The sequence below is a fragment of the Trachurus trachurus genome (assembly GCF_905171665.1).
Source record: "Trachurus trachurus genome assembly, chromosome: 2".
Lineage (NCBI taxonomy): Eukaryota > Metazoa > Chordata > Actinopteri > Carangiformes > Carangidae > Trachurus > Trachurus trachurus.
In genome coordinates, this window is record NC_139914.1 from 7,130,992 (window position 1) to 7,372,782 (window position 241,791).

At 44.2% G+C, this 241,791-nt stretch overlaps 11 protein-coding genes and 2 long non-coding RNA genes across 29 annotated transcripts; 7 read left to right on the plus strand and 6 right to left on the minus strand.

Moving 5' to 3' along the window:
• The first annotated feature begins 27,903 nt into the window (after positions 1-27,903).
• LOC311000486 (sodium- and chloride-dependent GABA transporter 2-like) lies at positions 27,904-39,861 on the plus strand. The gene is made up of 15 exons (XM_083991212.1): positions 27,904-28,006; positions 28,996-29,240; positions 29,589-29,723; positions 31,539-31,679; positions 32,539-32,629; positions 32,748-32,880; positions 33,244-33,378; positions 33,521-33,624; positions 34,064-34,188; positions 34,938-35,050; positions 35,179-35,316; positions 35,435-35,537; positions 36,986-37,086; positions 37,796-37,966; positions 38,120-39,861. Exons 2-15 carry the CDS (start codon positions 29,027-29,029, stop codon positions 38,273-38,275), a joined length of 1,860 nt encoding a protein of 619 aa, XP_083847338.1. The 5' UTR covers positions 27,904-28,006; positions 28,996-29,026; the 3' UTR covers positions 38,276-39,861.
• Positions 39,862-43,414: 3,553 nt separating this feature from the next.
• adamts5 (ADAM metallopeptidase with thrombospondin type 1 motif, 5 (aggrecanase-2)) lies at positions 43,415-55,899 on the plus strand (the record flags this gene model as incomplete). 2 transcript variants are annotated; one of them, XM_083986021.1, is made up of 9 exons in its annotated part: positions 43,415-44,279; positions 44,385-44,734; positions 50,963-51,095; positions 51,585-51,752; positions 52,203-52,486; positions 53,591-53,774; positions 54,096-54,271; positions 54,378-54,553; positions 55,218-55,899. In XM_083986021.1, exons 1-9 carry the CDS (start codon positions 43,625-43,627, stop codon positions 55,897-55,899), a joined length of 2,808 nt encoding a protein of 935 aa, XP_083842147.1. In that variant the 5' UTR covers positions 43,415-43,624. The 2 variants fall into 2 exon arrangements, with proteins under 2 accessions (XP_083842147.1, XP_083842146.1); XM_083986020.1 differs by having other exon boundaries at positions 43,415-44,734.
• A 4,626-nt stretch (positions 55,900-60,525) lies between these two features.
• On the plus strand, positions 60,526-66,442 carry adamts1 (ADAM metallopeptidase with thrombospondin type 1 motif, 1). The gene is made up of 8 exons (XM_083986584.1): positions 60,526-61,506; positions 62,409-62,749; positions 62,834-62,966; positions 63,069-63,526; positions 63,618-63,804; positions 63,919-64,097; positions 64,394-64,569; positions 64,671-66,442. The coding sequence occupies exons 1-8, from the start codon at positions 60,888-60,890 to the stop codon at positions 65,407-65,409; spliced, it is 2,832 nt and encodes a 943-aa protein (XP_083842710.1). The 5' UTR covers positions 60,526-60,887; the 3' UTR covers positions 65,410-66,442.
• Positions 66,443-70,005: 3,563 nt separating this feature from the next.
• cyyr1 (cysteine/tyrosine-rich 1) lies at positions 70,006-75,853 on the plus strand (the record flags this gene model as incomplete). Its single annotated transcript, XM_083987832.1, has 4 exons — positions 70,006-70,081; positions 72,847-72,946; positions 74,022-74,182; positions 75,720-75,853. The coding sequence occupies 4 exons, from the start codon at positions 70,006-70,008 to the stop codon at positions 75,851-75,853; spliced, it is 471 nt and encodes a 156-aa protein (XP_083843958.1).
• A 1,124-nt stretch (positions 75,854-76,977) lies between these two features.
• appa (amyloid beta (A4) precursor protein a) lies at positions 76,978-109,831 on the plus strand. The gene is made up of 17 exons (XM_083985687.1): positions 76,978-77,186; positions 93,298-93,465; positions 94,873-95,002; positions 95,284-95,396; positions 95,502-95,692; positions 96,004-96,353; positions 96,850-97,017; positions 100,323-100,456; positions 101,387-101,461; positions 101,543-101,701; positions 101,876-102,004; positions 102,108-102,207; positions 102,955-103,167; positions 103,284-103,337; positions 104,345-104,436; positions 105,868-106,014; positions 107,043-109,831. Exons 1-17 carry the CDS (start codon positions 77,127-77,129, stop codon positions 107,142-107,144), a joined length of 2,385 nt encoding a protein of 794 aa, XP_083841813.1. The 5' UTR covers positions 76,978-77,126; the 3' UTR covers positions 107,145-109,831.
• A 1,072-nt stretch (positions 109,832-110,903) lies between these two features.
• atp5pf (ATP synthase peripheral stalk subunit F6) lies at positions 110,904-112,910 on the plus strand. The gene is made up of 4 exons (XM_083985063.1): positions 110,904-110,994; positions 111,822-111,991; positions 112,197-112,321; positions 112,811-112,910. The coding sequence occupies exons 2-4, from the start codon at positions 111,822-111,824 to the stop codon at positions 112,837-112,839; spliced, it is 324 nt and encodes a 107-aa protein (XP_083841189.1). The 5' UTR covers positions 110,904-110,994; the 3' UTR covers positions 112,840-112,910.
• Positions 112,911-113,927: 1,017 nt separating this feature from the next.
• On the plus strand, positions 113,928-115,530 carry LOC310997009. The gene is made up of 3 exons (XR_014595924.1): positions 113,928-113,974; positions 114,877-114,949; positions 115,260-115,530. It is a non-coding gene; the product is annotated as an uncharacterized lncRNA (long non-coding RNA).
• Positions 115,531-116,261: 731 nt separating this feature from the next.
• On the minus strand, positions 116,262-119,631 carry LOC310995759. 2 transcript variants are annotated; one of them, XR_014595847.1, is made up of 5 exons: positions 119,581-119,631; positions 117,418-117,491; positions 116,962-117,025; positions 116,794-116,866; positions 116,262-116,486 (listed from the first exon to the last, which is right to left on the minus strand). It is a non-coding gene; the product is annotated as an uncharacterized lncRNA (long non-coding RNA). The 2 variants fall into 2 exon arrangements; XR_014595848.1 differs by having other exon boundaries at positions 116,962-117,028; positions 119,581-119,628.
• Positions 119,632-120,201: 570 nt separating this feature from the next.
• Positions 120,202-132,015, minus strand: jam2a (junctional adhesion molecule 2a). The gene is made up of 10 exons (XM_083985160.1): positions 131,559-132,015; positions 126,862-126,927; positions 126,615-126,725; positions 125,615-125,764; positions 125,329-125,516; positions 124,909-125,011; positions 124,351-124,458; positions 124,188-124,203; positions 121,350-121,383; positions 120,202-121,115 (listed from the first exon to the last, which is right to left on the minus strand). Exons 1-10 carry the CDS (start codon positions 131,605-131,607, stop codon positions 121,077-121,079), a joined length of 864 nt encoding a protein of 287 aa, XP_083841286.1. The 5' UTR covers positions 131,608-132,015; the 3' UTR covers positions 120,202-121,076.
• Positions 132,016-135,602: 3,587 nt separating this feature from the next.
• On the minus strand, positions 135,603-142,476 carry mrpl39 (mitochondrial ribosomal protein L39). The gene is made up of 10 exons (XM_083990753.1): positions 142,300-142,476; positions 141,005-141,211; positions 140,768-140,907; positions 140,493-140,592; positions 140,130-140,197; positions 139,882-139,994; positions 139,194-139,259; positions 138,923-139,076; positions 138,393-138,440; positions 135,603-135,757 (listed from the first exon to the last, which is right to left on the minus strand). Exons 1-10 carry the CDS (start codon positions 142,334-142,336, stop codon positions 135,680-135,682), a joined length of 1,011 nt encoding a protein of 336 aa, XP_083846879.1. The 5' UTR covers positions 142,337-142,476; the 3' UTR covers positions 135,603-135,679.
• A 959-nt stretch (positions 142,477-143,435) lies between these two features.
• LOC310996415 (ras-related protein Rap-2a-like) lies at positions 143,436-155,112 on the minus strand. The gene is made up of 2 exons (XM_083985797.1): positions 154,397-155,112; positions 143,436-144,553 (listed from the first exon to the last, which is right to left on the minus strand). Exons 1-2 carry the CDS (start codon positions 154,708-154,710, stop codon positions 144,316-144,318), a joined length of 552 nt encoding a protein of 183 aa, XP_083841923.1. The 5' UTR covers positions 154,711-155,112; the 3' UTR covers positions 143,436-144,315.
• Positions 155,113-156,334: 1,222 nt separating this feature from the next.
• On the minus strand, positions 156,335-209,525 carry LOC310999792 (muscleblind-like protein 2a). Of its 15 annotated transcripts, none has more exons than XM_083990351.1 (11): positions 209,297-209,525; positions 198,407-199,320; positions 174,434-174,598; positions 173,277-173,480; positions 171,125-171,385; positions 167,849-167,902; positions 167,267-167,417; positions 165,498-165,533; positions 164,235-164,329; positions 160,663-160,855; positions 156,335-160,246 (listed from the first exon to the last, which is right to left on the minus strand). In XM_083990351.1, the coding sequence occupies exons 2-10, from the start codon at positions 198,578-198,580 to the stop codon at positions 160,664-160,666; spliced, it is 1,332 nt and encodes a 443-aa protein (XP_083846477.1). In that variant the 5' UTR covers positions 198,581-199,320; positions 209,297-209,525; the 3' UTR covers positions 156,335-160,246; position 160,663. The 15 variants fall into 15 exon arrangements, with proteins under 15 accessions (XP_083846477.1, XP_083846479.1, XP_083846480.1 ...); XM_083990353.1 differs by lacking the exon at positions 209,297-209,525 and adding an exon at positions 205,558-205,894 and having other exon boundaries at positions 173,277-173,477; XM_083990354.1 differs by lacking the exon at positions 209,297-209,525 and adding an exon at positions 205,558-205,894 and having other exon boundaries at positions 164,235-164,287.
• Positions 209,526-229,485: 19,960 nt separating this feature from the next.
• On the minus strand, positions 229,486-235,117 carry LOC310997963 (zona pellucida sperm-binding protein 3-like; the record flags this gene model as incomplete). Its single annotated transcript, XM_083987839.1, is given in 12 exon segments — positions 229,486-229,547; positions 229,550-229,597; positions 230,853-230,972; positions 231,476-231,570; positions 231,708-231,799; positions 232,491-232,611; positions 232,763-232,940; positions 233,599-233,702; positions 233,812-233,930; positions 234,001-234,119; positions 234,541-234,643; positions 234,734-235,117. Coding segments are annotated over 12 exon segments (1,545 nt in total).
• Positions 235,118-241,791: the final 6,674 nt, after the last annotated feature.

Here is a 241,791-nt window from a genome sequence, read left to right on the forward strand (position 1 = left end):
CTGTGTGTGTATGTGTATACGTATGTGTGTGTGTGTGTCTGCAGAAATGTTCTAGTGAGCAGCACATTTTTGTACATATTCAAGTTGGTTTTGCCATCAGAGAGAAGGTCAGAGAGGCCACCTGTTGCCTGGTCTGTGAGTCAAAGCCAGAGCACCTAAAATACTCGGTTTTCATGGAAAAGTACCGAAAAATAGCCAACGCAAGAGTTCCTTGGATGCCTTTGGGTGGGATGCACATTTAAAAAAAAAAAAAAAAAAAAAAAAAAAGAGAGAGAGAGACACACCAAAGCAGGAAACTCTTCTTAAAATTGAATTCATAAATAGTAGGAGTATAAGAGTGCATGATTTTTGAAAGGTTTTTGCTGCCCTGCTCTCAATTGGTATGGTACGGCCTGTAGCTTATGTTGCCTAATATTAGCGACCGTTAGCATGAGTTGCTTCTCTACTCTACTGTACATGTGCTCCTACATTTCAACATCACCTGTAAACGTGATATTTAAAGCAACTAATGCAAGAGGATGTTTGAAAATGAAGCCAGACCCTGTTATACCTCCTGTGACCACAGTTGCTGCTGTTTACTAAAAGTTGCGTTGTCTAGCTGATTGATTGGTTAAAAAAGAAGCCTTTTTTCTCACTTCAATCAACTGATATCGACCAGTTTTGGTTTCATTATTTATTATTCTATCTTATGTTGCATTGCTCTGCAGCATCACTACATGTAGTCTCCCTCGGGCTTCGATTATATATTTATGGTCTCCCACTGACATGAGTAAACAAACACTATGATGACATAGACATGTGTTGTCAGCAATGTAATGAACTGAGCTTACATTTCAGTTCTGGGACGTCTATCTCCCCTCAGTCTTTTCTTTTCTCTCTTCATCGCTCTTGTTTTTTTTTCTTTCTCTATCTCCCGTGTCTGGAGAACACATCAGAGACGGACTAGTCAGTGGAAAGAGGTCACATATCTTCCTCATGTATTATCCTCTTCATATTTTCCATCACTCAATGCAAACATCTCATCTAACCCGTGTACTGAGCACTGCGTGGGGGTGATATACCGTTTCTGGATGCAACCTTTCACACTGTGTCGACTGACCTCACTGACTGTCTGTCTGGCTCAGCACTTTGTTTTGGACGGCACCGGCCAGAGGGATCAGATTGAGCATAGAAGCAGGAAACATAGACTGGTAATGATCAACCACAGGAGGGTGGACACAGCTTCTCTTGTGCTTTTTTTGGTCAAAGAGTGTTTTTCAGTATTACCAAGGAGCACCCAAAGCATGCACCAGGAGGATTATCCAGAACACCCTGTCATTGCAGTGCTCTACTGGCATCATTATAACCACGATACAACAATGTTTCCCATTCATTTTGTGGTTTGTTTATGAAGAAAAATCCATTGAAGTTCTTGTTTGAGTTTGGTGTATTCTAGGAATTTAAAATCTATGTCTGCCCCCTAAACATGTCTTAATCAAAGGTGCTGAGAGAATAGTTTGTGTGTGTGTATAGGAGTAAGTCTTAGGAAATAATGGGGCTTTGCTGACAGACAAGGAGGAATCTCTGTCAGGGCCCGAGTGAGGAGGAGGAGGAGGAGGATAGAGACTAAATACCTGCACATACATACATACATACATTAGAAAAACATGTCCACTATGGACACAGATGGAGACGTATAATAAATATGCACGTGAGTAAAACACACATATGGTCTCATCACAGCAGTTAATCACTAAAGTGCTTAAAAGCAACAGACCATAAGCATCCAGATGAAAAAAAAAGAAAGTTTGGCAGTGATTCCCAGACTTTGTGGATTGTTGGACTAACTCCAGTGATTTAGTGTTACAGTTTCAAATTAAGTTGTACAGGCAGATTTAAAAGACAATATATCAAAGGAGACTTTTAGACCCTTTAGGGGCTAAACGCCAGAAAATACTCTGTCCTACATTTCCCATGATTCAGCTCCACAACATTTTTCCATTGGATCTCCCTGGGGCAGTGCATTCCAGTTGATTCAGATTTGCTTTTGAAATATTTGAAGGCTCATGCACAGGTTTAGAAATGTCAAGTTTATTTCGTCACTTATTTGATCATTACTCTAACAAAATATCAAATATGAACTAAATAAAGGACAATAAAACAACAGAATGGTCCTTTAACAGCTACACGCTCTGGTACGTAACAGTAGGAGTGTTGAAGCAGAACATTAGTGAGAAATATCACCCATCACCATGGTCATTTGACTTTTCCTCGTGAAGATGAAACAGTCTTCAGTATACACATCCACACCTCTTCCATTGTAAATGCATTCACTCTCATGTAGTGCCAGCCACAACTAACCTCTCGCCCCCTAACAATCTGTCAGGACACTCCCCGTTTGATTAGATTTCCTGCTGCATGGGAAGAATGGACAGAAATATGACGACAGAAAAGAGCAGGTCAAAAGTATAAGAAAATGAGAGAGAGGAAAGAGTGGGTGAGGAGAGTTTTGGAAACAGTGTTTGGAGCGCACGCTGTGCAGTACATGGGCAAGTCAGCAGGTTTTGCCCTCTCCGCTCGTCTTACACGCACTTTCTGTTGAGGAATATGGGTCACAAAAACACATTCCAGCCTCTGAACCTTTCATTCGATCTGTTCGAAAGCAGATGGGAGGGAAGGAGAGGGGAAACTGAGTGCACTTGACTCCAACAAAGGCTTAAAAATGCTGGGAAAAGGAGATGCAGACAGCCAGACAGGTCAAAAAACAAGCACAGATAAGATAAAAGAAGGAGTTAGACAGTCAATTCATTATATTATATTATAACATATGAGTGATATGGAGTCCTGCTGCTTCAAAGTTTTTTTCTCTCTAACCTAGAAGATGGATCTGACACCATGACAGATGACAGATTCCAGAGCATCCGCCTTTTTCCATGGTATTTAAATAGTTGGCATTCTGACTTGTCAGATTTTCCACCTGCGCAGTGTGTGTGTGTGTGTGTGTCTGTGTGTGTGTGTGTGTGTACTGTTTGTTTTAACCTCTCAGACCAAGCATGTGTTGTTGAACTTAACTCTGCGCCATGACACTGTAAACACAGGTTGCTTTTCCAGCACATATACATAGTATATGTATGGTTTATTTATACACACATACAGATACACGTGACTTCATTCATGAGTCAGTTTCATGCTCTTTCAGGTGAAAATATCTTGAGTCTGTGTCCTTGCATTCACATGCAAAGGCATTTTATCAATGTTAGTCTCACTTTATAAAATGATCTATACTGTTGGAGGCGACTTTCATCTCTATCATAGATAAATTTCCCACAGCTACTTCCTATAAATCCATTTTTAAGGCTTACAGTCGTGCTTTACTTCACACACAGTGAGCAGCAACTGGCTCAAATGAAGCGGCAGCATCAGACATGATCACTGGCTGGACTTTGTCAAGGCTTCGTGCACAAATGCCTTCTGACATGTTTAAGAGTGTGTGAGCTGTCGGGCCGACGTCGGAGTGCAATGGCACGTCAGAGCTGATAAAGACAAGCGCAGCTCACCATGTGACCCGCACTCATGCACAGCGGTAGACACTGTTGATGTTAAATGTCTTGCTGACATGAGCCATGTTGCTGCTCTGATGTTTGCTTTGTACTGTATGTAATGAGATAATGGTGACACGTCTGGGTCACTGTGTGTGTGTGTGTGTGTGTGTGTGTGTGTGTGTGTGTGTGTGTGTGTGTGTGTGTGTGTGTGTGTGTGTGTGTGTGTGTGCTGCTTCTGTTCTCCTGTATCTCACCAGCTGAGTCAGAGATCCTATGTGTGTCTGTGTTTGCATCGTTTTTTCCCCCCCGTTGTTCCCTTATCCTGTGATTTCCTGTTGGGGTAGAATACTCCTTTACATGCACGCCCATCAAACAGGATGTTTTGGATGTTCTGGTCATTCTGATGCTATATTGGCAGACTGTTCTACTGCCTGTGGGCGCTGACCTACTTCTCCAAAAAGCTCACTGTCCCGCACCGCTCACAATGATTTATCTGTGTCCAGAGTGCGCATGGAGCCTGTGGGTCGGTGGGGTTGTATGCGTGAGTGTGTCAGTCTGTCAGTGTGTCAGTGTGTCAGAGATCACCGGGCTGCTTCGCAGGACTCGGTCGGTGACACAGTTTACCAACGGCTGTAGCCGCTTCCTGTCATCTGTCTCCTTCCTTATGTATACGCAGAGAGGGTGTTGACAGATGCAACAGAACGGACCTTCTGTTTAAGTATGTGTTACAAGTGTCCACTAGAAAACCACACCCTTCACAGTGTACTCTACTGTAACTCAGCCAGACAGGACTCTCACAGGAAGTCCACCTTTGACCCCAGAGGTCATTGACCTTTCGACCCAGACACAAAACAACAGGAAGTGGTCTTTTTTTTTTGTTTTCTCTGCTAAATCAGGCCAACAGACGCTGATCCTGCATGCTGTTCTACACATGCCTGTGACCACGGCACGACATCATCACCCAGGCACACAACCCCACTGCTGGCCGCAAGAAAACACAAACAACCTGGTGCATAATGTGAGTACCTTATTATCAAGCCCTGTGTTGCCTTCAGGCTCTTCCCCTGTATCAGTATCATGTTTTTGCCTTCTGGAAATCCGAAGAATGCCTGAATAAATACAACCAGACCCCAACATCTAAAGCCAAATCGACTTTTTGACCTGCCAGTCCAATAACATTCTTTCAAGTGGAGAAGCCAAGTCCATAAGTGGAATTCCCACTTAACCCAAAATAAACAGTCAGAGTCGAGGGCTGGCACAGTGATGGACAGGAGGCCAGGCAGCTGATAGGGTGATCCACGTGAGAGGAAAACCCCCAAACAACACTGTGCAAGATAATACACAACTCATATACACACACACATACACATATATATCTATATATCTATATGTATATCAAATTTCAAGGACAAGCCGCTGACACGAGGGAAAAATTGACCATGCTTAATTGAGGTAGAATGTTTCTGAATTACAATTTGGTTCGGTCCAAGAAGGAATCCAAACGGGTGTGTTTGGTTAATGCTGCCATTCGTCCAGGGGGTATTAGCCGGGTGGGAACACGATCCTGGAAGCTGGGGAGCATCAGGAGCCATTAAAGGGAGGTGAGGAAAAACAGAGCGCAGCCTCTGGACAGTATCACCGAGTCCAGGGAGGAGGGGAACGAGAGGTTATGGTGGGGGTGAAATGAAGAGGGAGTGCATCCTCAGTGATGCCGTGGACTGGAGAGGACGTATCTAACGTTACAAGACAAATTTAGCATTCGACGGCACCGGCATTAACGAATACAAACAACATAACTTTAGATATTTTAGCGGATCTCTGAGGAGCGCTGAGTGTTAAACTGCGAAACGCAAAGTTCATTCTTGAAGCGAGGCGGAACCGGCGTTGGAGGTGAGGTCATGGTTGCTTCCAGGATGAGGACATGCGAACAGCTGCGGCCGCTGACCTCGTCCTCTGGCCCTCGCCGCTGCAGCAGTGCTTACACAACCCTAGTGTAATGTTGCGAGAACGCTGGTTTGGCACCCCGAGCTGACATTGCCACACGCTAATGAAATGAAAAAGGGAAAGAATTCATATGTGTGTGAGTAAGGAAGAGTACACACACACAAGCGTACCTCCAGAAAGATGGCTATTATGGGAAACGGCAGTCTAAATCACCTTCAGTCGACCACTAACGATCAAAGTCACGTAACCACCTTTCATCGTTTGCTTCAAACGAGACCAACGTAACCAACCTGACTCATCGCAGAACCGCTAAAGATGGAAAGCTCTCCTCTCTCCCCCTCCCTCTCGGTGTCATTCTCTTGCCAGCATCCCTCTTTACAACCCGGTCTGCCCTTGCTGAAAGTTCCACTGTCAGCGCTTTGATAGACACACATGGAGACACACGAACACGCAGCGTGCAGATCGTCTCCAGATGTCTAATTGGAGAGAGACATAAATAGGGTAACAATGGCGCAGGGGAAAGTCACAGAGTTGAGCTGAATCAGATGTGAGGCTCGTGGCTGTCTGTCTGTGCGGATTATACATTACCCACACACATTCATACCAATGCACAATCACGCTCCCTGTTCAGATTGTTCAGTCTGACTTCATATAGCCTATAATCAGTGGTGTAGGAGGTGACCTAATCCTGAAACGCTGCGGTGCTGCTTGTAGCTATTGAACTGGGATTTCATGTCTTGCGATGCCGTATTTATTCTCACATCAAACCTGTGTCCTAAAATAACAACATATTGACACTGGGTGCAAATCCAACGTGACCTCTTCCCTGTGACTTCTGTGCAGCCAGTTTGTGTTTTTATTTGCAGAGTAAGTTAGTTTTCCAGGAAGACATTCAGCCTTTTCCTCATATTGCATATGCACACGCAGAGAAACATTGAAACTCTATCCGAGGGGGATGCTGAAGAACACTCAGAGGTCAGTGTGAAGGGTTATCTCTGGAGCCAGCCGACTAATGTGGCTGGGAGGCCGGGCTCCCCCTGGACAAATTGGGGCCCTGAGCAGAATTTTGGTTTTAATTTTCAACATTTTTTTTCCTTCTTTGTTGCTCCTGATTGGTGACGTTTCTTGGACTCCATCTCTTCACCTGCAGCCTCTGACCAGTGATTGCTCAGATGTTGCACAGTGCATCAATTCCGCAATTCACCCACATTGCTCAAAATTAGGCCCCTTTGCACAAATGTGAAGCCATACGCACAGTGCATGTTCTGCATTTAGGCAGGGGCCGCCCTGCTGGGAGGTTCTCACAGATCCTATCTCGATGGGAGACAATGTACTCTCCCAGAGCTCTCCATTAAAGACCCGCATGACTGGACTTTCTCTGCCCCTGTCAGACTCCCTCCTATTAAATGTGATTACAGATGGTCGGTGATTTAAAGACCCCCTCCCTGATACCTCATCACCCTATTCAAATTTCTATGAAAACAATCTGCCAGACCAAACCATGGTCAGTGCAAGTGTACTGATGAAACATTGGGTACACTGCCCTTTAAGGAAATGTAGATTCGTCAGGCAAGAAGTGAGGGCTACCTGTTGCAGTCAAACCCATCATACGACATATTTATTGTATTTGATTTTGATTTTGGGGTCAACAGTTTATGGAGCTGAATCAACAGCAGTAACTTGTTCCAGCTGTGATTACCGACAGATGTGTTTTTTTGCATCCAATGCCATCCCACTGTTTAAATGTGGATGATGCCAGTGAAAAACAGGCAGGAGAACTGACAGGCACATGGAGTTGGGAAGACATGATGAATGGGTGAAATAAAGAAGAAGAGGCTCTTGGCTAATGGGAGCAGGATGTTTTTGTGACAGGCAGATGGAGAGAAGAGAAAGACAGAAGCTGAGACTTCTTCTTCTGACCGCGATGTGGCGAGACAAATAGAGAGAAGCGAGAAGAGATGAGAGGACGGACGACCTGCCAGCTGAGTGTCATCTGGAAACCGTTTGGTCTCGCCTTGACAGATGTGGTGTAGCATCTGAGGAGAGGGGAAGGGGAAATTGCAAAAAAAAAGGAAGAAGTAGAAGAAGATATGGAGAACGAAAGGGAGAAAAAAGAGGGGAAAGAGGAGAGCACAGACCGCCATCCCATACCATCATATGTATCACTGTTATTATCCACGGATGAGAATAAAAGCATTCCTGTGGCCACCATAGCCTCTTAAATGTGAGTGGCTTTAGAGACCCCCTGTTAATCCTCAGTTTATTGACACCAGGTGCTGAGGTGGGGGAGGTTTATAGCATGGTAGAGCTCAAAAGAGATCCTGTTTGTAGCTTTGCTTACACAGGATATGATACTGTATGTACGGTTGATATAATCCTGTTAAAGTCGGACCTAACCAACAACCCTTGATCCAAAAATATCCCATTTATAATGATGTCACACTGAGAAAAACAGCACATCTTCACTAACGAGAGGCCAGAGTTGTAGATGGATTATCATGACTACGGGGCCTGTTGTGTTTTTAAATTGGCAGTTCAAGTTCAAGATTCATTGGCCACATGTGACAGTTCAGACAAGTGGCCCACTTTGTATTTAACACAACAACTAGAAACTCAACTCAACTCAACTCAACTCAACTCAACCAAATAAGCCTGTTTACATCACTCATTTCTTTCACTACACCTGAATCTGTCTCAGCCTTCGTGGTATCAGCACAGTCTGTTGTAGCCTGTTGAAACTCACCCCTCTCCATCTTGCACCTGTCCCTAATCAGACTGGTCACACTGTCTCACATGACCAAACAGCATGACCAATCAGCAGCCATGACACGGTACCCTTTCGTGATATCTCCATGGTCATCATCATCCTCATCGATGGCACCTTAAAGCAGAGAGACATCTTTTTGGCATCCGGGACGTCCCACCAGTCAGGGCCAGTGAACACCCTGCATGCTACATTTTTCAGGCGAGTTCCCAGAAGATAAAACCAGAACCACATGGCGGGATGTTTCTAAGAAACTGCCCTGTGGCAGTTGGAATGATCCTCCTTAAAAACATTCAGTATACATCTTTCACTGTCATTTTCCCTGAGAGTCAGATTCAGACATGCCTGTAAATGTCTCGTACACATTCACTCTAACTTTTGACTATTGACATAGACTGTAATTCGTTATAATGTCAGTGGCTGATGAATGATCATTTTAAATGTTTTAACAACCTCATGTCTCATGCATGAGCTCCGCTGATGAATTTAGAAATACTAAAGTTGAATGGCATGTTATGCTTGTATTGACTCCGACGACTTCAAAGCGACGTCCAAGTGAAACATCGCAAATCATGGCAGTGACTGCTGCAGCCATGGAGCTACGACATGAGATCTTCATGAGCCGTGACTGCACCGTAGATGGTAACACATTTAGAGTTGATTCCTCGTAAAATATGGAGACTCTCTACTCCCGTGGACCTAACACGGATCAAACACAATGTGGGTGTATTGATATTGGCTCGGTGTGTGTGAGAAAAAGGAAGCTGCTTCTGTCACTGAGGGAGAGGAGCGATGCGTACATGCGCGTGTGTTTCCATAGGTGTGTGTGCATGACCGCAAGAATCCCTCAGCGGGGGGACCCTCCCTTCCAAGCTTTCCGCTTCCTCGTCCCACACCCTCCAGAACCACCCAGGCCCCCGCTGCCTCCGTCACCCAGGGACGGCAGCTCATCCAGGGGGCAGAGCTCCCCCGTCGCTGCCCTGTGACTCTGTCAAGGTTCTTACTCCAAAAGTGTCCAAGGCCAAGGAAAGCATCGCACTGAATATATCAACAGTGTGTGTTCTGAGCCTGTGTGTGCGCTTGTATGTGTGTCTACACAAGCGTGTCAGGGGGTGTTAACTCCCAAAAGTCCACAAAGACAGGAAGAGTACGAGGAAATGAGCACCATCTTCGTCACCAAATGTGCACACTCATTAACCCCTTGGCCCTCCCTATTGTTCAGCTTCACACTGATTTGCACCAACGTGGCAACTGTTTTCTTTAAAGAAATCGGATATGGACATGACTTCATAGTGTGTGCATGATTACTGACTCATTCATTACATTTTCTACTTGGAAAAATCCTGCTGTCTTGAACGGAATCTCATTTTTCTCACCAAGTTTTTCCCAAGAAACCAAGGCTTGAATTTTTGCATTTTGCACCAACCTAATTACATTTTTTAACAAAACCTTTTGCAGCAGGCATCTCTCAGTGACTGATTCATGTCTCTGAGGCAGTCAGGGCAACAAGGCTGCAGACTGATGGATGGTTCAAGGTACTGTATATTTTTCAGAAAACCCCAAAGGGGAATAAAGACGCTGTCAGACTTTCACCTCTGCTTCTCACACCGCACATGGCAACTTAAGAGGATTGTACGTGTGTGTGTGTGTATGCACATGCCTGGATGTGAAAGCTGTTGGACATGTAGCTGCTTAACATTCCACCTCTCACGCCCATGGAAACCAAGGCCAAACTTTATTTTCTCTCAGTTTTACAGACAGCACTCACATGGGACACTTAATGTAAACTTATGTAAATCTTAATCAATAGAAGTGGACAGCTTTAATGATTCAATTCTAACAGCAAAGGTTTGTTTTTGCAATGGAAAAATCCAATATGCAGAAATATACACAGAGGTAGTTTGTTATATATGTTGCACTGCTGCGTGCAGGTATTTGTTTCAATATGCAAGTTCATGCTAAACTGCATTTTGCCAGGAAAACAGCTTCACTCAACCCATCTATCTTTCTGCTCCATGGTCTGCTGAGCTATATACACAAAGACAGGCTGGGGTCAAAGGTCAAACAGACACACATCATCACACACACATATTTCATCCATATTAACGCACAAGGCACAAAACAGGGCAAATCCCCCACAGGCTTGAAACAAAACTTCCCCTCTGACCATCTTGTCTTTTGATAACAGGACTGATGAGTGATTCCTCGTGCGTGTGTGTCTCTGTGTGTGTGTCTCTGTCTGTGTGCGGTGTTTACAGAGAGGGCTGACTGTTCACGTGGCTCGTCAGGTGATGTATGTTGCCGGTTACCTGCAGTGCAGCTGTAGACTGTTTTGTAAGTGCAGGGTCTGGGTCCAGAGCCTGAAGTAAACACAGTCTCTCATTCTGGAGAGAGGAAATAAAGCCAGACACATCGCACAAGCTCATCACTTTCACACACGATAGACTCTGTTAGCCTGTGGCCTGTTACATAAACGCTACAGTTGCAGCATCACAGGATCTACATCGTTGCAGGTGGGAGTTACTGCAGGCTTTGTATTGCATGTAACGTAGGCGTCAGGTTTTTACAAGAAATAAAAATATATGGACTAAATGTTTTTAATGTTTCTATAATTACATGTAGCTATTTAAATATTGTGTTTTAGTAGTCTGAGCCTAACATGCAGGTTGCCCAATCATGACCTTCACCGTATCACTAATCCAGGTATAGATTTCCTCCAAAACCTCTTTTGTAAAGCAGATTTGCTCTATATCAATAAACACTCACAAGTGCAGTCACATCCCCACCCTGTCCTTCTCTGACACTGCCCTCTGAAATCATAAAGCTTAAATATAAAGCCTCCAACGTTTTTTTTTTTTTATGACTTTGAAACTGAAAGTAATGGAAGATAAATTGTGAAACCAAGTTTCCACTTCACTGTCAATGTATCAAGACATTCATCACCACAAGCTGAAGAGGGTGTGTAAGGAGAGGGGAATAGGTATTTATGGGTGTGCACGATCATCATGAGAGGAGATTAATATAAAGTGACAGGATGGAAATGGTGCTTGGTTCGGCTTGGTTGATAAGGCATTAGGTATGTGTTTTTCATTAAATATCTTTGCTGCTATACAACCTGAAGAAATGTGCATTTTAAAACACTGAGGGTGGCAGTTTGGAAAAGAGAGCTGTGCGGATATCAGTTTTATACACCTGGCAACCGAGATAATGGCAACACTTCCTTTTTGCAGCACACGGCCAAGCTTAAGGTATAACAAGCATGTCTGTGGAGATGAATGCACACGCATACTCAACAGTGAACCAGATCGTTCAGTTAATGTTGGTGTGACTTTGTTCCAAAAAAAGCCGAGCCAAAAGCCAAAGAACATAGTTTCAGAGCAGTGTGTGTATGTGTGTGCGTGTGAGAAGGGTTGGTGTGTATACCTGTTTGCAGGACCATGAATAAGCATTTCGTGTGTGTGCCTTTTGAATCAGAGATCACACACACGCACCGGCGGCACAGCACAGCACAGCACAGCACAGTCCAGCAGGTCAGGAGTGTGTGTGTGGGCCCCGGCGCTGGACGGCTGAATAATAATGTCAACGGGTTGATGTGGTGAGGCCTGTCAGGAGAGCGCTGTAGGTTCGCGCCGTCAGCTGTGCTTCATCAGGGAAACCCTCACCGCCAAACCTCCCGTCTTCCTCCTCGGCTCCTTCGCTCCTCCTCTTCTCCTCTACCACTGTTTGCTCTTTTTCCCCAGTGATCCTCCATCTGCTTCCCCTTTCCTTCACACTATCACCTCCCTCTCCTTTTTTTATCAGTTCTTTTCTGTCCCGCTGGTAAAATCTCCACTTTTGTCTTTCAACAAATGTTAATTAAAAATCATGGATCATCAAAGCCGTCATCCCCTATCCTGTTTCTGTTCTTCTGTCAGTGATTTTTTACGCTCCATGACCTCAATATATTTCTGGTATCCATATCAACCTTTGGCAAACTGCTCTGGCTTTTTTTTTTTTTTTGACCCATCTTATGTACAGTAAATGTGAGTCAAAGACGAACTCAGCGGGCGGAAGTGAAGTCTTCATTTCCCAGAGGATGTCGAAGGCTGTTTTTCTCACGGTGGTCTGGGCTGAGCAGTAAGCTGGCACGGCTTGGCACGGATTGGCAGAGGAAGTGGCTGCCCGAACCCCGCAAGGGATTCCGGCCAGTTCCATTTCCTGTCAAACATCCTCCCAGTGGAAAGGAGCTCCAGGACATTAAAGACGAAACCCACAGGGGTAGAAACGGAGAGCGCAGCTGGACTCAAGATAAACATTTTATTCAACTTCATACCCAAATTCTTCTGATCGCTGCCAGAAGCAAAGTTGGGCCGTGCATGTACGTATGTTATGAGCGTAAAAATAAAGAATCCGGCATTGCCCCTTTAAAATCATCCATATTAATGGGTCATTTTGCAGTTATGGGATGTAGAGAGTGTCTAAAGAGAGGATAACGCTCACTGTCTTTGTTGAGTTGCATCACAACCGACCGACAAAGCTACAGAGAGTTCAGACATTGGCTTCTCTCTCACCTCTGCACAGCTGGCACATTACATGGAGGTGGGCGTGAATGGCAGCTCGACGGTTTTTGGAAAGTTACAGAAATTGTCAGACATGGCTTCCTTTAGTGCTGATGTCAGAAAAAATGCGGGAAAAGAGGGGACTTCCGAGGCCGATCAGCACAAGGCTGCAGATGGACGCTGTTTTCTGCCTCAGGAGTAAGTGAGACAATAGTGTGTGGCACTGTGGGATGGAGTTAAGGCCATCGAAAACATCAGACCGCCAGACTGCCAACATCGGTTTCTTTTGACCATGATTGTTCCCCAGCCTTAACTGAGTGGTTATTTTTTCACCAAAACTACAATCCTTACCTCCCCAAACTCCAACCAAACTTTAACCATGAGGATTTCAGATCAGAGACACAAACCATCACCTTAACACCCGTTGAATTTGGGGATTTCCTGACAAGTCTGACAAAGAAAGACTGATGAACTAACCGAAAAAAGAAAGAATGGTCTGTCAAATATGCAATAAAAAGGCCAATATGAGGCTGATGTATCATCTTCAGTTGTTCTTGTTTATGTTGGAGGCTCCTTTAGGTTCAGGTGTACTCATGGTATTCCTTGAATTTTCTTAAAGGGATCATGTTGCACGGGGGCCAAATTCTTCTCTATCAGATAATTAGACCACACATTCTAATTGCTGATAACCCGAGGCGTCTCTAGATGTTTCCTCTGCAGTATTTTTGTGGGGCATGCTCCACTATCTCCTACCACTGTCTGGCTCTCTGTCTCCTGAGCTCATGTTTTTTGATTGCGGGCCAGGCAAGACGCAGGGCAGAGTTTGCCTCTGTGGTTTTCGGTCATGCATTCTCTCACACGGCATTCCAGACAGATCTCCTTACATCCTCACATCTTGTAGGTTTTTTTTCTCTTTCTCCTTCTCTCTCTCTCTCTTTCTCTATCCCTCTTTCCTCTCTCTTTGTCTCCGAGGGAAGCATACCACAAAATAGCTGGCTGCCACAAAGTAACTTGTTTTTTACCAACTGCATTAGGAAAATCATGTTATGAATGTACACATTTAAAGTAGCTTGACTCTACATATCATTTTTATGAGGTGACACCAAGATCTCAATTGAGACATCCATCGTCCTAACTTCTATTCGCAACATTATTTCTGCAATTACAAGTTTCGTTTGGGGTGAGGGGCTTTTCATGGCAACACCGCCAAGCACAAGGGATCCACAGATTCACGAGGAAAGCCGTCCTTCGTTTTATGACGTGTTAATGTCGAGGAATGCTATTCGACTGGCTATTAAGAGCTTAGATAGGAAAGAGGCCCTTAAGTTCAGGAAAAGAAAAAACACAAGATTGTCGAATAGAAACCATGAGCGACGGCATGTCGTGCAAGGTCAAGTCCTTCTAGACTGCGAGCCTAGAATATCATTACATTACCCGCTACAGCTAATTTCATTGGACTTGTTCAGGCCCAGGTTCATTTTCTTGATGTATTGCCTCATTTTGCGGCCATTTCTTTCAGTGAATACACAAAACAACAACAAAAAATAAGAAAGCAGCAGCAGCACACCTTGCACTCCTTAAAACCCTCTGGCCTGTGGGTTGCATTGCCTCTAATGCATGCTGGGAAGGGGTTAATACAGTTTTGGTGAAAGCATTGCAGTGAACCTGAAGGAAAAATACAAGAAATATTTGTCTGATCATCAGGCTGCCAAACACAGAGCTGTGTGTGTGTGTGGAACTTCCTGGCCTTGACGAGCACATACACTTTTGGAGAGAGAAAGGCGTCAGAGGACAGCGGGTGCCTATTGTGTCTGGGGGCAATTCATCACAAGGGGGAAGGTAATGAAAAGCCTGGAGGGGACATGAGGGGTGACTGTAAATCTAGTCAAGCTGAAACGACCTGCGGGCCAGAGCACTAACTCAGTGTGGATGTGCCTGTCTGTCAAAGTTAGTAAAAGTATGTGTGTGTGTGTACAATAAGTTTATAACTTTGGTACCATGGCATAATTATATCTCCCTCTGTTATCTGCACAAATGAAGAAGAAACAAAAGCAGAAAAACAATCAAGAAAAATGCACATTGTACCTTTAAATTGCAGCATAAGGATTTATACTTCGCCAAGCCGTTCTGCAGTGGAGCTTAATGAGTCATTTTTCCTGTCGTGTTATGAAGTGTGTGTGATGTAGCACATATGTGAGCACTTCATTGCTGTAATATGTCACAGCATGTCGACTGTATCGTAGTTTGTAACCATCATCAGTGTCCTCCACACTGAATGATTATGGCCTGTGCTTTTTGATCCTTACGTGGTGTTTGCTCAGGTGTTTCCATTGTATCCTCAACTCTCAAGATATGATGATGAAGTGTTTTCAGCCTGACTCACTCGCTCTCCGTGTTTCTTCCTTGTTGTCTGATGAGCATCTGTGCAGTCAGAGGTTGCTGCAGCAACAAAGAGCTTTGTAATGCAGGCCGCGTGCAGGAGGCGATTGTTTTATGACGGAGCTCCTTTTGAAATGAAACACTTGGCCTTTTCCGTGGATCACAACTCTGGCTCGGATCGGGGGCAGAACGACACAAACCACACAGAGGCTTTTATAAATGAGGTCCCGGCAGAGAACAGTGAGAGTATAAGTCGTATTTGGACCAGAGGTGTGGACCCTCCTTTAGTCCTCAATGATCCTCTGACTGTTTGCTGTGATTACTCTGTGGCTCACAAATCCTATTTTTCTTTTTCTGTTCAGCCAAGTCTTCACAAAACTTGTGCGGTACAAAGTCAGCGAGACCTGCCAGGGATTAAAAATGTCCCTCGTACGGTCAGAAAAGCCAGCTTCTGCTTTGCCAAAAAACCATAAACACATGCCTCATTCCATGACAACACCACCCACCCCTCTCTCCTCATAATCCACTGATTTTTCCAGAGGAATGTTAACACACTGGAGTCGTGTTCTGGCGGCAGCACCGCAGTTGTTGATCACAGCCCTTTTGTTTACCGCTCAGGAATCCCTATGTGTCATTACGAGATGAGGCTCGGCTCCTCACAGGAGCTGTAAGCGCTGTCAGATCCTTCTCCTCCACCTACTTTATTAAATAAGTGCTTGTTGAAAGGTAGAGGGTGCAATAAAGGGATCCCAGCTCTTGTTTCTTCAGATGAGGGCTTGTAAATGTTTCACCATGAGCAAATGACTTCTGAGGGGCAGTTTACAGGTGTGCAATGTGCATGCATGAGAGCGGCATTTCGGCAGAAGCGAAGATGAATAGAAAGCTAATGACGCCACACTCATTCATTGTTGTTTTCATTGTCACAGTAGGAAATTGAAATATTTAACAGACATTGTGTTACAGTGACAAACTTTGAAGGAGTAATTATGCATTTTGAAGAGCACGCTTTTATTTTCTCTCTTTGCCATTTGGTAGCACGTATGGTTACTGCTGATAAGTAAAAGTGCATTATTATTATATATACTAATACAGATTGCATTGGTCTGCTTAAATACTGTGTGTCATCCACCAGGGCCAACAAACACACCTTTACCTGGTCACTGGTACATTGCACACGGACCATTAGCTTGCTAAGAATGTCAACTTTAACCTCAGTAGACATCAAACATTTACACTAATGTTGCAATGAATTTTAATGTAAATTAAAGGCTTTAAAGAGACATGAAAATGAATTAAATTGAATGAAATTAGGCATGATTGGATGGAGAGCAGCAAACACTCGTCGTAGTAGTAGTAGTAGTGGTAACAATACTAGTACAACTAGTAATCCTAGTAATGCTTTTGTTCCTGGGGATAAAAGCTGTGGAAAAATGACACTCGGCAACAGTGGTGCTAGATAATTGCATGTCTTATGGGTTATTTAAACTGTGTGGGCGTGCACAAATGAGAGACTGTTTTGTCTCGTCCATACTTTGTCCATTGTCTCCACGTACGCTCACAGCTGAGCGTGTCAGACAACAAGCTGTAACTTAAGAAAGCACCTGCAGGCCCCTGGGGTTCTTGTTTATCTCCTGACTCCAGCTGACACTGTCAAACTAAACCGTCGGATGATGAGAAATGTGAAAGCATGTCAGGCCGTCGTAAATGTTTGGAGCAAAGATGCCTGGAATGCATTTCCCCTTGTCAGTGAGGGAAAGGGTGTGGATATAATTACACTCTGTATCTTACTTTAATAATACTGCAATTCCAGCTGACAGTTCAGCACTGTTCAGCTCATTTTTGTTTGCATCTCTCACTTTTTGAAAAATATTAATCTAATGGAAAATAAAAAATAAGTTCATTGGCGCCAGGGACACTGGAGCAAAGAATAAGGATCAGTTTCTGTCCATTTATCATGTGTGACATCGTCACCGCCGCTAATTAAATTTTACCATAATTTTAGAGCAACGATGTGTGTCATCCGTGACTGTATGTTCGAGACTATACTCAGGCTCTGCAAAGGAGTTTTGTTTATAATGTGTTCCATGTGTCTATGTGTCAGATGAGTTATTTGCTTTATCTTCTGGGCTTTTAATGTTTGGAAATTATTTATTATAGAAAGGCGAGTGCTGCACATGTTCAAAACAGGATGTGTTACTGATTATTCAGAGATCCACGTGTTTTCTGTTGTCTTTGTTAAAGCATCAAATCTGAGTTGCATTTGATGTGCAAACAGTAAGCAGTGACAGTTATCCAAAGTGTAGTCTGGAAGAGGATGTGATATTGAAATGCATATCTAACCGTGAAGGATTTTATACCCACTGCTTGAAGCAAACTATAAACCACACATTGTCATATTTTCCTTCTCTTTGCCTCTTTATTGACCAATCTGGTTTTATTTTTCCCTTCCATCAGCCTCTTTATCTCCTCTCTCCATGCAGCTCGGGCGTCCTGAACAACCAGAGCAGCACCAAGAGAAACGTTGAGGCTCACAGTTAATGTCAATAATTAAAGTTTTTTTTTACTTTGCTGACTAGTTTCGGCATGTGACCAAAGTATTTAGTAGGCATAATGAACTTTTAGAGTTTAATGTCAATAAGTTGGCCTAGGTGTGTCTGGTTGGCAATGCCACATTGCCAAAAAAGACAAGCTTCCACAATTACTGGCAACTCATAGCGTGTGTACAAACCAAGAGCCGTTAAATGACACGTCCCGGCATGAGTACAATTTACACCCTCAAATATCATGGATACACATGGATTAAAGGAACTATCTGTTGCATAGTTAACCTTTTTTTTTTCAGCTGCAGCCATTTTGCAAGAAGCTGTCGTCATGTGAAATTTTAGCTTTTTGGGGGGTAAGTTGAGGAAATCCCTTTCTCAAGGCCATGCATCTGTGTGGCACAGAAGTCTAACCCTTGCTTCAGTCACTGGGGAAGTCCAAATAATTACATGTTCAGACAACATAAGCAGATTGTACAAGATACCAACTCAGAGCAGAGGTCGACAGTCTTCTCTTAGATGGGTTGGTAACACTTTAAGCATTAGTTAAGCATTAATAAATACTGAATTCTTCATTTATAACGCATGAATAGTCATTAGTATGTAGTTTATACATACAGTCAGTGCTTATCAGTGATGAGTAAAACAGTTTTAACTGTACTAATGAGTATTCATATGTTGTAAATGAAGAACTTAGTATTTAATGCTTAACGAATGCTTAATACTTATTATAAAGTGTTACCAGTGGGTTTGAATGTAGTTTTATTAGTTCTAGACACACTTGATAAAACTGACATAATTTATAAATTTCCCATGTCTCTCCTGTGCTGTGAACTCTAACATAAAATGTGTGGGCCCCTTGATTCTGTTTTGTTGTTATGCTCAACATAGCAGTTTGATAGGAGAACCTGAAAACGTCATTATTATTGTGCAGGAATAAGGAAAAACCTTCAGGGTTTAAAAAAAAATTCAAAATAAAGCCACAAATGCGTGAAGAAAAGAAAGGCTGCGTAACCACAGAGAGGCAGTGGCAGTGACAGAGACAGAGCACAATGGGAAGCTGGTAATTAGAGCACGTTGGTCTTGTTTTGATGGGGCCCTGCACTCTTAATGACAGACTACCTTGGCTTCTATCAGTCAGATCCCCCCCCCATCTCCCTCTCTCTCTTGCTCTCCCAGAGAGAAATCCACTGAGGTGAAACAGATACAGGCCTAATTAGGATTTTACAATCACATACACAGTGTGCAGTATGCACGCACACAACGCTCCACATGGCAGTCCAGCTCGAGAAGTCAGAAGCTTTGACAGGCCAACAGATGACAAACCTAACCAAACCAAAGTATTTAGTAGACATAATTCACTTTTACAGTTTAATGTCAATAATAATTGCAGTGATTATTAAATTAAAATTGGCCTAGGTGTGTCTGGTTGGCAATGCCACATCAACCACGGTGCAAATGACCTCATTGCCAAAAAAGACAAGCTTCCACAACTACAACTCATAGCGTGTGTACAAACCAACAGCCGTTAAATGGCACATCCCAGCATGAGTACAAATTACAGCCTCAACTATCACATTGTACATGGATTGTACATGTTCCTCCCATGAGCTAACTCTGCCTCTGACCTCCCTATGAGCAGGACATTGATATGACGCAAGAGTCTGTACGTGCTCGTTGTGACTTTACCTGCACATCTGACCTGCATGAGAGAAGACTTAGGGCTCTAACTTTGCAGACCAGGTGCAGGCGAGGCGCAGCACAGGTGTGCCACGCCAACGATGCGTGTCAAAGTTTGGTGCGCCAGGGTTGAAGAAACAATAAACAGCAGAGAAAACAACACATACACCCCATTTTCAAATAAACACACTATGAGTGATCCCATGCTGCTGTTCTATGTGTTTTTTACCCACCTAGCTGTGTGTGTGATACACAGTCCCATTTAGAGCACTCGTTATCCGGATTTGGTAACTTCACTTTGAACAACTGAGATAAAAGTAAGACGGATGACCTGGATAGCAAAAAAAAAAAAAGGGATTTCAAAATGAGGATAAGAAACCTCAAGCACAACTTGACCATTTATCTTGACTGGGGGGTGTGCTCAGCTGCGTCGAATGGGTGGGGAATGAATTGTCTTCACTGACATCTACAAGACAGTTGAGGATGATGGGTGTTGGTGCTTAGTGATTGAGTCTGTTTGTCCTATCAGGTAGTCTACAAATGTGAGCTGTTGTGAACAAGCTTTTATAAATGAAAAGAGGAAGGGCTAAGATCAGGCCTGGCAGGATCACATCACTACATTTGACTGTTTCTTCATAAAAGCGAACTTGCCTCGACAACTGCTGCTCCTCCTCCACCTAACACACCTGTCACACCCCCACATGAAGGCTCCATGGATGAGGGAGGGACTTTTCTTTTTGTTTTGTGTGAGTGCCCACTGCCCAGCTACATTAATCATAAACACACTCCTCCACCAAAACAACTCACCTGAATGACCAACTCCTCCCACCTGAACCGTAGATTGCTCTTTGAGAAACACACTCATTTCATTTAGAGGACTACAGAGAGCACGACTCACTGCAGGTAGGTTCACAATATTTACATGAGTGAGTGTGTGTGTCTATGTAACGTCTTTTTTTTTGCATGTGAATGAAACGCGTTGACACAATGTTTTGAGTTTTGAGTGTTTTAGTCTTCGTTAGCAACCCGGTGTAATATAATGATGATGTTATATAGTTGTATAGTATAGAGTAGAATACAGAAAACCAGGTGGTTATGTGCATATAGTTAATGGGATGTCGTCCACTCAAAATATTGGAGGTTTTGTCTCGTTGCTCAAAGTTACAGTTACAACAGTGCAAACTGGGAACTACAAAAAGCTGAGTCATTCATGGTAAGCAGTTCTCCTGTGTGTGGCATCTGTCTCCCATTGTTGGGATAGTATTACTTCCATCATCCCCATGACCACACACACCACACCTGTATGACACAGCAAAATGTCACTGTGGTCAGATGATCAGGTTGTGTTATCTTATGTTATAGTTGCTTGCAGTAGGGCTCCAACTTTTAGCTTGACTGCTAACCAAAGCAAGAGAAAACCATGCAGATCATGATTTGAACCCCTCCCTCTTGTCTCTGTGCTACAATAGAGGCGCTAAAGCACCTGTCTGTGATAAATGACCTACCTTTGGAAAACAAAACCTCTATCCTCGTGGTGCTTTAGTTGCACAGTGGCAGCTGCACCATTGTTCGCCAATGACCTATGTTTAGAATGGACAGAATTACTTCTCTCTGCTGATGCTCCAATTACACTGTGTTGTTTAACTAGGATAATCTTTTACAACATACTAGGAGAGTTTCAGTGACTGTGAGTCAGTGTTGCCATTTGCAAGTCATTACTTAACTAAATAAGCTACTGTACTGATACTGATTGTTTATCTAAGACAGTGTAGTTGAACCGAATGACACAGTGCAATTGGTGCTTTTTGATATCATCAATTATTAATGTTACAGGCTCAACTTGTTTTTATCCACACACGTTATTTGGTCTGGCAGTGTCTATTGGCTAAGCTGCTGCCTGCCAATGTGAGCACCGTTTTGACCTGAAGCAGACTATGTCCTCAAATAAACCTTTGTTTTCAAAAAAGTAATGTTAAACTAAGCAAACCAACAGACTGTTATTTCAGTAAATGTTCAACATAATAAAGTAAATCTTGTAATCAGTCAACCCTGCACACAGCTTCCAGGTTGAAAAACTATGTGTGTTTGTGTGTGTCTGTGTGTAGTTCCCCTATAGGTGTGCTTCCCCTCTTGCTACTATGGTGTGATGTCATTTGTGTTACAGCACAAGTGTTTTATTTGTGCTCCCCTATTTAGCTGCACAGACTTTGTGATTCCTGCCAAAGTTGACCACGGATGTTTCCAAACCTTTCTTGTGATCCAACCACATTGCTGAGGCAGCTACTTGGATTTGGCAAATGCAGTTTTCTGTCATCACCATGCGGGTAGGACTTGAGCCTGTTTTGATGGGTTGTTGGCAGGAGAATTAAACAGAATAACTGAAACCACTAACAAGGGCCCAGTCCCTGCCCCCCACCCACCCACCTACCCCAACAACAACACCAAACAGGCGCCAAGTTCCTCCTAGTTTCACTGTATGTCAATGAGACAAAGATCTACTTGACGCTACAATGTGTTTATCGACCATGTCATTGTACAAATCAGCTAAGGTAGCTGCAGGGGGGTGGGCAGACTAAAAAGTTAGATAACAGAGAATTCATTTTTTTGTCTGTGAATAATGGAAATAGTACGTGGTGTCTTAACTTCGGACGTGCCAAAGATGCTATCTAGCTAGCTTTCATCATGGTTGCACATAGTCATATCTTTGCAGTGACATGATGGATTATCTACCTAATGCTCACACTTGTTCCAGTGTCTTTCCACTATTGGTGCAGAATAACAGATGACCAAATCTTCATTGCCAACGAGCAGCTACATCATTGTCAGGGCTGTAGTCCAGAGTCCAGAGTCCCCCCTGAGTCCCCCAGTCCAGTCCCACCCAACCCAGTTTTTACACCAGCCCCCAAAAGGTCTGTAAAAAAAAAATCTTATAATTAGACTTATAATGCAACCCATCATTTACAGCGCTTTGTAATTTCATTTTACGAATCAGGTGCTGATAAAATACTTAGCAGACCCTCTGGCACTTAAATGTTGGCACAGTGGGGAAAAAAACTATGGGAACAAGGAAGAAAATATATTATGTAACTTAATGAGCAAATTTATCAGGTTGAATGACCACAAGCAGTTGACAGTTGGTGTTGTTTGTGTTCCTTAATGCATGAAGTAGGTGGAGGCTGGGAAGATTTGTCCCAGACTAGTTTTTGCAAAGTGTCGCTATTATAAAAAATAAAATACAGAACACAACATACACATTATACACATCCTTATATGATAGCCTAAATGTTTTTCATGCCTTTGCCACAGAGCCAGGGATATATATTTTTGAGAAGATATAAAATATCTGCGCTTAAATTTATGCTTTTGGCTTAAAGCTGTCACATTTAAGAATCTTGATGCTAGTAAATGTCAGAAACATACAGAACACATACCAACACATCTCACATCTCAACACTGTGCCAGCAAACTGGTTGGTCAGAGTGTCAAGGGGCCCCTCGACAAAATTCCCAGTGTGTCCCTCAAAGCCTGTTGACCGATGTGCTTAACCTCTTCGCATCCAAGTATGTACAATGGCCATGGCCAGTCAGCAAAGAATGCAAAGATAAAATAATCAAATAACCTTATAATGGAAGCGATGGCCTGTAATGATATAATTACATCGCAGGTACCCAACAACTTCGTCATGTGCGCAACAATGGGGATATGTGGGTTACTAGTCACCAATGATTAATCAAATTATTATTTTTGAGGGTTTAAAATAGCAGCTTCCATCCAGTGAATTCATTAACTTGCCTTCAAAGTTGGGCTCCCGCAGAGTTTCCTTCATGTCTTTAATTCTCCACAGGGATGAAAAACAGGAGTCTTTCTATTTGCTGTCAGTGGCGGTGGAGGGGCGGGGGGGCTTATTATTTGATGTTTTGAGATAATCCAGCGCTGCATTCCTCCCTGGGGCAACCTCAGCCCAGAGTGTGAAGGTCTGGGAGTCTCAACCAGAGTAGATGTTTAAATCACTGTGCAGCTGAGTAGTTGGTTGGAGGTTTGGCCGCCGCGCTCACTCAAGTGCTTTCTCTGCAAAATCTATCAGTTTATTGAGATACTTAAAAAGCTATAACTAGATTCCTAGTTCTCACACTGGCAAACCAAGATCTTAACATAGGTGGTTAGAAGACAGAAACCACTGTTGCTATTGCTGGAGGGTCGATGCCAAATGTAAAGTGACCCCACTTATAAAAGTCCCATGTGATGTGATCTTGTAGCCCGTGGCTTCGGGCTCAGCGAGCAGCAGGAATTTGGGTTTGTTTAGCTTGCCTAGATTCGCCTGAGAGCTCGGTTCATCACAAAGCAAAGGCTGGACACGCGAGGGAGACGCAGGGTCGTACTCACTTTTCTGTAAAATGATCCGGACGAACAGGGTCTTAATTAATCCACCTCATTAAGGCGCTACGTTGGAGGCTTAGCGAGAATCCACGTCCACACAAACAGTGGTAAGTTCAGCACGAGGACAAGACAAGTGAGTCTTTCTCGAGAGTTCAGTGTATGATCCTATCTGCATGGTTTTATCTATTTAATACCACTTAACAAGATGCTGTCCTCTCATGAATTCAAATGTATCAGGTTCATACAGTCAAGGCCAAGTCTTTCAAATAATATGTGGATATAATTACTTTGTAAGTAATGATTGGTGTTGTCAGGATGCATGGCTTGCATGTATGGTGGATTGTAAGTGGGGAATCCAGCATGCAGACAGGAGCATGGCTGTCAGTCTGTTTTTATGAATCATATTCTTGGTGTATTTTGTCTGTTTTAGTTTCAGAAGTTGCTTTAAGCATGGTATGATGCTCCTTTTGTTCCATATTTGGGAAATATTTGCTCTGTTGCTGAGTCTCCAATGAGAATATTGGTGCCACTCTGATGCTGTGCAGCTGGAGCCAGGAGACGATTGGCTTTACATTAGAGTGGGAGTATAGGGCAAATAGCTCACTTGGCTTGGGATCCCTGGGGATCACCACAAACTATCCCACAAAGAGACACAAACTGGTGCAAAAACCCCTACAAAGAGATGCAAAGAAGCAAAAAGAGACCAAATGTCTGCTAGGAGATGCAAAAACAACCAGCACAGAACTACAAGGAGGAGACGCAAAACAACTATTAAGAGTTGCAAAAACACCACATAAAGAGAGAAAATATCTACAGAAAGATGCAAAATATCTTTCAAAGAAGCAAAAATGGTTTGCGGTCTCCAGCTGTTGTGTTTCATTTTGTGTGCCAGTGCCCAGGGGCCCGCTTTGTCACAGTCCATCCATGGTTAGCATGAACTGCCACAGACAGACAGAGGAAATGTACTTCTATGTGTCAAAGTGTTGTGTTTCATAACGTGAAAAATAGCGATTTAGATACAGTAAGTCAAGGTTGTAAATCCCTCTCCTGGGGCTACCCAATGTGGTTAAAAGACGTATGTAGGGAATTGCCGCTCAAAACATTCCCATAAAATCTCCAGGAAAGATTATCAGCACCAAATATATCGCCCACCGCAAGCCTCGTGGGAGCCCTGTGCTGTGTGGACATAAGGCCAGAGGTTACATTTAAATGACTCCTCTTTTACAAGGTATGTTTTTCACACAGGTTGAGGAGGAAGGGGGCTAAGCCACAGGAATGTTTACCAATTTAGGACATGGAAAGTGGAGTATAGAAAGATGTAAGGAGGTAGAGGTCTGATGGCGACCACATCGGGGCCTCCTCTTCCAAAGGGTTCAAACAAGGCAAGGAGATCACTTCAATTTGTGTTTGACCTGAATATTAAGCCGCGTCTGGACTGAGTGCACAAAAAAACATTATTATTGTCCTCCAGATGCTGAATTACAGTCACCTTTCTGGTCTAATAGTTGGCAGACTGTAATCAAATAGATGGGCTTATGTTGTCAAACATTCACACTGCTGAAATGGGGCGTAAAACAGACAGATCAGTCTTTTAACATATTACGAAGATAATTTACTCAGGTCACATCACTTGATCCCTTGTTAAGTTCTGGCTCAGCTCTTCTTTAATAACTTGAATATGAACAGAAATCAAAGGATCACAGCAACTCTAATCCTGCGTTAAGTAGTGAGCTCGTGCAGACCTGTCACTCTAGTGGCTGGCACCCAGGTTGGCAAGAAGTGTTAGGTATCTGATCATCACTATGGGATGGCACAGTGAACCTGAGACCTTGTACCTGTCAGATGATCTCTTTAACCAATCCCAAAACTTGCAGGCCTCAGATGTGCCTAGATTTCAGGTTGAACTCGTTACAACAGAAGGAAGATTGAATACTGGTGAGTGCAGCTTTCTCTCCACATACATCACCTGAGTTTGCCTGTGTATTTTTGTGCACAATGAAGCCCTTGTCTTTACTGCATATGTGCAGTTTCAGCACCTCTTTCCTTGTGCGCTGTTGTTGCACACATTTGCATGCATTGTTTACTTTGTTCCTGGTGACAGGAGCTGAACTTTCTCCTTTTTCAATAACACAATCTTACTTCCTATGACAACATTTGAAAACCTTGCCAAGTTGTACAACAGGATAGAAGAGTTTCACGGCATCTACCACTGTATATCAGTGACCCACTGCCCTGGATGCCAGACACCAGTAAAAGCAGCCGTAAAGCATGCGAAGATTGTGTGCAGCTATGCCTGGTCTGAGTTGCACGCTGTGGCACCACATTTACAGGGGCTGCAGGTTTGTCAGGGGCAGAACAATGGTGACTGTATTGAAGGACATTTAACGCTGGGGGTTTATTTGGCCCCTGGGATGCAATGCAGAGTCTGGAGTCCAAAAGAAGATATGCATGTGTGTGTGTATGTGTGTGAAGTGCTCACGTGTACTTGAAGAATTAGTGCATTGTATATGATTGTAAGACTTTTTACCATTTCCTGACTCTTGACCTTTGACTTCTTGATTTTCTTGGGGAATTTCTCGTTCTAATGAGGCAGAGTGAAGTGAATTGTGACATAAATATTAAGCTGTTTATAAGACATATATATTGTTCTATATGTTTTTTTCACAACTATTTTCTTAGCTTGATGTATGTCCAGATGGTACTAACAAGGTATGACTGCAACATTTGTATAGCTGCAGAATTTACACGTTCTTCTAATACAGATTCAACTCCACAACATGCAACAGTTGATATGTAATTTATGGAGTGATGCCATTATTAGCTTTAGTTACTTTGGAGCTCCGGCCCAGCATCCTGTTGGACTGAGCATGCTGTATCAAACTTTTTCTCACAGTCTGTCAGCATGAACACTTCCTTAAATTGAACCTGACTTCAAGTAGGAGAGATAAAAAAAAACAAGCGGCAGAGGTTTCACAATAAGTGTGAGTGCAGACGAGTAGAAACAGAACAAGTTTGCAGGGGTGAAATCCTACAGCTTATTGAGACAAATTAGAGACACATTTCATGTTCAAGCTTGACATTTTCAATCAGATTTCTGTTCTGTTGCTAATTAGAGACTATTATGCACCAGTGCCTTGTAGGTTTATGCCAGCTTTGTTATGTTTTACACAGTTGAAGGTTTTCAGAAAGTTTATGGATTGTAATTAATAACAGGCTGAGACACAGGTATGCACTCCAACATACATCTACAGGCCAGAGTACAAGTCTTCCATTTTGTATGTGATTTATTCACAGGTAATGTAACCTAATATGTCAAAGCATTACAATACGATTTACTGAATGAAGTCCTTGGAGCGTAGCTTTTTTTTTTTTTTTTTTTTTTTACTGTGGCTATAAATGCTCAGCTGAACGAGCACAGGCAATGACACAGCCCATTAAATGTACTGTGAGCTGCGTGAGGTGGCCTAACTGGTTAAGACGCCAGGACCATTAACAAGAGGGACTCCACAATGCAGCTAAAGGCTGGTGTTGTACTCAAAATTCAGCAATTATGTACATGCATAATAGAAAACAAAAATAGTGCTTTTAGATTTTTTGTTGAATAGGTTGATTGTAGTATAAAGGCTTCACAATAAACCATAACACAATATTTACTTGCAAACAGAATACTGATTCAGTCAGGAACAGGAATGTATATGCAAATATAACTTTAGATTTTTTTTATTTGTGCTTTTTATATTATTATTCATTGCACTTCAGTTAATCTTCTATTCTTATGCATCTGTCTAAGAAATACAGTTGTAGGATGGGCTGTCCCCAAGTTGATGACATACAATTGGAGGAGGGGCCAGAGTGGCAGTAGAGCAGAAACACTGGACAGGAGGAGTGCTTTCATAAATGGTGAAATTATATCGTTATGTTTTATTATATGAATAGTACCAAAGCAAATATGCATAATGCCTTATTAATGAAAGCTATTCAGCCCATAAACTATGGGTTATTTATTTATTTATTTATCAAAATAAAATAAATATTTAATAATTTTGAAAATGAGAAGAATTAAATAATACTGCAACGCCCATAATGCTTTGTGATATATTGTGTAACCTGTTCATTGCTGGTCAGTGCGAACCGAAAGCCCAAATATAGTTTCTGTTTGGAGCTGCCCCCCCTCGCACGCGGTTTGCTCCTCGCCGGAATAAACCATCAGACCACCGGGAGACGGGGGTGGTCGCGCTGTAGAGAACTACAGGAAACGTAGAGGTAGGCTGTGTAATGTCTAATTCTCTGCAAATTTGCCCTTTGATCGTGAATCAAACGAGGCTTAACGCAACAATGCAGGTGTAAATTGTCGTAGGTTTCTATTATAAAGCATCGTGAGACTTCCCCGCGCTTATATTCAATTGCGCATTGATAGCGGAACGGTATCCTGGCAGCGTTTCATGTAAGGAATCAAATGTGGGAATTAGAGACCACAACACCTACAGATTGCTCCTGTGTCGTTACAGTGTTGTTGCCTCCTCGTTTGTTGCCAGCGGTGCCATCAGTGACAGCGGAAAGGTGGCTTATGAAAGCGCTCGTTACATCAGTATTAGATGGTCACATGGCACAGCAGGGGACAATGTGGAGGAAGAGTGGGAGTGGGACTCAAGTTTCTCATGGTTATGTAAGATTATGTATCAGTTAAGAAGAAGTCACATCACACCCAAGCATGTGTGTACTGTGTCACAAAGAAATCCCCCAATAAACAAAAACCAAAACGGTCCACATAAAACCATGGGAAGATCCAGGTTGAACAACAATACACAGAGACCCCTTGTGTAAACACTGTTGAAATATGATGCAGACTTGGAGGTGCAAAGACAGAAATGTGATGCTTATTGAATAAATGATAAGTTTTATGCAACAACGCTATGGAGGAGAAAAAGTTCTCATGCAGATTCATGTGCAAAAATGGGCCAAATTTAGACCTTGGGTGCTCTGCGGAGTACAGATAAAGAACACACACCCACGAGATGTGTGTCCTTGTGGCACATCGCAGATAAGTGAGGCAGCCAGACCAACTGTCAGAAAACACACCCGCATTCTGGCTATTCAGTCCCAGCTGCCGAGATGTGAGTGAACATTGCTTTAATTGTTTGTCCGTGTCCAACTTGACTCAGCAACTATTAATTTTTTTTTGCAGAGCATATCAATGTTTCGTATTGTTTTCTAACGTTTCCTCTGGATTCGTTGTGCTTCTTGTTTCTCAGGGGTGTATGCGTGTCTCTGCCCAAACCAGTCATGGTCGACCAGGTGCCTCCGCCGCAGGGGGACTCGCTGATGAACAAGTTCAGCCAGGAGAAGCTCCCCAATGGGAATGAAGCCCCCAAGGTTATTCTGCATGCCAGAGGCCAGTGGGCTAGTAAGGCTGAGTTCCTCCTGGCCGTGGCGGGGCAGATCATCGGCCTGGGCAACGTCTGGAGGTTCCCTTATCTCTGCTACAAAAATGGAGGAGGTAAAGCATGTGGGACGGCAGAGGAGGAGAGAAATATCCCTCTCTTCTCCCCCCTCTCTGTCCTTCATCTACCTTTATCTTAACCTCTTTCTTGTTAAACCTGCTGATGTAAGTGTTTATATTTACATTTCCTAGTTTTTTACTGTTTTAGTTCATTTGGGAGGTGAATTTTCATAATAAAAAAAAAAACTAGTTGGTTTTATAACAGTGTTGTTGTTAATTTGAGATTATTACTTGGCTATACAGTTCAAATTGCAATGGAAACCGTGAGTGGAGCCGAAAGGTTCGGATTTTTGAATGAGTGTAATCATCACAAGCACAGCAACGTATATACATTTGTGTTTCCAGGTGTGTTCTTTGTACCTTACCTGTTGTTCCTGGTGCTTTGTGGCATCCCCCTGTTCCTCCTGGAGACCTCACTGGGACAGTACATGAGCCTGGGAGGCGTCAGCGCCTGGAGGTCCATCTGCCCATTGTTTGGAGGTAACCTTATCTAATTGTGTCTTGTGTAACAGAAGAAGAAGGAAAAGAAGAGCTCTCGTGTTTAAAAAGCTGCTACCAGGGAATGTATGTATGTAGATGCTGTGGTGTAGAAAAAAACATATTTAATATGACTTAAAGAGAAAATTGAGGGTTTAAAAAAATTATCATACACAAGTTATTTATTCTCATAATGGCTTTTGTAAGTCAACATCTGACTTCCTCTCCTTTCTCCTCTACTTCCCCTCGTCTTTTTCCCTTAATAGTCCTCAGCACTGGCACATGTATTCAAAGCATTCCTGTGTCCACATCAATACAAAACTCATATAAACAGTGTGTCCACAATCAGAGAATTTGGCGCTCTCTGCCAGCTGCATGTGTGCGCACTTCATATTGAATCTCAGCTTGTGTATTAAAACGCCTCAGGGGCGCAGGAGGCAACACACTCTTCTTGCCTGCCAATAGAAACACACACTTGAGGTTGAATGTCTTCCATGCTATCCTCCCAGCCAAACAAACCGTCACAGTTAAGCATTAACCTAACACACAATCACACCAGACGAACAAAACCTGGCCTCATCAATCAGCAACGTGGTGTTTTTGTGTTTTTTTTTCTCCCAGAGAATCAAAAGGCTGTGTGTAGGTTTTTAAGTTGTGCACATGATGCTGTATAATCCAAACCCCCTCAGGACTGGGAGCTGATTCAGACACTAAAACAAATACTCCTGCACAGATTCCACGTGTTTACACATTTGATTTGATTATCATACTGGACTTTGATCCTTCAGTCTGCCCGGCTGTGTTATTTATAGATGTAAACAGCGGCGGTCATTATCCAAGTGGCACACGGAGCAGAGTAGATACTGTAAATCTGTTGACAGAGTGAGCCATGATTGGTTAATGCTAAGCTAAGTGGCTACAGAAGACAAGCAATAAAAACTGAAATTATATTTTTGTTTTGTTTTCACATGACCTCACTTATCTGCTACAAGGGCCAAGGGCCAAGGATGAGCTATCGGGCCCCTTTTCCTCCCAGTCTTTATGCAGACAACATATGTTCTCCTTATGCAGGAATGTCACTTTGACTTTATCATTTACTTACACATGTGCAACCTAAAAGCTCCAAATGGAAAAAAAATGTTTTCATTCATACCACATGATCTCTTATGACATGGAAAACCTGACACACTTATGAAGATCATGTGAGTGATATCATCAGATCTGCTGCTGAGTGGACCTTGTGGGGAGATTGTTGGGACTTCAGGGCAGTGCTTTGTCTGGCAGAATAGTTTCAGTGTTTGCTCAAGGACACTTCAGCAGGGTGGAGCTCGGCCTATAGCGCACATAGACACATAGATCCGTCAAAAGCAGAATGTAGCACTGATGATGGATCGAAGTTTAAGCGACTTCACCGACCTTCTATTGGCGGCGTTTTGTAGATGGTCAGATAATGAAAGGCTTCTGTTGGAATTTCTCACGGGTTTGTGTATTTAATGTTGTATGATCAGATAAAGGCCTGAATTTCATTAGAGGATGCTACAAACAGCTATTTGTCTATGCAAACAGCCTACGCTCTCTAACCCACTCAGGGCCTCATAAGACCATCATTCATTCCTAATGAAGATGCACTGGATGTGGGCTGCAAGTCGAGTGTCTCAGTAAATGGATGCTTTCATATGAAACTCGAGAGACTTGGAACAGGCTGTGGATAGTTGTGCATGAATGCTTTGATGACACAAACACAACAATGTGGAGCTGCTTGTCTGAAGCATCACACCCCGTCTCTAACTAACTGTCTGTCTGTCTGTCTGTCTGCAGGGCTCGGTTATGCCAGCCAGGTGATGATCCTGCACGGCTGCGTCTACTACATCGTCATCCTGGCCTGGGCTCTCTTCTACCTGTCCCACAGCTTCCAGTCAGAGCTGCCGTGGTCACACTGTAACAACACATGGAACACCAGTCAGTAAAGATAGGAAATTATTAAAGGGATAGTTCACCCTAGAATGATATTTCGCTCATTATCTACTCACCCTCATGTTGACTAAGGGCTGGAAGAATTATCAGAGTCCACCGTCCCTTCTCTTAGTTACAGGGGGTCTCGGCGTAGCAGTGAATTTCAATACAACGGTTGCAAAGGGACACCGGAGCTCTTCGTAAAAAAACACACAAAAAAACATCCAAATACCTCCATGATGCTCGTATGTAATGTCCGTCTTGTGCTGAAGCCCCAAATTGCGTAATTGTCCCGAAAAAAATTAAATAAGTCTATATTTTAAGCTTGTTTGTAGCGGAAGCTTCTCGTCTGCTTCTTCTTCTCCTCTTCCTGGTCCGTCCAAATATCGCGTGATTTGCGCCGGCGTCAGTGCGGTTACTGCGAATCACGCGATATTTGGACGGACCAGGAATAGGAGAAGAAGAAGAAGACGAGAAGCTTCCGCTACAAACAAGCTTAAAATATAGACTTATTTAATTTTTTTCGGGACAATTACGCAATTTGGGGCTTCAGCACAAGACGGACATTACATACGAGCATCATGGAGGTATTTGGATGTTTTTTTGTGTGTGTTTTTTTACGAAGAGCTCTGGTGTCCCTTTGCAACCGTTGTATTGAAATTCACTGCTACGCCGAGACCCCCTGTAACTCAGAGAAGGGACGGTGGACTCTGATAATTCTTCCAGCCCTTAGTCAACATGAGGGTGAGTAGATAATGAGCGAAATATCATTCTAGGGTGAACTATCCCTTTAATTCAGCCATTTGGTCCTGTTTAGTAAAAGTTTAAATGATATAACTCAGGTCTATTGTGTGTGTGCCTGCAGATGCATGTGTGTTGTTTGACCACCAAAACCATACAGCCAATGTGAGCGGCCTGCCGGAGAACGCCTCTTCCTCCGTCATGGAGTTCTGGGAGTGAGTGCCTCTGTTTTTTCAGGATAATTGTCATGCAGTCCGGAATACCTCCTGGTGTAAGGCATTAACAGCAGTGTGTACGTGTGTGTGTCTGTGTGTGTTTGTGTGTGTGGTGTAGACGAGAGGTGCTCCAGCTCTCCAGCAATTTGGACGAGCTGGGTCCAATCAACTGGAAGCTGGCTCTGTGTCTGGCCTGCGTGTGGCTCATCTGCTACTTCTGCGTCTGGAAGGGGGTCAAGTCCACCGGAAAGGTGAGCGAAAAGGAAAACACAAACAGCACACAGCCAGCGTGATGCCTTCACTGACCTCCACTGGGAACTGTTTTTTGTCTTTTTCTGTTGCTAAACCTTTTGAAACAAATGAATCATTTCCAGCCTTCAGGATTCCTGAGTGGTTGCGAGGATAGAAACAGAACATAAATCTTCTTATAATTTAAGAGACTAAGCAGTGCAGTCGTTTTTTTGTGTCACCACCATCTGTCAACAGGTTTAATTCTCCAACTTTCCAGGGTTCCCTCTCACCCCTGTTTGAGGACATCACAGACATGTCCTCCCTGTTTTCTCTGTCTCCGTGCCGCCTTGACCACATCCCAGCGTGCTGTGTGTACATTGTAGGTGGTGTACCTGACGGCCACCTTCCCATATGTCATGCTGTTTGTGCTGCTGGTGCGCGGTGCCACGCTGCCGGGAGCCACCAAGGGAATCATCTACTACCTCAAACCCAACCACACTCGCCTGGCAGACCCACAGGTATAAACACACACATTCACACTTCAGATGGCTGCGCAGCAAGAAATCCTCCGGTTATCCTTGAAGTCATTCATTCAGGTGATGCTACAGCTCCTGTAAGTCTCACATTCATACTCACGTGTCATTCTCTTTCTGTCTGAAGGTATGGATGGATGCAGGCACCCAGATATTCTTCTCTTATGGGATCTGCTTGGGAAGTCTCACAGCCTTGGGAAGTTACAACAAATACAACAACAACTGCTATAAGTGAGACACTTGGTCACACACACACACACACACAACCACACGACATCACACTCCTGTAGGCTCCGCTTCAGACAAAACCATGTTCACTTGAAATGTAAAACGTGAGCTCCCGCTGGTCAGATGGCTTCCAGAAGGAATGGCTGGAATGGACAGAGAAAACACACTGATACAGCCACACCTTAAAGCAAAGCCCTGCTTGCCATGTTTCCCACAGTCTAGGACTCTCACATACACATACACACACACAGAGCCAAGCACTTAACTCTTGGAGTAAGAGGCCACAGCTCCACAATAAAAGGCCAGAAACCAGGATCAGGACCTCATGTCTGTCCTGCTTCCCTGAGATTTTTCTCATTTTCTCAAGTTCAAGTTGTCTCACAATGTTAAAGTCATTTCCGTTTGTGTGTCTGTGTGTGTGTGTTTGTGTGTGTCCTTCCAGGGACTCTTTCCTGCTCTGCCTCCTGAACAGCGGCACCAGTTTCCTGGCTGGTTTCGCCATCTTCTCGGTGCTGGGCTTCATGGCCGAGGAGCAGGGAGTGGACATCAGCACTGTGGCCCAGTCAGGTGAGAGCAAGAAGAAAAGACACTAGGTTTTTTTGTTTTTTTTATCAGTCTCAGCCGAGATTTCCACTTGTTTTTCTTTTTTTATTTAACTTTTCTTTCTGCACTGCACTTTGTTTGTTTAAGAGAAACACTATTTCATTTCTCTGTACTTGTACTTGAGGAATGACAATAAACAGGTCTAAGTCTACCAACAAAACAAGACTGAACCAACTGGTGATATTCTATATTTATTTTTTTCTCATCTAATCCCATGAACAGACCAAAACCAACAGTAAATTGATTTTACTGACAAGTCTGTGTAGCCAGTTCCTGAAATATCTTACAGAGCACCATTGTTGTCCGGAGACAATCTATATTAATCCGCATCTGAAAATACTAGTTCCAAACAAATGCACTGTTTACTCCTTTTACATGTGCTAAAAACTACAGCGCCCAGCTGTTTGGGGAAATTACCTAACCTTTAAAAAAAGTTATATCAGGTGTAATTGATTATATGTGACTTCAACAAGGATGAATGGCCTCCTGGAAAAGAGAGTGGAGTTGGAAAATCTTAAGAGACGAACAAAAACATCCGTAGTTTTTGCTCTTCTTATGTAAATTGTCGTCATACTTGGTCCCGTTCTTTATTCTTACATAATGTGATAAGAATAAGAAATGAGATTTGACTGGATCAGCAGAATCAGAATCCATAAAATTAATCCAGTGTCCAGCTGTGTGTGTTATGAGTTGTGGTGGTCTTGTCCTCTCAGGGCCGGGCCTGGCCTTCATCGCCTACCCCAGAGCTGTCGCCATGATGCCTTTCCCCCAACTCTGGGCCGTCTGCTTCTTCCTCATGATCATCATGCTGGGCCTGGACACACAGGTGGATTCACACACACACATGGAGTGATTTTGATGGATTACTCCTAATGGAACTGGTGCGTAATGTGTCGTATGAAGTCCAACTGACGGCACTCACGTTGACCCTGTCTGTCCCCCTCCGTCTCCCAGTTCGTGAGCCTGGAGGCCCTGATGACGTCGGTGACTGACCTGTACCCTCACCTGATCAGACGAGGTCACCGCCGAGAGCTGCTGCTGCTGTTTGTCTGCGTCGTCTGCTTCCTGATAGGACTGGTCATGGTCACGCCGGTGAGGTCACGCTCAGGACGGGTGCATGTGTGTGATGATGATCTTCCAGTCTGGTTGGCATTTATAATAATAATGGATTTTTTTTCTCTGTTTTGTGTGGATGTTGTTTGCGATGCAGGGAGGCCTGTACGTGTTCCAGATCTATGACCACTTCTCCTGCAGCGGAGCCAGCCTGCTGCTTCTGTCCATCTTCCAGTCGCTGGCCATCGGCTGGATCTACGGTACCAACCTCTATCTTTCCTTTTCATTCTTTCACTTGTTTCTGCGCCTGCCTCTCCTTTTTTTCTTTTGTCCTGACTGCTTCTTTAATCTTCGACCAATTTAACACGCAGAGATTATCCAAGCAGCCCATTCTCCTCCATGTCTGAATTTAATTAGCCTCTGTTGGAGCTCATTAGTCAAGACAATAGGACTCCACAATCTGCCAAATTACAAAAGGCCTAAATAAATATATTTCTATTGAAAATATAAAAAAGGAACAGCACAAACACTTTTTTAAAAACACTAAAGAAACCACAATCTGATAAACACACGGTCCTCCAGTCCACGTCCTCCCCTCCTCCTGCATTCCACTTGGAGTCAGTAGACAGTATATTAACATGGCTGCAGCTACCCACTGTTGTAAGGAGACTGGCTCCTAGCCAGGCCCCTGTCTGTCTCCTCCGGGCCCTAAATCAGCCCCCGGGCCCCGTCGCCTCTTAGTCTCAGTCTGGCGGCCCCCAGGAAACCCTTGTCCCAGCCAGACCCGAGGCTCTAAAGCATTTACAAAAACATTATCTAAGTGTGAGATAGGTGGATGTACGCACATCAACCCCCTACGTTGCTGCTGCAGTAACACTATTAGCCTTCTGTTTGGCAAATAATTAAGAGCCATAAACCGTCTAAAATGTTAAAAAGAGTTACGTCATTGTAGATGATAACAAATAAGTGTCAGAGTCTGTTAACAGAGTGTGTGTGTATGTTAGTGTGAGTGGGTGCATATGAATGCCAAGGGAAGTCTGTTTTTACGGCTCTCCCAGCAGTAGGTGAGCGCAGCAGCAGAGTGGAGGAGAGGGCTTTTAAGTGGACTGGGTAACACAGGGGTCAGGACTCCACTGGACCTTCCTCCCTCTTTTTATAACTGTGGGATTTCACAGGTTTTTAAGGACTCTCACTTACACTAAGACTTTTCTGTCAGTGGTCACATGGTCCTGAAGCAGTTAGGAAATAAACCCAGGGCCCAGATGTTGATGTGAACTGAGGCTTTATCTGTACACTGTTTAGATGATTTCACAGTTACATTTTCCTTTGACACTACAGGGCATTTCTTACTGTCACATATTAATAATTCTGGAGAAAATTTCTCTTTCAGCATGGCTCTTACTTGTGTCGTTGTTATAGGTTGTGATAACATTTAATTAACCAACTTAGCAGAGATCTGGTGTCATGGAAACATCACAAACTGTCAATTACATCTGTTTATGAAACTTCCTGTTCTGCTGCTGTTCCATAAAATAATGTTTTTTATTCATTCTTGTAGTATTTTCCTTTATAGTGGTGAATAGTACCACATAAAAAAATTCTAACCCACGCTGGTCATCACCACCAAAAACAACAAGCCAAGTCATAAACCCAACCATGATGTCAAACCCCACCACAACCCCTCACGCTGCTCTCATTTTGGCCACAGGAGCCGACCGGTTCAGCGCCAACATCAGGGATATGACCGGCCACAGCCCCCTGCCTGTCTTCAAGCTGTGCTGGAAATACTTGACCCCAGCTGTGTGCACTGTGAGTGACCCCTCCCTGCCGACCTGCTTTCACACTGTCGCTGCGAAACAGTACACGTATAAACGCATGTTTGGGATCTCATACAAGTTCCCCCTGCTGTCTGTCAACCAGTCAACACGTGTCCATCAACGTGTCTGAATTTGTATGTTGTACCATGTACCAGCTAACTTCATCAGCACACAAATCATTCATATGGCCCATTGCTATAATCCCTATGGAGACAGAGTTGTTTTCAAGGTAAATTCATGCGAAACCGCTGATGCAGGCAGTTTTTCGGCAAGAAGTCTCTGCATTTACCTCTAAAACAACTCTCATAACGTTCTGTTATTATCTCATAGTGTGGTGAATGTGCAGGTCACAACTTGTCCACTAGAGCGTTTTGGAGTTGTTGGATTGTGTATTCGATGAGTTTGATGAGGGAAACCAAGAAATCCCATTAGCCTCTGTAGCATAGCTCTGAGCAGCTCACGGCTCTGCTCCGCCATTCTAAAAATAGCTTGCATCGACAATTAAAGGTAACGAACCTACTCCTAAAACTATAGGGATTATGGCAATGGGCCAACTTGCCAAAATGTTGAAATATCCCTTTAACTGTAGAGTTGAACAGGAAACAACATACACATCAAGTCACGTAATATTTTTTATTTTTGTCATGAAATGCATCAAATATGTAGTTTTTCACCCACACAGTCCTCTCTGTCTTCTTCAGGCTACCTTTGTGTTCTCTTTGGTGTGTTGGTCTCCGTTGAGCCTGGGGAAAGGCCTGGTGGCTCCAGCCTGGGCCACCACGCTGGGCTGGCTCCTCACCTTCTCCTCCGTCTCTCTGCTTCCAATCTGGGCCGTTTACGCCCTGGCCACCACACCGGGAACTCTACCTCAGGTGACACCAGCTCTCTCTTCACTCCGTTTCATATCATGTGCTGTTGATAATGTATCAAAGACATATAAACAGAGGAAAATATGAAAAATACAAAAAAAAAAGAGATGTTGAGATGTAAAAGCACTTTACTAACTGTGACCTTTGACCCCGCAGCGCTTCCAGCGTCTGTGCAGTCCTGCCAAAATCTCTCCAGCAACCTTCAACCATTTCCACACCAACGGCTCAGGGCACCTCTACAGCCCCGCATTGCCTCTCACTGAGAAGCCAAAGGAGCCGGTCGTCGACATCGTCCAGGACCACATGACTTGATGATGTCGACGTCTTGCGATGCTGTAACGTTGGATGCTGCTCAGCCAATCAGGTGTCAGGGAGGGGAGAGGAGAGTCGGTGTTAGAGGTAGAGCTGCTTGATCCCAATTAAGGGGCTGGATCCTGGTTAGTCTTTTATTATAAACTGAAAACATCCGACTCTTAGATTCCTTCACTTGTTGCCTTTTGACCTGAGTTTGGAGCTGTGTCCTCAGCAGCCAACAGTATCACACACGTATCACACATTTAGTTTAGTTTTGGAGGTTTTCATTTAGCGTTATCTTTGATGTGAGATCATCATGTCATTTTTACTTGATTTGCATTTATATGGTGATCATGAAGGAGAAGGTGGAATATACTACCTATAAGTTCTCCACTCACTTACTCTCTGACTTCTGAGTGGAGATTTTATGGCATGTAAACGTGTTAATAACTACAGTAAGAATTCAAATGCTCACACAGTATTTATCTGTAAAACATGCACTTGATTAAAACACTGCATATCACTGGTAGCAACTTACAAGCAGTCTGTCGCTCTCTGAAGTTAGATGGTTTAGGCTCAGCGTCCTATAAAGGGTCCAGCTCTGGATAGGGATACAATCCAGAACAATCCAGAATCCGTACCAGAGTACACACTCCTTCATCTTAAGAATTTGATCTGCTTAATCTCCAGCTGTTTTTTTTTTATTTCTATTTATCCGTTTCATCACTGTACTATTCGTGGACCATTCGATCACAGCCTCGTTGGCCGCCTTCTGTCACCGTTACAGCCTACAACTCTGCTCTCTGTGAGAGATCAGTGCGGGTATTAGCATGTGTCCTTAGGTTTGATTGTGAATGTAATATTTCTTTGATATTATGTTTAGGTGCAGGTTTCATCTGAAATGACTCTATGAGTCAAGCGTGTTTTATACGGTGAATCGCCTCTTGCCTCTGTGAATGACATGTTGTGGAGTTCAAATAGATCATGTGACGCCTTACACCCAGAACAAGTGGCACTAGTGCTGCTTTTTACTGCCAATGTATAAAGATCTCAACATGATGTCATGGTTAATTCTCTCATCACTGACAAACTGAAATGTGCATTCACTGTTTTCATTCATTATACGTACTGTATCTGTCTTTGGAAAAGGGCAGGGAAGTTGTTGATAGTACTTATAGGTCTCTCAAATGTTCAAGTGCAGTTTCTGCTTTGCACTATACCAAAAATATCTCATATAAAGCTGAGAAACATGCAATCAAAGTATTTGAATCAGCATACATTAATACAATATTACAAAAATGCTGCTGCTGCCGCTGCTGCTGCTGTTATGTAGACAAACTGATTTTTACTTTGTGCACCAAATGTTGATCTTTAAATGTTAGACTTTATAAAGAAACAAACTTTATATTCAAACTGCAAAATAACTACTCCAGTGTGATATGTGCAGGAGAAGTAGATATGAATAAATTACACTATGCAGTGTAGGGATGTTTATATTTTTCAAAAGAAGATACAGTATGTGACTGTTCATAAAAAAAATGGGTTCAATTCCTAATGTTTCCTCTGTGTATCACTCATGGTACTGTCATCACATACTTTTACAGTGTCTGACAAGATATTTTGAAGAATTTACTTGTTTCTTTTTGTAATCATTGTGATTTCTCAGTGGAAGAAAATCACTATTGACTCTTTGTACTTGCAAGTCGAGGACAGCGTGTTCCCTTCACTGGGAGGATTTCAGTAATTAGATGCTAGTGTGATGTTTTAAATATGTTAAATAAATGACTTAAAAGTTCTTAGTGCAAACTTGAAGCTGCTGTTTTTCCATCCTGGAACAGAGTTTGTTTGTTTTTAAATCCTTAGTAATTTTCCCTCTGAGATTAATTTAAGTGTTAAACCCATCTGGTGTCTTTTCAAAGGCTTTAATTCACCTCAGCTTGATCCAAGTGTGTTGTCATCTCTGTTTACAGGTGTGTACTGGTGCTTCTTTATATGAAAATGAGTTGCTTTACTTGTGTGTGTATCCTTTTTTTCTTTTCTAAATGAACATACATGGTGTATAAAAGTTGGTGTTGACTGTGTTCATTTTCCTTATTGCATATGTGCCTGTGTGTGTTTTTGTTCCCTCCAACAGACACGTGGTCGAGGCTGCCTGCCTGTCACTCGGGAGACGATGCTCTCTCTCCCTCTGTGCCATGGTAACAGATGCCGAGAACACACCTGGTTTCTACGCAGAGAGAAAGGAAGGAGAGAAAAGAGATCGGCCATCACAAGAGCAGTAAAGTGTTTGTTGTTCCCTTTATCTGCATTTTCATCCTGATGGGAATTAATGCTTTAACATCCACGAAGCGATAGATAGAGGGAAAGGATGGGGATGGAGTGTGTGTGTGTGTGTGTTTGTGTGCACAGAGGAGGAGAGGGAGTCATGGAGACTAAAGAGGGAGGGAGGGGAGCAGCGCTGGGGGGGGGGGGGCGGATTCTGACACCACCACTTAGATGGAGCCTGGCGGTTATGTAAAAGGCTCGGCTTGTCAATTAACCATATTGGATTCCCTCCCCTCCCAGCCGCCGTAGGAAGTGGGCCGGTCCCACACACACGTGGCTCGGCACGCGGGGTTCACACACACACACCATTTGTTTTGGTGACGTGCTATACTGTATACAGCCTACTTTGCACGTGTGATCCGGGTTACTGTGTAATTGTGTGTGTGTGTGTGTGTGTGTGGATAACGGGGGCGGTTTATGTCCATATGGATGCTTTGGCATACATCTCACTTTCAGATGATGGCGGATTAAAAATGATCCAATGGGCTGAGTGTGTAAGACTCAAAGAGGAGAGAGGAAGAGGGAGGGAGTGGAGGACATTGTAGGGATGAGAGCCAAAGCCTGTGTGTGTGTGTTGGTTGTGTATGTGTATGGCATTGAAAGATGCTGTGGAAAGTTGCCTAATTTTCCCCGGGGGCTCGGTGCCACCACTTTGCAGCTGCAGCACTTTTCACCACATGTATTAACAATCTTTTTGTGCACATTTTTTTTTTTAATTTTGGGTAGGGGGATAAACTCAACACACTTGTTTTACTTGTCTCGACACCTTCAAGGACACACAAGCACCAACACTTCGTCTTGACATCACACTGTCCTGATCAAATCAAACATCCTCCCTCACACACACACACACACGGCTCCGGTTTGCTCAGCCTTTCAATCGTCTTTTCTTTTTTTTTTACTGCAGGTAATACACTTGACAGTTGGGTGTAAAGGAGAAGCAGCCGGCAGCAGGAGGTGGGTGGGTGGGTGGGTGGGGGTTTTTTAGTTGGAGGCGAGACTTGAGGACAGGGAGAAAAAGGAGACGAGTGGAGGAGGGGGTGGGGGTGGGGGGGGTGTTGCATAACAGCTGGGTGATTTGGACGTGATGCTCAGCTCAGCTCAGCTCGATACTGGATCCCCTCTGCAGTGGTCACCATCTTAAAGCTCACAGGTGCGTTCCATGGCCGTAGAGAGGATTTTATAAACCCTGAGGTCAGGAGCCCAAGCCCCCCTGACACAACCCCCCCCCCCCCCTCTGGAAATAAAATACAGAAAGTATGTAAAATTATACCGTTCTCTGAAGTTTGGCCTTTTGATTTGTCGGCCTAAACTCCTCCGACAGCCGTGACTTCAGCTGTGTTAAGAAAGTGACATTTTTTCAGGGGGCTCGTTTGAATACAGTGTATCCTCGTCCTCGGTGTGGGATGTTTCGAGTGTGGATCGTACCACGATGGGATTTGACAGGGGGTGGCGAGGCTTATGGTGGCAGCACACCGTGTTCCGTTTTTTGGCCACGCTTCTGCCGCCGTCCACCCACACTCTCTCCCTCTCTCACACGCTCACTCCCTGGCTGCATCCCTGCGCCATACTACCCACACCACACCACACGTCACATAGAAGAGGGGGGGGCTTTGGATTAGTGCGCCACCGCTTTAGGAGAGCACACACACTCTCGGCTCTCACCGTTTGGGCGCAACGAAGTTGAAATGCAATATCTGTTCTCAGGTTCTTGTGTATGTATGTGTGTGTGTGTATCCACAAAGAGAGGCCTTTCTTTCGCACACACACACTGAAACCCCCTCTGTGTGTAAAGGTAATAGCTGTTAGGTGACTCAGCAAATGAGCAGTGTTTTGGAACTTTTAAGACGTCTTACAAACACACTCTCTGGTTGGCTCCGTTTGTGTGTGTGTGTGTTTTTTTGTGTGTGAGGCAGTGACTTCAGCCCCAGTCAGGTATGCATTGCTAAGTATGACATCCCACTGGCACCACACTTCCCTAAAGGTACAATAAATAATCAAGACAGCTCCCAGGGCAGTTCCAAGCACAGTCACACACCTGCATCCTCACACTCAAACACACACACACACACACACACACACACACACACACACACACACACACACACACACACACACACACACTTTTTCCCCTCTACTCAAGTGCAGCAGTACAGCACCGAGTGTATGCATGCTCACAGATTTCCTGCATCTCCTCCTCCTTCTGCTGCTCCCTCTCTCTCTCTCACACACACACACACACACCATTAAATGTCTCACACAGGGAACGGTGAACTCCCAGAGTTCTTATTCGGGACTCGCCATAAATTATCTATTTCCCTCTAGTTTGCTGAAACTCTCCAGTCAGACCCTGTTGGACTTTTAGCCTTCAATTATTAAAGGAGTCAAAGTGGCAAATGTGTAAAAATAACAGCCTGGTGTTTAATGGACACATTCTGACTTGAGATAAATGCTGTTGGCCCTGGGAGTTTTTCGCAGGTCTTTTGTTTTGTGTCTTCTTCCAAATGACACAGGAGGATTTTAATGGACTTCTGCGAAGCACAACAGGCTCCTCTCTTTACTCTGCTGAGGCACTGGGAAATACTCCAGTGACAGCATTGTTCAGGTTCCTCTCTCCTCCAGCACTTGACTTTACTCTGATTTGAGGAAGAGAGGCAGAGGGAGAGAGAGAGAAAGAGAGAGGGAGAGAAAGAGAAGGGGGGGTAGGGGGGGTGGAGGAGTGGTGATTGAGCGCAAAGGGGGCAGGACTTTTTCTCTCCGGGTCCTATTAAGAGCAAACTTTGTGTTTTTGTTCTCCAAGTTCAGCTCAGTGCTCTGCAGCCTGCACACAGTTCCTCTCTGCGGCTCTTCTGCGCTCTCATTTTTTCCTCAATGATTTTTGTTTCCTCGCCTGTTGGTTACTACAGAGTGTTTGTGCATGGGGGGGTTGGACACCGGGAGGATGCGCTTTTTGGAGGAACAACAAATAGTCAAAGTTGTGTCTATAGCCGCTCCGGGGTTGTTTTAGTGGATTCATAGATGTTTTTCGGGCTGGAATGAACAATGGTGCGGCTCCTTGGTGCTCTGGCCGAGGGCATGCTCTGGTTTCGGCTACTGTTGCTGCTGTGCGCGGTGGAGTTGGAGCTGGGAGCCGGACTCTCCACTTTCCAGGGGTTTTATCTTCCACCTGCGAACGGCTCGCTCCTCACACCTGCCCGGAGGACGGATGGAGTCGTGCGGACCATTGACCGGATTTACCACGGAGGAGGGAAGGTGGGCTACCTGGTCTACCTGGATGGGAGCCGGTTTCAGCTGGACATGGAGCGGGATGAGTCGGTGCTGTCGCATCACTTCAGCCCCCAGTACGTGCTCGCGATGATGGGGGAGAGCTCCGCGCCCCTGCAGCGGGAGTGCGTGTACCGCGGCACAGTGGACTCGAACCCGGAGTCCCTGGCCGTCTTCAACCTCTGCGGCGGGGCGCTCGAGGGCTTCTTCGCCGTGAACCACGCGCGCTACACCATCACGCCTATCGTCAGGGCGAAGGGACACGAGCACGACGTGCGCGCCCTGCAGGACAAGGACGCAGAGAGCGCGCTCCATGTGTTCACGCGCGAGAGTTTCAGCTTCGAGGCCACGAGCGAAGGGCGCGAGAGCTGCGGGACGCGCGACGGACGCAGGGGACGCAGGGGGGCCGCGGGGAAACGCCGGCACAGAGGGGGTCGGTGGAGGGGGGGGCAGGACGGAGAGGGGCTCGCGCCTGGAAGCTCCGATGACCAGGATGCGCACGGGCGGAGGTGGTGGAGCCGGCTCGCGGAGGCTGCAGCTCCGGAGCCTGGCGCGCGGCGCAGAAGGTCAGTCTCGCGCGCCAGGCACGTGGAGCTGCTCCTGGTGGCCGACGACACCATGACAAAGAAATACGGCAAGGACCTGAACCACTACCTGCTCACGCTGGCCTCCATCGCCTCCAAGCTGTACGGCCACGCCAGCATCGAGAACCCCATCCGGCTGTCGGTGGTGAAGGTGGCGACGCTCGGAGAGAAGGAGAAGGGGCTCGAGGTGTCCAAGAACGCGGCGGCGACGCTCAAGAGCTTCTGCAAGTGGCAGAACCAGCAGAACCCGCTGGACGACGACCACCAGCACCACCACGACGCCGCCATCCTCTTCACCAGGCAGGTAATCAAACGCCCCCCCTCCCCACTTCACTTCGCTTTGCGCACCTCCACCTGTCTCCCACGCAGCGGAGGGGAGGCGGCTCGAGCCCCGGTGTGATGCCAAGCCAGCGCAGTGACGCCACGGTTTGTTTTGATGGTGCACGCGGTGGCAGCTGGTTGAGTGTAAGCTGCTGGCAGGTCGAGCCTGGGTGGCTCAATGTAAATAGTCTATAAAACACACAGTGCAATGAAAATAACCCCCACACACGTCACCTTTTCATATTTTATGCATGTAATAGTCTAATTACATGTTGTTTTTTCCTCGAGCCGCTGTGTAAACCACATACAGCGCTAATCCTGTCTGACTGTGAACCATTCCCCATTAGAAACCCAGTCAATCACACCACCTGCTCCCTACATGACTTCCCCTCCTCACTAAGTGTTTTCTTTCTCCTCCTGCTTCTCGCTCCTCTTCCTTTGTGCTGGATCTTGCGTGCGTAAACGCAGCGCAGCGTCAGTGAAACAGCCATAAAAACTGTATTTCCTGCGCCTGGTGTTTTTCTAGGCAGACTCTTCTGTCTCCAGCCTTTCCCCCCTCCCAGTCCCCTGACAGCCCAAAAGCCTGTGTGATCTGAGGCGCGTGGCCGCGGTCGCGCACGCACATTCTTCCCAGAGTAGGAGGTTAGAAATCAGCTGCTGGGTGCATTGCAGAAATATCCCTAAAACTCCTTTGAAACTGTAGTTAATTAGATAGCCATCCCAGCCTCACACTTCCTCTGTGTCTCTCTCTTTCTCTCTCTCTACCCAGTCTGCACATTTTTTCCCAGTTACTTCTCCAGCCTCTGTCAGCTGGGGCTGGGAGCTGTCAGAAAAACAAACACATCCACCCTGTGAGAAGCCATACGTTTGCAGAGACCACACTCATTTATCCCCTCTTTCATCGCCCCTCCTCCTCCGTCCTCCTCCTCCTCCTCCCCTCCTTGCCTGGTCCAAAGCCGCAGGGCAGCAGCAGATCTACATGCATTTTTCACCCCTCCGGGTGTGGCTTTATGGTGGTTAGCGCCAGTTGACGTGTCAGATAGCTTCGCCTTGGACTGCGGTGGGTTCAAGTCATGCAAGGTTCTTGTCACGACTGGGGCAGAACAGCAGGCACCAGAGGTCTTACCCCCGGATCATCTGGTGCTGGTCTCGAGTTGGCACCGCAGCTGGTTGTGCATACCTGAGGTTGGCATGTTGGCAAAGTGGCACAGCTCCTGTGTGCCAACCACTTCATGGCTCCTTACCAACCTTGTTGCCACTGCACCTGCACCAGCAAGACTGCAAGAAGAACTCGGGTTGCCATCATCAGCTGGGTTTGGCAGGGTGGGCAGGGTCAGGCGGGCAGGGAAACAGGAATCCGGATGCCTGGGAGGCAGCGTCAGGACGGTGTGGTAAAGAGACAGGAAACTCTAATGAAACATGAAAGTCAGTGTATTGTGGACTTTCCACTATTATTCTTGACCTGTCATCCTCATCCCATCATAAACAGCTTCCTACCGGCCCTAGCAATACACTTAAAGGGAAAGTTCAACATTTTAGCAAATTGGTTTTTCGGCAAGCAGTCTCTGCATTTGCCTCGAAAACAACTCCGTCTTGTAACGTTCTGTTATTATCTCATAACGTGGCGAATGTGCAGGTCGCAACTTGTACACCAGAGCGTTTTGGAGTTGTTGGATTGTGTATTTGATGAGGGAAACTAAGAAATCCCATGAGCCTCCATAGTAGCATAGCTCTGAGCAGCTCGCGGCTCTGCTCCGCCGTTCTAAAAATAGCTTGCACCGACAATTAAAGGTAACAAACCTACTCCTAAGACTATAGGGATTATGGCAATGAGCCAATCTGCCAAAATGTTGAACTATCCCTTTAATGTGTGTCTCACCTGTAGCGACACTTGCATTATTCATCAGCTTGTCTCCTGGCCTTCATTCACACACATCTCACCTTTACTCTTGAACCTGGAGGTCCTACTGTAGATGTACTCTGTCACCAGAGTGTATCAACATCCACCATGGTAACAGAGCAGCACAGGCCTCTGGGAACCACAGCGAGGCGGGTGCATGATCCCTATCTGTTGCATTACTTCAGAACAAATGAGCTTAATTGCAGCTGAGAGGAAGCACACAGCTAAAGCCCGACTTGAGTTTAGGGTCACGACCTTAATACTGTAGAGGTGACCGTTTAAGCCAAAGATAGCAGCCGCCGGCTCGTTTTTAGGCCTGACCTCTGAACTCTTTGGCTATTAAAGGCCATTATGAGGATTCTGTGCTTTTGGCTGAGTGCATAATTTGCTGGGACTTTACCTTGTTGATCATTATAGTGCTCAGACAAGCAGAGCCGAGGTTTGTTTACATCTAAACACAAGGTGGAGTTTAAAACAAACGCATTCCTGCAAGAGGAATTTGGAAAAAATATGTGGCTAATTTGGCTCTACTCTTTATGAGAACCATACTTTCATTCAGTCATTAATCATTTTGCCGGAAAAGATCCCCATTCGATGTCGAGAGCTGCACAGAAGTCGTCATTTTACCAACAGGATAGAGCCATTAATGTTTCCACTGACCGAACGCCAGTGAGGAAATAACTGTGTTTGGCCCAGGTGCCTCAGACCTCTCTGCTCTCTGAGTTGAAAGGGAAAAGAAAGCAGTAATGTGTTAACTATTTTCTCAGGAAAATAACTTTGGTTGTGGCCCTGTGGAGACTTAACAAAGAGAGACAGACTTGGCGGTGCAGTAGATTCACTTCAGATGTGTAATAGGAGAGGGTCTGCCTGCTAGCCCATTGTACTGAAAGTCAGAGGTAACCAAATAGTAGTAAAGTCCTCCTTCCTCTCTGTATTTGGAGCGGCTGTGGAGTAAATCCTGATTATTGTAGTCTGCTGAACTAGAACTGAAGCTCATTGAAGACTTAGTGACTGTGAAGCCAGACCACATCAGGGCGGTGGAGGGAGGGGGGGGCAGTGGGTGCAGCAGGGGTGCACAGAGTTGGAGGGAATTTGTCCCTTTGTGGTCGGCTCCAATTACTCCAGCACCCCGTCCCCGCAGTGAGCTGACCCGTGTGGCGCTGTCACTGGGTCCCATACATAGCAGCTCCAGAACAAAACAACAGGCACATTGAGGGGACTCCTCCGTGTATATGGGAACATTAAATGTTCTGCATGGCTGTGTTCTCTTGTTGTGAGCTCGGACAGCAGCGGACAATGCTCCACTGTAAGGTGGCCGAGCCCTGCGGGGCTGTGGAGATATCGACGTACACGTGTGCTCGTGCTTTTGCAGCAGCAGCTCAAACATTCGGATTGATGTTTTCTAACAGGAACTTGTGATGCCATGGATATTGAATCGCTGACCTTTTCAACTCAGGCCCATGTTTTGCCACTTTCACCGACCTCAGGTCAGATGTGTAGTAAATAGGTGCGAAGTATGGTATTATATAAGACTTGTTATTTAAGACTCCATTACAGTTTGTCAAGGGGACGTCTTGGTGTCCAACCAACGATCCAAGACCCTGAAGATTTTGATTTTGCAAAGACAAATGAAGTCATCATAAAATCAAAGCCAAATCGATACAAAATAATATTAAAAGTAATGAAATTATCAAAGTGATGTCAAAACAATCAATTTAATACCACTGTAACATCCAAACAAAAACTTTAATAAGAGACTGTTTTCGAGGTAAATGCAGAGACTGCTTGCCGCAAAACTGCCCCCGACGGGAACACACATCAGCGGTTTTGCATGAATTTACCTCTAAACAACTCTATCTGGTAACGTTGTGTTATTATCTCATAACGTGGTGAATGTGCAGGTCACAACTTGTCCACCAGAGCGTTTTGGAGTTGTTGGATTGTGTATTTGATGAGTTTGATGAGGGAAACCAAGAAATCCCATGAGCCTCCGTAGTGTAGCTCTGAGCAGCTCGCGGCTCTGCTCCACCGTTCTAAAAATAGCTTGCACCAACAATTAAAGGTAACAAACCTACTCCTAAAACTATAGGGATTATGGCAATGAGCCAATCTGCCAAAATGTTGAACTATCCCTTTAAGTAATGATGATGATGAATGAAAAATAGACTGATGTAGACACAGCATGTACCTACACACAATCCATTTCCTCCACATGTGTGTTTAACACAAATTTCTGTATTTATAGTTGAGACACCTCTCTGTCCTTTCCTTTCTTCTCTTCCTCCTCCTCTTCTCCTCTCCTCTCTCTGAACATTAAAGTGTACATTTCCCAGCCCTCACCCCCGCCACAGCTACTCCCTCTATTTGTTTTAACTGTTCTTGATATTTCACACATGCTACATTTCGTCTGGTGTATGTTGACAACCTGCAGACAGCTCATGGATCCCCAAGCCCTCGACCGCGGCCCCTCCGCCGGCTCTGTCGACATACACAACTGGCCAGAGTTCAGCCCGGTCTCGTGACGGCACATGAACCTCGCCCTCTTCACACTGTGATGCACCAGTGGCTTTGAGCTGGGAAGAGTAGCTGGAAGTAGCTTTTATAACCACGTAGTCTCAGGAATTTGATATTTCTGGAATGTAACAACCCAAGTCGTGTCTGTTATTCACATGTGGTCAATCATCATTTTGACGTCCTGTCCATCAATTTGTAGTTTGTGGTTTCTGTGTGTTTTCATCACACAACCTCAGCTAAACTCACTCATTTTGGGGTGTGTGTGTATGTGTGTGTGGGTCTGGCATTCTTGTTTGTTTAACACTCACCTTGACCTAGATAGCAACTGGTCTTGTAGCAGACACACAGCTCTGGTCCGTCTCCTGACCCTGACGACCAGCTTGCCACCTGTTTTTCTGTTATTTCTGCCAATATTTCTGTAACTCCTTGTTCTCCCAGGTCTTCTCTTTAATTTCCGGCACCCCCGCCCCTCCCCTCCTCCTGGCTTCTGTTTCCTTTTCTTTCCCTCTCTTTCTCTCCACCTGGTTTTTCTTTCTTTACTTGCCTGTCAGAGGCTTTGGGATGAAAACAAATCTCAGAAGACAGGGATAAAAGTCCACGATACGTTGTGGAAATGTGAGTTTTGTAGGGAAATTCCAGGCTTCTCCACACCTCACTCTTTCATTCTTCTCCTCCTCACCCTGGTGTTTACTGTTAGTCTGTGCTACACCAGTGAAAGCTGTGTATATAAGAACGAGGGGAAACAAAAACTGTTCTCAGACCGGAGCCTGGGAGGCGATGAATGAATAAATAAATGAAATGGAGGGAGGTGTAAAGAGCGTCGAGGTGAAAGAGTGTGGGAAACGGGGAAAGAGAAACAGATCAGATATGAAAGTAAACTCCTCCATACGTTCTCACTGTCTGATTGGAAAACAAACAGGCTTTCTTCTATAGTTTTCAAGCCTGTCTGCACCCGGGGAAGTAAGAAAAGGCACAGTTTGCCTCAGCAGCCTTTCATTCAGTCAGACTGAGCCTTTGTGTGCTTCTCATGTATCCAACAGTCGACCGGCAAAAGCAGACACGCTCCTCCTTTATTCTTGTGTGTCAGCTTTTGTATGCATGTGCTTGTGTGAGTCCAGTAAAGTGATCTATGTGCAAGTAAACACCCATTCATTTACATGGACGTTCTTAAAGTTACAGTATGTGCATCTGTTTATTTGTCTGTGTGTGTCGGCTCCACCCAGTCAGTCATGTGTGTGTGTGTGTGTGTGTGTGTGTGTGAGCCCTGAACACAAGGCAGTTTGTTCCAAGCCGATCGGCCCAGAACGGGTAAAAAAAAACCCTCCCCAGCGCGCCTCACACACACACACACACATGACCCAGCAGGCCCTGTCAGCGCCACTTTACATGACGATTCATCCTCTCTGCAGGACGTGTGTGTGCGTGCACATGCGTGAATGCTTGTCTTCATACATCACACATCTGTGCACCCACTGCACATGACATCAGATTGCGGTGCGAGCGTGCACGCAGGGCCTGGTGTGTGCGTGCGCTGATGGGACGGTGCGATTAACTGATTGATCTGTGCACTCAGCAGCGGGGGCCGGGCCGCGCACCCCCGGGCCTCATCTGCATGGACATGTGTGGGAATCAAAACAAAGATCAATACTGTGTGTACTCTGGCAGACAGAGGGATGGTGGAGGCACAGGAAGGAAGTGGGCATTAAAAGCGAATTAAAGGGACACTGCTGCTGGTTTTTACAGCCCATCATCTCTTTCAATAAAACACATTTAAACACAGTGTTTGTCTTTGTGCAGGACCTCTGCGGCCACCACTCCTGCGACACCCTGGGCATGGCGGACGTTGGCACCATCTGCTCTCCGGAGAGAAGCTGCGCCGTTATCGAGGACGACGGGCTTCACGCCGCGTTTACTGTCGCGCATGAGATAGGTAGGCATGGATACACTCACCAGCATCCAAAACAATGACACGGACCAGCCAGGGCACGCACGTACACACATCACATCATGTCAGCATATCTGGGTCCTGCTGATTAATATCACTCAAGTGATGTGAGATGTCACCTGCACTGGCTCTGTTTTTCTTTCTCATTCTTGCAGCTTGTGCAAACACGAGACAAATTCTTGTCCTCTGAAATATCTCCTTAAAAAAACAAAATATCACCTTTTTTTCCTTCATAAACCACTTGTACTCAGTTGGACCTGCTGAGAATTTTTGTTTAAACAGTGATTGAGGGGTGCAAGCACAATTTCTGTTTAATCGAGGCAAAATTAGTGTATTGTCGTCAGTTAAGTATGAATATGGTTGGTCAAATAACTTCATTTGAACTACAAATCACAGGGCCAGCTGTATGAATGTTAACCCTGTTGTAAATGTTTAAAAAATAAATAAATAAGTAAAATATCCTCCGTCTCCCAGGTCACCTGCTCGGCCTGTCCCACGACGACTCCAAGTTCTGCGAGGAGCGCTTCGGGGTGAACAGCGACAAGCGGCTCATGTCCTCCATCCTCACCTCCATCGATGCCTCCAAACCCTGGAGCCGCTGCACCTCGGCGACCATCACTGACTTCTTTGACGACGGCAACGGTGAGCGTGGGAAAAAGCCAGTCTGGTTAACCGTGAGAACTTTCCCCCCTCGGCCAGTCGGAGTTTTATTTCTTCTTTCTGCAAATCGCCTCCATGTGAAATTGACTTTGCTCCTGCAGCCTGTATCACTGAGGCTGTTTACTACCAAAGTGAGCTGTAATCTCTGGTTTACAATCCTATTAACTCTCAGAGTGTAGTTACAGTGCAGCCAAAGACAAGTGACTGGCAGTCAATCAGAATGAGTCATACTGTGCAGCACTTTCATTCATGATGAATAATAAGCTTTGTTGTTGATGAGTTGTTAAGCAATGCCATAGCTACTGGCATAATTCATGTAGCAACAGCATCATTTCAGGCTGCCTGCTGCTGCTCCACAGTTTTTATTGAGTGATAACTCACGCTGGTTTGTCAGTAGACTGAAAGTTTCCTCCTTCTTCTTCTTCTTCGCAGCCGAGTGTCTCCTCGACTCTCCTCGCCAGCCGCTCCTGGGCCCCGAGGAGCTGCCCGGGCAGAGCTACGACGCCGTCCGCCAGTGCCGCCTGGCCTTCGGCCCCGAGTACACGGTCTGCCCGGGGATGGACGTGTGCTCGCGGCTGTGGTGCGCCGTGATCCGCCAGGGGCAGATGGTGTGTCTGACCAAGAAGCTGCCGGCCGTGGAGGGAACGCCGTGCGGGAAGGGACGCATCTGCCTGCAGGGGAAGTGCGTGGACAAGACCCGCAAGAGACACTACTCGGTAAGAAGAACATGGAAGAGGATGAGGGAGACAAAAATGGCCAGAAACAAAAATAGATTCCTTTTTATAGCTCAGAAAGTGATATTTTAAGAACCGAAAGTCTGTGGGAAGTGATGAAGCAGAGACAGAGACACTTGAAGTGGAAAATGTCACAGGTTCCTGATGTGGCTTCACTGTGTGGTCTGTTTTATTTATGTCCCTGCTGATCTGTGCTGTTTGTTCTCTTGGCCTCACTTAAACAGATCTAAATTGAATTTGGCCTTAACGACTTCAAGCACCAAATCTGCTCTTGGCAGAGAGTCGACACTGAGCGCGTGCACGTGCGTGTGGCAGGGGAGTTAAAGTCAGAATGAATGGGGAAAGAGGGGAAGAATATTTTCTTTGTGTTTATTTGTCACATGACATTTGATGAGTCTGACACCATCTTTGGCAGGCGACTGCGCGTGCGGGTCCAACTTCTGACTCGCTTCATTTCCACTGGCTCGCATGACGACCGGTTTGCTGCTCGGCGACGTTAAGCCCCCTCCATTTGAGCCTTCACAGCGTTTTAACCTCCTTTTATTCCTTGCAGCAGGACGGCAGAATAAGTAGCTTTTACTGTGGAAACAAGGAGTCGAAGGGCAGTGGAACTAACCGAACAGACGGTTTCCAAAGAGCTTCAACATTATTAAATCAGCTTTGTCTCATAAAATGTTAAATGCTACTTATTCAGTCGTTTTCTTTAATATACGACTGGTTGGAAAAAAATAAAACGAAGTTACCTCGCGAGTCTCACTGAGGGAAGCATGTGAGCTGCGGCTTGAGACAGACTTTAGTCATTATCACATGAGGTTCGTCTCGTTCTGTCTGTCTCTTTCCACAGCCACTTTGCATACCACAACTTTCTTTATAATAGATCTGTCTCCAAAGGGACACGTGACTCTGACTTCCAACATGTCTGATAAGCTCTAATTGTCCTCTTTCATCTCCTTTTTTCCCTCTTCATCCCTCTCTCTCCTCTCTGATCTCTCCCCTGCTGTCATTTCCTCCCCCCGACCCTTATCTCCTCTTTCATCTTCCCTTTCCTCTCCTTTTCCTCTCCTCCTCCCCTCCTCCTCCTCCCAGGCGTCCAACCACGGCAGCTGGAGCTCCTGGGGTCCTTGGGGTGCGTGCTCCAGAACGTGCGGTGGTGGGTTGCAGTTCGCCCAGCGCCTGTGCAACAACCCGCCGCCGCGCAACAACGGGCGCTACTGCACCGGCAAGAGAGCCATCTACCGGTCCTGCAACGTCACACCATGTCCTGCATCAAGTGAGTGTGACAATGCATATGTATATATTTTTTTTTTTGTTCATTTTATGCTTATTTCTCTATTTTACTGTCTTTGTTTTTTCTTATATACTGTATATATAATTTTCTTGAACTTTTCTTGAACTTTTTCATTTTATTTCTGATGTATTTCACTACACAACACGTACATTTTGTGGGATCGCTCCAATGTCTAAAAAGAAACATGTGTAATGGAATATAAATCAATGATTTGTGCAATCTTGCAATAAAGTATAAAAAATGTGAGTGTGACAACCCAGGAATTCCTCATTTTAAATTTCTGTTTATGGCCCCTTTCTCCAGGTAAGAGTTTCCGTCAGGAGCAGTGTGAGGTGCGCAACGGTCCACAGACAGATCCTAAAGGGGTGAAGACCTTCGTTGAGTGGGTGCCGAAGTACGCAGGAGTTCTCCCTAAAGACGTGTGCAAGCTGACCTGCAGAGCCAAAGGAACAGGATACTACGTGGTGTTCTCCCAGAGGGTGAGTCAGTCAGTCAGACAGAACAGGATGCAGCAGTCTATTTATGCCACGGAGGGAATAAAAAAAAAGCGAGGGATGATGCTGACACTGTGATTCTGTGTTGAAGGTGGTGGACGGGACGGAGTGTCGCCCTTACAGCAGCTCGGTGTGCGTGAAGGGGAAATGTGTGCGGACGGGCTGCGACGGCATCATCGGCTCCAAGCTGCAGTTTGACAAGTGTGGGATCTGTGGCGGAGACAGCACAGGGTGTGTACGAGTGGTGGGCAACTTCACAAAGAAGAGGTAAGATAAAACACGCACCTGAGTGGATGCAGGGTATCCGCGGGGTCTTGAAAAGTATTAAAAGGTGATAAATCAATTTTGGGAAAATTAAGACCCTTAAAAAGTATTAAAAAGTCTTTTCACGACTTTATAAAGTCTTAAATTTTGAAGGTATTTTTTCAGAATTAGCTGTCCAAGAGTTTGAGTCCTAAAAAACATTGTGAAAGTGTGTGAATTTATTCATTTTATTAAAAAACAAAGATGAACCGGTACATAAAAAAGAAAAGAAGATTGTTGTTTTCGTTTTTTGAGAGTGGAGCAATGATTTTTTGTTTTTTTCTATTATAAACTTTGCCTTTTATTTATTATCCCAGCCTATTTTGAATACTGTTGTATCATAGTGGTCTATAGTCTTTATCACAAACTAGAACTGTTAAGTTAAAAGTGTCACTGATGTAAATGGTTACAGCTTGAAGTGGCGGTGAGGTACTGAAAAATATTGAGAAGGTCTTGAAAAAGTCTTAAAAAGGTATTAGAATTAACTTCAAGATTCCTGTATATACCCTGGGATGTGTCATTGTCAAGTGTTTTCAAAAGGTAAACAAAGTCTGTCTCACCCAACAGAAAGAGAAAACTGTCCATGCACTGATCTGATCTTCCCTCTACCTCCCCTCTTGCCCAACAGTAAGGGCTACACTGACGTAGTTAAGATCCCCGCGGGCTCCACCCACATTAAAGTTCGTCAACACAAGGCCAAGGATCAGACGCGCTACACCGCCTACCTGGCTCTCCGGCGAGCCAACGGCGAGTACCTCCTCAACGGCAAGTTCATGATCTCCACCTCCGAGACCATCATCCCCTTCAACGGCTCCGTGCTCAACTACAGCGGCTGGAGCCAGAGGGACGAATGGCTCCACAGCATGGGGCCCGGGGCCCTGCAAGAAGCCCTGGTGGTGCAGATCCTAGCCACGGACGCCAAGAAGCCGCTGGATGTTCGTTACAGCTTCTTCATGCCCAAGAAGACGTCCCCCATCCTGAAGTCAGCCCTTACACACAGCACCACCACGGCCTCAACCACAACCACAACCAGAACCACCACCACCACCACCACCACCATCAGTAGCACCACTACATCCTCTGCCCCCCCTATCCATGTTCCAGGGCCAGCTACGACCCCTGGCCCCTCCACCCCGCCCCCGGGGCCCCAGTGGGTCACGGGGACGTGGATGACCTGCTCCAGGACATGTGACACTGGCTGGCAGAGCCGGACAGTGCAGTGCAAGGACCAGGACGGGAAACTGTCCAAAGGATGCACACTGGGCTCCCGGCCCTCCGCCTTCAAACACTGTCTGGTGAAGAAATGTTGAGGAGGCAGGAGGAGAAGAGGAAGACAAAGAAGAAGAGTGACTGATGAGACGAGGAACAATATGTAGGAGGAAGTTGTAATCTGTCTCAAGTGCTGGATGTATAGGACCAATGAATGGACCGATGAATTTAAGACATAGACCCTTAAACAGGACTGTGAATGTTGGCGGGAAAGCGCCTGGACCAGTCACACACAGACTCAAAGACATGTTGTAGTTGACGATGAGCCAGAGGAATGTCCTGGGACTATGGGAGTGATGCAGAGTGGAGTAAAAATGGAGGACAGTTTCCAGACCATAGTGACACGTACGGCCCTGGCACAGCTAAAGACTCGAGTTGCATGTCATTTCCACATAGACAATGACTGATTGTCTTTACATCGGCCTCCAAAACCCTGGAGGCTAAGTGTGTGTTGCCCTGTAATGGCATGCATGTTCTGTTGTGTCTTTTTTTTTAATGCTATTTCATGTGTTCTAATCACTGTGGGTATTTGAAAGTTATACCCCTCTGTCTTTTGTCATGAGTCTGTCCGAGACAAGAGCCCCGGTTCTTCGCCATGCCTCTAGGGTCGCGCCGCTTTGTGACGTCGACGTTACAGGGACTCAGCAGCACATACAGTTTGTTTCTGGAAGAATGTTGAAAATGCAGAATCACTGGATGGGAGGCCATCTTTATTGCTATCTTAACAAGTAACAAAAACATCAAGAAAGGGTCTCTCCCATCGATTAACCAACTTGAGAGTTACTAATGGACAAAGAGCATCATTGCTGTTGCATTCCCACCAGTATTCTTCCTGTTAATATTCCTCCCAGCCGCTCAGTGTCTGAAATGTCCACATTACAGCAGACGGAGATGCGTAGACTGTCTCGGATCAGGGCTACCTACATGCCCTATGACTGAGCTGAGGCACCATCACCTGCAGTAATGACCATGATGTCCAAAAGACAGTTTATGGACACACTGTCCAGCAAGTACATGAGAGAGGGAGATATCACGACCAAGAGTGAATGAATTAAACCAAACATGGTCAATGGGCGATGAGTCCAGGAAGCCGATTAGCTCCAGTCGGTGTCGTGTCCTCTCTAGGGAAGATTGACACACCTATACAGCGTGATGGCATAGAGAGGGGGAGAGTACGGTGGCCTTCAGAGGACAAACCTTAAAACCGTTAAATCAACAAAGGGCAAAGGGGCAAAGTAAGCACGACACTCCTTCACATTTATGGAGGTTTAATTAATGATGAATCACATTGGGGGCGATGCTTGATTTTGTATGTGTGAGTGCGTGTGTATGTGTGTGTGTGTGTGTGAGTGAGTGAATGTGTGTTGCTGTGAGTTTGCTATGTGCTAGCACATTCATGCACCCAGGCCTGTGTTTAAAGCACATAGAGTACTATGTACCGTGAACATGTTCTGTTCTCTACTGTGTCTTGAAGCGTCTTAACTCTCAGTTCCACTTGTATCAATCATTATGCTGGTGCTGAGACGTTTACAGCCCTCATGTTTTTGTTTGTTGCAGTCTGTTTGTCTGTTGTTGTTTTTTTCTGTTTAGGAAACAATGCTAATATGACAATGTGTGCCCTGGATACTTGCAAACGACAGCAAGAGAGATACTAATGCAGTCATTACTGTCCTTTTGCAATTCAACTCTTTTCTTTTCGTTACTCATTCTTTGTTTTACTCATACACCCTGTATTTACAAATGATCATTTCATTTTAACACGTCTCCAACCCAGATGGGTGGAGTTTGCCAATTCAGACGGTGCCACAAAATGTGTCATGAGGACAGCGATGATATTGTTGAGGGTGTTTAAGGGGTCAGCTCACCCAGGAAGTTAACTTTCTTGTTTACATTTATTGGAATACCCAATAATACCCAATAATAATATCACATCATAAGTATAAAACAACAATCCCCCCCCTGTTTCCAGTCTTCTGTCTCTAGCTTATAGATCTATGAGTCAGGTTTCAATCTTCTCATCTAACTCTGATCAGGACAAACCAATGAAGTGTCATTACCAAAAATGTGAACTGACCCTTTAAGACCTCCACCCGACCAAAAAACAGTATCAACCATTTCTACACCCTGTTCTTTGGAAAATGTTAACCAATGATGCCTAGATAATATGAAAACACCTCAAGACCGCTCATATTCGTACAAGACGTTGTGTAAGAATCCAAATGGGTTGATTCCATACCTAATGGACTCTGAAATACCTTCCTGTAATTGTGTGAAACTTTCCGGCGCCCTTCCTATTTTCCTGTGTGGCAAACCTCACCCATCTGGCACCTGCGTTCGGAGAAAACAAAACCATGAGAAACACTTTCAGATACGACATGACCCGGGTCAACATACCACTCACAAAGCTCTCCTCTGGCCTCACACGGTCTGATTTATTTACACGATGTAGACCTTTTTGTACATGAATAGACCTTTCATATATGTGTTAGTATTCAACCATATTTACACAGACATTTACACATACAGACATCGAAACTATCCATCAGTCACATAGTTTTTGAGTATTGCAAACACACACACACACACAAACACACACACATATATGAAAATATATACACACTACTTACTCTGACTCTTCCAGTGGGGAAACCCCTCTCGCTGAACGACAGAAACACAGCACTGAACTTGTAATTTATTGTTTGTACAACTGGTATGTGTGAATAAAAAAACAATGAGATGAGTTTTATTTATTATACTAATTTTGTATCAAATTACTATTTAACTTAGGAATATGACTGTGCAGAATCATTCCTTTGTAAGAATATAGTGTTTCTTTTCTAGTCATCCACATGAATATATGTACATAAAATCTATATATTTAAACGCCTTGGTCTCTGTCTCATCTATGTTGTTGTCGCACTATAACATCACAAGTTTTATCAGAAGCAGATATAGCTTCAGTTTCTATTCGAATCCCTAGACTGAAATGGCATAATTCAGTAAGAAAATAAAAGCATAAAATGAAATAAAACACTGCAACACATCATAAACTTTATCAGACCCAGTGGATAGAAGAAAAAGATTGGAAAATATCAAGAAATAAAAGGTGTTTTACATCTCAAAGTAAAACATAGTTTATTGTAATCAAGAGAAATGCAACATATTAAATCATCTGATCATAAATGAATGAATTGGGTGTTAAATATTAATCTGAGAGGTAATTGTCTCATTAATGTGCTGCATTCAAGTGTCACCTGGTTAATAGCTCCATGTCTCTCATTCTCTCCCCTCCAGGCTGCATTACTGATCCAAGGTCGCCCCCCTGTGGCCTGTCGCCTCCTGACCTCCACGAGTTTAAGACCGAGTGTAAAACCAAACATGGCACAACGGCGCCACCTGGTGGTTGGACGTGTGACTGCTGCATCTCGCCCTGAAAACCCTCCGCTGCTCTGTGGGTATTTTCCTAAACACGTGTCTACCATCTGCTGGGAAATGATGAAACTACAACTCTTCACTTTTATGACCTGTTGCTCTTAAGGTGGAATTTCATAGTTTGTCCCCCCAGAGACCGATCATTAATGTTTGTCCCAGTGAGTCAAAAGTAGGAAATGACGCCAATAGACATAATTCTTGGTAAAATAACAATTACGCATAGATTATTGTTAAATTACTTTATGGTATTCTTGTAATTTAACCATTTATTAACTATGTTTATATTGATTTGCAGCTTTTTTGCAACTATGAAATAATTATAGTTGTTAGTTCTCTCGATAACAGCTCCTCAGTGAATTAAGTTTTATTTCTGCCTTGAATGGAGCTTCTCTTGTTTGCGTTGTGCCTCAGTGCGCTCTTGATAATAGGATCTCTGCTTTGCCAGTTATTTTTTTAATGAAACTCCAGCGTAAACTCTTCCTGCCTGTTGGAGAGGAGGAACACTCCGGACGGGAGGGGGAAGAGGCCGGAGGACAGGGGCTCTGCCTGCCTGGATCTGAGCGCAGAGGCAGCCCGGTGGAACAACCGCTCCACCTTAAGACCTCAGCGGCCCCTCTCTGCTCCCTCTCCCCGGGGAGGAGAGCTGCGGAACCCGGCCACGGCGCACCACAGCCGGCTTGGCACGGGGGAGGTGAGTACGGCTCCCGGAGCCTTGGCCAGCACGATATGGTTACCATTCCCGACCTGCTGCCATCTCCCTTCTCCAGTTGCACTGACACTACAACGCTGCTCCACATCAGCCACTGCTGCCTGTCACACTAATCTGTGTTGGAATAAGGTGAAATTTAATAAGTGAGTAAGAAAGTGGAGCAAAACACCAGAGGCTTGGTTTCTATGTGGGCCACTCATAAATACACTACATGTAGGTCTGTGTGTGGATGTATCCACCAGGATAAATGAGAATATATCCAGTAATAATCTTCAGGGGCTGTGGTTGTATATGTTAATAATGTTACAGACAAACACAGTTTAAAGCAGAGAAAGCGTATCTGCTCAGAGCTCTATGCTCACTATGATTTATTATGGCAACGCTCCAGGTCGCTGCGTTTTCGTTGCGCACGGGATTTGGCCCCTCTTACTTCAAAGGGCCCTCAGGAAGGGGGTGGTCCCGGGCAGGGGGATATAAAGGAAGGACCGGCTCTGTTCTGACTGCAAGGCAAGAGCAGAGAACAGACTAGACGGGTCAGCAGAGCAAAAGCCTGCCCCGAACTCAAAGAACTAAAAAACTGAGACATCTGCTGAGTTTGAAGAGGGAGAGACCTGTTGGAATTTACTGCTGAGACTCAGCTTTGATTTTCATTTAATGAAAGGACTTTTTGCAACAAGTCAGACCTGCACATAACTTTAAATGAGTTTTGCACTGGATTTGATCCCTTTTTAGATTTTTATGCGCGTGGACAGTTTTGTGGAAGTTCAGAGTCTTGGGTTTTGTAGCTTATAGTGAAGAAAAAAACCCTTTTAAAGGATTAACCTGCTTCCTCCATAAGACTTTATATTTTATCAGTTTCTTTTTCCACTTGTCGGATTTCACAGTTACATGATGTGGTTTTTACGCGTTTCCATTGGTTTAATACTGTGCGTCGGTGCGGCGCACTGCGCCTGGGAGGAGAGCACCGTGGTGCCGGTCAGACTAGACCCCACGGCCCGGTCGGAGAGCGACACCGAAGCGTGGCGGACTCTCTCCGCAGAGGAGAAGGAGAAGGAGGCGGAGATGAGGGTGTACCGGTTGGACGTATTTGGTACCGAGCTGGTCTTGCAGCTAGAACCCGACCAGACCTTTTTGGCACCGGGCTTTGTCTTCCATATTGTGGGCAGCCCCGAGTCCGAACCGACACCGGAGTCCAAGAGCGGAGCGGAGCCGGGCTGTTTCTACTCGGGTACGGTGAATGGAGAGGAGAACTCCGCCGCTGCGCTCAACCTGTGCCACGGACTCAGAGGCGGATTCTACTTTCGGGGTGAAGAGTACTTCATCCAGCCCCTCAACTCCAGCGAGTTCCTGGGCACCGAGGATGATGTCCACTCGATCCGCCGGAGAGGTCGGGCAGCTCTGGCCGAGGAGGGGAGCTCCAAGTGCGGGGTCAACGAGGACGAGGAGCGGGTGCCAAAGAATCTGGAGAAAGAGGCGAAGCACGGAGCAGCTAACGCAGATCAGACAGGTAAGGCTGCAGACAAACACACACGGTCTGACTGTCATAGACTGAGATCAGACTCTTAGACATGGGACTTAATGAGTCAAAGGAAACACTGCCAAGTTCATTTATTCCCCCTAGAGATGCGCCAGGCTTATCTACAGCTGTTTACAAACAAGCAGATAACCGGTCTAATCAGTATCTATAGGTAGTGAGTGTGTGGAACAGACGGCTGCACGCTGGGGCTGTCGGTGTGCCAGGGTGCACAGCATGCGTAATGGACTCGGCTACCTTTTTTTTTGACAGCCGTCTACGCGTAAGAGAAGAGGAAGGGAGGGCTGGGGAGGGAGGGAGAGGAGAGAGAGGGGGGCAAACTTCTCCAAGAGGAAAGAGGAGGAGGAGTGACGGAGGGAGGGGGAGAGGAGGAGGAGGAGGAGGAGGGAGGGGAGGGGGAGCAGCGGGGCTGGGGCCAGCCAGAGCCCGGTGGTGCTGAGACGTGTAAACTCGCCTCCTGGTACTACTAGCACCGACAGTTTTTTTTTTTTTTTTGGTTCAGAAAGGATTTTCTCCCTTCACCCTTTTATTCTCAGCTGCATAGTTTTCCACCAGAGAGAAGGTCAATTTAGGAATGTGGACCCTGAGGAGGAGGAGCCGCCGGTGGTGTGACGCTGAGTCACGGCAGCCAGGCTCCCCCAGGCACATCCGGAGCGCTCTTTGGAGCCTCTATCCCCTCTGAAAAAACCAGCCTTTGTAGCTGCTATTCAGAAAGCTGGCAGAGTTTTGCAGTGTGCAGCCTGTTCCAGACAAAACAACAAATGTCTCATGAGTTTCAGCAGCAGTGAATTCAGGCCTAAAAATGTGACACACATGACCTCTGACCTCTGTGAGTTTGGTTTAACCTCTCTGTCTCTCTCTCTGTGTGACCTCAGCTCACCACAGGACCAGGCGTTTTGTTTCCACCCCTCGCTACTTGGAGATCATGCTGGTCGCTGACCAATCCATGGCCGAGTTCCACGGCGCCGGGCTCAAACCCTACCTCCTGACCGTCATGGCGGTGGCCTCCCGCCTCTACCGCCACCCCACCATCCACAACTCCATCAGCCTGGCGGTGGTGAAGCTGCTGGTGGTGTACGAGGAGGAGCGAGGCCCTCAGGTGTCGGCCAACGCCGCCATGACCCTCCGCAACTTCTGCCAGTGGCAGCGGCAGCACAACCCGCCGAGCGACCGCCACCCTGAGCACTACGACACGGCCGTGCTCTTCACCAGGACGGTAAGTTGGTGTGGAAGTGGAGGAACTGACAGAACACGAGTAAGAGAGTTCAGACACTGATGTTGCTGTGCTTTGCCTCCTCAGGATCTGTGTGGCGCCCACTCCTGTGACACTCTGGGTATGGCCGATGTTGGCACCGTGTGCGACCCCGACAGAAGCTGCTCTATCATCGAGGACGACGGGCTCCAAGCAGCGTTTACTGTGGCACACGAACTGGGTAAGTCCATGTTTTAGTGTCTTATAAACCCAACACGGATGCTCTGGCTGCTTTTAATCACAGGATCGAGGTGCTTAAAGAACTGTTCTCTCCTCTCCCCAGGCCACGTCTTCAACATGCCCCACGACGACGCCCAGCTGTGCTCCGGAGTCAATGGCGACCACTGGGGCTCCCACATGATGGCCTCCACCCTCTCCAACCTGGATCAGCAGCAGCCGTGGTCCCCTTGCTCCGCCCTCATGGTCACCACCTTCCTGGACAACGGCCACGGCCAGTGCCTGCTGGACAAGCCGGTCAAGCCTCAGCCGCTGCCCCAGCCTCTGCCCGGGACGGTGTACGACGCCGACCATCAGTGCCGGCTGACCTTCGGTGATGACTCCCAGCACTGCCCGGACCTGAGCACCACATGCGCGGCTCTGTGGTGCACCGTGACCACAACCAACGGTTTGCTGGTGTGCCAGACCAAGAACTTCCCCTGGGCCGACGGGACGTCATGCGGCCACGACAGCTACTGCCTGGCTGGACATTGTCTCACCAAGAGCCAAGCTGCTAAACACCAGGTAGGAACCAGGACACATCTAACTCCAACAACATATCCATGATGCGTCCAGCTTCACTTTTAGATGCTCATGGTTTTCTTCCTGCTTTCAGACTCCTGTCAACGGCGGCTGGGGCGTGTGGGGTCCTTGGGGCGACTGCTCTCGGACCTGCGGTGGAGGAGTGCAGTATTCCTTCCGTGCCTGTGACAACCCTCTGCCCAAGAACGGGGGCAAGTACTGCGAAGGCAAGAGGATCCAGTACCGTTCCTGCAACACAGAGGCCTGCCCCGATACCAACGGTAAGAGAGTTTTAATATCACACCTAACCAGCTGCACCGGCTTTCTTAAAAGTTACTGTGGCTGTTAACATGCAAGTAAATCTGACCCTCTGTCTCTCTCTGTCGCTTCCTCAGGCCTGTCGTTCCGCGAGGAGCAGTGCTTGGCTCACAACGACATGTCGGCCCAAGTGTCGCTGGGTTCAGGAGAGGGTGTCGAGTGGGTGCCTAAGTATGCTGGAGTTTCACCCAAAGACCGCTGCAAGCTGGTGTGTCGCGCCAAGGGAACTGGATACTTCTTTGTCCTCAAATCTAAGGTGAGAGTTTCTAAATGCTGTATTATATTAATAAACTCTGTTTGTTCCCCCTCTGGGTTAAAACTGATCCTCCAGGACTCTCAGGGCCTCAGCTTAAAGTCTCATAAAGTTCTCTTGACTTGTGCAGACCTGAAAGTAAAAGGCTCTGCTATTGTAATTTCTCTCAGCCCTGAGGCTGCAGCATCGCTGGGGAAAAGACTTTTACTTTTTACCTTTTGACTCAGACACTTATGTAACAGTTTTACTAGACCTAACCCTGAAGTTTCCATCTCCTCCTCCCTCTCTGCTGCCCCCAGGTGGCTGACGGCACGCCCTGCAGCCCAGACTCCACATCGGTTTGTGTTCAAGGCCAGTGTGTGAAGGCTGGATGTGACCGCGTCATCGGCTCCAACCGCCGCTTCGATAAGTGCGGCGTGTGTGGTGGAGATGGTTCTACCTGCAAGAAAGTGTCCGGCTCTCTGGAGCGCGCCAGGTAAACAGACAACCACACTTCTGCTTCACAAAACCTGAGACTCTCTGAGTGAAACCTCACAGCATGGGACGTAGTTTGACCTCCATCTGTCTCTGTTTCAGGCCGGGCTACCAGGATGTTGTAACCATCCCTGCTGGTGCCACCCACCTGGACGTTAAGCAACGTGCCCCAGGCAACGGTCGTCACGACAACAGCTACCTGGCGGTGCGTCGTCAGGACGGGAACTACCTGCTGAACGGTGATTACAAACTGATGACCATGGAGACGGACATCACCCTGCGAGGCGCACTGCTGCGCTACAGCGGCTCGGCGGCGACCCTGGAACGCCTCCGCAGCTTCGCGCCGCTCCCCGAGGCCCTCACCATCCAGGTGCTGTCGGTGGGCGAGGCCCCGAGGCCCCGGGTCAAGTACAGCTACTTCGCCCCCAGGCCCAACAACGCTGCTTCAACCAACAACAACGGGGGCCGCCGCCAGTCCATCAATGCCATCCGAGAGGTGGGCGGAGCCGAGTGGACCCTGAGGGAGTGGGGTCCCTGCTCCCAGACCTGCGGAGGAGGAACGCAGCAGAGGGAGGTGGTGTGTCTGGACCCCCAGGGCCGTCCCTCCAGAGACTGCCCGGAAGAGCTGCGCCCCCTGGCCTCGCGGTCCTGCGCCGCCCAGCCCTGCCCCTCCTGGCTCCTCGGGGAGTGGTCCGCGTGCTCCAAGACCTGCGGCCGAGGCTTCCGCAAGCGCCAACTGCGCTGCATCGGCCACGACGGGCGCACGCTCACCCACGACAGCTGTGACCCCAAAGACCGGCCGCGACCCCTGCTGGAACTGTGCAATCAGGGCGCCTGTTAAGGACTGCTTCACAAATCTAACCTCCTGTCCTCCACCCGGCTTTCAGAGAGAAGTCAGAAACAAAAACACTCTGATCTCCACCGCCTCCTTTTTTCCTGCAAACAACCTCCAGAGCCTGATGAATGTTTACATCCAGAGCAAAGGGTGCTGCAGGTTTCCATGGGTTCTGCATCGTCGAACAGTCAGCGGTGACATTGACTGTAACTGACAGCTTGTACCCGTTCCTTCTCATCCATTGAACCACAGAGGCAACAGAGACTGATTTCAGCTCGCTGCCTGTCTGTCCTCAGCACAGCAGTGGCACATTTAGCCTCCCGTTAAGGAGAGGAAAGCATGGACATTCCTGATTTCCTTAAAACAAAAAAGCATGCTGCTTATCGTGCCAATGTCATGCTTGTGTGTGTGTATGATGCGCGATTGTGTGTGTATGGGTGAGTGTGTGTGTCTGTGTGTCAAATTTTTAATGCATGTATATGATGTTTGTCCAAGCTGGGCTGGACAGACACAAAAGGGTTGGGGTGGGGGAGGTTACTGCAGAGTATATAAAGAAAACAAATGAAAGAGAGTAGCTCATATTCTACTTGCTCACCCCATCAGGTATGGAAAAAAAAAGATAACTCATAGTCATAGTGTTTATGTTCAAAACTTGCCAGTCTTCGTTTATTTATCACAAACCTGTAGCACTTCAGCTTTGTTTTTACCAGTGGCACATCGTAACACCCAGTTGTCTCTAAATGCCTCAGTACACCGTACTTTGTCCTTTAGCCATATCTTGCCCTCGTCTACACAACCTTCAATGAGGGAGCTCTTTAAAGACCAAAGAAGAGTGTGTGAGTGTGTGTGAGAGCATGAGGAATGTGTGAGTGTGTGGAGACCTAAAGAGGGACTTGTCTCCTGCTACTACTTCATAAGTAAGTCTCTCCTGCCTTCTGCGAAGGCACTTTGTTTTGTTTTTTTTCTATTAAGTTTTGTTTCTCTTTTTGTACAGAATATCCAAACATTATTTATTTTTGTACAGCCTGTTAAATATAATCATGTGGCTTTTTTAATATTATTTTTTATTTGTTATTGAGATCACAGAAGGAAGTAGAATATATAGAGTATTTATACAGTGTTATATATATATGGTCCTAGGTTCATGAATAAAGTATCACATTGACTTGTGCAGCTGACGTCTCCAGAGTGGTTTGTCCGTTTGAACATTAACACACACTGATCTTTGACCCCCTGACCCTTAGTCTGACCATCACAGTTACACATCTGACTCCCACCCAATGTGAAAACCAAGTCTTCACCTCCAAACTGCTGCTTAGGAATAGGACTGACAAAGATGTCCTCACAATGCACAAATCATCCATTACCTTTAAAGGCTGAAGTCGGTCCTCACGTATGTCAAATATATGAGGGATTCTTGTATCCCAGTGAGCTTTAGGAGGCTGTTAATACTTAATATAGGTTTGACATATTATGTACTGGATGCAGGTCGTGTAATTCAACTTGTATCCACTAGATGAGAGTGTTTCTGCCTGCCATCCAATTTCAATTGCTCCAAAGTTTCCACACACAAAGGGCAGTGACTGTAGTTATGGCTGGATTATTCTGCTAGAGGGCAGTAGTGAGCAGCTTGACCCTGACGACCTTCTCAGAGGCCCTTTGGCTCTGGAGCCAAAAAAATTGCTGGCTGCCTGGGTGATCAATCTTTTAAAGTCTTTAGGGCATGTTCTATTGTGCGTTGAACATCATTAATCCAATAGCTTGAGCCTTTTAAAACAGCTACAATATGTTTCTGTGAGGTTTATCATGTGCACTTGGATGAGAAAAGATGCACTACAAAGGGAAGAAATATAAAAATATAAATTGCCTTAGCACAATCCTTTTGTTTGTTCACTGGTGAGTCACTGCTGGATTAGTAACACTGTTATTCTATTCCCATATGACATGAGCTCCTCTTCATATTTATATATGAGCGAACGCAACAGAATGTGAGCTCAGCACTAGAGTACATGCATGCATCATCCACACAACTGAACAACACTAGAGCTGTCAATCAACTGTAATCAATACACTATTTTAATTCATCAAGCAAGCAAGCAGCCATTTGAAGTAGAACTGGAGGTGTATTTAGTTTCATATTGCAGCCAGGCATCTCCCTTGAACTTTGTGCAGCAGAGCTCGGACCAGAAAGTACCTTAGCACTCGAGTTCTGTGTGGCACTTCCTGTTTTGCCCTAAGGAAGATGATCCCCTGGCTTGTCGGCTCCCATACAGCACAAAGGAAATCATTATCCTGTAATTATAGATGGTTAGGAAGAAAATTGGCCATCTCTGTAATCTGTGTAATAACATAATGTGCCACTAGACTCTGTAAGCCCAAACAACTGGGACAGGAGGGGATGCATACTTCATGCTTTTTTTTTCTTTTTTTTTCTCGGACTTGACAATTGACAAGAAACAACTCAAACTAGGGGAGGGAAATGTCAACATGAAAATGTCCAGGTGAAATGCAACAACTTGTTTTTTTTTGTTTTTTTCTTTTAACCTGGTTGTTTTTTCATGTCTCAGCGTCACATCATTACAGCTTAAAAGAAGCATCTGGAAGACATTATGAATCATTGCTGCTCAATGTGGGTGGCATTTCCGAGAGCTAAATTATCTTCCTCCTTTTGCCACCCTTGGTTGCCCGTATAGGTTTGTTTGACTTATGGCAAATTTGAACCAAGTTTTCAAACTTCCAGAGAAAGAAAAAGCACTCATGTCGGATCAGAGGAAGAAAGACGATGCACAAATTGAAAATCCTTCTGACTTCTGAAAATATAGGCTAAATGTTTGCAAAAATGACTTCATTAGGTCAGATTCAGGTCATTGGAAAAGCTTTTTAATGATGAATTTTATGACTGTTAGTTAAATCAGTTCAGGTTAGTACAAGTGGCGTTCTTGATCCAAAGTCTTCCCAGCACAGAGGGAAGTGTGCGTGAGTTGGGGGGGGTCGTGGTCATCCTCTAACCCCTTCTTGGCACCAGGACATACTTTGTGTTAATAAAGTACATGTTGCTGGATGAAGACATTCTGCCCTCCACTCGTCTAGTCTTTCTCCTTCATCTGGTAGAGAATCATGACCTCAAGGTATTGTCTAAGACCCATATTAAATCACATATTAACCAACTGTGCAATGAGTAGGTTGCAACTGCTTTAATATCCAAGCTGCCCCCTCCCCACCCTCCTCCTGCCCTGGCCCTCTCTGCCCCATTTAGAGCTGGGTATGGTCTTCTGCAGAGCTGCTCCCCCTGCACCCTCCTCACCACAACAGATAAGAGGGGTTTATATTTATTTATTTGTATATTCAAAACTACAAAGAGTGTGTGTCTGATGTGGTTTTTTGGGAGATTTCCATGTGGTATATTTGTGCAACAGCAGCGTTAATGGGATAGAGTTTGCAGGTTATCTGTGACATTTTCAAAAATCCAACCAGACAGATAGACAGAAATACAGATAAACAGATGGATCGAGCTCAGTCTGGGCCCCTTCGTGTTGTTTTGGTGTCTGAAAATAGCTCCGGAGTGTCGTGGTGTTGTCACACAGGTGTGAAGCACCGTGCTGAGCCGGCCGTGGGTCATTACGGCCCCAATCCGCTTTCATCTCCGGAGAAGTCGTGATGTGACGGGCGGCGTGTGAAGCAGGGGACTGTGCCTGCCGTGGGCGTGGGTGGAGGTCTATTATCTGACCTGATATTCACGGGGACGAGCGTGAGCACATGCACGCACATAGCCTACAGTACAAAACCCATGCGCACTCCGATGTGGGCCTAAAGGTGAAGGTTTAATAACCTAAACAAGAAGAATGAGATCGGAAAAGAGATAATTGAGCCTTCAAAATAAAAGCTTCAACGACATGAAGTAGGACTTAATTTATTAGGTGTGTCAAGATTCAAGAATACTCTTCATACTTACAATGAGCCTCTTTATATAGGCTATCCAGAATAGGCTAGCCTACCTAAATAAAGTGAAATTAAAAATAAAAACAAAATTAAGAGAAAAAAAACAGGACTAAATGAAAATCATGATAGTTATAGTTAGGCTACTTGTGAAGAGTAAAGAGGCCTAATTAAGAGTCTTATTTTGAAATTTCATTTTTATTCTCTCTCTCTGAGAGTGTGAACTGAACAGGGTGAGGGAGGGTGAGCAGAGGGGGGGCAGCGGGGGAGGGCAGCGCAATAAAGAGCTCCAGCAGCCCGTCAGTCGGAGGTGTGGATACAGGACGGAAGAAAGAGAAGTAGCTAGAGAGAGAGAGAGAGGCAGCAGTGAAAGACGCTGCCCGTCGTCCACACGTGGAGGAGGCGGAGGAACAAACGGAGCGTCAGCCCGGAGGAGGGGGAACAACTAACCCCGAAGTCAGGACGTAGGAGCCCGCTGCTGCTGCTGCTGCTGCTGCTGGCTGTCGGGGAGTGGGACACAACAACAATGCTCCACGAGGAGCCCCATAGGTGACCGCGGAGGGATACACATTACACACGCTTTCTCCGAGCTCCTGTCACCCGGTCGAGGCGGAAAAACAAGGCGGAAAGTGGGCGCAAGCGGTGTGAGAGAGAGAGAGAGGGGTCATGGAGAGGCGGAGGAGGACGCAGGCTGGGAGATGGAGGTGGCTGAGGAACTCGCTGCTGCTCTGTTTATTCACCGGTGAGTCTAGTGGTTTTATGGTTGTTGTTTTTTTTTAACACACCTTTAATTAGACTTTAATGCCTCTTAGTTGTGTTTGTAATGAATGTAGAGGCTGTCGGATATCACAGCGCTGGGAAACAATGAGTGACAGACAGGATGTAAAAACTGCTGGAAACTTTTCACGAGTCAAGTCTGAGCTACGGTGCTGCAGAGAGAGAGAGGGAGAGGGGGGGGGAGGAGGAGGAGGAGGAGGGGGGTGGGGGGTTATTAGTTGGTGGTGTTGGGTGTATGTGTGTGAGGGGGTGGGTAGGGGTGGGGGGGGTGAAGGACATACTGCCATTGTCTCCCAGGCTGTGGAGAGACAGGAGCCAGGACCTCTGAGGACCACCCAGTCAGAGCACAGCAGAGGTCTGCTGATGGGACCTCCCTATGGCCATTTACATGTTAATAACTGCCTTTTAAGCTGGGAGGTAGTGTTACATTAAAAAAGGGAGGGTTGCCTGTGACCTCCATGTGTAGCCTAAAGCATATCACAAAAAACATGTTTTCATTTCTATTTATCTCATTTTAGAAGAAAAAAAAGTGTTTTCTCCTCTGTTTCCTGAAGTCAGCGCTCCGCTCTCTTCTCTTTCCTATAGTTTTCTACCTACCAGTGTCTGGAAATGTGGCCAAATGCCTCCAGGCACACATCATTTTGAGTGTGAGTGATTGCTGAGAGAAAGCAGATCCTTAGCAAAGACACACACACACATGTGCAGACACACACACATGTGCACACACGGCTTGTTTTCTTTGCAGCAGCGTCCTTCATTTGAAGTGTGTGGTATTGTGAAAGACTTCAACCTTCCAGGTGACGGCAGGAGAAGACGCACGAAACTCGCAGGGTCTGTGGCGGAGGTGGAGGTGGAGGCTCGTGTCATGGCAGCAGGTTGAGACGAGTACACAGAGAGACACAGCTGTGTGTACAATGCTTTTGAATGTGGAGATTTGGGCTGAGAGTGAATCACATCCATCGCACAAACACACAGAGCAGAGCAGATCCTGCAACTGCCAGCACCGGTGTACGAGTGGCAAATGTTATTTATCCTGATCTGACCCCTCACAAACAGCATGACAGTCACACTGCTGCCCACTCCAATGACCTCCCACTCAGAAAGTAATTAATTCAACAGCCGGATCACTGTGGCTCCAGATTTCACTCAGTTTTAAAGTCGCTCCATCTACTTTTAATAATTGCCACTCACATAGACCGAGGCTGGTGTATCCTTACTTCTAGTCTGGATCCTCCATGTCCCATAATGCAAATCTCTTCCCATGCTATTCAAATCCCCATGCCCACAGTTTGCAAACATCTGTTTTTGTCTTCTTCATTAGTTCTGCAGCTAGAAATCATTTTGATCATAGATTTATTTTCTCAAAGCTGGAAGAAAAACCAGTGTGAAAAACAGTAAAAAAAAAAAAAAACAAGAGTATTGATTTTCTTTATTTTACATGAAGGAAAGCAGCAGATTCACATGAGAGAAGTTGTAACCACTGAATATTTGTCACTTCTGATTGGAAAATAACTCAAACGATTGACCTACTTTCAAAAGATTCTGCAGATTGACTCAGACAAACTGGTTTTAGGTGAAATCAAAACATTGCAGTGCTGTGTGTGTGTGTGTGTGTGTGTGTGTGTCATTGATCCAAGACAAAAAGCTGCTCATTTGCTCCTGAGCTCTGAGGTCGATCAATGGGCCGAGTTCCTTCCATGTCCCATAATAGATAATCGACACGTCGCCCGACAGAACGAATCCACCAGAACCACCACACTCATCTGTGTCATCAAAGTTGAAAAAGAACAAGGTGACGAAACGTGTCCCGGACTCGTTATCTATCTCATCTTAGGTAACAACGTGCTAATTTTCCAGGCTGTGTCATGCAGTCGTCTGTTGGACTCAGCCAGTTCGCTGCCTACAGTGTTTGATTCAGCTGGTGGCCCATGTGGGCTGACTCGCTGCCTCAGTCAGCCCCGGACGTGGAAAAATAAATCATGCATGTCGACTATTAACGCAGTGAGATGCCGCATAGCAATCACATGGCAACGGCTCCTTGTTGCCATGTGATCTTTGTCCTATATATTCTATATACAATGAGATCAGAAAGATCTTTAGAGGTTGAGAAAACAATCAAAGTGTAATTTAAACATTTGTGTTGCAGGGGGAAACTTACTCCAAAGCTGTACTTGAAAGAAGAAATGGAAAGCTTATTTAAATCTCCCTTCGGCTGTAATTTGTGTACTGATCTGACAGATATTTAAAAACTCTTAGATTTGGTTATACAGGCCAGCAGGGGGTGGCTGGGTTTATTCGAAACCAAATCCAATGTCCCTGTGTGCATACATCAGACATCTTTTATTTTATTTCCCCCCCAATTGCGCCACAGGTACTGATAGCTTCTTTTTTTTCTTGAAAAGTGCCTCTCTGCTTCTCTGAGGTCATAATAAATCAACTGTCTTGATGCTTTGAAACTCTTTGAAGTCATAAATAGATGCCGCTGGTTGAAGTTGTGTGCTTTGAGGTTTGTTCATGAAAGATTTCATTATAGCGTTCAAGTTGTTTGTTCATCCAGAGGTGGTGGGGGGGGGTTTAAAAGGGTCCTCGCATAACAGGACCTGACGTAATGGTTTCTTTTCTTATTTGGCATCAACATGAAGTGTATCATATAACCCTGTGATTGTGAAAACGCTGGTGACTTCCTGCACGACAGATTCTCAGGAGTGTGTGTGTGTGTGTGTGTTGCAGGTGGCGCTGAGGCCCAGTGTGAAGGCTGCATAGAGTACTGCTGCGACGGATCGCCGCCGTTCTGCTGCTCCTACTACGCCTACGTCGGGGATGTCCTCTCGTAAGTTGTCGCACACTTTTTTGGCAATTTTGACGTTCAGATGTTTAGTTTAGTTTATTTCAAACCAGACCATAATAGACACAATTCGACAAAACTGTTAACAGAACAAGAACAACCAGACATAACAAACAATAAATCAATACAGTAACAGTACAGTTAGAAGGGGATGGATGAAGCATAGCATTTACATTTCCATCCCCAAGTAGTAGAGGTACCATTACCATTGACAAATCTGGTTGTCAGGCTCTTTCATGAAGATGAAACGGATGATTCAAGGTTGCGGTGTGGCTGCCCACACATCAGCAACCTTGGTGGGTAAAAAGCCTCAAAACCAGACCAGTTTTTCCCCTCTCTGCTCTGAATCAAATACAGAAACATCAAAAACTGCCTCACATGACTCTACACAGCCACTCTGCTCTTTTCCTTTTTTGCTGATCTCAATGAAATTTAAGAGACTGATGAGGAAGAGCGTTTGTTCTCATGTATTTCAGTGGAGTTGATCTATAGGTTTGGTGCGTGAGCTTCAAGTGAGAGAGGAGGACTTACTAACTAACTGACATACCAGCTGTCTCTGGATGTGCCAGAGGAGCCTTCTGAAGATCTGACCTTTTGACCTCCCCCTCAGATGATTCAGCACAGCTGCTTTAACACTTTCACATGGCTCCCAGGCGTCAGGCGTTTCCTTTCAGAAAAGCCGGGTCTCAGCGATACGTTAACGATCTGTGTCTGTTTGTTGCTGAATTGGTGTATTTACACTTGTGTATTTAAGGGAACATCTTGAATCGAGTTGGATGGAGTCGGTTTGCTGCTCCTGAAAGCGGCGAGGCGTGAATGTGGCCCGCTGACTAACGCTGAAGACGTAACAAACCTGTTAATGATGCCTGTTTCTCTATTTTACAGTGCCAGTTCACAGACTCCTCTGCACATACATCACACAGCCGAGTTACATCAGACGCTGCAGTCCAAGTCCACGTATCGGTAGCGTGTCTTGTCTGAGACAGCTGCCTCCCCTCACACTTGGCCGGGTGGTGGCTCACAATGTGTGTGTGTGTGTGTGTGTGTGTGTGTGTTTCAGGGGCACTGCCATCTCCGGCATCGTTTTCGGCGTGGTGTTTCTGATGGGGGCGGTGGCGGCCTTGTTTCTGTGCGTGTGCATGTGCATGAAGAACGGGCGTGGCGCGCGGGTCGGCGTGTTCAGCACCTCCTACATCAACACTGTGACCCAGGGATATCCAGGTGGGTCTTCAGGAACACACACACACCAAAACACACTTTTAAAGGATTATACATGAGCCATAAACATTGCTATCACTACATAGCCCGTGTTCGCATTCACATCTGTTTACTGAACAGTCAAACTTAATCCCTGTCCTCATTGGCGACTAAGTCTTATTTTGATAACTACAGTAGAAGACAGATAAACCATCTAAAGCCGTACGTTTGGTGGCTTATACAGAAGAATATTGTGTTGTTTTTGGATTACATTTGTATTTTAGGAAACTACGATGGACTATTTTCTGATTTCTGAAGATGTATAACTTGATTCATTCAGAAAATAATAAGACAATTAACTGACAGACATTTTTACTAGTGGGTTTATGGTGACACGTCACACAGAGTGAAACATTACACACTGTGCTGGAGTGTAATCGTATCTCCTGCCCTCAGGCTGTCAGAAATGAATAAAAGAGATGTAAAAAAAAAAAAAAAAGAATAATAATAATGGGTGTATGGTGTCACAGGGTTGACCATAGTTCATGACGCCACCAGAGAGCTGATTGTTCTTCAGCATGTAAAGGCTTCACATTATCTCCATTGAGCCATGAGAGCGCTGTTCTGACATAACCAGCCTTTCTGACATTCACATATCATATCGCTGCTTTTGTAATTCCTACGTCAGGCATGTCCTCCACTCTCTGTCTCACATCTGTTACATCCTGTTCCCACTCGAGGGCGAGCCGGCAGCTAACGGTGCGACCATGTTTTGTTTTCCTCGCAGGTACTTTGTCTGCACGTCATAGTCGGTAGCATGTAAACTCTCTGCAGCTCCGGGAACGCTGCTGTTTTTCTTTTTTTTTTCTTGCTGGGTCTCATCATTTATTCATCACGTTTCATTCTCCTCAGTGTATCGCCTTCATGCAACACTGGACCGCCACTCTTCGCTCTGACCTGCAGCTCTGATCACGTTTCATAAACATACAAAGCAATGCGGCATGAATTATGTAGCTATAGCGATATGAATTATTTTGTATTTTAACACTTGGATGTTGAAATGCTGTTGTGCCATTTTCCCTTTCTCACTACCACAAGTTTGAACAACTTAACATCAGCAGTGATCACCCTGAAACAAAGTCTCTCCTCTCACTTGTAAGATGGCGAATTATTCATCATATAGTGATAGAAATGTGAGGTTTAATTTGACCAACATCATTGATTTCCTCTTCCATATTGACTGCATTTTTTTCCGTAAATAATATCATATAATGATAATAAAAAGTATCCCCCAGGTTGAAGTGATGCATTGTGGTCCAAAAACTACTCCCTCCCTGGGGCAACATTTTTTGACCTTCTGTTTTCAAGTCGCTCCCTCTTATGGTTGCAGTTCCTTAGTTCCTCCACTAGAGGGTGCAACCATCCCATCAAACTGTTATGAAATGAGGGCAGGTATCCTGAGTTTAAAAGGCCTCATTCACCTTTAAACACTCAAACAATGTGAGCTTTCAGGAGCAAATAGAGGATTTAAACCCTAATGTTTTCTGTCTCTTCCCCTCAGGTCCTCCACCTCCGTACACCTATGACTACGAGATGTACCCTCCCTCTCTGCGCCCCCCACCTTACACCCCAACTCAGCCCCGGCCTGACAACTACTCCCCTCCTCCTCCGTACCCCGGCTGCACCCGCAAGTGAATCTCTGCTGCACAGTTCATCCAAAGGAAACTGTCATGGCCTGGTTTCTCACACCTGAAGACGGCTCTCCACCTCAGGCCTCTGATAATGAGCCATGGTGTTGCATATTTGGATGAAAGACAATTCAACATGAGGCCCAGTGCAATTTTGTTCAGCAGGAGTCCGGACTAAAGTGTGGGATGGGGGAAGAAATAATAATTTAACAAGCTGTGGGTCAGGATGCCCGTCAAGGGCCACAACATGTGCACGCCCTGATAACTGTAAGCAGCCGTGCTAGCCTGTGGCTGGTACTTTTCCCCCCACTAATAACCAATATCCTTATCCGTTCCCGCCTGTGCACATCAAAGGCAGCGTACGGCTTTGATGAAGGTGAGGACTACTTTTGTCAGCGTGGAAGAGGAAACTCGCAGGAGACAAGCCTGTCCAGGAGACAATGTAGTTATTAAAAACCTGATGTATGCCTGTGAATGATGATGATTAAAGCCGTTTTTAAACAAGTCGGGTCAGGAGCTGTCATGTGTAGATACAGAGACTTGAATATAATGCATAATAATACTGACCTGAATGACATGGACAACTTGAAAGCAGTGGGTTTATTGCCTTACTTGAAACAATGTGAGTGGGGGGGGGGGGGGGGTCGCATTATGTTCAGCTGAACCAAAATGACTTCTCTTATGAAAAGGAAAAATATTTAAATCTTTTGCCTTTTGTGAGATTCTTTTGTGAAAACTGTAAATTTGAATCATTTGTGACTGAGAAGTGGATTTAACCTCACCAACTGTGCTCTGTATGTGTGTATGTGTGATTCATGTAATGGATGATGACTATGAATGATGGAAGAGGTTGAACTGTATTAATCATGAGTCAGGTAAATGATTTTTTTTTTTTTTTTTAATGAATCTTACTGTTTCAATGGTGGTGTTGTAAATTAAAAATGTTATTAAAACGTGACTCCCTTTTTTCTTTTTTTAAAAAGGACAACTTAAAACGACAATTTGTGTTTTATTTGTGATGATTAAACTGCGTGTGTGTGTGTGTGTGAGAGAGAGAGAGAGGGAGGGATATTGAGTGTGTGTGTGTTAATCCCACTCGGCTGTGGTCAGGTGATCCCGGCGCTGAGCAGCTGTGCAGCCTCGGTATCACTCACCATCAGACAACGGGAGTCACCGGCGCTGCTCAACGCTCTCAGTTTCTCACCCGACAGCAAACGTCTCACGGCGGAGAATCGGCGAAACGCTGCTTTTGTGTAGGAGCGTCGTGTCAGCGAAACGACATGGGGGACCGAGTAGCTTTACTGCTGCTGGCTGTGGCGGCTTCGGCTCTGGCTGCTGAGGTAAGGAAAAAAACATTTTTTTGTGTGTGTATAATGTGTGTGTGAGAGAATTTGTAGTATTTTCCACCATATTGTGTAGTCAGCCCAGCCGAGACAAGCTAGCTACCGTTAGCAACCACCGAGTCGGAAGAGGAGCACCTGTCCCTTCAAAATTAAAGCTCGGAACATGTTAGAGGGGTGAAAGGGGACTTAATTCATTGTTAAGCAAATTGAAATATATCATTTTAAGTTACCAATTCAAACAAAGCAGCAAATGTATTACTATGTTGGTATATTCTGACGACGCATTAGGGATACTTGAGCGAAAAAATGCAAGTCGTGTTACTAATCGTTTTATATTGAAGGTCTCGGCCGGAAATGCTATTGAAGAACGAAGCTAACTTGGCAGTGATTGTTAGCACTTGGACGTTTCCAAAAAATCAAGGAATGCGCACTGTTTTCGACAATATCTCGACACCAGTGCGATATATTTTGTTAGTTTGTGACGTTGTGTTTTTTGTAATAAATAGCATAAAGCATAAAATATGGATAAACAACACATATTCGTTTTGAAACCCCCGTTTCGTTGTACTCCATAATGTCTCTTCTCGGGCAAAGTCTCCTGTTAAGCCTGTGGTAACTGATTTATTAACACCGATTAACAATAGACTGAATGTCCGACACCCTTGATTTATAAATCCTGCGCCCGTCATGTTCCCCTTTTTCTTTTGTGTCAAAACGAGAAGCAACTTGCTTTTCTATTATTTAAAACATTACAAGTTACAAGTTAGGTTTGTCAACAAAATGATTTTCCCTCAGAAATACTGTGCGTTGTTACCCAATGTTGCCGTTATGGAATGGTTATTTACTGTCCATTTGTGTAAATCAAATGTGGTTAAAGTCATTAGAGTAAGAAGATTATAGGCGTATTATTACATTTTCCATATCCCCAGGGCTAATATTATGGGGGTGGGCGTGTTTTGGGAATGATAATAAGTCAATAAGGCGTATTTCCGTGTCGTAACGAATACTTGAAGCCAGATTCTGGGTTTTAAATGACATAAACGAAGTCGTGAATATCACCTTTACATACGGGCAAAAACTAACATTAACGCTCTCCCACATATTTCAGTCGGATGGTAGAGAATAGAGAAGTAAGATGGCGGCGGTGCACTGCAGCATTTATCGAGGGTCGGGAAACTGGGAAGCCAACAGGAGCTTTGATCATCACTGCTGCTTTTTCCACACTCGTTTCGTATCTATTGTGAAGCCTGGTGTGATAATAGCCATATTAACAACATAAGGCATCCATGACAATGCCACTACACTGGGCGTAGTTTCACAGAATGACTCCTCATCCATTTTTCAGGCGTCTTCTTCACCAAAGAACACCGCTTTGTGAAAACACACTGCAAAAAATATCTATTTTTAACATGTCATTTACTTGATCTTGAAGTAATATGCATCTAAAATGTGAGAGTTTGCATTTATTGAATCAAAATCCAGGCGTTTCCAAGATATATTGAAATGTCGTGTCATCATTTTCACTTGTGTAATGATTTCATTTGGATAATCCAGTGAAGCGTCACTTCTCCTTTTTTTTTTTTAGGCTAGGTACTAAAATGTATATGAAGTAAATTCCCCAAACAACTCAGGCATCGTTTGACTCAAGGGGGATTTCCCTCAAAAAGGGGAAGTTTCACCTCTTTTGTTAACTGGTTATCACTTGATGTACTGGTGCACCTCTTAACTTAGGGTGGATATTATTTACAGTGTGGCCTTGTTGGGAGATAAATTACACATTCCTGTGACCACCAGTAGCCACGCATTGTTTCACATAGGACCTGCAATTGTGGCTGAGGAGCAGCTGCAGCTTTGGGATCTCCAGTTGGAGCCTTTATGGCCTTTAAAGGTGTTATTGAAATAGATCAATCATGCCAAACAATGGCCGTTAGGCTCCATTCAATCCAATTGGTTTGGATGTCTCAGCCCTGAAATGAATCAGGTGAAATGCTGCTGCTGCTGCTGACCTCCTTGGTTTCCTGCACGTAGCCTATAATCAGTGCACTTGGGATGAATAGTTTGGGCTCTTCATCAAGCAAACCGTCGGCTTTGTTCATAATCCGTTGCTTACATTGCTTGAGACAATCTTTACCCTTTGAGCCCGGTATTTACATTTATCAACATCAAAGGCAGAAGTGATGAAATGTGATAGAAGATAGAAGAAGTAGCTTAAAATTTTGAGGAATAATGCCAGCGAGATTAAATCAGACTTGAAAACGAGACGCTGGCAAGTTTTTGATCTTGTTAGGGCTTGTTAATAGTCTTCATTAGTGCCCCATGCAAACACACACTTCTAAACACACAGCTCGAGGAAGCTGCTTTTTCCTGACGGGCCCGCCCTGTACACGCAGGCTGTGGTGTGCAGCGTGGGAGTTGGATGCCAGCCTTTGTGTATTTGTAAATCCTTGGGAAATGGCTCTTGGATGGGTGCAGGCAGTCTGTTTGTGTGCATACTGCAGTCTTTCAGCCTGGGGCGGACTAGCCCTCTCCCCTTATTAGCGAGCCTTAATGCCATTATGGCTGTTGGCACCGCCAGCGTTTCTCTCTCTCTGGCACCTTCTCTGCTGCTCACGCTGCAGTTTCAATTCGCTGAAGGAGAATTCCTCAGACACCAATAACATCTCCGATTGCTCTCCACTTCCTTAGTTCACTTTGTATCGTGTCCACTTTCACCTGCATTACCTGTACTTGTATTTGAGGTTGGGATTTCAAAGAATGGCTGTTGACAGGCCTTTGGAGAAAGAGTGAACTTTGTGCTCAAGCCGTGACAGAGGGGGGGAAAAAAGCAACAACAAAAAGTGGAGTGAGTTTGCAGTTGAGAAAACTCTTCATCAAAATTCAGCCTGTTATATGGCTGTGCTGTATTCAGGTCAGCTGAGGCTAACATCAGTGAATAATTCATTGATCTGCTATTGTCACATTTAGGTAATCATTTTAAGGAAAAAAGGGACAAAAGTTCAGTGGGTCTGGCTTCTCGAATGTGAATATTTTCTGGTTTCTTCGTCCCGTGCCTAGTTCCCAATGTGCACATGTGGATTTTGAACCATTTGTTGGTTGAATTGAGACATTTTAAGTTGTCCTTATAGACAAAATAATTGCCAAACTCTGAGATAATGGAAATAGTCTCTGTCCTAGTGAGAACAAGTGTCCTTGCTTTGTTTCATAGTGAATGTTGTCATGATTCAGGACTGAACATCCTCTTCATAATGAAACCTCCTCTCTCTCTCTCCCCAGCACTCTCACTTTGTTTTTTCTCTCGCTCCCCTTTTCTGCTTCTAATTCTTCACATCCAACCAGTGGTGCAAAGAGTTGGCTGTAAAAATCTCCTTGTCCAAACAGCGCGCATTGTCCGTCTTGGTTGTGTCAACAACAACACCACCGCGACCGCAGCGCGCCCCCTCCACTCTGTCTGTCCTGGAGAAAAGAATTCCTGACCTTTTGATACTGTTGTTTCTATTGTCACGGTGCCTGGAAATGGGAGGACGCTGCTGTGCTTGCTGTCTTTTGGAGCCGCCTATGTCCGTCGCTGCTCTGTCTCACCCTAACGACGCTCGAGGTGACACACGGGTTTCCTTGTTAGCGGCGTAAATCAGCCGCTCCTGCGCTTACAGTCTCACCGTTTCTCGTATTTGCGTCTCTCTCTTATGTCTTCTTTGTGTTTTTCCTTCTAAAACTGCAGCATCCCCCCTTTTTAGAGGCATGGTAGGAATTTGGCGGGGCTGATTTCAGCGGTAACAGACCAGGACGTAGCTCAAATGCCTGCTTTGTGCAGTGCGACCTCTGAATGAAACTCTGCTGATAAACACCAGAAGGTTTGGTCCCATCCAACAAGCATCTCTTAGCTTCATGGAAATGGAGATTATCGATAATACTCTACTGTAAGCAGTACAGGCTAAAGTCTGACATGCTGGTCAATGGCCATGTCTTTTTTTAACAGTATCGATGATCGCCAGATGACCTGGGATCAGGATCCAGTCCTGAACCCCATTGACTGACTGTCGTAAAGGGATACAGTGCCAGACAGATGTTGCAAGGAAAATCCCTTTAAATGGGTGTTATGTCTGTTGGGTTGTGTTAAAATCTGGCACTTTCTCATCAATGAAAATTATACATCTTGTGTAGGACATATTAACACCCATTAACGAGACTCCTCCTTCACCTCTTCCTCTCATAATTAGCTCTCATAGGTCAAACTTGTACACATCGCCAGCTTTACTCCCCCCCATCCTCCCTCCCACTTCTCATATGAGAGCAACTCTCCCACCAGCCGGCACCATTCATCACCATCGGACTGTTATTTCCATCGGTAAATATCAGCAGTGCGCCACAAAGAAGACGCGCTCTTCATTCCACCGTTGCTGACTAAGCAGATGTTGATACACAATCTGAATAATAAAGCGCAAAACAAGTCGCCCTGACCTGCGCAATTACTCAGCAGCGGCAGCAATGGCGGCGTTGCAGGGTGCATCCAGCTCTCACTCCATCAGTGAGGAGGCTGCACAAAGCCTCCATCTGGAAGCATCTCCCTGCTCATCGCTTAAGGAAGGCATCATTGCTGCAGTGCTGCTAACGCCAAGCCAAGTGTCGGTGTCTTGGATACGCTTATGTGTGTGTGTGTGACTGACCTTCTGTTGATCAATACTCTGATAATCTTGCGGAAGGCCAATACAATCAGTCACGTTTTAAGCTCATTGATTATCAGTGTTTGATGGATGGGAATTCCACACCCATATGACTAACAGATGTTCATCAGCGTTTTATAAAAACGAGTTATAACATCTCGGGTCATGACTCAGACCGTGTAACGGCGCAGCGGAGGCTTGTGTGTTCTCTGTTTGTTTGTGTAATGAACCAAGGAAACACCAGCTCACCTCTAAGCTCTAGTCTTAAAGAGAGAGAGGGGGAAGGGAAGGGAGGGGAGGGGGGATGCTCCACCTTTGTGCCAGAGAGAGGTTTGACATTTATCCTCTGTCCTGTGCACTGATCCACACATTCAGTCTGTTGATACTTACGGTGAAAATGGTATTTTCATCCCAAAATAACACGCAGCAAACTGGGTCAGAAAATGCATCTCTCTCATTGTCCAGATGCAAATTTCAGACCATTGTTTTGTATGACTCCCACTTGCCTCTGTAATGTTTCCTGTCTGCCTGTCGGCTGCCAATAAAAACATCTGGACAGACAGATACACATTAAAAGTCTATTATATCTATCTTTGACTTCAACTATATATTTTTAAAGGCCGTTATTGGATTAAATAGTCACTCAGCTCTCTAAATCTAACATGTGCTTGAATTAAACCACAGAAATACTTTGTTGAACCACAGTGGAACTTGACTCTGCTCAATTTTCCTCCACTAGTTTCCATCATTTTCATATTTTCAACCTTTCAGCGCAGCATATTTTTCCATTAGCGCACACATCCATAAAATGCATATTAAGAAACGGCATACCGTATACATCATTGTATATGTATCAACTCATTATCTGTAAAGATTTGGGGAATCTTCCTGGGAAAGTTTATCCGTAACAATGAAGCTGTTTTGTTCCAGCAACTCGATACAATGTCGACACAAAAAGACCCACGAGGGTCCTTGTTTTCGGAGGTTACATCTCCACACTCACAGAGATGATGTCATCCCCCCCTACCGTCCTCTCACATCGCTCTTGCCATGTCTCCACTCACCGTCCTGGGTGTTCAGGGTTGCCATAGCAGTGGAGTCTTCCCCAGGTGCCTGGTACTTGCACTATAATTAGGTCACTGTGTGTTATTTATGTCGTTCTTCTCACTCATTTCTCCCCCTCTCTCTCATTTCTCTCTGTACCCTTTTCCACTGGAATAGTTTCTTCTTTTCTTTTTTCCCCACTGACAGGCTGTGTCATCCATAGAGCATGTCACTGATGTATGGTGTGCTCTCAGCCTGGGATCTACAGTTCAGAGGGTTTGGGGAACTAGTACTCCTTATAATCAGGAGCCACGCCATCCGTTGTAGATGACAAGCTCTCTTGGAGTCCAAGTGTGAAATTGCAACACTTGTTTTAAATGCCAAGTCCCCCCCCACCCCTTCTGTGTGTGTATGTGTGTGGAAGGTGGTCACAGTGGTTGCAAATGAGAGACGTGAGAGATGGGGAACTGTATCAGAAAAGTGGACGGATGTCGCGCTGCTATTTCTGGATCTATTTCCTGCTTGGTCTCCATGATACAAACAGACTTCCTATGTTTGTTCGACAGAAGTGATGCAGATCCAAGCCAAGCGTGTGTGTGTGTGTGTGTGTTTGAGACTGTGAAGCATTGTGTAGGAAACCCCTCATGTTTGAAGTGACAGTATGCTTTGCATGGATCTGAGTCACTTACATTTCCATATGGGATTTGTAAAATTGAAATTTCTCATCTTCCTAAGCTGAAATAAATTGTAATTATCCTGTATGAGTTTAATTATGCTCATGTTTAGTCATTTAACGTATAATTAGATTAATGCTGAATGAAGAAAACAGGTTTGAAGATAATACATTTTCATTGGTGATTGTTTTCCTCAGGGGAAATAGTGAGTGTTTACCTGCCGGGCATGTGTGGAGGCGGTGCTCGTGATCACTAATGATGATTCCAGATATGCGCGCCCATCGGCCCCAGGGCCCTGGTTCACAAACGACTCCTAGTAACACTGATGAAGGATGACCTCAGCTCTCAATACGCCATCAAATCATTGTGGTTCTAGTTTGTACACACATAATGTGAATCAAATCTGGCATTGTCTCAGGGTGCACTTAAATTTATTTTTCCTGCTGTGACATTAATTCCAGTCAACACATTATGAAAATATTGGCATGTTGTGTTTTTTTGTTTGTTTGTGTGCACAATACAGATGACAAATGGTGAAACCCATGTTGTGATGAGACCCTGCTGGGCCAGGAGGATATAGTTGCTGCTGCTGCAGATGCTGCAACTTATGTCTGTTGTTGATTTAAATGCATCCAGTCAGTCTGTCACCGGAGAAGGCGCCAGTAAAACTGAGTTATGTTGTTTTTTTGTGTGTTTTTTTGTTTTTGTGACATGGCCCACTGAGAAAATCTGATGCAAACTGACACAGTCGTTAATGCTGGGGTTTAATGGATATTTGTGTAGAAAAGAAATAGAAATGACGACTGAGCACTGTTCCCCTCCACATTTAACGATCTTTACAACAAGAGGAGAGTAATGCATCTTAGGCAAAAACAGCCTATTAACTCATTGAGTGCCATTGACGTATATATACGTCAATCAAAATCCAACGCTTGAGTGCCATTGACGTATATATACGTCAAATGCAGTTTTCTGCGGCTGGTAAATGGGGGCGCTGTTGCGCACACTGTGAGTAATTTTGGGGCTTCTGGGATGTGGAGAACGAAGAAGACTGTAGATCAGAGCAAGAAGTGAAGAGGAAGGAGAAGACGAGTGCGATCGGTACAGAGATAAAAAAGTTGGGAAAAGTTTCTATTTCTAGAGGAAAACGACGGGCAGAGCCTGGAACAAGTGTAACGTGGAGCTGGAGGAAAGCTTAGCCACGGATGCTATTAGCATAGCTCCAGCATGAAGTGATCGGAGGAGGCAGGAAAGGTAAACTCATCTAGATGATCAGCACCGAAATGCCGAAGCGAAAGCGGATCGCGGAGTCAGTTTCACCAGCTGCTGTAAACCGACGTCGTGACGACGAACCGAGAGATCAGCGCGGTGCGTCGCTGCCGCGGCCGCGTCCAGCAGAGAGGCTGAAGACGCCATGACGTCTCCCTCCCTCCTTCAGAGACGAGGCGAAGCAGCAGCAGGAGGAGAAGTAGGAGAGGGGAGGGGCAGAGAGGGGGAGGGGGGAGGAGAGGAGAGGGTGAGCGGGCAGCAACTGCAGGAGGAGTAGGAGAGCAGGCATCACTCTGCATAGTAGGACTCCTACTTGTTGTATTTTAGTTTTTTTTTTTTTTTGTACAATGAAAAAACATGTGAAATGAAATTTTCAGATGTCTTACATGTTTTTGAAGCCAAAATTAAAACGGATAAATCACTGTTTTTCTTGAGAGACTCTCTTTCACAAAAATGCATTTTTCTCAGCTTTCTAGAAAAAAAGTGGTCTTTTTGGTGCAACCAGGCTCTATTCAACTTAAGATAAATTAAGAATGGAACAAGGTACAAACAAATAGTTTTTCCCTAGTTAAATAGAGAGTCTCCTCTTTCCTTTGAGCTATTTTGTGTTTTCAGAGTCATAATACAAAATATTCTCTTGGTCTTAAAATATTACTCAAAATGCCCCGAAACGCTGGCACATGGCACTGACCATTTTATAAAAGGGCTGGCACTCAATGAGTTAACATATTATCGGGTGAGATTGTTAACAGATTTGCATTGGTCAGTGGTGTGATCTGTGTGTGTGTGCGTGCACACAGCTCCATCTGTGTATGCTGGCCGTCCACCGCAGACTTGATTCCCATCTGCTTATCCAGTGAGGTCAGAGCTAGTTTAACGTGCCGGGACTGAATGAGTCGCCCGTTGCCTTGGATTCATCTTTACACGTGAGGCACACAGACAGACCTGTACTCACACACACACACGCACGCGCGCGCACACACTTCCTGACGAAAGCGAACTCACCAGCTGATGAAATTCCTTCTCCCGGGTGACTCGGATGGCGGCGTGACCGCAGGTTGCCACAGAGATGACAGAGGGAGGTTATGGCAGCAGGCACGTTCCCAGGAGGTTGGAGAGAGGAGACTCCGTTTCCATGGTGATAATTACTAAGGAAACCAAGAGTCCCTCCATCAAGTCTAGACAAATTAAGTGGGCAGAAGTCGGAACAATTTCTCTTACACACTTCTAATCAGATTTTAAGCAGATTTGCCGGAGATGCTAATTCCAGAGGAAGCCCCAAGACAAAAGCTTAATCACATTGAATATGAATAAAGATCATTTCTCAAAGGCAGTCAATGGAAAGTGGTTACGAGGAGAACTGCTGCAGTGAAACTGGGTGTGGCAGCTCTTAACGCTTAATATTTACAGTTTGAGAGGTGAACACTGTGTCAGTTTGACCCCCCTTGCTCCCAAAAAGTCAGGGAATCAATATTTGTCCCAGACTGACTTAGACCTATTGATTTTTTAAAGAAATGCCTGAATGAACATGAAGCAGTGAAGCCTGCATTTCTCAAAGTGCTCAGGTTTCATCATAACCTGTATCAGCTCAGTTTAAACTGTGGAGCCAGGCAGTCACTCCCAGCCTGTAACTGCTTTTATACTTTCTGTCACACATGCAGGAGCAGCAATATACATATATATATATATATATTTTTTTTTTTAAACGAAAGATTTTACATCTGCTCTGTAATTGAACTTGCGGGCCGACAGGGAGTGTAAAAGGAGGGGAAGAGGGTCTGGCAGCCCTGTAATCACTGTAACCCACTGCTTCCCAAACATCCAGCGCAGATCAGTATTACACACACACATCGGAGTGGGATAGCGTCACACACCTACTGCACAAGTCAAGTCAAAGATAATCTGAGAGGTTTAAGTAGCGGCAGGGCCCCGCGTGCTTAGGTGATTTACGCAGTGCGTGTGTACGGGTCGTGCACGTGCCACGTGCGCTGCCGTGTGTCTCGTCAACTGGCCAAGCCTCGCCCAACGCTGTCGTCACATTCCCTCCCCACAGCGATGCGTCCTTTTGCTCAATCCCACCACAAGCGTTTGATTAACGACTCCAAGGACGCAATAGAAGTTTATTATATTGCACAACACATTATCCCACTCATGAGTTTCTATAAAGTCTTTATTCTATTGGCCTAGACTGCGCCAATAGAAGAGAAACAGTGTCGCATGTTGTGTTTACAGAGTGATGTGTGTATCGTAGCCTTTGTTAACCATCACTAACATTCACCAGTTGACATTATCTCGCGTGTGATACAATATGTTGCAGCCAGGACAATAAAGCCTTGTCGTGTTTGCTACTTAGCTGGGATGTAGCTAAAGATGCCTGTGAAAGATGTGTGCTGCAGAGAGAGAGAGAGAGTGTGTGTGTGTGTGTGTGTAGAGCTGCTGCAACACGTCTTGCTCTCCAGGGAGCCTCCCCCTGGGATGAGAGCTGATCTAAGACAACCCCCCCTTCCTCCTCCTCCCCCTCCTCCTCCTCCTCCTCCTTATCCCACCCTTACACCACCTTCACCCAACTCCCCATGGCAGGCCTGGGCAACTCAGATAAGACTGCACAATTAATAGCACCGCAGGACCAGCACCCAAGGGGACACTTCAAAGATTGTTTATGTGTGTGTCTGTGTGTGTGCTTAAGAATGGATTTATTGCAGTTTGTATGCATGTGATGCAATATTTCTCTTTCTGATAACCCCTCATTTAAATGTAATCGGGTAATAAACCTTTTCCCTTTTTTTTTCTTTCCCTCCCTTGCTGTTTATTGCTGCAGATCCCATCTCTGAAAGCAGGGTCTGCTCTCACATATCACTACAAGTCCCTTTACACAATGACTTCTGGATGGGAATGGCCAGGCAATTTACATAAAGGGGGGGTGAAGAAGAGTTATGTCTTTGAAAGTCCCACATGTGAAGTGTCGTGCAGCTGCATGGATTGATGAGAAGAACGGTGGCTCCTCTGAGAGCCGAGCAAATTTGTGTTTTCTGCTGAAGGAGATAGTTAAAAAGGACACGTGATTCCGATTTTTTTTTTCTCCAGAAGTTTCAGGAAGTACGCCTGGAACAAAGTGCGACAGAAATATGTAGGGGATATGTTGGGGGGGAAAAAAGCTAAAATGTCAGGGTAAAAGTTGTTGAAGTGATCCTTTAAGACAGAGCATATGACAGTCAGACACATGAGGATGAGGCAGGATGACGCTGCGGGTGTCTGAAGTTTGCCTGGATGCGATTTGGGTCATGGTTTCCAGCTGTGGAAATGGGTCACCTGTCTGAGATGGGAAGTGTGATTCAAATCACAGTGCGCTCGCTCGCGAGTGAGTGATTTTTGCCCGTCATCCTCCTTGTCGTAGCAAACCACTTTATCAGATTGCCAGTCGCAAATAATCTCGCTTTAATCGCTTTACTACTCCAAAACTTGTACGTTATTGCATTACATTATTAGATTGTTGGTTTGTCTGTTTGTGTGTTTGTCTGTTCTGTCTCTTCTGTTCCTCCCTCGGGGTAAAACAAACTCCATTTCATCCGGAAATTATTACGGCCATGTTGAATGCGTTGTACGGTTTATAAACCAGCACTGCATGTCAAGTTGTAACAAGTTGCACACGGTCTGTGTGCAACTTAATTTCGTGCTCCTATATGGGTCAGCAGGCTCAGTAGCTTTAAGTCTGTATTTTCTTTCTGTGGCTCTTTCTACAAATAGCAGTCGGGTATTTGTTATGACTTTGCTAAAGTGCAATTTTTTTTGCTCTGTTGCTCTCTCTGTTTGTCACAGCGCAGACGTCTCTCATCATCAGCTCGTACCAGTTTTGTAAGTAGAAAGAAACCGGAAGACATTTTGATCAACGCTTCAGTTGCATCACTCGTAATTCCCAGCCGGCAGAGGAAGCACGCCAGGCGATATGTGACTGTGACTCGGCGCGTCTGCCGTCTTTAATTGAACTATCTTCTCGGGGTCAATCTCATACGGCATCAGCTTCCACTCCCCTGGCTTATTCCCCTCGGCCACCGTGATGGCTATCATGCCAGATTGAGAGCAAAGGGGGATATTTCTCCTGACCAGGCTGCCGTCCTAATCCTCAATGCCCAGATTACTGCTCCCTCCCCTGCAGGATGACCGGCTGGCAGACGGGGAGGATAGTGAACCGGGGCTGAGATGGGATAAAGACAGAGAGGCGGAGAGGGGAGGGAAGCCTGGTTTTTCTCGTCCTGTAATGTACATTTGTCTGACACTTTGCCGCTGGTGTGTTTTGCCATTTGTCTGTCTGCTTTTTTTTTTTTAGTCCCATCTGTTGCTGGCTCAGAGATCCCAGCTTCCCAGTCTTGTCACTGGAGCCAGAAGAATCTAAAAAAAAACAAAAAAAACAACCCTCTACTCTTATCTTTTATTTTTGGGAGGATTTGCAAAATGCAAATTGCATGCAATCTGTTATTTCTCCGGTCGTTTGAAGATGTGGCAGGGATGTGTAATGATGGCTTTTGCCCACAGTGTAATCAGTGATGTTAGTGTTTGCCTGGAGGATCTTTCAGGGTTTGTCATGTAACTGAAGTTGAACTCAGAAGAGGCAGACATCCTTTCTCTCTAAACTACCTCTTGTCTGACACCAGCGTTTCCCATCTTTCCTCTATTAAAGCCGTCCCTGGTTTCCTTCAGCGTCCCCGGCCCTCCAGCCCGACATCCCTCCTGTTTTACGAAGCGCCTGACCTTCTGCTCGAGCCCCAAGGCTTATTGTCCAATTCATCTGTTCTCCAATCTCTCCCTGCCTCTCGCTATTGTGGTTATTGTTCTTCCTCTCACTTTCTCCTCCTGCTCCGGCCTCTGCCATCATCCTGGGACTCAGATTTATAAGCTTGCAGCGAAGGCTTGGCTGCTCTCCCTCCTCCTCCTCCTCCTCCTCGAGTTAGAAGACACAGCAGTAAAGAGATTGCAGTGGCGAGGCTGAAAGGCAGGAAGGGAGAGGAGGGTGTGATTGGCTGGGAGATGATTTGCCAGTCAAAAGAGGATGACACAATGAATTTGAATGTCAGCGAGCAGTTTGCACGGACTTTCCTACCTATGCCCCAAGCAGGGGGGGAAGTTGGTTTATCTCTTTCAATAAGTGACAGGGAGAGGCCAGGGGGTGGGCAGATAAGGTCAGAGTGAGACTGTGCACCCAGAAAGTGAGTTAATTAAAAGATAGCTTGCATGCAAAAAAAAAACACTTCTTAAAGATTATTTTGGAAAACTTTCTGCTCCCCGTTCGCCTCGGGTTTTACCATTAATGAGTCGGATGGGATTTGATCTACGGCCCCTTGGTGCTGCTCACTCACAGATGGTCGTGTGGGGGAATCAAGCGACAGAGACCCCGAAATAACCCCACGCGGTGCAGATGGCCCCGTGTCAAGACTGATGACCACCGGTGTTAAGTTGCCATGTGTTGTTGCCGAGGAGCAGGACAGGATTTTACACCCTAATTTGTATGTGCGTGTGTGCGTAGGTGTATGCGTGTGAGGGATTTACTGATTTCCGTGCCACTACAGCTCGCGGCTCGTCGTGTTGTTGACCCGTGAGGGATGTGAACTTTGTAGATGCGTGTTTGACCTACAGTAGCGTAACCCGATCTGTGTGTACGAGTGTGTGTTGCTGTTTTTACTCCTCATTCAAATGCAGCGAGTGGCAGAACCTCCAAGAAGTAGTTACTTGACGGATGCTTCCTTGATTCAGAAATAAGTGGAAGCGATGTGACTGAATAATGATCCACATAAAGGTAAAAGGCCCCAGAGAAGTTGAATGTTTAGATAAGTGGGTGGTAGCTGGAGGTGAATAAATACTACTCCAGTCACAACTCTCGCTCTGTGATCAATGATTTTATTATCAACTGAATTATATAAGTAGAATAGTCTGTTTTTAATAGATAGTAGGCAAATCATATCTATAATATAGTCAGCAACATTAGCAAATGTGCAGCATAAATGTTGTCATTGCTCCAATAAACCAATAAAGCTGTCCTAACACCAACTCAGTGATTCATCATCTGGCAGGTCGTGACTTTACAGGCAGTGTAACATGCGCCGCCGCGAGCAGAGAGAGAGACGACTCCACATCTACTCCATATCAACAAATCAGATATGTTTATGATTTAGCGGCGACATACCGGATGTCAGCAGTTAGCAGGAAATGCTAAACTGACAGATACAGTGACAGAATATCCTCCATGTCGTATTTATAGCTGTTTTTAATGTGGAGGCCTTCCATCTCGTCACCAGCTCCTCTCTGTTCGTCTTCATCGTCAGGTGAAGATTTACTGTCGGCACTTTGTTTATATGATACAGTTACAAGGTTATTACCCATAATTCAGCATCATGTTTACTTGCCTAGATAACAGCCAGAGTATGACTGAAACTCAGGCCACTATCACATCTGTGAGGGTTAAAGGGGTAGTTCAACATTTTGGCAAATTGGCCCATTGCCATAATCCCTATAGTCATAGCAGTAGGTTCGTTACCTTTAATTGTCGGTGCAAGCTGTTTTTAGAACGGCGGAGCAGAGCCGTGAGCTGTTCAGAGCTACGCTACGGAGGCTAATGGGATTTATTGGTTCAAACTCACCAAATACACAATCCAACAACTCCAAAACTCTCTGGTGGACAAGTTGTGACCTGCACATTCACCACGCTATGAGATAATAACGGAGTGATATGGGAGAGTTGTTTTAGAGGTAAATGCAGAGACTGCTTGCTGAAAAACTGCCCCTGACGGGAACGTGCATCACCAGTTTTGCATGAATTTGCCTCAAAAACAACTCAAATGTTGAACTATCCCTTTAAAAAAACACAAAAAGGTTCATTCAGTATGTGCATCTGATGAACATTTTCACAAACCCCCTCAAACTGATCATTACAAGCTTCACAGATGTTTACACCCTGGTGCACGTTGGATGGTATTAAACTGTACAGGTGTTGATTTTATTGCATTCACCTAATGTTTCGCGTAACTCGCAAGCTTTCTCCTCTGCTTAGTCCGGACCCTCTGGGTGCAGCCGAGTGTAAATAGAAAGGGAACAGCTGCAGAGGGTCCTGTCTTCTTCTTCTTCTGCCAAGTGTGTAAATGCAGCCAATTTGTATAAATGGAATATAATGCAGGCTGATAAAGTCCATCTTTCCAGTGATACACCAGATACATGGCAGCTAAATCAATCCAAACATTTGAGTTTTCGGCTTCAGATTTAATCCAAATTGATTGCCCCCACCAGCTATTCACATATTGGAGCAGGACTTTATGCCCCCGGGCCGCTCGGAGGAAATCAAGTCTGGAGGAAAAAATATGCTATCCATCTCACAAAACAGCATTTGTTTGCCTGCCAGGGCCTTCAAAACCATTAACAAGATTAGGGAGCACACAATGGCAACAGTCCCTCTCCTCCCTCCCTCCGTCTCCTTCTCTTTACCCCTGCCGTATTCCCTCCCATTTTGTTCTAGCTCATTTGCCAGTACAATGCAGACATTCAGCGGTTTGTCTGCACCTCCTCTCCTAAGGGAACCTCAGCACAAAACCTCCTCATGAAGGCAGAGACACACACACGCAGAGACGCCGATCAACACACACACGCAGCGTGAATTAACGCAAAAAAAATCATACATTCACGCCAAAGGCAGACTCCCTCTGTCTCTCTCACACACACACTCAACACACACACACTCGCCTTGCCTCCAGCCAACCTGCTCTCATGCTCAGTATGTGCCGCACTAACCGAGAGAAATGAAGCAAAAACAAATCAACAGAGGGTTATATAAACACGATACTGTCCTGGAAAAAAACAACTTAAAAACAGCCTGCATGGGCTCGGAGATGTGCACCGCTCCCATAAACGGTGTTGCACAGGGCATCGAGTGGGTGTGTGTGTGTGTGTGTGTGTGTGTGTGCACGAACATCATAGAGAATGGAGGGTGCAGCGCGTCGCTCCGGGCCTGTTGTTTGAGGCAATTTATTCCTCTGAAGCTATTGATTTTTGATGTCCATCTTTTTCCAGCAGGGTGTTTTTGCACATTTTAAAACATCCAATGGAAATATGGATGAGCAGCACCTTTAGATGAGAAGAGTTTGATTGTAAGACGATAGAAATCAAACTCACGGTGATGACGAAACTGAGAAAGGAGAATTGCCTTCTTTTGCCAACACCTCATCTTTGGCTTTCCTCCTCTCCTCTCCATCCTCCCTCCCTCAGCTCTCTCCCGCTCCTCTCATCTTAAACCGGCTCACCTCATTTCATCGAACACACTAATCTCCTCTCCTCTCCTGGCCCCCCTCTATCTAAGTAATAAAATTTAATTGCATCCGTCTTGCATTTTTCAGCGCAAGTGCTCAAGGAGTTTAACACGAGTGCTAAGTCTCATTAAATCTCTCTGTCTTTTTCTCCCGTCCCCCCCCCCCATACCTCCAGGTGCCTACAGATGTTTCTATGGGTCTGTTGGCAGAGCCCCAGGTGGCCATGTTTTGCGGTAAACTCAACATGCACATCAACGTGCAGAGCGGAAAGTGGGAACCGGACTCCTCAGGAACCAAGAGCTGCATCGGCACCAAGGAGGGCATCCTGCAGTACTGTCAGGAGGTAAATACAACAGTTTACCCCCCCTCATACGAATCAATTAAGTCTGACATTACAAGATGATAAAATGCACCTATAAAGCTGATATGAATCTTAATTGTATTGTATTGTATTGTGGTTGAATGGAGCAGCTTGAGGGGCTGTAGTTAAGATGAGGAACATACTGTAGATCTTGAATGTCAGGATAGTTTTAAAACAATAATAATAATATGAAGATGAAATTACACTTTTGTTTGGTAGCCCAATAGTCATACTCATAATCATAAATTATAGCAGCTTGAAAACAGTTCTAATTTGGCCATATTCTTAAACTCTTATTGCCCAGTGTTTGTTTTGTTTTGGGTTCGCAATAAGCCTGGATGATAGATTTTTACAGGCGTGACATTATAATTTGATTTTTTGGGTCGCATAATTTACATTTTAGCCGTTAAGCTGACACCCTCAGAGCAAATTACAGTGATTGATCAGGTCGAGAGAGAAGCTGCTTTATCGAAAACAGTTTACAGGCGTTCATTTGCTTTGTGTTTCTTTCATTTTCTAAAGGGCTCGCAATTTTATTTTGCTACGCCCGTGCAAATGAGAGTCGTTTCCAGAGGTGTGCACCACAGAGTAGAAAGAAGTTAGTTTAGGGAACATAGAGCACAGTAAAGTCCACCATGAGTGTGTTACAGAGATTTGTTTTCATTCACCGAAATCCCCAATTTGGCAAGATGACACGATGCCAAAACTCTGCTCAGTAAACAAGCTGCTTAAGTCCATGTGACTTTACTTTACAAGCCAGGGGTTAGTTTATTATTAGGTGAAGGCCAACCAGACTGAAGGCAACAACACAGTGGACCTCTGTTGTTGATGCATAATGAGATTTCTCTGAAAAGCACCTCAGACCGGCTCAAAGGGCAATAAGTCCGTCCTTTGGTCTCTGAATCTGAACCTCCGATAAAAGAATTTAACATAGAAATGCAGAGAGGAAGGAAGGAAGAAGGTGTTTATGGAATTATTGTTATTTATTCCCTCTGCCTGGTGGGAGAAAGAGATAGAAGAGGAGGTGTCATGGCTGAGGCGAGAGGTATTTGGAGGGAGATGACACAGTGAAAACTGCAGAGGCAGATGTCATGCATGACTGAGAGGAAACACAGAGGTAAACACTGCAGAGCCTGCCGAGCTGAAACGGCATCGATGAACACCACAGCAATGCAAAGACCCGAGTGCTTTGAAAACAAGGCTTCTTTAAAAACGTTTTACAAAGAGAAAGAGGAAGAGGAGAAGAAGAAGGGAGGACACAGAGAGGGTGAACGCAGGATTTCTGTGTTTGAGGTTTGCCTGCAGCTGTAGGTGATGGATGGAGGCTATCATCTTTATTTCTGATAACTGTGATAATATACGCTACTGTGTTTGTGTGTGTGTGTGTAGGTATACCCAGAGCTCCAGATTACCAATGTGGTGGAAGCCAACCAGCCAATCAGCATCCAGAACTGGTGCAAGAAGGGCCGCAAGCAGTGTCGCAGCCACACACACATCGTGGTGCCGTACCGTTGCCTGGGTGAGTCCTGACTGACGCAGCTCCCAGAGAGAGAGAAAAAAAAAAAAACATTTCTAGAAAGTGCTACTGTTCATTTTTCAGGAATTAAATGCAGGCGAAACAAAAGATAACATTTCACCCAGGTTACTACAGGAGTTACCATGGCAACCGAGGAGTCAGAGCCAGCTTTATTGGAGTGTGGTGGTTGAAATAGTGTCTCTAGTTAGACAGAAGCCTATTGTGTTGTGAGTGTGTGTGTGTGAATGAATTAAAACTCTTCATATTATTTGGTTCCGCTGCAGTGGGAGAGTTTGTGAGCGACGCCCTGCTCGTTCCCGACAAGTGCAAGTTCCTGCACCAGGAGCGCATGGACCAGTGTGAGAGCCACCTGCACTGGCACACTGTAGCCAAGGAGGTGAGTACACACACACACACACACACACACACACATGCAAATAGCACAAATATCCACTAATCAATTCTCTTTGACCTCGTCTCCTTCTCTCCGTCTCTCTGTTAGTCCTGTGGAGACCGCACCATGAATCTCCATGACTACGGGATGCTGTTGCCCTGCGGCATCGACCGTTTCCGTGGAGTGGAGTTTGTGTGCTGCCCCGCCGAGGCGGAGCGCGACGCCGACAGCGCCGAGCAGGATGCTGATGACTCTGATGTCTGGTGGGGAGGAGCGGAGGCCGACTACTCTGACAACAGGTACACACACACACACACACACACACACACACACACACACACACACACACACACACACACACACACACACACACACACACATTTTTCTCCTTGAAAGCAAACTGCAGGTTGGTTTTAATTTCGGGTCTCTGTCCTTCCCACCCTCTCATTCATCCTCCTTTTCTTCCTCATCCGTTTCTCTCTGACACCTTTCCTTCCTGAAATTGCTCTCGTCGTCTCCATATGTCTCTCCACCCCCTCCTCACCTTCATCTCTCCCTCTCCTCCTCTTCCCTCTCTCCCTTCTTCTCTCCATCCCTCGTTCTCTCCCAGTATGGTGCGTGAGCCCGAGCCAGCGGAGCAGCAAGAGGAAACCAGGCCATCTGTGGTAGAGGAGGACGAGGACGAGGACGCGGAGGAGGAGGCAGCGGTGGCGGCGCAGGACGATGACGAGGAGGAAGAGGAGGAGGAGGAAGACCTCCTGGACAACGACCAGGACGGAGACGGAGAGGAGGACGAGGAGGTGGTGGAGGAGGAAGAAGAGGAGGAGGAGGAGGAGGGAGACGACGAAGACATCGTCGACACGCTGGATGACGGCGACGACGCCGACGAGCCCACCACCAACGTTGCCATGACGACCACCACCACCACCACCACGGAGTCTGTGGAGGAAGTCGTCAGGGGTGAGTAACGCAACACACGTCGTTAACAGAATGTTATTAACGCGACGACAGGTGTCTGTGCATTTAGATGAATGCGGAGCGACCTCGGCGCCGCAACACAAAAAAAAACGTGTTTTCCCTGTTTTCTCTGCTTTGCTAAACACAATTGAACCTCATGTTCCTCGACAATTAATTTCCTGCTGTCATTTTTCTTATTGTGCTCATTTGTCATTTCACAGCTTTCATTAGCTACGTTCCATTAGGATCAGAATTGGTTGTAACAGCTTTGTTTCTTCATCTCAGTGTTAAATTGTTCTTAAATTCAATCCCAAGCAGCTTTAATAATAATAATGATAATAATAATAAAGACGCTGTTATGTTGTCAAATGTTTTATTCATGCGATTCATCCATGTTACATATGGGAGCTCTAAAAGACTTTATGATGCTTTTACATACTGTATCGTAAGCTTTATGATGAGTGTGTGTGTGTATGTGTGTGTGTGTGTGTTCTCCAAGATGTGTGCTGGGCCAACGCGGAGACCGGTCCGTGCCGGGCCATGCTGCCCCGCTGGTACTTTGACCGCCAGGAGGGCCGCTGTGCTCAGTTTATCTACGGCGGCTGCGGAGGCAACAGGAATAACTTTGAGTCAGAGGAGTACTGCCTGTCTGTCTGCAGCAGCGTCAGTAAGTCCTGCCCACGGCGGCGGTGGCGCCCACCTCCCCCCAACCCCCACCTCCCCCCCCAGCAGCTCTCCGCTGGTCTGAGTGGCAGTCGTCTCCATCTCCGTCGTGTCCCTAACCCTCTCGTTTACCCGCTGTCTATCCTGGGCTGTCCGCTAGGCATTAACAGCTGCAGAGGTTTTCTAGCTTTGGTGTGTTTCTCTTCTAGTCGATCCCTATCTGTCAGCCCTGTTCCTGGCTAACACCTACTATTCCTCACTGCCTGTGTGTGTGTGTGTGTGTGTGTGTATATCAACCAAATAACAATGTCAGGCTTCTTCTTTCCCACAATCCTCTGTGGATTCTTGAAGCGACCAGTCTGATGGCCTGTGTGCTCGCTGGCGCCTTTGCTTTCACACTCATGAACCTTCTAGTCTGAGGTGTGTTGTGAAGATGCAGAGAGCAGGTGATGTGTGTCAGGTAGTTGAACAGTAGTTGACAATAAATGGAAAACGCATTTCTCAACGTCTCAGAAACCTCAGTGAAGAGATGGTATTTCTTTTCACTTTTCACTTTTTATTTATCTCACCACCACATACATGGAGCACAAACAAACATTAGACAGTACAAGTAATCAAGTGTATCAAGCAAGCAGTGGAGTTGTACATACTTTCTTCTCACATCTCTGGCAAATGGAGGACATACAAAACAAAACATAGATAAATAAATAATTAATATTGTAAAGTATCACTTGAACAAAGGAAGGACGCACTTCTGAATTTGGTATTGCAGGAATTTGATGCTCCAATAACAACGCTTAAGGTACATGCTGTTTCCGTCACAGGCTGAACAAGCTTTCTTTACTTTACCATGGTTACAGCACTGTTGCCCTTTAGAGCGTTTGGGATAACTACTGTAATTTCTGTGATTACAGCCAATTTCATGGGCATCATCTTAGATATTACTTTAGCATGAATAGGAGCTATAAAACCATCCAGGCAGGAATTATTATAATATTTTTTTTGTGCAATAATCCTCACCTCGCTGCACATTATCCTTTACATCCCTGACACAGTGCAGGCCTGCTTACATTATTCCATCCTTGTCACCCAGGAAATACGTTCCGGTTAATTCATTCAATTTACTTAAATCGGGTGTCAAATTACCCCGCCGCAGTTTAGAAAATGTGCGGCGTCTCCGAGGCAGCGCTGAGGGAAAAACTCATCAATACATCATTACGTACTCTCAGAGCACACCTGCCTTTCTGTATCGCATTGTGGTGATTGATTATCAGTGGCAGAGCTGAAAATGGGGCTGATTGCTTGATGATTTTCACACACACCCTGTTTAAAAACTTTGTCCACTGACATTTCGTCATAATGGAGACCTCTCACTTCTTCTCGTTAAACGGGAACTCACTCCTACTTTACCTGGCCTGGTTTCACTGCCAGAAGACTGTGACTGTGTGTGTGTGTGCAGGTGGGGCTTGAGCGTTACAGTGGGGAGTGGAAGGCGGTTTAAGCAGTTTGGCTCTGAGGCTGATTTCGGTGTTGTATAAGGTTCATTGACCTTGTGCAATGTGTGTGTGTGTGTCTCTGTGTGTGTGTTTGTCTCAGTCACGAAGTGCATGATCTGCCCCGCAGAGAAATGGAGTCATGCTATCTCCATCTCCCTATATTTGGATCTAGTGTTTTGATGTGTGTGTGTGTGTGTTTTGATATTGGCTCTCTGTTCTGCTAAATGCAGTCGAGGTGAGAAAGTGCTGCAGTCTCCCCCAGAGCCAACACAAACACCCAGTCACACACACACACTGTATTTGCATGTGTGACCAATTAATATTCACTCACAGTCGGCCTCATGCAGTGGCATTTTGTCAAATGGCAGTTTTCTTTGTAAGAATAAAGCTCATAATAATCAGTCGTTTTGATACAGCAAATGTCACTTTTCAGTCTCTGTTGTCTTCATCCGTTTGCATTTGCTCCAACATTATATTGATTCATCACATGTGCGGGAACAAGAGCTGTTTCCTTGTTTGAAGTCATTTTTTGTTGCATTTTTGTCTTCATTAAATAGGACAGTAGAGATACGAGAGCCTATTGGGCGGCTCTCTAACCCTCTCCCACCCCAAGTTTGTGTGCAGTCAAGAGAGAAACTTTGTAGAAACATCAGCTGTAATGGTCTCAAAGGTTAAACATTAAAGAAAAAGAAAAAGCAGGTTGTTCCCAGACTCTATTCCCCACTTTATAAACTATCTGTATCAGGAGGGAAATTGATATTTTCTGCCAGGTTTTATTCTACCTTTTGCTCCAAAAGTGTAATTTATACATTTATCATAAGGGCACTCACTGCACTGTGGGTTCCCTAGAAAAAGGTAATACATATACTACGGGGGCTGAATGGTCCAGGAGTGTCACCCTGCGACTTTCAGGAGGCACTCTGATGAAATGGCACAAAATAAATGTACTGTGAGGAAATGTTCTCGGGGAAAAATATGTGAAAAGTATAACAGTGCAGCTGTGAATGCTCCGCAGCAACAACAAAACAAAACTGGAACGTGAAAGTTTGAACAAGGAGTTAATGGATTGGTCCTTCTGAATAAAGTGCAGTGTCGTGAAAACTATCCACATGATGCTTGTAGAGTTTAAATTAGCTAAATACTCCTTTAAATTTGATTAAATCTGATGGATTGATCCTTCAAAGCATTTTTAAGGAAGCTTTGGCTCAGGTTAAAGTTTAACAACATCTCTGCGTTGTTTTTCTGTCATGTGCAGTCACGCACTCTCATCACACATAACCAATTTCACATGATGTCTGACCTTCATGCCTGCACACACATTCTCTCTCTCTCTCCCTCACATACACATACACACTACCAGCCACTTTTGATCGCACACTTGCGAAAGATAATCAACTTTCCACTGATTATATCTCGGTTTCATGCAGTTTAATGACATGATCCACTTACATTTGTGGCTGATAAGTCGACCACAATTCAGTCTGTGCTCCTGAACCAACAGGATGAATCCCAATGTCGGTGTTGTGGCCGCAGAGCCATGAATGAAGTTATATAAATGGTTTTGTCTCCTGTCTCTTTGTCTCTACAAAAGGCCTGCAGGTCATCTGAGGTATTCACTTGTTTGCTTTTGCAGGGTGGGAGGCAGCTTTCTCTCTCGCTCTCACATTAACCCTATTAACCCATTTTAGGCGTGTGACTGTGTGTGTGTGTGTGTGTGTGTGTTTTTGTGCTAATTTGTGTGCAGCACCAAGATGCTCCACTGAAAGTCTTCTCACCTCCCTGCTTCCTCCTTTTCCCTCTCTTTTTCCTGCAGTGCCCACAGCCTCGCCCAGCTCCTCCGACGCCGTGGACCACTACCTGGAGACCCCCACCGACGAGAACGAACACGCCCACTTCCAGAAGGCCAAAGAGAGCCTGGAGGCTAAGCACCGTGAGAGGATGTCCCAGGTACCGACAGCTGATGTTTTTATCTAGTTTAACCAGCTTAAAGTTGATCTGCAGTCACCACATGCCTGTGGAGGGGTAATGTTGGCAGAACAGGGGGAACAGAAAGGAGGGGGAGGAGGACATTTCTAGATATTTCTATGAATAGAAAATAGAAGGAAAAGAGTTGTGGCGAGTAAAAGGAATAGGTGAGTTTGTTAATCCCTCCCGGGGTAAGCCGACTGAACCATTTCAATTTTAATTGTATTTTTTAATCAAGCGGCCTGCTCTCCGAAGGAGGGCAAGATGGTCCTCCTCGGCAACGTCACTGTTTACTAAGCTCCAGACGAGGGCGAGCACTCCCTTCTGCTGCACTGAGCGCTGCACAGCCGCTTTTGTTGCTAAAAAGTGCACGGCTCCGGTTAGATCTGCTACTTGTTGTCGCTTTGAGAGCCACAGACGCAGCAGCATCTGATTTCACACAGTTGTACTTCCCCGCTTACGGATACTGCGAGGTCATGTCTTTGCGAAAAAGGCTGAGCTGAATTAAGAAGAAATCTTCCCAGTGAGTCAGAGCGGACGGAGCGCATAGTCATGTTTCTAAAGAAAAGACTAAACAGGGAACAGAAAGTGTTGATTTACTTAAGAATAAAAGCCTCCGATGTGATTTAGAAACAAAAAAAGAACCTCCCTCATATCAACATGCACAATCTGAAAGGATTATTTACACAAACTGAAACGATCTAATGTTTACCCTCTGCAGCTCAGATGCTATCGTTTCACAGCCGTGTGAAATGTCATCTTTTCCTCCATTCAGACAGCCATGAAAAGATCAGATCTGCCACAAAGAGCAGCGAGACGTCTCGCTAGAGTGTAAAATCAACCTGCGATAGAACATTTGAAAAGATAAAATGATTGACAAGCAGAATGAACGTCTCTCCTTCCTTTGCTCAGGTGATGAGAGAGTGGGAGGAGGCCGAGAGAGAAGCCAAGAACCTTCCACGTGCCGACAAGAAGGCCGTCATCCAGGTGAGGAAGATGGATTTTTTTATTTTATTTCAGTTTTTTTGTGCCGTTTTGGTGTCTCTGACGTAGTGTGTCCTCCGGCAGCGTTTCCAGGAGAAGGTGGAGGCGCTGGAGCAGGAGGCGGCCAGCGAGCGCCAGCAGCTGGTGGAGACACACATGGCCCGCGTGGAGGCTCTGCTCAACGACCGCCGCCGCCTGGCTCTGGAGAGCTACCTGACCGCCCTGCAGCAGGACCCACCCCGAGTACGCTTCACATACCGCTTTTCCATTCACATCATGTTTCCTCCCCTTCTGTGTTTATAACCGAACAGCTGGAGCCTTGTGTCGGGTCACTCCGGCCCGTTTGGCTTTTCTGCTGCTGAGTTTGTATAAATACAACACGCCGTCCTGTCTCAACCTCTTTCGCTTCTTTTGCAGCCTCGCCACGTCTTCAGCCTTTTGAAGAAGTACGTGCGCGCTGAGCAGAAGGACAGGCAGCACACCCTCAAACACTTTGAACATGTCCGCATGGTGGATCCCAAGAAGGCTGCACAGATTAGACCTCAGGTAATCTCAGCCTCATTTAAAGCGGTATAGGTCCAATCTGGTGTTTATATACCGTATAGACAAAATGTTCTACCTCTAATGATGGTGTGTGTGTGTGTGATAGGTGCTGACCCATCTGCGTGTCATCGAGGAGCGTATGAACCAGTCTCTGGGACTTCTCTACAAGGTGCCCGGTGTGGCCGACGACATCCAGGACCAAGTTGGTGAGTTTGTCATTTTAAGACGCTGAGTAAGAATAGAAACTAATTTGCATTGGGAAGTAAAAGGCAAAAAGGCTTTTTTTTACATTGTGCAGCCAAGTACAATGTAACTATAGAAGACTGACAGGGTTTTTCAGCCGAGAGCTGATAATACGAGACCACAAAAAAAAAAACAATCAGTGCGTCTTGTTAATATGAATTTTCCGTATCTGTGTCTGCTGACCCTGGCATGAGAGAGAGATAGAGAATGACACAGTGTCCTGATTGTGCTACATGTAACAGAGGGATTGAATGCTCCAAATTCCAGCCCCCAAAAATACAATTTTTTTCTCCTTGTTGATAAGGGCATTGGAGCCATTTGGCCTAATTCTTCTGTCAAATGAAACTGTTTGCCGGGGAGATAAATCCCTCTCCCCTCCCTGCCTCCTGCCCCTGCATTTGTTAGATTTCTGTGGGTTTTTTGGGTTTATTGGAGTTGCGTGCGTCACACAGCCATCTGTGTCTCTGTCTCAGAGATTGTCACAGTCTGCGAAACACACACGGGAACAAACACGCACCAAAGTAAGAGCACCAGGTCGATTAGACCAGTCGAGCAAAAGGCTTTTTCTTTTTCTGATCATGAAATCTGTATCTTTTGTTAGTCATATATTCCCAGGATTGAATGATGAAACAAACAAAGAGCAACAAATTGATAATAGTTGGACAAATGAAGTGACACCTCCTCCTATGTGGGTCCTTCCTTCCCTCCAGAGCTCCTGCAGAGGGAGCAGGCAGAGATGGCCCAGCAGCTGGCCAACCTGCAGACAGACGTGAGGGTGAGCTACGGCAACGACGCCCTGATGCCCGACCAGGAGCTGGGAGACGGCCAGACCGACCTGCTGCCCCAGGAGGACACTCTGGGCCTGGCCGGAGTCGGCTTCATCCACCCCGAGATCTTCAACCAGCCCAACACTGAGAACCAGGGTACTCACTGACACCTTGGTTTTCTTTAATGTTCATCATATCACATCCTAAACAAGGCAGCAATCACTCTACTGGAGCTGTGAGGCATGAAAAAGTGTCTTTCTTTTTCCCTATAGTTGAACCCGTGGACTCTCGCCCTAGTCTTGACAGAGGAATCCCCACACGGCCAGGTTGGTGCCTCGCCCAGTGCTGTGATTTAAAGTTTCTATATGTGTTAGGAAAGGCCTGAGGATAACACGTTGTCCCACTCATAAACTCTCTACTCTTTAAGTGTTGACCAGCTCCTTACACAAAGAGCCTTATCAGTGTTTGCATACTCATGTGTAAAGACGGCTCTTGTTGAATGCATGCACCCTCTGGTGGCAACACTTGGGGCCCTGCTGCATCTGTTTGTCAACCAGAGATTTCTCCTCTAGCACTCTACAGTGCTCATGTATGATTTATGAACCGTCAACGAAACTCCTTCTACATTTCTTTCATTTTTAAGATATTTTTTTGGGGCGATTTTTGTTTTCCTTTATGTGGTGAATGATCATCCCAGTCAAACTGTCGATCTCCTGCACAAATGCCGTGTAACCACTCACCCACCAGAGCACCTGAACTGTTTTCAAGTTTCTAAACCCACACAATAGAAGACACACCTGTTCATTATCCATGCTTGTTTGCCAGAAAATCATATTTTCTTTAATTCGTAGTAGAAAATCAACCATAATGCACTGAACTCATGTCTGCAGTTGCTTGCTCATTGTAACAACCTTGGTGCAGAAGCTTATAGGACGAGGGGGAAACATATTTATTCAGGTGAAGTCAGGTCTCCTCTTCAAATCCATGATAAGAGAGGCAGTAAAGTCAGGAAAATGTTTCCCTCTATCTCTCCCTCTCTCAGCCATTATTTGCACACAGCCAGCTCTGCTTGACCTCCATTAAGGTGCCAGCTGTAGGTGTTAGGAGATTTGTGATGCTGCTGCAGAGTCTATGCATCCTGCATATGCTCCTCTGTATTAGTTATATTCGTTTCATATATTCGCTCTTGCACCCAGTGCCCCCCCCAAACCCCCTCCGTTTCCTTCCTTGCTTGAGCGGTTGAGTTTGATTCAAGTGAGTTTGTGTGTGAGGAAGAGAAAGTGGCCGAGTGTCACCATCTATAATAGATAGTACTTTTCCTTTCCCCTGCCAGTGACTGGAATGAAGATGGAGGCTATTCCTGAGATGCGTATGGACACAGAGGACAGACAGAGCACTGAGTATGAAGTTCACCACCAGAAACTGGTAAGCCAACACACACACACACACACACAAAGATGCTTACACACAGACTTATGTGTGTAGATATGCAGGTTAATCGCTACACACAAAGAAATAAGCAAAACATGCAAACACATGAAGACGCGTTCACCGAGCAGTCACTTCACACACATCAGACGTCAGATCTGTGTTTCCACTTCTTCGTCCTTCTTGTAAATTCCCAAGGTTGTCACCATGGAGACAGGTGTCCATGGAGACACGGCAGTAGTGTTTGTGTCACGCTTGCCTGCTGTAAAACCCACTGTCCTCTGATCAGAGTGAAGTTGTGATCTGTAGCCACTGACTGGTCAACATAACAAGTCTCCAACCCAGTTCTGCATTCATTCATTCATTAATCTTATCCGATATTGTAATACCAGCACAAAAACCTCAATCCCTCCTCAGCCAAATTATAATCCACGTACTTTATTCCCCTCACCTCAAGGCTTTAATCCCTTAATCCTTACATTTTATTACGTATCACATTTCTTACATTGACAAGGAGCAGTCAGTGTGTCAGGCTGCCTCCTTAACTCAGCTTCTTCATTTGATATTCACTGTTGCCCCCAATCAGCGTCCTGTAGGATTATTGTGGAGGAGGCTCACCCGCCTGAAATTAAGCCCCCCCACTCAGCCACACAAGTAGGTGTACTGAAATGTCAAGACGCTTTAGTGGCGTTATGAAGTTTGCACCTGTTGACACATAACGTCCGCATAGGTGCAGATACCAGGGACATTTTACTTCTATTTATTTTTGTACTGCAAGAAAAAAAAAGAAAAGAAAAAGAGCTTCACAGAGAAGTTAAAGTCTTCATTTTTATTTAATTTAAATCATTAGTATTGTGTGGTGTTGGAGCTGAGTCATGCTGCATCACTGCTTCTCAATGTCATGCTCTGTTTTCTGTAAATCACCTGGCAGTCACAGGAAGAAATTAAAAATTACCACGAGCAAAATACCTCTCCAAAATAAAATTACCTCGCGGAGTAAAGCGTGTCTTTGTTCAGCAGCTGTTTTTAGGCTAAACTCGACTCTGTAATGATGCCGTTTAAAAAAAAAAAAAAAAAGGGACATATACATGATGCAATTAGACAAAGCACGCTCTGCAGAGTGAGGAGCAGAAATGAAAAGAAGTGGAGGAGCTGCAGGTAGCAGCAGCAGCAGCAGCAGCAGGAGATCATTGCCCCCCCCCCCCCCCGCCCCCTGAGGGAGGTGACGTCAAAACTGTTTGGAAGCTCAGCTCGCTCTCCTGCTGCGTTGGAAATTGAAGCTGCTGTCATCATTCAGCGGTGTCACAAAGAGAAATCCTCGTGTGGTCACAGTACAAGACGTTTTTAAAAGCAGCAGGTCTCAGCTCCTCCAGGTTGTAATAACCTCTCTGGCTGACCAATCACCTGTCCACCCTCACGCCCCCGCAGGTCTTCTTCGCCGAGGACGTGGGCTCCAACAAGGGCGCCATCATCGGCCTGATGGTCGGCGGCGTCGTCATAGCGACGGTGATCGTCATCACCCTGGTGATGCTGAGGAAGAAGCAGTACACCTCCATCCACCACGGAGTCATCGAGGTGAGGAAACAAACAGCCGACCTGCTTCCTGCGCGGCGGTCAATCTGCCGCGTGTGAGCGTCACGCTGTGCACACACGTGCCGGCCACACACACACACACACACTGCAGCGCTCACACACGTCAAGATACACTGTATATACTATATGTTTCATTCCGGTCTGACAGAGGCTCCAGATGTGGAGCAGGAATGCTGCACTGAGAAATACTCACTAAATATAATTTGTAAAGTGTGTTAGTAATTAATTTCTCTCTGTGCTTCTTTAATTATCCTCATTTATCTTTTCAGAACTTTCATTAGCCTTTTAATTAAAAAACATGTTTGTCCTTTCTTTTTTTAATAATTAACAGACAGACACCGAAAAACATAATACAGAATAATCAGACTATGTGATCAAGTAAAAAAAATAAAAAAAATAAAAGTACAACTACTAATTCAAATAATTACCTAAGGTTTCAGTCAGAGGATACGTTATCATCAATATATGCACTAGGTGCGATAACAACAAACACATGTACACTAAACATGTGATGAGTACTTGCATATGCCGATATTCAGAAACAAAGACAATGAGGAGTTCATTACAACTATAAAAACAAACAAACAAGAAAAAAATATATATATCTATAAGAAACATTTAACAAATCATTAGAGATATTATTTGTTATATACCTCACCCATTTTTCCCTTCTTTCTTCAAAAATAATTGTTATTTTTTCCATTACGTATATCTCATTTACAAGATCCTTCCAGTTGGAAATACTTAAATTATCATCTTTAAACCAATTTCTTTAAACTTGTTTAATTAATGCTACTCTTATTATTAAAAACAAATAAACATCATTCTTCCTAATGTTTTCTGGAAGTTTTTCTAGTAATAAAACTAGGATTTGTCGCTTCTTTGTTTGTGTCAGTTCCTCATAAAATGAACATTGATGAGGGTCTTGAAATGTACAGTAGATTCTCTTATACTGTGTATCACTGTGTGTGTTTAACCCCGCCCCCCCCCCCTCTCTGGCTCTCCTCCAGGTGGACGCCGCCGTCACCCCCGAGGAGCGCCACCTGTCCAAGATGCAGCAGAACGGTTACGAGAACCCGACCTACAAGTTCTTTGAGCAGCTGCAGAACTGAGGAGAATGTCACGTGTACATCCGCACATTCACTCACACAACACGACACAACACAAACATAAACACACACACACACACATCCCCCATCCCACCCCCCCCCAACCCCTCCCTACCACGACCAACCCCATCCTCCCCCCTCAGACTCGTCCCATGTCTCTTAACAGGCAGTGTGGCTGACATCACCGAGTGACTGAAATAGTCAGTTACGAGCAGAAGGAGCGACTGTATCCGGGCGGCGGCGGGTTGGGGGGGGGGGGGGTTTCTTTCATCCTTGCCTGGGCGGACACTGTGGCCGAGCCAGTTTGCACCACGTTCGTTCACTTTATTGGAGCAAGACACCTTTTAATTTAAAGAAAATAAAGTGTGTGTGTGTGTGTGTGGGTGGGGGGGGGGGTTCATATGTTGCTCCGTCTGGGCCTGCTGATGTTTGGGGAAAAAGAAAAAAAAAGGCCCCGCCCAGTGCATCGAAACAAACCTACCCACAGGGGGAAGAAGCGGGTTCTCTCCACACTGATTCAGGGCCAGTGTATAGTAGGGTTTCTTTTAAAAAAAAAAATAATTTTATTATTTTCGGCTTGGGGAAGTTGTATTGTAGTTGTGGACTTGGCGTAGGCAAATCTGACCACTGATCAGTAGCATAAGAGGCGCGCGCTGACGCTGGGCCGCATCTACCAGAACCGGTTGCAGGCAGACGAACCAATCAGTCATTTCAAATCGCTCTTGTTTCTATCTATCATGTTCTTTATAATGATTATTGATTAGATTATAGTTGAATCAAGCAACGTGGTTTGTGTAAACGAGGCCCAGCGACCCCCCCCTCCCCTTCCCTCCCCCCCTTCTGCACCACTACTGCACTCACTCTACAGTCAACACTGGAGTATAAGTGAGCCTCCTCCCCTCCCCTCCTCCTCCTCCTCCTCCTCCTCCATCCCTCCCTCCCACCATCCTCTTTTCTTTGTGCATTCTTACGACAGCTGGGCTGTGTTAAGTCACACAAGGCTCTTAAGGATATTTGGAGATGCTGATGATAATGAATATGTTGATGACGACAGTAGTAACTATGTATTCTGAATGAGCTGTTTTTATTTTAGAGGTTTTCTCTATCGTTTCCAGTTTTGTTTTTCAAAAAAGAATGAAAATTGAGGAAAAAAAAAAATCAGCCAATGTAAAGTCCTTTTTTTAAATTGCGTGTAATGTTACTGAAGTAATGCTCAAGTCTTAGCTGTTCCTATGTAGTGCATGACAACGATGACAACAGGATTTGGAAAAAGAAAAAAAAAAAAACCCAAGATCTTAACGCTGCTCTCTCTTGAGATCCTTTCTCACGTATAGATTGTCATTCTAGCAAGATTGTACATTTAGTATCTTCTCGTGATCACGTGACTTCAAACAATGATGAAAAATATATATAAATCTAGATGAACAGGCTCTGCTTTGATATCATGTAAAATACACATTTAAATGAGATCTGTGATTTTGGAATTTAAGTGTGTGTGTGTCATTTCTTTGATTATTATTTTTTAATACCATGCTACGTTCCTGAAGCTACAGGAGGGGGGCTGGCTTCATCTCTGTTTGTATATTATTCTCATTCACTGAAATATATTGTGTTCAAATCCTCATCCACAGGGGCTTTCAGAAATCACCCTATTTAATTTTTTTTTGCTTTTTTTTGTTGTTGTTGGATTCATTATGTTACTGTGTTTTCTGAAACGGGCCTGTCATGGTGGTGAAGGTTAAAGGGAAACGGAATATAAGGCGTGAAGTCGGGATGGGGGGATGGGTTGCAATTATCTCTGCGTGTGTGCGTGCTTTGTCATTTCCAGTCTGGTGTTTCGTCCAATTGTGAGCCGGCGCAGTTTCTCTTTGGTTTTGTAATTTTTTTTTTTGCTTTCTGCTGTGAGAACAGGTGAAGTGCTGAAAGAAGGAGGAGGAGGACGATGAGGAAGGAGGGTGAGGTAGAGAGGAAATGACTTGCAGTTCCGGATGGATAGCCAGGCAGGCAGGCAGTCTGTATATATAATGGATTTTCACTCCCCCCCCCCCCCACCCCCCACCCCCAGTACCTCCCTTCCCCTCCCGCCCTCCTTCGCCTTCCTGTCCCTTCAGGCATGCTGCTCACCTTTCTGCCATCAACGCACACTTGACTCCTCAGAGGCACAGCACTGGAGTCTGTATATAGATAATAGGCGTTCACCGTCGAGAGCTGAGAGCGAGTCGGGGGGCCAGGATGCGAAAAGCAGGGATCAAATATTAGTCCAAGGTAAATTCAGGCTTCTAGGGAAGAACCCCCCCCTCCCCCTTCCCCCCTTTTCATCTTCATACAGTCAGCTCACGTTAAAGATTTGTCATCATCACAACATAACAGAAAGAAATGCAGCGTGACCTCTCACTCTGTTGATGCATCTGATGGAGTAAGATCAGTGAGGAAGATTCAGTACGAGTGGAGTGTATATACACGGAGGCTGCAGTGGGGTGGGTGGGTCTGTGCTTTTTCACAGGGTGCTCATTCGAAGCCCAACAGAGGGCAGTAGAGTAGAAGAGGAAGCAGGATTTTCTTTCTATCTTTTTCTGTGGGTTATATATTGGTTTTGTTTTCCACTGTGTAATATTGTGCAGGCCATTTGCATTGACTGGGAAAACGCTTTCTACACTGTATTCCATAATAAAGTTTTGAATGTACATACAGATACTGTGTCTTTGTGTGTTTTATGACAACAGATCTTCATGTGTTCTAATACAACATCTTTACTACTGCTAATAATAATAATAATCATATTGATGATGTAAAAACTGATACTGTGAGGAGGCATTTTCTCTTTTCTTAGCTCCATAAGTAGGTCAGAGGTCACCCTCAGAAAGAAAACAGCAGACTAGAGCTGACAGCACTGCAGTGCGTTGCCCCAAGGACACATCAGAGGACTTCTTAATACAGAGGAAACCAGGATATCTCTCTTTCATGATCAATTATTTTTGCATTTCACTGCAACAAAAACTGGCGTTTTAGGGCCGTCTCCTTAAGATGATCAGTGATCAGTAGTAAATAAAACACCCTTTCTGTTCTGCAGTATTTCACACAATTTATTATCAGTGAAATATACTTTAAGTATCTAAAGGAAAAGTGCTCGTTAAACATTACGACAGCTTCTGCAAATGGTTAATGAGTTGCCAGACAGATGAATTTCCCTTTGGGGATGAACATAGCCATCGTTATTCTTAAACTCTCCCGAGTGGGTGTATTATCATTATATAATCCATTTGTAGGTGTTTGAGGTGATGATACATTTAACTATATAAACTTAAGTATTTTAATCCTGTAGTTCTATACATGGAGCTATACTTGCTGTACTTTTACTGTGTAACTGCAAATATATATTATATATAATATATTATTTATTATATTACTTGAGATCCCGTTTGCATTTTATTTTTTTACCTTATCTTTAACTATTATGTGTATATTGTACAGTGGCCTAAACCAGCCCAAGCACTTTCTGTAAATTTAGTGAGCAAATAGGCTATTTTTTCTTCTTTTTTTTTCACCAGGGGCACTCCGTAGGCTAATATAGAGATATTAACAATAAAGAATAATTGAAAAGGGATTATCATAAAGCCAGCAGCTGCATAATTTCAATAATAAATGTATCATGCTGAAAGAAAATATTGTTCAAATATATTTTTCCATTATTTTGGGCTCTGGCCCGTCTGTGAATGCTGTAATCCTGCACAGCGCTGCGCACAGTCAGGACGCAGCGTTTTATCGTCCGCGAACGTCACGACTTCACCTTCCCACAATCCACCGCGGCTCCTCCACATTTGGGATCCTGTTCTGTCTGAGTGTCAAACCCAAGGTGAGTGCGACGTTTCCGAACAAATGTGTATAATTTCACACTGTTTATCGACACCGTGTGTTTTAATAACAACACACACGTTTATACAGAGACTTTAACGTCAGAAGGAGCCGATGCAGTGAAACAAATAAAACAGAGGACGCGGTTTGAATGAGGTGTAAACCCGAGGCTAGCCGACTTAGCATTAGCAGTAGTTTCTGTAGGGTGAAAGTAGCAAACATTTAGCTCGTTAGCCTGACGACAGTGACCTGTTTATAAGCCGTGCAATAAGTTGTTCGTAATAAATGAGAAATACAGTTACGTTTATCAGTTTTTACCCTATTAAGTACAATGTCAGCTATGTGCTGTTACCGGGAGCTAACGCTAATGCTAATTGAGATTGAGAGCAAGTGCAACAGTTCCTTGAATACAATACAATACAATACAATACAATACATCTTTATTATCCACTGTTGTAGAAAATTGCCTTTGGCTCTCCGTATAAAAATTATGTGTATAAAAGATATACATTTCATCAGGTATAAGAACACAATAAAAACAGTGTTTAAAAGTTCAGTGTTAGTGCGTTACTTAGTTGAGTTGAGGAGATGGGTAGCATTAGATAGTACCTTCATTGATAAAAGTTTAATGTATTATCACGTCATATCGTAGAAGACAATGAAATGCAACTTTTAGTTCACCTCTCCTGCACTGTGTGTGTGTGTAGTGGCCATGTCTTGTTATTGCAAGTAGCATCAGACTGCAGGTTGAGACAGCACCGTCACTGCAGCCTGTGGTCCTGATGATGATCCTGTTTATTCTAACCTGAGGCCTGTTGTCTCCTCCAGATGGCACTTCACCGGTTGTTCAAGCTGTCCTCACTGCTGCGCTCCGCCGTCAGCCTGACCCTGCGCAGGAACATCGGCCTCTCCGCTGTCGTCTTCAACCGGGCCAAGGAGCTCGACCCCGTCCAGAAGCTGTTCCTGGACAAGATCCGGGACTACAACACCAAGAGCAAGTCAGTGCCAACTCCTGACATACACCTCCCTTTAATCTGTTTAGACGTGGTGTTTACTGATCAGTCAGATTGAGGTTCCAGCTCAGGGTTCAGGCAGTAGTAACACATTAACTCAGAGAACAGTGAAGCGAGTTGCTCACTGTGCTGGTTCAAATCCCAGTCGTCACCATTGAAATCATGATTACAGTCCATTTTGCTCTCCCAGGTCTTCTGGTGGGATTGTCGATGCCGGCCCTGCTTACCAGAAGAACGTGTCTGAGGAGGTCACAAAGCTGCAGAGGCTGTACGGAGGAGGAGACTTCAACAAGTTCCCCGACTTCAAATTTACAGGTGCATTAAAGTTTCAGTGGGTTTTTCATTGTGTGTGTGTGGCTGCTGTGAATATGAACTATCAACATTAAATTATTTGGCTTTAAGACGGTAATTCAGTTTGAAGTACAGATTCAACACTGTCCATTAAGACTAAATGTGAATTAATTTATATCAGCTGCACATAATCCTGTGCATGCATGACAACTAGAAGCACTTGTAAGGACATGGCTGTTTTAAATGATGCAACTTAAACAGGCTTTTGGCTTTTACATGATTTAACAGTCCCCTCCCTCATAAATATTTAGTCCTTTGCCACAGCAGAGACTGAGATGTGCTGTGATTTTGAGCTTTTTGTGTCTATATTTAGAGCATAGACAGTGATGCTCATCAGAGCAAGATGAGTCTCTGAGAGAGCTTCACTGTTTTTTTTGTGGGAGCTACAATGAGCTTTAAAACCTCTACATGCAGCAGACACTAACGCTTCTCTTTGTTCTTCTGTTTTTCCAGAGCCGAAGTTCGAGGAAGGGACCAAGTGAATCCTGTCCATGTTGTATATCTCCTCCATGTCACCAATATGTTGTATTTAATAAAAAGATAGTGGATTGAACTGCTTTGTGTTGCTCATCAATGGATCTGATTGTGCACCATCTGAATGTTTATAACCATTCGATGTTACAATAATTGGATTGCGATATTTTCTTTGGCAGTTATTAAAATGTCTGACACCATAATGCAGAGGTGGTCTTGGTCTTTTCATTTCTCCCATATCTGAATAATTGCTATGATTCAGAATAAAGTATTTAATAACTGAACTTAGGCTTTTTTTTGTCAATTGATCAATCAATCAATCAATTTGTTTATTTCGGGCATGTCAAAATCATCATCATCACACTTCATCTTAATTCGAGTAATACAATACACATGGCCGAAAGGGAAAGCGGGAGAAGCAAAAGCTTATCTAGTCCCGCCCCCATAAATCAGTGATCAGTTTTAGGTGAATGTAAGCAGCCTCAGACAACAATAAGTAATACCATGGATTTCTTAGATTGGTGATATCTGAAATCCACTGATTAAATGAAAGAGTCAAATGTCAACAGGCTGAGATGGAAATTGGCTGCAGCTCTGAATTGGACTTGAGAGAGATGTGTCGTACGACAAGGTCAGAGATGAACTGGAGTCTGTCCAAGATGATTGAAATTGAGAGACCTAAAATAGCATCAAAGGCAAAAGTTTCCATCTGACCTGATGCCTTAAGTTTTACATACTGTATGTGAAGCCGGGAGATTTAAACACACAATACAGATTCTAGTGCAGTGAACCAAAGCTGTGTGTTATTAAATGTAGTCTATCTGAAGTGGTAAAGGTCAGGCTAATTTGAATGACCTCATGTGCAACTGGATATCTTCTTTATTTTTCCCTCTTAGATTAAGAAACTACATTATTTTATTTTTTTTAGTATAGTTTTAGTATATTTTGTATTAGGATTAACACAATAGATTAACATAAGAAGTACAAAGAAATACATGTTAGTATCAACTCCTCCTCCTCCTCTTCACCTCCAGGTGTCGCTGTCAAAGCTGCAGCAGCTTCCGCTTCACTTCCTGTCCCACGTGTGTGAAGTAAACAACCTGAAGATCACCTGAGTCTACGAGAACTTCGCTCCAAGTCTCTGTAAGTGCGATAAAACTTTCACTAAACTGACGAGCAAAGTTTATGAAGAAGCTGTTGAAGCTGCAGAGACGTGATGACGTAGAAAGAGACGTTTTAATCCGCTCCGTGTGTCCATGGTAACAGAGACAGCAGCTAGCTCAGCGGCTAACAGCTAACTGGTACTAGCAGGTGAAACAGGAAGTGTGTGTGATACTAAAACTAACACTGAGTGTTTTTATGTCAGGAATATGATTTAATTTCTAGACTTTTTAGATCAGTGTCCAATGAGAAATGATTGATTTGATTAGAAACGTGTTGAAATGTCCTCAGAATGAACCAGACACTGTGTAGTCTGTCATTTAACTTCGTATGGAAACAAAACACAGGTCATATGTTTGATACAGGTGTGTGTGATGACATAATGAAGCCTTAGTCTTGTTTGTCCCTAAGAGACACAACAGTCCACCACAGAGCCCAGTTCACTGACAAAAGACAAGTGTAAAGTTTCCAGAGGTTTATTTGACATAAATGTAGAAAAGAAGCAGGAGAGTAAATGAAGACAGAGACGCAGCAGTCGTCTTAGTGGCCACAGAAGTGGATCATATGTTTACAGTTTATTTCACTTTGTAGTAAAAGAGTAAAAACTACAGCCCCTTCATGTAAAACTCTTTATTTTTAAACACAACAATATTTGCATCAATACTTTTTCTCCAGCTAACAGTGTTTCATATTTTTTATCTGCATAGTGTCAGTGTGAGAATTAGAATAAGAAAGTGTTTGTCAAAACACAATGTAGAGAGTAGAGAATACTTTATTCATCCCTAGGATGTAAGTGTGATTTGTAGCTGAACTGTTGCAGCTCAAACATTTCTAAATGTCAGGATGAGTGTGACTAAATGTTTTTTGTGTATGTGTTGTCCCAGGTGGAGAGTCAGAGGTGTTTGTGAACATCAGTGAAGATGAAGCAGGAGGAGCTGACTGACTGTCTGCACAGCAGTAAGAGCTTTTCTTTATTTGTCATTAATGCTAGTTTGTTTTTCTGGGGTTTGGGACCTCGTTGATGTGTAGCCACGTGTGTATTCAGTAGGTTTATATACGACCAGCTAATTGTAACTGTACATATAGCGCCAGAGCGATTGATATAACAATATCAATCCTTGTGTATATATTTGTTTAGTATGTATGCATGTGGTATCTGTTTTACGTATATATCAGATGCTGGTTTTGATATCACAACTTGTGTCTGTAGCTTATTTTATTTTTTACTTGCTTATGTATTTCTTGAACGTATCTGACTGTCACACAGACTCATTTACTCCAGATGTCTCCAATCTGGTGCTTAACGAGGTGACGTCCTCCAGGAAGGCGGAGCTGCTTCCCCATTGGCCGAGCACAGGTGTCTGCACTCCTGATGAGCAGCTGCAGCGAGGAGCGGAGTCCTACAAATAGTCATTCAGCTTTTGGCGCGGCAGCGACAAGCGGCAGCAAGAAGGGGCAGCTAGACGATGCGACTTAGCCAACGCGACTTTGCCACACGAGACGGCGCCATGGGCGCAGCAACTCTTAGATCTTTGACTTCAGGTTTGGTTTCATTCATTTGATGTTTGTTTCACTCTAATCTTTGTCTCTTGTGTAGGTGTTGAACCCTGAGCTGACTGGCTACAGCTGCCACCTCTACTTGGTAAGAAACACTCAAGGCATTCACAGAGAAATCTTTATTTACTTCACAACACACATAGTGACAGTTGCCTCCATCTTGTTCAGTCTGAAAGACAAAGGACACATTCAACATGAGCTAGTCCTGTCTAACACTGCTTTTCCATCTTGTTTCAGGAGCTGCTGTCCACCACCGAGTCCAGAAGAACTTCACCACCTGGTTCAAAGAAGACAAAGACAATAAAGATTCAACAATGTTCATTTATTGTGTGGAAATGTTTGTCAGCCTTGATCATCTCTGGTTTGTGTTGGCAGTGGAGTTTGCATGTGCTTGACAGGGTAAGTCAGCCATCTTGTATACCAGGCCATGTGGCTGCAGGTGTTTGTTCCAAAAGTACTTTGATCAGCTCAATAACTGAGTCGGATCAGTCAAAGTACTCTTGGTTGTTGCAACAAACACCTGCAGCCACATGGCCTGGTCTACAAGATGGCTGACTTACCCTGTCAAGCACATGCAAACTCCACTGCCAACACAAACCAGAGATGGATCAAGGTTAAACACAATGTAAAGTTGTTTGAAATAAAGTAGAAAATAAAACCAAACCTGAAGTCAAAGAGTTGCTGCGCCCATGGCGCCGTCTCGTGTGGCAAAGTCGCGTTGGCTAAGTCGCATCGTCTAGCTGCCCCTTCTTGCTGCCGCTTGTCGCTGCCGCGCCAAAAGCTGAATGACTATTTGTAGGACTCCGCTCCTCGCTGCAGCTGCTCATCAGGACCGGAGTGCACACACCTGTGCTCGGCCAATGGAGAAGCAGCTCCGCCTTCCTGGAGGACGTCACCTCGTTAAGCACCAGATTGGAGACATCTGGAGTAAATGAGTCTGTGTGACAGTCAGATACGTTCAAGAAATACATAAGCAGGTAAAAAATAAGCTACAGACACAAGTTGTGATATCAAAACCAGCATCTGATACATACGTAAAGGTAAAACAGATACAACATGCATACCTATACATACATACTAAACAAATATATACACAAGGATTTTTGACCATAGTGCTACAGTATGTACAGTTAGCTGGTCGTATATAAACCTACTGAATACACACATGGCTACACATCAATGAGGTCCCAAATGAAACCCCAGAAAAACAAACTAGCATTAATAAAATAAAGAAATGCTCTTACTGCTGTGCAGACAGTCAGTCAGCTCCTCCTGCTTCATCTTCACTGATGTTCACAAACACCTCTGACTCTCCACCTGGGACAACACATACACAAAAAACATTTAGTCACACTCATCCTGACATTTAGAAATGTTTGAGCTGCAACAGTTCAGCTACAAATCACACTTACATTGTGTTTTATCCAGAAACATTGAGGTGGCTCACTCCTGGCTCCAGTGGTGGTTTGGCGCCATCTGCTGGTCAAAGCATAGAATTACACCAGGTTGGTTTTAAATGACAGAAAACCTGCAGTTTACATTGAAAGTTGACAAACAAACACTTTACTGTTAATAATCTTATTCATTTTCACACTGACACTATGCAGATAAAAAATATTAAACACTGTTAGCTGGAAAAAAAGTATTGATGCAAATATTGTTGTGTTAAAAATAAAGGCTTTTACATGAAGGAGCTGTAGTTTTTTCTTTTTTTTACTACAAAGTGAAATTAAACTGTAAACATATGATCTAGTTCTGTGGTCACTCAAAGACAAAGGTACAAAGTCAACAATCCAGCCTGTCTGCATGAACACACTAACATACATCTCTGCATACTGTTAGAGCACAAAGTCTGGTCTGGTCCTCACCTCTCCTCTTTTCCCTGCAGCTCCGTCCAGGTCCTGAAGACTCCATCGGATCTGCTTGTCCTCACGGGGACTGTCTGTGTCACAAGAGACAGAGATGATGAACATGGAGGCTGCTGCTGCGTCTCTGTCTGTCTTCATTTACTCTCCTGCTTCTTTTCTACATTTATGTCAAATAAACCTCTGGAAACATTACACTTGTCAGTGAACAGGGACAAACAATGCTAATAAGGCTTCATATAATATCAAATATATATACGTACATTTACGTGTATGTAAAGGTCAAAGGTCAAATGATTTTTATTTGTCATTTCTTGTACGGTGTACACGAGATGAAATTGTGTGCTCCTAGATTAAAAGCAGTGCAAAAAAATCTGAGCATTCAGAATAAAAGCATACAAAATAAAATCCTATGTTAATTAAAAAGATACTAAATAAATACTCTTAATAGTACATGAATGAATATTCAGACCTGTGTTTTGTTTCCATACGAAGTTAAATGACAGACTACACAGTAGTAGGGAGGTTAAGCGACTTTTGACTTCAAGTCATGATGCAAAGGTCCCCTTTGGCATGGAAGTACCTTAGGGTCATACAAATAAATCTATCCTAAGACACAAGTGAGATCACACTTTGTATCCGAAATAAACACATTTTTAAAATGCCTTTTTTTAATTGAGAAAACGCATGCTAAAAGCACATTCCATTTAGAATGTCCATATAAACTACAATGTTTTCAGCTCCTGGATGTTATCTACAGCTTATTTGTAACATGAACAGGGATCTAATGCTTTTAATTTGTAGGGCGGACTGACATAAGTAGCATAAAGTCCAGTCATGACATTCCATTATGGCTAATTTGAAATAAGAAATAAAGATACTGTAACATCATGAGATTGATAAGATGAGCATTAACAAGCATTCACAAAAGTAAAAATCTACCAAAATAATGAAGCTTACCAGTTTCAGCATTACTCTAAGAGAGGATCTTAGCCAGCTATACTGCGCAGGTGAGATAAGTCAGTCCTAATCATATGCTTTATGTGAGAGCTGCGAACCTAAACTTCCCTATATGTACATAAAAGCTGAACATTGCTTATTTAGGGCGCTCTACACTAACATTTTGTTAGTTTACTTTAGGAGCACAATGTAAAATGATTTCAGTATCAGGTTATATAAGCCTTAGATGGTCCAATGTGACCCATTTTTACATTTGAGAACAGTAAAAACATTTTTCCTTTGACTTAAAGTTGACTTCTAATATGACCCAGAATGGGTCAAACACATGTCATACATGTAAATTCAACTTTTTTAAATCAACATACACAAGCAGTAACTAGTTATAGGTAGACCTATATTTTGACCAACACAATATTTGGCTAATTGGTCTTTCCTGACACCACTGTGATATCAATTAGCCTACATCTTATTATTTAACTACTTGTAGGCTATATTTGCTGCACTCCGTCTGATGTTCAACAAATCAGTATCAGTATAGTTTTATTAATGTTTTGACATTAATAAAACCCAATATCCTGTCACACAAGCAGCTCCATGTTGTCTCAGAAGCTGTAGATCACGTCCAGGAGCTGAAGGCATCAGGGATCTGCCCGAGTTTATATGGACATTCTAAATGGAATGTGCTTTTAGCATGCATTCTCTCAATTAAAAAAAGGCATTTTAAAAGCGTGTTTATTTCGGATACAAAGTGTGATCTCACTTGTGTCTTAGGATAGATTTATTTGTATGACCCTAAGGTACTTCCATGCCAAAGGAGACCTTTGCATCATGACTTGAAGTCAAAGGCCTATTTTTTGGGCTTAACCTCCCTACTACAGTGTCTGGTTCATTCTGAGGACATTTCAACATGTTTCTAATCAAATCATTCATTTCTCATTGGACACTGATCTAAAAGTCTAGAAATTAAATCATATTCCTCACATGAAAACACTCAATGTTAAAAGTTTTAGTATCACACACTCACACTTCCTGTTTCACCTGCTAGTACCAGTTAGCTGTTAGCCGCTAAGCTAGCTGCTGTCTCTGTTACCATGGACACACGGAGCGGATTCAAACGTCTCTTTCTACGTCATCACGTCTCTGCAGCTTCAACAGCTTCTTCATAAACTTTGCTCGTCAGTTTAGTGAAAGTTTTATCGCACTTACAGAGACTTGGAGCGAAGTTCTCGTAGACTCAGGTGATCTTCAGGTTGTCTGTTTACTTCACACACGTGGGACAGGAAGTGAAGCGGAAGCTGCTGCAGCTTTGACAGCGACACCTGGAGGTGAAGAGGTTGGATTTCTGTTTTTCCAACTGATTGAAGGTGCTGTGCTCCTGAATGGGAATCGGGAATTACGATAACAATTCCCATTCAGGAGCACAGCATCTACAATCATGTGTTTCCCGGTTTCGTTTCATAATCAGAAAACGGAAACGACTCATATCCCGTTTTTCGGGCCGTTATACATGACTTACACATGATAACATAACCTATGTTTTTTAATCATAATCCCATGAAGAGTCTAATGCTAGTGTTCAGTTAAAAAAAAAAAAGATTATATAAATATAATATAAAAATAAAAATCAGCAGGTGTTGGACTATTTTAAATGACTTGTATATTTGTTATTGATTTTATTTAGTATTATTAATGTGAATCAAATCAATGTAGAAGTAGCTATAAAGTAGCAGATAATAGACATTATTACTGTGGTTTATTATCTGTGTTATGTTAACAATAACAACAGCAGTGTGGTTTTTGAATAGAAAAACTTTATTACTGATACACCATTCAAATAAAACTCTGAACAATTCATTCACACAGTCTAAAAACAGACACTCCGGTTCTGATAAACATTGATCAACAGTGGCACAAAAATATAAAGACAGAAAAAAGTAAGGCAAGTTCTTTACAAAAAACTGTGATCCATAGATAAATGACAGACAAATTAAAAAGGCACAAGGAATATATATATTTATATTTATATATAAAAAAGACCATGCAGGCACATTGGGATGGAATGGGGTTGGTCTCAGTAGAATTGGCTGGAGTGGCTTCCTGATCTCCTGGACTGGCTTTGTCTCACTGCTTGTGTGTTGTTTTGTGGCTCTGTGGCCCTTGGGAAGCCGCGGGGCCACAGAGTTTACAGAAGACAAAAATGTTGGCTGAGGTAAACTGCATTTATGTTGGAATAGATTGAAATTCCTTCCCTATTGCTTTAAAGACAAATCCCTTGTGATGATTCAATTAAATATAAATCACTTAAATTAAACAATCAGTCTTTGGTAAAAGAAAAAGAGTTGAATAATTGGCCTGCAGAGGGAATTAAAGTGTGTTAAGTCTCCGCTGGTCCCTGGATTGTCACCATGTGACCAACAGGGGGGAGCAGAGTGCCGTGAAACTGTACTTAATCCCCACAAGAGCAGAAAAACGTCAATGACAGATGCGAACCACACAGCAAAGCAAGAGAGTAAAGAAGCCTTGCAGATTTGCTTGTCACCACCCACATCCAGAGAGGAGCCGTAGAGGAGGAAGATTGCAATTAGCATGTAGCATAAGATCAAGAGCTCATTCAGAGTCCAGAGCGAGAGAAATGAAATCAGAGAATCCAGTGTTGGCACCATATCACAGGGGTGATCTTCTCTGGAAGGAAGGCCAGCTTCTCAGAGCATGAATGATTGGGTGTGTTTGAAATCTTGGGGCTGTGGGACGCACACAGAGAGAGAAAAAAAAGAAGCATTAGACTTAAACGTTTCAGATTCCTGGCCCTCGGTGATGCCTTCAGGTGACTTCAATCAAAAACACGGCAACATTCATAAGAGCAATTCCTCCTTGTGCTTAAGTCAGCGTTTAGCTCTTGTCAGTGCTCAGTACCCAACATGAGAGAGAGAGAGAAAGAGGTGTAGAACAAAGAAGAAAGAGAAAGAAACACTTACTTCCTGGGGAGGGGGGACATAGTTGACATTGGACCTGAAAGACAAAGACATAGTAAGTGCATCAGACAGTTTGACACAGTCACAAAGAGGAGAAGAAAGTCGAGGCAGACAGCTGTATCCTGAGTCATATCTTGCCCTGCATAAATAATGCACATCATACATGGCAAACCTCCCACTGGGTAGAAAGAGGGGACAGAGGCAGAGAGAGGGACATTAAGTAAACCTCACAGTCGTCCTCTCTCTATTCATAGCTACAAATGTACTTTAAATATGTCAGCGTATATACAAGTCACTGGTCCTTCAGTGGTCAGTATGGGGACAAAATAATAAGACACTTGTACACAGGTGAATCCAAAATTGTAAAACGCTGTTAAATACTTAAAGGACAGCATCTACTGCCCTGTCAGACAAAATAAACTAAATATAATATATTAATTATTGAGCTTTGTGCTGTTGTAGAGCTAGGCTAGCTGTTTCCACCCGTTTCCAGTCTTTATGCTAAGCTAATTTATTTTGTCTCATGCATGCAGGAAAGAGCAGAGACACTGATGAAGCTCAGAAAAAGATGGTCAATAGGGTTGTGTTTTTTTTTTTTTCCACATGTGTACATACATTCACACAGGCGACTGCATGTTTGGGTTTTGAGTCTGATTTTGTCTGATCACAAGTTCAACACCCAACATAAACACTCAAAGGTTCCAATGAGCTGATAAAAACAGCACTGAATTCAATCCAGCTTTGTGTAACATGTTGAAAATGAACCTTTTACTATCTTGACATCACACGAAGCCGAGTCTGAGCTTTCTTTCTAACAGGACAGTAGCCTTAAGACACCGTTTGGCAATTTGGGATTCAGTTATGACGAGACTCTAATTATCTTCCGTTCACTCGTCTATGCGTCACACTCACGTGTCCTCTGTTCTGTGCAGGGTTTGGCTGCTGATGTGGGCTGCACCGTGACACTGGGAGATCCAAAAGGACCTGTGGTGGGGGGGCCAGCATGTCGGCTTTAAAACGGGGTCAATAAGGCATCACACACTGCACACCATGCTTCTCCGAAAAGGGGGGGGCAGTTATTGGTATGTGATATTAAATTATTCATGCAGGTGTACTTTTGTCGCTGTGATGCTGGTTCTGTAAACTCTGCACATTTTGATTTATCACAGGTCACTGTTTGCAGGTTTACTGGAGATTCTGTAAACATTCAGATCCCAGTGTTCAAGCTTCATTATACACAGAGTGTGTTACAGTGCAACTTCAACACTCGGATCTGAATAAACAGACTTGCAAAGTTTACAGACAGAAGTCAAAGTATTCAGTGAACCTGCAAACAGGGACGTGTTTCTACAAACACGGAGCCTACAAATCACACGGACAGTTTACACCACTAGTATCACAGCCACAAAGATGCAAAATTCACCTTTTAGGGGCTTAACGCTGTAAAGTGGTGAGCCAACACATGCAGCAATCCAACACCCAAATAAGAAATAAAATCTAATAGTCCAAGTCCTGTGTGCCTGGTTTCTACTGCAGCTGTGTGTGTGTGTGTGTGTTTTTGAATCGTGGTTGTGTGACGTTATGCAACATCGGTGCATTACCTGCAGTGGATGGACTCTAAACAATGATTAATCGATGCTCATTACAGTCCACTGCAGGAAATGCATGATGACATCACACAAAAACAAGTCAAAACTGTCAAACTGTCCCTTTAAAGCAAACTGGTCCACACAAACGCCTATAGAAACACTGAGTGGAGCATTTTAAGTAGAAAAAAATCACACGTGTTCAATAAGAGACGGCCCTGCCTGTGTTTTCTTCATAAAAACTAGAAAAAAGAGACATGCATTCTTCAGCTATGTGTATAAAACAGTCAGCAGTCAGCCTTTAGCGTGATGTAACATTTCTCTAACTCCTGGAGACTGTTTTGCTCCTAGATCTGCATCCCCACCCCGTTAACTTGTGCCTACTATTGGCGCATCAGAAATCATGTCACATTGTCTTTGAGTCTTTGTGAAGACGCCTCGCTCTATAAATAGGAAGTTGACACTGACAGCTCCAGTTAGCTCAGTGGGATAAGCATCAGACTCCAACCTAGACAAAGAGCTTTCGCATCAGCTTCAAGGGAGAGCTCCTCGCCGACTCTCCATCAAAGGCTGCGCCGTAACAAGCCAGTAATCAAATAACAAAGTCGAGTGAGTTAGTCCAGTCACATAGAGGGGGGGGGGTGCATTTATGTCTCTGTGGTTTCTGGCTCAACGGACACTGGAGCATCAAAACGTCCAGAGTTAGTGTGTGAATGCACCGCACAGCATCGCTCTGACATCCCAGTGTGACGCCACCATCTCATTCCTCCATCTCTTCGATATCTAAATAATCCATTTCAAATTACCCAGCCAATCAGTTTAATTGCTTGCAATTCAATCTGGTGCCAATATTTTCCTCCGCGCTGATTAACAGCCAGTAATTATTCTATAATTATGTGGCACCGATTTATTTCTCCTCCCTTTAATTGTCGGCGTTTTTTTTTTTTTACGTGGTACAGTTTGACATGATTTCAACAGAGGTACATCTGCCCCAAAGTGACAGTCAATTAGAGAGAGAAACAACCTCCCCCCGTGGTTTCTACATCTGTTGGTGCCCATCACCGCATGAGTACAAACACAGGCGCTGCTGTGGCTCCAAAACACACATTTAGACACAGCTGTCACTCTTTACAGTCCTGAGTCAGCACGCAGACACGCAGACAACAAGCCAGCGTCCTCCCGGCTCTCTCCTTCACTGTGGAGGGTATTAGACTGTTGCTTCACATCAATGTTAATGCAATCACAGAGCTCTTACCTTCCTCTGTGTCCTGCTGATGGATGAGTCAGGAGCACCATGCAAGAAGGAACAGTAAAAGTCAATTTATTTCAGAGAGAGAATAAAAAAAACAATATCTCTATTAAGTGATGCACTGTTCAAACAAGAGCAGAGTGGAAGTGGAAGTGGAAGTGGAACCTACGGCTGAAGAAGCCGTTGCGGTGCAGGACGAATCCCCCGCAGCTGCAGATCAGCACCAGCAGGCAGACCACCACCACCACCGCCACCACCGCCGTCACGTTAACGTCCTCTGGAAGAGAGACACAGTCATTATGATCCATTTCCAATATGAAGTGGTAAATATTTAATCAATATTCCAAACAGACGTATTGTAAAAAATCTGCAAACATCGACGTGAGTAGCAAAGGCCATGTTTAATGCAACGCCGTCTAATGCCTTCTCCTGTGCTGCAGGGATATTTCCTGTAATTTACTAAGTGCAGAAAACGGATGCGTGCATTAACCTAGAGCATATTAAAGAATTTATTAGGAAGCTCCACATAATGGCGTCATTTAAAACCGTAGTTTGTCCTTAAATGACACAAGATTTCAGAAGCAGGGTGGAATAAGTTAAGTGAATCTCTTCCTCTCCACTGCATCTCTGATTTAGTCCAGGTCTGAAAGGTGAGGGGGGAAGAGGCCGGATGAAGAGTGGAGGAAAAAAAAAACACAAACACACATATCCGGACAAATACACACACCTATTGTCATGTGCTTGCCCTCGCACATCTTGGGTGTTCCCACCCCGTTGGACGCCAGGCAGCTGTACCGGCCCGTGTCCTCTTTGGCTACGGCTCTGAACTCCTGCAAACACAGACAAGAGAGGATGGAGGGAAACTTTTATACCTGTTTTTAGACAGAGCGTGGCTTTTAAATGGCTCCAGTTAGAGCATTTATTCTGCTGAAGTGTCCTTGAGCGGTTCTCAGAAACGCTACGTATTATCAAACCAGAGGAAGCAGCACTTTGCACAGAAGTTGACAGAAGCAGCTCTGTTTGCTTCCTTAAATAACACGTTACTGCAGGGAGACAGTGTAAAGCGTTCTCCAACACACACGCCATCCTTCCTCATCGTTCTTATCCACACACACACACACACACACACACATGCACTCTCTCTCACCAGTACTCCTGTGTGTGTGTTGATTTTGAGGGTGGCGTTGGCCTGGCGGGGGTCGTTGATTGGCATGTTGTTCTTGAACCAGGTGTATGTAGCAGGTGGGATGCTCTGTTGGTCTCTACAGCGCAGCTGCACCACTGAGCCCGTCACCGCCGAGCTGGGGATTTCGCAGGACGGGGTGTGGGGGGGCACTGGAGGAAAACACAGAGTCAGAAGCACAGAAACCAAAGTAAGACATCAAATGTTTGACAAGCGTTTCTTTTTTTAAATCACAGCCTGTCAGTCTTACCCAGGACTTTCAGTGTCACGTTGGTCTCGCCCAGGCTGACAGAGTCCAGAGGAGCGCTGATCTCACAGCGGTACTCCCCGGCGTCCTCCTGAGTCACCCTCTGCAGCGTCACCGTGGCCCCGTCGATGGTCGCACGACCTTCAAACGGACCTGAGGGCAGAGAAGAGAGAGTCAGGGAGAGGAGGACATGTCCTGAACGCTGGTGCAGCGGATGTGCAGTTGGCATGTTTTCATCTATAATTAACATTACTGCCACTTAAGACTGGTATCACTAGGCACGTTTCATCATACAATATTGAGATACATCTGTCCATAGCATATAGTACATTCTGATGCTGCATTTGGACATCATTTCACCAAATGATTCATACAAAAACATGTTTTTTTAAGGGTTTTTGCAAGAGAAGAATCTTTAATGCAATGTAAACTTCAATGTAAATCTCCCTGTGAAAAGCTCCCGACCTGGTTCTGAACCTCGAACATGTCAAGCAGCAGGATACAGGGGTTGGTTTATCGCGTGTTGCCCCGGAGCGCCCTGACTGGTGAATGTGGCCCAGAGAAAGTTTCAGGGATGAGACTTTACACGAGTTTAGTTGCTGCAAGCAGCTCCCGTCTCCCATTGTCAAAGCTCTGAGTCTTTATTGGCGTCACCTTTGGAGCAAACTTGGAAGATGTGAAGTGGAGCGGAGGTGATGGGTTGGAGGCATTTTTCAAAAGCCTTGACGTTGTTTGGGGGGAAAACTGTCAGGGCAACTCCTCCGTCTACACAAGAGACTGTGCTATTCTTTATTTATTTCACCCATTAAATCCACAACCAGGCGAGCTTCTATTTCACACGTTGAGCTAAAACGCCTCTCTCACGGTAGATCCGCCGCTCCCGTCCCGACCTATCAGAGTGGTGTTTTCTCAAACCCCTCTCCAGCTGGCACCGCAAGCTGATTAAAACAAATGCCCTGTGTGTGTCACGGCGGGGATAAAGAGGGACTGGCTGCTTTCTCACCTCTAAAGTGTCCATCATAGTACATGAAGGAAACATCTTTGCCCTTCTTCTTCCACTCGATGCGCGGGTTCTGGTCCTTCTCCGTGCGGAACGTGCAGGACAGCACCGCATCTGAAAAAAGAGAGATATTTATAACACAACAACAAGCAGAAACGTGTTTATTCCTTTCAACAGCTTGGGTCTATTTATAGCGTTTATTATTGTGTGAGACAGATGAGCTGCTTTTTTTTGGTTTTTCCTGCCTCACCTGTGAACTCGCGCGCCTCCACCTTGTGTCGGGCGCTGGAGACGGTCACAGGGACAGAGGGGGAACCTGGGGGAGGGGGAGAGGGAGAAGAAGGCAGAGAGAAAGAGAGATTAGATAAAGAAAAAAAAGGTAGGTTGAGAGCCGTTCTGAACGTAATATCTCTCGTCATCCATTAAGGGGGCAAGGTGAATTGGGTGAAGTGCTCCACGCTGCAAGAGGAGAATGCTTAATGGCCGTCTTTGGGCTGCGCTGTCAGAGGCAGAGGCATCAGTGTGAGGCGGACCGAGGCTTTCTCCAGGAGATCTGAGGTGAGGGCAGGATTACTCCCTCCTCCGCTTTAATCCTGCGGGGTTAAGGAGCAGCACCGCCGTATGTTTATTAAAGCACAGGTTAGGACGAGGTCGCCCCGGCGGCTCACCAGCAGCTTGTCCAGATTAACCTGATGTATGAGGGGGGGATATTAGCCGAGGCGGCCGACGGCACGGCACGGCTGACCCCGCAACTTTCTGTGTGTCACTGATACAAGCGTCTAAACAGGAAGGGGAAACAAGGAGCAACATTTCCTGTGCGCTGATTGGTTTACAGGCTGGGATTATTGTCCGGTCGTCCTGTTTGTGAACGCAGGTGAACTGTGGTGGAGAGACGGATGGGAAACAACACGCACACGGCCGCTCAACGTCTCCCTAAAGTCTGCAAATTAAGAGAAAAAGGGGAACATTTGTGAAATGGCATGATAAATGTTGGATGGGCCTCAGGGATTCCTGCTCCGAGCTTTAAAAGCGACGGAAAACTTCCTGCAAACTTCTAATTCGGTGTAATGAAGGCGTCACCTTCACATATTCTTGAGGAACTGAATCCATTAACTCATCCTGCACGCAAGCTGACTCACACACAGACACACCCAGATTGAAATCTAACAACTCAGCTCTAAAAAAACATGTATACTGGATTTAGTCAGTTCCTCGGTTTCCTGTTTGTCTATAACATCCTGGGTTCGCCCATTGTTTCTACATTACGGCCAGTTACAGAAGATTTTCCCGGTGAAGGGAGGGGTGGTGTTATGAAAGAATGAAGGGCAAAGCTGAGACAAAGGACAGGAAGCGTGAAAAAGAACAGGAAGACGGCCATGTTGGACGGCTATACAAACTGGAGTTTGCACGGCCTCTCTCCTCTTATTTCCTTCGATGGCAGCTATTTTTAATGTGGCTTTTAAATAAACAAAAGCCTCTACAATAATAATGTCATCTGCCAAATGCAGCATAATGCACGCTTGGGTTTTTTTTTTTTCTTTTAAAAAGCTTTTCTCAAAGTTGGCTCAATTCACACCAGCTCTGCCCGGTCAAACTTTTCAGCTAAGTGAATTAAAACTGCACACTCTCCCTCCAGACGCCCGCTCTTCCCCTCCGCTCTGCCATGTGTCGACTTGCGGCACTGTAACAGGATTATCGTCGTTGCCTCGGCTTGTGTACCTCGACACCCTCTGAGGAGCATTGTCTCACCAAAGGATGAACAAGACGAGGGAGGGAGATACAATGAGATTAAAAAGAGACGGGAATAAACGACAAAGGAGAGATGAGCGGCCCTAAGAATAGAATACAAATGAAATGGAGTGGAGGAGAGAGTGGGGTGGGGAGGAGGAGGAGGGGTGGAGGTTGGTGGAGGGCGGACGAGAGACCCGCAGAAGCATGAATAAAAGAGAGAGTGGGACTGAAGGCGAGGGAGATCCTCTCAGACAGTGGGACTGTGAATGGAAGAGGCTCTTGTCACATAGTGTGAGACCCGTCCCGCCGCCGCCTTGAAGGGTGTCTCTTTGAGGAACAGGAGATGTAGCAGGGCTGACAACATGCCTGCACTTAAAACACTGTACCCACTGACACACACACTAACACATACAGTAACACACACACACACCAAAAAAAGCGAGCAAAGCTTAGCATCCCCATGTGCGGCGGCCCGCTGCCCGCTGCCCGCCGTGCCGAGCTCCGCTACTGCTGCACTGTCAACTCCGATGGCCTCAATTAACTACAGAGGCGTCGAGGCAGACAATGAACACATGGCCTGTTCAGATCATTTCACAACTGCATGGTGGGTAATGTTCACATGGTGTTAAAGGGATAGTTCAACATTTTTGGCAAATTTGCCTATTGCCATAACTCCTATAGTCATAGGCGTAGGTTCATTACCTTTAATTATCGGTGCATGTTGTTTTGAGATCAGCGGTTCAGAGACGTGAGCTGCTCAGCGAACACAATGGAGGTGAATGGTAGCCTACTGGTCTCCTATCCCTCATCAAACTCATCAAATACACAATCCAACAACTCCAAAATTTTCTTGTGGGGACGTTTTGACCTGCACATTCACCACGCTATGTAATAATAGTACAATTGAACGTACCCCTACGACTAGAGGTATTATGGCAATAGGTGAATTTGCCAAAATGTTGAACTATCCCTTTCAAAAGAAAAGGCCTGCTTGTCCAAGAATTGGACGGAGACAAATGTCTGCTGGACGTGACTTCAGCACGTGTGGCTCAGTTATTTTAGATGCAGGTTATACACATGTCAACGTCTTACGTCCACGCAGACAAGGGCATTATGGGTAAATGTAGGATCTTTAAGGAAAAGTGTTGGATCTGGTAAAACAGAGCTGTTTCATTCCAGTTAAGCTGACTTGGACCGATTATCCTCCAGCCAGCACTGGCTGTGAGCGCCGATCATGAGCTGCTTCACATTTGGCTGTGGCCAGTGGTCCGGACTGAGCACCACATCCAAAGATTCAGGTGGGAGTGAAGGGGAAACGTACACTCTCACTGCATCTAAGACCATGTGAGAAGCAAAACTCGTGACCCGATCAATCAGATTCTGCTGAAATCAGTGGGAGAAAATTGCTAAAATGAACTGGGTGAAGTTCTTCATGTGCTTCTCAGAAACAAGTCTCTGGTGATCCTCCACTACGGCATCAGATACGGCCGCCACGGTGATTAAAACTGCTGCTGCTGCTGCTGCTGGGGGCTTGTTGTGCCTCTGACAGACAGAAACGTGAAGCCTGAGGCGTCAAAACACACACACACATGCACACACAAGTCGTGAGTGACATAAACATCAACCAAACCCTGCGACAGCTTAAACTCACACAGGGGCAGCCACCCCCACCCCCCCCACCCCCTTCCTCGCCTGAGCAAAAAATAGAAAGGTGGCACGCTCACTCCTTGGCACGCAGCGTTACTCTCATTACGAGGTCCGTACAGAGTGTTACAGAGAGCGAGCTGGGTGTTGCCAGGACTGTGCCGAGGTCAAAAGCACGGCGCAGTAATAATTAAGGCACTTATTCAAATTAAGAGGGAACCAATGAGAGAGAGAGAGAGGGGGGGGGGGGAGATGGGAGATGGACCCCCACAGGAAACGTCCTGTCTGCCTGTGTGATATAGATAACGTGATTGTGGGCGGCGTGCGCACGTTTCAAGGCTGTGGGGGTACGGAGGAAAAACAGGGAGGACAGAGTGTGTGTTGGTGTGTGTGTGTGTGTGTGTCTGGTTGAACAAAGCCTCTCTGTATCACTGTAACCCTGTGAGCAACAGCTGTCTCAGTCAGGCACGGTGTGTATGTGTGTGTGTATGTGTGTGTGTGTGTGTATGTGTATGTATGTGTGTGTGTGTGAGGTTGAGATGGGGGGTGTTAGATCTCTTGCCATAGAGATCCACCCAAAGTTTCTCCTCCTTGGACATCAAGTCTTTAGACAATACCGTCCACACACACACAGGACATCTGATGCTGCTCTGTCCAACAGTTGATCCATCAGTGAATGAGTGATATACACACATATATACACACACACACACACACACACACACACACATATATATATATATATACCTCGGTGAACTCGTGACCTGGTGGCCTGACAGGTGGCAAAACATGGACAACACAGAGTAAAATGTGCGTCACTCACTCTCACTGTCTCATCACATCCATCCCACTCTGCTCCTGCTCCCCTGGTGTCCTGACACCATTTACACCACACACACACACACACTCTCTCTCTCTCTCCCTGCACATCGCTCAGGATTCATGCAGAAAAAAACTGTAAAAGTCTAAACATGGATTTTTATTTTCTCTCCCCCCTTTGCTCAGTCTCCTGCCGTGAAAACACCTCGTCACATAAGAGAGAGAAAAAGAAACAGCTTGAAGTTTCTGGTGGCTCTCCAACAACTGACCTCATGCAAAAAAAAGAAAGAAAAAAAGATCCACTATCTGTCCTGCCAGAACCTGGTCCAACCCGGTGCCACCTACACCCTGAGCTGGCAGCCGTCCAAGAACAACTTCTATAGGGCCAACTTGTAGGAGCCCAGCCCCACTCGCACAGGAGCAGTCACGAAACCACACAGCAACACAACACGACAGCAGAATCAACCAAATGAAGATCCAGGATCTGTACTGAGTTGTTTTTTTTCTCTCCTTTTTTTATAGAAATAATCCAATTAAACTGCCATTAATAATAATAATAAAAAAAACTTTGTGGGGAAAAAGTGTCTTCTCTGAGAGGACTCATCACAATCAGCATGAATAAAATCAAAAAGGTCAGTTAGCCTACATGCATTAAAGCTTAATCAGCTGTTTCCAGAGTTGGACAGAAAAGCAGAAACACACAGAGCAACTGTTGGTTCCTCCAAATGAAACCGTTTTCCACTCGCCACTTACATTGCATCAGTAAAATAACAATAGGAAGACACAGGGACGTCCCCTCCATTGTCGTCCACAACTCCGGCTGAGTCTTCTTCTCTTCCCTGGACGGAGCGAGGAGGAGGAGGAGGCAGATCCGCACTCTCAGCTGCTTTCTTCTTCTTGCACTTGTTCACAACTCTCCGATAATTCATCCAGCTTCCGGGGAATCAACTGCTCTTCTACGGGGCAAAATGCGACCGGACTGCCCCGGCGCGGCGCGGCGCGGCACGGCACGGGAGGGAGCAGCTGGCACGGCGGGGCTGATGAGCAGGACGCACGGACGAGGCGAGGAGAGGAGAGGAGAGGAGAGGAGGGGGGACAGGGACAGGGACAGGGTCCGGTAATGAGCAGGAGACACCGGTGTCCGGAGGAGGAGAGCGGAGCCTCGGTGAACTAACCCCGACAGAGACGCGGATGAACGTGCTCGCTGCTCTTCGCTGTGCGGTGTCGGATCTGGCTCAGGTTGGAGATGGAGGTGGAGGGAGGGAGAGAGGGAATGGGGAGGGAGGGAGGGGGGAGGAGGAGGGGAGGCGGGGTGTGTGTTGCTTTCAGACGAAGCGGAGCGCCGAGAGCGCAGCGCCGTGTCCAAGACGCGCACTGCACTGCCAAATGGCCACATAACGGGAGTCAACTGGGCAGGGCAACAAGGTGTGGCAGCGACGGAGCTCAGCTGCAGCCGGACCCGGTTTGACCCCGGGCTTTATTCTTTTTTTTTTTTCTCTCCCTATTTTATTGAAGCACATAGTTTAATCCAAACATCGTTTTAAGCGACATCTGGACCTTTAAATCCAGATTTCCCTCCAAAGTGACTCCTCGTGACCTGATTCTAATCATTTCACAACTGCTTGACAACTCAACAACAAACGTGAGCCACAGTTATCACACACACACACACACTGCTGCAGGTCTGATGGGAAGGTGAATCAGACTAACAGCCTGCAGTTGTAATGCTTAATGGCTCCATTAAAGAATGGCAAATAATTCATCAACACTTTACAGATGATTAATAATCTATTAATAAAAGCAACTTTTGGGTTGCCATAGGTTGGGAAACCCCACAATCATATGATATGGACATTTTCCTCTGGTAATGGCTGAATAAAAACATAAATGTGCTCTTCATACTGCCTCAACTTATAAATAGAAAGCTTTTATGAAGGGTATAGAGAGTGTTGCAGAGATGCAAAGGAAACATATAGAGACAGATAGAGACAGCTTGGAAAGGAGAGGAGTGGTGGTGACTGTGCAAACAAGTTCAAAAAGTTACATCCACCACTTCAATGAGCCTCTAAAGCTCAGTGTGAAGCTGAATTATCCCCAAACAACATCCTGCCCTCATTAAATCATCACTTTCCATATGAATATAAATATATCCAGTAGATGTTGCAGGATACAGTGTAATCACAGCAACTGTATTCTGACTCAAAAGAGCAAAAGGATGACAAAACCGTGTTTAGCCTTGGATCAAGATGCTGTGCTCCGACTCCGCAAGAATTAAAGGCTTATGAGATGAAGGGGAGCCTGACACACACACACACATGCACTCAAGGCCAAAAAGAGAATATGGATTCAGCGCCTGATCTTTGTCTGGATAACAGAAAATGTAGGAGGCTAATGATAATTACTTTGAGAGAAATGGATTTGCTCTGGTGTCGTGGGAGGGAGCGGCTCCTCTGACATTTGTTATAACTTATCCACTGATCAATTATCACAACTGCGCCATTAGCAGATAATAACTCAAGAGAAGTATTTTGGAAGAGTTTGGGCCTTTATCTGTGGAGGTGCAGATCCATCCACTCAGGGTGGGGATGCTCGGCTCTGGCTTATGGGTTTTTTTCTTTCTTTTAATGACTCCTACTCTTGATGCCAAAACTCCACAGAGTCATCTTTAAAATGTTGCTGCAGCTAGATCCATTTGCACAGGAAGGATCTCGTGTTTTGCCTGTTCGATACAGTAATCTGTGAGAAACGCATCTCAAATGGGAAACTCAGCACTGATTCAGTCATAAATATCAAACTAATCGTTGTGCTATTCCTGCACAGAGATGATGATGAGGAGAGAAAACACACCAACAACTGTTTCATTAACCTAAACCCTGCAGATCAATGACTCCCCGGTCAATTCCTATTGATTAAATCAAGTCCACTGTTATTTATCCAGCACCAAATCACAGCAGGAGTTATGTGAAGAACATTAACACTGTATCTGAACCTGTGTCAAACACGTTTACTGTATGAAACAAGCCGAGGGGAGCTGTGGGGGTGAACACGCTCTCTGTCTTGTACCGCGCCGGCTCTGCTGCATAAATTGAGAACAGAGAGACATTATAAATTCATTTCTACGAATGCATTATTCCACAGTGTTTTAGTAGCTATTCAAATTTAATCATGTTTGAGCAGCGGCGTCGCAGGCGGAGCAGTCATTCCTAAACACCTCTTCAGCGCTACACGGCCAGAAATTCAGGGCAGAGACTCAAACATCTCAATTGGTGCTGGGGGTGTAAGGCCGAGGCATATGCGCTTGGGTGTGTCTCACATTTTGTGTGTGTGTGTCGGGGTGGGAGTGGGGGGTGGTGCTACTGCTAGGATGCTTGAGTGGGAGCAACAGCTGCACAGAGGCTGAGACTTTCCTGCCCTGAGGGTTTGTTTAATCTCCACTCGTCGATTAAAAAACCAGGAGAAAAGTTCTCCACGGTGGAGAATCAGCACATCGCTGCTCCTCAGACCATCTCAACTTCTAAACAAACATGTGTGTTTAATGTTTGTACCTGTCTCTCACTTCTTGTATCAGTCCAAAAGACACAGAGGGGGCCAAGGCTCGGATGTCAAACACTGATCTGCAACACACACACACACACACACACGGGGGAGGGGAGAGGAGTTAGAGTCTGTGGGAGCTGCTCAGTTTTCTTTGTCATTAAACATTAGCAGCTGTCCGCAGCCACCTGTACAGTCACACAAATGGCGGCCTACATCTCAAAACTATGGGGACCACTTACAAACAAGTCGTCTTAAAGCTAAAGTCAATTAAAGATCATGATTTATTAATAGTTAAAAGAATAACTCCACTTCCTAAAGTCTCAGTGAGGAGGAATGAGCTCAAACATTTGCTGAATTAATGTCCCGGTGTTTTATAGACACGTGTTTTGAAGCTAAACCTTCGTCCTTGTTGTTTATCCTCTTTTAAGTGTGATATGGATCGTCTGAAAGCACCTGCTATCTCCAGACCGTCACACAGAGGAGGTCAACTAAAACCTGACAGCACCACAGTCTCCATACAAACACTTACTGTGTGTTTTTTATCATGTAGCAGAGAAGACTTGTGCCTTTTATTTATATAAAGTGTGAGAAAATGGAAAAAAGTGTAAGGTGTCATCTCTATAATGTTTATTAAGTCAGTGCACATTAACTATTGAACCATTATAAACTGGGAAAAAGGATTCTTCTATATAGAGCATCTCATTACTTAATTATTTTACAGCATGTCGACACAGTAAGGATGTACAGCAGCAGGGACGAGTGGTCTGTGTGGCAGAAAACCACAGCGTGTCGACTCGTCTCCGACCGACGGGTCAAAGCGCCGGGAATCCTGGGAGAAAAGCAGAAAAAGGAAAGCAGGAATCCTCGGGCTTGCTCACACTTTCTCACACTTGCCCCCTGAACACACTCTGAGGATTGAGAGCCACCTGTTTGACGAGTGATGGACTAAACAGCTGCGGGGCTGCCTGACCTTCAGCCAAAACACACACACACACACACACACATACACAGGCGCACACGCATGGATTGCTTTTTTTGTTGAGTAAACTGCTGACACAGACAAACACACGTCCCACATTTCCATTTTCTCGCTCACCCCTTCACGCCCACTATCAGCTCAACAGTAATAAACCTGGGCAGCCCCCCTGGGAGCGCTAAAACCTCTCCACACAGGAAAGATGAGGTTTTTGTACGACAACAGGGTCAAAGGTTGCGGCTATTTTGAAAAAAGGAAAACAGGAAGTGGTTTCTTTCTTTCTTTCTTTCTTTTATTCTATTTTTTACACATTTATTGAAACAAATAATACAGATACAGATCAGATACATGTCATGGAAGGTTACACAGAGGTGTTTTCTGGCTGGTTGGATATGGAGGGAGCAGGTGGAGCCACTTCTTCAGATCTTGGCACCTCCACCTATGGAAAAATAAAAATAAAAAATAAATCGTTATATTATTAATTATCATGTCCTCTGTTTTCTGCCTTTGCTTTGAAGCCACGTCTCTGTTACCGCTCTTTAAAAGGACTCAGAGATGTCGGAGGGTGTGGGGGCACGATGCGCCCCACAGGGAGATATTGGGTTTGAATCTGTTTGCAGTGTGGGCGGGCGGCCGTGTGCGAGCGCCAGCTGGAGGCAGACGGGGGACATGCTTCCCTACCGCCTGCAGCCGGCTCAAAAACATGCTCGCCCACGCCTCGCTGCTCTCACAAACCTGCTTCTTCTTGTGCGGTGGCGCATAGAGGCGGTGGCGCACCAAACACAACACAAACCTCTGAGCTTTACAATTTAACGCACTTCAAAAAACAACAACAACAACGACGACACGGCTTTAAAAATAGAAAGCCCAACTAAAAGTGTCTCATAAAAAAGCTGCTGTGTTGAAAGGAAACTGTAGAGGAGGCCGACCCCCTTGGATCCAAACACACATTATATAAAATCCAATGTTAATCAACAGCAATGTGACATTTATCACCTTTGAAACCCCATTAATGCAAATTATCTGTGTTGATTTCAATTGGTTAACTGGTCAATTACGACATTTCACACACTGGCTACGTGGTTCAGCTTTAACTGAGTGGACACGCTGACTTCGGCACAGTTTTTCTGGTTCACTAACATTTTGGAAGTGCTGAATTTCACACTTATTTTCCAAATTAAGTGGTTTTCCATAATCTGACTGAACTGTGGGTTTGTTTACCAGCCGTCTGATCGGCTGTTTCCCTCCCAGTTAGACTTTGTTGTAGAAACATGGTAATTATTTTCAGTTGAATCATCAAAAGCTATGAAAACTATGAAAATAAGAGCAGAATAATCCGGTATAAACCCGTCTCTCCACTGGGTGTTCTGATTTAAGACAGACTCACTCTTGGGGTTTGTTATCACACTTGACCAAAGAGATTTGAACACAATGACATGAAAACATGAGCATTAAACACACTTATATATCAATGAACTAACTTTAATTGTGCACTTGAAAAAGAAAAGTTGCCAACTCATACACCACATACTTCAGAATTACCCTGTAAAGTGTGGGTGTAATTATATTTCAGTGCAGTGTGAATACCTGGTATCAAGGCAGCGTTTCCAAGTGAAGTTTCTGTCGTTAATTACTTCCACGTCCACGGTGCACTGTACGAAAGCAGAGTCTGTCCAAGTCCCTAACAGATTCTAGGGGAGTTCAACAATGGATCTCGACATATTTTCACTCTAGTTATAATAAAGCGGAGTCACACTTTGCGGCGTAAGGAAGTTCTAATGAACACTGTAGATGTGAGTGTGTGTTGCAGCTCATCCTCTCTCACGGTTTTGTTTTTTGCCACATGAAAGAGAGAGAGCGCACATGAGAAAAAACAAGCCGGTGTCTTGTGGTTTTATAGAAAGAGAGAAAACATTCATGTGGGTTTTAATGATCTGTCCCTGCCAGTGTGTGTGTGCTGCTGAGGGACAGTGTGTGTGTGTGTGTTTGGCTTAGTTTGCCTCCATGTACTAAAAAACACTATGCTGTATAAAACGACCTTCACGCAACTTCTACATCTCCTGATTCACGGCGGCGCTCCGTAAACACACGGGACGAAGAGGACGAGACGTTTGTCCTCTGTTCACGTCATACTTAGGATGATGATATGGAACAGTGTCCTCTCTCATACCGGAAAAAACCGATGTCCAGCCGCCTCTGCAGCAGCTCTGCATGCTAATCCTGCTGCTTGTAAAAACCCCAGAACGATATTCTACACTTCTCATGTCGGTCCAACTCTGACGTTCACACTTTTGTCTTCAATAAAGTGCTGTTTCAATTCCCCAGATAACCAAATCTCTGAAAATAAAATGTAGGCCACAGAGCGCAGTATGTCATCGGCTGCCAAAGCAAGTGTGTCTATTAATGAGTACATCTCTTTTTTTTTTTTTTTTCATTACGCAATCAGGGATGCAGAGAGAACGCCAGAAAAGGCTGCAGCAAAATATATTTCGCCTAGATGGCTCCATCCAAAATTAACTCGAGGCCTAGTTTGAATTTGAAGAATTTATGCTTCTGCTTTAGAGATGGAGTCAAACTCAGTTATGCTCAGACAGAACGGATTCAGCTGCGCATCAATCTGAGTGTCGCGACGCACAACAGCGAGAATGAGACGCCTTGAACCTGGAGAGAGTTAAAAATACTCCTCCCTTGGATCTCCAGTTAGAGTCTGTGTCTTTGATGTGGAGTTCAGAAAACGGCGCTTTGTCCTTCGTGACGATGGAGATGATGGAACCAGTTTTTTTTTTTTCCCTGAACGCTACGGCGGATTGAGCCAGCGCATAAACGCGAGGCAATAAAAATAGCCGTGTTAAATTTTAACCTCTGGATACTGTAAGAATCGGAAGTGGCGGCTGCGGCCAGGGAGCGGGTTTGGCAGCGCGCGCAACAGACAAGTCGTTTGGACGAGTCTCCAGCATCTAGACCAGACCGATGCCCCAAAACACTAACAGGCCTCCCTCTGTGAGCTGGCCTCAGAGCTCCAGCTTTGATGTCACTGCTGCTGAATGAGATACTGAGGTATTTGTTGTTCTCACCAGTTCCTCTGCCCGCTGCCTCAGCTTCCTCCAGACCGTGTGGTGAGCCTGCAGAGACGGGGGAAAGACAAAAACGTGACTCGCAGGCACATGTAGGCACCGGTGCAGGATTTTTGCAGATGCATCTTACACTTAAGCACAATTTAAAAAAAAAAAGGACAAGCATTAATAGATAAAAATAACGGTCTCTAGGGGAAACCATCACAGACTGATAGAGAAGCCTTTTTTGTTTGGGAAATAAACTGATTTGTTTTTTCTTGTTGCGGAGATCGAGGTCTAAACTAGGTCCCTGATCCAATAAAACTCCAACATACATATTAAATTATTTTTAAGTAGGTTAGAGTGAAAACAGTTTCACTCATAAGGCAGCATTAGTCATGATTTGAAAACACAACTAACATTCCTTCTGCTACGTAGGTATAAAAAAAACTTTATTTAAGACAAAAAACCCCTTGGTTCAACCTTGTGAGAGATGCTCTGTGTATTAAAGGTTTGTGATATCATCATTTTCCACACACACATGTCCATACCTGCAGCTGCAGAGGCAGCGAGAGGCCCTGAGCTCGGCGCTGGAGGCCCCAGGGCCCCTGGTCCAGGCTGTGGATGGCCGTCACCTCGTACTGGGAGCACAGGCCCGTCCTGGCCACCAGAGGGCCCCCACTCAGCAAAACATGCTCTCCACATCTACAGAGAAGGTATGAGGATGTAGGAGATGAAATACACATACACACAAAACATTGTGCATTTCTTTAGATGGACAAGAATGTGTAGGCAGAGTTAAATGACTGCCAGTCCTGTCACCTGTAGAGCATCACTGTGCCTTTAGGACTCTGTGCTGCCTTCTGCTCCACCTCCTCCTTTTTGTGCCTGGGGGAATCAAAGGAACAAAGTCAGAAGCTCTGAGGTTTGGAGCCAGCACAAAGGATGAAAGAGGTTTTAAATAGGACTAATGGCCCTTTTCCACTGCACGGTTACACCTCGACTCGACTCTGTTTAGGACCTTTTCCACTACATGACTCACCGTGGGCGGGGTCGTCATAGCACGGTTACTGCAGTCCCATCGTCTCGCTCTCTGTTTTTCGGACCACAGTGTGGTTTTCTAAACAGCAGCCACTTAACCCGGCGTGAGAAAGAATCACAACAGTCTCAGTACAGATCAGTGGGCGCTGCTGCCCGTGTGTTTTTAAAAATAGTGCGTTTGATTCTCGTGTCGGACGCCAGGCTCGCGACTCTTCCACTGATGACACTCTGGCCAATCAGTGGCTGGCAGTCGGTTGTTTCCAAAAAAAAGAGAAAAAAAAAGCAGCAGGTACTGGGTGCTATCCCTAGTGGAAAAGCTGTATAGATAAGGTGTACAGTTATATAAATATCTATTTTTCTTTTATAAATAATCATTTTATAGAGCTAATTTATTCCCTGTTTTGTTTTTTCAGTCAAGTCGAGTCGAGCCGAGTAGCGCTAGTGGAACGGGCGGTGGGAGTCATTTTACCTGCTGTGTGAGAAGGCCTCCAATGCCACAGAGGGCAACACCTCCAGAGGCTCCCAGACCAGGTCCTGGTGGATCAGCTGCTGGGCCCCTCGGGTCAGAGAGCGCAACGAATCCTGGAGAGAGAAAAACAGTCTTTTTAATTTACAAACTCAACTTAAAACACAGCTCACGCCCCAGCCAAAGGAAAACAGACATCCTTCATGTCTGACTGTTCAATACAGAACAAGAGGGAACAAGCTCGCACTCACATCGGAGGGAGTCCATGAATCCAGCTGAGGGTCGAGAGCCACATCACAGCAGAAGGCTCCCGAGGTGACTGTGGGGAAACAGATGGAGAAGCAGAAACTGAAAACTATAATCTCTTTTATATCACTTTTATAAATATCCCTTATTATTTTAAATCAAAATGATCAATTCATGTCCATTCACACATAAAAACAACAATCCTATCTGTTCTTCATAAAATTCCACTTAGTCTGAGAACAAGCCAAGACCAAACACATCATCTATGAGTCTTTTAATCCTGTCTAAAGTCCGTCCTGGCAGCGTAGCAGAGGACTCCAGCTGATTTATTATCATTACTGCTCTCTGATGAAGAGGAGCTGCTCTACCTGGCACCTCTGGTATGCTGAGCAGCTCCACAGCGTAGTCGTCTTTGAACGCAGTCTCCAACACCTGACCCAGCAAGGCAGCGCAGGAACGCCAGTAGGCCTGGGACACAGGAGACATAGACATAGTGACCAAATTAAGACATTCACGATGTCCAGTCACTGATTTCTACACCACAGGACAAATCAGATGGATAACAAGATGATTTAGATGTAAATAACAAGATTAAACCTCGAAAATATGTCATAATTTATAGTAAAAAAGCAAAGTAAATTACCTGATTGACCAGTGTTGGGTCACTGTCTTTAAATGTGAGCAGAGTAAGTGAGCAGGAGTGGGTGAGGGGCCGGTGGACAGGCCAGAGTGCTCCGTCTACCAGGGCCAGAGCCGCGCTGGTCACATGATGCTCCGTCAAGTCTGAGGAAACACGAGGGAGTTGAAATAATAACGAATAACGACATTTTACAAATGGTTGCAGTCAAGGTGAAAGACTCAGGGTCGATCCCTCACTCACGCCTGGCGCAGCTCAGCGGCGTGGACATCCCTTTGTTCATGACGAGCAGCGTGCCGTCCAGGCCCGGGCCCTGCATGGACACCTCTATCTTCTCGATGCGAGGGTACAGGGCCCGCTGCCTCGCCTGCTCTCTGGAGAAGACGGCGTTACGCTGGCCGCGGACCTCGGCGGGTGATGGACGCACCGCCGCCGCAGCAGACGCATAACCTTTGGAAAGGGGAGGAGCCAAAGTAAGACAATGAAACAAACTTATGCTTAAAATTGATCAGCTTATGACTTGAACTTGAAGTATGAGAAGTGTTACGGCTCCTGTGTTTTTTAAATTGAGAGTGAGACCATGGATGAATTATAGTAAGTATAGTATTTTAATATATTTCATATACATTATTGTGCATTATTACATATGATATGATATCATAGACTACTTTGATTGTAGTATACTATTATTATAGTTCTTCTAATACATCTAGGCTCATACTAAGGACTGCAATAAGGATATATAACTTCTGTTATCTCCTACATGTCAACATACTGTATGCCCTTTAACATTTTAACTTGACTTTATTATATTTTTTATTTTATTTTATTGTATTATTATTTTAGTTTCGATTTCATTTATGTGTGTATATGCACATGTATATGCTGTATGTGAATATATATCTTGTCCTCTATTTTTTTAATATGTACATAGACCAGTTCTTTTCTCTTGTTCTTCTCTTTTTGTATGTTTACATTTTCTAATAAAAAATATATATAAAATAAAAATAAATAAAAATTTGATCACAAAAACACATTTTACTGAGGTTTAGCTCATCATTTATGTATTTTAACTTATCTTATTTATCTTTTTTTATTTTTTTTTATCTAGTTTGTTTTTAACTTTTTATGGAGCATGTATTTTCTGATTTTCAGCCACAATCAGTGAACATGATTTCTATCCATGTCTTTGTCCTATGTTGTTTAAATGTCCTTTTCTTTTTTGTCTTTTTAAATGATGATGCCCTCGTACTGCAAAACAAATCTACCTATTAACAAAGTCACCTGACCTGATGTGATTTAGTAGCAGCTAAGGTTAGGGCTTAAATCTGGCACTAAAATGATAAGCGTTTATCCACTACATACGTACATTTTCCTCCTCTTTAAAGTCAGTATATGCGCTGCGAAATATGCTTTGACAAGGTCTTTACACAAGCACAGGTTTCACATAAGTAGCCTATTCAGTACAAGCTGTCATTACAACGTCACTAGCTCACATGCTAATGCTAACCGATTGACGTCGGGTAACGGTTACTTACGCCGCTGCAGAAGTTGACACGCGGTCCTGGTCGCCATGGGGACAAATATTTCTACAGCCACGTAACAACAAATAATAAACACACAAAAAACGTGGACAGAAATTACACACAAATTAATAAACGTCTGTTAATATTTCCAGTGGCTGAAGGACGCCATGCCTGCTTCGTGTGCAGCGCGTATTTAAGTCCGGGGGGGAACTTTTCTTCAGAGGCTCCACACACACACAGTTCCGCGGCGTGACCAGCAAAACGAGCTGCAGTTCTGGTTTATGACAGCAGGTGTCGCTGTTACACGTCGTTTCAGCTGGGCTTATGTAAAGATGGTCCTGTAATAATGTATTCTACAGAGAAAAATAATAATAATAATGTATAAATAATATTTTTCATCAAGGCACCTCCTAACAACATTATACATCTCTGTATAATACGTATTTGATGGTGCTGGAGACACAAATTTGATATGTATGCCATCTAACCACAATTTATTTCTGAATTACCTCACTCCTCATTCATAAGCGTTGAAAGACTGTTGCTCTTGCTAAATCCAAAGTTATTATCTTGGCTCTGAAGTCTCACATATCCTCAGCTTCATCCTGTAATGGACTCTAATGGCACTCACAATTTGACAAATGCATGTTGGGTTTTTCAGGACCAGAATCAGCAGTTAAGTGTTGGCACTAATGGCAGAAACAGGAGCAGCAGGACACCGGGGCAAGGGAACACAGCCGCAGCACCAAAACATAATAAATCATCTCGACGCAGGCTGTGATGGAGCCAGATCGCTGCTGAAGAGCGAAGCTGAAAAGCCATTTTCACAATGAGAACAAAACCTCATGACCTGTGGAGGTTGGAGCGAATGAGAGAGCTAATTGTGGCATTTAAAATGTTCAAATTATAGCAAATATGAGGAGTTTATTTCCCATGTGGCATCAAATGAGTGTACAATAATAAATGAGCACGACAAGTTTGTGCATAAAGATTTATTTTTGTTGAAAATAAGTGTTTCTGACATTGAACCACTAACATGTCTGATGTGATTTAAGATAAATGAACTACACACTGACACTGATGTTCACTTCATACAATGTAACAAGGCATTTGTATCATCTGTAAGGTGTAAAGACAATTGTCCATTGTACATTTAAATGACTGATTGATTGACTGATTGGTTGACTGACTGATTGATTGATTGATTGATGCTGTCTCTTTGGGTGAAATTGATTGTACTCAATGTCAGTGTAACAGTACAACTTCATGCACACATCATCCACAGTATGTCAACATTTGGGATTTTCTGAATGAATTTCCCCAAAGGTGCAGTTTTCCTTTTCTTTTTCTTTTTTTTTAAAGACATTCGTTCATCATGTTCATTCATTCGTAGTTAGGCGGGCCTGCTGTTTAGTTCACGTCCAGTACAACTCCTTCACAGTGGTGACATCCCTTCAGAAACGCGGTGACTGGTCTTGCACTGTCAAAAAGTCCCCAAAGTGCAAAAAAAGAAAAGAAAAAAGAAAAACACAAGCAGAAGGAAACGAGCCAATAAAACTGCTGAGCACACTGCCGTCCCTGCTTAGACCCATGGCTGGTTTCCCAAAAGCATTTAGCACTATGATCTGCTTTATCAATGGCTTTTAAGATGGTCTTGGCACCGTGCTGCGTTTGGGAACCCCCCTGAAACTGAATCTTTTTAATCAGGAGGATGGTGTTGTATGTGGGAGGTCAAGTGTTGTTGTTTCTTTCCCCTCTTCCTCTCCTGGGAAATCTCCCTTTACTGGCATTGTCTGCTTCTGCTACATGATTTCCTACATTTCCCAGAATGCTTCTTAACCGATTCAAAGGCTTCGATGCAGAAAAGAGAAATAGTGAAAGCAAGAGTGGATGTTTGCTTTAAATCCTTCCCTCTTCGATCTATCTAACATGAATTAATTCCAATCCTACTTTCTACTCTCCTCCCATCCATCAACCCCCCCTCCCTCCCCTCCTCTCCTCGCCCTCACACCAGCGCCTGGTTGGCTGCTACTGTATGCTGCAGGCGGGGCAGCAGGTCTCTCTCCGGTCCGGCAGAGGGCAGAAGTCCATCTGCCTCACGATCTCTGCAAAAAGCTCATCCACCATGGTCTTGCTCTTGGCCGACGTCTCCATGAAGGGGCAGCCCCAGTCCTCGGCCAGCGCCTGGCCCTCGCTGGGGGACACCTCCCTCTCCTCCTCCAGGTCCACCTTGTTGCCCACCAGCACCACTGGCACCTGCTGGTACCTGGAAGTAAAAAAAAAAAAAGCCAAAGTCAAATCAGAGCACTGCACATCTGCACTTGCTGCCTCCTCCTCGTGACGTGATGCGTTCAGGGCCGAGGCGACAGGAACTTCCTGATACCAACCAGAGGGAGGGACTCGGTGACAGTGAATGCGTGCATGTGCATTGTTGGCCTACATACTGCATTTGTTAGATGCTGAAACAATAAGGCTTTTGAACAATACACAATGGAGTGAGTGGAGAGAGGGATAAACACCACATTCAGTTCCAGCTTCCCAGGAGGCCTCCATCACTCCCCATGTGTCTAATACCAGTAGGCGGCCCCATTACAAAAACTGTCATTGCACAAAACAAATAAATAAAAAAATAATGGCTGCTTCTTTTGAACACTGTGAAACTGGTTATTCCTGGATGCATGCGTCGGCATCGTGTTTTGTCCTCCAATTCTTGTTTAAAAAATCATTATCTCTCCACTTCGCATCACTTCCATCATGCACTAAACATGTCTCAACGGATCAAAAGCCTTCTTCCCCAGCGTGTGACTGACGATCCCAGTCCTCCTCCCTATGAGCCATCAATACAAGGAAACCAGGCTGGGGGAGAGTAATGGAACAGGTTATTGAATAATTGAATAAAGCTAATGTGCTGCTCTCACATGGGAGGACATGAACATCGGCCTCGAACCTTGGAAGCAACTATTTTGGACTTCATATTTAGATTTGGCTCTTGTGTTCTCCCATATTTTAAACTATAAAGTGCATTAGTTGACATGGAGTGGACACATGCAATTCAAATGGCAGATGTCTTTGGATCTGCACCAGAGAAGAAACCCCACTCCTCTTAGTTGGTGTTTTTGTGATTATATCTGCTAACTTGAAGCTGAGTGAAATCTTAAAGGATCTGCAATCAATATTTCTATTATAACAGATCAAATTGCAGTTTCTATAGCATCCGTAGCATCATTTTCAGCGTTGGTGGAGCATTTAGCAGTGATGATATACCAGATTTCATTCTAAGGAGGTGGTGGAGACAAAATACTGAGCTAAAAGGAAAGTGAATATTGGACTTAAATTCAACAGCTGGTCAGAAGTACAACCAATAAAAAGCTAAAGATGCTTCATAAGATTAAAGCACATCCTTAACTAAATAAATAAGCAGCTGTAGCAACAGTTACTTGTGTATTATAGCATAGTAAATCCATACATTTCTTTTCCAGTTGGAGGCCTGTCATGTTTCCTCTTATTAAAGACCTACAGAATGTCAATTACCGGGGGTGTATATTCTCACAACAGGTAATGGCACACACCACCTAATAGCCTCCGCCATCAGTCATCCCTAAGTGCATTCAGAGCCTGACTTATTGATCCGATGGTGCTATTGAGAAATGGACTCTTATCTACAAATTGGTGGCCCGTTGCCACGCCGCTCAGCTGGGAGAAGAGCTGAGGCGAGGAAAAGACCTGGCAAACGTCTCACTGTGCTAAAGAGGGCCAGAGAGCCGGGGAGGGAGCAGCAGTGTGGAGAAGAGTGCAAGCATGAGAGCGTCCTACAGCGGTCCTCCTGGTGTGAAGCACCGGCTGGACCTGTTGGAGTGTCCTTGAGGGACTGTAGGAGCTTTAAGGGTGCTGAGTTCGACCACCACACAGAAACTTCTCCCTAAAAAATGCAAATATTTCATAATCATGTCAACAGTTTCTGCCCTAATTGGCGGACAAACCTGCTTTCAGACTGTCAAGCTGCGAAAACTTGCCCACAAAGGCTTAAATACCAGAGACTTCCCGGCAGCTTGACATTTTCCCCCCACGGCCACTTCACTGCACAACACACACACACACACACACGCATACACACACATACATACGTTGGTACAAAACAGCAGCTGACCTCAGCAGGACAAGCATCTCGCCTGGTGCCTGTGTTTGGAAAGCTGGAGTCTGGGGGGTGTGAAGTGTGAACAAGGAGAGCACCATGCAGACAAATTCAATCTGACAGCCTTGCAGGATAAACTCTATATATAACTACAAAGACACAGGGAGAGCCAGTGTCTCTAGGGGCGGGGTGGGAGTTTGTATAGAGATTGTCTGTCGCAGCATCAAACTACCGCTCCCTCCTCAACAGATGAGGAGAAACTGAAACTGCTCCACACAGCATGAAAAAGCTGTCCCACAGGGATTTACAGGCTGATATCATGATTTAATATGTCAGTCAAGTCAGTGACTGGGGTTAAACAGAACAATATCAACCTATATTATAACTCTTATGCTAATTATGTCCTATGCTAATGACTTGCACCTTTTATTTATCACCTGGATAAAAGTTGAACTGTGGATCTTGCAGTTATTTGTCAGTGGATGTACTGTTATTTCTAATAGTATTTCCTTTTCTATATTCTATAACACTGACAGATGCTATCTTTTATAATAAATGCTTTTCTTTTGAAACTTTAAAGCTGCACTATAAAGATTTCACATTAACAATTGAACAAATGACTATGCTGCTCGGTATATAAATGGGACAAAGCCACATCTCCAAGTGATTTTTGAAACTAAACCAAGCTGCTGCTTCCAACAAAACAGAGCTGCACCAAGTTATAAAAAGAAAAAAGTCGAATATGTAGCACCTGTAGAGCAAGAGACCAGAAGCAGGGCTTTAACCTCTTAATGCACGCCCCTATTTTTCATGTTTTTTGCCATAACGCCATGCCCAAGTTGTGAGCAGCACAGATCCCACATAGTTTAAGATTCAGAGATGTGCCTGGTATCATTGTAAAGGTAACACTCTCAGGATTACTGTTAAGGTGTTTTTTTGATTCTGTGACTTTACTGACAAAAAATGGCAAAGGTTAGAATGATTAAATTGTTTCCCCGCCCATAGGTTTGCCTATAGAATGACATGGGTACAGACATTCAGGGACCTCTCAGCAGGCTATAGACACAATTAGGCCACAGCCACAGGTCTTGGCTTCCTGCAGTCCAAATTTCAAGTCAAAAGACCAAAAGAAACAAAAAAAATACAACCGCTAAACTCCTGGCGCGCAGTAGAGGGCGCACCCCTAAAAGCAGTGGATTATAGAACTATACGCCTATCTGCATTGTGTATTTCTATGCGGCGGAGCGGGTGGCGCGCACGTCGGATACACGGGGGTTTGTTTATCAGCAACCAAACGTGATGGCGTAGTGTCATACACCGTTGAAAACCTCAGACTATTGGCTAAAAGGTTATCGGCTTCATTTCACGGACAATTTCTATTGGCTCAAGCAGCTGTCAATCAAAGTCACGTTGTCAGTCTCATCGTCACGTGTCCTCATTGGCTTTCGAGACATGTCCCGGCCCATCCTCGCCACCGATTGGCTACTGAGTGGTGTCGTTTGAAGCAGGAAGACCTCACGGATGTAAACATTCAGTCACATGTAATCACAGATCGCCGTGCAACTCGTAAAATGCGGTAACGGGGCCGGTTTTTGTTTTATTCCGCGTGTATTACGTTACGCATTGGACTAAACACATGGACATATTGAGGAAAATACTTCGGTTAGAAGGAAACGGATTTCATATTTCACAAGCATGGGTACTTGGCAAGCTGTACAAACGGTCTTGTGTCACAAGATGGTCGCTGTAGATCAGCTGTGGATAAAGGGAAGATTTGAAAGGTATGTACGCATCATACGTTAGCTTAGCGGCTAGCCGACCTAACTGCTAATCCTGTTAGGGCTGTGAGCAACCAAAAAAATCGTGGGTGGTCTTGAATTGATCGGGGCGATCTAAGCTTTCTAACAATGTATAACATGAATATATATGCTTAAGGGCTGCTGTTAAAAATGTTCGGGAGTAATTGATGCTAGCGCCACCTTCTGGTGCCGTACCGTGGGCGGTACGGGCGTGCGTTAACTGGTTAACTGGACTCCAGATAAATGTTAATACTGCTTCACATTTACCAGATGAATAAATAAGGTAACTATTCAGTATGCGATAAGTCCCCCAAGTGGTTAAAACTGCAGCTTTAAGCACAAACATTGTGCTAATATTGTAAGACATCTTGAAATTTAGTATGTTTACATGGTGGACCTCTTACTTAAAGTAAATGGTCTGATGAAACGTGTTGACTTCTCCACCAATACAGTAAAAAGTGTCCTCATGGCTGTTGTGGCTATTGGCTGCCAGTGTTTATTCTCTGCCTGGAGTGTTTTTACTGCACATTCTGTATGAATATAAAACAGGGGAAAATTACAAACATTTCTAACGTGTTATTGGTCCAGCACCAGAGCTGGCAGCCGTGCACTATGGGAATTATCAGCACACTTGGAAAGTGTTTGAATTGCTTGGCTGAAGCTGCCAGCTGTATGAAAAACGCTGCTTTCTTCTTGTTCTGGAAGCGCGGAGGGAGAGATGTCGCAGTGGATTCAAGGGAACAGACAACAGCAGGTGGCAGACGGCTTAGGAAATTAAACAGAGATATGGATATTTAAAACCTGTGGGGACTTCTGAGGTCGGAAAGAAAGAAGGGGGGTGATACTGCAAATTACTGAGCTCTATCATCTGAATCCACAGGTCAAAACGCTGCATCCTCGTGATGCATTTGACCTTCAGAACGCACTGCAACTAGTTACTGCCTGTCATTTCCCTCTGCGGGGTGTTACTCCAGCTGTTGGGGAAAAAACACACACACACACACACACAGACACACACAACACAAATCCTCCCACACACAAAGAGGCAGTGTTTATAACTCACAAATAAAGATGGCCTCTACATTTTCCACTTATCCTCGGGGTACTGCAGCCTCATTAATGCTCCCCGCTGTGCTAAATAGCTACAGTGACTTCACTTACCTATTTTCACGAGCCCCACAAACACATACAAATTACAAAAGAACAGTCAGGCATCTCCAGCATGAAGCCCCCCAACCCTTTCCCCCCTTTGCATCTGCTGTTAATTAGCAGTTGGAGCAGCTATACGCCGTGCGACACAGCTCGACACATGTATCTGCTCGTACGACCGGACAAAAAAAAAAAAAAAAAAAAAAGATCACACAACCTACACTACAGTATAGCGCCCACGCCGTTGCTTGACTCCCAAAGGGTGGAACAAAGCCTCTATAACCAATGTTTCCCAGCGACATGACGGGAAAAAAAAAGAAAAGGCGAGGAAACAAAATAACAAACCACAAACATTCCTGTGATAAACAGACAAAGCAAAGGCCTGCAAAGCAGATGGAAAAGGTCTTTAGAGTCCTTTTTTTTTTTTAATGATGAAACCCCAAGCTTCATTTTCTTCTTTTATGGTTCCTCTGCATGATCTCGTTTGCTTTAGTTCAGATGCAAACACCGTATAGGGGGGGTCTGGGAGTTACGTCCTCATTAGTTTTATTCCTGCTGCTCCGAGCAGTTAAACGAATGCAAGAATCCACTGTGAGAAATAAACAGAGGAGTTTTTGTTTTGGTTTTAACATGAGATCACAAGGGAACGTAAATGTTATTAATGGTCAAAATTCTCTCTTTTTTTTTTAGATTTCTTTAGCACTGTCGCTTCTCTGAGTTCAAACACAGGACATTGGGTCTTTCTGGGTGGAGTTTCTGTCTGTGTTCTCTACAGGTTCTTCCTTTCACAGTCCAAAACCATACATATGTGGTCAATAAGTGACTCTTAAATGCCCATGTGTGTGAATGTGACCTGTGTTTCCACATCTCTATGAGCAGAAGGCTGGAAACAGGCTACAACAACAACACCAACAACATTAAGTAGACTTGCGCAGAGTCATTTCACTCCTTAAGTCAACTTCCTGTTATGACAAATGGCATTTCATACTGATGTTGTCACGCGTTAAACGTTCCCCCGGGATGTGGGAACTGAAAAGTGATACTCATCTACAGTAAATGTGGGAAATCCCAGATTCAGATCAAAGCAAAGTCATTTTCCTCCTGAGAGGACACAAAATAATTTGGATAAATAAATCACGATATGACTAACAGCGACAATCAGAAATTGCTTATTTTTCTAACTTTCCTCTGACCTTTGCTTTTTTTTTTTGTCGTGATACATTTATTGGATTTCAGTTGAACCACTTGTAACATGCTCTGTGTCATGCTCAGCCTTTGCAAGTAAACATGACTTCACTTTGAAGACCTACTGTGCATCTCTCGAGCACTGAGAGTGATGAATGCTGGTGTATGGTTAAAACACTTATGAAAGCATAAGTGCAGTAAATACATTAAGCACTTTACCAGTGGCGCGTCTTAGCTCACATTTTCAGCCTAGCAGGCCTGCAGCTCGCTCCTTCCTGAGGACAAACACTAAAAGCCTGAGGTCAGGAAGTTGCTTTGTACCTAAACCAAAGTGCCCCCTGGGAAATGTAGTTTTGGTCTTTCCACCCTATTCCCACCCAGCTGTGCGTGATGCTCACCTCCTGCTATTAGACACAGCATCAGTGCAGCGTGAAAACGCAGCTAGCTCCAGTGCTTTGAACAGACGCCCCCCCGGCTCCTGGGGGGGCCGACAGAGCTATAAACGTTTGCAGGCAAGCGAGAAGATTATTGGGCAACACCCTGATGTTGTGTTCACTGATAGCAACTGGCACCGGGTGTATATGGTTCGTTTGTGAGGTGCTGGATTATGGAGAGTAGAATATGTCAGAGATTGTCTATTTTAACACACATTGTCTACAAGAAGCTAACAAAAAGCAAAAGTTAAAGGGATAGTTCCACATTTCAGCAAATTCGCCTGTTGCCATAATCCCTATAGTCATAGCAGTAGGTTCATTACCTTTAATTATCAGTGCATGTGGATTTGAGATACAGTAAGCGGGGCAGAGACACAAGCTGCTCAGCGAACACAATGGATGTGAACGGTACAGGGCCTCTGTCCCTCAAAACTCATCAAATACACAATCCAACAACTCCAAAACGCTCTGGTGGACAAGTTGTGACCTGCACATTCACCACGCTATGAGATAATCATGTAATATTACGAGATAGAGCTGTTTTCGAGGCAAATGCAAAGTAGTTCTGAGTATTTGCTTCATGTGTTGTATTATACATGATTATTTCATAGCGTGGTGAATGTGCAGGTCACAACTTCTCCACAAGAGTGTTTAAGAGTTGTTGGATTGTGTATTTGATGAGTCTGATGAGGAACAGGGGACCTGTATAATTCACCTCCATTGTGTTCGAATGAATATGTAATGAAGCTACTGCTATAGGGATTATGGTGATAGGTGAATTTGCCAAAATGTTGAACTAACCCTTTGCTAACTGGCTAAACTCACCTCCCATCTAACTGCTGACAAGAAGAATGAAAGAATGAACACAATTCCCACAATTCCTCATGTCTGGAACCTGATGGAGCTGATGTGTGGAGTTATGCACAGCTGGAATAGCCCGTCTCAGCAGGAGACCGTGGCCTCACGCCACCTGCACCGCATTGTAACATATAGCATCTCACTTCTTTCCCATGCTTCCCCCACTGAGAGCCCTGCATAAGCATTCTGGTTTATATGACTCCCTAATGGAGGCCTGATGTCTTCTTGGCTTCCAACCCAACACAATCCCATTAAGTTACAGTGAGTGGGCACATGCTATATCTCTTTGTGGTTCATGCTGCTGCTGCTGCTGCTGCTGCTGCTGGATCAGCAAGAAGTTTGGGAGGAGGGAGGCTGATCTCCTGGAGGCAGCTAATGGGGACCAGGAGGTGATTGCATTGTTTGTTTTATTAAAGATGGACGCCCTGTGACTTAGGCATGTGTGTGTTTAAATGACCAACAGAGCCTATTGTTGCTGTCCTTAAATAAACTGGTGGTAGGATTATTTTGCAAACAATGTGTGCACTGCACAAGTTTGAGGTTATGATAATGTGCAGCACAGGCAACGACAAGGACAGTTAAAGGTGAAAGAAAAATGTTGTTTCACTTCACACAACCAATGAAGAAGGTGAAGTGTTAATTCAAGTGTGAATGTTCAAATTAAAGCAGTGAAAAGAGTCAAATTGTCAGAGGAAGTGTTAAATTTGAGGTTCAAGTGAATGCCCTGAGAGAAATTAGAGCCATTTCAAGTGCTTTTAAACTGAAATATGAGGTGAGTGTCTCAGAAGAGTGTATGAAGTGTGAACAATTAAACATGTAGTGTATCTGTTAGGATAAATCAGATTATTTCTAAGGATATACTGTCTGCTGGTTACGATTATTTATGGATATTACTAATAATTCTAATCCAACATCTGTACACTTGTATTGTTATCAATCTTTGAATGATATTCTGGCTTTATGTTTTGTAGTGGCAGGTTTGCACATACAGTAACAATCCCTACTTCAAACGCAGAGCAGTGTGAAATAAAAGTGTGAATAATTTATAGATATACACTTGAGGAAAGTGGTGGTTGGTGCAGTGGAGGCAGCTGCTTTGGGTGGCGGCTGGCTAGAGGCGACAGAACACGGTTTTATCCGTCATTATATTATTCATTTCTACGGAGTTCCCTCATGCATTTTGGTCCCCCGCTGTGCCTCGTCAGCTGTGACGCGCTGCTGCGTCCACCCCGGCCCGTGACGTCTGCACCACGGGAGTGTTTGCATCACTCCGGGAGATGGAGCTGAAAAGCACTGCACCAAACTATACCGATTAAATTATAAATTATTATTACACAATATGCAGCTAGGTAAATAAATATGGCACTGCCTTGTTGTGTAATATTGAAAAATGTACTTTTATAGTGTCTATATACATCTATAAGGGTCCTATATAATGTCCCCAATGGTGGCGCCTAGAAGAAACAACAGGGAGAAATCATAACATAGAAAAATAAGATGCTTAATGTCCTCAAATGTCCTCTTTGACTCTTAAATTGAACTTTATTTCTAAAATTTAGCTTTTATTCTGAAAGCTGACTCATTTCCTGAAAGAGAGGAGCCAGAAAATGAGTGAAACAAGCGATGACGTGCAGCAAGGATCCCCTGCATGACTCAAACCGGGGGACGCTCTGAGTGCTCAGTGATCAGTGACATCTTATAAAACCTCTGCCATGTTTTCATCTTTAATGTGATTACGTAAAACTGAAATGTACCATCATAGCTGCAACATAAATCACAGGCATGAGTGTGATTTCTGAGGTTCAGCCTTTTCTCAGTTGTCTGATTTAATCATATTTTTCCCAGTAAACTATCAGTTGACTAAAAGATGATTAACTTGGAGGCTGTGGTCAGGGCCTCACAGTCAGTGTGACTGAACAAATGAAAGAAGGCTTCAGGCTAAAAACAAACAGTAAGGAAAAGATCACAGCTTTCCTTCCTATTCTCTCTTTCTCTTCCTCCCAGCCATGAGATGAGCTCAGTGGATTTGTTGAGTAATGGATGGAGCTGATCAAAGCCATCCACGGTTAGTCATCTGCGAGAGAAAGGGAGAATATCAAACCCAGACATGGGCTGATGTATGACAGGTGAGCCGCAGCTGGACTCTTATGAAGAACACATGAGCTGGCTGCAGCTTCGCACGAAAACACTGGAGGGAGGAATCGAAGAAGAGGAGGGAGATGCGAAGAGGACGTGAGTGAGTGTGTGTGAGATCAGATGAATCTAGTCTGTTTTCGATGCTTTGTGGACTTTTAGGGGCCCTCCGGAGGCTCCTGGGGGCACTCCGGCAAAACTAGGCGGCTTTATTCACACTTTTATTCCACACTAAACAACTGTTAGGGTGATTTAACCTCATCTAGGACCATCACAACCAACTTGAAGGGTGTGTGTTGCCTTAAGGATGTGGCTGCCTGAGGGGCCTAAATCATATCCCTATCCATACTGCATATGAGCATAGGCTACTTAGACAAGAATTGTGCTTTATCCAATAAGGAGGGGGGACAGTCTCTCACCTTTTGACCCTGATGATCTGGTCTCTCATGGGCTTGATGTCCTGAAAACTTTGCTGATTGACCAGACTGTAGACCAGGATGAAGCCTTGGCCGTTCCTGATGTAAAGGTCCCTCATTGAGGCGAACTGCTCGGTGCCGGCTGTGTCGAGGATCTCCAGCACCGACGGAGAGGAGTCCACCTCGATCTCCTTCCTGTAGAAATCTTCAATGGTCGGGTCGTACTTCTCTATGAACGTGCCGGTGACGAACTGGACCGTGAGCGCGGACTTCCCCACCCCGCCGCTGCCCAGCACCACCACCTTATACTCCCGCATAGCGCTCCCGCGGAGTTAAACCCGGCATGCAGAGAATAAAGTCTTCAGCTGCGGATGAAACAAACGCATCCCCCCGTGCACCGGAGCTGGGACTCAGGCTACAGGCATGTCACAGCCACAGCCTCCGGTAAATGAGATGCTCTTGCAGTTAAAGGCGGGCAGAGTGAGATGATGCTGGAGCATTTAGCCCTGAGATGCACGGCCACAGCCTCTACTGGAATATTCCCACGCTATCTTGAAGGGACACCATTCCAGAGGCATCCATAATGCAATAAGGCGTCGGTGTGGTAAAAATAAGAGAGGCTATTATTAGAAACAACTAGACGGCACATCTTCTTATGTGCCGACAAAACAGAAGGCTAGCACTACATTTCTGTGCACAGTGGGGTACAGTAGACTTAAAGGCAAAGAGCCTATTTATCCCGGAGCAGACAACAGTGCTGGGAATCCACGCCTCTGGAATCGGTGCATCCACTGGATGTTACTATTTCCTGGAATGTATGAGAGGCGATTGGTGCCACAGCGGAGGGAGGAGAGGGAGGGGACAGGCCTGTTTGTGACAAAGAGAATCGTCCCGATCTTATGACTCGAGAAACTCGTGACCATATAAAAACTGATAATTGGAAATCATGCAGGAAATAGCTTAGAAAACTTGTGCAACAACAACACAATAACACATTTGCACCAAATAAAAAAACAAACAAATTGCCTGACTCACGTGCACGCTCCCAGCAGACGAAGTAGCCGGAGTTAGAATACAACTTTGCTGCATGAAACTAGACAGTTAACCTCTCAACCAAGGAGCAACAATGGCAATTATTTGTTCCCTTAGCTGTGATGATCTGATGATGATGTCATTTTTTTTTTCAGGGAAGATAGTCCTCACGGTTGCCATGGGAACTTGGTTAGGCACCTATTCGATGCTCCAGACAAGTCTCCCGCTTCTGCACATCAGCAAGGTCGTTCCTGTCTGTGTAGTTGCAACACGCCTTTGTGTGACAGACTGCTCACCTGCAGTGTAGCATCTTGACCCTGTCTGGAGGGAAAGACTGTCTTTGTCAGGTTTCTACTACTGCAAAGACATGTGGGAAAATAAAACAATACAAATGCAGGGTGTTTGTTTTGAGCGTGTGGGTTTTAAATTTTTTCCTGCTACTTTCAGGGTTTTTAAATTAGTCGTCTTCCATTTTTATGCGACTGTGTGTCTGCAAACCTGCTCTGAACTTCTTCAGCACTGTAGTCAAGTATGGGAACACTGCATCCACTGACTGCCTGCACTGGACTAGACTCTGCAGCTGTTTGGAAATAAGGAAATAGTAATCAATATAGTGACTTAAAGGAAATAGCTGTTGCACCTATATTACGCAAATTGATAGGCATTATTAAGACTGTGGTATTAATGACTCCTCATACATTTTTTTGACTTTATAAAATGCCTCACTGCAGTAACAGGAAATGACATAGAAAATAAATAATGGAAAACATTTATTTCTTCAGTCTTCATCATCAAAATCTAAATAACAGACAACTCTTACTTATATCAGTAAAATCAGCATTAATGTTTCTATATGAATAGGTTAAGGATCTACACGTGACTGAAATAAAAGATCCAGACAAAAGAGAGTTCCTTTGATTTTCTTTATTTCTTTCTTTCAATAGATTTTACACTATCTTGCTGGAACCAAAGAAACATTTTGACTATAGAAACATAAAATAGCACAAAATATATGCAAAAAAAGAATACATTGAAAAATGATTACATTGAAACTATAAATCTGATGAGGGTCTTCTTGTCAATTTGTCTTTATGTTTTTACTTTGTTGCTGGGGTACACTGCAACAGTGATGGCACAGGCAGTCACAAGTCCTAGACCTGCAGTCTCCGGTGTAGTGCCATCTGCTGGCTAAAGCTGTGAAATACGAGCTCCAAACTGTTCCATTGTAAGGCAATGGGACGAAAAGATCTCACTACGGGTTTTAGAGACCGGAGGTAAAGGTCAGTGACTGCTCCCTGTGTTGCAGTCGCCCCCTTTTGGCCTGGTGATGCGCACGTTAAAACCTTAAAAAAATGATTTTTTTTAGATACAAAGATTATATTTGAAATGAAACTGAGAAGGGATTTGAGAAGAGAGACCCATTCAAGTCTCTTCTGTAAATTTTTAATAAGAGCTCTTAAAAACATAAAACCTTAAGCACGATGGACTCAAGATAAGGCAAAGTGTTTGGATAAGCTGAGTCTGCTCAGTTGACCAACTGCTCAGAAAGTGCTTACATTTTTCTTTTTTCCATCAGTCAATCATTGCCGACACATTTCAAAAAAAGAAAAAGAAAAACATTACATCTCAAGAGGATTTCCATACACAAGGGCATCGTGGGTCACCAAATGAGGACATTTTGTGTACAGACTTTTTTTTTCCACTAGAAACATTCAGTACGTTATCATTTAGTAAGAAAAGAAAATATTGTTTTCCCATGCAACATGTTGAATTAAAGTTATTTACCGGTAGTATCTGCTTTTGATTGATAAACAGATGTACTGTACTAGCAGGAAATGAAAAACAGATCACATCTTTAAAGAATATGAAAAGTGCAATCCTTAACTCTAGTGATACATACGCCTCGAATAAAATGTCGCAGTGTGGAACCTAAAGGTCCTTTGTCGGGGGGAGAGCTGTACATCAACTTATTAATTTATAGATTATTTAGTTCTTATATATATATTTATATATAATCTATGTAACATTGATGACTTTAAATCTATTTAAGTGTTACAGTCACAGCACTATAGAGGCTGTTATTTGCTAATGAAAATATTAGGTCATTGTCATAATCTCAGTGAAGAATAAGAAATGTTCATATCTTCTTTACAATCTACCTTGTGTTCAGTGTTCTAGCAAAAACAAAACAAAAATCAACTTAACAATGTCATTTACAAAAATACCGAACTTTAGTAATTGCAACATTTGGTTGCCACAGCAACAACTTAATATTGTTATGAAATACTATTTTACTAGAGTGAAAAGTACATCTTTTTTTAAATTTTCATCTCTTTTTTTGGTAAAATGTCATCTATACAATAAACATTTTTTTTCCCAACAACACAAGCAACTCTATAACTATGCTCATTGCTGCAACACCGTGATCTTTATATCGATGAGAAGGCAAGAAAGATCCAGTAGCTTTCTACGGGTGGGACGACTTTTAGACCCCCGCCCCTCAGACGTGTGCGACTTCTCATTCGCTGACCTGACAGGTTAGACCTTTAAATGACCAACCGTGCAGAATGTAGCACAGCTCAATAAATTACATTCATTTCAAAATAGAATAGTTTACAACATTGTTTTTGACTAAAATTTGACCAAGAGTAACGTAAGATAAATTACAACAAAATAGAACTTTTACCTCCTTCCACAAATATTACATACAAATCAAAAATCATGTGAAGACAATCAAAGTGAATGAGACCAAATGTGGAAGCAGAGTGAAGAACTCTTGCTCCAAAAGGTATGACTGTGGATTGTCAATGTGAATCAAGCACCATGAAATTACATCAGAATTTTGGAATATGGGAAAATAAAATTTAGTGTCATGAGTTTAAACATGTGGTTGGTGAGATGAAACAACTGAGGAGGACTGGTCTGAAATAATAGAATAACCTTTTATGGTCTTGACTGAATAAAAACAAACTGATTGTTCTGGGAGATGGAGGTGGTGGAGGGTTTTAGGGGGATTCAAACATACCTTGATAGTAGACACAACACAAATTTTAAATAACTTTGAATACATTTCTAGAACTATGAATATAAACTCTCAAAATAAGAGACACTTTACATACATTACACAGTTTACAATACATTTTTTTCTCACTCACGTTCCTCATGTAAACTACTCAAACCATGGTAAGAAACAATGGTACACCATGAAAGTCACCAAACATTCTACAAAGCTATTTTTGATTTGTCGTTTCTTTAACTTCTTTTTGTTTTTCGATAAAGTCACTTGTGATGTTAATGAACATGGTTACTAGAAAACCCGATTCCAGTAACGATTCGCAAAATGTGATGTCTTTCCCGGAAAAGTCCCATGTCAGCTTCTGACAGCCAGTGTGTTTGTGTCTGTGACTTTTAGTGATACACTCTGGATGCATGTGTTGTTGATGAGCATTTTTAGGCACTTCTACAGTTTTCTAAAATGGAACAGGATTATCGGTGATAGTAGGGTTGGACAGGACAACCGACGGTCACAGATAGCCCTCCAGTCGAAGTTCAAGTTATCTTTTTTGCTTGACGAGCGTCGTCAAATGCACCGTTTTTTTTTGTTTAGTTTTGTTTTTTTTAGTTTTTTTTTTTAGTCTTAGCACTTAAATCCCTCACCCCGCCCCTCAAAAAAAACTCTCCGACCAGGCCTGGTGTTATCATCACCTGCTAGACCTCGCTTCAAGTCCCAGTCTGCCGGCAGACCATCAGTCTCCAGATACGAACACACATGCACACACACACACAAGGCTTGGTATGTCTGGAACGAACCCTCAAGCTTTGTTAAGCCCTTGGCACAGACCCGAGCCTTTAGGCTTTGCGGTAATGGCCACGACTAACACTGGGCACTGTCTTCCCCCTGTCCTGACTGCATGCAAAAATCCGTGCACAATCTATCCCACCACTCCTCCAAACAAAAGCACCCAAACATACAGAATAAAGGGTGCGTTCTCAGCAGCTTTCGCGATGGCAAAAGAAAAAGACTTTGTCTGGGTGTTAAAAATGTGGCCCTGCACTCTGGCAGGTTGATTCCTTTGACCTCTTCCAAGCCGCAAACTTTGGCAAGATGTTTTCCGGAGATGAAAAGTTGGCAGGGGCGAAGGAGGGGAGGATAAGCTTCATCATGGCATCTTAACAGCATCTGGGGCAGAGGAGGGTCATGGAGGAACCCTCGCAGGGGACAGTCACATTAAGAAAACATGAGCCTGTCTGCCCCAAGGACATTCAAACTTCGTAGAGAGAGAAAAAGCAAAGACCGCGAGATGAAAACCCTCTTCAGAGCGCCAAGCGCGTTGGTGTGGTTGTGCACGGGTTTTCTGTGACTCTTCCTGTTTTCCCACTTCCACACTAAGCACTATATTTCTCATATAGTGCAAATCGAGCATCTTTTTTTTCCCACTAACCAAAGGGATGAACATTGTGCAGAGGTTTTTAGAATAAATATGAAAGAGAGGGGATCCACGGTACTTTGGGCGAACAGTTGTTAAAATGACCTCTATAGTGTTTCTGCTATGTATGTAGTACTATACATAAGAATATTTTTGACTTTTTCATGTTAATAATTTTTTCTAGCAATACATACAGTATATATCTTTTTTTTTCTGTGTGTGTTACACCGGCACTGCAGTTCTTACGGTTAAATTGAAGTGTTACACTCTTAGCATGCAGGTTGCTGGACCTCTATGGGAGAGGCAAGGTAGTATTTACACAGGGGCTGTTTTGGGTTTCCCAGTGCAGCTTCGTGACACTCCGTTCCCTTCCTGACATTTATTTCAGGATAATCTGGAGGAGAGAGACAGAGAGAAGCAAAGAAGGGAAGGAGGGGAGGGGAGAAGACCTTAGTTTAGTTGACCTGTAAGAGACAAAAGTGTTTGAAATCTGCATTTTCACCAGTTAAAACATACAATACACTTCACATAAGTCGACAAACTGCTGCTTTTATTGTGTCTGGTGTCTCTGGATCAAATGATATTTGTCTTTATTTCTGCCTGTTTGAGACCTCAGTATGGTTCAAATGAAGTGGTGGAACAGCACCATACTAAACAATTTTGAAAAGTGTACGGAGGCATGAAAGTAGGCGGAATTCGCTTTTTTCCATTCTGGGATGAGTTGCTTCAGTTAATCAGTTTCAGTTTTTTCCCCTCTGCACAGACAAAATTCAAGCAACGTGTTACTTAAAGCCACGTGACAAGGTTTACCTCACTCGTTGGACAAATAAGGAGGAGAAACTGATAAGGTAAACACAGGAACGTCCTGACGAAGATCCTGTCCTGCCCAATTACCAAGAAGATAATTTGGTGTTGTCCAGGTCAGACCTTGATTCCTTCTCCGCCTATCTGCTAGGTGACTATGGCTTGAACGCACTTTAGTTGGATTAGATTGAGGTTCGAACTAGGGAAAAAAGATAAAATCAAATCAAATGAATGTTGCTTTGGTCCACACGTCCTTAAGATCTCTTGGTTCACTTGTCACACAACTTCAGTCTCTGCAACACCTTGGAAGAAATACATAAGAGTGTCTGGAGAGCGTTTGCGGGGTTGCAGAGTGATGCAGCTATGACCTCATGCTATCTGCTCCACTTCCAAATGAGGCCACTTTAAAAAAAAAAAAAAAAGTATAAACGCTCTTTGTCACGGTCGGACAACACATTATACGACCTGGTTTAGCAAACTGAGACCTGTGGGGCTCAGGCAGGAGGAGTTTACCACCACAACTGAGACTGACTGTGGTATTTTGTTGTGGGAAAGCCACCTGTCTGGTGTTTCATGCAGATAAGAGCAAAAGATCCAGTATAATTGGCAAATAGCATTTGACCCAGGTCTGGTCACATCTGTGTGTATTCTCCCGTTAGGAGATAAAGACAAATCAACCACACAACAAAGAGAGGAAGGGAAAAGAAAAAGAGGAAGAGAGGGAGAGAGAGACTGGTCTATGGGGGAGAGACAGGTAGAAGAGCTGCTGGCTGCCATCATGTGGTTGCAACTGGCAGCAAGCCAACGCAGAACAAAGACACATGGTGCTTGTTAACGGACAATAGATAGGAGCCAGCGAAGGACAGAAGCCACTGTTCACATCACACATCACAGCAGCTCACCCCGGGTGGAGAGTGTGTGATGTGCACAGGCTGAGAAGACAGCCTGCTACACAGTGCAGTATGGATATAGGAAGGGAAAAAAAAATCTATATAAATATCACCGGGTGCCAGAGGGGTGGGATTAACCAGATAAGACAGTACACCCCACCCGTCTGGTACTGCAGGTGGCTGAAAACAAACGCCAAGAATTGTTCCTGGGTCCTGTTTGTCTTGGATTTGGTGCAGTGTTACTTGCAGCATTTAAGAAGGAGAGAGACAGCACTCGCCACTGTGAGATGGCAGAGGAAGATGTGGCTAATTGGATAATTAAATGTGATTAAGTGTGAATTATAGAATCAAGGTGGAGGTTTAAACTTTTTTTTTTTTTACCAACTAATATCAGATTTTTATTCTAATTGCATTGGATCTTTGTGACCTTGCGCGTTCATTTTTAATAACTGTGACTAGAACAATAAGAGGTTTTCCCCAGAGGAAGGTAAGAGATTGAACCCTGGTCCTGTAGCTAAAGAGCTCTCTGCTTCTATTTTACTCTGATAAGTCGTGCTCCCATCCCAGCAGACAGTACAGCAGTGTAAACCCTGCAGAGTGTCGTGTAACGCCACATTCAGACACTAGAGGGCGCTGCAGCGTTTACAATGTCCAGTGAAAGCGGTGACGTTACCAGACATCCCAGTACTGCAACCACATGGTTAATAAAGGCTGGGACATGGAATGACGTGATTGGTTCTTCCCTGTCATGTCACAATAACAGTTCAGAGGGTCACGAGTTGACCAGACTCTGAACCTCTCCTCTCCCTCTATGCATCTGTATTATTATTAGTGCACTGTTGATCTCATTTATCTAAAGACACAGTCGACGGGTTTGATTCTTTTTGCCTCTAACATCTTGATGATCACTTAATCCTCCTGTTCTTTGGCCAAAAATCTGGATCAAAGAAGCCACTTTATAAATATGGGCGTGCTAATAGCTGATACTAACAAGCTAGCACTAGTAGAAACTCAGGATTTACAGCTCAAAGTTAGATAGATTGTTATTGAGCAAAAGCAGCATGTGGCATTTAATAATAAAAAAAAAAAATCAAGTCACAACCTGGGAGTTTATTCTGAAAAATCATCCAGTTGAGGAGAAACTAAACGAGGCATGCTCTGTCTGCAGTACAGCTGGTGAATATAAGTGTTAACTATGTCCGAGCTGGAGGAATCTTAATGCAGGGCGGGGTGGGTGGAGAGAGAAAGAGAGGAGGGGGAGGAGAAGGGGAGTGGGGGGCAGACGGAGACAGACAGCGAGGGCTGACGTCAGTGTTTCTCTGGCTCCTTGTCCCACATGCATCTTTAAAGAGCAGCTCTGCTTCCTGCTGCTACTGCTGCTGCATGCCAATTACAGGAAGAGACGGTGACTCACAGGAAGTGCATACACTGATGGTCTATGAGGAGTAATAAAGCACGAGGTACCAGGGCCAGATCCTGGGTCCATGATGGAAAAATTATTAATTCTCTGTTTTTATTTATTTATTTACTTTTTAAATTAACCTATTGTTTTAATTTCATTTATTTCTTATCCATATATATTGTCTCTGGACATAGACTCTGTAAGACCAAAGACTAAAAGAAGAACAGCGGTAAAAAAAAAAAAGAAAAAAAAGTGGATACTGGTCTCTCCTACTGGCGCAAGCCGCCTTATAATCAAAGTGTTTAATTTTACAATCAAGGTTTATTAAAAAACTAAAAGAAACACATATGAAACACATTATGAATGCCCTGTTGTGGGCGCACTTGTTGAAAATGACGATTGTTTTCCAGTTGCAATTCCACCTTCCTCTGTGTGTCCTCAATTCACCTCTATACAGGACTACCAGTAAATGATTGCCAGCTGTGTAAGGCCAGAGTGCCAGCATTGTGCTGAAATTTCCAGGTTTAAAATGGGGCACACATGCGTCACTCTGGCATTCAAACCTGGCCCAGCTTCCCTGGCTCCTGCTGACACGCAGCAACAGGAGAGCCGCCGATCAGAAGCCATTTTTAGACGACTTGTGTGATCGCTTTTCCTGTCTGTCCAACCCTGACATGCCCGACTCGTAATTCATATTTATCCTCTCTTTTATCCTTCGACTAGGAAAAGGTAAAAAGGTGAAACCGGAGGGGGGACGGGGGAACAGGAAAAGATCCAACATGGTGGCTGTTACCAATTGTCGTGTGTTTTTTTTTTTTTTTGCTTGAATGTGTGTGTTTGCGTAGCACACAAGCAGTACAGATGACGCCCCTACTGCAGATGGAGAGGCTTATTTGACAACAACAAGAAAAAGTGGAAAATAAAACTTAAAACAGAACATGCAAAACAAAACCAGGAAGTAGTGCAACACAACACAACTACTACTTTGCAAATGTGGGAGCTCTGAAGAAGTGCTTACATGGGGAGCGCAGTATGGGGCTGTTTTTTTTTTACTAGAAAGGTGATAAACTGTGCTGGCACCTGTTTGCTCAGGTAGCCCCCCCTCCCTCCGCCGCCTGCTATTATTAATGCTCCTGAAAACACCCACGCGTGAGCACGTCCGGTGGGTCGGGAGGGGCTGGGTGTGAGCTGTGGCTCAGCTGGAGGTTCCTGCAGCTCGCTATCAAAGGGCAGTACTTATTCAGAGCTCCGGGGACTGATGAAAGAAAGCTTTAAAAGGAGCAAACCTGATTGGCTGGTGCTGTTGCTGCGTAGGGGACACTTGTGGCAGGAGTTGTTGCTGCAGAGACAGTAGCAGGCGTAGCACTGTACATCATTGGGACTTTGTTTTGAGGGTGGGAAAGGGGAGGTGGGGATGGGGGAGAGGGAAGGAGGTGGTAGCAATGGACAGGTAGGTGGAGCGTTATGGTAACGGTGGCAACAGTTGTTATTGTGTGTGTGGTGTGTGTGTTTATATGTGTGTGCACGTAGGTGTATGTGTGCGTGTTTTAAGGGTATTTGATGTTGTTGTGCAGGTGGTGTTGGTGGAGGAGGAGGAGGTGGTGGTGGTGGTGGCGGATGTTACAGAGAGCCAGCAAGCCATCGTTAGGGTTACACCGGCAGATGGCATGCAACCATTCACAATGCAAAGCAAGGAGGACAGAAAGAAAGAAAGAAAAAGAGAGCATGGGAGAAAAAAACAAAAAAAAACAAGAGGAGAGAAGCTGATTACAATCACAAGTAAGGAAATTTATATGGAAAATCAGTTTGCTGTTTTTCCCAGAGAAGTTAAGGAGCACAAGACACCAATTACAATGAATCAATGGCGTTTTTGGCAACAGGGATGGGAATTTGATTTTTTTTAGTCCATGTGGGCTGACATGATGCACAGTAGGACGATGCCAGAAACCCAGACGGCTACTTCACTGTGAATGCCAGAATCATGAAGCTCTGATGGATTGTGGTTAATACTTTGTTCAAAATAATAAATAAATCGTTTTTTCTTAGTCGCAGGACTCACTGTTTGGCCGACTGGGGCTTGAATGTCTAATTCCCATCCCCTCATTGCAGAGACAAAAGCTCCAGTTCTGCATAATTTCTCTGGGAAAACTGATTTAAATTTCCTGATCAACACAGCACAGCAAACAGACAGTAGCTATCCTACAGCTTCAGAACAAACAGATCAGTCTGCAGTATTTTATCTACACAAACATTTTTAATCATAAACAGTCATTAGCAAAGAAAGTCAGACGGGAAACAAGGGCTGAAAGTCACAGCTCTTCCAGGTGACACAAAATGGACCCGACGTCATATCTCAGCTTTAATGACAATTTCCCTGAACAAGTTTTAAAAAAGGTTTCATCAGCGCCACAGGCGGCGAAGCGGTGACCTTTTGTCTCACCTGCAAGGGCTGCAGCTACTGCCCACTCATCCCACTCCACCCACCCCGCACACTCCCACCTACATCAAACAGTTGTGTGTGAGAGAGCAAAGGGAAGGGCGAGACCTACCAAGACTGCTAGCAGGAGTCATGCACAAGACTGACCCTGTTGTGTTCATGCAGAGAAAGACAGGGAGAGAGGGAGGGAGACAGAGAGAGGGAGAGAGAGAGAGAGAGAGGAGGAAATAAATGGGTTAATTGAGAGGGAGGAGAACAACAAGGTTATACAAGACAAAAAAAAAAGGCAGCTCAGATGCTACGGTTACAGTGGTGCTGTCAGCAGGTTATGGATGCAGTACACGGTAGCAAGCAGAGGAATTCCCTCCATCAGTCATCCTATTAGTGAGAAAATACTATTTATATACAGCTGCTGTGGCTAAATCAAACATCGTTACACCGGGGGATATGACAGCGCAGCCAGGTCCAGCAGGGTGCAATGCCGGGTCTTTGGATACATATGCAGACGTAAAGGAAGGAAATGTTGGAAAACGCGCCACTTATATAATATTATCTGATATGTACTTTGTTTACTTCTCTTCCTCTGCTTTTAGTTTCTCCATTTTTTTTTTGAGTGGACTCTTTCCTCACACATGCCAAAGGTCTAAAGTCAGGGAGTGCAGTAGTAGAGTCCACTGGGACGCCTCCCTGATCCCACTGGACCAAACTGGTGCCAGATACAGTTTCTGCACATTTCAGAAGCAACATGGCTCAGTTTTAACACTGGTTCAATCCATGTTTCCTGCTTCTTCTATACAAAGATCTACAAATTGTGAATTTACAGATACTATAAAAACATTTTCTATGAAATCTCTTGACTCGGAGAGAGGATAACAGAGGTGACAGAGCCACACAACAGCAGCATCATGCAGGGTCAGTACAGTGATGTGCACAGGCGTCTATCCAGTCAAACGGGGATGGGTGGGGTTTACTCCATTCAAACAACTCAAAATACAAATTCATTACAGTAAATTTCAAATGCTCTCATGAGACCGTGGCACACATTTCCCTCATTATAGAGAAACTCCACCCATCTGAAATGTAGCAGATTAGTGGGAATAAAACATAGGTTTTCAAACTTAAGCTACTACCCTGCACACAGATACAAGGGGAGACGGGGGAGGGGCTGACACAGAAAGAGCAGGTAGAAAGCAGATGAGGGACAGGAGTCTGGCTACAGGCTGCTGCATTAGCTGCAGTTAACTTATTTAGCAGGTGACCCAAGGGCGCTGGGGCGACTGTTAGTTCTTGCATGAGGAGTACACACACACACACACACACAGAGAGTGTTTTGTTTGGGGCCAAAGAACTGAAGTGGAATAAGGGAGCAGAGCTGAATTAATTTGAGAAAATTGGAACTAAATTGCTTTTGTAAATGGGATTCTTTTCCCCCCAATATCGATGTCAGTCAAGACAGATTAAACACACACTGAATTAGGCTGCAGTTACTCCCAAAAAAAGAAGCCATCCAGCCCTGACACTGGCGCCTAAAGAAAGTTACACAGCCTTTGTGTTGGAAACAACTGGGCTTATGTTATGTTTGACAGGTGTATCATATTCATAATGGGGGTTATACTGTAAATCATATCTTTACCTTCCTCCTCATAACTATTATGCGTTACCACACACCGACTTGCTGCAGCTCTTTATGTGTGCCACTCAAAATAATCCCTTTCAAAAGGAAATATGAACTTCACTGATCATGGGAGAATCTCACAAAGACAAGTTCGTGACAGAGGGTTAGCTGGGCACGTTCAGTGTGCCTGCATGCTCTGCATACCTATGAGTGCATCTATCTGCGTGTGTGTGTGTGTGCCGGGTGTGCTGATGGAGAGCTCTTACCTGTGGGAAAGAAAGTGGGTTGCTGGAGCTGTGCGTTGGCCAGCGCCTGCTGGTAGTGCATAACACTGTGGTTGAACAGGGAGCTCGCTCCGTTGCTCTTCTCAAGTGTTGGTCTCTTTGGTAGGGGCTGGAGGACGCCGTGGGGGAACGCCTAGCCACCGAAAACACACACACACACACACGCACACACACAACAAGAGCACAGTAGATTGGAACTGGATACTTAAAACAAATCAACACTGATATTTGTATGTTATTTGTCTATGCACAGCACAACAAGGTAACACCGAAACTTGCTGTAACTATCACAAGGACAATGAGAAACTACACCATAGCAAGGCATCAACAGCACATTAAAGAAAACAGAGTGATAACTGGAATTATTTTAACATTACATCGTAGTTGTAAGTAACAAATGTACAGTACAATCTAGAATTGCTACTGGTGTTTATAAATCATAAATATTAACTTTTTTTTTTTACAGGGTTTCACAAAAACAAAAGAGCCAACTTAAATTTTGTGAGTGGCTACAGTACAATTAAAGAAGCTACATGCAAAGCAAAAGGTGAAAGGTCAAAGTACCAGGTCTACAGTTGCCTCGAGGGGTCGCTTCATTGCTTTGGCAGTCGACTGAGTCTTTAATTAGCAGGCAGCGAGCACATGATGGCAGTGGGCCAATGGGATTCAAGCGTATTAACATACAGGTAACAGCAAGCAGAGGTGCGTCATGGGGGACAGCATTGCATTGTGGATAGGTGAGAAGGAAAAAAACAAAAACAAAAATAATCTGAATGCAAGTATACCACATACAAAACAATAGGCATGCACATAAACAAAAAACTGTTTTGTTTACTTTAAAGAAACATTGCTACTTTTTTGAATTAGTACAAAAGCAAAAAAAAAGCATCTACATTAACCTTTGGTTAAAAAAGCAAGATTCTATGATGTACTTCAAAACTACTGGGAAAGCATTTAGTAGTAACGTCAACTACTTCTGAACAAGTAAATCAACTTGTTTAACATCTACGCAAGAACAAAATGCAGTAAGGTAAACAGAGATGATTCAGACTAGAAATACTGAACTGACACTTGATGTGAAATCTGAACAGAAGCTCTCCTTCAAAGTGGGATTCTACAGTCTCTACACACACAACAGTCACAGTGCTCCTGGATTAGTCTATTTGATGAGTGTGTGAGGTGCGTTAGGGCCAGATAAATGTCTAAAAACACCCACAACAGCTTGGGATGTGAGTGTGTTCTGGCCGAAGCCCCTCAGGTTATTCACCTCAGTCCTCAGCGACTGGATCTGGACACATTTGTGTGATCAGATTTTAAACTAAGGAGAAACATGATTACTGGTAGCAAGAGGAGACTAATAATGAATCCAGACGATGCTAACGAAAAGAGTCACATCCTTTTCTGTGGTGGTGTCAATTGGCATCTAGTTAAAGCTATGGAGACAAATCCTCAAACTAAACCTGCATCATGAGGGCATGTGGCCTGTTAGTGTGATTGATGAACTTGGGGGAGGTGACACAATGTGAGGCGCAGTTACACTTCAATCACAGAATGTGGAGCTCTGTTTATTCCTACCTTCGTCCTAAATACAACAACGATATCTTTAATTATAGAGGCAATTAAATCGCAAATGTTTATGCAACTAATTTCAGTTTGACGCCGAGCTAATGAGGTAGTAATAGGCGTTTTATTTATTTTGAGGATTCGCTTTGGTTAATTCATTGAAAACCGACCTTACATTTGATGTTGCTGTGAGTAGAAAAAACAAAACAAAACAAAAATGACATGGATGGGATGAGCACAGCACTTAAGGGGTCCATGCGCAAGCCTCTTGCTTCATGTATGTGGATTTTCTAACAGTACACATCCCATTAAAGAGTGCAGTGTTGCAGTGTTAACAGACTTGAACATTGTGGTTAGTTCAAATGGAAGATGGGCCTATTAAAGTGACATGAAAAGAAAGATGACTGCATTCCACTTGCAATGAAGAAGAAGATCACAGCATGGAAAGCAACACATAATGTGGCACAGTAAAACAACATAATCTCAATAATAGGATTTTCTCACTGTGTCTGTTAATGTGTATCCTTATCTACAGTAACCTTCATCTTATTTGTTTTAGACTAAAAAAAAAGTGAATTATGGGTAATGATATTACCTATTTGCAGCAGTGCAGCAATACACGTTTTATGGGTCTCTGTTTCAGCTTTAGGCTAAGAGCTAAAAGAAAATTGGATTAAAGGTGCTGACTAAACAAGTCATTGTCCTAAGGTTAACCCTCCTCACCTCTAGCACAGCTTGTAATTGCTGACGGTAAACTGGGAATTAGGTCATAAAGTTGATAAAGTGGGGCAAATATGCAACACAGGGGTATGAAGCATAGGAGGAAAAACACACTAGCAACACAAATTGAACCTTCTTTGATGATGCATTTTGTAGCTGATGGTGAAGTTGTTGAGCTAAGGTAGTCCTGGTGGAGTGCTGACAGGTTTATCAAGTCGTAGTGCCTTGGGGGCCTCAGGCTCCTTTTTATTTATGCATGTTTTAATTCCTTGTTTTGTTTTGTTTTCCTTTTCCTACTTTAATGCAGCTGCTACCATTTGCACAAATAAAAACTAACCTGCAGTCATGGTCACCTTATCATCCACACCGGCGTGGATCATGGAGGAAAAGACAGGGAGAGCAAGCAGCAATGGAGCCAGCCAATGAGAGAGGTATGTGCAACGCATAAAGCATGCCCATGCCATGGAGGAAACAAGTCAGTCAGCACACTGGCGCAGTACAAGGTGTGCGAGTGCAGCAGCCAAAAGGACCATTCAAAAAGAAGCCACTCAGAGCCTGGAGGAGGGTGGGGCACAGCCAAGACACACTGCCAAACCCTTCTTGCTGTCTGCCTGCCTGTCTGTCCTGTCTGTGGCTGCACTTCTGCTCGTCTCTCTACCTAGCTCTCTCCTCCTCAGCCCTGCTGGGGGATTTTTCCACCTAAAGGCAGAGGAGGGTAAACCCCCACCCGCGATTTTACATCCTCATCCATCCCTGATTCAATTTGCACTGATCTGCAGAGAGCCGCACTTATCATTGAGAGCACGGGGGGGTGGGGGGTTGGGATGCGGGGTGAGCCAGCACATTGTCTCTATATGAACCAAGGGCATTAGAAAATAAAAAGCATGCTGCAGTGAGATAATAACAGATTGTTCTTGCAGCATTATACTGGTGCATTTAGGTCTCACTAAACCCTGTTTATAGTATACAAAGGCCTCACTTTGGGATGACTATTGTTAGTGTACACTGGAGTCCACTAGAAAAAACCAGCAGAGATGGGTATGTTTTACAGTAATAAAGCAGTGCTCCACATTTTATGTTAGTGCGTATGTGTGTATTCAGTGAGCCTGTGTGTGTTTACTTGTGTTTTAAGTAAGTAATCACAAAAAAAAAAAAACTTACTCTAATTTCAAAATAGTTATGGTGTATTGTGTTGGACTGTGTGATCAGTGCATAATCCAGTTTAAACTATTTGTGCTACGTAAATATACTAGAATATGTTGTGTTTTCTTGCTCTTATACAACTGTAAAACCTTCAACAATAACTCTTTTATTGCACACACTATAAAAGCCTCCCATGATTCTACAATAAAACGCAAAGATCTTACTGAAAGGTTCAAATTATACTGCAAATAGGTGTTATAAAATGGCCTTCTTGTCTCTGACCTCACACAATCTTTCTCTATAAGTACTCTAAACAAGCAGAAACCTTGTGAGATTTGCTTGGATACTACTAAGACAAGTGTAAGTGTGTTTCCTGCACAAAGTACAGTGGGTCGGCTGTAGTGCCGTGCTCACCATGGCTGCAGCTGTGGCGGCGGCTTGCGCAGCCACAGCTGTCTGGTTGGCCTGGTGTTGGGCGGCCTTAATCTTGGCCTGCAGGTGGGCCGGGGGGTGGAAGTACTTGCACTTCTCACGGGAGCAGCGGCTCTTGATGTAGTCCATGCAGACGGTGACCGTGTTGTCGCTGGTGTCGATCATGGGGCTGTCGCTCGGGTGAGCGAAGCGACAGTCGGTCTCGCCGCGAGCGCAGTTGCCCCGCTGGAACTCACGGCAAACCTGGGAGCAGGAGAGTCAGGCGGACACACACACACACACACACACACACACACACACACACACACACACACACACACAAACAGATACACATGCACACAGAGATACAAACACAGATGTGTTCATCCAAAAAGAGAAACAAAGAGACACACAGAGAAACAGAAACTGAGAATGTGTAAAATATTCATAACATTGCATCATGTTCTTCCTTTTACTGTCTATATATCAACTAATGCAATGACTAAGACAGGTGACAAAAATATTGATGACAATATTAGATTTCCTGGTATTATGTGTGACTGTTTTTAAAATGAAAAACTCCACATACACAAATTAACTTCATCTTTCATAACGAGACATTTTGTGAGAAATAAATATACAAACATATTCAAAGCATAGCAGGAGGTCCATTCAAAGGCTTCACTTCGCTCTGCCGCTAATCTTTCAAAATTACAACTACTACGTTTTTTTCAAACAGACTTAATTAGTCCACATAAGACTCGGTATGAAAAAAATGTTAACACCATGTAACAAAACTGCAATGTGTGTCAAATCCAAATGATTGTGGAATCGCTGAACCAGTCAGTGTTCGAGTGCTCGGGGGCCGGGGCCGAATCACAGGGGGATCTGATTTGACTTGCACTCTGGGACTGAGACACACAAGAGTGTATAAACACACACACACACTGAACCACTCGTGCACACACACTCGGTTGTGTGCACACATGCTGGCTCTGTGTGTGGGTGTGTGTACGTGTCTCAGAGGAATACTGTTTCATTAGCGCCAACTTCCCTCAGTTGCTAAGTGATAGCAATCCGAGAGAAAAACATATACAGGCACACACCTACGCATCACCTCCAGGTCTTGGTTAGATTATTGTTTATCTTTGTAAATGTAGTGGAAAATAAAAACTCCCCCCCCCATGCACCGTTTCACAATCATCAAGCTATTCCCATTCACAGCGGTTAGCCAGAGGGCAGATGGAGATGGTTGAAGTAATTGTCCCTGTCTAACTGTGGATCTCAATCCAAGTACTAGTTTGTGTTGAGCAAATCTCAATTTATCATAATTTTTTCGCATCGTATTTCTGATACAAACCTTAATTGTTTCGGTTAGGGATAACACAATCAAGTGCCCAAAGATAATGCAGAGGTAACAAACTATCAAGGTGAGGGATTCGTTTTGTTTTTTTGTTGTTTTTCCTAGAAAATAATCATGTACTTTTCTGCTTTCAGCTCAAAATGAAGAAATTATACCGCCACAGACAAAACATAGATATCACGCTCAACAAACCATTACAGCAGTTAAACAATTCAGCAGCACAATTCATTAAATTGTGGCACAATAAGAAGCTTGTGTAATTTCAATAGAGTGAAACCATTTCAAGCTTTGCTTCTTTAAAAACAAGCCTTTCATGAGGCTTGAGAATCTCTTATTTGGGATTATGCCAAGGCAACTTAAAAGTATGTTGAGTCCTATAATTAGTTACTCATTAATGAAACAGAATGCTACACTTATCCTTTTGTCAGGCAGTTTATATAACAAGTTACTTTAATACAGCTAATACAAAGGTCAAATGTGTTTTAGCTTACAATTAGAAAGCACATCTCTATTGCTTTGTTGCTATATTCACTGGAAAGACATCACACATGTATTTGTTACTATTTTTGCAGACCTATGCAACCATGACGTTGCCTTGGAAATATTCTTGAGTTATAAATGCAACTCATTAGCAGTGCATAGCCAGCCATTGTATCTCCTTCACACTTTGAATCACAGTATGATGTTTTTCAAAATCATACTTCACACCTTCCAATAGAATTTAAGTTACGATTGGCTGTTTTGCTTGTTTTGTCTGAGAGGGAGTGGGAGGACTGTTATTTGGTGGGTCACCTCCAGCTTGTCGGTACGCAGCAGTTTCTGGTTAGAGGATGAGCCGGCGGTCACGGAGACAGGCGGGCTGCCGGGGACGATGACTGGGGTGCTGGGCAGGATGTCTGTGGGCACCAGGCCCATGCTGTGGGACATGGGAGTCAGGTAGGGTGTGTAACTCAAACCCGCAGTGGAGCCCAGGCCCTGGCTGACCGGAAACGTCTGCTGTAAACAGAGAGAGAGACGTTAAGTTTACAAACTTCTGACACCTCATCGGATGTTTTCTCATTAAAATATTCAAGCTGTCTTACTTGCTTTAGCTATTTTTATAATTTTAATTAAAATAGTAGAGAGATAAATGGAGGCACAACTAAGATTTTAAATGATGGATGTTTTGAGGGACAGTGGGAAATGGAGGGTGAAAGGCAAGGAGAGGGTATAGAGATGGAAAAGAGGAAATAAGTTAGAAGAAGGAGCCACTGGAGACAAATTAACAGGGAGAAGACAGGGACTGGTTTATGAGGAAAAAGTGGAAAGAGGGAGAAGTAAGGGTAAAAAAAAACAAGAGAAAGTTTTTTTTAACCTCTATGTATCCTGGGGAATTTTTTGCTGAGCTTTCATGTTCTTTTTCTGCTACGCCTGGTCTTACATTGATGCAGCTACACGTTCACACCTGGCAGCCGCCCAGTGTGCACACAGTCTACTGCTGCTGACTGCCGACTAACTCCCAGAGAAGAGCTGGGGAGTTTTTTTGCGCTTTGCTCAAGGGCATGTTGACAGCGACTGTGCGAACAAATTCATGATCTTCCAAGAAAAGCATCCAGAGAACGAGCTGATTAGAGAGGATGGATAATAAAAACATGTCCATCAGAGCCACGTGGTACTGAGCTGTAGCAGACTGCTCATATTTTCTCAGTGAATCATGTCTTGCTTGTAAGTTAACAGAGGTGCCAAGGCTGTGAAATATTAGGTGAGATTAAAAAATAGCATGCATGTAAAATATGCAAATATGCAATGATGCAAAATGTTGAATTCTCTTGAAGTGACGCAGTTTGATGTGTGATTGTGTTTTAAATGGGCAGAAAGCCAAACATTTTTACAGTGAATGCTATTTTTTATAGTGAGTCACGCCGCATTGCCGGTCAATTCCCCCCAGCAGCAGCAAGGCCAGCACTAACCACAGGTTGCATGGTGGTGCCGGGGATCATGAACTGCATCTGCTGGGCCAACATGGCGGCCGCTGTCTTCTGCTGGATCAGGTTGTTTCGCCCGTTGATCTCGAGCTGGGTCTTCAGGTGAGCGGGTGGGTGGAGGTATTTGCAGTTCTCTCGCGTGCAACGGCCCTGAGCAAGGATAACAGAGAGGAGAGAGACACAAATAAACCCATTAACCGTCTGAGAACTAGAAGTCTCTGATCAACAGAATAAAGTGGAAAAAAATCAGATATATTTTCATAATAAACCTGGCTATGAACAGGTTGTGTCTGCCTGAGGTGGCAGATATGTGGGCATTCATTTTAACACAGACTCCAAAACATAAAGTGCTCGAAGGCAGCATACATATTCATGCCTAGAGAGTGTGAAACATATGAAATTATGAGCGCTACACATCCAGGAATGCTTGCGCTTGTGGGGGAAGCAGATAGCTCTCAGCTCTGAGTAGAAACATTGTTATGAAAGATCATTATCAGTTCCTGGTCCTGCCCGCACCACGGACACACTGACGAGCCAGTGTTCGGTGCCGACATGGAATTGATCTCAGTAATGGTATGCAAAGGCTTTGGTTCTGATTTCCAGCTATCTTGCCATCTTGACTAAACCTCTGTAACTCTCTGATGGATGGGTCATCCTGTATTCTCCACAGAAATGTAAATGCAGGGTTGCTGGGGTCAGATAGTCTGAGACCTCGGTGGTTGAAGGCAATTACACAGTCAACCCAGAGGCTAATGGCAAAAACAATAATCCAATATGGATCCCGGCTGCTGAGCTTATTGTGCCGAGAGTGGGTGGAGGAGAGGAGGGAGGTCGTGAATATACAGCAGAATACAGTAGAGGGAAACAGGACTGAAGCTGTGGGGAGGATGGGAAGTAAAGGTGAGGAGAGATGTGGGCAGAGAGGACTGATACGAGTTAGCACAGAGGAGTAAATCGGAGACGACAGGACAGATGGAGAGGACATGAAATGGCACATCTGGGTGAAAGTGGAGGAAGAAAAAGGGAAATTGAGCTAAATGAGAATCAGTGGAGGATGAGTAGGCCCAAACAACCCTTAACTCCATGACACAGAGGACTCACTACTACGCTGTGGCCTGATTAGCAGCGCTGTACAATAATCTCTCTAATTTCCTCTTGTAGGGAACTATGACAGCTCTGCCTTGTGTCCACAAATTGATTGACCATGACCGACGACGGTAATTACTCAAGTCCTGACTCAGACGACAGACCCATGCACATTGTATGATTCCCATGCTGGAGCAGTCTGGTGGGGGCCGTGACCTGTGTTTCACTGGACAGGACATGAGACTGAGTGCTGCAGGGATTACTGTAGAGAGTGGTTATGTAAAACCGGGGGGCATGATCAATACAGGATACAGGAAAAGCTGGAAAGGCTTTAAAAAATTAAATAATAAAAAAAAAAGAACATTAATTGCTGCATTTGTGCTTCTACGTCTGGATGTGGACAGATATTTGTCACCACGATAGCGTCACACTGTGCAAGATGGGTGTGGTCTGACCCATACATAATGAGTGCTCATGCAATAACACAGTCATGCGTACCCAGGACTCATGGGTCAGAGCATTTACATGTTAATGGCATGACAGGTGTGACTCAATTACATGTTGGTCTCTCCTTTGTATTGTGTGTTAAAGCAGATATCAGCTTCACGGCCGTTTCGGCTAATGCTGCGTTCAAGGCAGGCTTTTGAAACCGTAAGTTACAGCTTCAAGTCACAACTACGACTTGGTAGCGTTCCAGGTAACCCGTAGCTCGTGTTTTTACCATCCTGTTGTCTGTGAAAGTTCCCTATAACGGCCACTCGTAACTTCCGACCCGTGAACTCGTACCAGATCGAACTGGTATGACTTCACAGGAAGGAAAAACACAAAGTACGAGTTTCTTTGAACGCACCATGAGTTAGCAGCCCCCGCCCTTGTCAGGCATCAATTGGTCCTCGTGCTACGTCACCACATTCACGCGCATCCCTTGGCTGCACACACAGCCCTTCATGCCGTTCTCTCTCCTCATTGGATAACACTTGTATCCCACAAGGAAAATTTTCTCCTCGGGTTACAGCAGAGCAGAGTGACGGAGAGACTCGTGTTTAGGCTGAAATACTTCATGTAAGTGATTGCTGACGGAAAATAGGACTATTTAGGAATTATATTAACAAAAACATTCCACTGATATCTGCTTTAATGCTGTGCAAGCAATATTGACATGTTGTGAGATTTGCTTTTGCCGGTACTGCAGGGTCCAGCTTGAGCAAAAATTAAATGTATAAAATAATGCATTATTCTTTCTCTGATACTATTCTTAGTTTAGTACAAATCTGGAACGCATCCCATGGGTCGTGATGCAAACGAACAAAAGCATGATATGGATGGATACTGTTAACACAAAGGCTTGAAAGCCCACAGTGTCGCTCACCGTACTACAGGGATTTGAGGTGGCTACTCAACCTGTTCACCTCTGCGTAGCCACACTCAGAGCTTTGCTCTTCTGTGTTCAATGGGCAGGCAAACAGAGAAGTACGGTAGTACTTTTAATAAAGCACAGCTCAAGGTATAAGCATGACTCCCAGGGTAAATAGAACCAATAGAAAATAATCTTCAGGCCTCATCAAAAGGTAATAAAACCTAACAATCCACTGGCAGATATTAAAAATACACCACAGAGCGTTCAATTACTTTTTTTTTTCAAAGAATTTAAGGCTATGGGCTTCTTTGTGGTTGTTGTTTCCACATTAACAAACATACAAAGATATGAATTAGGTGTTGTTTCACTGTGCAGGTAGCAGGTCTGACGTTCACAGAGACCCTGGAGCATCAGTGATGGTGCGAGTCATGAATCAGACAGGACTGACCTCCACACCCTGCTGTTAACGCTGCAGCGAGCCACTCATACCCTCCTGCTTCACGGTCCTCATGCACAGAATCACACCTGCCCACACATATGCATACTAAATCGCACAATCACAACAAGCATCGCCCACACACACTGGCACAAGCATTGCATGCACACGGTCCACGGATATACACACTGCTGTGCACACAACCGTATTCATCAATTCAAATCTTTTGTGACCCGTCCAGACCAGAGGAATAATGTAAGCACTGGACGCCGCAAACCAAAAAACCTCAGATGTGTCAAAACTAATTGGAGCTTTCTGCACCGCCACCGACGCTGGCGAAAGGTGTGTGTATACAAGAGCTTTGTGTATCTGTGTCCATGAGAGGGAGAATGCGTAGGCAGGTCGGCAACTGTGTGTGTGTGTGTGCAGGAGAAAGTGTGTGGGCGGGTGTGACTCGGTGAGTGAGAGAGGGAGCTGGTGCTGAAGCTGTGCTCTGGACGCCATCCCAAACTCAGTCTGCAGGGAAGCGCAGCATCACTACGCACCCTACGGAGATCACAGACACAGGCAGGCACAAATAAAGACCACACGTACAAACACACACACACACACACACCGCAGACCCTCACCACTCACTTTGTCAGTTATGTGGACTTAAAGTACAGCCATTACTTCCCATCTTGCTCCACATTCACTTCATCTATAGCCTGTGAGTGACACATGCTTTTCGCAATTGCTCATCATTATTCTCCATTTAAAGTGATGAGGTAAATGGTGGTAGAGGAAGATTGGTTGGAAGATTGTTTCATGAACACACAAGACGCTGTCGCACTAAGTGCAGGCCTTGGACTCGTAAAAACCTTCGCCTTTCATCCTGTCAAACTTTATTTGAGAGCCTTTTCTCACTGCTGCATTCATGATCTATCACTGCATTGTGCCCGGTCTTTGCATAAATTAGGTTTGATTTGTCTTCGGTGTTCCTTTGTGTCTTGTTTGGAGGTGGTAGAAGCACATAAATGAAGTACCTACGCTGGAGCTGTCATGGTAATGGAAATTCCAGCACTATTTAAAAAAACTGTGGGGGAAAAAAGCATTCAATTACAAAAACAGTCATTATTTAAGACCTTGATCGGCCTGTATGAGTAAAATTATTGAGCATGGAATCGCACAAATGAGAAGCAAATTCAATATCATACTGTATGTGTAGTATAGAAACATTTGAGTCAATGCTTAGAAAGCAGAAGCTATAACTTCACTTATATATAAAAACGCCAAGGACACTTTCAGGTGTGAATAATATAGATCTGTGAATGTCTTCTCAAGTGTTGTAACCTACTCGCCAAGGTCCCAGCAGTTAGGATTGAAATGGTTATGAAATTTGATTAACTGATCAAGTATGATTGGCGGTTCACTGTGTATCAAAAAGCTGTTTAAATGATATCCGACAGGCCTCTCTTGGAGATTAGTCATGGAGAATGAGAACCGTCCCGAGGTTTTCTTTCTGCATCAAGCAGCTCTGGACCCGTATGGGCCGAGACGGAGCAGGATCGGTGTTAACGCTTTGTCTTCAACGTCTGTGCATAACTAACTTTCAGTGAGAAAAATGGAAAAACCCCAACAGTGACTAACGCGGCGCAGCCTGTGTCAACATTAACAACGTTAATCCTGCAGGATCCTCAGACAAATAAAGCTGACTAAGGTGGAGCAGCAGTCCAACACAACTTTCAGGCAAGCTGGTTCAGGGTATAGCAACAACCACATGTTACACCCTTATGTCGACACTCAGGTGATAGTTTTTCAAAACCTTTGGGAGGAAAAAAAAGCATGAAGCAGACTCTGCGAAGACCGCAAAGTCATGAATGTGAAGTGATACAAACCTCACATATCTAATGCGAGTTTCAGAGCACTGCTGTAACCAAGAGAAATTGGATTTTTTAAAATTTAAATACAGCTGTTATGAAGTGGAGAGAGATGAAAAGTAGAGGGAAAGAATAGAGCGTGGAGACAAGAGCTAAACCAAAAGAAGGACTGACTGGTGCAGCTCAAAGAGATGACCACTTATCCAGGAGAAATTAATTACTGCGTCTCTTTAGTTGGAGGAGAATGATGATGAAATGTACAAAGTCAGAAAAATTCATTTCTTTGACCCTGTGCCTGGTACTACTACCTTGATCATACACTCTGAGAGCTGGGTTTTATTTTCATTTTCAGTGCTGGTGTGAACACAGAGTCACTTTTAACACATAGCAGAGACCAGTTCTGTGTCTCTCACTGACTTACAGTCCTGAGTGTCTCAGTGCCTGCTGCAGAAGAGGATATGGATTTGCTATAAATATGGCAAAGGGACATCTGAATAGCTGATATCCCTTGGTGGGTGCTACAACACGAGGCTGCACACAAAAGAGCAGATCAGTTCAATTAGAGGAATCTGGTCCTGGTTCAGGCTGGAGATGTGAGGTGAGTCTGAGGCTACGCTCTGGATAATCCTGGAAAACATGTTCCAGGCTTTCACAGCTGTCATCAAGAAACAATGCTGATTAAAAACCTACACTCGCGCGCAGGCAAATAATGATGCATTCATTAAATCCAGAGAAGTGTTGGTTTATTGCTGCTATATGCACAGCAGCTAAAAAGCTTTCACCCACATCTCTTCTCTGATTAGGGGTGAAAATCTAACATCTGCTTTATAGCAGGAGCAATTCTTACTTTGATAATAAAAAATATATTAATAAAACAGAAAAGCCAACTGCAGTGACTGTGTAGCAGTGTCTATACATAGCATTTATGTAGTGTATTATTAATACTAATGATCATCAACAAAGGGTCCAGGCTGCAGCTTGAGATAATGTTTCCCTGCCACACTTGTGGATTCAAAGCACATAAGATGAGGTAAGCTTTGTGGAGAGGCGGCACAGCATCACATAAAAAAAAAAGAAAAAAGAAAGAGAGAGAGAACAAGAAAAAAGATGCATGCTTATGGCTCATGGTTTACACAGTGGGTCGGACCACAGGCGTGACAATGACAGCGCTAAAACACAGCGTTTAGCCCGATGACAATCCGGTGTCATCATTTGGTTTCAGACCTCTATCTTTCGGAGACAGTGGCAGACATGTGCAAACGCACAAACACCCACACAAACACACACACACGGGGAGTGAGCGCACTGTGCCTTCTGTCTCAGCCACCCACTCCGAGCAGAGCATAAATCCATTCATTGCGGGCATTGCCTCCGAGCAGCCGTCTATGAAAAGGATCTTTGAAAGCGCCAAGGCACCTCTGTGATTCACGCACCAGCCGCCGGTGTGTAGCCATAGTTACACGGAGAAATTATACCTTTCAGCAGGGTCGCTCACATGGCAACCTCTTATTGTAGGCTGCCGCTGCACCGTTGCCAGTGTGTATGAAATGCAATGATCCATGCTCGGGGATACACTAATAACTGCTTTGATTCAGATTGGATAATTATCTCCTTGCGTCGCGCTGAACGACGAACAACAGTGAAAGAGAGATCAAAGTTAAATTATCGGTTGTTTTCATTTGACACAGATCCTCTGTCCAGGATCTTTATAAAAATGAGACACTATCGCTGGCACATTCTTCAAATCCCCCGCGGCCATCGCCGACAAGATAGCACTTATTGTTTGCCAAGTTCTAGTAACATCAGTAAAAATGTGTTCCACATTATGGTTGATCCAGAGGGGAACGGGATAAAAGCAGCTAATTTCGTAAACAGATTAGGATTACATTCACTTCACCCACTGAGATTCCTTCCATTGTTTTGAGTTCTTGTAATAGGGGTCTTGTTAATTACAACCAGAACTCTTTTCTGGAGGAAAATGTCTTCATGTTTTTATTCTACTGTACAAAACAGACAGTACAAATACATTGTTGCTAATTTTTATTTTTACTTTGATTTGTGGTTTTTCTAATATCGAGCATTTATGAAGTGTATTCTGCACCTTTGCTCATAAATTTAAAGCCAGTTAGTCCCTAAATATTAGCTGATAAACATTAAATAATGAAAAAAATATTCAAAAATCAATTAATCATTTCAGCAATCTGTTGAATATCTTTGCATTTTGGCTTGTTGATTAATATTTTCTGATGATCACAGGCTAAATAATGACTGTATTAATTGAAAGAAGGATCTACAGATAAATCTATAATGAAATCTATAATCCTCCTTGTCAACAAAAGGAAGGAAAATTCATTTTCTCAGCGGTGATCATGTTCCAAATCACACATAATGTTCAGTTGACAAAAACTTAAGCAAAGGGGGAGAAAAAACAGGGCGACTATTTACCACAGTAAACACACAGCCAAGAGGACACGAAAAAACCCAATTCATCCCGAACAAAGTGACAGGTTGCTGAGGAGGGGACAACATTTTTTCTGCCCAAACATAACAGAACTATCGCACTGCAACACTCCGGCTACGGCCCACAGATACTGAGGCAGAGCTAAACAGGCAGAAAAAAACATAAAAACACTTCAAGAGGAAACATCCTCTGACTGTATATGGTTTAAACTCACAGCGACCCACTCCTTTGTTGTAATTTTGCTCATGTCCAATAATGTTTTCACTGTCAGCACACAGACGTCATTGTAGAGGATGAATGAATGTTCATGATGGTAACCAGACACAGATGGACAAGGAGTATCTGACTATCTTGTGAGTCAGCTGCACTCCTGTGACTGCCTGATTCACTGCTAATGTTACATTTATTTACTTCATTAGCCCGACAACAGCTGGGATGGATCCTGTAAAGCAGGGCTCCAGACTTGCCCCTAAATGGGGGCATTTGGCCCCTAAAATTTGAGCTAGTGCCAGTAAATTTTTCACCAACTTGTGCATGTGCAACCAGCAAAATGTGCTGCCTTTTTTGTTGTTGTTGGATTCCTGTTGTAATAAGACATCACATAATAGCTATTATTAAACTACAACCCCTCCTGAATCATGATTAGCCCCACCCACAATAAAATAAAATAAATTCACAGTAGACTTATGTATAACTGGCATTAGCATCCTCTTCCTAGCGATCACCCTGCCAGCTTCATCAGTGGCAGCAGCCCTTTTCCCGACCCCCCACCTCCTTCATCAGCCTGGCTGAATGGTCAGAGTGATGACTGTTGTGTGTCTGTGGGTGGCACAGACACAGAGGGCCAGTCTTCCACCCCCTCGGCAGAATAGCGCTTCAGTTGTGGGCCCCTCCGTTCACCACTGTAACATTTGCATTTTGCCCTCAATGGGCGCTCTATCCTCCGTCCTGCAGGAGACAGAGACTGGCTGCCTATAGGCTGCAGCGGACAGAGGAGCTGTAAATGTCCTCGTAAGAGTGACTGGAAATGTGTCTTTATATTACCCCCCCGCGGTTCCAGTCAGCGTTAATAGGGAGGCTAGTGCCACTGTTCTTATCCAAGATGGATACACTCAAAATGAGCAATTGCTTTTCTTTCCCACATCAACACTTCAACCAAAGAAACAATATCAATGAATTACGTCGTGGTAAATCTGGGGGAATCTGGGATGTGTGTGTGCATGCCTTCCTTCATTAAGCCCCCTTCTCTCCAGCAGCACAGAGAAGCTGGGTAGGCTTTCAATATCAAAGCCTCCATAATGTCTCCCTAATGCAAGCAGAGCACTCAGTGATGTGATCATTGACAGGGTGAGTGGCAGTATTGGCGATACAGAAAAACCAATCAGGGAGAGAGATCATGGAGAAACAGCTTAAAAGATGTAAAGTCAGCGCCGCAGCGTGCAGCGGCTGCTTATGAGTGTTGATTGCTCCTCCACGGCTTTTGAAGCGGTGAGATCCTAAAGGTCAGATAAATTGGATTGTAGCTTCAAGAGGTGCCGGCCCATGAATCTTCAGGAAAATCTAGTTCAGGCTAGTGAAACTGTGTGTGTGTTACCCACAAAGGCTGCAGGTCTGGTCGTCTGCAGTGCTGCTGGATTTTCCCTGGCACAGCATATTTGGTTTGTACGATACAGAGAAACTGCAACAAAGTCTTCCCCTCGTTTATCCGATTGTCCTTCTCAGCTCCGGAGGAGGAGGAGGGCCGCTGTGAGAAACTGACACTAATTTTTCTGACATGAAGCCTGTGATATGTGTAATCCCCTTAGAGCATAGCCGAAGAACCTGTTGTATCCCCACTGACCGCTGAAGGGGGGGGTGGACAGGCGCTCACTCGTTCTCCTTGTCTTTTTCCTTTGTATCTCTGTCCATCCCTCGTCCTCGCTCGCAGTGTGACATTTACATCCTGCTGCTAACGCTGTATATGCATTGTTGAAAAAAATGTACATGCTCACCCTTTAGCTGGGTGTTCTGTTTACAGATATTCATATTAAAGGTTATAAATATCCAAATAAGAGAATTTCTTGGCCTGCATCACTCTGCAGTCATCAGCTCCAGGAAGTAATGCCTCACCTCCACATTTAAAACAAAAAAAAAAGATGAAATATAAAAATTGCCTTTTCCTCTTCATCGCATTTTAGTTCACTGTGGTTTTCCACCTTCACTACTGAAAAGAATGGCTCCTCTTGTTCATAATGTCTGCCTTTCTCTCTTTCCTTTCTCAGTTTACTCCAAAAGAATCTCTTTTCCAGGGGCACTCACAGCTGGTTATGGGTCAGCCTATAACAGGTCACAGGGAAACCACTTTGGTGAAAGCCCCCAGTTGTGAGATGCCAACAGGACAGATACTCCAGTGCAAAACCCAATGATCCCAGCACCCGGTAGAGTAGTGAGGCGATGGATGCACATGGACAGGGCTTCCCTTCATCCTCCAACACGGAGAATGCTCCCTCTTAAGGATCCTGTTTTGTTTTTTGGGGCTCTAATGGATCCGTTTGGACTAATGGGTCTGTTTGAAGCTGCGTGGCTCCAGGACACCAGGAAACACTGAAAATCCATTATGAAATGATAGCCAAAGCCTTTTTGCTTACATGTGGGCTGGTAATGGAGAACAGGAATCAATGCAAACAGTGCGTAAGACCAAGTCATCTGAATGCTGGAGCGTGGAGGTAAATCAGCTCCCAGGGCCTTCTCAGGTCTCTGATCGGGTGTGTTTGGCCTGCATGGCTATTAAACTACAGTAATCGTCAATAATGCTAGTTAATACAAACAAGAATGGTCTCAGTGCAAAGGACAGAGACCAGGTAATTTGGAAACAATAGTCTTCTTTCCTTTTTACCTCCAACAAACACACACACACACACACACACGTGCGCACATAAGACTGTGTTGCCTCAGCAGTAATTAAGTGCCTTTGTTTCACCAGCTGTAATCCCACAGATGGAGGAGTAGTGCTGCTGCTGACACGCCTGAGATTACCCAAGGAGAGTGAGAGAGAGAGAGAGAGAGAGAGAGAGAGAGAGAGAGAGAGAGAGAGAGAGAGAGAGAGAGAGAGAGAGAGAGAGAGAGAGAGAGAGAGAGAGAGAGAGAGAATGGAAGATGAAGGTGAGATTTTAAAAAATGTTTTTTTTTTTTTTCTGTGCACGTTTGTCCTGGGACACCTGTCTGCAGGATTGCTCTCCCACTGGCCTCATAAGAAAACACTCCCACCACTGTGTCAGATGTGTCCACACCCAAGTGACTAAAGCAACAAATGTGGCTATAAATCTTGTTTTAATTGACATCATTTTAGCATTTTAGAAAACATAAGAGAGTCCACTCCTAGAGAGAACAAACGTAAATGCTCTTTATGTGATTATCTGTGCTGTGCCTAAACTGTCTGCAGCATACGCACCATAAGAGCTGTGATATTTACTTCATGCAAGTTATGAAACAAGTTTTTTTGTTCATTTGTCATACCCGTTGATGGATTTAAACAAAAGGAGCTTTCATGGAGTCATGCAGGAGAAAAAAAAGGCAATTTAAAACTAAAAGCACCAGCCACAAATTAAGGTTATCAGCGTTTAGATAACGACCCACAATGGATGTGCATGTTTCATGGCTGTAAATGTTGTTTTGTTCTGTTTTCAGGGGGGGTGGTGATGGTCAAAGTGCGTAGAGTGGCCCTGCTGTGGGGCACCTGCAGAGCCCAGGTCCCTGCTGATAATCCCGCTGGAGGCTGGAGCCCTGCTTCAGTTAATCTGATCATCTGTGACCTGCTGAGACATGAAACCCACCCTCCAGAGCTCCTCTAATCCGCAAACACACGCACACGCACACACAAACACACGCATCCACACACACACACACACACACACACACACACAGGTGTATGCATATTACACCCTTGCCAGTTGTCACATGGATACAGCGCATTTGAAGCGCAGCAACCATCTCGCTTTCCCACACCTCTACAAATACACACCCTGAAGAAAGGCTGGGCTACGACAATGCCACCTCTCAGGCTGTTGATAGGTGAGTCAGAGCTGAAGACTGAGGCATTAGCCTGCTTTCCACAAGCTGTCACTCCCCTGTGCTGAGAAGACAGATCTTGTCAGCTTTAGACTGATATGACAGCGGTCATATAGCTAACTTCAAGTAGCCACAGCAGCGAAACATTTCATAGAAATAGGTTACATGATGTTGACGCCCTAGTTTGAAAGGAACTGTGCCACAGCCCCAAGAGGAAACAGCAGAAAGCTGCTGGGCCTTATTTTAATATCCTAATTTTACATTTGTTAACAGATACCTCAGTTTCAATCACTCTCCGGCGATCAAAGCCACCACTACGCCGCAGCGCTCCAAAAATAACACAAAAATCCACTACAAATGCTAATGAGAGAAGTTAAGCAAACAATGCGAGAAAATAAAAAAGACTAGCGTACATCTTCTTTTCCCGCCGCTGACACTATCGACCGCATGTCAGAGCGTGTTGAGGAGTTGTGTAAATCCATAAAACAGATAAAGGAGGATAATGAGATGGAAGGGAGAGAGCAGATCTATTCATCAAAGCCTCTTTCTAACACACTCAGCAGATAGGGGCAGAAATGTTGTATGGCTGCTTACACTCCAGTTTGGAGATTAAAGCTTTGGATGCTGAAAAAAGTTGAGAGGTACAGGTTTATAATTCAAATGACGGAGAAATCTGGAGGGCTCAGTTACCCGAGTAAGAATTTAAAAACGCACCCGTGCACTGGTTAGGAAATGTATCTTGTATCTTTGATCATATTCAAGATATAATGCTTCACAGCCTGTCGTGTTCCTGTAAACATAATAAGAGACGACTCATGCATCAATTCACAGTTACAGAGTGAGCACAAATAAATATTTACACACCTGAGTGTTATATATAAATCAGTGTATGACATGCTAATAATCAGGATACTGAAAAATCCTGGAGAAGCCGGCTTGTGCAATTTCATTTTGCTACGTGCAATCAAAGGGGAATAATGGTGCACCACGGCCTGCATCGACGTGTTGTTTGTTGGTTGTGATGATGAGGCCTCTGAGGAAGCTCTCTCCTGTGGGCCGGAGACACTCTGAGCCCACACGGAGATGATGAAAACAGTTCTCATAAGGTCGGGAAGGCTGAGCTCAATGAGTGCTGATAGTCGGTTCAAGTAATAAGTGACCTTTGGTCAAAGAGATGAGATCAATAAAGCAGGATACAGTGACGCAAGCCTTTGAGCTGCAGGGTGTGTTTTATCTTCAAATTGTCTGATGCAGGTAAACATATTGATCACGCTATAAACCCGTGTTATCATCCTGTACTTTCTCCTGTTTCCTCGAAGGTAAGCCGTGGCTCTGTGGAGTGAACGTGTCAAGGAGAGAGCGAGAGTCGGACTGGCTGAATACAGGAACGCAAACAGAAGATTAGAGAGAATTTTTCACAGACAACATCTGTTTTCTTATCAACCATGAAATGCCTTTTTTGGTAACAGCCATCAGTGGAGTCTGTTCCCGAGCCCTGCCATCATTAGAGCTGATGCTCTTCTCAACAGAAAGTGTGACGCTAATCATATACCCCACTGGTACCACTTCTCTTTTTCCTCTCATCCTCCTCTCCTCCTTAGTCACTCAGCCAACATGGGTTCACCCCGCTCTGCGACCGCGCGCGTTGCCAATTAGTGTCCCCCACCTGTCGCCGCGGGTCATCGGTGCAGGCATCTGCTGGGTGTGAAAATTGGGCATCTCACTTTCGCCCATGAACTTTGCCTGGCCGCCCCCTGTAGGCCCAAACACATACACATATACACATACGCCCAGGGGCACTGATATGCTGCCATGACCTGGAGTTGACCTTTATGGTATGGCCACCCTGGGTGTGACACAAATAACACCTCCAGCTCTGGGTGGTGGGACTGGGTATTACAGACTAACCCCACCAGAATAGTACGCGTTACCGTGTCCTGTATGTTTTTGGTATCAAAAGATCTTCAACAGCTTAAACTCTGATTCTCAGTGGCGACATCATGATGCTGCCAGATCTCAGAAAATAAACTTGATGGGTACAATGTCATTATTTCTGATGGCCCAGCTACGCCAGCCAGACTCAAGTATCTTTTAATAACAGACGTCGAGTTTGATCGTTGACTGAGCCCAGCTAAACAAAAGAAGCTTCAATGGAGCATCATTTCAGAACCAGATCTGAATTAGAAGAGTGTGCTTTGCTGTGAAAACATTTACAATAATACCCAGCTTTCTCCCTAACTAGACAGCTGCAAGCCTTTTCATTCACTAATACAAGAGTCACACTCACTCCCCCAACTTTCATCCAAACAAGCTCTATCAAATTACTCCAAATTGGACCAGCAAGCAACATTCTGCTGGCGTATTAATCCCTATGTTTTTGGGTAAAGTTAGACTGGAACAAATTCGTCACTACGGCTGTAGCAGCATATAAGCCATTTTAGATGAGACAACAGATTCAGTCCTTATCCATAATCTAATGAGGTAAATGACCGTCCCTGTGCAGGTACTGTATACTGTACTGCAGCAGAGTGTTTCACAAGAAATGATGGCAGTTCTACTTTTAGAGCTGAGTCCATCGCTGGCACTCGTCAAGCCTGAACAGGATACAAGTCAGAACAACTGTAGGGAAAAGAAAGAGTTCACCGCGTGCACTGCATTAACGCTTCAACATGTTGTTTCAGAAGCAAGCCCACGTCAATCACTGTCAGTGCTGTTTATTCTCATTTTACTGGCAAAGAATCATTTTGTTACTCACATAGCAACATGTAATCTTTGATGTTTTCCCACACTCACACATCTTCAGATGGGATCAGGATGTCATGCTAGGCCTGGTTCACAACAGCCAGTTTGACACAGGCCGATAGTCATGTAGAGTGAGAAGTGATGGGAACCCATTCTGGTATAAGGCCCCCAAAGATTGCATTTCTGTTGCCTCATTAGATGGAGCCAATTAAGAAGATCTCTGTCTCATTATAAAGGCTGGCCCCTGGGAGACAGCTGGGCCTGTCTGTCTAACCGTTTGTAGCTCCCTAGGTGTGTGTGTGTGTATGTGTGTGTGCATGTGCATACGAGCTGGGGGTGGCTGGATGGGAATTTGCGGAGCATCTTGAGCTGTGTGTCTTTGTACGTTTGTCCATTGTATAATCAGAGGAGAATTAAAAGACGCCTGGGGGAGCAGTCAACACATTTCCTGAGCAACTATTAATTTGTATATTTAATATGGGCCAAAAAGAAAAGCCATACGTAAGACAAAGAGCACACTGTGGTATCTCTGTGCCTTCCAGGAAAACAACACAAGGATTACAGTATTGATTTTGCAAAAAATACTGGACATTTCTCAACCTATGGCAGGATTCAGCTGGACAGAACAGAGAAATGAATGCTCAGATGACTGATGATGATACTACATGTCAATAATTAATGAAACCAATACTAAAGGTCATGCACACAGCAAGACTCCTGCCTGATTCCACAGACCTGCCTTCAGCTTTGCTGCAGAGGTGCTCACAGCAGCAGCAGCAGCAGCAGCAGCAGCAGCGACTACTGCAGCACTAAGGCAGTTTGAGTCCAGCTGGCTTTGAAATCACCAAATGTGAGGATGGCATTGATTCTGCAGCACTGATTTAACTTGTTTTTTTACAGAGAGAGAGGGGGGAAAATTGCAGAGAATCTTGTACTTTATCAGCACTGTGGGCAGCAGAGCGAGATGGAAAAAAAAAAAGGAAAATAAAAAGGGATGACTCAGAGGTGGTGGGTGGATTGAGACCAGGTGAGACACTGTTACAGCAGATGGGCTGATTCTCAGCGCTCAGTCTCTCCATCATGTTGCAGGCTGAGGCAGCTACACCTACAGATGTTACTGGTTCAAATTTGCGGGGTTTGTCCTGCACTGCAGGATCGCGTGATCGCGTGACTTTTCACCACAACTGTTTTCCTCTAGGTGGCAGCACCGTACTAAATACTGCTCAGACGTTTTGGGGACAATGCTGACAGCCTGATAGCCGCGATTAGGAGTGGCGCTGTTCATGATACAGAATACAAGAGGATGAAAGGAGAACTAGCTGCAGACAGTAAATAATATAGTAGCCTCGTTTTTCAATGACAAAATGTAACGACGGCAGCTACAGTAGACTATAGCCCACGTCTCACTCTCTTTTTTCGGTCATCTGTCTCGTCATCTCCAAAATGTGTTTTTAAAATGAGCCAACTACAGTACTGTGCAGTAGTGCCGCAGATTTCTCACTCCGCACCTTGTTTGAGAGTGCAGCTGGATGATTTCTTGTGAATGAACGGGTCTGTGTCACTTTGGGGCTGGGCGATAAAACATAGGATAAATAACTTTCCCTCGATAGAAGACGCGGCCGATACAAAGTGACACCGTCAGCCATGCAGCCGGCCTGGACTTTTTATTTTTAATTATGAAGGATCATCTACGCAAGGCAAAGATGATAGCATCAACAAAACACGGCGTAACACACGCGGCTGTATGGGACAGGCTTTTATTTAATTCAGAACAAACCGCTTAGCAAAAATGGAAAATATAGTCTATAATAATTAATTGATCTGTTGTTTGGCCACTGTTTGAAAATAACCCGAATTATGAGCAAATAATCTGATCCAGAACAGCAGTCATAATCAGACTTCTTCTAAATAAACCTAAACATTAAATAACTGGGTCAGGTCGGACCATGGGGTTATTTTTTCTCTTCTTCTTCACAGGAGAAGAGGAGGCTATGTGCAAAGTACCACATTAACATCTCTATTCATATAACGCCCATCGAAACAGCTGATTTACATGTCGGCCGTTAAGGCAAGGCAAGGCAAGGCAATTTTATTTGTATAGCCCGTTTTTACAAACAGATTGTCTCAAAGGGCTTCACATGGCATCGTAGCAACATCCTCTGTCCTTAGATCCTCACATCGACTGAGGAAAAACTCCATGGAAACCCTTTTAACAGGGAAAAACAGGAGAAACCTCAGGGTGAGCAACAGAGGAGGGATCCCTCACCCAGGACGGACAGACGTGCAATAGATGTTGTTACAGACAAGAAAACAGTTTACAGTTTGTCACAGAATGTGCGGAATATGGAAATGTTAACACATGGCGATTGGCCATTCACGCGGCTTTGTTCTTGGTTTCGGCCAATCAGCTTATAAGCACATGGCTAATTATCAGCTTTCAACCAATCGCACTGTTTTAATGTGTGTGTGTGAAAGTTATTTTCTTTAGTTCATTTTCGTTTCTTTTGGATTTTTTTTTACAACAATGTATCAATATAATATTGTTTTCGTTTCATTTCGTTATAAAAATCAATCCCTTTTCTTTGAAACAATGAGATTGAGCAGCTAAAACTCAATAAACTCAACCATGGCTTGTCTTATTGTTAATCTGAACGCACATGTATAAAGGGCAGAGTCAAGGCAGCAGATAAATCACAAAACATCAACGCGTCCGTGAGCGCAGCGCACCTCCTCTTCTCCTGTGAAGAAGAAGAGAAAAAATAACCCCATGGTCCGACCTGACCCAGTTATTTAATGTTTAGGTTTATTTAGAAGAAGTCTGATTATGACTGCTGTTCTGGATCAGATTATTTGCTCATAATTCGGGTTATTTTCAAACAGTGGCCAAACAACAGATCAATTAATTATTATAGACTATATTTTCCATTTTTGCTAAGCGGTTTGTTCTGAATTAAATAAAAGCCTGTCCCATACAGCCGCGTGTGTTACGCCGTGTTTTGTTGATGCTATCATCTTTGCCTTGCGCAGATGATCCTTCATAATTAAAAATAAAAAGTCCAGGCCGGCTGCATGGCTGACGGTGTCACTTTGTATCGGCCGCGTCTTCTATCGAGGGAAAGTTATTTATCCTATGTTTTATCGCCCAGCCCCAAAGTGACACAGACCCGTTCATTCACAAGAAATCATCCAGCTGCACTCTCAAACAAGGTGCGGAGTGAGAAATCTGCGGCACTACTGCACAGTACTGTAGTTGGCTCATTTTAAAAACACATTTTGGAGATGACGAGACAGATGACCGAAAAAAGAGAGTGAGACGTGGGCTATAGTCTACTGTAGCTGCCGTCGTTACATTTTGTCATTGAAAAACTAGGCTACTATATTATTTACTGTCTGCAGCTAGTTCTCCTTTCATCCTCTTGTATTCTGTATCATGAACAGCGCCACTCCTAATCGCGGCGATATGTGATACATAATCATCAAGTCATAAAGCAAGACAGGCTTTATCATATTACAATAGTTTCTGTGATTTAGGCAGTGTATACAGTAGTTAGTTCTAGTTTAATAGCCTAGAGTTTAAGCTGTGGATTACTGCACAGATCACTGAGTCATCCGCCTGTCGTCCTCCGTTCTCACAGATGCCACCTGGCGGTTGTTTTGGCACATTGAGGCTTTTCATTAAAACCTCTTGTCTCGCCAAAGAAAAAAAATGCATGAGTCTTGTGCCGTCTCGCGTGGACCACGCGTGAAGTCCGCAAATTTGAACCAGTAACATCTGTACTACTCAATCTGATGCTAAACAACAGTGGTGGCATACATCTTCTGTTTTATAGAGAGGAGGTAATGAAAGTGCGAGTTCAACACTGGAGCTGCTACATGTTATAAACGAGGGCTGCATACTGACTGAGTGATGAAGGCAGCAGAAAGCAGATTTCCCTACATATGTAAGGACGGCTGTCTCTGACCCATACATTGAACACATTCTGTAATTAAATGCCTGTTTGGATGTGAATTTAATTAGTCATTTCTAAGTATTAATATTGTAGCAACAGTGGGGTATATTTTCATACATCAATTATTTTTAAATGCAGTTTAATATGCACGTTCATGTCTGATGTTTTGGTTTAATAAAGCTAAATGCGGCTTGCTCTCCTCTGATGTTTGGAATATGTATGTACATGTTCCATTACACTGCTATTCTCATTTGGCTCCGTGGAGTATTTATAATGAGCCAAATCCCAGTTGTTAGAGAAAGAAACTTTGGCTCGCAAAACATTAACAAACTCTAAACACCATGAACCCGCTGCACCTACTAAAGTGAAGGTTTCACACACATTCTCAAACAAGCGCATCAAAGTGGGGATCAACAAATAAACGACTGTCAGAAAAGGGATAATACAGCTGTGCGGCATTTTCCTCTTTTCCTGTAATATGTGAATATTCAAAGAACGAGTGTGTGGAGTTGGCTTCGACCAGTTCTGCAGCGAGACCCAGAGGGGGACAGTGAAATGTGGGTATCACAACGCACTCGTTCCCCGCCACACACACATACTGAGACACAGATGTGGGTCAGAGCAGTGGCCCAATTAAAATGCCAACCCCACTGCATCAACCTCTCTGATCAACAGCAGCACAGTGCAGCACTGTTAGTCTGCAGTGACATCCGTAACCTTTGAAGCTATCTGTCACAAGTTCAATCAAATTATACAAAATGACAACACTAACATGTGAAATGTCACATCACAGGGAGACATTGAAACAGCGACGCCATTGAAGATCTGTTGGTTTCGTCTGGTTTCCATTTCACTCTTTACACATGGCTCAAGTGCAGCTAATACGAATCGTGATGACATGGATTCATATCTGAGGTTTAATGGTGGTTAAACGGCTTCGTTTATGCAGTTACAACTGTTTTTGTGGGCTTTTTTCTTGGTATGAAAAATTCCCTGTGACTGCCACAGGACCGACTGACTAAGTGGGCCTGGGTCATGAGACCTACTCCTCCTTCTCTCTTATCTCTTCCCAACCCGGGAACGTTTTTCAGATCAGTTAGCGAGGGGCCGTGGGGCCATAGGAGGTGAAATCACATGGATCAAATGAAATGTGGCACAGTTTGCATAGGGAAGACGGCGAGCGTGCATGCATGCGTCTGTGGATGAGGAGGCCTGTTCAACGAATGGTAACGGTGGGGGTCTCCTAGGGGCTCATCAAAGCATGCTGCATCCAACTGCAGCTCCGCATTAAGCCCAAGTCAGTGCCTCATTGTGTCCGTGTGAATGACCCTGGGGGAACACCGACTCCCACCGCGCTGCGTACATTCCCCTCCCCGTCCGCTCTGCCCAGGGTGTGGCCCAGTTCGAGAGGATTACGCCGAGGAATGCAGCCGAGCCCATCTTTTAAAACAAGAGTGGAAAGTCGGGCCGAGGCCACTGGCATAAAGTTCATGTTCACTGAACGGCTTCCTGAAGACCCCCACTCTCCCAAAAAAAATAATCCCACAGGGAGGGAGTTACAGTTAAATCAGGGGAATCTCCAAACTACAAGAAGCTGCTTGTGGTCGTGTTTAAGTTACACTGTCTGGTGCCAGATTAGCTCAAGGTCACAGACACTTTGCCACTGAATCTTAACACTATTAGTTTAAAAATGCTGCTCCGACTTGCTTGGCTTGACCTATCGTCTGCAGACAGGAAACCCCCTCTTCCTCCCCACCTTTATTTCTTCGGCTTTTCCTCTAGCCGTTCGAATATTACCAGCTTCCCTTCTGTCTATGTTCCCTCGCTTCTCTATTTACTGGTCGCAGACGTCCCACGACCCCAAAAAACACAACGCTCTTTGGAAGCAGAGTCCGGATTAAGATGTTCTTACCAGGAGAGTGAAAACAGGGCACCTCACCCTCAGGGGGATTGCACAGAGTCTGTGATACAAATGAAAAAAAAAAAACACACCCCACACACCTGAAAGTACCTTCTATTGTTTCTCCTGCTTCACCACTTTCTCTCTGACAGCTTGACGAAATGCGATAGTGCCAGGATGCACCGGACTATCCCCCACCTCTCAAGACTACTGAAGCTCGGTCAGGCGTGGAGGTCACCTGGTAAAAACCTGACTGGTAGAAAAAAAATCTGGTGGACATAATTTTAAACAGGCCATGTCATTAACCATCTGATCTGCTCTGTTCAGGTTGGACAGTGTAAAACTTCATTTTCTGCCTGATTTGAAGATTAAGTGTCGATTTAAATGACAATTTCTTCAAAAGCTTCTAGTTTCTGCTTTGTTTTATCACCCCCATGCGTTAGCCTATGTCATATTTGTGCATTGACAAGCAGTCGAAAACATAAACTGAGACAAATGCTCTGGACATGAGCAGTGTGTTGCTGCGGTGGGAAGAAATATCACCCAGCCAGTTCGGTCAGACACAGCACTTAAGAGGGAAAAAAAACTGGAAAAGCAGACAAATTGACAAAAGGCTACTGTCAGAGGCACGGCCAATGTGACATCATCACATGACTGGTGTGATTGCATTTACCCCATTACCGTAAGGTTTTTCTCGCTTATTTCCCACAGCTCCCTCCTCCACCCGACCTCACCACCTAAGTGATGCTAGTAAATTTCCACTGTTTACATAACCGCAATCTACAGCCTGAAAAGACATTTAAATGCCACGTCGAGTCTGGCAGCCACCAAACATGTCGCTACATTTTGCTTTGCATGTAATTTTCCTAATTCAGAAGATAAGGCAGGGGACGGATGAAACATTTATGTGGATATCGCTACACAAACATACCGACACAACCGAGATCTGAGCGGTGCCAAGCTCCACAGCCACACTGAAAATGTAATTGAAAACGCGGCTGATATATCAGACCAATTCCCACAGCTTCTCCCGCTGCTGAGGTCATCACTGCCAAATTTCGATGTCACGTCGCAGTGGAAATGTATGATACCTTGTGAGCTTTTTTCATGATTACCTCCCGAATGTGACTGCAGCTTTAGATGGACAGAGATGAGGAAGCGTGTCCTATTTTGAGCGATGACAAATGTAGCATAGGAGACCATTTCTAAAGCTTTCAGTGTAGAACAGGGGGACGAGAAATAATCCCCTAGACATTACACTACAGACATGCTGAGAGCGGCGCAGCGGAGTCAGGATGCTGCGAGCTTTATGATCAAGAAAGCATGAGGAAACCCAACATTGTCATTCATCCCCATGCAAAGCACACTAACAGAAAATGCAAAACCAGGTATTTCAGTTGCCGTTGTCTGACTTGTGCAAGTGACTGTTTGGCTGCTTCCCAAACCAACTACACCCATCTGGTTCCTTATCAGGAATCTGGCCTGGTTGTTCTCCAGGTCTCATCAGTAAGGATGAATGCACACACTGAAGCAGTAACTACATTATGCTCTCAAAATGTAATTTATACCCCAAAAACATATGAAGTGCTTATCTCATTTCTCATCTCTACCTCTTGCCACGAGCAATGACAGCAGCCCTTCTACAGTAAGTAGTCCCACTGCATTGTGTTTAAAATTAATAATAGCTTTTAAAAGCTGTGCTGCTGCAGAAGATGATTGCCAAGTGTTTACCAGTCAGAGACACCTGTAATTTACATAATCTCATGTAAAGGATTTTCTCTTTAACTGTGCAGCCCAAACACTCAGTAAATCATAGGCCAAAAATGTAACTCACAAGTGATTATGTCACTCCACTTGGCAGAGCACGCCTCCGAAATAAACCTCGGTGTGAAGACGAGAAGCAAAAAACTTGATGTTTTACTTTATTGGAGTTCAACAAGGAGACACTGGCATCACAGTGATGTTTGTGCCACCAGCTCAGTCAAAACAGCCGGATCCTCCACAGACTCAGCATGTCTACTTGACAAAACAGAATTACACCTCTTACTCTTGAGCCATACTTTCACGTGTTTATAAAACGAAGCCTTCTGATCGCTGTCCAAGTAATGCCTGGCAGCACACAACCCATGCTATGATAACCCTATCAGATGAGAAGACCCAGGAAGACGATACGGGCGTAATTGGGTGGAAATCAGCCTGCCGTGGAGCGAAACACATTTCCTAATGCATAATAAAGCGTTCATTCTCTGAGCCGTCACGAGGCAAACCTTTGTGAGAGAGGAGGCGAGTTGGAGTTAAAAGTACAGAGACTCCTGTATTCTTGTTCTGTCACTGGGTCGTATGGTGAAAAGAGCAGGCGGGGGAGGAGAGACTGTAATTAGAGATGGATCTGTGTATACCTCGAACAATTTAGTTGATGGGTTCGCTCAGAGCAGCGCACAACATCAGCCACAAAATTTCTAGATGCGGTAGACAATATTATAAAAGAAAGTGTTGGTGAGCCGAGCGGTGGGGCAACAGCACAAAGCCCAGGCAGTCGGTGGAACAAATATTCCTGTAATCTTAGGATGCTGCCGGTGGTAAATGTAATAGAAAAAAGGAACAATATCATCAAATTTAAACCCTTACCAATTCAGCACTGGCTGGCAATCATGATGGGGATGACTGGTTGGTGTTTTCAAGGAACAGCAAAATTGTGTAATGAACAAGGGATCCATGTCAGGCCTTTCCTTGCATGACATAACGCATCGGTTCAGTCTGGAGTCAGCTGTTTGCTGCTTCAAACATAATGGCGTAAAATCTCGCAAAATCTGGCAGCTCTGACGGATTGTCAATCAATGGCTGCAAGCAGCAACTTAGCAGGCCTTACCACGATTCAGCCTCAGCTGATGCTGTAGCATCATAAACGCAGCTTGTTTTCTAAGTGTCAAATAAATAATTGAGCATGAGCAACTTGTAATGAGGAGGGCTTCTACACATGCTGGAGAGAAGAAGAGAGGAGAGGAGAGGAGAGGAGAGGAGAGGAGAGGAGAGGAGAGGAGAGGAGAGGAGAGGAGAGGAGAGGAGAGGAGAGGGTGATGTTCCCAGCAAACCGGCGCTTTTCATTTTTAAGGTATAACAAAGCGTAGCACGTCAGAATAGCGAATCCAGCCTGTCTTCTGACCAGAATACACAACCTTGAAAACTGAGAAATTCACTCTTCACACTCTGTGTTGCCGTACAAGGGAAATGCAGCTACAGTGTATATTTAAAATAAAAAAGAAGACAAACTCCACACAGTTACAGTGTTCTGCTCTAGTTTCTTTGGCTATTTATCACTGTCACAGCTGTTGTTTTGTTTTTTTTCCCACTCAGCTTGAAAATAATGGGTTGCTCTTGGATTCAAGTCATCTTATCTGCAGCATGTGGGGGCTTGTGTGAAGCGCCCTTGTTATAATTGGGGAGACTTTCAATGTGTCTGGTGTTAAGCTAATTTAAGATATTTTACCACAAAGAAAGGGCACACAGTCTAATAGCAAGTGTATCAAACATACAAACATAACAGTGACACAACTCCTGATAAGAGATGTCAACAGATAAACTACAGGCCTGTGTAAAAGAATGAAATACTTAAATGTTTTGGATCTGTGAGAACCAAATATTAGAAAACAAGCACTGGCTGTTGATGTTGTTGGTTATGTGTGACAGCTGACGTGCACCCAGGAATAGAAGCCCTGGAATGACTTAAGGCGATCAGATGTTCCCCCACAAGTACAGATGATGGACAAGGCATGCTAACATTAGAAGAACTTACCGTATAAAAAACTATACACACACACACGCACCTGTGGTGACAGTGAACATGACAACAAACCTCTCTGGCCTTTAGCTTCATAGGTCAGACCGCTCTGCTAACTGCAGCGCAGCATGGAGACCTGACACACATGCTAATTTGAGCAGACAACCTACACCTACCGACCATTAGGAACCACAACGCTGTAACATTTTACATCAGATGCTAAACTGGTACTATACAGGGATGTGAGCCAAGTCCCGTTTGCTTTGCATCATTTAACCGTGTGGAGGAATAAACTAACAAATAGAAACCAGGTGGTGACAGGATGTATTTTAAACTCCTTACCTTTAATGAGTCAAAACAGGCGATCACTCTCCCATTCTCCACCTGGCAGCTTTTGGGTGGGTGGGCAAATTTGCATTCCTCGTCACTGCGTGAACAAGTCCCTCTCTGAAACTGCCGGCACACTTCCAGGGTCAGCCATTTTGTGTCCCGTATCGAGGCGATGTTTAGAGCCATGTCAGCAGCGCTGGCTGTGGAGCTGTGGTGGAGCGGAGCCACTTGGTTTAAGGAGGAGGATGTCCTCTGAGGAGGTGCTGCAGCGTTCCAGTAATAAAAAAAAATAAAACCCACAACAACTAAAACTAATGGAACATGTAGCTGTAAATGATCTGCCTCAGGTCAGTGGGTGAGGTTTGTCCTTGTGGACAAGAAAGTGGAGGTAATGGACTGGCAAAGTCTCTGTGACCGGAGCATGGGACTGCGCCGCTGTTGAAGAGTTTGTCAGTCAAACCGCTAATTGTTCATCAATCAGTGAGCCTCAGGTGCAGACCTCTGACAAGGCAGAGGGGGCATGCTCGGAGACAAGCTCTACTGGTTGTACCAATGTCCCCAAAATGTCCTTTAAATGAATGATGATATCTGTTCAGTGGTGGCTATCGGGGAGCAAAAGTGGTGCTATTTTGAGGTGCAATGGCACAGTTTCGGACAACACAAAGTTTGTGGCTTTTCTGTTTTTCAAAAGTCCTCAGTACCTCCTCTAACTGAGCTTTGGCACCTTGACCAGCAGCGCAGTAGCCCCAACTCTCGGGGTTTTATCACACTGAGCACAGGTAAGGACAACCCAAGAGGTTAGCGGCGTTTTGCAGCTGAGCTATATCCTGTCACGACTGCAGAGGGGAGAAATCTGAAGCTCGTCAGAAACGGCCGGGGATCATCACGTCGGGATGCTGTCTCACAAGGCACTTTCTGTCAGTGATCTGCAATGGAGAGGAGAAAGAGACAGAAAGAGAGACAAGAAACAAACAGATTGAGGTTATTTTCAGAGTGAGAAAAAGGGCTCGCTAAATATCAGCAGGCGTTAACAGTGTTTGTGTATGCATGTCAGTCTGAATTTGTGTGCACGCTGCCCTAGAGGGCTGCTAGCTCTAAAGGGTACGGGGCTGATGAACCGGAGAAAAGGCAGTAGTGAGGTTATTCAGAAGCCACTTGAGTTTAAGTCCCCCAGTCACTGCTGTGTGCTATTGTAGCGGGTGACTACAAGCCCGCTGGCTCTCCAACATATTGCATACAAAGCAGTGAATGGCAAAAGCTTCTGTGCTATGAGACAGTGGACAAGAGCATCGACTCCGAGCAGAGATAGAAAAAAAGCCCTAGGGTGCAACCCGCCCTGTAGAGTCATGCACGGAGGGACGGTGCAGCCAATAGAAAACCGCGCAGCGCAGCACTATTCCGGGCAGCCGTCCAGCAGCCAGAGAGGGACCGAGACAGATGCATATGCCAGTGCCAGACACGATTATGACGCTGCCCAGTGTCCTGCAATATTCACTGGTCTCCCACCGTTCCAAATTAGATACTGGCTCATTGACGGCGGCCGGGGCAATTTACATTCACGAGGGGAATGTGTGTGTGTGCATCTTGCCGCGTCCTGTTAAGGCACCCGTCTCGGTCTGGTTGTTGACCAGGGGACAGAGGTGGGACAATTGGTCGGGCTACAATCTGAGGAAGTGACCTTTAGTTTGAGCGTATGAAATCCATTACTAAGCTACTGCACAGGGAGCTCCTTTCTTGGCACATCTGGAAATATTTTTCCTGAGAACCGAGGGAGGGGAATGGGAGCCGAGGACACCAGACTGAATGAAGGAGGAGATGGAGAGGGGTTGTAAAACAGCTCAAGCTCAAAGATTCCCCGCTACTGATTCAAATGTATAAATCCATCTATGGAAAATACAAAAAATCAAAAGTTAAGAACCATGAGAACAATGTCAAACAAACTCGAAATGCACGTGACAACCCCCACTTGGTTTTAATGAAGGCAAGATGAGACTTACTAGAAATATAATGCTACTCTTAAGGGAAGAGGAAATCCCTTTACAAATTCCCTGCACAAGCAGAAAGCCGTACACAGTTGTCATACTATATGCAGTAGGGGTGGGCAAAAATATCGATATGGCAATATATCGCGATACGTTATACCGCGATACGATATCGATATTCAATATTTAAATATCGATTTTTTTTTTTCAAAAAAAAAAAAAAAATTCAATTTTTTTTTTTTTTTTTCAAATAATAAATCATGTTTCAGACCTAAATCCAATTGAAATATGTTGTTGTAACTTGCACTTGTATAAAATGGGGGCGGCGCTGTCTTATAATGTTACAGAAAATGATTTTTAAATACCATGAATGGAAAATTACATAAAACAAGTTGCTACTGACTTTTCAGTATCATAAAGCACTGTCTTGGTTTACATAAGACATGTTATTAATGTTCATGCACTTTAATGTCTCCAGCTGTACAGTGTTTATTCATTTGTACATTGTACAAAGTTTTGGAATAAATGCATGAGACTTTTTCCTTTTTATGTTTTTTTTTTCCATTCACATATATCGTGATATATCGTTGATGAAATTTCTTGCAATATATCGAATATCGCAGATATCGTGTATCGTGATATTATCATTATCGTGGGCCAAATATCGCCACAGTATCGAATCGTGAGTTACCCATATCGTCCCACCCCTAATATGCAGGTCCTGTCAGATTTAGGTTCAGCGCAGTATTTTTTGTGTGTGTGCTGCTGTCCTGCAGACCTAAACATCATCCTTCCTTTTGGTCTGTTAGCTGAACTTGGACTCATTAATTGGAGACTTCTGTATTCTGTTTGTAGTTTTGTTTGAGGGCTGAAACATCAAAGGGAGAAACTCAAATGCAGCATAAGGATAAGGCCACGCATCCAAAAGAGTAAATGGCCGAAATCTCCCAGGCTGTGCCTTTTTTTGTTGTTGTTGTCATGTAAACGTTCCTTAGCAGCAGAGAGATGTTTCCCCTTGAAATCACCCACCAACCTTATACTGTTCCCTGCCTATGAATCCAGACCATTGTCTAGCTAATCATATTGTCCCACTTTAGTGCTGATCATGTGAAATGAGATGAGAAGCTTCCTGGCCCGATCGTACCGACGCCCAGGCTCCACTCTCCAAAGCAGGATTTAATTTCACACCATCTCCCCAGGGAGAGAGCCAATCGCTGCAGAAGAGACAGGCAGGTAAGAATCATGTCAGATCTGACCTTTAACAATTAATCCCCTCTTATTTTTAGAAGCCATAAGAAGTCTGTGATCAAGCTAACCTACTTTGTCATAATGTGTGAAGGGACAGAGGCGCCATTTCTCTGCGAAATGACTTGACCACAAATGGAGCGAGCTGTGCCAGAACGGTTGAAGACCACGGAAGAAAGAAGACGTTTGAGGCACTGAAAGCTTTCATAGTATGGAGCAGACCCGCAATGTGGATGAGGGTTGGTTGGGGTCATCTGGAAAGCTCACAGGGGACTCACTCAACAGGCAACATCCCAACAATGTCTGTCATGTAAGATATTCAAAACAAATGGGGAGGACTGGAGATCAAAAGGACCCTCATGTGGGCGATGGCATGATAAAAAATCATGCAGCAACATGACCACATGTCTGCTCACATACTGTATAGGCTCCTTCATGTTTGTGCAATATGGCCTGGGGACTCAACTGCCGCCAATGCCAGTGCTTTTGTCATTGTTTTAAAGGCTTTGAAATCCTTGAAACTAGTCCCAAATTAACTTCTTAGACCACATACTACAATTTCATCAATTAAAATTCTGACCACAAACTCATCCCTTCAGTTAATTACATAAAATCACAAATAAAGAGCAAAATTAAAAAAAACCTGGCACAGAGGAACTGCATGTGTATCTAATGCTAGCCTCTAGAAAAACCCCACAGCTCCTGCTGGAAAGTAATCTGCCATCCTGGGGGGAAAACTGTTACCCCTGTCATGTAACAACATCCCATCCTAAGAGCATGGGAAACTCAAACACAGAGTGGAAGAAAATTGGTTTTCAATAATGACTGCTTTGGAGAGCTCTCGCTGGGGTTAGAGGCAGGCCGCGCAGTTTTGGTTTAGTCTGGTGTGTGATGTGTCCTTGGACACTTAGCTTAGCTTCTGCTCCAAGCAAACTGACGTAGTTCACGCTACGTTTGGCGGCCACGCTTCGAGGACAATGCTACTGGTATGACTGTACGGCAAGACAGATGGTCTGGATGTTGGAACGGACCATGCAGCAGCCTACAATATGTTGTCAACTCAGGGATCATCCCTCCTGTACACACACAGCTCAGTTTTTGCACAGCAGAGATAAAAAATATTAATATAACAATATGATTTTCGCAGGAACAGATTGTGAGTAAAGGACTAGTCTAATAATCTAGCTCTGACTACACAGAAATATATTTCGTTTCAAGGTAATGTAATAAAATAGTTGAAGCTTCAATCCTCATAGTGTCCCCCTTTTGTTTACAGGTTTACAGAAATTCAGTACCACATGTAATAAAACCTAAAAAGCAAAAAAAGGATCATTCCCGAGTTCCTCTAAGAAAGCTGCGTCCCCCCTGTGTTGTCAGTACAAACAGGGGATGGACAGTGACCTGATAAAGCAGGGCAGAGATGTGAAGAAAAGCACCACAGTACTAGACTTTATGGATTACTGACGCTTACTAAGGCCAGCTGGCAGGGGCATTATCTTGGTCAGTCTGCTTAATTGAATGAGAGTCAGCGGGACTGGGGCGTCTCGAGTGAAAGTCATTGGCTTGACCTCTGAATACCACGTATGTAACCCATTAGTCTGGTATCTGTGTGCTCTGGCTGTGCGCTGCAGTTATCTTAGCCGCTTGTATTTGTTCAGCAGAGACGATAAGCTACCTGGTTTCCATTGGTCGTAAGCCTTGTGACAACGTTTACTGTGGCATCAGCCAGGTGTTGCCAGCAAAATAAAGTCCAAATACAAATGAGTGTGACAGACGTGAGCATGAGCTGGGTACCTGAGCAACTGCATTTCCATTTATTACCATTTTATGCTGGCGAGCTGCAGTTGTATGGTCATTTGCATGGTCGAGAGGAACAAGTGGCCAATGTTTTTCAAGGCTGTGGAGAGAGAGGGCCTCATTGTAGAGGGGGAATAGGAAAATGTTCAGTTTCCAGTGAGTAATGGAAAATGAGTGCAGGTTTTTATCAAAATGTCCTCCGTCCATGGCGAACCTAGCCTGGCTCTCCGTGTGACATCACCAGCTTGCTGCCTTGCAAAATGTTCCTATGCATCTTCCAGAGAGGATCAGCGCATGGCCCTGCAGCCTAATTCGTATTTAATACTATGGGCGCTATGATGCTTATGAAATTGTCTTTGGCATAAGCTACGGCTCCTTGAGTTCAATATTATCAAATACCATTAGCGATAAGGACGAGTGAGTGAGCTCAGCAGAGTCTATACCAGCACTAAGCTACTGTTCAGAGGCAACGCAAGAAGCATTTCACACAGTCAGCAGATAGGTGTGCCCCATATCATAATAGCCTTAACTAAACCACAGTGACCCAAATGGCCCTGCTCATGGTATAGGGCTGGGATTTCCTCTCCTGATAAGTTGCACTATTCAATAACACAGAACAAATGATACACAATCACACATCATTTGTTAAGTTTTTAAATACTAAACTGAATACAAGCTTAGTGTCATTAATTGATACCAACCCCTGCACTCAGTAAATGGGCTTGTTTTCCAGTGTAAGTATTCTCATCTGCTCCCTGCTTAGCCACAGGACTCAGGGAAGTCATCAGCTAATTACAGTACAGTTGGCAGCCAGAGGTGAATGGTGCTGTTCAGATAAACATGATGATTACCAGGATACCCGGGAGTACTGCATGTAAAAAGTCTGAAGTGCCGATAGAAAGAAGCACTATGGGTACAGTGCCACTGTTGTGATAAGTCCCGCTGACACTTTACGCTGTATATCCTAAAATCAAATCACTAGATTAGATAAAAGCTCTCGTGCATTGAATATGAAGTATAACAACATCAAATGAGTGGAAGTCTTAAGCTGCCAAATTACAGCACTTGAAAACATAAGAGCTGAATGATTCAGCAAACTCACCCTTGTGTCACAGAGCAATCTGAATCCCTCTTTCATGCAGAAGATGTGTGGAAAACCTACTAACCACTAAATCCTTTTAATACCATCTCGAGGTACAATTTGCATGAGAGTCAATTTTCGGAGATGGGGAAATCTGGCTCTCAGGGTCCTGCAGACGTATCCTATTCTTTTCTCAACAGGAAGGGCTGTACTGATGTTCCATTTTAGAAAACACCCACTTCCCCTTGATCCGTGGCCAGACGTATGACACCACCCCGGCCTTTTCCATGCAGGCAATGATGACCACTGCTTGGGTGCACCAGGCCGAGCGAGCGCCCGGCGCAGCTAAATCTAGACAGACAGCGGAAAGCTAGAGACACGTCAACCGTGCCCCATCTAACTCAAAAGGTTAATTATGAGGTGGGCCTTATTAGAACTGCGAAGTTCCAGCTTATTCAGGCCGTCAGCTATTTGTGTCCTCATACATAAAGAGTGTCGAAACATCAGACCCTGTCCTGTACAAACAACCTTTGCCTGTAGTTCGTCCTTGTTCTTTGAAAGAATTTGCACACTGACAGTTACCAGGAAAAAAACTTTGTGGGAAACACACAAAGCAAGCAGTGTCAGGGCAGATGCTACACAACACAAGTTTTTCTCTACAGAGTGAAAAATATATTGCCCATGTGGCAAAAAAAGGATCTCCTGACATTTGCACCGAGGAGGGAGCAAGTCAACTGCTGTGATAAAGCCCAAAGCCAGAAGAGAAAGTCCATTACTGTGCTGGAAACTGCAATACGGATAGTTAATGCGTGGCGGAAAGATTCCCATTGCTCTTTTGGATTTATCCCACTATGTCTATATTTTCTTTGTTTCTTCCCTCGTTTCAGCCTCACACTCTTTCGCTCGCAGATAAAATATTCCCTCTCCTCCCTCCCCACCCAGACTGGTATGCAGCAGCACACTGCAGCAAAACTCCAGCAAAAAAATCTTAGAGCGAAAAAAAGAAAAAGAAAAAGAAAAAACAGAGAAAGCCAGCCAACATGACGTTTCTTTCCCACCTCGTTTCACTGGGTCCCGTTGCTCTGTTGTGTGCCTCTGTCTGTTAGCTGTCCCGTTCATAGGAGGCACCCGGTGCTTCTGTGACACTGAGCTACAACACAGCTCTCTCCCTTCAGCCTCAGCGACTGGAGTTAATGACCATGTGAAGTGTTGTCATTCCTCACGAGCTGCCGAGTGCTGCAGCCGGAGGTCCATGCCTAGACAGGGATTTTCTCTCGATGTCTCTCTCTCTCTCTCTCTCTCTCTCTCTCTCAGCCACGGAGCAAGCAAGCGAGCGAGGCAGGCAGGCAGGCAGGAAGCAGAAGAGTGTCTACTCCAACTATCTAGCTGAAACACTTCCAGCCACCACCGCCGCCACCACTCCCCCCTCCCACCACCGCACACCCCTAAAGCCAGCCCCTTCCTGCCCACCAGCTTGTGGCAAGGCCCTGCCCCTCGCTGCTCCAGCCAATAGACGGACGGCTCCTCTGAATCCCGGCTCTCCATTGGAGCAGAGCAGCCTAAGTGAAGGGGTGAAAACTGCACTTACAGTAACAACCCCTGAATGCTCAGCTTAAAAGGTATTTCCCCAATTTCATGCCCTGTTAAAGTATCACATTATGAATTCTATTTCCGTCCTTCCCGCCCGGTGAACTTGATTATATTTCAATTCAAATCAGCGCCACATGAGCTGTTTTCAAATAGAAACCGAGCTCAAGAAATAAATAAAATCTAGATGCATCTGTCATACCACAGAACGATACCAGTAAGCAATAATCAAAGTGTTGCTGCAGTCGCATAATGAAATCAGCTCTGTCCTTGTCTATGTTCTATCATCACATTTAACACCATCCCCCCAGGAAACAGGAGCACTGCACCTCCTCCCCCTCCCAACTCACCTCTACTTCCACTCAGCATCCGTCCTCTAAACTCATCTACCCCTCCACCCAGACACCCTTCTCCCTTACATACACTATCTCCTCCTCTGACCTCTCCCCACCCCCCTACCTGTATGTTTTCCTCATTTCTATAAGCTATCTTTCAAGATCTATTTCAATCTAACTCCTTCGTTTACTGGACTGGAAAATTGCACAGTAGTGAACATTTCTGTTATTGTTATTGCATCAGAGTGTGCTTGGGAAAAAAAAAAAAAAAAAAAGACTGGTCGTGGCTTGAATTTGGGAGTCTTGGTCTGTCTACCACCCCACCCATCCTCTCCCCCTCCACCCAGCTGATGACATGCTGGTTGGCATCACATGAGCCGTGAAACCGGAGCGTCACAGAACTGATGAGTCAGAGATCCAGCTTCATGACTTTTCGATCCAGATTCAATAGAACAGCTGTACCGTCTGTCTCTGTGCCTCTGTCTCTCCCTGTGTCTGTCTCTCTTTCTCTCTGTGCCTCTGTCTCATACAAAGGCTGTGAATGACGCGGCAGCCTGGGTGTTTCGTTGAAATCTGTGAAGCTGAACATGAATTACAGTTCCATGATAAACAAACCTATTTACTGCCTGATTATGCTTTGGTAGCTATATATAATCTGATGCTTCACAGGCAATAGATTTGTCTTTGGGGACTTGGAGGGGGGTTGGGAGGGGGGATTAATCCCACTAGCATGAAAAACGTCTACCTCAGCAAATGACACTGAATGCTGACGTCATCTTAGGCATCAGGGCACCTGTAGGGAAATAACAGACAAGCACTCTGCCATTAGGTGAAGCCTGAACAGGGAGGAAGGGGCTCTCAGCCTTTGTCAAACGTAAAAGTGTCAATTTACACTTTCCGTGAATGTAGTCTAGGCAAGAAATGAAAAAAGGAGTGCTCCTTGACAGTAACAACTAAATAATACTGCAAGATGAAACCTGACTCGTAAAATAATAAAAAACAACTCAATATCTTATTATTCATCCAAAATAAACAGCAGTTGTGCAGGTCGGCATGCCACATCACTGCTGATGGATGAAACGTATCAATCTCTCATTTAGCTGCAACCGACTTCTCCATAACCACATTAGTGAATAACTGTCAATAACTGTATAACAAGCCCTGCTTGTAGCTAATTTCCACCGGCAGACCTTAGATAGCCTACCTCCTAAATAGATTTGTCCGACAGGAAAACAAACAAAAGCCTGGCAGACAAACAAGCCGAGCCACTTCCTTCCCACATGGTATCCCCTCCCCACTTATTATCCCTGTCCTGTTTGACCCCAAACGGCTTGGCTCACTCACACACAACCAGATTTTGGATTCTGTGCGGCAAAGCGGCTTCATTTTCAAACACAAAGGGGGAATTTTGAAACAATGGCTAATTACCGTAAATGAAGACTGACAGGTTAAAACTGTTTGGAAATGCTGCCCGGCACAGAATATTGTTTGTATTTCCTGAAATTACTATTACTACTTGATAGTTAAACATGATAGGAAAGAGAGAGAGAGTAAAAAAAAAAGAGAAAAAAAAACAGGACTCAGAAATAGGGCACTGAAGACAGATCAATGAAAAGGCAGCTGTCTTTTTCTATTATTAGCTATAATAAAATATCAAGCGACGGACAGTTCTGTTTCCTTCTGTTTGCAGCTCTAAGACTGTCTGTCACATACTAAGTCCGCAAGTGGTGAATATAGGCAAGTGGTGGTCATCTATTATGTCTTGGCGCAAATTCAATGTTCAAAGGTAAAAGGGGAAAAAAGGACTCAAATCAACCAGGGGACACCATATACCCCACAATAAAATTCCTGCTGGCTTAGGATCAAACAATTTTGTGATGTTAATTTTACCCTGTGTAATATTTTGACCCATTATCAAACATCTGATTACAAAAAAACTCATTTCATGCCAATCATAATGTACTGTGGATTGCTGTGCTGTGGACTGCAGTGTGTAGCACTGCTGTAATAACCCTAATGAGCGCAATATATTCCATATAAATGGCAAGCCGAGGTCCACTTTACAGTATTAGACTGATAGCTAATGTCTCCAGTCGGCCTCACTGTGCTTCCAGTGGTGCAATTCACTTCTAGATGTCAATTTGCATTAACTGGAGGACAAATTACAGTAGGTGACCTAGCAACTAACCTGATCAAAACCTATTAACCTCACCCAGGTGTAAAGACTATTGCTCAGCCAACCTGCAGTAAATGAAAATGTGCCTCAGTTAACATCTCATAAGAGCTGCTTCATTTTTTTTCTTGTACCCAACAATTAAATCTAACAACCCATTAATCAAGGTAGAATAGAATTTATTTTGTTATGCATTTAAATAACAGCATGGCATCTTTTTTTGTTCTTTGGAAAAGACACGCACTAGACAATGCTGCCAAAGCCATTGGTTAATACTTGTTACTGTCAATCAAACGTTTGAATTAATAATGAATTAGTAACTATCAAATCTAGACCCGAGAGATTTTATTAGGTCATTAGCTACTTCACTAATAGCAAACAGCATGTCCCAGAAAGCATTACTCTGAACCGTGCAGGAGAAACACACGGGGGATCACGACGACGTAATGCATATTGATTAAATCTTTGATTTTATGGAGCAGCTTTCACTTGTTTTCATTAGCTATCGGCACTGATTAGGAGCTAGCATTGCAAACCAGCCGTCGGCGACCAATGTTACAACAACATTAGAGACATTATCATACACCTTTACTGTCCGAAGCCCCCCTTCCCCCCTTTATTCTGCATAACGCTGTAACAAGTGTGTAAAGAGACGCCACAGCCAGAAGGTGCTAGCTGCTAAGCTAACTACCTGCAGCTTACCTGATGACGAACCTGTCACATCCAGCTGCACTTCAGCCGCCACCGCCGCTTCCCAAGAGCGCTATTTCGGCTAGAGGGGGACCCACGTTTCGGGAACAGGACGGCAGAGAGTGGCCTTCGACTCTGTTTCTTTTTCAGCCGCAAACTTTTCCGCTTTCGAAAGATATTATCAGTGAAAGGCTTCGCGACGACACCACTCGCTACACGCTAGCTCGCTAACTACTTTTAAGGCTGGGGTAGGAAGCAACAAGCGATTTTGACAGTTGGAGGAAATGTTAAGTGAGCTTCGCCAGGGGGTTCGTTTATAAGGTTTACATACCAGTAACGGATTTATTAACAATTATTTGACCAGTAATAAACTACAACTTCAATAAAAACAGTTTGCAGTGATAATGTGGTGTTATACGTCGTTGAGTTAAATCACAGAAACCCACTTCGGTTCGAAAACAACACAATTTCCCACCTACAGTAAATATGGTACAGTCCAGAGGAACCAAGGGGAAAGGGAAAGGGGTGCTTGTTACCTAGGAAACAACAGTGAATCTTCCTCGGGGAAAAGATGTGGCTACTGATTTATGAACCAGTGCCCGTCTGTCTGTCAAAGTAGCCCTCCATCGACAAGATGAAGACATTAAAGACTTTGACAGCATCTGTTGTGCTGTATTCACTGAAATACTGCAAGTTGTAATATTTATATGTGACTAATGCTGTCAGCTTCTCTAAGTCTGAATTTCCTATAATGTTATTCTGGGTGGATTTTAGTCATTTTATTCATGCAGTAGGCTACAAATGATAGCTATATGTCTCAATTTTAACACAACAAATATGGTAATTTATTATTTGTTATTATTACTATCTCAAATATGTCAATACAAATGTAAATATGACAGCAACTTCATATCTGATCATAGCCTACACTCCAAATCAGCACGTCAGCACTCCCTTGATGTCTTGCAGAGGAGCGTGCACTGCACATCTCCAGCATTTCGCAGCCGAGGTTGCGTACAGCTGGCTGGATTTAGCAGACTGTGACACACAGAGACCCGTTGTCAACAAGGAGCGCGACGAGTCAACAAGGAGCAAGTCACAAATATCCCCGGAATGAGCAGAGAGGCACAAATTTAGCCCCACTGACTGCTGCCCACGCCATGTGCTGCCTGTTGAGCACACGAACAATGAACATAGCCATTATACAGTGCTCTGTCAGGGCCAAGGCCTGCTTCAGTGGTATGCTACTGGGAATGAATTCATCACAGTTTGTGAGGACACAGGTCCTTGGCAGGTGTCAGGGATGAAGACGTTATTAGTCAGCAAGCGGCTTGGTGCAAATGGTAATATTTCATCAAGCACAACAGTTTGAAACACAGAAGGTGATGGGCTCAATTTACAATCTGTCATACTGAACTAAAAAAAAAAACAGTCACATAACCTGAGGTCAGACTGCTGGTAAATGTTGACATATGCTACTGCTATTGAATAACCTCCTGTCAGAATCTGTTACGGCATAATTCATCTTTGTGACATCTGACCCCCATCATAGTTGTGGCAACGTTAATGAAAATGATCCCAGAAAAAGTCTGAAAAGATATTTTATCTTTTCATATTCAAATAAAACAAAAAGGCAAAACACAATACGGTCAAGGCAGCGGAACTATGGAGAAAAACAGTATTTTCAAGATGCAAGTGATTATGAAAAACTGCTCACATAGGTCAAGCTCATCCCCCCCCTAAGGCCTAACATATTGATCCCAATGCAGAGGAGGCATTTGTAAAAACGCTGCTGCCGGCATACTTCTAAAAGTCCCTGAACGCCCACACACTTGCAAACACAATGCACAAGCACATCGCACAAATACATAGGCTACATACTGTACAGGCTTTAAAAAAAAGATCAATTTAACAACTAATTTTCTTTATTTGACTTGTTTGATGAAATTAAGTTGAAACACGTGTGTTATCTTTCTTCCCACATGTGACTGTTTTGTATATGAATAGCATATTTATTTTGGACATCATCTCTAAAAAAAGTGGTGGTATCTTGAAGGACAGATCCTCTCTTCTTCTGCAAACTCCATATAATTGGGTTCGTAACAACTCTTATAACAAGTTGATTTGCATACGCAGTGCCATCTCAATTCTAAGATGAATGCCATGCTTACAGCTCGTTATGATGGGATTGACACACCTGCAAAACATAATCAGTGCGCACAGAAGCGAAGAGAAACGAACCGAAACAGATGCATTTATGTGTTTGTGTGCTCATTAATAGGTTTGGACTCTACATTTGTTGCAGTAGCAGTCTGCAGAGTGGACCTTGGGATCAGCTGAGGGGGCGTCAGGCAGAAAAACAACCGCATTATATAGCTACAGAACACACCACTGTTGGTTTCTCTCAAGCACAGAATGAAGAGATCACAGCAGGAAAACAGTTTGCCCTGCAGACAGAAGACAGCAAACAGGCCCTCAGATGGGTAGAAGTAAAAAGAAACCTGACACAAAACATATACACATGCACCGGGGCCAAAGCTTGGACTCTGAGGTCTTTTTCCCTACACCCACACACACGCACATACACCTACACAGTGGGCAAAAGCTCTCATGTCAAGGACAGTATTGATCTTGAACATCTCTGTACGCTAAACGAGAGCACACCTGATTATGAAAGCTTTTAACCCAAATGCTTAATGCAGCACAGGTTTAATGGAAAGAGCTTACGGCTGACACAAAGCTCAGTAGAGAGGGAGGGAGCGAAAGAGAGAGAGAATGTGTGTGTGTGTGTGTGTGGCCACTTTCACTGTGTTTCATTCAATTTGATTGATTGTAGGGAGATCACCTGGGCATTTTCCTCCCACTATGACTTTGATGAGCATTTTACTAATCAACAAAGCCCTAAGTAATGATGGATTGAAGAAGGTGGCGCTGTCATTAAACAAACTGATTCCCAAATGCGTGTGCACACTGCAGTGGGTGAGCTGATCCAAAACGCTGAGAGGATCCATTTTTAGGCAGACTCATTTGTCCGCTGAGAAAAGACTAGTTATGCATCATCATAAATCATCTGCCGCAGCTATTTGTTCATAACGCTCCATCCACCATCCACCGTGATGCTGTTTTCAGCATAAAGGAAGACTCTGTAGAAGCCATACTGGATCATACTATACTAGGCAGTTGGTGTAATTGTTTAATAATAATAATCATGTTGTTCAGATAGAAGTATACAACAAAAGCAGTGAAGCTGAGGGCGGCAGCAGATTCACCACTGACCTCTGACCTCTTTCCCATTGTTGTATTGTTTTCTCATTTATCTGATATGTTATTATAAAAAAATATTGATTATTGCTGCAGAGGTTTTCAACAGGGGGTCTGTGACCCCAAGGGGGTCCGCGGAAGTACTGCAGGGGGGTCGCAATATTTTTGTTTGATTAGACAATGTTTTATATTTTTTCATCTCAACATTTATGTTTGAAATAAAAGCATCAGTTTGAACAGCTTGATTATCATTAGACATTGTTGATATTGGCCTTGGTATCAGTTTACAGGTCTGTTTATAAATGGCAGTGGCATGGCCACCTCACTGAACCTGTACATATTCAAAATTTAAAAAAAACATGTGATCCTGTGTGTTATTTAGATAGCTTAGTATTAAAGCAGAAGTTAGTGGAATGTTTGTGTTAATATAAGTCTTAAATAGTTATATCTTCCGACGGCAATCACTTATATAGAGTGTTTGGTCTGAAACACGGGTCTGTCAGTCACTCTACTCTGCTGTAAGCCGAGGAGAAAACTTTCCTTGTATCCTACAACCTTTATCCAATGAGGAGAGAGAACGGCATAAAGGGGCGGTCCTCTCTGTGTGTGCAGCCAAGGGATGCACGTGAATGTGGTGACATAGGGACGAGGGCGGGACTGCTAACTCCATCGGCTGACAGGAAGTTAGCCAAAACGACCGGATCGCTTACTTCTAAAAAGTATTAAACGCACAATAACAAGGTATGTTTATGGCACACTAGGCCCAGTTTAATATAAAACACAATTTCATACAATGGGGAAGGGTCACTGCTCCATCTCTCCATCAGTTTGTGGGTCTCAGCCTTTTCAGTGTGTAACCTTTAAGAAGTGGGTCAACATTTTGAGAAACAGGATTATCAATATGATTATTTACATTTCAGCAAGGAGCTGGAGGAGAAGATCAATGCTTCTTTGTGTCTGAGTCTTTTGAGAAACTGGTACTGTAACATTCTCGGTGCTGTTTTAATTGCAAGTAATGGAGCCAACTCTACTGTCCAAACAATCGTGGGGTTGGAGGCCATCCCAAATGGGTGTGTGTAGCCCACGCCGTGGACAGGTTGGGCGTCAATCACGGGGCTGACAAGTTGAGACAGAAGCCCACGCCCTCTGGCTGTTTAGCGTCTCCATGCAAAACAACCTGCGCGTCTTTGAGCTGTGGGAGGTGCAGAGAGGAGAGTGTGCACGCTGCGCTGTGCCGCCACAAGCCTCACCCACAGATCCATAAAATAAGTGAGGAAAAATGATCTACTTGTGCAAGAAGAAGTGCGTGTTCTACTCTAAAACCTGACCTAAGTTAAAAGTGCTCCTGCTACTTTCTAAAGCAGTGCCTCCTTCATGAACTCACACAGTAATGAGAGAAATTCAGGATAAAGTTTAATGTCCTGACTCGGCCAAGCAGCATTAGCATTGGCCTTCAGTTTCACTCTCATGTTGCAGGTTCGTCTTACTTTTAATATCCAGTAATAAACGGCGGTATTTCAGAAAAGAAAACATACAGGGGAATAATTGCAAGAGGTGAGATGAAAATCTTGGAAATGTCAGGAGAAATGGCAGATCGCCATGGCAACGCAGCTATTGTTTTGCCAAGGTTGCAGTGCGTGGAGTTCACTTGAAACAAGACAAGACCCATGGCTGTTGTTCTCTGTGTGGAATGACTGAAATGAATCTTTCTATTTTCTCCTGGCCATTATTTACCGCTACAATCGAGCAGACCTGTTCCCTGAAACTGCACGGCCAAAAAAAAAAAAAAAATCAATGTGACGTTCCCTTACTACAGCCCAAAGTGCTTCCAAATACAGTAAAGGAATTTATATTATTCATGAGCTCCAGGTTCACACAAGGCCGGCAGCACAGCCCAGACTCCTTAATGGCTGAACCGCCCTTCATCATGGCCGAACCCGCCCTGTGATCCCAACTTGGCAGCCACTTAGCCCAAAGGATTGAGACTCCTTTCAAATATTCAATAATGCATTAAGGATCAGAGAGAAGTCAGCTAATTATGTCCACACACACACATACATATACACACACACACAATCTGTTTCCCATATACACACAAACTCATAAACAGAATGAATCTGGAGGTCGAAATTAAGTATTTTTCATTCCAACAAGTCGAAATGATGTCAGGTTTCTTGTGAATGACAAACGAGTTTTTAGAAACAGCCCGTGATGACATGTCAGTGTGTGTCTGTCAAGGCTGTTGTGTGTAGCAGTGAGAGAAAAGGATTCAGTGTGTGTGTGTATGTGTCTCCCTCAGTGTAAGAGACAATAATAACCCATCTCGAGGCGACCCATCAGCGTGAAATATTGATGCCTCTGCTGCATGGCTGCCGACTGCCGCAGCAGGTTACAAGGACACTTGCAGTGCCTCATAGAGGAGCAGGCATCCCCCTCCATCAGCTCGGAGGTGTTGACCTCTCAGAAACCACAGCTGCCCTATCCCTGACCAGGTAAATATGTCTGCTTTGACAGTGGAGCGGTAAAATACAACTTCAATGACAGACTTTTATACATTCTGGTTGCATCTCAGTCAAAGTAACATTTATAGCCCATAACACACGCACAAAGTACAACATAAGCAAAAGAAAATGAGAACAAGATCATCAAATCAACAGAAAATGAACCCAGAATAAGGCGACTTTAATCCTGTCAACTTTAAAGGGATAGTTCAACATTTTGAGCAGAACCGTGGGCTGCTCAGAGCTACAGTACGCTACGGAGGCTCATGGGATTTCTTGGTTTCCCTCATCAAACTCATCAAATACACAATCCAACAACTCCAAAACGCTCTGGTGGACAAGTTGTGACCTGCACATTCACCACGCTATGAGATAATAACAGAACGTTACCAGACAGAGTTGTTTTAGAGGTAAATGCCCCCAACGTGCATGCATGAGTTCACCTCGAAAAGTGTAGCTCTGAGCAGCTTGCGGCAGAGTGCCATTCTAAAAATAGCTTGCACGAATAATTAAAGGTAACAAACCTATACTGGTATGACTATAGGGATTATGGCAATGGGCCAATTTGCCAAAATGTTGAACTATCCCTTTAAGATTGTAGAATCTACTGCATGATGTTTGGAGTTTGGTGTTTTAAGGCCCTGAACCAGAGGAGGTTCACTTGCTGTTGTTTTTACCCTTTTGTCCTTGTTTGTGGGTTATGCCTTGTTTTGTTTGTTTTGCTATATTAGATTTTTCTTTAGTCATTTCGCTTTGCTTCGTTTTTCTCCTTGATTATTTGGTCTTGTGGTTTTAATTTACTTTCATGGTTTCCTTGTTTAGTGAACGGGGTTGTTTTGTTTTTCTTAACCGTTTTTCATTTGTGGCTGAGAGCTGGGAGGCTGGGAGGCCTGGCATCCATGGTGAGCTCCTTGCACTTCATGCTTAACTATGAGAGGCCTGTGAGTCACCTTTGCCATGAGGGTTTGGCCTTGGCTCTCTCTTTCTCTCTCTCTATAGTTCTAGTTTAAATGATTTAAGAGTATGTGAGTAAAGGCCTTTTACTTTTAGTATGCACATTACCTTTAATAGACCCTTAGTAAAATTACTTTACTACTTATGTATGTTGCATTTGTCCTTAACTCTTCCTTTCAGCAGTTCCAGTCCCTGCTGCTTCACTTTTTTTTTTTTTTTTCTAATAAAGCATTTTAATTTCAAAAACATGTCTCGCCTTATTGTGTCCTTGCACCCATTTTTCAAAGAGCTTAGATTTAGTTTAAACTGTTTCATCCCTAGGTGGTGTTGTTGGCCCATTCTCTCCATTCATTCCCCTTATTACCCTCTCCATGTCACTAAGAGGAAGTGTAGCTGTTCTAAAACTGCGTCCCACATATCATTAGAGAGGTGTGCCAGCATCTTGATCCCACAGGGTGCCGTGACTAGCCGCAGGCAGAGGATTCATATTGGCCAGTATATCAAACATCCCTGTGATGGCGCCTGTGAGACTATAACTGTGGCTGAAAGACTATTTATTGCAGTCACAGGGGTTATCTCAGGAAAACTCTGGAAGCTCCCCTGTCCAAAATGTCTAATCCCTAAATGACGATAGAAATGAGAACAGGGGAGGTGGCAGTTGATTGAATGACGCAAATACCTCATCAGGGCATAAATCTCCATGTCGGGCACAAAAAGATCTAGCTTGACTGAGATAAGACGATAGTTTGAGTTAATAGTGTATGACAGCTTTTATTGAAGTTATTTATTTTTTTCATTACCTCATTAATTAGGATGGTGGAGGTATACTTAACAGGGAATAGGGAGAAAGAATAGCTGACACACAGTGGGTGATCATCCCAGTTCGAGAATGAACCAGTGACCTCCAACAGGTCCAGAACCCATATCAACATGCATTAGAGCAGGGGTTCTCAACTGGTCTCACTCTGGGACCCACATTCTCCCATTGTCATTAAGTTGCGACCCACTTTTATAGAATTCAAACCAATATATATTTTTTTTTAGCCTTTAAAAACTCATTTTGCTCTTTATTGAGCAAAGTGCATTTTCAGAGCACATGAATGAAACTGAGGAGGACCATGACAACTGCATGTACGGAAGTGAATAAAAAAATATCAAACTGCACAAAATGGAGACCAACAAAAAGATATATTTGACTTCTAATGCATCTCTGCATTCAGAGCATATTCACAAAAGTGAATAAATATCAAATTGCACAAAATAAAGACCCACAAAACAAAACAAGATTCACTGCATTCAGGCCACATTAATAAGAAACTGATATCTTTGCATTCAGAGCAAATAATAAGAAACTGGAGCATTACAACTGCATGTGTTCACATGACGCGTGCCTTTCAATATAAGTTATTTTTCAAAATAAAAGACATGTCCAACATCAGATGTGCATTAAATATTATTTACTTTTTTGACCAGCTGTCCGCGACCCATCCAGAACAGGTCGGCGACCCACTTTTGGGTCCCGACCCACCAGTTGAGAACCACTGCATTAGAGCACAATATGAGAATCTATTTGGGTGTTGCCAGCCCAGCCACATAGTAGTATGGACACCAATCACCCAGGGCACATGGACACCAACTACATCAACATGAAGCCTCATATGTACACACTTCCTAACTGGAAATAAGAACCTCAAAAGTAATACGTATTTAAATTCCTTCAAGCGATGTGAAACATAACTGAGATCATGTTATTCTGGGGGATATTACACTTTAAAACCAGCTCCTGAAGGAAGCACTTATAACTGACCTTTCATTTCACCGCGGTGTCGTGAAGTCTGGCTCAGAAAGCATGCAGCTCCTATAACAGAATGAGAGCATAATACACGTTACATTGACATAACTCTCAGAATTAACAACAATCCAGTGATTATGTGAGCTGAGGAGACACACACACATGCCACTCTTCCGTCCTGACACCCGCATCCTCCTTATTTCTGTTTTCCGCTCTCCATCCAGCTCAGTGGATCAAACCAGCATTCAGGCATCCACCCTCCGACTAAATGGATCACACACGCCATGTTTTCCCTGTAATTATCGATTTCTAAGTGGCCTTGCAAGCATCATCAGTCAGAGCCTCATTCAAGTACAGCAATTATTATATTACTGTAACCATGGTGATTTATTTGCTGTGTGATTTGCCTTGGAAATGTATTTAGGGATGAGAGTGGGTGGAGGATCAGGGAGTGTATGTTTGTGTGAGTGTGTGTGTGTGTGTGTGTGTGTGCATGAGTAGTGTGGCTAAATCAATTAATTACCTTTGCCAACACACCCGTGCAGGCTCATCATATGTGAACACTAGTGACCACAGAGCTGCACACACAGGCCTGAGTAGCCTACAGCTGCAACACACTCATACAGACTGACTGAATTATTTTTCTGGATTGTCTGCTTTTATTCTCTCAAATCCTCTGCAAAAGCTTCCATCCACTGCAGCTGATGAACTCTAAAAATAGGTTGATGGCACCATCTAGTGACCAATCACTGGTAGAGCCACATGTAGTCTTGATTTTCCATCCACAGCTCAGACATAAAGAGAGAGAGAGAATAGGCCTACAAATAAAGTGAATGTCACATGTTTATGATAGATGCACAGCACTCATCTTAGTAAAGCTGCACCTCCCCTCACCAGTGTGGCACAGAATTAGTTTTGCTTGTGCTGTAAATGCTCTGGAAACAACACAGCATCAGAAGCTGCTTCATGACCTTTGAATTAAATAGAGGGAAATACCTGACAAATGGAAATGTCATTAGAAGCAGTCTCCAGGCTCCAGGCTATAATGTTCTTCAACAACCCCATTTACACGGAGCAGTTCTGTGATAGCAATTACAACCCTTCAACTCCAGCAAACAAGACTCACTAGAGACAGATTGAACAGAGAGCGATCAGACCTCTGGACCTTTAATATCTAGAATCAAAAAGATTACATATCGTCTCATAAAGGTATAAAACAAGACAAACATTGCTGACAATGCTGAATGATGAGAATTCATTCAGGCTATAGCCTATGAGAGAATTTAGTTACAGTAGTTAGATCTGGTTATGACCAGTGGAGGGCAGCATTAACGCTGGATAGGAGATGCTGCAGCACTGAGACCTCCCCCTCTGAAACTGGAACTGGAACTGGTTCCCTGGTCTGCAGACATACTGTATACTAATAGTGTTCCTCCTGATGTAATTGTGCAGATAGGCTACAGGTCGCCTTCACACGCATCCACATTTTCAGGGCTCATACAAATTAATTCAATTCTATACATCTTAAGATGTCAGCAAATGTGTTCGTCTTAAGACGTCAACATATTACCTGTTAACAGGTCAGTTCTATACGTCTTAAGACGGGAGATGGGAGGGCAGTGTTAAGTCTGTTAGATCTGGTTGAGACCGGTGGAGGGATAGTGAGCATACAGCCTGCCGGAAGAAGAAGAAGGTAGCATCTAGTAGCATCCAGCTAATGCATTATCGCCAGAGACGTTCTTTGTTATCGCCACCTTCTGGTCCGGCTGATGGGCGAAAGAATCAAAATGGGTAGACAACAGAGGCAGAGACAGCAGGAGGAAGCAAGAGACTGCCATTCGACGTCTGGGAGCACTTTGGTGGACAGGCAAGTGCAAAATGTTTGGTTGCTCACAGCCGTATTAGCAGTTAGGTCGGCTAGCCGCTAAGCTAACGTATGACCGTCTAGTTAGTAGGCTAGGCTACATACTCGTACATACATGTTCATTCATTCAATCAATCCCTATTAGAAAACAGTGCTTTCAAGGAATGTTTATTTTGTTGAAATACTTTGAAATTAGGTGCGACTGCGCATTATGTGTGTGTTTTATCCCTGGATGAGTCGGTGTCAGAACAGTGTGTGTAGTATATAAAAAATGTGCAGAATATTGTTTTTCCAGAGAGAGCTGCACGGTTAATGTGCAAAAACTTGCATACTGAAGTGATTTTTGTGCTATGAAATGTCTTTTTCCACATACGCTACGGTAATTCAGGAGAGATCAGGAGCCCAGGGCAAGACCAGCCAGACTGCGGCTGACGAAGATACGGCTTGCTCTTCTCCCAAGTGGGAGAGATACAGTCTACGTACCAAGGCGTAAGTTGAATGATCAGTCTGATGAAGATAGGATTGCAATAACTTTGATGAAATGGTTTTGTATTGTAGAGTAGCTTTCTTTTGTCACACTGTGAGTAGTAGCCTATTTCTTAGTACTGTGCCATAATTTCCCAAAAATAAAGCTTTGGTGTTTTGTAACTCAGTCAGAGCTTCATAAATTGTTAAAAAATATATTGAAAGGGGAACCTGTAAACCATTCACAGCATTTGTTTTTTCTTCTTTTCCTCAACAGCGGGATCATCAGTAAAGAAAATTGATGTGCCTCTCTCAATGTCAGAGAGTGCATTTGTTGCACAAATAATAGCACAATTCCCAACTCTGAAGGGTGATTTCTGCCTATGCAGAGTGGACAGAATGCGGAGGATCCATGAACTGGAGCTCTCTTCTATCTGTCCCTCTGCTATAAAAGCATGTGATGTCTTGGGAAGATCAGCGGTATACATCAGACCACAGGTATGCAGTCAATGGACTCAAATATTAGGGCCTCTGATCTGTCACATGTACTATAAACTGCCTTGTCCTCAATTACAGTTGGAAGAGGCATTTTCTGTGGGTATTATGATAATGTATTATTTCATCATCAATTTAACAGGAAAATGGAGAGGAAGCAGTCAGGAATGTAGAGGAATTGTGGGACAGAACTGGAATGGAGGATGAGGAACTAAACAGATTTAAGGAGGAGGTATGAGATGTATCTAATTAAGCCCAGCAGTCCCCACACACTGCCTCGTTGTCCTGATTAGGGAACTGGGTGGAGCTGTGAGGGAAAAGGGAGAGAGACACACACACACAAGGCCGAACCCCTTTCGGCCGTAACACCTTAATAATGTATTATTTCATCATCATTTAACAGGAAAATGAAGAGGAATTGGGGGACAGAACTGGAATGGAGGAGAAGGAACTAAACAGGTTTAAGGAGGAGGTATGAGATGTATCTGACACGTCACTTCTATACGTCTTAAGACGTCAGTAAATTTGTTTGTCTTAAGACGCCATCATATTACCTGTTTACACGTCAATTTTATACGTCTTAAGACGTCAAAAGTGCATATCCGCCGCTTCTTCTTCATGTTAAACGGTGGGTAGCATCCAGCTTAATGCATTATCGCCACCATGTCATGTCTTGAGAAGATCAGCGGTATAGGTCAGACCACGGTATGCAGTCAGTAGACTCAAATAGTAGGGCCTCTCCAATGACACGTAGGCTAAACGAATCATGCAATCTGTTACATGTACTATAAACTTGTAATAAACTGCCTTGTCCTCAATTACAGTTGGAAGAGGCATTTTGTGTGGGTATTATGATAATGTATTATTTCATCATCAATTTAACAGGAAAATGAAGAGGAATTGGGGGACAGAACTGGAATAGAGGAGGAGGAACAAAACAGGTTTAAGGAGGAGGTATGAGATGTATCTAACACGTCACTTCTATACGCCTTAAGACGTCAATAAATTTGTTCGTCTTAAGACGGCAACATATAACCTGTTAATGATGTATTATTTCATCATCAATTTAACAGGAAACTGAGGAGGAATTGGGGGACAGAACTGGAATGGAGGAGGAAGAACAAAACAGGTTTAAGGAGAAGGTATGAGATGTATCTTTGGTTGGTAACTGTTATGTGTAGGCTTTTGGATACCTTATCTAACAGCTTATTATCCATGGTGTTATTTATTTTCAAATCATAAAGAGCTTCCAACAGATTGACCCAGAGTAAATTTGTCACATCCTCTGTGTTCCTCTTAATGGTTACCTGTTTTATTCTGAAGTTCTGTGTCTTTTGGTCCCTGTTGAGTTCCTGTTTTATTTTGAAGCTTCGTCCTGTCTTCTGTGTGTTCCCTGCTCGAGATTACCTAATGTGTCTCACCTGTGCTGATTGCACCACCTGTAACGTTGAGACATTTAACTTACTTCATTTTTGCAATATTTGACTTTGGTTCATTTAATTGCTGAATAGTTAGGCTATGGACACAGAGGGGCCGACAGAGGTTTACTGTATCAATATCATAACAATTTCTACTCGCATACGGTCCCACATGAAAACCTGCACGGTCTTGTCTTCTAACAGAGGTCTAGGCCCAGGGGACAGAAGAGGCGGCAGGATGAGAGGCAGGGTGCCGTGGAGAATGCTATGACCCACACAGCACCCCCAGACCCAGACAGGCAGTTCTTTGAAGGCCTTCTCCCTGACCTGAAGGCCCTGTCGGCAAGAAGGAAGGCCAATGTGAAATTTAAAATTCACAAATTAATTTTTGATGCCACCTGCCAAGAATTGGATGAACAAGAACAATTATAATTTTTGTTGAGGTTTTTGTTCCAAGTTGTTTTGTTTTTTGTTCAAAGTATTACTAAAAATGTTTAATAAATACTTCCTCATCCAAAAAATGTTTTTTTTTTTTTTTGTAAAGACTTTAGTCACTACAGTATCCAAGTAGTGGAAGTGAGTGAATGATTGAATTAGACAATGTAATACATATGCACCCAACTGTGGTAATGTTGTACCTGTACTACTTGAAGCAGAGAAGGTTGAAAATACCTTAATAATAATAATAAAATTGACTGCATTATACATTTTAGTTACTAGAATCTGATGAACTCTAAAAATAGGTTGATGGCACCATCTAGTGACCAATTACTGGTAGAGTCACAGTCTTGGTTTTCCATCCACAGCTCAGACATTTAAAAAAAAAAGAAAGAGAGAGAGAATAGGCCTACAAATAAAGTGAATGTCACATGTTTATGATGGATGCAGCACTCATCTTGGTAAAGCTGCACCTCCCCTCACCAGTATGGCACAGAATTAGTTGTAAATGCTCTGGAACAACACAGCATCAGAATCTGTTTCATGACCTTTGAATTAAATAATATTAACATATTACCTGTTAACAATTACGTCTTAACACATCAGTTCTATACGTCTTAACACGTAATGGACGTGTTAAGACGTAATTTACGTCTTAAGACATACGTCAGCAGATGTGTTTGTCTTAAGAAGGCAACATATTACCTGTTAACACGTTGTTGTGTTTACAGACACAGACAGGAACGGTAATATTGAGACACTTATCCGCTTTCCCGGAACAACGCAACAGCTGGACTCAACTTGAACAATATATAGTGTGTAAAATCAAGATAAACATCTTAATTGACTGTAGAAGTGTGATAATGTATTTTGTCCATGGAGATAAAGACATCACCTTTATTACAAACCTATTCATTTTGTATGGCAAATTTCACATACACAAATGCAAATACTCCAAAACTCCACCCAACTTTAGAAGTTTCTTGCATGAGTTTAAAGAGTACATGAAATCCCTCTCACTAATTGACACTATGCACCACATCCACAGATATAGGTTTTCAAAGAAGAATCATGTATTTACATTCTGTTTCCTTGTTTTTTTTTAGTTTTAGTTTTTTTTTTTTTTGCTTTTTTTCCCCATCCCTGTCATTTTATTTATTCATTTATTTATTATCCTCCCTACTTTTTAAAGTTTACTGGCATTACTAATAACAACCTTAGTTTACTGGGATTTATTTATTTTTGATGATACATGTATATTGGAGCACCTGTCTGCTGTTCTATGTACAATTCGTTGTAAGTACAACCTTTTTCAATAAAGTTCATTGAGGGAAATAAAAAACCGGCTGCTGAATTTCCCTGATAGGCCTTGCAGCAGTGCACTGGCTGCTGCTGGCTGCTGCTGGCTGCAGGTGGCAATGTTGCTCTAAGAGAAAGCAGGACATCATACTGCACATCCTTCCCTTTGTGAGCTGTGGGCCTTTTTTTTGGCTTCTTTTGTTGTGTTGATGAATGAAAAAACCTCTATAATAGAGACTTTATGGAGGTGCACACCTTCAAAGTCTGACAGTGGTTATTCCTGACAAATTGTTCTTGCCCTGGGTAGACTAGAAATCATAACAGTGAGGTGTTAAGAACTGAGAGGAGATATAGGCCTGTTTGTTATTGTCATGTATTCAGGCTCTTGTTACACTCTGTATAAACCTTCTGCAGTGTGTGGAGACTTTTTAAATTGGGCCTCAGATTAAACTAGAGGAGCAGCTACAGGTGTCAAAACAGACATGTAGGAAGGCAATGGTAGGGATGAGTAATGGCACATATATCTCGCAAACAGGTTTAAAGCCTGACAACGTGGAAAATCCTGTTTTCTTTCTTCCTAACGTGGAAATTTCTGCAACACTGCGGATTTACCAACTGCTGAAAGATATAGGCCTCGGTGCCGCAGATAAGCAGGAAAGAGGGATCATGTATGGATGGCGTGGCGGGGACACACGTCTCACGCACACGGAGGGAAATGACTCTCCGGGGATTGAAAACCAGGAGGATGGATTGGAGAGAAAAACAGGATTCTGTCTCTGTATGAGGCAAAGGCAAACCAAAATAGAGGTGCTGACAGCTTCCTCCATCCAGACCCGGTGGGAGCGCTTATCCAGTTTTGCGTTGTGAGATAAGAGGGGGGATTTATTTATTCAGGTTGATAGCTCTGGCAAACTTTGAATGATAAAGGAGTGTGTTTGTATGCTGTGTGTTCATCCACTCTCAGGGTGCCAATCAGGATTAAAGGTCATGGTCTGTAGGACAAATGTATGTATATTACAATCCATAAATGAGAAGCATGGGGTTCTTCATTTTTTATTACCCCTATGTCTGTGACCTTGTCCCCCTTTCATGCAGCGATCAAACATAGTTCAGCACATTCCCATTAAAAACAGCCCAAGAAGAAAAGAAGTCCAGATCAAACACAAAGGCCAGAATATTTTTCATCCATTGTCTCCTGGAAAAAAAACCCACATCTAAAGAGGGAATCAACGGAAGAGGGGCCTTTTGTTGTGGTTATCCTCCTGGTAGTTAAAAGGAAGGTGTTGGGTTCACTATGAGATGGATCTGATGTTATTTCAGTCAGAGAAAGACATCTGTTCTGCAGTAAGTCACATCCGCGTTAACTTCCCTGGTGCAGATGCTTCCCAGCATGGTGATTTATTTGTCCCGTGCGCTGGGTGTTTGGGTCGGAGAGGTTCTGCACTGCGCTGTTGGCACAGCTGATGAGGAGCCATGGGAGCGCAGGCCTCCAAGAAACACTTTATTTTCATTTTGGGAGCTGTTGCATTTGGCTCCGTGTGCCACATCTCCACACATGGTTAAAGAGGAATGCTGCTTTGGAATATCTTAACTTGTGAGAAATGAAACCGCAGCTTTAAGAAAAGGTTTCAGGGACCGAATCCCTCCAGAGCTCTCTGTATTTTGCAATCTTTAGCCCTGAAAGGTCGTCCAGAGGTAGGAGAGAGATTATAGGATCTGCAAGAAGGCTGCAGTTTTGTTATGAATAATATTCTATAATATAAAACCAATGTTTATAAGTCGGCTTATTATAACAAATCTGAGTATTTCAGGTCTTATTTCAAAGATTTTATCATGCAAAGTGGTTCAGACTTGTTTCACGGCACATTGCATGACTCACTGTATAAAAGTGATAGCTAGAGAAAAAGGCTTTTTTTTTACTTTTACCACTTTTACTGTAGCACACTCACATGAAGGGCCAGATAATATGACTGCAAACAGTGTGATATTAAATGACTTTATAATGCGCGGGTAATTTAATTTTTAGCCTCTGGAACAAGATCTGGTGAATAGAGAAGTAAAATTCGTGACCTTAGGATACTGTGTGAGACATGGTTTAGTGGCTCAGCCTGCACAGCACAGTTCACTGGCAAATGGTCTTTTTTGCAGCATCCTGGGTTCAAATCCAACTCAGCTTTTTCATTGTTGCACATCATCCCAATTTCTCTCTCCCCTGTTTTCCTGTCTCGTAATAAAGGCATTTTAAAAAAAGCCCCAAGACATCTTTAAAATAAAAATAATCTTAATTCAAGGTCCACTCATGAGTTTTATCCAGAGCAAGCTCGGGGGAAAAGCTGCTTTCAAAAGTTAAAAACATCACAATAAACTCTGTTCGGAGTTGGCAGCTTGGTGATTTTTATAAAAAGGATGCTGGTGACCAAACAAAGAACGGTCTGTAGGCTCCATAGGTGGTCCCACGAGACCCTTAGAACTTAGATGAAAAACAAATCTCACAATGGCATCAAGTGGAAAACTGTGGAGATCAGAGGGACTGTGGCCGCCCCCATCAGGGATGTCTGGGGATGCAGTGTATATTGGGGGGTGAAGGTGTGGCGTTGCAGGTCAAACTCCTGCTTTCCTCTCTCCTCCTCTGGGAGGGTCCGCAGTGTCTGTGACAACAGGAAGAGACTGAAGGTCAAAGCACAGATCTATTGTCTTCCTGTCGGTGTGACGGACGCCTGTCTGTCTTGTTTTACGATGTCCGTCTAACACACACACGCGCACACACAGCAACAGGGAAAGTAAAAGAGGGCTGAGTAAGCCATTCATGAAAATGGGATCAAGAAGTAGAACGTCATTTGCAGTTTTAAGTGAACGAAGATTAACATGTCTTTTGATTTTATACTGACACTGCATATAACCATATTTCTATTGCAAACTGTGGATACAGCCTGCACCGCCACTGACAAGAACGCAAGAAAATCAGTGATAATATTAGTTGCAGGACTGTTGAGTTGAGTTGGATTGCATTACATCATGCAGACAGTTCTATTTCACTAGGAAAGGTTATGTTCAGACTGACTTATTTTCAGCAAGACTGCTGCAGGTTGAGACTTGCTCAAGTTTCGCGTCATGCATTGAAACATCGAGCTGATCAAATACATTCAGGTGCATATGGATTATTTTGTATCAACCTACTGAGAATATACTTCCAGAGTTGTGAATTAATGACTGGTTGCTTTCAGTTGTGCATGAGGTTGCTGCTTTTATGCCCAAACAGAATGACCATTTGTTGCATGTCTGTTGTTTCTTGTTTCTTGTCATACCTCCACTCTTTGATGTAATAAAGTTTAAAATAAAAAAGTGTAATTTCATACCTAAGGGTTTAATTTAAAGTATGTCTTTGTAAGCTAAACATGCAAAATGCAGAATTAGTGTCAAATTTGTATAGATATGTGTTAGATGACTGGAAAATATAGAAACAGAGATCAAAAGTTCCACCTAGTTTTAAGCCAACCAGGGCTGATGCTGCCCAATCAGACAAGCAGACAGTTCTATAGCACTACAGCCACTATTATCTGGCCCCCATAAAGCCTTTAGCAGTACAACTTCATAGGCATTTCCTCGCACGTGGCCTCCTTGATAAGATAAACTGCAGAAAATAAAGACACGGCAAAGCGTAGCCTCTTTTGGCTTCTCCAGCCAAACAATTCAAACGTCTATTTTAGCAGATAAGGTCGCGCAGACAGACCGCCCCACCCCTGAAACCTCCGAGACACACACTCGTCCCTTTGTGCCCTGATAAAGGAGACCAGTGGATGCATGTAATCAGCATATTATTGATAGTCTTAATGAGAAAGGCTCTGAGTCACTGAAGCCATTAGCTGGGATAAAAGAGGCTTAATTGTTTTGTGTGCGCGTGTGGGTGCACGTGTGTGTGTGCTTTACGGCGTGCCCGTGTGCCTGGGCTAAGACCAGGCTAATTAAATCCATTTCCTTCGTTAGCAACTTTTTTTCTCCGTTAATTAAGAGGGTTAATTATGGGCCTGGACAGAGGTCGTGTGCATGTTTGTGCGCACGTGCACTCCCCTCACCAGACCTATTGTATTATTGCATTTTGCATCAAAGGAGCATAATAACACACTGAGTATTCATGGCTTAAATTAAACAGCCTCTGATACTTAAAGGAGTGAATATTTTAAGTCAGATAGCATCTCTAGTAAACGATGGAGGTGTCAGGCTTGAATTTCAAAGGTTCACAGTAATAACGCGGCACCATCTCTCTGATAAAGGTCCCACATGTCTGTCTTTGTTATGAAAAAAAAAAAAAAACACTCATAAATCCTCTCTCCAGTTGAAAGTAACTGCAGTTTTCTTGTCACGAGGAGGAATCCACATGTTGTGGTTTCTTGTCAAAAGCGTCAACCGACAGGTCTGGTGTTAATACCAACTTCTGTCATCAGCGGCAGTGTGTGGTGCGAGCGGACGTCTGCAGCATACCAATGGTGTGGAACAATATTCCCCAGCACGCTCCATCTACAGCAATAATATCGTTAAGGCTGCCAGACATGAGAGGACTCTCCCTGCTCTGCCACTGGACACACACCATTACTTTTGATGGTCCATGTGCCTTTGTGTGTACATGAGGGTGGAAGCGCATGTGTATGTATGTATGTGTATGTGTGTGTGTGTGTGTGTGTGTGTGTGTTGGCTCGTGCCCTGGGGGTCACACATCCTGTCGGGGAAAATGGCTGATTCAGGTCGCGGCCATTTTGCTTGTCAACTTGGGTCCATGGCGCCATAACCGTTAGACATCTGTGGGCGGGCGATCATCTCTACTGCTATGATGATGATGATGATGATGATGATGATGATGATGATGATGATGATGATCCAGTGTGGCCATAACAAGACATTAACACCTTTTCCACTCTGTTGACTCCTTGTTAAGCTCCAGGCAAGTTTTGCACGTAACAAGCAACACACTTGTCTGAGCGCCATGCATGTGAAAGCGTCTGCAGGTGTCAAGTCCACCCCCTAGTATGTCCCTTCGGTGTCCTTTACTGTGAAGGAACCACTCATCACACATTATTACACACTCACTGCACCGAGTTTTGCTCCTTCCCTTCAGCTATCTGCCCCTTGGACGTGTGAAATGTCCTGGTGTGACTTTTTTTGCAACAGCAATAGGCCAAATATGTGTGTATGGTTAAAAAAAAAAGTAGTATGGTATAGTTTTAGCATCTTTTAGCTCATTCTTTTGTTTTTTCAGCTTGCAAATCTAAAATTCAGGCTCTTTCTTACAGAAGCAGATAGCCTCACTGTAGGCTAAGATGCTACTTGCAGTATCAAAATAGCGAAAAGACAAAGTTAGCAACCGGCTATGGGAATAAAATCTCTCTTTGGAGCAACACAAACACGACTAATGAATGCTAATGTTGCTTTGGATGTGTAAACAGGGTAAGATGTTTGCCATACTGATTTAAAGTGCCAACGTTAGCCAAAAAAAAGTAAATTATGCTGCTTTAACCTGATGTGTTTGGCAGCGTGTGGAACAGAGAGAGCAACTTGTGCTTCCTCATACTGTAAGAGTAGCACCCAGTGACCAATATATCCCCGTGCCCGCCTCTTATTCCTCTTCCTGTACCTGAAAACCACAATAAGAGCCTTTTTCCACATCCTCAATGACTCATTTCATGGGGGGAGAAGCCTGTGAGTGTGTATGTTTGTTGCTGTCATGTGTCCTGCTGGTGCATCATTAGGTATGGCTTTTTATTAGCCTCTGGTGTGCCGGGGATGGGAGGGGGTCAGCATCACTCCGGCAGTAAACTAGCGCACCCGTCAGCCCTGCACACGGGAACAAACACCCCATTAAACCAAGGCCTTCACATATTACTGTAATAAAAGCTCCTGCTCTCGCCTTTATGGGCTTTTTAATTATGTCTATCCGTCTTCCTGGGCTTGTGAGCAACAGTTCATGATGAGCCCCATTTCACGAATACTCCGCCACTGGTAGAAAAGCTGGAGGGGGTGAATTAAAGGGAAGAGCTGAAAATGGCCTGAGGCTAAAATATGACTATTGTTACTGGGATGGTACTTTATGTTTTACCGCTCAGCGTGGAGCCGATGGCGCTGCTTCTCTCTTCACTCTTTTTAAAGGCTTCTCTTTGTTTTACATGTATATTGGTATAAAGATGGTAAAATCTCATGCAGCTCAAGTGAATTACATGGCAGCTCTGTTGTAATGGTGTGTATTAAATTATGTCCCTGAGATCAGCACAATGGCCGGCCTAGCTGCAGGCTCCCCAAAAATTAACCATACAAATCATCCGCGCATGAATTTAACATAAAGGCCGTTTGAGGGTCATTTCCAGACCTTGTTTGTGTATAACACTTATAACAGAGGTCATTCACAGGCCACCACCCCCAACCCGCTACTTTAAATACCCTAGATACACTCCTGTACATTTTGCAAACCATATTTAGTGAGGTGTTCTTTGCATTACGCCTCAACAGTCTAAAAAAAAAAAAAAAAAACCCAGCCTGGTATTTAAGCATGCCGATTAATGGAGTAATATACGGTGCCTTACTGTAGCCTGTGTTTTATTGCCAGGTCGTTTTCTGCAAGGCTGGGCGCTACAGTTTAACCCCTTTTAACCTTAGCATGCAAACACTTGGTGCAGCTGCACCTGAGCAACACAGCGAGCAGATGCTACCAGAAACTATTAGTTTAAATCTGGCAACAATACACAGAGATCGAGGTGTTGCAACACAACAACAGAAAAAATGTTGCTACCTCAGGAGAAAAAACAAAAATGAGGCCTGGTTCTAAGTGTTTTATTGTCCTATATCATATATAGACAGTGTGTCCAGTGGGTTTGCATAGCCTTCTGCAGGTGACAACACCCATAAAAACCAGCAGCACCACAGCCAATGCTGCACCCACTCCACACAGCAGGGCCACCGATGGATGAGAAGCTGAGGAGAGAGGAGGGAGAGCAGAAAACAAACATTACTAAATCCATTAGTTACAGTATTTAGCGGGAGTAAACAGGAGACACAGTACATTTGATAATATTTTCCAGTTATGCACACATCCTACCTGCATGAATCAGCCTGTGAGTGTGCAGCAGAGAGACCAGCCATGGAGGAGGCTCCAGCACCTCCATCACCTCCTCCAGCAGGATGGGGCCCAGAGCAGCCGTCCCCTCCCACCGCAAATCTGGAGAAAGACCTTCCAAGTCCAAAAATGAGGGAAGAGGAGGAGGAGGAGAGAAAAAAAAAGAAGAAAATCTACTTAGTGCATTTAGTCAGCTGAGTCAACCATTCACGACACGACTGATTGGTTGGACAATTAAAAGGATTAGCTCAAAAATCAATCCTCCAATGATGCGTGTGTGCCAACTGAAAGCAAGTAAGCTTGTCTAAACATGGGTGGATCCTCTGCTGGGGTGTGTGTGTGTGTGTGTGTGTGTGGGGGGGGGATTTAATTCACTATGTTGCTGGAGAACTTGGGTTTGCAGCATTAGCAGGTGATCATACAGGTCAGTTTGGCTTGATCACCTCAGACTACTGTCATTTGATAGCCTTTCAATAACCATAATATAAATTATGTTTTCATAACGGCTCTATAGGGATGGTTTCACCACCACCCCAGCCTCGGTTGGTATCAAACGCTCAGGATTCATGTTGTGTGTAATGTGTTGTTGCTTCTGTAAACTGTACCAGCATCTGCTGCCAGGCTTCTTTTCCATCTCCGCTCACTGCAGCTGCTCTCACAGCAGCTACACACCTCATTGTCTCCACCTGATGCCACCCATCTGTCCAGAGCCAAAAAATGTTTTCCGTTAGTGATAGAGGCTGAGCAAAGCTTTTCATAGCAGGGAAAAATCTGCATATATATTAGTTAAACATATCAGAAAACGCAAAATAAGGCTATATTTATGTGGAGCCTAACCTGTTTGCTTCAGGCAGGAATGAACAGGCTTTGTGTTGTGAGTCAACGGGAACAGAGATGGTTGTTGCTTTCAGGTGACATGTGATGTACAGCTAGGAAAGACATAGAATTAAACAAGGATCACCACAAGCTGCATCTCTCTAACATGCTATCTAGGTAGCATTTTAGCACATGCATTTGACTGCTTTTACTAATCAGGAACCTACTCAGTCTTATTGGAAGATGTGATTCAGCACTGCTGTAATGGACATGTGTTATTCCCATTGTACATTTTGCTCGGAAATCTTAATAAAAATTAAATTAAAGGCACTGATGGATTTTAAAGCAGTTACATTTGGGAGCAAAAGACTCATCCAAAGCACTAATGTACAGATGCACAAAAGGTTTTATGAGTTCACACTGGCTCATATTAATGGCGCTGATCCATTTTGGCTTCCTCACTCTCTCGCAGTTACGAAGCTTAATGTTACCAAAGAGTGCATTCATTCCCTCAGTTGGAAAGTTTTTGAACTTTTAAGCTTGTGAGGATAGTATGGCCATCAAACAACACTTAGAAATGTATATGTTATATGCCAACTTAGCGCGTAAGAGACTAACAGAGCACTAGGAAAAAAAGAAAAAAAAACAGGTTAAAGAAACACCTTGACTGCTGAGAAACACACCAGATGGCTGAAATAGGTAGAAAATGAAAATCTGCCTTAAAAGTCAAATGTCTGTGGATGATACATGATTGGTAGATTTAAAAGAAGAAGAAAAAACACATCTCGCACTTGCTGTACTTACTGAATTCCTGTGATCTTGGTGGAACCTGAAGGCTTTCAGCAGGAAATGAAGTTTATCCTCCTGGCTCCTCGGCATGAAGTAAGACTTGGCTCCTGCTGTCAGCTTAGGATCAGTTAAACACCTTATATGGCAAAACACAGGCACAGGATTCATATTCATAAACACACTCAACACATCTCTTTACTGGACAATAAATGTACTTTTTCAAACACAACTCTTATACTGTTTAGACTTAGTGTCAGTTCCAGTGTTTTTAATCCACAGCCACTCACCCGTGGTTGCTGATGAAGGGGTATCTGGGCTGGGAATTGGGGTCCGGGTCCAGGGTGGCCACACAGCTGTCCACGTAGACCCTCAGTGGGACATGGTGACCCCGCAGGACCGCCGCCTCAATGTGCATCACGTCACTAAGGAAGTAAACATTAGAAGGCCTCGGCGACCGCCAGTCCTCTAATTAAATACAGAAAGGAAAAAATATAAGTGGAAAAGTAACATTGGGGCCGTCAATCTGATTATATGATGCCCATGGGGGAGCAGAAGGTCAGAGCAGCAGGATACAGGTACAGAAACAATAAGAGAAAAGGACTTTAAAGGAGACAATAAGTGGATTAAATCATCATCAACCTGGGTTGGAAACACAGATGAGGGTCTGTGTCTTACAACAACTCATTTAAATCTTCCATTATTTCCTTCTTATAATAACTTCATACAGTCCACGCAGGAGCTTCTTTCCAGAGGAGCAATTTGGCGCAGTCACCATCTTGCATCTCGTGCGTAAGCTCGGAATTAATTAGACGACATAATCAGCTGTTTATTGATCGCTTTATTGTGCGTGTGACCCCGCGGGGTCAGCCGCTGCCTGCCAGGCATGCAATTTCAGCTCATCACCATGCATCAAAAGTTTCACTCCTGTTTCATCAAGTCGCTGTTGAGCATCTTTAACAGTCACGGCGAAGTCTGCGAAGGCCTCGAGTGATTGCAATTAACGCCCTTCGCTGGGGAAATTAGTCAAACCGCCTGCTGCAAATCAAACTTTGTGGGGTTCGTTCCTCCAGAACATCAGCTCTAAGTTTGTTTTTCTTCTTTTTTTTTCTAATATGTCCCCTACCTGTCATGAGACGTAGGGAGAAGTGCAGCTGCTGCTCTGCTAGCATGTCGGAGGAAAACGGCTTCCAGGTAGGCCTCAAGGCGTCGCTGCTCACATAATGTCTCCTGTGAGGACAATTACAGGAAGGACATGCATTTCACTAGAGAAAGGAAGATGAACACACACCCTAGTTTCTCATAACATCACAGAGGTAAACAATAAGTGGAGCTTTACCTTTGATAGTGGCATTCAATAACCACCTGGGCTTGGTTGGTTTTTAAAATGTAGGTGCTGCCAATGGGTGTTGGGGAGTAAATCAGGGAGAAGGAGTATATGAGGGCATCTTTTGTCATCTAAAAAAAACACAACAGTTACACAAACGTCAAATACACAAGGATTGATGGACAGGAGAAAGCTACGTACTGTCGCTGTGCTGCCGCAGCCCTGTAGCTCCGACTGGAAATGCAGGATGTGGTCGGCGGCGTCCAGAGCGGCGCAGCCTCCTAGGGTCAGATCGGTGGGACGGATCAACTGACCGTTCCCTAAGAACAAATAGGAAAAGGCACAGTCTAAATCAAGACCATTACCTGAGGCCATTTCTTTTCCTGGTCCAGTCAATAACACTCACAGCGAGCGCAGGTTCAACTACAGGACAAATAAAAAGGTTTCTTAATGCGGCGCTGTAAAGTCAGCATTTGAGTACCAAGAATGTCCCTTTCTCAGAGTGAAGAAATAAGAGGAAACAGTATTGATCGCCCAGTCCATAGTCTGTGCCATTTGCAGTAATAAGCACTGAGTGTCCCGTCTTCACCGTTCCATTCAATTTTCCAATCTGGGCCTCTAACCTGCTCCTTTTCTTTTTCAGACATCAGAGCAGGAGGCATGTTAAATGGACCAGAGCTGGTTCTACAAGAAAAAATGCACACACTTGATCAATTCAAACAAGAAACCGGCAGCCATTACCCAGGAAGTTCTGTTTGACCTCCACGGTGACCTCTCCTTCTCCACAGCGCACCGCCACACTGTCGGCCGGCACGGGCCCCCGCTGCTCTATCTTCACCAGCACCTACAGTACAACATCATCCACACATTTACACCGAGACACTTTATTGGATATATCAACCAGGATGTGTGTAGAAATAATGGATAAATGTACGTTTGGTTCCTGCTTCAGATCTGGGCCTTTCAACAGCTGGGTTCCCCTCGGCTCCAGCTGCTCTGAGGTCAGCTTTCTCGCCTCTGATCTCTCAGGGTTTTGAAAAGTTTGCATCTGCTTCTGCTGGCCGACAGCTGGGTTCCTGAGCTGGAAGCTGCGGAGCCGGTAGCTGACAGGAGAGCGGCCCCGCTCACCTTGTCCTGTCCGGTTTGACTGATGGTCTGCTGTCTGCCGGGGCCTCGCTGTCACTTCTCCCTCTTCTTGTGGGGTTTGGTTCAGAGTCTCATTGGTGCTGAAGCTAAACGAGTGCTGTGAGGCTACGCAAAGACCCACACACCAGAGGAGAAGCACAGATCTGATCAAAACCACCTCTCTGAGCCCCATCGCAACCTTTCACACAGTACCCTGAGTTATTGGCACGTTTACAGAGCACTGCTGCCTTTGTGCTTTGACCAAAACTAAGGAATGGGAACTTGGCTCTGGCTCCACCTTCTCCTAATGACTTGATTGGAGTCCAGCCTGAAGGATTCAATCTTTCAACCTTCTCACTAAACAGAATTGCAGAGTGGATGAAGGCTGTTTGGCCGCTGCTGTGTCCTCTTACCTCATCAGCAGAGACTCATTTCATAAAGAAATTAATACAGTTTGAATAATCATGTCTACATTTTCTTGTGTGGGAAACTATGGAAAGTGTAAGAAAACAATACGGTGCATTCTTTAAATGTTTTAAAGCCAGATAATGGCATCTGCCAAATCTCCACCTGTCACCATGCTAATGCACAAAGACATTTATAAAGAGAGACCTGCCCGACCAGAACAGAGAGAGGCTTTCACTGCCCTCATGAGGCAAATCAATCAACACCCTCCGGGGTTTGTTTTTGCGCTGCGTGGTCTTTGAGAGAGTGGAGGCGATGTGGTCACCGCTCAGCTGAGCAGAGTCACTCATAAAACAGAGATTTATGATCATCTTCTTGTGAGACTTCACAAATGTCACCACCAACAAATGTATTTGTCTGTGTGTGTGTGTGTGTGTGTGTATGTGTGTGACAGGAAGTGAGGGGCGTGTCCTGGGTGTGTTCCAGCAGCCTTGTCAATCATACCTATGGGCTGCCCTGTTTTTCTTCACTAAACACAGCTAATTGGTTTATTTCTCCACAGAAAACTCCACTTAAGTTATTTTTACATATGAAAATATACTTGTCTATACTGTATTACCCTCTTTATATTCTAAATGTGTTCGTTCTGGCACTGAAATCACAGTATATGATGCATCTGGGTGAAATATACAAGATTTATAGCTGCTCTATTGAATCAAATGTGCCGTGCAACATATTTGGAACTTGATAGAATTCTATATGCTGCATAGCCTACATTTATTCATAAAGTCTTGGCTCTCCACTAGAATTTAAAACTGGTGTTATGCTTTACTTTCTTTCAACAAAGCAATGCATCAGATAGATTTGTTTTTGTTTTTGCAGAATGTGCATTATGCATGTATCCACAACATAAACACATTCACGCAGTACAAAGTAGATAGATACAAAAATACAATCAATTCCTCCTTCCAGCTTGTCTGCATTATCGTCTGAACTCATAATTCTAAAGCTAAATTCTTTACTTTGTCTATCAATTCAGTTACTCTAACAGGAATAGTGCATTTGTCTGGCACTATTTTCCATGGCGGATTGATATATATTAGCAGCAGAATGGAGAATGTGGGGCTGACTCAGTATAAACGGTGTTCATGTTGAAACTTTATGACACATACAAGAATAACAGAAAGGCATTATGGGAATACTTTGCATAAAACCGAAACTTTAAATTTAATATTGAGAAATTCCGACTTATCCACTTAGTTTCAACTTTGCATTAAAATGATTTAGTTAATCATATTACAATCCATCAAACAATAAAAAAAACAGCATTTTTCATCATTTAGAAGTTTTTCCAGTAAGAACATATGGAAAAAAACAAAACAATAATACATTTTAATTGGAAGTTACTCCGTCCTAAACTTTTAATGCTTTTTTTTTTTTTTTTAAGTCACATCCTCTTGATACAGACACACTAATCCGGGTTGACCTACAGGAATACATTACGGCTCCACCTCTCTGTCAGGATCTCCCTCCAGACTCCCCAGCAGAGAGGCTGCTATTGTCAGGAACTGGCTTTTATCTTCTGCTGATCAGCTGCAAAACAAAGAGAGGTGTGTGTGTGTGTGTGTGTGTGTGTGTGTGTGTGTGTGTGTGTGTGTGTGTGTGTGTGTGTGTGTGTGTGTGTGTGCTAGTTCAGAGGGCTGGAGTGAAATCAGTCAATCCCTGCCAGTTAGGCTCCCCTCTGCTGCCGATCCCTAACTTGGTTAGTGGCCTCTAATTTGGCCCCCAGAGGGCCCTAATGCGGGTCCGATGGGGGTTTCTGAAAGGGGCCTGGCAGCTCCAACCTCTACACTACACACTCTACACACACACACACAGCTGCCACTCCCATCAGCTTCTGTTTCCAATAATCCGGGGATAGGAGGCTGCAGGTAAATAGACAGATCCCCTGTTTAAACAGCAAACACACACACATATCATCATCATCATCATCACACACGCACATCCCACTTCTACCAGATGGAAAATTGTCAACCAGGATGGCACACCGACGACACAGATGCTCAGTGACAGTAACACACACACAGATACACACACACGTCCCTCATCAGGTTTTGCTGACAGCACAAAGTCATGGAGAGAGAGAAAAAAAGGCTGGATTTGGCCCTCGCTGCACTGCACCATACGGATTACGGTTATGGAGGCTCATTAAAAACATGTAGTGGGAGATGGATTAGTTATAGCCTGCTGTTGTGGTGGGCGAGCAGCATTCGAGATCAGCGGATTTCTATGCGTTTTGTCAGCGTTCACACAGCAGTGAATAGATTTGCGTGGGACAGGAGATATTTCTGAGGGAAATTTTGCCTTCCAACATGTACTGGCATGTGCTTTTTAGAAGCTGGCATCAGTTATGGTGCCACTGCTCACAACTATCTCGGTTTGTCTGCAGTTTTTTCTAAAAAAAGGGAGCAAACCAAATGTGTGGATGCGACAGGACAGGAGAGAGGGAAGTTGAAGATGAGATATGGGTTAGGCAGAAGAATAATAAGTGTCAGTGTGAGAAGAGAAAGTGAGGAGGTCTTAAAGAGATGAAGGGGGAGGGAAGAGAAAGTGCAAACAAAGGAGGAGGGAAAAGAAAAATATGGTTGGGGTCAGTGAACCTCGGGGTGAGGGAGAAGAGACAGCAGCCCGGCTGGTGCTCGGCCCGTCCCGGTGGGAGCGACATGAAATAACAGCACGCTGTGTCTCTGATTCACGGCCCATCAGCAGCCATTTCCAACACATCCTCACACACACACACACACACACACACACACACACACACACACACACACACACACACATGCAGGGAGCTAATGGACTATTATTAAAGACATACATCACACCACATCAGCGACTGACCACACACAAAGCCACACACACAAGCCCCCAATGTGATAATGATGCCCCGGCTGCAACAGCTGTATCATTTCGCAGCAGTGACACACTCCCACTCTCACTCTGAAGTTCCGGCATGAACTTAAAAAAAAAAGGAGAAAAAAAAGGGAAAAACTCTCGGGCTGCTCCTACCCCGCACACGACTGACCTCATTTTTATCACTACCTCCATGACATTTCACATGAAGGGATCTCTGTCTGGCTCAATAGCTTTCGAGCGGCCTTTGTCATGGTGTAAAGGTCTTCAGCACCCTTTGATTGACAGGTGTCATCGCCCCATGTAGAGACAATGCAGAGGCTGGAGAATCAGGAGGCGACCTTTAGCCTTCAGACTCCGCCCTGCAGCATCCCAGGCTCTGAAACGGTCTCTCGGGGGATCTACTTTTCATTTTCCCCGTTATCTGATGTGATTTCTGTGCCGTGGTGGAGCTCATGTGATGATATTCAGCTTCTTATTACTGTGAAACTTCTTTAATGTTTTGTATTTTGCAGGAAACAATTTAAATGGATAGTTCAACATATTGGCAAATTACGCTATGGAGGCTAATGGGATTTCTTGGTTTCCCTCATCAAACTCATAAAATACACAATCCAACAACTCCAAAATGCTCTCGTGGACAAGTTGTGACCTGCACATTCACCACGCTATGAGATAATAATGGAACATTACAAGACAGAGTTGTTTTCGAGGTAAATTCATGCAAAACCACTGATGCATGTTCCTGTCTGAGGCAGTTTTTCGACAAGTACTCGCTGCATTTGCCTCGAAAACAACTCCGTCTCTTAATGTTCTGTTATTATCTCATAGCGTGGTGAATGTGCAGGTCACAACTTGTCCACCAGAGCGTTTTGGAGTTGTTGGATGTATTTGATGAGTTTGATGAGGGAAACCAAGAAATCCCATTAGCCTCCGTAGCGTAGCTCTGAGCAGCTCGCGGCTCTGCTCCGCCGTTCTAAAAATAGCTTGCACCAACAAGATCTGCAGTGTTCGTATGTGTTTCTGTGCAAATGTGTGAAGCTATCTGCAAAAAGGAGGAAGAGGAGGAAGAGGAGTCTTATTTCCAGTAATTTCCAAGCCGTGGCGCAAAATCAGAGTGCAAAGAGTGTGTCTTTATGTCGTCTTTAAGGCTCACCCCTCCCTTATTCACTCAGAAATGTGTTATGCTTGTTGTTACTTCCAGCTCCCAGCTTCACGGTGCATAATTACATTTGTTCAGAGTTTGACGCTCGGAGGCTGTTTTCACACTCTTCATGAAAGGAGGAAGTTTCTCTGCACTCGTACCTTAAATCTTTGTGTGTGTGTCTTTTCTTTTCTTTTTTTCACGTGCAGATATCGAGCAGGATTTCTTTGACATCGCAGCTTCTTCAATATGCAGCTTTACACAAGAGTCATGACACCTGAACCTTCCAGGGCACACACACATCACACACACACACATACACATACAAGAACTGACCTTTTCTGAAAGTCGGGACATGTCTCGTCTCCAGCAGTTAAACTTTAGAAACAGACAATTTGCATATTCATACACTCAGGATTCAGGAAAAAGTGGTTGATATGAATTTTTTTTTTTTTTCATATGTCTTCAAAAATATCTGGAGTTGGATCTTTCACTGACAACAATTTGTTAATGAAACACTTTGAAGGAGCTAATTGTATGTTTTACATTGTATTAACACAACAGCTGTGAGCATGTTAAACAGTGCAGACACAACACAGTGATCCACCTCTGGAGTGAGTTACTGTGCATGTTTTGACACATTTTTGTCCTTGTCTGATGTGTTTTTAATGTTTAATGCTTTTTGGATTGAGTGAATCCAGCTTTATTTAATAAAGGAGTGAGCCAAGGTTAATTTTTGGTGGCGTTTCATTTAAATATACTCAGTTTGACATCATTTAATGTGAAGCCCTTTCCAGACAGAAATCGGAGGTGTTACACATTTGCATAATGTGCATTATCTTCGCACGTGTCGACTTCTTGCGGTTGGAGTTTCCCCACTCGTCTCAGAGAGCCTGTTTTAGAATAGCATATATTAATTATACTTCCACATGACCTTTAGGATCCTCACTTTTAAATGTGCTGGATGACAGGATACAAATGATCCCAGAGCATTAACATACCATATGGTGAGTGCTTTTAACCAAAGTGCCTCACTGTGCCATGTGAACGTGGGTGGGCCCCACTGGGAATCAAACAGTGTTCGCTTCATGACCTCATTGACACTGTTTTATTCCAGAGTTTATATGCCATTGTAGAAAAGGACATAAATGGTGTGTTTGTGCGAATGAGGGGAACATGGAAACCTGTCGTCCTTACATGGGCATTTAAGATAAGATGCGTTTGTAGTCACACACATTCACATAAAAGTCTTACAGCCTCCCTCGTCTCCGTGTGTCTCCTGAATCTCCCTCAGTTATGCTGCAATCCAAACCTTTTGTTTAATAAACAATTTGTCAGTGATGTATCGAACGCCCGCTCTAATTTGATTGTCTGTGAAATGTGTATGGAGGTGGCTGCCTGCTCTTCCCTCCCTCTGTCTCTCCATCTGCAAAACCAACAGTGATATTCTAGCCTTTCTCTCCCCTGCAGGTGTGTGTGTTTGTGTGTTTGTGCAGGCCTTATGCTGCATGTGTGCGTGCGCAGGGATGAGGATGGAAGAGCAATCCTTAAGGGTTTGCAATTACATCTAAACGGCATAATCAGACATGATGGATGGCTGTTGCCTTTCCACAGTGTCTAGACCTCAGCTCCACCAGCGCAACAAGGTTATAGGAGAGTGGGAAATGATGAAAGATTTAATAGTTTTGTTCTGCTTCACTCCGACCTCAGACTCTTTCCCCCCTCTGAAGTCCCCTCTCTCTGGTGACCTCAGCAACATTTTCATCACAGACGAATCAAGTCGTTTTCTGGACAGAATGGGCTCAATAACTTAATTCTGCCATTTTACAGCAAATAGGGGGGAGATTTAGGAAGAAATTGAATATCTTTGTTTGTCATTGTTTTGTGGTTTAATCCTCTTTCTTTATTCCTGACAGGAAATAGCGCAATAAAAAAAAAAAATCTTACCAGAATCATTTTGCATCAGAAGTTTGAAAAAGACAGCCAAAGCTAAAAAAAAAAAAAAAAAAAAGGCCTATTGCATATCTTAATGTAAATCCCTGGGTGAGTTCTCGTCAATAGGTGGCACTGTGGGACCAAAAGTTCACCACGCAGCGTGTGCCAGAGGCTGCAGCAGCTTTGATAAGAACAAGCCAGGTAGGTACAAGGAGGTATAGGTACAAGGTGGCGTGTTGATCTGGTTCTTGAAGCCCATGCAGCTCTCTCTCTTTCTCTCTTATCCCCACTCAGTCCACTTCAGCGCAGAGACAAAAAAAAAATGACACGCTTTATTTCAACCACGGGCAGCTTTGCAAATGAAGGCCGCCGAGACGCTAAAAGGATCAATTTAGGATCTGAGGTAAGATGTTAAATGGACAGAATAATTGCGAGCTTTCGTTCTGGCAATTTCTCGCAAGGTTCTTGCA

Bases quoted from the DNA above. Each gene is read 5' to 3' on its own strand.
- mrpl39 (XM_083990753.1), bottom strand. From the start codon at position 142,336: ATGGCGACCAGGACCGCGTGTCAACTTCTGCAGCGGC. The intron at 140,198-140,492 runs GTAGAGCAGCTC...GTTTCCCCACAG, and splicing joins CAGCATACCAGAGGTGCCAG to TCACCTCGGGAGCCTTCTGC. The intron at 139,077-139,193 runs GTGACAGGACTG...CCTTCTCTGTAG, and splicing joins GGCACAGTGATGCTCTACAG to ATGTGGAGAGCATGTTTTGC.
- atp5pf (XM_083985063.1), top strand. From the start codon at position 111,822: ATGGCACTTCACCGGTTGTTCAAGCTGTCCTCACTGCTGCGCTCCGCC. The intron at 111,992-112,196 runs GTCAGTGCCAAC...TTGCTCTCCCAG, and splicing joins GACTACAACACCAAGAGCAA to GTCTTCTGGTGGGATTGTCG. The intron at 112,322-112,810 runs GTGCATTAAAGT...CTGTTTTTCCAG, and splicing joins CCCCGACTTCAAATTTACAG to AGCCGAAGTTCGAGGAAGGG.
- adamts1 (XM_083986584.1), top strand. From the start codon at position 60,888: ATGATGTGGTTTTTACGCGTTTCCATTGGTTTAATACTGTGCGTCGGT. The intron at 61,507-62,408 runs GTAAGGCTGCAG...GTGTGACCTCAG, and splicing joins AGCTAACGCAGATCAGACAG to CTCACCACAGGACCAGGCGT. The intron at 64,098-64,393 runs GTGAGAGTTTCT...TGCTGCCCCCAG, and splicing joins TCTTTGTCCTCAAATCTAAG to GTGGCTGACGGCACGCCCTG.
- LOC310999792 (XM_083990351.1), bottom strand. From the start codon at position 198,580: ATGGCTCTAAACATCGCCTCGATACGGGACACAAAATGGCTGACCCTG. The intron at 173,481-174,433 runs GTTAGTGCTGGC...CTCTGTTTACAG, and splicing joins GCACCACCATGCAACCTGTG to CAGACGTTTCCGGTCAGCCA. The intron at 171,386-173,276 runs GTGACCCACCAA...TCCTGCTCCCAG, and splicing joins TGCGTACCGACAAGCTGGAG to GTTTGCCGTGAGTTCCAGCG.
- appa (XM_083985687.1), top strand. From the start codon at position 77,127: ATGGGGGACCGAGTAGCTTTACTGCTGCTGGCTGTGGCGGCTTCGGCT. The intron at 103,338-104,344 runs GTTGGTGCCTCG...TTCCCCTGCCAG, and splicing joins AGGAATCCCCACACGGCCAG to TGACTGGAATGAAGATGGAG. The intron at 106,015-107,042 runs GTGAGGAAACAA...GCTCTCCTCCAG, and splicing joins TCCACCACGGAGTCATCGAG to GTGGACGCCGCCGTCACCCC.
- LOC310996415 (XM_083985797.1), bottom strand. From the start codon at position 154,710: ATGCGGGAGTATAAGGTGGTGGTGCTGGGCAGCGGCGGGGTGGGGAAG. The intron at 144,554-154,396 runs GTGAGAGACTGT...TTTTACTTCCAG, and splicing joins CAGATCATCAGGGTCAAAAG to GTACCAGCAGGTGCCAGTGG.
- LOC311000486 (XM_083991212.1), top strand. From the start codon at position 29,027: ATGGTCGACCAGGTGCCTCCGCCGCAGGGGGACTCGCTGATGAACAAG. The intron at 35,051-35,178 runs GTGGATTCACAC...TCCGTCTCCCAG, and splicing joins TGCTGGGCCTGGACACACAG to TTCGTGAGCCTGGAGGCCCT. The intron at 37,967-38,119 runs GTGACACCAGCT...TTGACCCCGCAG, and splicing joins CACCGGGAACTCTACCTCAG to CGCTTCCAGCGTCTGTGCAG.
- jam2a (XM_083985160.1), bottom strand. From the start codon at position 131,607: ATGGAGGGGACGTCCCTGTGTCTTCCTATTGTTATTTTACTGATGCAA. The intron at 126,928-131,558 runs GTAAGTGGCGAG...CCCCTCCCCCAG, and splicing joins TGTTATTTTACTGATGCAAT to GTTCCCCCTCTGTCCCTGTG. The intron at 125,517-125,614 runs GTAAGACTGACA...GTTTTCCTCCAG, and splicing joins CGTGACACTGAAAGTCCTGG to TGCCCCCCCACACCCCGTCC.